Source organism: Lagenorhynchus albirostris, chromosome 4, assembly GCF_949774975.1.
Source record: "Lagenorhynchus albirostris chromosome 4, mLagAlb1.1, whole genome shotgun sequence".
Lineage (NCBI taxonomy): Eukaryota > Metazoa > Chordata > Mammalia > Artiodactyla > Delphinidae > Lagenorhynchus > Lagenorhynchus albirostris.
Window position 1 is genome coordinate 32566232 of NC_083098.1, and position 244654 is coordinate 32810885.

General features: G+C 40.4%; 1 protein-coding gene and 1 pseudogene across 2 annotated transcripts; one reads left to right on the top strand and one right to left on the bottom strand.

The window, feature by feature from the left end:
• Nucleotides 1-75925: 75925 nt before the first annotated feature.
• Nucleotides 75926-238613, top strand: MND1 (meiotic nuclear divisions 1). 2 transcript variants are annotated; one of them, XM_060147813.1, is made up of 15 exons: nucleotides 75926-76040; nucleotides 85139-85323; nucleotides 90032-90269; nucleotides 101856-102007; nucleotides 103403-103583; nucleotides 104379-105102; nucleotides 118169-118272; nucleotides 118515-118682; nucleotides 165211-165276; nucleotides 168618-168675; nucleotides 171917-172065; nucleotides 207432-207506; nucleotides 210634-210748; nucleotides 232460-232504; nucleotides 238375-238613. In XM_060147813.1, the coding sequence occupies exons 1-15, from the start codon at nucleotides 76038-76040 to the stop codon at nucleotides 238479-238481; spliced, it is 2370 nt and encodes a 789-aa protein (XP_060003796.1). In that variant the 5' UTR covers nucleotides 75926-76037; the 3' UTR covers nucleotides 238482-238613. The 2 variants fall into 2 exon arrangements, with proteins under 2 accessions (XP_060003796.1, XP_060003797.1); XM_060147814.1 differs by lacking the exons at nucleotides 75926-76040; nucleotides 85139-85323; nucleotides 90032-90269; ... (3 more) ...; nucleotides 118169-118272; nucleotides 118515-118682 and adding an exon at nucleotides 155112-155148.
• On the bottom strand, nucleotides 82402-82500 carry LOC132520170 (U6 spliceosomal RNA; annotated as a pseudogene).
• Nucleotides 238614-244654: the final 6041 nt, after the last annotated feature.

Here is a 244654-nt window from a genome sequence, read left to right on the forward strand (position 1 = left end):
TCACCCTGGATAGTCCTTTAGAGCCGTTGTCGCAGCCTGTGATCCATTATTGTCTGATTTCCCAGAGAGCATGTTCACTGCTGTATCTCCAACACCCAGCATAGGACCTGGAACACCATAAAGATTTGATGAATGAATGAATGAATGAATGAATGGGCATTTGGCCCCAAAGCCTGAGCCCACCACACGTTACTGCCTCAGATGCCACTTGCTCTGGGGCCTTTCCTGCCTGTGCTGGTGTACAGCCACCTCTGTCTCTGCAGATGCAGCCTTTGTGTCTGTGGCGTCCCTGGGAGACGATGCATGGGCTCCTTCTCACCCCTCAGACTCGTCTTTATGATTTCACAATTGCAGGGTTTCCCATTCCCATGATGAAGCCCTGTGGCCTCAGTGGGATGACGAATGTTCCTGCATTGTGTGAAGGAAAAGAAAAAGACATCTGCTAGGTAGCAGAGGGCTGTATTGAGAAGGTGACAAAGCTTGGAACAGGGATGGGGACCATGCCTCCAGCCGCAGCTCTGCACACAGGTGCTGAGAACCTGAGCTACACCCAAGGGGTAAGACAGGATGGTCCAGAGTGCTATAGGGGAAGGGAGAGGATGATGTGAGATCAGGGCCACATCAGTACATCCGAATCTGTAGGAAGCTCATCCAGGAGAGAGGATGTGGAATGCAGGGGCCTGGCCTGTGGGTGAGAAAGAGCCTGGGGTGCCCCATGAAGGAATAAGCAAGGTCAGAGATTCGCAATGAGAAAAACACCCAAGCAGAAGTTAGCAGCCCTTGCAGGTGTGGGTCAAACGATAAGGAGCTTTCAGAGCTGTGTTCTATATAATTCCAGCTCCACAACACAGGTCAGACTTACCTTGGGCAAGTTTCTTAACTGTTCTAAACTTCACATTCCTCATCTGTAAAGTGAGGATGACAATTGCCAACCTCATAGAGATTCAGTGGGAGCAGCAGGGTAAAGCATGTACACCCAATAGTGTAAAAGCCAGGCTGCATGGGGATGAGCTTCCAGAACGGACTGTGTGAACCAAGGGCCTTTTACCTTGGGCAGGGCATTTGCTTGGGCTGTCATAACAAAATACCACAGCCTGGGTTGCTTAAGCAACAGAAATTAATTTTCTCATACTTCTAGAAGCTAGACGTCTGAGATCAGGGTGCCAGCATGGCTGGGTTCTGGAGAGGGCTCTCTTTCTGGCTTGCAGATGGCCACCTGCTTGCTGTATGCTCACACGGCCTTTCCTCAGTGTGTGTACGTGGAGAGAGAGAGCAGAGCTTTTTGTTGTCTCTTCTTGTGAGAACACTAATCCTGTCAGATCAGGGCCCCACCCTTATGACCTCTTTTAACCTTAATTACTTCCTTGAGGGTCCATCTCTAAATACAGCCATATGGGGATTGGGGCTTCAACATATGAATTTGGGCAGGGGCACAAATATTCAGTCCATAAACGGGAGGATAAGGAGCAGCTTGAGGGACAGGAAGTCCTCTGGGCACTTTGAAGAGGGCCTGTTCTCCCCAGCTGTAGCCTGGGCGGGCTTTGGATCCCAGGTGCAAGGATGGATGGGTTCAGCATTGCTCTCCTGTGATTGGCCTCACAGTGATATTCCCGTGTGCATGGCAAGGATCGGCCCTCTGGAATTCAGGACGTTTCCATCAGTACTGCTGCTTTTTTCCTGTCCTCAGGAAGTGGCATGGGGTCTCTCAGATACTAGAACCCTCACCAGAAGTACAGGCCCACCCTTCACACCTGGCGACGCCACCCAGAGCACCCATGTGCCCCATCATCTTCTCTGTGGTGGGGATGCCATGCCTAGTTTGGGGAGTCAAATACAGTCCACTTTCAAATGCCACTTTCTAGGACAAATTCCCTAGCAGGGTGTCCTGATGTTCCCTCAGCAGCATTGTTCCATAATGATTCGTCCTTTTTTACACATACATTCTTCCCAAGTATTTATTGAATGAATGGGTGAATGGATGAATGAATGAATGAATGAGTCTCTTTCATTTTGACTGTAGTTTCCTGATAGCAGAGTTCTACAAAAGCTTTCTGGCTGAAAGAACACCTAATATGGTTAGTTCCTTAAGTGACAGACTCATCATACAGCTATTTACTTAGTATATACATTTGGAAATCTCAGGAATATTTTCATTTTTGCTGTGTTGGCCTTTTTACTTCAAGTGAGTTCCAGCCTCACTTACATAAAGTGAAAAAGAACGTCGATCTTCAAGACTTTACCTCCGTGTGCTCACAGCCTGTGCGTTCTCCGGATGACTCCGCGGGTCACAAGCCCAGACAGCGACTGCCCTTGAGTCAGTTTCCAAGGGACGTTCCTTTCACCTTTGCTCTGATGTTTCCACGTGCGATCTGAGCAGCTGTGCCTTTGTGTTTGAACAGAGCCTTCCTGAAGAGTTGGTTGGCCAGTGGCCTTGGTGGTGCTTCTACTTTGTCCCTAGCGCTGCAGGCAGGAGGGGCGGCCATGGGTTGAGTTACGCCAGTCAAGGAGGATACACCTCTACTCTCAGGAGCTCAGAAAGGAGTCGGGGAGGCTGTACACAGACAGGAAATCAAGTGAGGAGAACTGATTTCTGAGGATCTGTTAACCCAACTGGGGCTCATCTCTCACTGAGGCATTTGATGAGAAAGGTTGAGTTTGATTAGCAGCTGGTTAGGGGAAGGGAACTGAGGAAGAGGCGCTTGTGCAGACAACCTTGTTATTAAAACTGGGTATCCCTTAGCCCACCGTGGGAAGGGGTCCGAGGAAATTGCTAGACCAGTCGTTCTCAACCAGGGCTGATTCACCACTGCCCCACCCCGCCTGCACCCCTGCCACCGGACATTTGGCAATGTCTGGGGACATTTTGGGCTGTCACCACGGAGGAGGGAGAAGAGGTGCTCTGGCTTCTGGTGGGTAGAGGCCAGGGATGCTGCTAAACATCCTGCAGTGCACAGGACAGGCCCACAACACAGAATTCTTCAGCCCAGATAGCAAGAGGGCCGAGGCTGAGAGCCCCCGTGATAGGCTGGCGGAGAGGCTGGAGTCCGGTCAGAGTGGAGGGAACTGGGCCACTTCGCCTCCCTGGGTCACGGTCTCCTTATCTATGACGTAAAGGCCTCTTAGGTTACATTTGGCTCTAACATTCTGTGATGCAGTGAAGCTGACTCAACCTGGAGATTAAAGACGGGATGTGAATATCTTCAGAGTTTCATGCTTTTAAAGAAGCAGAAGAAATGTGGAGGGTTTTTAAGAGACTTACTAAGAAATAGTGCTTAAACGTCAGGCGGATCTTTAAAAATTTGAACCATTTCATCCTCATAAAATCTGTAAAAGGAACTGCAAGTGCCTCATTCTCATGCTTTGTCACTAAGGAAGGAATTCTTGTTGGGACTCAAGGGACAGCCTGGAACAGAATCTTCTAGAGTTACACAGAATCTAAGATGCTAGCCGGCTGCACCTGAGGGCAGCTTTTCAAGTATTGTCCCAGCTGCCAAGTCCCTGAAAGGGAGGCACAGCTCTCTCAAGCCTGGGCCTTTCTTCCCTGTGCTCTGAATGAATTAGGGCCGCTCCCTGTCTGCCACCCATCTCTCTTGTTATCAGAAGGAGCCTGCTCTTCTAGACCTTAAGAAACGACCAGAAGGGAAAGAATGAGAAAATAAGCTTTGCCTGAGTGGGGAAGCTGGTCTATGGAAAACACAAACTGTTGGAGCTGCCCCAATAGATTGATGATATTACACTTATTGGTACTTTCCAGAAAAAGAAATCAATTCTAATAAATTCCCTTGCCACAAAATAGTAAAGGCTGTTTTTGTACTGCAAAATTTTTTTTCCAGTATTAAAAATTCAAATCATACTTGTAAAACCCACTGTTTACAAAGAGAAAATTCTATATGATATAACTCTAATTAAGGATCTATTACCATATCACAAATATGATAAATTCGAATTTCAGAAAGTTTGAGCAATATTTTCATGGAAATATCAGAATTTATTTGTAGGTATTTACAGTCACCAATCATATATATGTAATTAGAATGTTAACACAGAATGCTTTCTGTATCGGTGAAATCAAAGGCTCCAAAAGTCAAGAAAAAGTTAGTAGATGCCGCCTACGCTCAGGAGCAAAAGCAAGATAAGTTCTCCGTGAAGGACTTACCAAGGCGGGGACCAGTACCTGTTCTGTGGCCCTGAGCCCATCACCCACTTTGAGGCTTTCTTTGGATCTTTGGAAAGGTTGTCACTGTGTGAGTTTCCCTGTCCCACCCCCGCCCGTGGCCGAGGGAGGGCGTGCTTCCTGCTTCCTGCTCACCTTAAACCACGTGACAACGTGACACCGGGAAATTCAAGAGGATTGTTCAGGGTTTGACACTCATCCCAAAGGCTGTAAGAGTGTAAGGACTAGTATGAGACAGAGGGAGAGGAAGAAGGTGACATTGAGAGTCACTGCTGCCCCCGAGTGGTAGGGACAAGTCCCCCTCTCCTGAGGGCCCAGTGGGAGCCACTTCAAGAGGCCCTTGCCCAAGAGGGCTGCGTGGAGGAATGCCTGGGCCTTGACAAAGGGAGAGTCTGTGTGAGGTCGACCCTGAATGATGAGGCACTGACCCTCAGTGGCAGCCACATCATGGGAATTCCGACTGGGGTTCACAACCCAGCAAGCTCCAAGGCCCCCAAAAGCCTTCCAGGAGACAAGTACCAGCTTCAGACATCTGCCAAGTCCCAAGGGCACCAGTGTCCTATTATATCTGTACCCAAAGACTGTGACCATCTTTCCCCAATTCTCCCTCCTTAGGGTAACTCTAGAAGGGCAGAAACCTCACAGCATTGGGAGAAGGAAGTAAAATCTAGCAGAAAGAAAAAAATCCAATTTTTCCTCAAATCTCCACTCGGGTTTCCAGGATGAAAGCATAAAGGAACCGGGGAAGGAGAAGCCCTAAATAAACCAAGGGGTCGAAGTTGTCATCGCTACACTGGAAGGGGTAAGATTCCCTTTGTTAAGAGGTCTAACTTACATACAATAAACTGCACCCATTTTGGGTGCACAGTTCAGTGAGTTTTGACAACTGTGTGTCAACTGAAAAAAAAAAAAAAGCACGACCTAAAAGCTGAGAATTATGTTTGATTTGGCGGACTAGCTGAGAACTTAAGCCTCAGAAACAGCCTCTCAGAGAGCTCTGAGGAACTGTTCCAAATAGATAAGGAGGATCCGGGATGTATAGGAGTTTTTGCAACAAAGTCCAGGCAGTCGGAACATCAAAAGATTACCGTTAATTAAAGAAAAAGAGACATCTCAAGTTAGTGCTTTTTTTTTTTTTTTTTTTTTGGCTCCGGACGCACAGGCCCAGCAGCCATGGCTCACGGGCCCAGCCGCTCTGCGGCATGTGGGATCTTCCCGGACCGGGGCACAAACCCACGTCCCCTGCATCGGCAGGCGGACTCTCAACCACTGCACCACCAGGGAAGCCCACTGCTTTTCTGTCTATGGGAAGATACAAGAGTCTGGGCTTAACTGAAGTCGTTCCTTTGATAGGTGCCTTAGCTCTCTATGGCCAGTATCATGTTTTTCTCCATCCTGAATCCCCTCAGCCTACAGTGGCTGATGGCTTGATGGCCACAGCATCCTTTGTTTACTAATATAGCCGGTGACGTTCTTTGTCCACCTGTCTATACCTGCATACCCACCACACTGTCAAGACACACAGTATTTCCACCATCCCCAAAAGTTCCCTGTGCCCCTTGACAGCCATTCCCTATCCTCCCCCAGCCCCAGCTAATGGCTGATCTTCTCCCTTCTGCCACTGCAAATTAATTTGCATTTTATAGAATTTCATACAGATGGAGTCATACCAGTATGTACTCTTTCTTGTCTGGCTTCATTCGCTCAGTGTAATATATTTGAGATTTACCCATGTCGTGTGTATCAGAGGTTTGTTCCTCTTTAGTGCTGAGTAGTGCTCTATTGAATGGATAGACCATAGTTTATTTTCCATTCACTTATGGATGGACATTTGGGTTTTTTCCAGATATGGGCTAATATTAATAAAACTATGAACATTCTTTACAAGTCTTCATTGTACATGATTTCATTTTTTCTGGGTAATTACCTAGGAGTGGAAATGGTTGGGTTGTTTGATAGATGTGTGTTTCCCTGTAGAATGAATTGTCAAAATGTTTTCCCTTACTGGTTGTTCCATTTTCTACTCCTCCAAACAACGTATGAGAATTCCAGTTGCTCCACATCTTTGACAACTTTTGGTCATGTCAGACTTTTTTTAAAAAATTATTTATTTATTTATTTTTGGCACATTGGGTCTTTGTTGCTGCATGTAGGCTTTCTTTAGTTGTGTCCAGCGGGGGCTATTCTTCGTTGCGGTGCATGGGCTTCTCATTGTGGTGGCTTCTCTTGCTGCAGAGCATGGGCTCTAGGCACGCGGGTTTCAGTAGTTGTGGCACGCAGGCTCAGTAGTTGTGGCTCACGGGCTCTAGAGTGCGGGCTCAGTAGTTGTGGCGCATGGGCTTAGTTATTCCATGGCATGTGGGATCTTCCCAGACCAGGGCTCTAACCCGTGTCCCCTGCATTGGCAGGTGGATTCTTAACCACCACACCACCAGGGAAGCCCAGACTTTTAAATTTTAGCTATTCTAGTGGTTTTGTAGTGCTATCTCATTGTAGTTTTAATTTTCATCTTCTGGATGACTAATGATGTTGAGCATCTTATTATGCGCTTATTGGCCATTCATAGACTTTCAGTTGTCAATGCCTGTTCAAATGTTTTGTCCTATTTTTTGTTATTTGTTTCCTTTTTTTTTTTAATCTTTTTTGGAGTATAATTGCTTTACAATGGTGTGTTAGTTTCCACTTTACAACAAAGTGAATCAGTTATACATATACATATGTTCCCATATCTCTTCCCTCTTGCATCTCCCTCCCTCCCACCCTCCCTATCCCACCCCTCTAGTTGGTCACAAAGCACCGAGCTGATCTCCCTGTGCTATGCGGCTGCTTCCCACCAGCTATCTATTCTATGTTTGGTAGTGTATATATGTCCATGCCACTCTCTCACTTTGTCACAGCTTACCCTTCCCCCTCCCCATATCCTCAAGTCCATTCTCTAGTAGGTCTCTGTCTTTATTCCCATCCTACCCCTAGGTTCTTCATGACATTTTTTTTTCTTAGATTCCATATATATGTGTTAGCATACGGTATTTGTCTTTCTCTTTCTGACTTACTTCACTCTGTATGACAGACTCTAGGTCCATCCACCTCACTACAAATAGCTCAATTTCATTTCTTTTTATGGCTGAGTAATATTCCATTGTATATATTTGCCACATCTTCTTTATCCATTCATCCGATGATGGACACTTAGGTTGCTTCCATCTCCTGGCTATTGTAAATAGAGCTTCAATGAACATTGTGGTACATGACTATTTTTGAATTATGGTTTTCTCAGGGTATATGCCCAGTAGTGGGATTGCTGGGTCATATGGTAGTTCTATTTGTAGCTTTTTAAGGAACCTCCATACTGTTCTCCATAATGGCTGTACCAATTCACATTCCCACCAGCAGTGCAAGGGTGTTCCCTTTTCTCCACACCCTCTCCAGCATTTATTGTTTCTAGATTTTTTGATGATGGCCATTCTGACCGGTGTGAGATGATATCTCATTGTAGTTTTGATTTGCATTTCTCTAATGATTAATGATGTTGAGCATTCTTTTCATGTGTTTGTTGGCAGTCTATATATCTTCTTTGGAGAAATGTCTATTTAGGTCTTCTGCCCATTTTTGGATTAGGTTGTTTGTTTTTTTGTGATTGAGCTGCATGAGTTATTTGTAAATTTTGGAGATTAATCCTTTGTCAGTTGCTTCATTTGCAAATATTTTCTCCCACTCTGAGGGCTTTCTCCCACTTTTGGTCTTGTTTATGGTTTCCTTTGCTGTGCAAAAGCTTTTAAGTTTCATTAGGTCCCATGTTATTTGTTTTCTGATTATTGGGTTGTATGAGTCTTCATGTGGTCTGGACACAAGTTCTTTGTCAGATATAGTTGCTAATATTTTCTTTCAGTCTGTGATTTGCCTTTTCATTTTCTTAATGGTATCTTTTGGAGACCAGATTTTTTTGTTGTTGTTGTTTTTTGGCCCTGCTGCGTGGCCTGTGGGATCTTAGTTCCCCAACCAGGGATTGCACCTGTACCACTACAATGAAAGCGCCTAGTCCTAACCACTGGGCCACCAGGGAATTCCCCAGGAGACCAGATGCTTTTTGGGGGGGTGGGGTACGCAGGCCTCTCACTGCTGTGGCCTCTCCCGTTGTGGAGCACAGGCCCCGGACACACAGGCTCGGCGGCCATGGCTCACGGGCCCAGTCGCTCCACAGCATGTGGGATCCTCCCAGACCAGGGCACGAACCCGCATCCCCTGCATCAGCAGGCGGACTCTCAACCACTGCGCCACCAGGGAAGCCCGAGACCAGATGTTTTTAAATTTTGATAAAGTTCTGTTTATCAAATTTTCCTTGTTGTTGTTTGTGCTTTTTGCTTTATAAGGCATTCGAATTACTGAAATGAGGTTTTCCTGGTATTGAAAGTGCTCAGCAGACCTTTACTTATTTATTTTTTATATTTGTATTTTAAATTTTTTGGTAAAATCCGTATCTATATATATTTTAAAGTTTCACGTATACAACATTACATTTCTAACAACACTTCATGAAATTGTGAGACTGAAGGAAAACATGCTTAGTGCTCTTAGGACTGTGTGCCACATGATAGGGTCTCTATAAATACAGACTCTTGTCAGAGTTTTAATTACCTGCATGTGACTGAAAAAGCTATCGGGGACCTGCCAGCAATTCCATCCTAAGGCCGAGAAAGACCAGCTCCCTTGGGGGCCACCTCTGTGTCATGGGCCATCCCAGAGAAGGAGAAATCACTATAATTTGGACAGCTACCATCAAGTGGATGTGTAGAACACAATAATGAGGGACATGGATACCTTTAAGCTTAAAAATGTTTAAATCAGAATGCATAGTTGTAATTGTACAACTGATTCAGTGTACCACAGGGTTCAGTGGAACTCAAGTAAGCTGTGCTTGGGGAAATGTACTCGGGCAGAATTCTAGGGAGATGTTAGCTAAGATACCTGTTTTTTGTAGGAATATATATATATTCCCCTTCTTTTCAATAACTTCGGAGACTGGGAGTGAAACAATTTGCAGTGTTTTTTGTTTGTTCATTTGTTTGTTTACAAATGTCCTTAAAGTCATCATGCTGCAAGTCAAGTCAGTTTTCTTCCAGTTTGTTCTCAGAGGAAATGGGTAAGAACACATAAGCATCTCTTCTTCATACTAAGTAATTGCATGCTCAGATCCTAAAATGTCCCTTCTGGATTTATTTTCCAATTCTTTTATTATGTTAGTTACTCTCTGCTACAAGCCCCTCAACTATCTCCGAAATCCCTGTTGGATGCTAAGCCCAGATTTAAGTGGTCAGTCATCTAGTGAAGCCCTGAGGATAATGGGGTCGTTCCTAGCGCCCACTGCTCCGAGCATCGTGGTGATTGTGTAACCACAGTGCCACGCGGCCAACTCATTTCATTTCTATTCCACCATAACCAGCACTGTATCCATATGCTAAAAAGCATTAAGGCTCTAAATTCACAATCAAAGTCTCAATCTCTAAACATTTTGGAGGAAAAAAAATGTCAAGATATTTTTAAAATTTAAATGTCAAGGTCTGCAAGTAAAACTCATGAACTTAATGAAAGTTCAACAAATTGTGCCCATCCACAGTCAGCCAATCCGCAATAGCCCCTGAACAAGTAGATGCCAGGGCCTCTGGGCCTCTGTACCTGTTATTTACACTGCCAAGGATGGTCTTTCCCCAGGCAGCCCCATGGCAGTCTCCCTGGGCCCATTCAGGTCTTCCCTCAGAGAGCATCTTCCCAGCAAGGCCTTTCCTGGTCATCCTCACCACAGCTCTCTCGTTCAGCCCAGCCCACTCCAACCCACCGTTGGAAATTCCCAGTCGTCCTTTTAGGCTATTTTACATTTCTTCACGGCATTTAACAGACATGGTCTATATTTTTAGTTGTCAATTCGTGTGTTGTCTGTCTCCCCTAGTAGAAAGTAATTTGTGTATGTTATGTTCACTGCTTTATTCCCCAGCTCTTAGAAGAGTTCCTGGCACAAAGAGCTCCTCAATAAATAACTTTTGGATGAATAAATCTATGAATGCAAGTAGAATTCTTTGTGATAAGAAAGGCATTTGAACATTTATTTTTATCTCTTTATTTTATGGAAAATGTATATAATGTTTACTACGTGCTAAACACTGTTCTAAATTATTCACAAATATATCTCATCTAATCCTCATGACAATCGTATGAAGTAGGACTATTACTGTCCCCAGTTTGTGGATGAGGAAACAGAGCCACCTGCAGCCTGTTCCAAAGTCTGTGCTCTCAAACACTACCATGCTGCCTCCCCTAATTAACTGAAATATATTTGGCAGAAACCCAAAACTGCACAGATTTGGGCTGGGGCCAACCATAGGATGCTTTCTGGGTAAGGTGATTGAGCACAGATGTTGGAGATGAGGCAGTGAATCACATCCAAGTGTAGAAGAGTTGAAGTTGGCAACTCGGAAGAGGCAAAAGAAATAAGGAGGCCTATGCAAGTGAGAGCAGGGGTGGGGGGACCCAGGTAGACATGGGGAGAGGAGTGGGCCTTGGGAGAGGCTGACAAGCAGCTAAATTAGGCTTCAGCGGCTGCCTTACTAGGACCCTACTCTCCAGCGTGGAATTCAGGAGCCAATGGCAATATTGGGCCAATGAAGGCCGGGGAAAGAAGTGTGGACATGGGCCTGAGCATGTGAGAATAATTTGGAGGTGAGGCAAGGAGAGAGAAGGAGGAAAGAAAGAGGAAAACCCAGATTCTGAGAAATTACCCTTCATGTCCTCTCATCTCTCCCCCTATCTTGGAATATCAAATTAATTCACTGATTAAAGCACTCCTTTAAGAAGTGAGAAGATAAACAAATTGTGCTATGTTCATATAGTAGAACAACATTCAGCAATGAAAAAGTATGAACTACTGATACACCCAAGAATCTGGATGAATCTCAAAAAAAGGTGGAATAAAAGAAGTTTCTGTGGTCCGCATGTTCATGTCCCCCGCAAATTCATATGTTGAAATCTTAATGCCCAATGTGATGATAGTATTAGGGGTTGAGGCCTTTGGGAGGTGATTAGGGCATGAGGGTGGAGCCCTCATGAGTGGGATTAGTGTTTGCATAAAAGAAGCCCCACAGACCTTCCGACTCCCTTCCACCACATAAGGATACAAACAGACATTTGCGTCCCGAAAGAGGGCCCTTACCATGCTGGCAGCCTGATCGTGGACTTCTAGCCTCCAGAACTGTGAGAAATAAATGTCTGTTGTTTACAAGCTAATCAGTCCGTGGTATTTTGTTCTAGCATCCTGAATGGACTATATTCTGTATGATTCCATTTTAAAATAAAATACTAGATAAACGGGCTTCCCTGGTGGCGCAGCGGTTGAGGGTCCGCCTGCCGATGCAGGGGACGCGGGTTTGTGCCCTGGTCCGGGAAGATCCCACATGCCGCGGAGCGACTGGGCCGTGAGCCATGGCCGCTGAGCCTGCGCGCCCGGAGCCTGTGCTCCGCAACGGGAGAGGCCACAACAGTGAGAGGCCCGCGTACCGCAAAAAAAAAAAAAAAAAAGCTAGATAAGCAAATTAATCGATGGTAGCAGAAAGCAGATCCATGGTTGCCTGGGGCTGGGGCTGGGGTACAGGAAGGGGCAGGAGAGAGGGATTATAAAGGGCTACAGGAAGCTTTGGGAGAGGATGGATATATTCCTGTCTTGATTGCTGTAATGATTTCGTAGGTGCACATTTATGTCAAAACTTATCAAAAATAGTCACAAAAAATTGGGGATGATCAGATCCATAAATCTGTTCTTTGGGGTTGTTCTCCCAAGGCTTTTAAGTTGAGAACTTTCACCTTTTCCTAAGATTTGATAAATAATTTCTTTTCTTCTTAGTTTTTTTTTTAAGTTGGGGATGAGGGGTGGTAGTAGAAACACCTTTGCTCAGCAGATTTTCCCTGTATAGGGTTAACTACACTTGCCCTTCTCTTCCTTTCTGATATGAGGAACCCTCCCTGGCCCTGGAGGTTTCTCAGGGTTCATAGTGGATTGAATTGTGACCCACAAAAGATATTCCACTTGGAACCTCAAAAGTGACATTATTTGGAATAAGGGTCTTTGTAGCTGTAATTAAGGTAAGGATCTCAAAATGAGATCACCCTGGATTAGGCCCCACCCTAAGTCCAATGACAGTGGTCTTAAAGCAACATCAAAGGAGAAGACACAGACACGCTGAGGGGAAGGCCATATGAAGACAGAGGCAGGGGCTTCCCTGGTGGTGCAGTGGTTGAGAGTCTGCCTGCCGATGCAGGGGACATGGGTTCGTGCCCCAGTCCGGGAGGATCCCACATGCCGCAGTGCGGCTGGGCCTGTGAGCCATGGCCGCTGAGCCTGCGTGTCCGGAGCCTGTTGCTTCACAAGGGGAGAGACCACAACAGTGAGAGGCCCGCGTACCGCAAAAAAAAAAAAAAAAAAAAAAAGACAGAGGCAGAGATTGGAGTGATGCAGCTGTAAGCCAAGAGCTGCTGGCACCCACCACAAGGTACAAGAGAGGCATGGAACAGAGTTTCACAAAAGCTCCAGAAGGAACCAACCCTGCCAACACCTTGATTTTGGACTTCTGGCCTCCAGAACTGTAAAACAATAAATTTTTGTTGTTTTACACTTACAGTAATATGTTACGGCAGCCTTAGCAAACTAATGCAGGGCCCCTAGGTATTTTTATTCCTTACTATCCTTAGCTGGTTATAACTCTATGTCTTCTTTCTTTTTTTTTTGGCTGGTGCCACGTGGCTTGTGGGACCTTAGTTCCCCAACCAGGGATTGAACCCGGGGCCATGGCATGGAGTCCTAACCACTGGCTCACCAGGGAACTCCCCTTATACCTTATTTCTGCTGTTTGTTTTTCCTTCTTGGAACTAGTCCTGTTAGAATTTTATTTTCTTGGTATTTGGCTACTTCTACCTAGATGGCTATTCATTAACTTCTCTAACCTTCAGTTTCCTTGTCTGTAAAATGAGTGTGAGTACCTGCTGCCTAGGGTTGGTTGGGAGGATTAAACGAGTTAATATATGTATATGCTCTTATAACAGCACCTGGCATATTACAGATGCTGTATACATATTTTTACCTCTATTCTTAAGTTCTGCTCCCACTTCTGAAGGGGTGGCTCAACTTGTAGCTTCCTAAAAATTGATGGTACCTTTTCTTCCATCATATGGGTAATTGGTGAAAACACTGCATTATTCTTGGAAGGACCTTTTCTTATGGGTCCTGGGCTGAATTCTGAACTAGGTTTTCAGCAAACCCCCTCATGATCTTTACAAACTAATTGAAAGCCTTTGTGGTGTCAAAGCTTGTCACCTTTAGCTCCATGGGCTGGGTGAGTAGATGGGCCCGAGATCATTGCTTGGTCCACCATATAAGTCAATTTACCTCTCTTTTCCATGACTACAGCCTAACTTTAAGCATTATTTTGCAAATGTGGGCCATTGCTCATTTAGGGACACAGCAAAAGACTATAGGAGGCTTGTAAAAATCCACCAGTGTGGTTGGAAAAATAAAAGTATGTTCATGTTGATGTGTGGTTAGCAGAGTCCTCTTCACGGCCCATCTTCATATGAACCTGACTTTAACCATTACCATTGCTGTCTTCCTCAGAGAAGTACAAAGATGTCAAATAGAATAATAATATTGGAACATCCACATAATTAGTTATAAATGCCTCATCTGCAAAGAACAAGTGAGTTTGAGGATGATGAAAATTTAGTGGAATGTGTTTAGAACTTTTCATCTCTTTAAGAGGTTGTGGGCAGACCAAGAATGAATGATTTTTATCCATAATTGACAATGCATTAAGGAGCAGCTAAGCAGAACAAAATCAAAAGCTTTGTCAAGTTAAGAAAATATTGTAACTCTCGTTCCTTCTATCTACAAAGTCCTTCAATGTCACTGATGGTTAAATTTCAGCTTCTCCTCTTTATTAAGCCATGTTGCCTATTGATCACTTATATTTCCCTAAAAAGAAAGTAAAGGATTTAGCCTTAGAAGTTTATAATTTCCAGAATCTTCTGAGAAGACTTAAGGCGTCTGACCATTCATCCATATTTTACCCAAAGGACCTCTATTTTGACTACTCAATTCCATTAACTGTATGCTCTGTTAACATGAGAATCTAGTATTATTTGTGCATCACTTTAAAAAATATATCAGTAGACCATTTAATAGTTTTCCTTCAGTATAGTGTGTTGTATGTTTGCAACTCAGGGGCTTGATAATAAGAGCACTGTGGGATGTTGAAGTAAGTCAGTTAATTGAGGCTTCAGCTCTTAGGAGGGTTGGGTGAATGGGTAATTGACGCTTCAGGTTGCCAAGAACTGGATGACTAAGAGGTAGCTGTTTCGGATCAAGGGTAAAATTTTAATTGGATGATGAGCGTTCTCAAAGGGGGTATAGCAATTTTCTGAATTGCATAATCTAATGGTTTGAAACTTAGAAAGTAATGATGTCACCTCCCCATCTTTTAAAAGAACATACATGTCCCTCTGTAATTATTTTTTGTGTATTATGTTTAATAACAGCAATAGGCCAATGTCAAAGGATACAGGGGTCAGGAAAGACCAGGCCGCAGGGGTGTGTGGGACAGCATGCTCAGAGACTTTCAGTCCTACGTGGTTGTGTTTTCTTGATTCACAAGTTATAATTTCTTTCTCACCTTTGATAGAGAGGGTGCAAGTGGGTCTCCTGGCACCCACTGCCCAACAGTATCTGATGCGTAACAGATGCTGGACAATACACAAATAATGAATGATTGAATAAAATAAATTTTCTTTAAAAAATTTTTCATACATATCGTTAATTAACTTAAATGTGAATGGATTAAATGCTCCAACCAACAGACACAGGCTTGCTGAATGGATACAAAAACAAGACCCATATATATGCTGTCTACAAGAGACCCACTTCAGACCTAGGTACACATACAGACTGAAAGTCAGAGGATGGAAAAAGATATTCCATGCAAATGGAAATCAAAAGAAAGCTGGAGTAGCAGTACTTATATCAGATAAAATAGACTTTAAAGTAAAGAATGTGGGGCTTCCCTGGTGGCGCAGTGGTTGAGAGTCCGCTTGCCGATGCAGGGGATGTGGGTTCGTGCCCCGGTCTGGGAGGATCCCACATGCCGCGGACCAGCTGGGCCCGCGAGCCATGGCTGCTGAGCCTGTGCGTCTGGAGCCTGTGCTCCGCAATGAGAGAGGGCACAGTGGTGAGAGGCCTGCGTATCGCAAAAAAAATAAATAAAAAAAAATTAAAGAATGTTACAAGCGACAAGGAAGGACACTACATAATGATGAAGGTATCAATCCAAGAAGAAGATATAACAATTATAAATATATATGCACCCAACATAGGAGTACCTCAATACATAAGGCAACTGCTAACAGCTATAAAAGAGGAAATGGACAGTAACACAATAATAGTGGGGGGCTTTAACACCTCACACCAATGGACAGATCATCCCAACAGAAAATTAATAAGGAAACACAAGCTTTAAATGACACAGTAGACCAGATAGATTTAATTGATATTTATAGGACATTCCATCCAAAAACAGCAGGTTACACTTTCTTCTCAAATGCACACAGAACATTCTCCAGGATAGATCACATCTTGGGTCACAAATCAAGCCTCAGTAAATTTAAGAAAATTGAAATCATATCAAGCATCTTTTCCAACCACAATGCTATGAGATTAGAAATGAATTACAGGGAAAAAAACGTAAAAAACACAAACACATGGAGGCTAAACAATGCATTACTGAATAACTAAGAGATCACTGAAGAAATCAAAAAATACCTAGAGACAAATGACAAGGAAAACACGACGATCCAAAACCTATAGAATGCAGCAAAAGCAGTTCTAAGAGGGAAGTTTACAGCAATACAAGCTTACCTCAGAAAACAAGAAAAAATCTCAAATAAACAGTGTAACCTTACACTTAAAGGAACTAGAGAAAGAAGAACAAACAAAACCCAAAGTTAGTAGAAGGAAAGAAATCATAAGGATTAGAGCAGAAATAAATGAAATAGAAACAAAGAAAACAATAGCAAAGATCAATAAAACTAAAAGCTGGTTTTTTGAGAAGATAAACAAAATTGATAAACTATTAGACAGACTCATCAAGAAAAAGAGGGAGAGGACTCAAATCAATAAAATTAGAAATGAAAAAGGAGAAGTTACAACAGACACCACAGAAATACAAAGCATCCTAAGAGACTACTACGAGCAACTCTATGCCAATAAAATGGACAACCTGGAAGAAATGGACGAATTCTTAGAAAGGTATAACCTTCCAAGACTGAACCAGGAAGAAACAGAAAATACAAACCCACCTATCACAAGTAATGAAATTGAAACTGTGATTAAAAATCTTCCAACAAAAAAAAGTCCAGGACCAGATGGCTCCACAAATGAATTCTATCAAATATTTAGAGAAGAGCTAACACCCATCCTTCTCAAATGCTTCCAAAAACATTGCAGAGGAAGGAACACTCCCAAACTCATTCTATGAGGCCACCATCACCCTGATATTGAAACCAGACAAAGCTACTATAAAAAAGAAAATTACAGACCAATATCACTGATGAATATAGATGCAAAAATCCCTGACAAAATACTAACAAACAGAATCCAACAACACATTAAAAGGATCATACACCATGATCAAGTGGGGTTTATCCCAGGGATGCAATGATTCTTCAATATACGCAAAGCAATCAATGTGATACACCATATTAACAGACTAAAGAATAAAAACCATATGATCACCTCAATAGATGCAGAAAAAGCTTTTGACAAAACTCAACACCCATTTATGATAAAAACTCTCCAGAAAGTGGGCATAGAGGGAACCTACCTCAACATAATAAAGGCCATATATGACAAACCCACAGCAAACATCATTCTCAATGGTGAAAAACTGAAAGCATTTCCACTAAGATCAGGAAGAAGACAAGGATGTCCACTCTCGCCACTATTATTCAACATAGTTTTGGAAGTCCTAGCCATGGCAAACAGAGAAGAAAAAGAAATAAAAGGAATACAAATTGGAAAAGAAGAAGTAAAACTGTCACTGTTTGCAGATGACATGATACTATACATAGAGAATCCTAAAGATGCCACCAGAAAACTACTAGAGTTAATCAATGAATCTGATAAAGTTGCAGGATACAAAATTAATGCACAGAAATCTCTTGCATTCCTATACACTAATGACTAAAAATCTGGAAAAAAATTTAAGGACACACTCCCATTTACCATTACAACAAAAAGAATAAAATACCTAGGAATAAACCTACCCATGGAGACAAAAGACCTATATGCAGAAAGCTATCAGACACTCATGAAAGAAATTAAAGCTGATACAAACAGATGGAGAGATATACCATGTTCTTGGATTGGAAAAATCAACATTGTGAAAATGACTATACTACCCAAAGCAATCTACAGATTCAATTCAATCCCTGTCAAATTACCAATGGCATTTTTTACAGAACTAGAACAAAAAAATCTTAAAATTTGTATGGAGACACAAAAGACCCTGAATAGTCAAAGCAGTCTTGAGGGAAAAAAAACAGAGCTGGAGGAATCAGACTCCCTGACTTCAGACTATATTACAAAGCTACAGTAATCAAGACAGTATGGTACTGGCACAAAAATAGAAATATAGATCAATGGAACAGGATAGGAAGCCCAGAGATAAACCCACACACCTATGGTCAACTAATCTATGACAAAGGAGGCAAGGATATACAATGGAGAAAAGGCAGCCCCTTCAATAAGTGGTGCTGGGAAAACTGGACAGCTACATGTAAAAGAATGAAATTAGAACACTCCCTAACACCATACACACAGCTAAACTCAAAATGGATTAGAGACCTAAATGTAAGACTGGACACTATAAAACTCTTAGAGGAAAACATAGGAAGAACACTCTTTGACAAAAATTATAGCAAGATCTTTTTTGATCAACCTCCTAGAGTAATGGAAATTTTAAAAATAAGCAAATGGGCCCTAATGAAACTTAAAAGCTTTTGCAAAGCAAAGGAAACTACAAATAAGACGAAAAGATAACCCTCAGAAAGGGAGAAAATATTTGCAAATGAATCAATGAACAAAGGATTAATCTCCAAAATATAGCTCATGCAGCTCAATATTAAAAAAACAAACAACCCAATAAAAAAAATTGGCAGAAGATCTAAATAGACATTTCAGCAAAGAAGACATACAGATGGCCAAGAAGCACATGAAAAGCTGCTCAACATCACTAATTATTTGAGAAATGCAAATCAAAACTACAATGAGGTATCACCTCATACCAGTTAGAATGGACATCATCAGAAAATCTACAAACAAACAATGCTGGAGAGGGTGTGGAGAAAATGGAACCCTCTTGCACTGTTGGTGGGAATGTAAATTGATACAGCCACTATGGAGAACAGTATGGAGGTTCCTTAAAAAACTAAAAATAGAATTACCATATGACCCAGCAATCCCACTACTGGGCATATACCCAGAGAAAACCATAATTCAAAAAGACACATGCACCCCAATGTTCACTGCAGCACCATTTACAATAGCCAGGACATGGAAGCAACCTAAATGCCCACTGACAGATGAATGGATAAAGAAGATGTGGTACATATATAATGGAATATTACTCAGCCATAAAAAGGAATAAAACTGGGTCATTTGTAGAGACGTGGATGGATCTAGAGACTGTCATACAGAGTGAAGTAGTCAGAGAAAAACAAGTATCGTATATTAACGCATTTATGCGTAACCTAGAAAAATGGTACAGGTGAACCAGTTTGCAGGGCAGAAATAGAGACACAGATGTAGAGAACAAACGTATGGACACCAAGGGGGCAAAGTGGCAAGAGTGGGTGGTGGTGTGATGAATTGGGAGATTGGGATTGACATATATACTCTAATATGTATAAAATGGATAACTAATAAGAACCTGCTGTAGAAAAAAGTAAATAAAATTCTAAAATTAAAAAAAAATTTTTTTCAGTATACTCGTGGGATGACCTTTCAAGGAAGGCTCCTGTTGAATCCAGAAGATAGTGAAGCTATAAAAAGTAAGATAAAACATAAAATTCACCATTTTAAAGTGAACAATTCGATGGCATATAGTATATTTGCAGTTATGCTACCACCACCTCTATCTAGTTCTAAAATAAACTCTGCATCCATTAAGCAGTTTCTCCCCCTTCCCTGCTCCCTCTAGTCCCTGGCAACCACCAATCTGTGTCTGTCCCTATGGACTTACCTGTTCTGGATATTTCACATAAATGGAATCGTACAATATGTGACCTTTTGTGTCTGGCTTCCTTCATTTACTATAATGTTTTTGAGGGTCATCCATATTGTAGTATATATCAGTACTTCATGCCTTTTTATGGTTGAACACTATTGCATTGTATGTATATACCACAATTTGTCCATTAATCTGTTGATGGGCCTTTAGAATATTTCTACCTTTTGGCTATCTGTGAATAATGCTGCTATGAACACGAATATACATGTAGTTGTTTGAGTACCTGTTTTCAGTTCTTTTGGCTATACACCCAGGAGTGGAATTGCTGGGTCACATGGTAGCTCTATGTTTGACTTTTTGAAGGAATGTTTTCCACGGTAGCTGTGCCATTTTACATTCCCACTAGCAATGTACTGTACAAAGATTCTGGTTTCTCCTTAGCCTCCTCAACACTTTTTTTTTTAATAGCCATCCTAATAGTTGTGAAGTGCTACTTCATTGTTTTGATTTGAATTTCCCTAATGACTAATGATGTTGAGCATCTTTTCATGTGCTTGTTGGCCATTTGTATATCATTTTTGGAGAAATTTCTCTACAAGAACTTTGCCCATTTTTAAATTGGGTTGTCTTTTTGTTGTTGAATTGTAAGTGTTCATTGTATATTCTGCATACTAGACCCATATGAGATATATGATTTGCACGTACTTCTCCTATTCTGTAGGTTGTCTTTTCACTTCCTTGACAATGGACTTTGATACACAAAAGCTTTTAATTTTGATGAAGTCCAATTTATCTGTTTTTTTCTTTTGTTCATGCTTTTGGTGTCCTGAAGCTTTTTTTTATGACAGAGACTTAATGCTTTAGAGGAAAACAAGACCTTTTCCAGAAGGTAACTTTTACTTTAAAATCCAGAGCCTTGCAAGTACAGATGTAACAGCTCCTTTGGAATCAATGGAAGAATAGAAGGGTCAGAGGCCACCTCAAGCACTGTTTAGAGAAGCTACTAGAGGAATCTCACTTCAATACAAATTAAACATCAGTGGCAGAATCATAAATATTTTAAAATTACCATAGATCAGAAAGGACAGTGTCTTTGAATTATTATTTTTAAAATCAAAGTCAGAAGGCTTGATACAAAATTTGTGGAAATGATTATACTGAGTTGGCCAAAACGTTCATTCAGGTTTTTCCATAACATCTTATGGAAAAACCAAAATGAACGTTTTGGCCAACCCAGTATTTCAACATTTTTCTGTTTCCATGCTAGTTAATTTTGATAGCTACTGTGCTTCCCTTTATAAATAAGGAGAGTATTCCAAATTGCAATGACTGTATTTTTCTCAAAGTTTGTTTGCCTATAATTTACCTGATACCACAAATCAGCCAAATGGATCTTAACTTTATTTTTACCTCAATGTATTATTTAGAAATATATACAGGGGAAAAAAAGCCACAGTTTATTTTCTGGTTCTTGTTTATTGTCATAGGGTATTGGAAGGTTAAGCTGATCTAGTAGCTTTACAAGCAGAATGTAGTTAAGCTCAGAAGAGAGAAAACAGCCACTGTATTTGCCTTCTCCCAAACTAACTTCTGTGTCGTGTGCGTAAGTATGATCAGATTAAGTGAGCATTTTTTTTTTTAATGTGAGGCATTTATATTTGGGGAATAAAATAAGCCCACTTCTCTGGGTTTTGAAGACAAATGTATCAAATGAAGCATTTTCTCTGTAGATGTAGTGAGTACGTCTCATCGGATATTATATTCAACAAAATAAGTGGGTCATGAAAGCATTGTCCTTGGGCTTTGTTCCTTTCCTTTGTTCTTTGATTGAAAAATTCCATTCTACCCAATGAATACTACATTTTTTATCCCCAGGAGACCAGAGATGGCTAGTGCAACACAAAAGTCTGTGAGTTCTAAAAATATATATTATTATGTGCGAGGCATACAAACTCCTCCTTGAAAATGCTCTGCGAGCGGTGATTAAACTTTTCAACTTGGACCCCTTTCATGCTGCTGGGCTGGGCCTTCCAGTGTTCGCTCTCTGTCTCCCCTTCTTCAAAATGAAACACAATATCTTAAGCTAACAGAACCCAAAGAGGCTGATCATTGGCTCCCATTGTCCCCTGAGGCTGCAGCCCCGCCCCCTTGGCTTGCGCTGACAAGCTGTTTATATTTTTGTAAGGGCCACCCTTTAACTGGGCAGCCTGATGACTATAATGGGCCCGATTGTCTGTGGGCTGCAGAGAGCTAAGTCCTCACATCTGAGGAGGCTGGGGCTCGTCTCTGCTGCACTGGAGTGGCTGATATGGGACACTGGTAAGGGCGCTTCTAAGTGTGTGGTGATGCTTTTTGTGGGCTGGCTGGTTGATCCTGAGCACTGTTTTGGAGAAACAAGTTGTGATTGAATTGCTAGCTTTTTCCTGGTTTTAATTTTCTGCCTGCTAAAGACGGAAGGAAGAGATTGGTTCTCTGAATTTGCAGGCGAAGCTCATAGGGATCCCTGTCAATGCTGACAAGAAAGGAGCAGGGAAGGAAAAAACTGGGGAGAGATGCAAGCAAGCGGGTTTGACACCAAAGCAACACGGAAGCGGCAAAGCGTAGGGCTACTTCGCTGATGCTGTGAGACTCAAAGCCTGTTTTATTTTCTAACTTAGCTGTTCACAGACGGGAGTTTAGCTTTGCCACTGTGGGGTTTCTGTAAGCCAGCTGTTAGCCCGTGTAACTCAGCTAACCCGCTTTGAAAGGGTCTAAGATCTGCTGGTGTTTTCAAAGGGCAAACCGTAGTAGTCTTGTTTGCCATAAATAGTTCTATTCAGAAATTTGGGAACGGTTTAGAGCTGCAGGCTGTAAAGTTTTATTGCCCCATAAAAGTGCTCAGAGGGTACTAAAGCCGGCTGCAGTGGGGCTCAGGAATGACGGAAAGCCCCCAGCGATTAGAGCATTTGTCCTTGACTAGCCAAGAGAGAAGCCCGTGGAGCCAGAGGACATCACGTGAGAGGTGGGGCTGAGCCCTGAAATGGGTTTCGCTAGCGCTCCTGGGGCTCTGTCTGGTTTGCGGCATGTCAGTGAGCGAGGGCAGAGGGCTGTTCATCGGTGCCTGATTTCATCACCCTGGATGCCCCCCGTGGCGGAGTAGACACCTCTCCTAGGGCAGAGGGCCACACGAGGCAAGGTGTGCTGTTGCTGGGCGGTCAGCAGGGGCGAGCGGATGGACCGTCATTTTCTTTCTTATTCTCTCTGCCCACCAGCTAGCTAGCTGTTTTAAGACCCACAGTGCGTCCTGCAATGGAGGCAACTCTTGTGCCAAACGCTTATCGAAGAGGTGCTAGGGGCTCCTCACATCCCAAGACCGGCAGGGTTAGGAACCAGGATGGCTTCACGTTCTTTCCTTTTCTGTCCTGCCGCCCTCTTCCTCGTCCTCCCTTCCTCGCTCAGACATTTACGAATCCCTAGTTACTATGTGCAAGTCCCTGGGGACATAGAGCTCAGAAGCATGGTGTCTGCCCTGGAAGAATTCACAGTCTGTTGGAGAACCACCAGGGCAGAGTTATGATAGAAATATGTACAAGGCACGGTGGGAGGGTGGGAGGGACCACCCTTAGCCAGATTGGGGATATCAGTGAGGGCTTTGTGGAGAAAGGGAGGATTCCAGAAGGGAGTCTTGAAGACGCAGGAGGAGTGGGTCAAATGGACATGGAGGGAAGGGTGACTAGTGCTAGAAGTCTCTGATGTGGTCGGTCAGTGGTGGGTCTTGTGAATATCTGTGTACCACGGCTGGAAACCACTGAGCCAAAGGGTCCAGAGGTAGGAGGCAGTATTCAGGGAACAACTAAACTGCTCGTTTAGTGTGGTTGAAACCTAGCATGTGAGTGAATGAGTGATCCTGGCTGAGATGAAACTGACAGAAAATGAAGCCAAAGAATATTGTTCCATAAAGATGAAGCAAAGTGGCAAGATCTTGACACCTGTTTTATCAGGGTAGTAGATATTTAGGGATCCGTCATCTACTTTTTGAAAAATATAAATTTATTTATCTTTGGCTGCGTTGGGTCTTTGTTGCTGTGTGCAGGCTTTCTCTAGTTACGGCGAGCGGGGACTACTCTTCGTTGCAGTGCACGGGCTTCTCATTGTGGTGGCTTCTATTGTTGCAGAGCACAGGCTCTAGGCGCGTGGGCTTCGGTAGTTGTGGCATGAGGGCTCCAGAGCACAGGCTCAGTAGTTGTGGTGCACAGGCTTAGTTGTTCCGCGGCATGTGGGATCTTCCGGGACCAGGGCTTGAACCCGTGTCCCCTGCATTGGCAGGCAGATTCTTAACCACTGCGCCACCAGGGAAGTCCTCCATTATCTACTTTTGTGTTTGTTTAAATTTTTCATAATAAATTTTGTAAAAAGTAGAAGGTACCAAGACCAGAACATAGCTCAAACAGAGCTGAATTTGAATCCCAGGTCTTCTGGTTTCTAGTGACTACTGGAGACCTTGTCAGGTTACTGAACCCCTCCAGTTCTCATTTTCCTCACCTGAAAATGGGAGTAATAATGTCCACCTCACTGGGCTGTTATGAGGATTGAGATGATAGAACATGCAGACATTCCTCCATAGTGTTTGGCATGGAATCATACCTTTTCCCTCTCAGATGAACCGTCTCATCCATTCTGATTAAGGTTTCCAGATGATGCTGTAGAGGGTTCCAAGCAGGGAACCTTGAAATGTTCTGTAAGCTACACAAGCAAGAACTGAGCTGGAAGCACATCTGGGGCTAGACAAGTGGCCTGAAAAACATTCACACCACAGACTGACATGTGTGAGTTTACAAAGGTTAGCCCTGCAGATGGCTAAGGGACAGAGAGCCCAGTGACCTTGGCTCTCCCAAGGCCTCCCCACCTAGAGCAATGGAACCCCAATTTGAGTTACATTTATAATCCCTTGCATTTCACGTATTCTCTACTTAAATTGTCAAGTGAGACACACTCACGCCACCACTCACATGCCATTAATGATAACTAATAAGCATGCAATTTGGTCATCCTGGGTGTTAAAAGGACCCATCAAGAAAGATGGAAAGCAGATCAGAACCATAGACAGGGATTTCATCCCCTGGGGAGCCCCTGGGAGCCATTTAGATAAGCATCATCTCACCTCAAGCCAAACCTGCTGGGAACAGGATCCCTTATCACACCGGCAGTCCTGTTCAGCCTTTCAAGGAGAGCATTTCCTGGTATGTAGGTCTTTAACTACCAGGTGTGTTTGCCCACTCTTGGCCCTTGCTTTCTAGTACCATACCTGATGAGTCAACACTGAGGGAACGGCACACTTCACGTTTTGCAACTGTTGTGCAAAATAGAACTTCAGTGAAATTCCTCAACCCGTTGACTGTACAGAAACTGCAAGGAGCCAAAGGGCCAACCTCTGACTTTACAAACACCAGATACGCTTCTTGACACCCATCTCTGGAACTAACTTGGCAAATGCTGTCCATCCTTAATGGTTGTGTAGGAGGGAGGTATTTAAGTCTATAGCATCCTCAAAGCCTCGGTACAGACCTAGTCAGGGCAGGCCGTGTCCAATGTGTGTTCTTCAGTGTGTTAGGGAGCTGAGCCTATCTTCACTGAGATCCCACCAGGGACCCTCCAAGGACAGAGTTCTCATTGGGTGCGTTTCCCCCCCCCCCCCGACTTCTCCCACTCTGCCCACAAGGGTAAAACAGAGTTCACGCTGAACTTTGAAGCTGTAACCTGGCCTCAGAACTATGTACCATAAAGAGCACTCACGTGTCTTCCAAAGTAGTTTCAAGTCCATATAGTTTCCTAGTTGCAACACTGGGTGATTTCACTTTAACCGCAGGAGCTCTAAGCAGAATCTTTCTGAGGAGCCTCTTTGTGCAAAAGCCCTGTGAAATCTGCGAGGCCAACTCCTTCCGCGGTCCTCAAGCGCTCCGCAGGCACCTGGACCATCCCTGCATTTCCAGGACTGCCCAGGAGAGCCGAGTCTCTTTGCTATGTCACTGACACACAGGTTCTTTCACTGGGAACAAAGCGACAAGAACCAGGACTCTTAGGATGCAGGATTCTTGTCCTGTGCTTCTCACTGGATGATTCTATTATCTTAAGAGCACTGTTAAGGAGAAAACAGCAGCCATCGTGGATTTCTCAGAAATGTGGCCCATTTCAGTATACCCTCAGGGAGGCTAGCTATTGTGTCTTCTGGATACTCTCTGTGATCCGGGCACACTGGGGGGGGGCAGCATAAATATTAATTAATGCCAGTCCATTAGGAAAAGAAAATGGAAAGACCCCTATAGCAGTGAACCTACAAGCCCCAGAGGCCTTGCTGGAACTGTGACAAGGAAAGGCAGTGACACAGCCTGAGAAAAGCAGCCTTCTTCCCACACTCAACTCAGGCACTGAAGCAGGGGTGGCATTGTCTGCGCTGTCGCTGGCGGGCGGGAGGGGTCCCTGGCAGCCGCCCAGCATCCCCCATCGCTGTCCGGTGTATTCAGGTAACGCGGGCCTCCTTGCCGACCGACTGGGGCTCCCCAGCTGCCTTCTGCACATAGACCTGGGGCAGGATCCTCGGGGGAGGGAAGCTGCTGCTAGGGAGGGGACCTGGGCTCAGGGCAGAATAGGGCCGGTGGAAGGAGGGCTTGGCGGCCGCTGATCCTTGCCCTTTCCGGGAATTGGAGTCACTGGGTCAGAGAAACGTCTCAATACCTTCCGGGTTTCCAAGGCTGGTTGGAAACCTGCTCCTTTAGGGTGGAAACCACGTCCTTGTATCCGCACCCTTATGAGGGTTTTAGGATCCGGGTGGGGAAGGGAGTCCCGTCAGAGCAGCTCCCAGTTCTTTCTGTGGATGCTGATACTGCAGATCTCCTCCCCCAAGTGGTTGTAAATCTCCCTTCTCCTCCATTTTTGTTCTTTAGTCTCTGAAAAGCCTGAGAAGGGGATGGGGGCGGCAGGCAGGGAGAAGAAAAGAGGCGGAGGGGGGCGGGGCTGAAAAGGAGGAAAAGCTTCCAGCTCCTTCCTCTCTCCAAGGCTTGTTTGTTACTGCGGTGGGTGTTTTTGTTTGGGGGCCTTTCGTTTTTCCTTTGAATCAAAGCAATCCGTTCTGATGCATCCCGTGGAACAACTCTTTCCAGCTCGTAGCCCCCAGGCCGAGGCTTGTGTCTCTAATTCCTTCTATTAACGCCAGAGGAACTTAGGTTTTGTTCTGATCTCCTCCAATTCCCAGGCACGTACTTTCCCAGCCCTGGACTGGGAAGCTTTGTGCGTGTGGTAGATCACAGAGCCATCAGGCTCCAGCACTTAAAATGGAGGGACTAACACTGATTGAGCACCAACTGTATGCCAGGGACTGTTCTAAGTGCTTTGTGTATATGAACCAGTTACCCCTCCAAGGTAGGTATTATCATTCTCTGTTTTCAGGTGAGGAAACCAAGCTTGGAGAGTTAAGAAAATTGTCCAAGGTTGCACAGCTGGTCAGGGGCAGGCTGGCATTCTGGCTCCGGAAGCTGCATTTTTAACCAATATGCGATACCCCCAGGGATGCGTTGTATTCTTTCGTATGTATACAGAAGAGTGTATGTATTCAGGCCCCTATTTCTGGTTATTTAACTTCGTTCAAAGTTTTTTCCTATTATTGATAATATAATGATGAATGTTTCTGTAATAATAGCTAATAATTCTTAACATTTATTGAACTGCTAACGGTGACAGGCACTGTTTCAAGTTCTTTATGCATCGTAACTATCTCAATCTTTGTGACTACTATTAGTACTGTTTAACCAATGAGAAAAATGAGGCCAGAGCAGTTGGTTAAATATTTTGTCCCAGGTTGCACAATTAGGAGGTGGCAGAGTTATCTCAAAGCTGTTGGTCTTATGATGCTGTCTAGACATAGGTCTGTGACCACACTTCTGATATTGCTTCAGGAAAGATTCTGAAGCTGGAATTACTAGGGCAGAAGATAGAAATATTTTTAAGGATCTGGATATATATCACAAAATTATTTTCCAGGAACACTGGATACTTATGCTAATTTGTATTCCCATGAGTGCTATGCAGTTGATTAAGGAATCTAAAGAGTTGGATGAGCCCCTGGGCGATGTGTCCATAAACCTTTTGGATACTGTCAGTTAATCCAGGCATTTACTATCATTAATGGTATTATTTTTATGAAAATAAAATATATGTCTGCCTCAAAACTACATTTCGATGGGAGCATCTGAGGTGCTGGTAATGTTCTATTTCTTGATCTGAATGGTGTTTACCCTGTTATCACAAGGATGAATTATCCTTGTGATAATTCATGAAGCTATTGCCTTAGAACTTATGCACTTTTCTGTTTGTAATTTATACTTAATAAAAGTTTATTTACATACTACTATGTGTAAAATAGGTAAACAACAAGGACCTATTGTGTAGCACAGGGAACTGTATTCAATCTCTTTTAATAACCTATAATGGAAGAGAATCTGAAAAAGAATATATATAACTCTATCACTTTGCTGTACACCTGAAACTAACACAACTTTGTAAATCAATTGTACTGCAATTCTAAAAATTTTTTAATTAAAATTTATTTAAAAAAAAACTATCAGGGACTTCCCTGGTGGTCCAGTGGTTAAGAATCTGCCTGCCAATGCAGGGAACACAGGTTTGATCCCTGGTCAGGGAACTAAGATCACACATGCCACGGAGCAACTAAGCCTGTGCACTACAACTACTGAGCCTGTGCTCTAGAGCCCGTGCACCACAACTAGAGAGAAGCCCAAGCACCGCAACGAAAGATTCTGCATGCCACAATTAAGACCCGTCGCAGCCAAATAAACACATTAAAAAAAAAAAACGTTAAATATAACCTTTTGGAAGTTAGGGATAGAATACATTGGAATCCATTGTAAAGAATAAGAAAATGACACAGTCATCACCATGTTTTCTCCACATGTTGGATAAAAGGAGATTTTACAAGAAACAGTTTCTTGATTCCTTTTTTTCTCGTCTCTAATACGAGAATTGAATAGACATTAAACCACAACATTCCTAAGAAATACAGTTCTAAAAAAGTCCTTTGCCTGTTTCTATTGTTTTTGTTTTGTCCAAGAAAGGTTTTTTCTTTGAAGCTTCAAAAGTATGACACAAATTTAAAATAGTCAGAGTTATGATGAATGAGTTTTTGGCAAGGACTTGAGAACAATGATTATGACCCCAGAGAGAGTTGTTCTCTTTCTGTCTTTGCTTTCTAATGTGTTCTTCCTTAATATTTGGTTTTGAGGTACTGGGTTCTGATATGGCCTGATGCCTCTATTCAGCAATGTCCCTAAAGGCTCAGGTACATCTTTCCATGGCTAATGGATCAGCCCAAGAAGATTAATATATGATCACTTCAAGAAAACATTATAAGAAAGTATGCTCTTACTCTAATGGAAGCCAGTTGCAATTTCCTTATCAATTTCCCAGTTGTTGTAAAATATTATTTTAGTGCTTATTTCCCTCTGCTGACTTTATATTCGATCTAAAATTAATTATTTAGCCCCATTCAATTTCTTAGTTCCTGGACTCCAGTTGTAATTTTTACCAGTTTTTATTCCTCTGCCACAGAGGACTGAAGTGGCTGCAGGATGAGGACCTTTCATGACAAGACAAAAGGAGCCATGTTTCCCAATTCTCCCTTTAGCTTCTACCCCCACCCCCTGCCAAAGTCTCAACGTGAGATTCTGTGAGTTCTTTTATTGAGTTATTAATATTCCTTTATTTAGACTGACTTTCTTCCATTTCTACCAAATATCTCACCACTGTGTTAGTCTGCTCAGGGTGACATCACAGAACACCGTAGGCTGGGTAGCTTAAACAACAGAAATATATTTTCTCACAGTTCTGGTGGCTGGAAGTTCAAGATCAAGGTGCCCACATGGGTGGGTTCTGATGCGAGCCCTCTTCCTGGTTAGCAGATAACAGCCTTCTCACTGTGTCCTCACATGGTCTTTTCGCTCTGCATGTGGAGAGAGAGAAATCTCTGGTGTCCCTTCCTCTTCTTATAAGGACACTAATCCTATTGGATTAGGGCCATACCTTATGACTTCATTTAACCTTAATTACTTCCCTAAAGGCCCTGTCTCCAAATATCCCTGAAATAAATGGGGGTAAGGGCTTCAACATATGAATTTGAGGGAGGGCACAACTCAGTCCATAACGTTACCAGAGTCACTACAATTAAAATTAAGCTTTGTTGGGACTTCCCTGGCAGTCCAGTGGTTAAGACTGCGCACTTCCAACACAGGGGGTGTGGGTTGGATCCCTGGTTGGGGAACTAAAACCCCATGTGCTGCGCAGCCTAAAAAGAAAAAGAAAAATTAAGCTTTGTTTTCCCTTTCAAAGTAGGTCTTTTTTTCCCCCTAGTGTTTCTGTTAAATGACATTGAATTTTTTAATATGTAAAACATTTTTGGATTTCTGCTAACTGTACTATGGGAATCCAGACATAAAGAAGACATAGACCCTACTCAAGTAGATGCCTCCAGGAGTTTATATAAAGTAATGAAGGAGATGATTGCATGCACAAAGAACCAGAATACCTAGAAGACTGGAGATTCTTTAAAAGACACCGTGCTATGCTATGGGATTCAGAGGAAAAGATTATCCTCCTCCAAGGGCCACCATTTGAGCATCATAATCAGGGACAGGCAGGCTGTGGACTGGGGAAGATATAGACGAGGCCACACCAGGCTCAGCAGGAGCAGGCACCAGGAAGCAGGAAAGTGCAGTGCAGTTGGAACTGAGGGAGTCAGGAAGGAGCACTGTGGAGGCTAATCTTAGGGCATAAGAGCAGGTTGGTCACGCTCTGAAATCAGCACTTAAAAAGAGTCACTGTGACTAAATGGCCCTTGACAATCTGGATATTTTGTCTCAGTAATTCTGATGCCATCAATTTTTTCTCCAGGGTTGCAACAGACCAGTTTCTTTGTGCACCAGATGAAGTATGTAGCTGGCTGTGCTGTGTGTGGGAGAGGGAAGGGGAGACAGAGGAAAATGAAGGAATGAGACTGTATCTTCAAAAAATAAGATCACACTTACCTGCCGTGGCAGGATGCTCACACAAAGAAAGCCATGAGAACACCAAGACTAGCTGAGAGAACAGCAGAGTCTTTCCAAGCTCCCCCCCACCAAAATATTTCACTTACAACACTTGATGTAAACATATGAACTGGCAACATGAAGAAAATATTCATGGAAGGGAGCATATTCAAAATGTTCCACATCACTAGTGATCAAATAAATACAAAATTTAAAAACAATGAGTTACTGTTTTCTCCTTATCAGATTAGCAAATATTTTAAAATGATACTGCTGGTGAGGGTGTGTGTCTCATGGCACACATTGCTAATGGGAATGTAAAGTGTTACAACCTTTCTAGAAAGTAATTGCGCAATGTTTTACTCTCTTGAGAGCCCCAGAAATATTAATACACCTTGATGGGATAATTCCACTTACAGGAATCTATGCTGAGAATACAGAGGTGTGGACAAAGGTGTGTGTTTAACAATTTCACTGAAGTTTAATTTATAATAATTGGAAATTTAGAAACAATCTAAATGTGAACTCTTGGAAAATTGGCTGCATAAATGATGTATTAATTAATGGAATATTCTTCAGCTGTTTAAAATTGTGTTTTCAAATAATTTTACTGATATAAATTTTCATATTATAAATATGTTTTAAAAAAGCATTTTCCAAAATTATGTATGTAATAAAAATATGCATGAGAAAAAATAGAGATAATAAATTGTAATGATATTTATTCATATTGCAAATATTTATTAAGCATATGTCTGGCAATGTATTCGTCTGTAGGTAGTGGGTCTATAGATGATCTATTTTATTCTTTATACTTTGCTGGGTTTTCCAAATTTTCTAGAGCATTTAATTGCTTTTTGTCCAAAATATGCATTTTAATAAAACTTTTCTTAATAAAACCTTTCTATCTTTTAGGGCCCAAGTCCACCCTTCCATAAAGTATTTCGTGGTTACACTAATAGGAAATAACCTCTAGCTTTTCTATGACTCTTTCATACTGATCTTAACATATATGGTCTTGAATTGGAGCTGCTGTATGTATAATGTTCATCCCAACTGGTTTGGGAACTACTGGAGAACAGGGATTATGATTTAGAGGTCCTGAGTATCTAAGCAAAAGCCTAGCTCTCCTTCCCCACCTTCCACAAAGCCTTTCCTTCTACTTGAAAAAGTGGGTGATTTTTTTCTTCCCTTGAATTCTCAAAACAGCTTTTATGCCTCTTTTATTGGAGGTCCATTCTGCTTTGGATGATAGTTAATTGTGCTTGTCTTGACCCCCTATTCGTCACCCAACTCCTGATTATAGGAAATGTATCTTGTTCCTCTCTGTGCCCAGAGCAGTGCCTTGTATAAGGTGTGTGCTTAATAGACAGTTGAACCTATAACTGAATGTGTATTGTGTTAGAGAGTGTTCTAATTTCATTCTTTTACATGTAGCTGTCCAGTTTTCCCAGCACCCACTTAATGAAGAGACTGTCTTTTCTCCATTGTATATTCTTGCCCTCTTTGTCATAGATTAATTGACCACAGGTGCGTGGATTTATTTCTGGGCTTTCTATCCTGCTCCATTGATCTATAAGTCTGTTTTTGTGTCAATACCATACTGTTTTGATTACTGTAGCTTTATATTATAGTCTGAAGTCAGGAAGACTTATTCCTCCAGCTCTGATTTTCTTTCGCAAGATTGCTTTGGCTGTTTGGGGTCTTTTGTGTCTCCATACAAATTTTGAAATTTTTTGTTTTAGTTCTGTGAAAAATGCTATTGGTAATTTGATAAGGATTGCATTGAATCTTTAGATTGTCTTGGGTAGTATAGTCATTTTGACAATATTGATTCTTCCAACCCAAGAACGTGATGTATCTTTCCATCTCTTTGTGTAACCTTCAGTTTCTTTCATCAACATCCTAAATGTTCAGAGTACAGATCTTTTGCCTCCTTAGGTAGGTTTATTCCTAGCTATTTTATTCTTTTTGATGTGATGGTAAATGGGATGGTTTCCTTAATTTCTCTTTCTGATCTTTCATTGTTGGTGTATAGAAATGCGACAGATTTCTGTGTATGGACCTATGACTGAATGAACATGGGCTCTTTCCAGCTATTTCCAACAGGTGCCCTGCAGTTAGCACCTGCTCAGAAGAGTTGCAGACTGCTGTACAGGCCCAGGACCAGAAGGTGAGATCAGAGATGGCTACAAAGACTAAGTAGCCCCAAAGCACTGAGCAGTGGTAGTCATGAAGCCCAACCCCCCAGAAGAATCTGCCAGGAAATAACTTCACCTTAGACCTGTAATGCCCTCAATACTACTCTTTAGCTCCTCTCTGGGTCCTGAGAACTTCATCTGTAAAGCTTTGCCTTCTTTCACCATTTCACAAACTCAGAGGTGAATTCCCCAAAGAATTCCACTCCTCCAGTCATAAATTGAACATCATAGATTTGCCCTGCTGCCCATTTCAGGCCCTAATTCCCCAAAGGTGGTCATTAAGAGAAAAGTTTAAAATCAAGGACTGCATAAATATAATTTTAGAATAAAAAAACATAAGGAAATAAGGCACAAGATTTGGTTCCATGGAACTTGCGTTTATTGTGCTCCAAATTTTTGCAGAGCCTTGTCCTGGGCACTGAAAATAATCCAAAGATTAAATAGAACATTGATCTCATTCATTAGATCCCGCATGAATATACGGCACTGTAACAGGAAAGGGGGGAGTGGAGGGGAGGGGTGGGGGGGGGTCACTGCACAGGGCTGCAGGGGTCTGCAGGGGTCTGGATAGAGGTGGAAAATAAATGGAAGAGCTGCTGGAAGTTATGCTCATAATTGTGGACATTGATACTTTGGGTCTGTGCCCAGGAAATGTAAGATGTGGGTGTAAAAGAGTTCTGAGCACAATTTTCAATGTTTGTATGGGGGCTGGGTCCCCCGACACCACCAAGCAATTCTCTGCAACACCAGCAGGGTGTCCTACAATTCAGCTCAATACTGACACTGCTACCTCGAGAGAGCATCAGACTCCACAGGTTAAAGGTTTGGTCGCACAAGACTACACCCCCACACACATTTCCCCCCCCCCTTCCACCCCCTTCTGAGGGGTGGAACCCCTCAGAACCACAAGTCCAGGTTGTCACCTATGCTTCTGATCCACCAGCTACAGACAAGAGGTTTCAACGACCCCCTCCTTGGGCTCGATTAATTGGCTAGAGCAGCAGCCCACAAAACTCAGAGAAACATTTTTCTTGCTCGATCACCAGTTTATTACGAAAGGCTATAACTCAGGAACAGACAGATGGAAGAGATGCACAGGGCAAGGTGTGGGGAAAGGGTGAGGAGTTTCTATGCTGTCTCCAGGCGCACCACTCTCCCCAGATCTCCATGTGTTCCCCAACCTGGCTCTCAGAACTGTGTCCTTCTGAGTTCTTATGGAGGCTTTATTACATAGGCACGACTGATTAAATCATTAGCCATTGGCGTTTGATTCAACCTCCAGTCCCTCCCCCTCCCCAGAGGTCAAGGTGTGGACTGAACATTCCAACCTTCAAATGACAATGTTGGTTCTCCTGGCAACCAGCCCCCATCCTTAGGTGTGGTCCAAAAGTCACCTCATTAACGTAAAAAAAGACATTCTTAAGGGTCTCATCACTTAGGAAATTCCAAGAATTTTAGGAGCTCTGTGCCAGAAATGGAACGAAGACCAAATATGTATTTATTATAAATCACAATATCATGGGGTGGGATTCAGATAGAATAGGAAAGGCTTTAGGAAAAAAAACAAAAAACAAAATTCTAAGGCAATATTGGATAGAATGTGTGATGTGAGACAGGTTGTTATAGAAAAAAAAAAAAAAGATAGAAAAAGATGGTATTGAACAGAATCCAGCGCATCTGTCAATGTTCTTAGCTACTGTCAACACTAGTTAGTTTGAGCATAAAAGGAAGTTGTTAAAGAATATTAAAACACCATCAAGAAAGTGAAAGAACAACTTACAGAATTTAAGAAAATATTCTCAAGTCATATTCCAATAAGGGACTTGTTTCCAGAATATAAAAATTAAAAAATAAATTTAAAAAGACAATTAAAGGGACTTCCCTGGTGGCGCAGTGGTTAAGAATCCGCCTGCCAATGCAGGGGACATGGGTTTGAGCCCTGGTCTGCGAAGATCCCACATGCCGCGGAGCAACTAAGCCCATGAGCCACAACTAGTGAGCCTGCACTCTAGAGCCCGCGTGCCACACTACCGAAGCCCGCACGCCTAGAGCCTGTGCTCTGCAACAAGAGAAGCCACCGCAATGTGAAGCCTGTGCACCGCAACAGAGAGTAGCCCCCCGCTCGCCGCAACTAGAGAAAGCCCGCGTGCAGCAATGAAGACCCCACGCAGCCAAAAATAAATAAATAAATAACAAGACAAAAATGGGCAAGGAGGGCTTCCCTGGTGGCGCAGTGGTTGAGAGTCCGCCTTCCGATGCAGGGGACACGGGTTCGTGCCCCGGTCTGGGAAGATCCCATATGTCGCGGAGCGGCTGGGCCCGTGAGCCATGGCCACTGAGCCTGCGCGTCCGGAGCCTGTGCTCCGCAACCGGAGAGGAGAGGCCACAACAGTGAGAGGCCCGCGTACCGCAAAAAAATGATGATTGCACAACAATGTGAATGAATGTACTTAATGTCACTGAACTGTACACTTCGAAATGGCTAAAGTAAATTTTATGTATTTTTAACCACAATTAAAACAATTTTTTTAATGGGTAAAGGATTTTAATAGACATTTTTTCAAAGAAGATACACAAATGGTCAAAAAGCACATGAAAAGATATTCAACATTATTAGCCTTTGGGAAATGCCAATAAAAACCACAATGAGATACCACTTTATACCCAGTGGGAAACTGGAACCCTAATATAATATTGCTAGTGGTAATGTAAAATGATGTAACTGCTTTGGAAAACAGTCTGGCAGTTCCTCACATTTTTAAACATAGAACTACCACATGACCCAGTAATTCTCCTCCTAGATATATACCCAAGAGAAATGAAAATATATTTCGGACAAAAGCTTGTACACAAATGTTCATAGCAGCATTATTCATACTAGCCAAAAGGTGAAAGCAATCCACTGATGAACGGGTAAACAAAAGGTAGTATATCCAGACAATGAAATACTATTTGGCAATACAAGGAATGCTGTACGGATATGTGCTACCACATGGATAAATCTTAAAAAAAATTTGCTCAGTGAAAGAAGCCAGACACAAAAGGCCACGTGGTGTATGATTCCATTTATATGAAATGTCCAGAATAGGCAAATTCACAGAGACACAAAGTAGATTAGTGGTTGCCAGGGGCTGGGAGGAGGGGGAAATGGGGAGTGAGCAGCTGGTGTGTGTGAAGTTTCTCTTCAGGGTGATGAGAATGTTCTGGAATTAGATAGTGGTGATGGTTGCACTACCTTGTGAACATACTAAAAGCCACTGGATTGTACACTTTGGTTTTTTTTGAAGATTTGTTTTATTGAAGTATGATTTATAATGGGTTAATTTCAGGTATACAACAAAGAGGTTCAGTTATACATATATAGATATCTTTTTTTTAAAGATTTGTTTGTCTTATAGGTTATTACAAGATACTGCGTATAGTTGCCTTTGCTATACAGTAGGTCCTTGTTGGTTATCTATTTTATATATATGGGTTGTCCACTTTAAATGGATGAATTTTATACTATGTGAATTATATCTCAATAAAAGCAGTTGTGGGCTTGGGGTTTTTTTTAAAAAGAATATTACATGACTCAGAGAATCTTCAAGAAATACAGAGACTTGCATTTCTTGAAGGCTTGGAGGCTACCCCACTGAGAACAATGCCTGAATGGTATCACAGGACGGTTCCAGGATGAGCCCCAGTACTGCTCCTCCAGGCACAGGCACCTAGGACCTTCGTCCCTGCTGCCTCTGGGCCTCCATCCCCTTCTACCAGACTCCATCACCTCACAGAAAGCAGCTTCCTTAGAGTCTGATTTCCCATATTGCTTTCCTCCAGACCGAAGCCTAGCATCTATCCTCCTGACTGCCAGAGCCTAGGCCGCAGTTTCGAGCCCTAACTGCAAAGGAGGCTGAGAAAGCAGGTTGGCTGTAGGAGACGAGTCAAACAAATGTCCACCCACCCCCTCCACTGCCCTAAGGGAGTTTGCTGGACAATGACTTTATTTTATTGTTTTATTTTAATGTTTATTTTTTTTGGCCATGCCGAGAGGCATGCAGGATCTTAGTTCCCGGACCAGGGATTGAACCCATGCCCCCTGCGTTGGAAGCACGGAGTCTTAACCACTGGACCGCCAGGGAAGTCCCTGGACAGCGATATTAAAGTCACAAAATATTGGAGCTAAACAAGCCCTTTGAAGTTCATGTGTTCTGACAGTTCTCCAATGACTACCACACTGCCAAAGGCAATGGCAATTTCTAGCGCTGTCTTGCCTGACTTTGTAAGCATCTGGCAATATTAATCATTCCTCTCTTAAACATTTCTCTTCACGGTTTGTAGGTCACCCCTCTTGTACCTTTCTAATCATTTTTCTCTCACTTTCCACCCAGAGCTGCTCTCTTTGTCCACTTAAAACTAGTGTTTCTCCACATCTCCAAACTCAATCCTGCTCTTTTTTTAGTCTTTATTGAATTTGTTACAATATTGCTTCTGTTTTATGTTTTGGTTTTTTGGCCAGGAGGCATGTGGGATCTTAGCTCCCCGATCAGGGATCAAACCTGCACCCCCTGCATCGGAAGGTGAAGTCTTTACCACTGGACCCCTGGGGAAGTCCCTTCAATCCTGCTGTGAATTCACAGTGTGAATGTTAGGGGTTAAATTGTGTCCCCCTAAAATCCATATGTTGAAATCCTAACAGCCAGTACCTCAGAATGTGACTTTATATGCAAATAGGGTAATTTCCAAACAGGAAATAGAGATAAGGGCAGATGTAATTAGTTAAAATGAGATCATACTGGAGTGGGGTGGCCTCTAATCCAGTTATCACTGGTGTTCTTAGAGAAAGGGGACATTTGGACCCAGACGCTCACACAGGGAGGAAGCCACGTGATTGAAGTACTGCTGCCACGAGCCAAGAAACTACTAGAAGCCAGGAGAGAGTCCTGGCACAGATCCTTCCCTGGCGCCCTCGGGGGAGCATGGCCCCATTGACACACTGATCTTGGATATCCAGCCTCTAGAACTGTGAGACAATAAATTTCTGTTGTTGGAGTCACCCAGTTTGTGGTACTTTGTTATGGCAGTCCTAGCAAGTGTGAATATCCTTTAGCCCCGTATTTATCTTCTTCTATTATAGGTGGGCAACTGCTTAATTTTTGTTTTTAGCCCATAACACCCCCAAATACCTTATAGATCCATGTGGCAGTGTTGTCTGCTAGGACATTTGCATTTGGATAGCCCACAGAAACTAGAAACTCTTAAACCACACTCGTCATTTCTCAGATGCCACTTGTTCCCCCTTTTTCATTTGTCTCTTACTGAATCTACCCCATTGCCCACTGTCAGAAACCTGAGTGACAGCCTACAACTCTGCTCCCCCCCTTGTGATGGGCCATCAAATACTAAAGGTTACACCTCTCACCCATCTCTGGAGTCTTTTCTGTCCACCCCAGACCCACCTCCACTCCCTTCCAGATGCCTTCCACAGCGATCTTTCTGAAACACAAATCTAATCAACTCACTTATCTGCTTTAAAATTCTTCAGAGGGGCCTTATAGCTTCCAAACAAAGGTCAAATCCTGGAGTTTAGCTGATAAGATCTTTATGGTCTGACTGCTTGCCACCCTGGGTAACCCCATCTCTCACCTTTGCACCTTTCGCCTGCTTTCTGCTGACATACAGACGTTCAGATCTCCTCCTACCTGTCTTCATTCTACCTGATGCCTGCTCAGTCTTCAAAACTCAAACGCAGCCTCTTCTGGGAAGCCTTCCTTGATTTCCAGCATGATTCAAAACCTGCTTCTGGGTGCCAGTAACCCTCTGAGCGTAGATTATTACAGCAATTTCACAATGCACTGCAATTGTTGGTTTCCACCCCCTTTCTCTCTCCCCGCCCCCCGCCCCGCTACTAGTAAGGCACTTGAGAGTAGAGACTTCAGGCTTTTTCCAACTTTCTTTTCACAGCCTAGTGCCTGGTACACGCAAATGTTTCCAGGCGGAAGGAAGGGGAGGGGAGAGAGGGGGGGAGACTCTACCCTAACCTGTTTTACGGTGTAAAATATAAGACCTTTGAGACGCAGTAATTTCTCCTCATTTTCGGTGACGATGGTGTCCTCGTTGACTCATTGTCAGAATTTACTGAAAGTAAACGCATAGATGTTTTTCCTCTCTCACTTTCAGGAGTTGTGATTGCTCTGAGTAATGAGCTATTCTGTCCTGGAGACTGGCCCTTTGCAGCCAGGGCAAACTGAAGTCATTCCCCCGAAGGCACAGACTTTGCACTGTGTTTACAGGGCTGGGGGGAGGACGCGTGTTCTGGAGTAGCTCTGAGAACCGCGCCCACCCTTCTGCCCGGGAACCGCGATTGGTCCTCCGCCGCGGCGGGCCGCGGGAGCCCGCAGTCAGCGCGCGCGAAAAGCAGTCAGGAACCGGGCGCCGCGTTGCGTGTGCTCTGCCTGCTGCGTGTGCGGAGATTAGCGGCCGCGCCGGGGGCCGGAAACGCGGCGGGCGCTGGGCAGTGCGTAATCCAGGATTTGCCGCGGTCGCGCGGTTGATGGAAAACAGATGTCTCAGCCCTGGGCCTGAGCACAGGATGGAAGTGACCGATCCGAGCGCCTCTTGGAAGGGAGGACACCGAGTTGAGGCTCTTCGGGATCCAGCCGGGAGGCGGCTCTCCCTCGGCTCGTGGGTTTTCGCGGCTTCAGCATAGAGCCCGAGAGCGCCGGGCGGTGCCGCGGCTTCACCCGCCGCGGGCAGTGCACGCCTCTTCTGTCGCCGAGCGGGTCGCCGTCGCTTAGTAAGTCGGTTGTTGCTGGGCCGCGGCCCGGGCTGTGCGTGCGCGGCTGCGCAGGTGGGCCCGACCCGGCCCCCTGGAGCCTCCCCTCTGGGCAAGGTTTGCGTGGACGGAGGTGTGCGGAGCCACCGGAGGCTCCGCTTCCGGGTCCTAGTCGGTGGGGCGGGGGTGTGCATGGGGTGGGGGGAGCCAGGGACCGGCCGCTAGCCGCGCGCCTGCCTCGCTCTCCTGGGGCGGGGACTCTCCGCCAGTCCCGAAAAGTGTGCGCCGAGCTTCGGAAGAAACGCTTTTCTCGTCATTTTGCAGCTGAGGGGAAAAGAAAAGAAAAGATATTCTTCAACCTTAAAGCAGTAGGTGTAATAATTGTTGAAAAGATGGGTTTCCTTCTCTCTGTCTCTTTACATTTCGGTCGTTTCTCTACAACCAACTACTGAAACCGATTTCCTTCCTAATCAGCCTCTACTCAGATCGCTGCCCAAGTTCTTAGAGGAGAGAGATGTTGATTTTTGAGGGTTTTCAGGGCTTTTTTGGTTTGATATATTATGAAAAGGCATGCCCCATGTTGAAAACTGCATGCTGCGTACAAATTAGGTAAGAGGCTGGGAGTGGAGAGGAACATTTGTCGCGTGAAGTGCCTGTCAGATCCCAAGCTTTCTATGAACTCTAAATTGGTTCCCACCTGTAATCTAACCCCACAGGCAACTGGGTCTTCACCCCTCCCCTCCCCTCAGAATTCAGGAACCTTAATTTATGAGCAGAGACAGCTTTAGATTCAACCGCTTTTGAAATGGTTGATTTTAAAGCACCTAGAGTTCCAGCCATCCAAAGAGTGGCTGAGCCCCTAGGATGATAGGGTATGCTCACCAATGCCTTTTTTCCCCGACGAGACAGTTTTTAGCCAATTTTCTTCTAAAAATGGAGAGTAACTTGTCCATCAGTCATTTTAGAATACAGTTATGGGCTTGTTGCGCGGTTCCTTGTATTTCCAAGTCCTTTACGGGGGGGGGGGTGGAGGGGGGTGGAAGAGGTAATGTGCTTGTTTCACTACCACCCTGCTCTCTTGACCTCCAGTCTCAGTTTGCCACGTGATTTCAACCCTGCAGACCTAGTACCTGCCTTTCGGTGGAAAGAAACAAAAGAGCAGGAATGACTCAGAATCCTTGGGTTACCACAAACTTAACCAAAGATGCAAGGAATTTGATTGAATTCTTTATTATGCACATTACTTTGTTCCTTCCTCTTCAAACCTAAGTATATCTAGCAATTAAGGATCAATTATAAAAAAACAAGCAAAAACTCTACCTCCCTCCACCCTTAGGATAAACACAGATTTGGTTGAGTCGGGCATGGCCACCAACACTAATGAAATGTCTTCATGGTGAGATAATTCATATTCTGGACTGGGTACAAGAGGATAGCACCAGATCACCCCCATATTTGCACATTCTTTTCCCTGGACCCTTCCTTTTTTTCCGTACCATTTTTTAAACTCTTATTTAGGTATATATCATGCCACTCTTTTGGATCATGGAATCTAGGATATAATTACCTTTTAGAGTCAACTTTGTTGAGATGACAGTGTCCCCTTATCAGTATTCTCAGAACATTTTTCCAAATCCTTCCTTTATTTCCCTGGAAAACTCTTTGTCTATTAAATCCTCCATTGGAAATTCCGTTGTTATCTTTCAAAAGCAAATATGGCACCTACATCTTGAATTCTTTTTCTTGCATCATCATTTTAATGTTGACTTGCATGGTTTCCTGATTGTCTGGTCAACTTACTTCTGCTTCATATGGAAACATAAATGGAAAGAACTTCGTGGGCTTCCCTGGTGCGCAGTGGTTAATAATCCGTCTGCAAGTGCAGGGGACACGGGTTCCAGCCCTGGGCTGGGAAGATCCCACATGCCATGGAGCAGCTAAGCCCATTCGCCACAACTACTGAGCCTGTGCTCTAGAGCCCGTTCGCCACAACTACTGAAGCCCACCTGCCTAGAGCCCATGCTCCGCAACAAGAGAAGCCACCACAATGAGAAGCCTGCGCACCGCAAAGAAGGGTAGCCCACACTCGCCGCAACTAGAGAAAGCCTGCGCGCAGCAACGAAGACACAGTGCGGCCAAAATAAATAAATAAATAAATTAAAAAAGGGAGGAAAAAAAAGAAAGAACTTCGCATATAAGACACTGAATATAAGTGGGTTAAGGAGTCTCCCTGAGAATTAAGAGCACACACTCTGGCCTTTTCTTTGGTCTGTCCTAGGGCTGAATTCTGCCACTGGAGTTTCTGTCCACTGCTTCCTCTAGAAAGAGGCTGGATATTTACCTTGGGGCTCGGACGGGATCTGTTTATTTGGCCTTTTCTGAGCAGCAGTAACTCACCACCTCTCCAGCTACTGCTTGGTGAGAATTTGGCCTGCTCAACAGAGATAACCCAATCTGGTAATACAGCAATGCTGCAAAAACCTTTCAAAGCGCCATACTGAAATTCTAAAATCTGGGAAGATAACATGTTCTTCTTCTCTCATTACTCCACTAAAAATGACACTGCTTGGTTTACACCAAAATCCATCTTGGATTATAAATTCGCAAGAGACAATCTTAGCTTGATTTATACAGGCTCTAAAGGTTTATGCTGGCAGGTGTTGGCAGTATGCTTCTGCTGCTAATGATGCAGATAGGAACGGTGACGGTTTTCCTTTGGGGTTTCATAAGAAAAATATAATACTTTCCCGAATATCTGTTTGAGTGGCTTCTCTGAGACTGTTATCTTACAAACCCTGAGTCAAGGCTGAGTCACTGGCATACTCCGTCTCCAGCATTATTTCTTATGCTCTTAGATATCAGACCTTAAGACTGACCTGCCAGTTGGCAGGTCTGAAAAAGTCACTGCAACTTATCTGAGAGTTTAGTTTATTTTCTCTGGAAGAGAATGGTAGGTCTTTGATATGGTTAGTATTTGTTCTTAGAAGAACTGGTAAATGCAACCTTTGAGATAAGTAGCTGGAGGGGAAATGAAGAGGAATAAACCTAGTGAGACTAAGCCAACTGTTTACCAGCCACTCAGCTTTTATGTATTTTTTAAGAGTTTAGTGGAGGGCTTCCCTGGTGGTGCAGTGGTTAAGAATTCACCTGCCAATGCAGGGAACATGGGTTCGAGCCCTGGTCTGGGAAGATCCCCTGTGTTGTGGAGCAACTAAGCCTGTGCGCCACAACTACTGAGCCTGAGCTCTAGAGCCCGAGAACCACAACTACTGAGCCCAGTGCTACAGCTACTGAAGCCTGCGTGCCTAGAGCCCATGCTCTGCAACAAGAGAGGCCACCGCAGTGAGAAACAGGCGCATCGCAACGAAGAGTAGCCCCTGCTCGCCACAACTAGAGAAAGCTTGCGCGCAGCAACAAAGACACGGTGTAGCCAAAAATAAATAAAAGAAATAATCTTACAGAAAAGAAAGAGTTTAGTGGAAATTCAACCTCAGAATTTGAGCTCTTGTTGGCAAATATTTTGCCTTAATGAATACTGATTCCTTCCTATGTAAAACTATTATTTTTGCATATCCTGCCTTTGAATCTCATCTTAATCCTTGAACAGAAATGTCCTCTCCCTAGAATTTACAATACCTTCTTCTTTTTCATAACATACTGGATGTCTAGATGAAATTTATTTAGGCAGAAGGGCTGGCCAGGAAGCTTAGGACGTGTCCTTGAGTCAGACAAAAACACCATATAGGTCAGCATCTTTATTAATTTATGACAATTTAGAAGGTCCCAAATAGAAGTTGTGAAACTGGTTCTCTTCCAACCCGACTGCAGTAAAATGAATCAACATGCAGACTTCTGGAACCAGAGCAGTTTGTACAAATATGCTGGAGGCAATTGGAGTTCTGGGAGTTGCTTAGCTTTCTAAATCACCGTCTCCTTATTAGAAATGTTTTTCAGGTTTCAGAATGTCTGCTGTTGGAGGGATGTCTTTTTTTTTTTTTTTTGCGGTACGTGGGCCTCTCACTGTTGTGGCCTCTCCTGCTGCGGAGCACAGGCTCCGGACGTGCTGGCTCAGCGGCCATGGCTCACCAGACCAGCCACTCCGCGGCACGTGGGATCTTCCTGGACCGGGACACGAACCCGTGTCCCCTGCATCAGCAGGCGGACTCTCAACCACTGTGCCACCAGGGAAGCCCGGAGGGATGTCTTTTTTAGTTTACATATAGTAATTGATTTAAACCAAAGTATGGAGAGAGGCATAAAGTCTGGCTGACCTGCTTCTTTCCTATTAGGATCAGAGCTAGCATTTTAGGACTCTCATCGCTGACCTTCAGGGATGCCGTTTGTGAGGACCAGGAAGCAAACAACATGGAAAGGTTCTCAGATTAAGACTCTTGAAAAGAGAGATCCGACTGAAGACCAAAAATGTGAAAGATTAGACCCAGTTTTGTTTTAGAGTGTTCTGTCCAATCAGGTAGAAGAAAGGAAAGCTGTGTTTCCAGCCCAGTCTGCCATCAAGACGATTTACTGAACAAATATTATGTTTCAAACCCCCTGCTTTATGATCTGAAAAGTACAATAGTGTAAAAGGCAGAGCATAAACCTTGAAGGGATTTTCAAGCCTTGGTGGTACCTTTAGACATTAGCGAGCATCTTTCTCCCACCTGTTCTCTGATTTCCTTACCTAGGAAACCAGGTCTAGGGCTGTGGTAGGAGCCCCCTCTGTAGTTCAGCTCAGATTCCTGAGGGAATCATGATGGCCCCTTGACCTGAGAGTTGATTCCTTTGGCAGCAGAAAGTGTGTTCTTGGCTCTTCACCACGACCCAGACAAAGTGACACTTTCTACCTATCCCGGAGACTCCTATTCGGTACAGGCTCTATTCCTAAAATATTCCTTCCCCAGCCACCAAGCAGTTCGACAGTGACCAGGCTAGCATCAAAATTACCCATAATGGGGGCATAGCTATCCTTGAGATTTGCCTTAATTAAGAGGACGAGATCAGGTCTCCTTAATCATGAAAATAACCTCTCAGATTAAACAAAGACAGAACTGTCTCTTTTGCTGAACACATGCAAGTTATTTAAATTAGTGTTGCACATTCGACAATGGTGTCAAAGCTATATTATAAAACCACCTAAAAGAATGAATTTTCTGGGCCTTTGCTTAGGGATAAAAAAGGCATTAGCCACATTGCAGGGGATTTGCATCTTGTTAGCTTGTCTGGATATCCTCACTATTGGACACAATGGGAGGGTGCACAGCTGTCTTTGTAGCTGGGCAGGCTGCCTTAGTTATAATTCTGCTGGGAATGAAGATAGTGAACTGGAGGCGCAGGATGGGGAAGAGAAAGGGCAGGAACTTGCAGGACTCAAAAGAAGGGAAGCTTGGGGTCGGTTCTGACCCCTCCCCTTTTTGTGTAGTTCAAGGTTAACAGCACGCTTTGCTTTAGTTTTAATATTTTTTTAATTGAAGTATAGTTGATTTACAATGTTGTGTTAATTTCTGTTGTATAGCAAAGTGATTCAGTTATACGTATATATATATACATTCTTTTTTTAATATTCTTTTCATTACGGTTTATCATAGGATATTGAATATAGTTTCCTGTGCTATACAGTACGACCTTGTTATTTATCCATTCTATATATAAAAGCTTATATCTGCTAACCTCACCCTCCCACTCCATCCCTCCTCCAACCCCCTCCCCTTTGGCAACTACCAGTCTGTTCTCTATGTCCAGATTCCGTTTCTGTTTCATAGATAGGTTCATTTGTGTCATATTTTAGATTCCACATGTAAGTAATATCATATGAAATTTGTCCTTCTGACTTACTTCACTTAGTATGGTAATCTCTAGTTGCATCTATGTTGCTGCACATGGCATTATTTCATTCTTTTTTATGGCTGTGCCGTATTCCATTGTATATATGTACCACATCTTCTTTATCCATTTATCTATTGATGGGCATTTAGGTTGTTTCCATGTCTTGGCTATTGTGAATAGTGCTGCCATGAACATGGGGGTGCTGCCATGAACATGGGGGTGCATGTATCTTTTTTAAAATAAATTTATTTTATTTTTGGCTGCATTGGGTCTTTGTTGCTGCACATGGGACTCCTCTAGTGTGACGAGCGGGGGCTACTCTTTCTTGCAGTGCACGGGCTTCTCGTTGCGGTCGCTTCTACTGTTGCAGAGCATGGGCTCTAGGTGCGTGGGCTTCAGTAGTTGTGGCACGTGGGCTTCAGTAGTTGTGGCACGTGGGCTTCAGTAGTTGTGGCACATGGGCTTAGTTGCTCCGCGGCATGTGGGATCTTCCCAGACCAGGGTTCGAACCCGTGTCCCCTGTATTGGCAGGTGGATTCTTAACCACTGTGCCACCAGGGAAGCCCTGCATGTATCTTTTTGAATTATAGTTTTGTCTGTATATATGCCCAGTAGTGGGATTGCTGGATCATATGGTAATTCTAGTTTTTGTTTTCTGAGGAACCGCCACGCTGTTTTCCATAGTGGCTGTACCAACTTACATTCCCACCAACAGTGTAGGAGGGTTCCTTTTCTCCACACCTTTTCCAGCATTTGTTATTTGTAGACTTTTTAAAATTTATTTTTTAATTAAAAAATATTTTTTGGCCATGCCACACGGCTTATGGGATCTTAGTTCCCTGACCAGGGATCAAACCTGGCCCCTCGACAGTGAAAGCGTGGTGTCTTAACCACTGGGCTGCCAGGGAATTCCCTGTAGACTTTTTAATGATGGCCATTCTGACCGGTGTGAGGTGGTACCTCATTGTAGTTTTGATTTGCATTTTTCTAATAATTAATAATGTTGAGCATCTTTTCACGTGGCACAGTTTGCTTTAGCGGCAGCGCAGGTGCACAGTCATCTCCTCGGTATTGGTGAGTGAATCATCTCCTTGCAGATTTGGGGCAGCTGGCTCTCCAGTATTGTTCAGCATATGTCCAGGGCTCCCTCTGCTTACCTCCTACATTGTTTTTTAATTTATTTTTTAAATTTTTATATTGGAGTATAGTTCATTTACAATATTTTGTCAGTTTCAGGTGTACAGCAAAGTGATTCAGTTATACATACATATATATATCCATTCTTTTTCAGATTATTTTCCCTTATAGGTTATTACAGAATACTGAGTAGAGTTCCCTGTGCTATATGGTAGGTCCTTGTTGTTTATCTATATAGTAGTATGTATATGTTAATCCCAAACTCCTAATTTATCCCTCCCCCCACTTTTTCCCTTTGGTAATCATAAGTTTGTTTTCTAAGTCTGTGAGTCTGTTTCTGCTTTGTAAATAAATTCATTTGTATCATTTTTTTTCAGATTCCACAAATAAGTGATATCATATGATACTTGTCTTTCTCTGTCTGACTTCACTTAGTATGATAATCTCTAGGTCCATCCATGTTGCTGCAAATGGCATTATTTCATTCTTTTTTATGGTTGAGTAATATTCCATTTTATATATGCACCACACCTTCTTTATCCATTCCTATGTCGATGGACATTTAGGTTGCTTCCATGTCTTGGCTATTGTGAATAGTGCTGAAATGAACATTGGGGTGCATGTATCTTTTCATGTTATAGTTTTATCTGGATATATGCCCAGGAGTGGGATTGCTGGATCATATGGTAGCTCTATCTTTAGTTTTTTAAGGAACCTCCCTACTATTCTCCATAGTAGTTGTACTAATTTACATTCCCACCAGCATTGTAGGAGGGTTCCCTTTTCTCCACACCCTCTCCAGCATTTATTGTTTGTAGACTTTTTTGATGACGGCCATTCTAACTGGTGTGAGGTGATACCTCATTGTAGTTTTGACTTGCATTTCACTAATAATTAGTGATGTTGAGCAGCTTTTCATGTGCCTCTCAGCCATCTGTACGTCTTCTTTGGAGAAATGTCTATTTGGATCTTCCTGCATTGGATTCTGCTTATGAAAGGCAAAATAATTGCCAGATTAGTCGAGGAAGGAGATTGTAAAAGTGAACCTCTTATGAAACATGAGCACGTATCCTGGATACCTTTCTTCTTTTAGTGTGACCAATCAGAAGTCACCCAAGGGAGGACGCTAGAAAGGTACTCGAAAGGGCTGAGTGTTTGCGTCTTGATGGCTGCAGACCAGAAATGGCAAAAATTAGGTGCCTTTCTCTTCTGAATCTTAGCCAATAATGAGGACACTAATCAGAGCCAAACTTAACAACTAGCTACAGAACCTGGTCTCCAGATACCTGGTGCCACGGAAAAGAAGTCTTGTTTTACAAAGCTATTTCCATTTTAGGGAAGCAACGCCCGTAAATCTGTTGTGCCACCTACTCTGCAACAAAAGAGCCTTAGATGACACATGCTCTCTTTTGCCCCAGGTCACCTGGAAGTCACACAGTCATGTTGTACAAGGAAGTAATGTGATGGGGTGCCATTTGCTTAGAGGAAGGATGAGCAGAGGCTAACTGGGGTCTTCGTGCTGTTTTTGTCTGCTTTCAGCCATCAAGTAGCAATTACCTTTTGACTGTCTTTCATCCCCTCCCTCCCCAAACGTCTCAATCCAGAAACCTGAAGTACAAAGTAATTGATGCCTGAAGGCTCAAAAACCCACTCGAAGCTGCAAGCCACCCATCAAAACAACATGGAAAGTTCTAGGAGCCTGAAATGGGAAGAAGCGGGAGTGTGAGGGGGTGTCTGTGCAAGCGTTCCTTTTCCCTGTGACATTTGTTCTAATGTCTCTGCTTCAGCTACAGACCCCACAGAAGAAGATATGTTTTATTCATTTTTAACACAATGTCATTAAAAGAAAAAAAAACGATAGGATCTGTCTGGGATTTCCTCTATAAGGCTTTTATTTGAGGAAATGCTTAAACAAAGCTTCTGAATTTTTAATAAGCATCTATCACAGATCAAATTCATACTACTTTCTAAAAAAGCCTTTACATGTCAAGAATAATTAAGAATTTGCTTTGAATAGTTAAAAGCAGTTTCTGTAATGGGAGGGGGCTAGATTTGTTGAGTTATAAAATTCTGAATTCCATCTGCATGGGAGCTGGTTTTCAATTTGTAATGCAGGGCAAGATATTCTTAGCATGTTCGGGGCTTATTCCACACAGGATGCTCCATGCTAGAACTAAATCTAAATAGAACTGAATAGATTTCTTTTCTTAGATATTTTTCCCAAACCATTTCCTCTTCATCAGGTCCCTTGGGTAAAGACATTCACCGAAGTGCTGCCAGGTCTCTCTACGAGTCCTTTAGTCTTCAGTCTGCATTATTCAACTGTTGAGCTAGAATCTGTCCATAGGTGGTCCGTGGGGACAGGAGGTCACCAGCAGACCAGAGGGAGGGAGTCAATCCCAGTGGAGACACTCAGACCTCCTGCTTGTCTCCTAGATGTTTCTTCCAGGACGTAGAGACCCAAGGCTCAGCTTTCTGAATTCTACACATAAAAACTGCTACAACACTTACATTCTTAACATGCAGGCTGTATTTGGCATCCACAACTTAAGACGGATCAGTTAATTCACTCAAAATCATTGGCCAGGCTTTAAAGTTTTTGGAACAAGTACCAAAGTGAAGTAAAAGAAAAAAAGTTAATTTAACCCCTTTAAAAAAAGCAACATTTAAATTGAGAAAAACAACAAGTCTAAATTCATATGGCTGGGGAAAGTTTGGTGGTTTGGGGATGTGAATACTTACCAAACACGTCAACTCCATATACCACTAAAGCTTGTCTTCTTTGGAAATTGGAGAGAGCTTGGCTCTTCTTTGATTCGATATGCTCATGGGATGAACCATATTGAGATTCTAAATTGACAGAGGTTGACTTGCTTTTTGTATTTCAGGCATATTTAGCAGTTCTTGTTTAGTTTTCAGTCATAAAACCAGTAGAATTAAATCACCAAATAAAACCAGAACAAAACATTAAACCTGTTGACTTCAGCATAATATATTACGTGCAGATTTATTGCACCAGAGCTGATGGTATCAGGGACTGTCAGTTATGTCTTCCGAGAGCCTGGGGTACTGCATGCCTTCAGGTAGATTGAGGTGACTGCACGCTATCTTTTATTTATGAAGATAACCCTGCCGGCCCACTGGATGTGCTTTGCGGTTTTCTCCATCCTTCTTCCCACTCTATTAGTCGTGAAATTTATTGGCCCAGGTGGCACGAATCTAGAAGAACCAGCTCACTTGACTCAAACCCATAATTTCTTCAGCAAGGCAGCTAACTAGGTCAGCTAGCTTGCCACTGAGGTGATAATAATGATTTAATCTCACATTTGAGCAAATCTTTACCTTTTAAAAATCACTTTCACATAAGTGGTTCCACTTATCTTTACAATGACTCTGAGAAGTAACATTTTAGAGGTGAGGAAAGTAAGGCTCCAGGAAGTCCAGTGACTTTTCCAGGAAAGGAAGAGTTAGGAATCACAGCTTGGATGTCCTTCTCGCTAACCCAAATGACGCTCAGTAATATTTGATCGGATGTTATGTGATAAAATAATACAAGGATTGTGGGAAGCTCTGGACGAAAGGATGTTTTACTGAGAAAACAAATTGGAAACCACTTTTCCAAAGGTGTTCGGAAAAGTGGTTTCCAATGGGGACTTAAAATTTAACTCAAGACCCGAGACTATTACACAAGAAACCATTAAGGAACTATGTGAACGAGACACGATCAGTTGTCAATTCATAGGATACAGACGATTAGTACATTGACAGTTCAGAGAAGGGAGAGAAAACAATAGTGACAGTGTAATGGAGGAAGAGGGACTGAAGTTTGAGCTTAAAGAATGTGCGAGGTTTAGATGGGAGAAAGAAGTGGGTAGGGTATAATAGGCTGTTGGGGACATCCCAAGTAAAGGGGGAGAGCCATTGCCAGATGTAGATCAGAGGGAGACACATCTGATTGGAGGAGGGACTGACCAGAAGGTCTAAGTAGGGAAGTCGTGGGAATTACGGTTGAATGGGGAAGATGGGACCAGATCAGAGATCTTTAGGGCCAAACGGAGAAACATGGACTGATGTTTTCGTCCGTAACATGTGTGGGCAGAGTTGGCTCCTTTTGAGGGCTGGGAGGAAGTTGTTCTATGCCTCTCTCCTAGCTTCCGGTGGCTTCAGGCATTCCTTGGCTTGTAGATGGTCTTTTCCCTGTTTCTTCATGTCGTCTTCCTTCTCTGTATCCAAATTTCCTTTTTTTTTTTATAAGGACACCAGTCATGTTGCATTAGGGTTCACCCTAATGACCTCATTTTCACTTGATCACCTCTGTGAAGACCTGTTTCTAACTAAGGTTTTTCTGAGGCACTGGGGAACTTCAACACATCTTTGTTTTTCCGGGGCGGGGCGGGGGGACATAATTCAGCCCATGACAGGAGCTTTTAAAGAGTCCTGAGCTGCAGAGTAAGAGGGGGAAAGGTTGTTTCAGTAAAGATAGACAAACAACAGAATACAGAGTACACTGGAGGGAAGGGAGGGAGCTGTAGGCTGGCAGCAGAGGATGGAGAAAAAAATAGGTGAAATCTACAGACATTTCAAAGGAGTGGTTGAAAAGATTTCAGGAGTAGAAATGATAATCAGTCTAGAACACGGCAGTTCACAAGAGCATTTCCGCTGTGCTACCTGCTTTGATCTCGATGACTGTGTCTGGAATCCCAGGGTTTCTGGCCTGGGAGAAAGACCAACGGTGAAGTCATCCACACCAGTGAGGGCAGCTGGCAAAGGCAGCTGCACGTGCTGAATTTGAGGCGGTGACAGAGTGGAGATGGCCACTGGGTCACTGGAAGCCCGAGCCAGCTGTCCTCTCTGTAGACATAGGTTTGGGAGTCAGAGGCACTCAAGCTGTCCTCTAATCCACAAGAGTGGGCGAGATCTCCGAGGGAGAGAATACAGAAGGGGAAGGCAGTGGGCTTGGAATTTTGGCAAATTCCCAGAGTCAGGATTGCTAGGATGTCAGAGCAGCAGCGTTTAAAGAGGTAGAGGAGGGATAGCAAAGTTCTGAATTAAAAGAGTTTCTAGTGGCAGTTTCAGGAGCTATAGAGGGTGGGAAGGGAATAGGAAGAGAACTGGGGGCGGAAGCAGTTGGGGTGGTGACCTGGGGGAAGACTTGGGTTTTAGCTCAAATGAAGACCACGGGTAGAGCAAGTGTGGGGAAAGGGAGGAAGGAAAAAAGAGGACGTAACCATAGGGTGGCAGGATTCAGGAAGGGGGGGGGTTATTCTGAAGTCATGTTTTCTTAAAGATACCGTTTACAAATCGTAAAATTCACCCTTTCTGGTGTTCAGTTCTCTTGAGTTTTGACCGTGCACACAGTCGTGTAACCACCACCACTACCAACATGGAGAGCAGTTGCAGCTCCCCCAACATTCCTACGTGCCGAGGGGCTTTTGGAGAGGAAACTAGCGTGTATTTGAAGTCAGAAGGGAGGGAAGTTATGTTATAGGAGAAGATGGTGGCGCTAAAGAGGAAGGAAAGGTTAACTGAGGGAGGCCACTCAGAACAGGTCAATTCTAGTGAAAAGGAACATCTCCCCTCTTCCTATGAGGCAGCAGGGAGAGTGCATACGTTCAGGGTCTATGATATATTTTGGCGGTGGATTCCTAAAGTCCTGCCAGCAGAATCATTTCCTGCTGAGCAAGATGTTGACTGCCATATTCCGTAACTTCCGCCTTGGAGGTATTGTTTCCTATTGCAGTTACTGTCTGCAGGAATTTGGTTTGCTTTGGGCTGTGAGCCCACATTCTGCTGCCACGGAAAACTGTAGCAATTTTAGAACTAACAACTTCAATATTCTCCAAAGTGCATCTGCATCTTTTCCTGAACCATACAGTGCAAACACTTGGCAGCAAAAAAGGCTTCCATCCCCATAAATGTGTGTGACAGGCAGTGAACAGCTCACTGCCGAAGGGCTAGCTTCCACAGACAGGTCCTCAGGGTGGAATTTGGCAAAAGAGATTCACTTCTCATCCTGTTATACTTTTGGCTTAAATCACCCTGCAGTGAAGTTCCCTCCTGTGGTCTATGATGTCGCTCACCTCTCTCCTCACCTTTGAGGTCCCACCACTGTCACCGAGTTCAGGCAAGGGAGGTAGGAGGAGTTGGACAGCCGTTCTCAAACTGTGGGTTCCACAAGCAGGTTGTGAATCAAGTTGTGGGTTGCCAGCAGCCTGTTTAAAAAATGGAATAGAATAGAAGGCAGCAGGGGGCTAAGTGTGGTCTCAGGCAACTTTCGATTCAGTGAAATACACATTTCTGGACTGGACGGCAATGTAAAACGTGTTTCTGTTGTGGATCACATTCACAAATGTGTGAGAAATTGAGGTGTGGTGTATGGGTCCTTTACTAATAGTGTGGCCCTTGGCAGGTCATTTAATGTCCTCGTGGCTTAGTTGGAGCCATAGTCTGTAAAATGGGGGTAATAACAATATCTATGTCATATGGTTGTTGAAAGGATTACAGAGAAAATACATGGAAAGCATTATGGACTGTACCTGGTTAATAGTCCATGCTTATTATGATGATTTCTTTTCCTGCCCAGATCAATAGCCCAAACCTGTTTCCTACCCAGACCTTTCTTCTGAGACTAGAACTGTGAACCCAACAGTCCAAACTTGAACTCAACTCATCAGCACCTTCTCTCTCCAATCCACCCCCTCCCACCGACCCATCCCCCCGCCCAAGCACACAGAGCCCTCTGCTATGGAGTCCACTTTTCTACGAGAGATGCCATCACTGCCCTCTCACTTAGGCTGTCTGAGCATCGTCTTACTAATTCTTCTAGGAAGAGAATTCCGAGCGTGGTCACCACCGAGACTCGCTGGATTAGTGAGATTCTGCCAGCAGTCTTTCCCCGCTCACCACACCTCGGCGCGCATGTGTCTGTCCCCTCCAGCCTTTCATGTAAGTCTTCGATGGCTCTCGCAGGTTCCAAGTTAAAGTTCACACCCTTCAGCCTACAAAGCGAGGTCCACCGTGGCCTGGCCTCTGACTGCCTCTGCACCCTCATCTCTCCCACCCAAGCCTTGTGCCTCCCTCTCTGATCATTCCAAACTGCTTGGTGGCCCACACATGCATGCCTTGAGGTTTCCTCTGCCTGGAATGCTTGCTCCATCTTTCTGTTGTATAGCTCTTACTTGTCTTTTCAGGGCTCAAGGTTGATTTTCAAGTGAGAAAGATTGAGGTTTGAATCGCCTGATCAATAGTTAATAGCTGTGTGATTCTTTTTTTTAAGTACTAAAAAGAATTTTTATTTTAGTCCTGGTTGCTTTATGGTTTTTTAAAAATTTCTATTTTATATTGGAGTATAATTGAGTTACAACGTTGTGTTAGTTTCAGGTGTACAGCAAAGTGATTCAGTTATACATACACATATATCTATCCCTTTTCAGATTCTTTTCCCATATAGGCCATTACAGAGTGTTGAGTAGAGTTCCCTGTGCTATACAGTAGGTCCTTGTTGATTATATGTTTTACATATAGTAGTGTGTATATGTTAATCCCAATAGCTGTGTGATTCTGAGAAGCAAATTTCTGAGGCCCTTGAAGTCAGTTTGTGCATCTGTAAAATGGGAATAGCAATGTCTGCCTCATAGAGTTGTGAGGATTAAATTAACAGTGTAAAGAATAGTGCCTGGCGCATAGTAAGTACTTAATGAATAAATGGCTGTGATTGTTAGTTTATTTAATATAATTATTTTTAATAAATAATAAAAGGTTCAGTTCACATCCTTCTGGACCAGAGCCTCTCGCAGACCGGAATGTGTCAGGTTGCCCAAGATCAGTGTTTTTGTACCAGCTGTCCCTTCTGACCAGTTACCCTTCCCACTCTTCTTCCCTTGACCAACCCCTACCTAACCCTTAAGATTCAACCCAAGGGTCACCTTCCAGGGCACCCTGTGCTCAGCTCCATCAGAGTTCTTGCCTCCTGAACTGTGATGCCTTTTTTCTCCCTGGATTCTAAGTCCTGAGGGCTCTGTGCCTTGTTCACCGCCGTATCCCAGTCTCCCTCAGTGCGTGCAGATGCCCGAAAATATATTACATGATCAATAAATGTATCCTCGATGAATGAATGGATGCATGAGCAAACTGCTGTAATTACTTCCTGACTGGTGTTCCTGCCTTCTCTCTTTCAGGAAATTCATTCTGTTAATTGCAACCAGATTAGTTCTCTTAGAGTTCTGTCATTCCCCTGTGCTTCTCACACTGCTCTGGTCACTGCACTCTGGCAGTTAACACTGGCAGTTAGGACTGCCCACAAGATGGCCTCTATTTAGTGTTCCAGACCTTTCTATTTTTCTCTACCTTAACCATGGAAAACCAGGCTGTTTTCCCTCCCTGTGGAGTGGGCCCCACTAACCCTGTGAAGCCCTCTTCAATGCTAGTATATGACAATTCCAGAACCTTTCTGATCCAGTTTTTAATGACCCAAAGTAACTTTCCTCCATCCCCCTCTGCACCCTCTGCAATCTGCTACGGTCTTCTGTCCTGGAGAAGATGGTCCTCTATCCAGCAACTTATTTACATATTTGGTTTTGAAGGAAAGTGTTTTGAATCCTAGAATTGTGTCTTAAACGTCTATGTGAACTTTCCAGCGTCTGGAACATCATGTTACTTGTCGTTTCTCATAAGTAAGGAAACGAACAGAACTGAAAGTCAACCAGATCTGGCTCTCCTTTCTGCTTGCTGCTTTAACTCTGGGGGGTTGGGGTAGGAGAGATTAGAGTTTAACCCTTCCTTGCCCTTTGATTCTTAAATATAATTCATTTAACTGTACATTGGCACCGTGTTATAACCACATTGTACCAGGTATCAGTAAGCATGTTTGAGGAATTAATGATTAATTAGTGGTTTGGTTTCTTTTAGAATTAATATACCTTCAAGTCCAGTGTTTATGGTTCTTAGTGACTTAGGAGTGTACATACGAATAAAACGAAGAGTCAAAGTATATGAAATGTGAAGATGTAAATACACATACACATTGGTGGGTGGTAGTTGTATATCTATATATATACGTATGTACTCTACATTATCAAGCAAAAAACTGGAGGATCAGGACAGTCTGTGAATGGGCTTACAAACATTGAAACCTAATTTTATTTCTTTTTTCAAAGACGAGAAGGTCCATTGGTAGTTTGTTCTCCAACTCCATCCCTCTGTGCTCTGCAGCTTCCCTGGTCGTGCGAAGTTTGAGGTATGTGATGGGCCATCTGCCGTGGTGGTGCGGGGGCCCATGGAATGACCTTCAGAGCTGGTCCTGGGTCCAGACAGTCTAAAGCTCAGTTTCTTTCCACATGAAACTGAACTTCCTTCCTCTAAGCAAAAGGGCCAGGCAGTTGGACCTTCTGACCTTTATTTGTGCTTCTGTCCCTCTTTCCATCTAACCCCTGAGTAACTGTGAGCCTTAAGGTGGTGGTGGCTGTCGGTTTTGTGTGTCTGAGTCCAAACAGTACTCAGGAACAAGTTGACAAACCAAATTAACACAACAGTTTTTAGGGAAAGTTTGCCAGTTCTCAGTTGTATATGTGTTTTGACGGCTCCTAACTTCCAAAATTATTAAGGCATGCTATGTGGCATAACACATTTCACAATTTACACCTAAGCAGATTTCCTGGAGGTAAAGATAATGAGTTCGCTGTTGTGAAATATCACATCTGCCCTTACTGACAGGAGAGACATGTGGAGTATATTGATGATAACCAAAACATGACTTCCGTGTGCTTTTGACGTTAGTCCTAGAAAACCACAAAATCAGAACAATAAAAGGTCATTTCTCTTGGCATCGGAACACCAGAAGTATCCAAACAGTGGCATTATTTTTAAAGAATTTTTTCATCCAGTTTTAAAAATCATGCCAGTGTGATCATTGAAGAACGTTTGCGCTGAGGAACAATGTGAGTGGGGATGCTGTGATCCACCAGCTTCAAAGGACTAGTGGGTGGTGTTGCAACAGCACAATCCACTGAATACAGGGTAAACTGGACCATGGTGGACCGCTCCACTAACATCAGGGTGTTCTTGCTGTCACTGCCAAGTTGGGTGGTTCTTGGTCATTTACATGTTTTGGTAGGTCCAGGCTATGCTCAATGTTAAATTTCAATCATTCATATAACACATGGTACTTGTTAAAGCACCATTTAAAAAATTTTATTGAAGTATAGTTGACTTACAATATTGTGTTAACTTCTGCTGTACAGCAAAGTGATTCAGTTATACATATGTATACATTCTTGTTCATATTCTTTTCTTTTATGATTTATCACAGGATATTCAATATAGTTAGCTCCCTGTGCTATATACTAGGACCTTGTCGTTTATCCATCCTGTATATAATAGTTTGTATCTGCTAATCCTGAATTCCCAATCCTTCCCTCTCCCACCCCACCCCTTCACAACCATAAGTCTGTTCTCTATATCTGTGAGTCTGTTTCTGTTTCATAGATATGCTATTTGTGTCGTATGTTAGATTTCACATATAAGTGATACCATATAGTATTTGTCTTTCTCTTTCTGGCATACTTTACTTGTATGATAATCTCTAGGTTCATCCATGTTGCTGCAGATGGCATTATTTCATTCTTTTTAATGGCTGAGTAATTTTCCATTATATATATATACCATATCTTCTTTATGTCAGTGGACATTTAGGTTGTTTCTGTGTCTTGGCTATTGTAAATAGTGCTGCAGTGAACATAGGGGTGCATGTATATTTTTGAATTATAGTTTTGTCTGGATACATGCCTAGGAGTGGGATTGTAAAGCCCCATTTTCAATCACTGCTCTTTTTTGTTTTTTTTTTTTTGCGGTACACGGGCCTCTCACCGCTGCGGCCTCTCCCGCCGTGGAGCACAGGCTCGGGACGCACAGGCCCAGCGGCCATGGCTCACGGGCCCAGCCGCTCCGTGGCATGTGGGATCCTGCCAGACCGGGGCACGAACCCGTGTCCCCTGCATCGGCAGGCGGACTCCCAACCACTGCGCCACCAGGGAAACCCCAATCACTGCTCTTTTAGAGTTAAGATAATTAAGCTCCAGAAATATTATTAATCCAAAGTAGATTAGGTAGGTCCCTAGACATTTTGAATAAATACTCTTCTCTTATTTCTAATAAGATGGTTCTTTGGTCTCCATTTTATTCAAACCAATGATTCCTATCTTACAAATTTGTCTTGAGAATAAAATGGGGTATTTAACATAGAACCTGGTACATAGTAGGTGCTAAATAAATGTGAGTTCCCTTGCCATTCACATACCATGAACCAAAATGTGTGTAAGGGAAAAGTAATATACATAGAATAAGTGAGTGTTATTTACTGAGCACTTACTTACATCTAGACCCTGCTATATCCAGGGATAAAAAGACAGGTGAGGGGGCTTCCTTGGTGGCGCAGTGGTTGAGAGTCCGCTTGCCGATGCAGGGGACGCGGGTTCGTGCCCCGGTCCCGGAAGATCCCACATGCCGCGGAGCGGCTGAGCCCGTGAGCCATGGCCGCTGAGCCTGCACGTCCAGAGCCTGTGCTCCACAACGGGAGAGGCCACAGCAGTGAGAGGCCTGCGTATCGCAAAAAAAAAAAAAAAAAAAAGAAGACAGGTAAGGCCCGGTGCGGAGCTTACTCTCTAGTAGGAGGGGCAGACATTTAAACCAATAATTGCTGCAGAGGGTGATAAGTACAGCAATAGTAGTACATACAAGGAGGGATGAATATCTTGCCTGAGTGAAAGGGCTATTGGGACAGTTTTCAGAATAGAGGTGACGTATCAATTGAATCTCTAGCAAGAGAAGAAAAGGATTGGATTCCAGGCAGAGGGAAAGCATGTGTAAAAGCACAAAGGTTTAAAAGACACAGGGAGAGGAATAACTCAGGACTCTCTGGAGGCCTAGAATGAGTGCAGTTAAAATCCTTCATAGAAGACTTGTTGGAGGGCAAGCCTGGAGCCAATAAGTGCAGCAATTCCAGCCCCAATTACGTGCATTGCAGCGGCTGGGCTTAAGTGTCCCACGGTTAGTCGTGGGATCTTAGTGTGTACAGTGACCTGGAGTGGTTTCAATGCTCTAGTCACCGCAGGGGGGACCAGGATATGAGGTCACAGAGGCCAAAGAGGTCCAGACCCTCTTGTACCAAAACCTAAAGGCTCCTGTAATGGACTGAATGTTTGATTGCCCCAAAGTTCAGATGTTGAAGCTGTGACCTTCCAATATGATGGTATTCATCTGTAGATGGGGCCTTTGGGAGGTAATTAGGGTAGATGAGGTCATGAAGGTGGGGTCCTCATAGTGAGATTAGTGCTCAATCTCCCAGTTACAAAATAGCAGTGGCTTTTATATATATATATATATTTATATTTATATTTATTTATTTATTTATTTTGGCTGCACCAGGTCTTAGTTGTGGGATCTTTTAGTTGTGGTGTGCAGACTCCTTACTTGCAGTATGCATGTGGGATCGAGTTCCCCGACCAGGGATCGAACCCAAGCCCCCTGCATTGGGAGTGTGGAGTCTTACCCAGTGGAGCACCAGGGAAGTCCCAGAAAGTAACTCTGGCTTTGATTGAATTGTTCTAGAGATTTTTATCGTATAGGCAGCTCTCTTTTTATTTTGCCTTTCTGTTTTCATATTCTCTTTCTAGTCCCTTCTGATCTAGAGACAAAGTTATCTCCTTACTTGTAATCGTCAAAGAATCACCATCATACTGCTTTGACTTCCCCTTCTGTGCAGAAGTGCTGCCTGGTAAAGCAGTAACATTGTTGAGTGAAAGTGGAGGGTTGGAAGGGATAAATGCATGTCAGGAATCAGTGGCCTTCTCCTGGTCCTCTCTCCTTTTCTCTTCTCTCCACTTTCCTCTTCAACAAATAGCATGACTGTTAATCAGGTAATATCTCCCTTGTTCATCTTTGGCTTAATCAGAAGCAGAATTTTAGAGAAACATAAAATGTCCGTGCATGAGAGCATCTGAACTTCCTGCAGTGACAGATAGGATCACTAAAAAAAGCTGAATATCACATCCATAATTCCTTATTTGAATTAAATATAAAAGATTATTACTGCCAAACTGTGCATAAGGATTGCGAAGCTATTTTTGGAAAGGTTTCCTTTTAATAAGATGGCAGATACTTAAGGCCAAGCAACAAAAATAAAGAGACACATCTTATTTGGTAGTGTTTTCTTTCCAATATGGTTTTAGGCTCCCTATTTGAAGGAAGACGTTTTACATTGTAGTTTGAGCTACTCTTTCAAAACGACGTATTTGCATAAGCAGTATTTTTCTCTTACTTAAAAAAGAATATCAAATAACTTTTAATGGGCTACCTTCACCCACTGTGAAAGGACTTAGTCTGGGAGTAAAAGGGATCCTTTTCTCTGTCGCTTCTAGGACTCTACGTATTGTGAGGGCTCACTAATTCAGAATACATGAAAAAGCAAGAGTGAGTTACAGAATGTTGAAAACCCTGTTTATTTTTCTGACTTCCAAGATTTACACTTACCCAGCACCCATGTAAGTGTGTTATAAAGCATACCTTTACCGGATGAAAACATTTTCAGTAAGTGGTACGAACACCTTTTCCTGGAATGTAACTCTTAAGCAGGTTACACTGCCCTGATCGTCTTGCTTACACCATTTTCCTAGCAGATCCCTTCTACAAATAAAGCTCAAAGTTATCTTTAGTGGAGGTTCAATCATAACAAGTATTTCTGGAGGTGTTTTACAGGAGAACCTGGCCAGTGAGACTGTGTTCTCCTAGGCGCACTGGTCCAGCCCGGGGAACATGCAGGCGGGCCGACTCTTGGTGGGTCTGCCTCGTGCGCTATTGGAAGCCACGTGCCAGGACTGCATGTGCACTTGTGGCATCCTTGGGGTAGGACCCTGTCCCCATGGGGTTTACAGGTTGGTGGGGAAGACAGCTCTAACCAAGCGTGCAAAAAGATATGTCATTACAAGCGGTCCCAATTGTCATACAGGATTCCAACAGGGTAAAGTGCTAAAGAACAAAGGGGCGGACGCCCACTTACAATGAGAGGGTCAGGGGAGACCTCAGGGAGGAGGCATCATTTGGGCAGAGAACCAGCCTTGCACCTGGGGTGGGGGGCTGGGAGCAGTGGGACAGTAGGCACAGAGAGTCATCCCTCATGAAGACACAGTCATTTTGCCACTAACGAGAGGCAGCCTCTTTCTCTGGACTTGAGATCTCAGTGGACTTGAAGTAATGGGTTGACTGGTCCTTTTGTTTTGTTTTGTTTTTTGGCTATACCATGCGGCTTGCAGAATCTTAGTTCCCTGACTGGGGATCGAACCTGGGCAGTGGAAGCACGGAGTCCTAATGACTGGATGGCCAGGGAATTCCCGGTTGACTGGTTCTTTTTTTTTTTTTTTTTTTTTTTGCGGGACGCGGGCCTCTCACTGTTGTGGCCTCTCCCGTTGCGGAGCACAGGCTCCGGACGCGCAGCCTCAGCGGCCATGGCTCACGGGCCCAGCCGCTCCGCGGCATGTGGGATCTTCCCGGACTGGGGCACGAACCCGTGTCCCCTGCATTGGCAGGCGGACGCTCAACCACTGTGCCACCAGGGAAGCCCTCGGTTGACTGGTTATTGAAAAGCCAGAAATAGTGGAGGGAAGAGCAGGAGCCTGAGGGCACAGGAAGGCTGGAGAAAGGTCCCAGGATGCTGCTAGGAGAGCCCTGACTGTTAGAATAAAAAGAAAAATAGAAATAAAACCTGTTTTTATCATGAATCAGCTTTATGGGCAAGTCTAAATTAAGACTGGGTTCTTGTATTTCCATTTCCGAGGACAAACAAACATGTGTTAATACCTTTTTAAAAATAGAATGGAAATTCTACTGGGGCCCATCAGGGAACAGAAAAGAGAAGGGCCAGAACACACTGGCCATCTGATGTCAACAGTGCGCTCACGCTCTTTTGAGTAAACCTGTGTGCCTTTATCACTTTACCCTACTCTCAAATTTGACTAGCTGAAAAGGCTTCATATGCAGTCTATACAACAGCTAATGATTTAACTTCCACTCTTCTGTGTTTGTTTTAGTGTCAGGTTTTTATTGTCAAGGTCATTCTGAAGATATGCAGCTTCTTAACTGTGCACAGTTGGTAAATATCCTCTATTACCTCTTGTATCTTTTCTTTTCTTTTTTTTCCTTTCTATTCCCAGGTGCCTGCCTTCTCTATGAATCCCGCTCTAACAGGATGTCATGGTTTATTTTTTCCCTGCCCTTTGCCCAGTGGATGGCCTGGCATTTTAACCTTTTAGTACTCTCATCCTTTGTGGCGGGTTCCTGTTTTTCTGCTATCTTGGGAATTCCTGCTGTTTGACTGCAAGGTTTGCATATTCATAAACTCTGAACCTTTAACTCTTCAAGCAGACCAGCTGTAGTATGAGAGCTGTTTGTTATTCCTCAATATAGTTTTCTGTTTTCACTTGACAAGACCTACACCTGTGTTTGTATTTTCAGTCGTTTCGGTTGGGGAACAGTCTCCAGAGAACTAATGCAATCATAATGAAACCCAGGCAGCCTGCAGAGACGGCTCCCCAGGTCTGCCTGTGCACAGAGGGCAGGGGCCAAACGGAGAGAGGAGTGCACTCAGGGTCAGGCTTTGCCACTAGCTAGTTGTACGGCATCAGGGGAGTTACGTCACCTCACCAGCCCTGTTTCACTGTCTATACACTGGTGATCTGGACTAGATATGGCCACAGAGGCCACAAGAGCTCCAGGTATTCTGAAGAGTTGCGTCAGGTCCAGCAAAGTGAGAGGCAGGCAAGTTGGCAGGGCCCCCAGGATCAGGACCAGGTCTTTAGAGAAAGTATTTTGTGTCTCTAAAACCATGGGACTGTATCATCTCTCTGTCCTTCCAACTTTAAATACTACTGAGTCTTTGAAAGGATGAGAGTCTTGTGCCTTCCTGCTTCCAGTCACCGGTGGAGAGGCTCTGCTGGGGCAAGATGGGATGTGGATCGGGATTCAGGCCAGGAGCTGGGGTGGTGAACTGGGCCCCCCGTGGGACTAGAAAGTGATGGAGTTTATGCCCTTGATCCATATGACAAGGTCTGAGACTGAAGATCCATAGGACAGAGCGGTGGCTTGTATCCCTTTAGAGAGTACCAGTGCCACGCCACGTGGTAGGGGAAAGACAAAAGAAAATGCCAGGTTCTTTGACCTCGGACTTGTGCTTCCGGATGGGCAGGGAGGGAGGATTGGGCGCTCCCTCCCTGCCAAGGTAAATCCTGGCCAAGGTTCCTTCCTAGATCCCAGCTCCTCACTTTTTCCTTTCCAAAGAAGCCTTGCTTTCTTTTCACATTAGGTAGCAGTTAAAACAGAGAGGCAGTTCAGCAGGGAGCCAGCAGGTTATTGATGACTTGAACTATATATACGTCCGTGACTGAGCTGTGCTTCTCCTGGGGAGAGTCCCCGCCAAGCTAGAGGACATTATTATGACGTCCGACCTTGAGGGCCACTCAACAGTTCAGTCAGGCAGGATTAGCAGGTTCTTCATCCAATAATGAGAGCAGGACATGGATAACACAGTTTTGTTTTGTTTAAATTTATTTTTTTATTGAAGTATAGTTGATTTACAATGTTGTGTTAGTTTCAGGTGTACAGCAAAGTGATTCAGTTATACATACATATCTATCTATTTCTTTTTCAGATTCTTTTCCCTCACAGGTTATTACAAAATATTGAGTATAGTTCCCTGTGCTATACAGTAGGTCCTTGTTGGTTCTATTTTATATATATAGTAGTGTGTATAGCTTTTAAAAGATGTACAAGAACAGATTTGTTTCTTGGAATGGCTTTATAAGAAAGTCTTTGCATTTCCTCTGCGTCAAGGGAAACAAGTTTAATTATTAATTGCAGTGTATCTAGATTATGGCCTTTTTATAGCATTAGAGAAAGAATGTCTGGCCTGAGAGGAATTTGATATGAACTAGAGAATGAAAACCTTCCTAGATTACAGTGGAAAGTAAAGCACAAAGTCCTATTTCCATCTGCAGATACTGAGGAAGTTTGGGAGGAGGCAAGGAGAGGCGGGAATTAGAAATTATGTGGCATTACTTGGGGTCCCTAACTGTTGTATAAACAATCATCTGCAATTTGATTTCCACGGGGGGTGGGACTTGGCCTCTTTTCTTGCAGGTGTCTCCTGCCCACCCTCATTTTCCCCAGCCTACTTCACTCGCCATGCATTCTGTTTTCTCTCACCCCCTATGTATAAAACTTAGGGGTGTTGTGACCCTCTGTGACGTTTTCTACAGCTGGGTGTCTCTGTATACAGCCCTGAGAAGTGAAGTACACACATTGCTAATTCTTGCACCTGTGGAAACAGCTTGCCTTTGTCTACAAAACACAGGGCGATCGTACATCTAAGGAACGGATTTTCTTTTCTGTTTCTTATCTTGGACACATGTAAATTGTAGGTATTGTTTTTCTTTTATGAGATTTTTGCCGTCCTTGGGTTGGTCTGGACACTTGTTAAAGGTCATCAGGCTTGAAGTAGACACTGAATTATGGTATTATGGACCCACCAACTGGATTTCCCTTTGAGGCAAAATCCATGAAAGGAAGTGTCAGCCCTTTCATGAGGCTTGATCAGGGGTAGGCAAACTATAGCCTGTGGACCAAATCCAGCCCACTGCCTGTTTTTGTACAGCCTGTGAATTAAGAATGGTTTTTACATTTTTAAGTGCGTGGGGAAAAAGTCAAAAGAAAAATAATTTTCTGTGCATGTGAAATTTATATAAAGTTTCACAATCACTCTTTATAAATGGACTTTTATTGGTGCACAGCTACACTCCTTAACATACTGTCTATGGCTGCTTTCACTGTATGACAATAGGGTTGAGTCGTTCTAACAGGTACTGTGTTAACAGGCCCACAAAGTCTAAAATGTTTACCGATAAAGCTTGCTGACCCCCAGGCTTGAGTAATTAAAACCACCACCATAGTTGATGTCTTTTGAGTCTTACTGTGTGCCAGGCACTGTGCTCAGTGTCTTTCAGGCATTAGCGTATTTTATCCTCATAATAACCCTTTTATTGCCATTTTACAGAGGAGGAAACAGAGGGTCAGAGAGGTTGTGTAATTTCCCCCAAATCACACTTCTGGTCAGCGTCAGGGCTGGGTTTGCATGCACATCTTTCTGATTCCAGAGTATGGAGTATCATCCACCAGAGAACGCCGTCCCAGTCAGCTGGAGCAACACCTGTGAGCATCCTCGCTGGGTCTGAGGTGGAGGCCACAGATAAAAATTGTTCGAGATCAAATTTATTTTTATTTTTATTCGTTTAATTTATGTTTGAGACTTTATATTTGTCTCTCATGAGAGTGCACAAGTCCCTTAAGGTTGGTGACTGAATGTGGACCTCCACGCAGTGCCCAGCACATAGTAGAGGGACATTAAAAGCTGGTTGAATGAAGGAAGTGGGTGGGGAGGAGGGAGAGGGCAGGAGAAGAGGGGAAGAAGAGTCACAGGAGGAGGAAAGACATTATCAAGGAAGAGTCAGGATGCCTCCGGCACTGGCCCTCAGGCCATGGATGGCTCCGCCTGGCACCAAGGTGGCTCACCCGGTACGGATCTCACAGGACGCCCTGGGCTGGGCAGGCCTGACGGGACTGGTGTGCACACCCCTTTGCTGCGGCCTAACTACTCCCATTCTCCTGCCCCGATCCCCTCGCCTCTAGTGGCACCGTGGCTTCCTGGCATCCAGCCCAGACACACTGCCAACCGCTGAGGGAGAGAAGAGAGCTGGGCCCGTCGGTATTTAGAGCAAGTCCATTCAGAGGAGGACATGAAAGCGAGGCCTCCCGTTCTTACATTTAGAGAGGATGACTTTCATCAAAGGGAAAAACTTTGGAAACGTGCCAAAAGGAATCCTCTCTCTTCTTATCTTTCCAAGAAGGCTGCTGACTCTTAAAGCAAGAAACTGGTTGATGAGGACTCATTTCCACTGGCTGCTGACCAGCAGAAGGTACCAGGGCTGTTTGTCACAAGAACGAGGGGCAAGGGAGCTGGAGCAGAGACCTCTTCCTTCCTGGGGCTGACCTGAGATTGGGAGTTAGTGTGAGAACTCACCCAGAGCAACAAAGTAGCGCCGCAGCCTCTTCCTCAACTGTGTCAAAGCCAGCTGGGAGACAGCAATGCTAAGTGGCCGAGGCCAAGGGAGGCCTGTCCTTCCCGGATGATAAAAGTAGATAGATACATTGTTTCTGATTTTGCATGATTCTGCCCACTCTCATTTCTTGATTTATTTTAGTTGCCATAAGAAAAGAATTTGATGGGGAGTAGTATATTATTAGTCCATTCATTCAAATAAATGTTTTTTGAATCCCTACACAAGCCAGCCTCTAGGAATACAAAAGGGGCTCATCAGTCATTCCTAAAGGAACTCAAATCTAATAGAGGTGATACTGCTAGTACCACTGCCCTACTAATACATGAACTGACTGCTGCGTGTCAGGCACTGGGGTAGGTTCTCTTCATAGACTAAACCATTTACTTCTCACAATAACCCAATGAACTAGGTTATTATCCCCATTATACGGAGGAGGAAATTGAGGCACAGAGAGGTTAAATTACTTGCTCAAAGTCATATTTGGCAGAGCCAGGACTCAAACCCACCCTGGCCCTAGGCCCATACTCTCCACCACTGCCCTGGTCATAGTTACCTGAGACTCGCTGTGCATTGAGCAAGGTGCTAAGACACTTACACGCTACACCATTTAATCATCACGACAGCCTTGTGAGGTGATAGTTCACAAATGAGCTTACAGAGGCAAGGAGCAGCCTGATCGCAGAGCCAATACAGATGTGTCTCCAGAGCCTGTGCCTTAATTACAGCTTCATGCTGACATTCGCAGCATGATTCTAATATAGGTGACCAGTGTGGCGTGTGCCGCATTCGCTGCTTAGGAAAATACTCTCTCCTGATTAAAGGTATGGGGGAGGCAGCCTCCTGCGGGTGATGCCAAGTTCCACCATCCTCAGATTATTCCCCCTGCCCAGGTGCCCAGCCTCCTCCGGTAGTACCACCCTTCGCGTTAGAGCACAGAGCTCTAGAAGCCCTCAGGAAACTCAGGCCTGTTAACGGGCGAAAGTCCCCCCTGACTGCGTGGCACCTTGGTCACGTTCGCTCAGATGCGGAACCCAGCCGGGAGAAAGGCAGGAGAGCCGCAGTCCTGGGGATGGCAAAGGGCCGCAGTTGGCGCAACCACATTTCGGGAGGGGGCGGGCCTGGGCGATCCCTGGAACTCTGTCGCCGCAGTAAAAGGCTGACTCCTCCCCCCACCCCCACCGGCGCTGCTGCCATCGCCACCACTTGAATCAGTTATTTTATAGAGTCGTCCTTTCTCCCGGTGAGAAATAAGGTTAGGAAAAGAAACCTCCGGGGGGGGGCGCGGAAGGAGATTTAAAATATAAGCTGAGGCGCGGACGCCTCTATGCAGAAGGCCTCTTGGGGAGGAGCCTGTTGCCATAGAAACCACCACGAGGTGGTGTGGGGACCGGTGAATGTTCTCCGGGCTCCGCCTGGCCTGGGAAGCCCGGGCTGTGGGAGACTGGCCCGTATCTGTGATTATTCCTTTAGAATAGAGTGCTAGAAGCGGAATTACTGGGTCAACAGACATGAACTTTTGTAAGGTTCTGTCTGAACTACATGTTGGTTAAAAAATAATCCCTTTTATGGGACAGAGAGGAAGGAACATGGGGAAGAGGAAGTCAGCGTCTAGTAAGGCATCATCAGCGGCGCACCCACATCAGCCACCCCCGGCTCCCGGCTCCAGGCGCCTGCGGGTCGGGGCTCTGCCGGCCCCGCCCAGCTCAGGTCTGGGCTCTGCCGGCCCCGCCCAGCTCAGGTCTGGGCTCTGCCGGCCCCGCCCAGCTCAGGTCTGGGCTCTGCCGGCCCCGCCCAGCTCAGGTCTGGGCTCGGCCTCTGCAGCCTTGGCAGGGCAGTCACCGAGGGAAATTTGCTACCTAGGATCCCTGACTCTAAATCTCAACCTGGTAGTCAGAGCCCCTTAAGTGATTAAACAAGGTAAACCGCTGAGGCAAGCAGGAACTTGGCACTGACTTGAATTTAATTGTCCAAATGAAAAGTGTAATCACGAAACTGATGAAGGGAAAAACAACGCTGGGTCCTGTTGTGCTCATCAGTGTGGGCATCGGTATAACTAGGGATCCAGAGTTAGGACTGGGAGGTTATCTTCCAGGAATACTCACGGCAGTCAGCTTAAAATTAGCCAGGGCAGGGCTTCCCTGGTGGTGCAGTGGTTGAGAGTCCGCCTGCCGATGCAGGGGACACGGGTTCGTGCCCCAGTCCGGGAAGATCCCACATGCCGCGGAGTGGCTGGGCCCGTGAGCCATGGCCGCTGAGGCTGCGCGTCCGGAGCCTGTGCTCCGCAGTGGGAGAGGCCACAACAGTGAGAGGCCCGCGTACCGCAAAAAAAAAAAAAAAAGCCAGGCCAAAAGAAGGCAAAACTAAAGAGCACTTAGTTTGCTTGCTTTTACTTGTTATTTTTGTCATAGTCAGACCAAGACAAAGAATAAGGGAGAGGAAGCATGCTGCTGGGGTGTCTGATGTATATCGAATGGTAGAGCCTTGTGTTTTGCTTGCGTCTTCTGTGCATAGGACATCTTGAAGCTGAGAAGGGGCTTCGGGGGGCTAATAAGAAGGAACTCGGACCAGGAGAGGCCAGCAGCACAGCTGTGGGTTCAAGCTGCCAATCAGACTCACAAGACACAAAGAGGCTTTAATTTAAGAATATGGTTAGTAAGCACTGGCAAAGGAGGCAAAGCAGGAGATACAGCACCTTCATCTCATCGGGAGGCCCAGAAGCTTCTTTGCCCCTCACCCACTTGGGGTATGTACCAGGGATGAGAGCCAAGGTGTGTAGCACTCACCTTTACACACACAAGTCATAGTCCCTTTATCCCACTAACCTTTTATGCCATCCTAGTTTTGCAGCCACCTCACAGCTCCACTAATGCACACCAGAAACAAGGCAGATGTAACATTCTCCATTTATCTCAACTCTATTTTTGAGAGAACAGTGCTGTGGGAAAGCCAGGTCATTTTCAGGTGGGCCTGTGTCAGCCCAGGCCTCATGTTAGCCTTTTACCCACAGTAGGCGTTATGGGTTGAATTACGTCCCTCAAAAAGATATGTTAAAGTCCCAAACCCCAGTACCTATGAATGTGACCTTTTTTGGAAATAGGGTCTTTGCAGATATAATCAAGAAGAGGTCGCACTCTATAAGGGTGGGCCGTAATCCAATTTGACAGGCGTCCTTATAAGAAGAAAAAACAGAGATACAGGGACGGGAGCTCCATGTGAAGACATAGATATGTACAGGGAGAAGATAGCCATGTAACAGCAAAAGTAGATTGGAGTGATGTGCCTGCAAGCCAAGGAGTGCCTGGGGCCATCAGATACTGAAAGAGACAGGAAGGATCCTCACCTAGAGTCTTTGGAGGGAACTTAACCCTGCTGATACCTTGATTTTTATACTTCTAGCCTCCAGAAGTGTGAGAAAATAAATTTCTGCTGTTATAAGTCATGCCAGTCTGTGGTATTTTGTTACAGCAGGCCTAAGAAACAAATACAGTAGGTAAAAATAGAAAATTCAGTTGCCCTAAATAAATGTTAAATCCCCTGTCTTCAGTAAATGACATTCTAGGTTTTTTTAAATAATACATAGCCATGATTGCCCAATCACAGATCCTGAGTTTTATGAGATCTTAGGGAAAAGGTGAGTTTCTTAAAGACTGGAGGTGGGCAAATATACTTTTTATTTACAAAGATCAAACCCACAAATTGTAAGCTAAGGAGCTCTATCAAGTGTAATTTTATAGGGGAGTGTTAATGGGATGGTTTACAAGCATGTAGAAAAGAAAGCATCCTATGTTCCATATGAACAAATTATACCAGACCAATTTGGAGTTCCTTTTTTTTAAAATTAATTAATTTATTTTTTATATTTACTTTTGGCTGTGTTGGGTCTTCGTTTCTGTGCGAGGGCTTTCTCCAGTTGCGGAGAGCGGGAGCCACTCTTCATCGCGGTGCGCGGGCCTCTCACTGTCGTGGTCTCTCCCGTTGCGAAGCGCAGGCTCCAGACACGCAGGCTCAGTAGTTGTGGCTCACGGGCCTAGTTGCTCCGCGGCATGTGGGATCCTCCCAGACCAGGGCTTGAACCTGTGTCCCCTGCATTGGCAGGCAGATTCTCAACCACTGCGCCACTAGGGAAGCCCCTAGGCATGAATTTTAATTATCTGTTCAATATGATTCAACATGACAAAAGTGCCAAGAAAGGTAAAATGAACTCAGAGGTCATAATAAAAGGATACGGCCTAGATCAAGGAAAATGATGGGTCTCCCTCTCTTCTGTGCTGGGCAGACCCTGCCTGGATTATGTCATCAGTATTAAGCAGCACCCCCTAGAAATGCACAGGCATCTGGAGGGGATGCTAAGATACTGGACAGGGAATCAGGGTGCTTGATCTGGGTCACCATTACTGCAAACACTCTGCCTGTCTGGGAAGGCCTGTCCTGACACCTGAGGCCCAGTCAACTTGCCTGTGGCTTGGACGCAGAAAACTCTGTCCCCAGGAGTGATTTTGAGAGGTTCTGCTCATGTCTTATTTATTTTTGTGTCATCGGTGCCTAGTATACCACCTGGTACATAATTATTTGTGAAATATATAACATTAAATGGTAATCCCCACCCCCTCCCCCAAATTGCATGGTAATCCCAAGACCAGTTCTCGTGTGAGTTCCTGGGCTGTAACTGGGTGAGCTGACTCTATTTCTATCCGCAGGATCCCTCTAGGTTAAGGCCAACTTGGACCATGTCTCTTCTTAAGGACATTTTTAAAGGGAAGATCCATTCTGCTTCATCACCATTATTTTCAAACAGTCCTGTTTGGTCTAGGACCTCCCCATGGCCACTAAAGAATGGCCCCTAACCCCCAATGTTGGGGGAGGGTCTCTGCAGCCTCTACCAATAGAGAAGAAGGAGCCTCTTGGGGTCCCAGCCAAACCACTCTCTCAAACTGGTTGCAAAGAGTCTGGACTGGCTGGAAGAGCCTGGTTCTGAGGGGTCCCACGTGGGGTGCTGACCTGTGAAATCCATCCTAACAATATCTCTTCTCCACTCACTCAAGCCTGAACTGAAGGCAGGAAATAAGTTTTCCTTACCATCTTCTTTCAGAAGACCATTTGGCAACAATTTTCATAAAAGCTTTTGCAAGCAAAGATTAAAAAAAAAAGAAAAAAACTAAATGATAATTGCATTGGGCAGACTTTATAGGCTCCTGATTTCAGGCTGCCTCCCCCTAGTTGACTGTATTTCTCTCTCACTGAAACACATCACCTCTCTAATCAGCTGGCTTTGTTCCACTGCGGAATTGCCTGATAACTGTCTCAGCTTTTGCCCATCCTTCAGGGGCATTGTGCACACTGAAAGCGGAACTATGCCAGTCACAAAGTCTGAACTCTAATTCACCTCTACTGCTTAATGGCTACTCCACTCTGGGCTGGTCCTGTAAACTTTCTGAACTTCAGTTTCCACTAAAACAATAATAAGTCTGCTCTTGTTACCAAGTCCAAGCTTGTTCTGCTGGCCGCATGACAGGCCAGTAAATAGAGACGAGTTGTTGAGGCAAGGAATAGTGACTTTGGAAAGACAGCAGACCAAGAAGATGGTGGACTAGTGTGCCAAAGAACCATCTTCCCCGAGTTAGAATTCAGTCTTCTTTTTTTTTTTTTTTATTTTTATTTATTTATTTATTTTTTTTTCAGTCTTCTTTTATACTAAAAGGGGACGGGGTGTGCTTGGTTGCAGCAAACCTCTTGATGCCAGAATCCTTTGTTCTTGCAGCTGTCCACGTAGATCCAGTCACCATGTTCCTATAAACCTCCAACAAGATATTATGCTCTGTTCTGCAACTTTTTGTCTCTATATGAAAAGTGTTATACCTTTAGAGGTCAGAGCCTTTAGAATACACTATCCGGCATACTTCAGGCTATAGGCAACATTCTTAACTTGTAGCAAAATCAATAGAATACAGAGGTTAAAGTAAAAGAAAAAAGAGCTAATGTGGAGTCAGATTTGTTCTTCCCTGTTACACTCGGTCTCTGCGTTTGCTTTGCTTTATATTATGAAGGTGCTTTCTAAATTCTAAACCAGCAATCAGATATGAAGATTTGCCTTTCCCTAATGGTCTCTGATCCAACTATTTTCTAATTCTGAGATGAGCGTTTACCTTTACATCATGTTATGTCACTCATCCATTTGTATCAATAGAAGGACGTCCATCATTCTGCATCTACTTATTGGGCACCTATTATGTGACAGGCACTGCATAGGGGCTGGGGAGTTAGAGGTAAAAGATGGAGCTGTCAGTAATTTTCAGCAAAGAATGCTATGGAGCACATGGGGTTGATACCCAGTCCAGACGGGGGTGGGAGGGTCTGGGATTGGAGGAGTCGCAGAGAATCCTCCCTAGAGTGCGGGTGTCTTTGCTGAGTTCTGGAGGATTTGAAGGAGGTAACTAGGTGAAGGAGTCAGGAGAGGACAAGCATTCCTCTCAGAACAAGTGGTGTGTGAACCTAGAGAATAGTGTTTCTCAAAGGGGGTGCTATCAGCAATTTGAGGGGACAAAGGTACTTGTATGAGACCCTCCCATGCATTGGAGGATGGCAGGCATCCCTGCCCTCAGGCATGATATCACAGTACCTCCCCACCCCCCCACCCCCAAACACACAATCAATATGACAGTCAAAAATGCTCCTTCCCATTTACAAATGCATACCTCACCACTCCATCAGGGAGACTGGTGCCCTTCCCTGGTTGAGAACCACTGCTAAAAAATGAACAGTGGCATGACTTAGGAACCAGAGGATGATTGGGGAAGAAAAAAATGAGGAAAGCAGAGGCCAGATCATAAGTGGCCTTATATGCCATCCTAAGGAGTTTACTTTCTAGGGGAAACGTCCTTGATTAGGGATAGATAGATGGTATATTAAAGGGCTTTGAATTGAACCTGGCACATAATACATGGTCAATAAATTTCAGAGCTCTATATCTCTCAGGATCCTGCCAAACCCACTTCAGTTAGCACCTGTCCTGTTCTTATGCACACGCAGTGTCTGTACACTTCCCGAGTGTACATCTCAGTCAAACTGGCTGATGACGGTTAGCTCTCTAATGTCCATTCAACTGAAGGGAAACCCTGGGGAGGGGCAAGATGGCTCCAAGAAGTCAGTAAGGTGTGTAGCAGACTCAATCCCAAGGGTCTTGGGCTCTTCTCTGCTCTTATGGCCTCACACTCTGGCTGCATAAGGTCCCAATACAAGCAGACTACAACTCAGGAAGCAACTGAGCCCTTCTATACCAACAGCCATGGCCATCAGTCAAGGCATCTACCACTCGCAGTTGCAATTGCCTGATTACTAATCCATCTCCCACACTATAGACTATGACCTTCCTGAGGGCTGAGAAACCAGTCTATTCTCTGTATCCTCAGTGCCTACTCAGTGCCTGGCACATGCTGGACGTTCAGTAAGTGTTCATTGGAATGAATGACTGAGAGTGTAAGTGAACCTTCTCTGACTACAAGCCCAGCAACAAGACCAAGGATTTCTCCCACTTCTCTACCATCTTGTGAGAACAGAGACTCAGTCCAGTTGTATGCCCCAGAGTTTGGGTTGAGTGGAAGAAGAGAAGAAGAGAGGTCAGGGGAGAGGAAGGTCACAGGGGAGGATCCACTTTTGAAGAATTTGGCTACTGGATTCATTGTGGTCAGTAAATTTCATCAGAAAACACACATGAGAAGAAGAGGGGACTCCTGTCTTGGCAAGTCAGGGACCATTGTGATGGCCTGTCTTAGGAAGAGGACATTGTAACGTGCAGTGGGGTTTGCCTGTCTGTAGTTTCCAAAGTTGGTTCTAATTAAATTGTGACTTTCTAGAACAGAACACATGTCCACACAAACACAATAGCAGCATTATTAATAATAGCCAAAAAGTGGAAACAACCCAAATGTCCATCAACTGACAGATGGATAAACAAAATGTGCTATATCTATACAATGGAATATTTCTCAATCAAATAAAGGAATGAAGAACTGACACATGCTACAATGTGGATGCACCTTGAAAATGTCACACTAAGTGGAATAGGCCAGATGCCTAGGACCACATATTCTATGATCCCATTCATGTTACAGGCCAGAATAGGGAAATCTATAGAGATAGATAGTGGTTGTTTAGGACTGTGGGGTATGGGAAGGTAGGGAGTGATAGCTAAAGGGTACAGCTTTTTTTTTTTTAATTGAAGTATAGTTGATTAACAATGTTGTGTTAGTTTCTGGTGTACAGCAAAGTGATTCAATTATATTCTTTTTCAGTTTTTTTCCATTGTATTTATTACAAGATAATGAATATAGTTCCTGTACTATACAGTAGGACCTTGTTGTTTACCTATTTTATATATGAAAGTTTGTATCTACTAATCTCAAACTCCTAATTTATCCCTCCCCCTGCCTTTTCCCTTTGATAACCATAAGTTTGTTTTCTATGTTTGTGAGTCTCTTTCTGTTTTGTAAATAAGTTCATTTGTATCATTTTTTTTAGATTCCACATATAAGTGGTATCATATGATATTTGTCTTTCTCACTTCACTTAATATGATAATCTCTAGGTCCATCCATGTTGCTGCAAATGGCATTATTTCATTCTTTTTTATGGCTGAGTAATATTCCATTATATATATATGTACCACATCTTCTTTATCCATTCCTCTGTCGATGGACATTTAGGTTGCTTCTATGTCTTGGCTATTGTGAATAGTGCTGAAATGAACATTGGGGTGCACGTATCTTTTCGAATTAGAGTTTTCTCCAGATATATGCTCAGGAGAGGGATTCCTGGATCATATGGTAGCTCTATTTTTAGTTTTTTAAGGAACCTCCATACTGTTCTCCATAGTGACTTACACCAATTTACATTCCCACCAGCAGTGTAGGAGGGTTCCTTTTTCTCTGCTCCGTCTCCAGCATTTATTATTTGTGACTTTTTAATGTTGGAAATTGTACACTTTAAGTGGATGAATTGTACAGCATGTGACTTATATTTAATAAAGCTGTTAAAAACAAAACAAACTTCTAACGCAGGGTGTTAACCTGAGCTTTTGAGAACTATGTACCACCCGGAATAGCATGCCAGAATTGGCACGTCTGCATTTTCCCGAGTTTGTGAAGTTGACTGAATTCTCTGTGACCCCCCTCCCCTCTGCAGAGCTGAGTGCCCCTTCACAGGGCTCACTGCAATGCCTGACTACATGGAAAGAATGTGATGAATATTAATGTCATCAAATATGCAAATTCGGTCTTAATTATTTAAAGAAAATGATTAGTGTCTACTTTTAAGCTAGTAACTAACCAAGGAATAGAATGCAATAGGTTTCCCTACCTCCATTGCTGTAGAAAAGGGAATGACTATGACTTCCATTCTGATATGTAAGATTTTTTAATTCTAAAGTTTTATTTGTAATATTCTTTCTGGTCAGTTTTATGTTATTCAAAACTTTTCAAAATCAGTTGAATGACCTTATAGGGGTTATGTCAATATGTCAAGTTTGACAAGGTTCTCAACCTTTAAACTGAAAACTTTTGCATCATCAGAAAAACAAAAGGTTCTGTTCACCCCTTGAATCAAGTAAATGTTGATTTATATGATTTTTCTGTAAATGACTAGAACCACAAAAAGCAGAGAAATGTCATTTGCATTATCTGACTTTGAGGAACTGTATTTTATAGACCCTTTTCTGGGTAAACATCAAGAGTAGTAGAGGCTTGTTGAACTGGGCTGTTTTGCATTTTTAAAATTTGCATTGGTGTTTCAAGCTACTTTAAAAGTCTAAGGAAATAGCTTTTTTTTTTCCTTACTAAAGAAAGTGAGTGTGTGCTCACACTCACCCAAAACACTCCTCTAAATTTGAAATTTTCGTACTGAGGTCCCGTGTGCCTAGTTTTCTTTCTGGGATCTGGGATCCCACTGCATCCCCTTTTGCTTACTTAACAGCACACCCTCTTTACGATTTGTAACCCAGCGCCTGTCCCGGCTGCGTGGCGCGGGAGATGCAGCCACATGCTGGTGATGGACCCCAGCGGCCCAGCACCAGAACGTGGAAACAGCTGACTGCTGACTCAGAGGGGAAAGCAAGCCACCCACGAATCTCATTGCAGCTAGCTGCTGCATCCCTATCCCATAATCCCTTGCTTGGTCTGCTGCAGTCTTTTCAACAGACGCTGAGTGAGAAAAAGATGTCCTGTAAGATAAAGATTGATTGGTTTGAATACCGAAAGGGGTCTCCTACTTGTTAATGACCCAGAAACATTCCTGCCGACTTTCCTGAGCCTCCTCTTATTTCCTCCATTTTTCTCTTCCTCTCCTCTGTTCATGAGCTGGCACATCACTCCATAGAGCAGAAGATATGCTGGGCTTCTGATGATGGCTGCACTGCATGGTAGGGAATTTTAACCAGTCTCTTTGCATGGTGTTTCCAAACTTGAGATGTTAGCAGAAATGTGCATTGATCTTGTGGATTGTCGCGGGCTGCAGCGCCAGGCCGGGGAGGATTGAATTCTTTGCCTCGTTAATTAGTCTGTCTGCAGAAATGGGTAGGTCCTAAATGTTCGGATTGCTTAGTCTTACGCCAGGTGAATAACTAATTTCTTCTGTTGTCTCCGTTCTGGCTCCCCGAGACCCCCACCCCTTCTCTCTCATGGTGATGCTGTATGCTCTGTAACTATAAGATAGAGGGAGACCCCCACTCTGCTTAAACAAAAGCATCAAATTAACAAGAATAGGGAGAAAGTCATGCAGGATTTTTCTTATCACTTTTCTAATGTGATCTGACTAGATCTTTATTTTTACTAGTCTTTATTTTAATGTGTATGTCGGCCTATTTTAAATATAAGATTTGTTTTCCCCGTGCATCTCTCTGCTGGGTACAAAGATGGGGATGAAGTGTTTAATTTGCAGGATTCCTTCCTTGGTACCCCAGGGTGGAGGAGGCTGTGATTCGACCCTTCCCCCACTGTGTCCTCTGTTAGAGAACCCTGGGGTTGAGTGCCACAGTTCCCAGTTACCATTGGAAACCCATTCATTCATAATGCATGCCTCGACCCTCTGAATCCTGAATGCCATTGATAATCAGAAAATATGCAGGAGATCATTTGGGGTCTTTTCTGACATTTTTTTCCCTGCCTTTGAAATAGGCTCAAATCTGGGTGGAGTTCAATGGTAGCATTACACAGAAGGGAGATAAAAAAGAAAAAAAAAAAACTTGGGTTGGACCTTAGGTTTGCTTCCTGAAACAGTGGGTCTCATTTTGTATCATCTTTGCAGAAACAATGATGCCCCACCCTGTCGTTATTCCTTATTTGGTGGGGGCGGGGGGCGGGATAGGAGAGCAAGTAGGAAGGCTATTTATTTTAAACTAAAAATTGAATGTTAATCCGTAGATTTCTGAACATCAAGGTAAAATGATATTTCTGCCTTAAACGATGGTTTCAGTGTCACAGCTTTAAGGAACAGATCTCAATTCAGAATGAGGCATTTTAAAAATTATTAGTTCGGTTCTTTGGCTTAGATCATTTTACAGTAGTTTTACTCCTCGTGAATAAATTGTTAGAGGTTTTTTGTTCTTGCTTTTATTTTAATTCGAATATGTAAGGAGAGCCATTTGTTTGCCCAGTTGCTTGAATTGATCTCTTAGGTATTAGGATTCACTCCTGCCTACTGTGAACCTATTTTCTGGTGTCTTTCAGTATTTTTGGGCAGATGCTTCAGCAGCATCTTTCCCAAGCCACTGTAGTGTTAAATAATGCACGCCCCACCCGAGCGAGCACACAATGAGAAGTTTCCTGTGTGCTGTGGTACAAGAAAGCAGCTTTCTGTTGCAGAGATGAGAACAGTGGCCTTTCCTAAACCTCTAAGTATTTCTTTCCAATTTTCTCCTAGAAAGACACAAGGGATTGGCGTCGGAAAGGTTAAAACACGGCTGAAGTAAAAATGTTCTCTGATAGAATGTGCTGTTTCAAGAAATAGGAATGTAGCGTATATATAACCCACACATTTTAAAAATGGAGAATAAAATCTATACATATTTTCACCATAGTTAATATTATAATCCTGAGATGATTTAATTGTTTTATTTATATGATAACGAAAGCTGAGTGGATTTTGTTGCTTGTGAAATGAAGTAAAAAATACTCATTCTTTGTCTTACTCAGAAATAAAAATGTCCTTCACTTGGATGCCATTAGACATTAATTTCTCCAAACTCATGACTTTCTTTTATCTATCCTTAAGTAGAAAAAAAATCCTAAATATGTGGCAATTTTAAAAAATTTAACCGAGCTTAATTTTTGACTCCCAGGTGCCTTTTTTCATTATCTCTCAGATAAAACTAAGATTTTAACCAAACATTTGTGTGTATTATTGATATGTATAGAAGAGAAGTACTTTCAAACTTTAAAAAAAACTGCTACCAAATTATTTACTGTCAGGTTTTTTCTTTTAAAAAAAGTGACTGAATTACTTCTAATTGTGGCAAAATTCTCATTTGCACACACCTGTAATTGCTTTTTTTTTAAAAAAATCTCTGATGCCATCTGTGCCCCTTCATTACTTATGTAAGAATTTTAGTGTAGATTTTATAGAATATGCTCTATAATGAGCTTGGCTCTTAGGGTTCTTTGAATATTATTATTATGCAGATTGTTTGAATTTAACTGATCAGGTTTTCTTCTAGAATTTGAAGATTTAGATTAGACCAAATACTGAAGAAAAAGAAGCCCAATATAATTATTCAAATAGCATCATTGGAGGAGCCATTCATTCCTGCCTTTTGCATGTTAGTCTGTCAACCTTTTCCTAATTTGCCCTCTTCTGCCTTCTTATTCTCAGTAGCTTCCATTCCTCTGTTAAGTGCTTTTTATTATTATTCTTGAAAACTTAATAGTTTAAGTAAACATTTATTTTAATAAACAACAGATTTAAATAATATGCTTCCATCCACCAGGGCAAAAAGAGGGGGTTGCTGTTTTTGTAGGACTGTGTCTTTTGAAGTTCTGATGTAGAACGCATTTCTCTTCCCCCTTCTTACTAACCTCACCCAACTCCCAGAGCTTAGGGCCCTGGCTGCCCTCTGCCTTTCCCAGAATATTCAGCCTCTTTGTGTAGTCCCCAAGGAAAGCAAGGGAAGAGACTTGGCAAGGTGATGAATGTGGGGAGAGGAGACCCCACTCACCCTGACTGCCCCAGGGCACTGTAAAATGAAGGTCAATTAGCCTGACCACTTAACACTTTATCACACAGGGCCAGCCTTCTGGAACTTAGAAAACCCAAAGTAGATCTTTCTTTTTTTTTTTATCTTTGGCTACGCTGGGTCTTCATCGCTGCTCGTGGCTTTCTCTAGTTGCAGAGAGCGGGGGCCACTCTTCGTTGTGGTGCGTGGGCTTCTCATTGTGGTGGCTTCTCTTGTTGTGCAGCACAGGCTCTAGGTGCACGGGCTTCAGTAGTTGTGGCACGTGGGCTCAGTAGTTGTGGCTCACGGGCTCTAGAGCGCAGGCTCAGTAGTTGTGGCTCACGGGCTTAGTTGCTCCGTGGCATGTGGGAATCTTCGCAGACCAGGGCTCGAACCCATGTCCCCTGCATTGGCAGGTGGATTCTTAACAACTGCCCCACCAGGAAAGTCCTGAAAACCCAAAGCAAATCTTAAGAACTGACTACAAAAGGTGAGGACTTTTATGAAGAAGGTAATTACAAACAGTTATCTCTACTAAGGAAAGAGGTAGGGGAAACAGGCATAAATATTATAAAGACAAGTTGGGGCATGGCTTAAAAATCAACTTCCATATGGTAAATCCCAGCAATCTAGGGAAGCTGTCATACATCTGACCCTGGAGAGAAGGAGAGCCCTTGGAGAGCTTGGGCACATCCTTCCCTGGAGACAGAAGTTAAAGTGGACGGCCTCCTCAGGTCCCCCTCTTCACCCCCCACACACTCACACACCTACTGTCAAGAAAGATATTGCATCTGGCTTTTCTAATTTACAAAATGGCCCATTTGGGATAGAGGCTTGACTTAACTGCAAATAGGTCACCCTGTTTTAATTTCACTGAAGATCGTCCTCTTTTCTTTCCTCTGGTTGAGTCCTCAGTAACGCTGCCGATCCCATTGAAGGTGAATAATAGTATGCTCATAAAGTTGAAAAATTCAAAATACTTTGTTTTTAAAATTGTGTTTTAATCTGTGCCTTGAGCTCTAGGTACCACCTGCTCTGGCAGGGAAAAGGTAGCATACTGGGAGTTATAGATAATCCTAGTGGTTGAAGGTCTACTTTCTATAAATGTAAAAGAAGATTTTTAACTTCTTGGGAAACTGATTTTAGCATGGCCGCACCACTGTCGTTGACCCAACCACAATAAAAAAGGTAAATATATTCATAAATAAATTCAGCTAAGTGGCAACAAAGAGAAGCCATAATCCAGGAATGCCATAAAATTAAACAATAGAAATGGAATCTAGTGCCTTTAAGATGATTTATAATCAAATATGCTCCTTCTTGCCCACAAATCACATGTTAAAATTTGATTTTCCTAAGGATTCTTGACCTGTTTCCCAAACATGTTTTCTAGCCCAGCCAGACAAGCTTTCACAAACTCCCTCTCCTTCTCCAGAAGATGCTTCAGTCTGTCTTTTCTCTTCCAACCTCTTTTCCTCCTCTTCCTCACTTTAGTGTCAGAAATAAAGGGTTTGGAAAGTTTTCTGATCTCAGTGGTGTAATTTGGAATGGGAAATACGGTTTCAACTTTGGAATGTGGACGCGGGCATTTTTCTGTCATTTCATCTCCTCCTATCAAATTCTTCTTTTCCATTTGGTTGTAATTTCCACCAAGTTGTAGATTTGAGAAAGCGAGCCGGGCAAAATACCAAGAGATGACGTGAGGAAAAAAAATGCTGGGACAGGGTTTTTCTATGCCCAAGGATTTTGTTTTGTGATGGTTGCATTGTTTTTACCCACACAAGCTGTGTTTAGTTGGCAAATCTCCACTAATAAAGAACTTATATGTCAACCTCCTTAGACTTTTTTATTTCCATGCATATGTGTCTTCAATAGTTCTCAATTTCTTTTCCTGCATTTGTGAGTGTGTTGAAATACGTCACTAAATATTTACCCTCTGGATCACGGATTATGTTGCTAAGCATTAGACTATCGCTTAGGGAGGCAGGTAATGTCTGACGTCAAGTGAAAATGTTCACATGAGATCAGCAAGTGCTGCTCTTTTCTGCTACTGGGACCGAGTCTGTTCCCATGTTATACCTCATTTGTTCAGTCCATTTGAAAAAAAAAATGTGTCTACTATGTACCAGGCATAGTTCTAGGTGCTGAGACTTCTGCAGAGCAATCAGATAAAAATCCCTGCCCTCATGAATTTTACATCCTGGTGGGCGGAGGGGAGACAATATGCAAAATAAATACGTTGCACACTGAATTGGAGAGAGACCAGTGCTATGGAGAGAAACAGAGCGGTGATGGGGGTGGTAGCAAGTGCTAGGAGATAGGGGCAAGTTTCAGTTAGAAACAGAATGGTCAGATGAGAATGGTCAGGTGATGTTAAGCAAAGAGCTGGAGAGGAGAGTGAACCCCTCTGTAAGCAGCATTGTTGGTTTTCCGCCGACAAGGAACCTCAGCTGGTCTCCCCACACAAGAGCTCTCATAGCTGGTTCATGTCAATATTACACTAATGTTGGCTATTTGTGTAGTTTTAAAATGGCTCTTCCTGCCTTCGCTTCTGTATCATTTCCTTTCTATTGGCCTTTTGTCAACGTGTCTGGTACTAGTTCCTGCATCCGAAAGCATTTTGGCTCCTTCAGAGACAAAGTCCGGCCAGGTGTGTTTTCATGTGTTTCTCTCTAGGAATTAGTTTTGCAGATCTCCAGAAGAGCAGTTCTATATTCTGATCTCTATCATCATACACTTATTTCTGCTGGTTATGTGAGTAAGAAGGATCTTTGACAGTTCAGAAACCAAGATGGGGAAAGGAGAACAGCCAAGAGTATAGATAAATATTTACAGCTTTTCTAATCAAAGGAGACCAGAAACTGTGGTGTGCCCAAACACTGTGATGAAAAGCTGTCGGATATTTCGTGTACATTCCTTGTGGCATATTCCGTTGGATAGAAGGCTTCCCACAGTGCTTCTGAGCATGCCCCGTGCCTCTATTTTCCCTTCAGGAGTAGTCAAATTCCTTTCTACTGTGGGTGTCCAGTTATATTCAGGGAACCATCCTTATCCTGGCAAAATCTTGGTTTGGGGCTCTTTGGGGGTTGGAAACCTTTTGTGTTGATTCTGGGAGTCCTGAAATCCAGATGTCTTCAACAGGTCACTTGTGAAAGGTTGTAATATTGTCATAATTTTAAATTACTGCTAATGAGTAAATTTAATTTACCATATAAATTAACAATACTAACAAAGACTTACTCTCACCCACTACAATAATTATCATGAAATTAGAGTGAAAATTAGAATGAAATGTCTTTTATTTCCACTTTGGAGAATAAAAATGTCAGCTCAGGAAATTTCATTTAGTCAACATATATCATTTGATTAAAACAAATGTTTTTTCCTTGCCAAAAATCCAAAATTCAAGGTTAAAAAAAAAAGTAAAATCCAATATGATGTTTTCTCCCTGCTTGTTTCAATACTCCACATGACTGATTATTTTGAAGGGTTAAAGGAACATTTTCAAAAGCTATTCAAAATAAAATTCTTTTTAACTGATTTTAACTGAAAAGTTTAATATGATTTTTTTTTTAAAAATATGGAACGCTTCACAAATTGATGTGTCATCCTTGCTCAGGGACCAAACCAATCCTCTGTATCGTTCCAGTATTAGTGCTGCTGAAGTGAGCACTTTACAATTTTTATGTCTCATACACACACACACACATACACACACACACGCACGCACGCGCCAGGAAAGTGTTAAACTTGCTTAAGATTAGGTAACATGAGCTTATCAGATAAGGCAGAAATCTTGAAATCCGAGCTTTCTGATTCACTGATTTTACTGGATGACCTTGGGCAAGTAATTTAAACCCTCAGCTTAGGTTTCCTTATCTTAAAGCCAGACAAATCCATTCCTTCCCTATGCTGATGTCTTAGGGATGCAGTTAAAGAAAAGCAGACAATGTGCCAACATTTTGAGCTCCTGAGAGAAGAGCTGCATTTAATCCAATCAGTGGGTATCATTCTCTACTCTCGTTCTTTAGGAAGACAGTCTATGAGAGTCAGCAGATAATGCTGGCTAATTAGGTATGTCACACCTACGCTGTTTAACTAATGCATGGAGTTCCGATTGAACGTGACACTCTTGTACAGCAGGTGCTTTTGCAAGCTTGATCTGTTTATTAATCGTGCTCTTTAGAGAACTTACCTAGAAGGCACAGAGTTGGAAAAAGGGATGTGTCATGTTTGTAACTATACTCCAATATGTGTAAATAGCAGAATTTTCTGGAGAAAAGTTGACATGCTTTTTTAGAAGTTGGTGATTTGGTGGGGGAGAAAGAAGACCATCATTTATATTTGGAAAAGAGTGTTTTCTTTAGAAAATGTGGAATTGTTGTTTCTGTAAACACAGGTCCCAGGCCAAGTTAAAATGTTATATGTAAACCAAGCTTCCATAGCACAGCTTTCTGAAAACCCAAGGTCAAGGATTGTGGTTGTTTAAGGGGTGAAAATGTCATGGGTTTTGCATTCTGGCAAACTTCCTAACTGAGCCTCGGTTTTAAAAAATCTATAGAATGGGAATAATACTACTTCCTGCCTAGGGTCATATTGAACCTTAACTACTGTTTTTTTGGAAAGAGCATTTCCATTGGGAATTAAGAGGCTGTGGACACCTTGCAAAATATTTAGAAAATTAGGTAGTGAGTTTTAGCTCAGCTTTGGTTCACCCCTTTGGGATACAAGCCAGAAATTCTTTAAGGTGATAAATGGAGCTATGTTTTATGTTGTAGTTTTTCCCTCCCTTATTCTTTCATAAGCCCTCTGCTTTCTCTGTTACCCTCTTCCAATTCTCATTTTCTGGCCTGACGTTTCACATTTTGAAACCTCCTCTGAATTAAGTCACTCACCAGGCCCTCAGACACCCACACGCAAATACCAACAGACATTTCTTAAAATAATAGAGACTACCTCTAGCTTTTGTCCCCATTCCATGGCAAACACATTTTAGTTCTGAAGAAAATACTCTGAACCCCATACAAAGTTGTTAATGAAAAATTCTAATTATTTCATTCCTGGATATTAACAGTATGTAGGGAAGGAAACACTTTTCTTCTATACACTTAAGTTCTGTAACTGAAGCCTGTGAATTAAACTGGCAAAAGACAGATATCAGGAGAAAAAGGTATACACATTTTATTGATATTTCATTTTTGCAAAATAAAATATATATTTTATTAAACTTCATTGATTTACTATTTTAAATTTTACATGCATAGGGACTTCACGGAAAAGAAGAGGCCATTAGACCCAAGACCACAGATTATGGAGAGTTGACTAGACAAAGGAAAAGGGAGTTTGGACTCCAAGGGGCAGTAAATTGTGGGAAGGGGACCAGGATATGTATGGTAGATAAGGGTGGTTTAGTAAGGTTTGTTATGCATACTCCTCTCTGGTGATTAAGAGTCTTCTTCTCTTCCTGGTATGGGAGAGTGGGGCACCTTTACAAATGGGAAATGTGTGTCCTGCTTTTAGGCAGATGGCAGAGGGAGAGGGCTCTTCCTCATCTGCTGCTTCTCAATCACCTTCAGCTCAAAATAATCCTTATATCAAAGTGGCTTATTTGGGAGTGGCATATTTTGACCCCCTTCAAGTATAATAGTTGGGAAAACACATTCTATCCTAGTAAGACTATTCTATTTAATATAGACTATAATAAGACTATATATATATATATATATATATATATATATATTCAGATACAGTCATGGCTGGAGGCATGAACAGGCAGGACTATGTAAGTATTTATCCCTTCAGCTGCCCCCACTTTGAAACCCAGCAAGCTACCTCTCCTTTGTTTCTTGCAGTAATTTAATTTTTAATACAATTTTTAAAGGTTACTTTCCATTTAGTTATTTCAAAATATTGGCTCTATTCCCCATGTTGTACAACACATCCTTGAGCCTGTCTCAACCCCGGTAGTTTGTACCTCTCACTCCCCCACCTCTATAGCCCTCCTGCCCCAACTGGTAACCACTAGTTTGTTCTCTATATCTGTGAGTCTCCCAGCAAGCTACCTCTCTGTACAACATACCTTCTAATTTGTTTTCTTTGCATGCTGAACCTGTGATTACTTTATTGATCTACAAATAGGCCCCTCACTGTACACCCTCTATAGTGATGAGGATTGGTTATAGCCATGTCAAGGTCACAACATGGAATTCTACCTGTATTCATAACACAATGCCTCTAGCGAATAAACCAATGATTGATTTGCATTTGCAGATTATTATATGTTTTTCCGTTTTGGTTTTTCTGTCTGACAGCGGCAGCGTGCAGGGTCAAAGACAGCCGGCCCCCCATGTCAGTGGTCTAGGATGGCAAGTGAAGCCACCAACATCCCAAGTCCTGTGGTGCGCCAGATTGACAAGCAGTTTCTGATTTGCAGTATATGCCTGGAAAGGTACAAGAATCCCAAGGTTCTCCCCTGTCTGCACACTTTCTGCGAGAGGTAAGCCTCCTCTGTGCTCAGAGAAGGGGGTTTCACAGACTGACCTCCTACAACCTGCCAAGGGGTTCTTTCCAGAATTCTACAGTTACCTATGGGAGACAATAAATCTTTTGTCCTTCTGATAGACATCTAGAAACGCAATCATGAGTTGCCAAGAATGTACTTTATTTCAAAGAACTATTATAAGCGGGAGAAAGCAATCCAATAGCTACTGATTTATTTCCACAGGAGATGGAACATTAAATATTTTAAGATTCAAAAAATTTTAAAATTTTCCCATTGTTCTTTGTGAAACAGTTTTTGCCAACCATAGATCCCTCATGGTGGATTTTTGGTGATGGCCAATTAAAAAGCTATCATTTTCAGGACTTTCCTGGCTGTCCATTGGTTAAGACTTGGTCTTCCAATGCAGGGGGTGCCGGTTCGATCCCTGGTTGGGGAGCTAAGATCCCACATGCCTTGTGGCCAAAAAACCAAACATAAAACAGAAGCAATATCGTAACAAATTCAATAAAGACTTTAAAAAATGGTCCACATCAAAAAAATCTTAAAAAAAAAACCCTATCATTTTCTCCCATATAACAAATCAGGTAAAATACCTACATATATGAGGGCTTAGTTGAAAAGAGGGGGCTTTCTTCCACAGGTATTTCAGAAGACACACACTAATGGCATATTTGAACATTATGATGTTTCGGATAAAGAAAAAAAACTATATACATTAAATGATTATAAATTACCTGAATATACAGTTTGCTACATATGAAAACACACTTCTTTTTTTTTGTAAACTAAAATTATTTTTATTATTATTTTTAAAAATTTATTTATTTTTGAAAACACTTCTTTTTAAAAAATTTCTTGAATAGTTTTTTACATTAATCAGTCTTCAAAACATATTTTTACCTTCTCGTTCAACTTACCCCATCAGCAATTAAGCATTAAAAAATGTTATTGGGGGCTTCCCTGGTGGCGCAGTGGTTGAGAGTCCGCCTTGCTGATGCAGGGGACACGGGTTCGTGCCCCGGTCCGGGACGATCCCACATGCCGCGGAGCGGCTGGGCCCGTGAGCCATGGCCTCTGAGCCTGCGCGTCCGGAGCCTGTGCTCTGCAACGGGAGAGGCCACAAGAGTGAGAGGCCCGCGTACTGCAAAAAAAAAAAAAAAAAAAAAAAAATGTTGTTGGTAATTAGTTTATCTGTGGTCTAATTTTAGTATTTCCCTAGTAAGTTTACATATTTTTCTTAAAGACAAATACATTAATTATGTTTTATAGCAGTTTATTAAGTACATTTTCATTTATTAATTAATACATAGTTAAAACTTTTTACCTCCTATCATAGAACAGGAAATTGGTATTTCCGATGACTTCAAATCAATGGTAATTATATTTACCATCCAGTTTAAGGTACATTTGTTATCTCATTGAACGTTCTTTGAGTTGATTTACCTTGGAAGGTCTCAACTGCAGCAGAATAACTACATCTTTGGTGGTGATGGTTGGATGGAGAAGGTGGATTTGTTACTGGTGGTTGTGGTGTTTTGTTTGTTTTCCTTTCTTTGTTTTGGGTTGTTGTGGGGTTGTGTGTGTGTGTGCGTGTGTGTACAGTTTTTTGTTTGTTTTAAGTGGTGGTATATAGGGCACTGATACTTTGTACTTTATTCATAATTTTATACCTTGGCTTAAGTACTTTAAAATTCATATTCCAAAATGGCGAAATGGAGAGCGATTTTTTTCCCCCTCACTCAATGGATGTAGCTAAAGCATGACCACCAGCTTTAACTGTCCATGGGTCCCTGGGCTCACGTGGTAAGGGCATTACTTGAGAGGAAGCAGTCGACATAGCTGGGCACTCTTTATACATGACGCTGAGAGCTAAGCTTGAGCTTAGCAGGGCGGCCCCATTCCCCAGTGTTCAGTGTCTCGTCAGGCTGTTTTTGGCTCCCGTTTCCTTGCTCTTGCAGGTGAGAAGCAGCCCTTCCGTGCTGCCTGGGGTTGGCCTCCTGCCCTCTCAATTAGGTCTAGCCCACGCCACTTCCACTCCCCATCCAGTAGCTACTGCTGGAGATTTTCCGGATCCCACCATGGCAAGTCCCTAGGGAATGCTATGTGTTGAAATTGTTTTAGCATCGTGCACATTGAACTGATTTCCTTTGGAAGGTGCTGGCAACTTTCCCTAAGATGGGAAAATTTGGTTTATGTGGAGACAAAACTTCACAGCTTGTCACGGAGAGAGACCCAGGACCCCTTACCTCCATCTCCTGCTGGGCACAAACACCGGCTGCTCAGTGGACAGCCGCTCTCTTACTCTCATTTGTTCTAAAATGCCATCAGTGGGGCTTGGAGGACACAGACACAGTCCCTGGCCTTATGAAGCTTCCAGCCAAGTGCAGGAGCCAGTTATTAAACACCTACTCACTCAGATTAATGAGATTAAACCAGTGACAAGGGCCATATACCAGAAGTACACAGGCAACCACGTAATAGGGGAATTTGCTCTAATTGGGGAAGGCTTCCCTGCAGAAGTGATGAATAGGCAGAAATCCCAAGGAGGAGGAAAAATTAATTTAGCAAAGGGGAGTGAGCAGAAGAAAAGAATTTTAGGTATGTGCAAAGGTGTAGAGTGAAAGGGAATATAACACTTTGGAAGAACTTAGATAGGCCCAAATGTGCAGCAGATGAGGGGAAAAGACAGAAAATAAATAGGTCCAGATCATATAGGTGGGTAATCCGTATTACCACACATGGATCCTTGTCTTCATTCTAAGAACAGTGGAAGCCATGGAAGGGTTTCATCTTAGATGTGAGGGGGAGGAGATTTAAGTGGTCGGCTTTGCATTTGGAAAAGGTCACTCTGGTTGCAGTATGGAGAAGGGTGAGGGGGCTACAAGGTGGATGGCATTATACCAGGGCCAGGGCGACTGCAGACATCTAAGCAAGGGTGTCTTCATACAGATGAAGAGACCTGGGGAGGCTGGAACCATACTGAGGAATTTCCAGGCTTTGGTGATGGGTTGCATGTGGACAGTGAAGACCAGTATGGGAATTACTGTTTTTAGAATGACTCATACTTCTGGTTTGCTTAGATGAAGGGATGGAGGTACAGTTCACTGATGGGTGGACACAGCGTGCGGGAATATCGTGGGTTTGGTTTTGAACATGTTGAGTTTTAGGACCTGTGAGACCTCTAAGAGGAGATGTCAAGAGAGCAGTTGGTGTACAGTTATGGGGCTCAGAGGAGGTATCCGTGGGAAGAAACATAAATATGAGAGTGTTATGCTTATCGTGCATTATAATACCCCAGGGAAAGAAGAGGGCTTACGATAAGCCTTGATTAACTCCAAACTATATTGACTCAGTAGAAAAGAGAGCAGGCAGAAGGAGAACGAGGTGAGTGTGGTATCGGAAACCAAGGAAAGATAAAGTTTCATAAAAAGGAGGGGTGGGGAGGCAGTGCTCAAGCTTGACGAATGACAGAATCAAAAAATGTGTATTAGATTTAGATGTTGCTAGTGAGTGACCTTAGCAAAAGCTGTTTCATCTCTGGTATTGATTCAGTGCGATCTACTGTGTGGCATAGGGAAGGTCATTTAACCTCCTTGATGTCAGTTTCCCCATCTGCAAAATAAGAGAAATGGGGCGAGATCAGAGGTTTTCAAATTCGTTGGAGAAACTGGGAAACGTTGTAGTGATGTCGAGCTTAGATTCTGGTGCCAAATTGCCTGCGTTTGAGCAACCACTCTGCCTCTGACGGCCTAAGTCCCTTGGGCAAGTAACTTACCCTCTCTCTGCCTGTCTTTCCTCATACATTTAAAAGTGATCACAGGATTACTGGAAGTAAAGTTGACCCCCGAACAACACAGGTTTGAACTGCATGGGTTTACTCATATGCGGATTCTTTTCAGTAGTCAGTACTACAGGATGACAAGATCTGCGGTTGGTTGAATCTGCAGGTGTAGAACCCCGGATGTGGAGGAACTGGGTAACTGGAGGGCTGGCTCTGAGTTATACGGGGATCTTCGGATTTTCCACTGCACCAAGGGTCGGCGCCCCTAACTCGCGCGTTGTGTAAGGGTCAACTGTATCAGCCATACATTTCGCTAATTAAATGAATTAAGTTGATGGCTCTTAAGGAGAGGCTCTTAAGAAGAGATGGTGTTGGTGGGACTCTGGGTGTCCCGTCCCTGTTTCAAACAAACATTTCCACTTCGATGTGTTTTTAACATCTGAAATCTGCTTATGGTTTTGTATGTAAAAAGAGTTTCAGCGCTAACAGAAAAATTGTGACATGTTTCTTCCAATTTGTGTAAAAGTCCACAAATTCGTGAACGCCATACTAGGTATCAGTGCTTCTCAATCTTAAATGTGAATACACATCGCCTGGGAATCTGATTCATCAGGCCTGGAGTGGGTCCTGCGAGTCTGCGTTTCTTCCAAGCTCCCCGTTGAGGCCAGTGATGCGCACCTGTGGACCACACTTTGCCTGTGTGGCAAAGCTCGAGGAAACAGTACCAAAGTCAATGAGATTATCTGATCAGTTGACTGGTGCAATGTGAGGTGACCTATTGACTTCAGAACTAATCTTTTCCTAGTGAAGGAGACCACAACGGAAGTTATGCAAAGTAGCCCTGTAGTCACCGAGACCCTGTCTGGTAGCCCCTGCAGGAGCCCCACTGTGCTGACCGCCCCGCTTCTGTTTCTGCGACAGGTGCCTGCAGAACTACATTCCCGCCCACAGTCTAACCCTCTCCTGCCCCGTGTGCCGCCAGACCTCCATCCTGCCCGAGAAGGGGGTGGCCGCGCTCCAGAACAACTTCTTCATCACAAACCTGATGGACGTGCTGCAGCGAACTCCAGGCAGCAATGCTGAGGAGTCCTCCATCCTGGAGACAGTCACCGCTGTGGCTGCGGGGAAGCCTCTCTCTTGCCCAAACCACGATGGGAATGTAAGTGAGCGGATGGCAGGCACTGCCTGGGCCGAGGGGCTGCTTGACTTGGGGAGGCTTTGGTCAATCAGAGGGTATATACACTGAAACAGAACTCCACCTGGAAAATGAGTGATTGAAAACACTTTTTACCTATCCTCAGACTATTTTGCCTGCTTCCTTTCTCTGACCCAATTTATTTAAATAATAAGATCAGTCTTCATTGTGCCGACTTAGCACAAATTGGTTTCCCCAGGAGAGCAAACCGACAACTGTTTGTAAGCTGGGCATACTTTGACCCACACACATCTGTGTAATAAATTATGGAGAAAGATTTAATAGTAGATAAGTTCTGCAAAGTGAGAATGATTATTAAAATGTTATTTACAGTGTTTTATTTTTCTTGTGAGGGAAATTTTCCTCATGCTCCATTAGACCCTATTCCTTAATCATAAATACTCTGAAGTTATGTGAATCCCTGATCAGAGATTATATAGCCTGTAGATCCCAAACATACTTCCTGCTGCCAGCAAACACAGTAACCATCATACACTCTGGAGGACCGGTGTGTACCATCAAACGATGGATTCATGGCAGCTGTGTAGCCTGAAGAGGCAGCATTGCATAGCAGCTCACTGCCAGCTTTGGAGTCAGACTGCCTGATTCAAATCCTGCTCCTCAAACTTGTTTCCTGTGTCAGCTTTGGGAAATGTACTCAATTCTCTGTCTCGCTTCCTCATCTGCAGAAAGAAAGTAATAACAGTCTCCCCTACAGGATTATTTGGAGAATTAAATATTTTAGTCATAGAAAGCATACTGTAAGCTCTCTATAAATATTAGCTATTAACATGATTTCTAATTAATGGCTTATTTCATTTTTTTCTTTATGTAGTGGCCACTTCAAAAGTGTTTGAAACTGCTATAATCAAACCACTGAAGTAACATGAGGTTCCTAGGGCAAAGCAATAATTATTAGCCGTAACTAATAACTGTTGGTCTACCTCTCATAGACCCACTGTGCTGCAGCCTCACTGGCCTCCTCGAACTTGCCAAGTGGTTTCCCACCTTGGGCCCTGGCTGCTGTCTGTTCCTCGTGCCTGGAACGCTCTTCGTTCCCTATTTATGTGGCCAGCTCATTCTCATCCTCCATGTCTCAGCTCAAATTTCTACACCAGGCAGTCCTCTCTAGCTCACTCTCTAGGGCAGAATGCCTCTGACACCCGGTTTCCCACCATCATACCATGTCTTCATTCCCTTCATGACATTTGCCGTGTTCTGCCTGCCTCCAGCTGTGTATCTGCTGGCTTTCCTTGTAGAAAGTGAGCTCCAAGAGGGAGGGACCATGTTCATCATTATACCCCTAGCACTCGGCACCACATCTTACACATGGAAGTGTACATACAAACAGAGACCAACCAAATGAGGAATAGCAAAGGCTATTTACTCAGCACTTGCTGTAACAAGGAGTCAGACCATCACTTGTGTTTTGTCAGAGACTCAAAGTCAGGCAGAGGAGCTGGGAAAGCTCTGTAGTGGAAAAAAGGGGAGGCTCCAGCTATGCCCTGATTGGGAGTGGTTGGCATGGGGAAGCTGGGGGCCAACTAATTAGAAGGGGGACTCCTACGTGACTGCTTAGGGGTGCAGATTTGGCTTTCTCCGGTTGGTCCTAAGTCGGAAGAGGGACAAAAATTATAGACGCTGTTAATTATCAAGTCCTAGCCATTTGGGGTCAATTGGTACAGAAGTTATTGTTTAGCTTTTTGGATTGTTAACAGAGATTGCAGCCTGACTTATAGCAGGCTGGCTTCCTGGTTTGTTTCATTGTGGATAAGGGGGTTGGTTTCTTGGGCAAGTTGTGGGTCAGAGTTTTATTTTTGTATGATCCGTGCGCATTTTTATATTCAGTCTCTCAGAAGTCAGTAGTACATATTTTTAAACAAATGGCCAGACACCATGCTAGGCTTCTCACACACCACTCTGTGTAAATTGGTACTGGTTACCTTCATTTTATAGATAAAGAAACTGAGACTTGAACAGTTTAAGTAACACAGCTAGTTGACACATCATGAAAGCTAGACCAGGAGGAAATAGCATCCTGAGCGTTTTGCTAGCCAAAACAAGAGAGACATCGTGGATTACATATCCTTAATTATTTAATCGAAAGCACACCAGGCTATTGATAACTGTAGATTTTCTGCACACTGTACTCCAAGGGAGAGTTACCATGTAAGTTTTGCAAAAGGAACTTTAAAGCGTGCCCTCTTATGACCGCTTCTCACACTGGCTCTTAGTGAATGCTAAGGCTGTCTCCCTCTGGGGCTCACATTCTAAATACTAGTCTGGGAAGGCATTTCCATCAGGTACCTGAGTCCCCTTCAAGAGTAGTCCAGGTAGGGCTCTCTGGACATCTGACTTGATAGGGGAGTAAAGTTTTAGAAACTTTAGGAGATCTACTATAGACACTGGTCCAAATTTGGGGTGTAAAGGACAATCGTGTGGAATGAGAAATAATGGCAACTGAAAAGATTACATCAGTAAGTAAAGGCAAGAGTGTCGTGGAATTCAGGAATGAGCTTGCAGCTCAGCACAGCTAGAGCATGGAGATGCCCCAGTGGTGATGGGAGCATAGGTGGGCTGGAGAATAAAGGATGAGTCTAGAAAGATAGAGGGGAGAAATTGTGACGAGCTAAGAATGTCATCGAGGAAAGGTTTGACCTAAATTCCATAAGCAGTGGAGGAGCATTAAAACCTTTTAAACAGGAGATGGGTATGTTAATGGCATTGTGGAGGAATAGCGTAGCAGAGACTGGAGGCTGCACCACCAATTGAGTTTAGTATTGAGTTGTCCAAATGCGAGATGATAAGGGGTAGAACAAGAAAAGCATCAATGGACTTGGAGAAGGAAGGATGAATTTCAGAGAAAGGAGTATTCTTTCACTTGAGAATCTGCCTCCCACTAATAAAAAGGCATATACTAAAATCTGTTCAACTAAGCTATTAAGATTGTGAGAATTTGAGCCATTCAAATTGATCATATAATAGGTAATTTTTAAAAAATCACTGTATTTTTCCATTGTGTAGACCAAGTTCCTGCACCACAATGCAATAAAATTACACTAGTAACATATGTTACAGAAGAAACCCCAAATCTTTTTTAAAAGTTTATAATTATTTAATCAAAGAAAAAATAGCAAAATTGGACTACTTACAAAATGTTGAAAGTGTAAGCTTTATCTATTAAATGTATAAGATAAAGTCATTATCTATACTCAGGAAATTTCATATGTTTAAGTATTTTATTTAAAAAGAGTTCATTTCGGGCTTCCCTGGTGGCGCAGTGGTTGAGAGTCCGCCTGCCGATGCAGGGGACACGGGTTCGTGCCCCGGTCCGGGAGGATCCCACATGCTGCGGAGCAGCTGTGCCCGTGAGCCATGGCTGCTGAGCCTGCGCGTCCGGAGCCTGTGCTCCGCAATGGGAGAGGCCACAACAGTGAGAGGCCCGCGTACCGCAAAAAAAAAAAATAATAAAAATAAAAAAAAAAAATAAAAAGAGTTCATTTCAAGAAGTTAGGAAAAGAACATTAAAATAAATATATGGCACACGAAAAAAAGAAAATAGTAAAGATAACCTTGGAGAGTTTGAAAATAATGAAACAATTGTGTTGATGAATAAATCCAAGAGCTGAATTTTTTTTAATTAATGAAATAATCTGACATCTGATAAAGCACCAAAGGGTAAACATAAATAAATCAAATTGGGACGAATAAAGAGATATCTGTATAGATAAAAAGAAGATTTTACAATTAGTAGATCAATTCTCTGTGCTAAAGGCTAATATAGTGAAAGTTCGAATGAAGTGGATGATTATCTAGGAAACTACAAATGATCAAGAAAACCCAAATAGACCTATAATCTTGAAGAAAACTGGTGAAAGTTCATTTAAAACTGAATGCCTTCAAACCTGTGTAAAACAGATATGATTCATAGTATTTATTCTGAATCATAAGAAAAGATAGGAAGCTACCAAATTCACCTATGATATACTCATTAACTCTGACACCAAAATCTAGTGAAGACAGAACAAGAAGAAAACTATGAATCATTCAGTTTATGAAAGTAGCTGTAAAATTCTTATTTAAAATACCTGAGCAGGGACTTCCTTGGTGGTCCAGTGGGTGGGACTTCGCTCTCCCAATGTAGGGGACCCGGGTTCGATCCCTGATCGGGAAACTAGATCCCCTGTGAATACCGAAACTAAGAGTCCGCATTCCGCAAAGATCCCGCGTGCTTCAAGGAAGACACGGCGCAGCCAAAATAAATAAATATTTTTTTAATAAATAAATAAATAAAATAAAATACCCCAGCAAAATTTTACCGTGTAAGAGCACTTACTTACTAAGAAAAATACTGGATATCACAAAAGAAAATGAGCCTAGAACTTGAAAAATTCACAGGAGATCTATAAACAGTTAATAATCATAGGAGAAAATAAATGTTAAGCTTCACAAAGGATTCCTAAAGATGTATTTCCTGAGAATGCCTGAGGAATAGAGACCCTTGGATGCCATAGGCTGCTAAGGAGAAACAGTCACAGAGATGCTAATTCCAGCAAAGGTAAAGAAGCCTTTAGGTTGACACGTTCCCTGTTTCTCTACCAAACATATCACATCAAATCACATTAAAAGTTAACTCTAAAGAATTGGATCCTCCTGGAGGTGAATGAAGCTATTTAAAGTGTGTTTTGAGCACTTTTTCTATGCTGGGTCATTATGAGTCTTTGGAATCATAAAACGTATAAACTAGCAAGAGGCCTTGGGAAATTTACTGCGTGTCTTGAATCATTCTATTGTTCCACCATAGATTGTAGGAGTTCTGCATATTCAAGGCAAATGCATGCAATATTACAGATAAATGGCTGCGGTTAATTGCCATGGGTAAATCTTTAAAAACAATTCAAATGATTCAATAAAATCGGGTAATTAACAATGAAGCAGGATGTTGCCCTCATAAACTGCCTGGTGCTGATTAGCACATGTGGATGAACGCCTGTCATTTACTTTAAGTGCTGTGACACTATCTGTCTTCTAATTAAACTGCCATGGATGCATTGTTCAAATACAAAGAAAAATGGGAATAATGGTTAGTGATTTAAGAGGTTCTTTGCACTTAAGCAGACATTTGAGCTCATGCCTCAAAGTCCCAGAACACAAATGATCCTTAAGCCCTGTTGTTGCTGGCTTAGGTGCCTTTCTAACAAGCATGTTAAGAGGTGCAAAGGAGAGATCCTCATTAAGAATGCCCTGCCACTAATCAGCCCCCACTTCCAGAATCCTGGCCAGGGGTGGGTGGGTGGTGGTGGTGGTGGCTGCAAGGCCCTGACCATCCTTTTCAGCACGTTATTATGCATATGGTCCTGCCATCTCCTCTTCTAATGAACACAAATGGTGACTACCTGTCAACAGCAACAAGCTCATCCTGGGCTCTGGCCCACCCACCCTTGGGAGCACCAGTGTCCTCTCACCCAAGATGGATGAGTTCAACTGAGTTGCTCACCTCCCACAATGAAGTCTCAGCTTGAGTCAAAGCTGTCAGAACCTGAGCACAAGCATTAGAGAATGACTAGTTGTAGACGCTTCAAAATGATTTCAGGGCCTTTACTTCCCAAGAAACATGCAAGATACAGAACCAGGGACAACTACCCAGGTCTGTTGCTATCTCTTCAAAGATGCAATCAGTTTCTTAAAATGGAGGTTAAAATCACTTAACGTAAAACTCAACATTTTAACCCCTTTAAAGTGTACAATTCAATGGCTTTTAGCATATTTAAAAGGTTGTCCAAACATCACCACTACCTAATTCCAGAAGTTTTTCATTATCCCCCAAAGAAACTCCATACCTGTTAAGCAGCCATTCCTCATCCCCTCCCCAACACCCCAACCCCTGGCACCCACCAGCCTGCTTTCTGTTTCTGAGGATTTGTCCATTGTGGACATTTGATATAAATGGAATTCTACAATATGTGGCCTTTTGAGTCTGGCTTCTATCACGTAGCATAATATTTTCAAGGTTCATCTATATTGCAGTGTATATCAGAACTTCATTCCTCTTGTATGGCTAAATATTATACCATAATTTGTTTATCCATTCATGAGTTGATGGATATTTGGGTTGTTTCCACTTTTGGGCTATTATAAATAATGCTGCTATGAACATTCATGTACAGTTTTTGTGTGGACATACGTTTTCAGTTCTCTTGGGTAGATACCTAGGAGAGTTGAATTGCTGGGTCATATGGTAATGTTTAACCTTTGAGGAACCGCCAACTGTTTTCATAGAATTACACCATTTTACATTCCCACCAGCAAAGTATGAGAGTTCTGATTTTTTCACATTCTCACCAACACTTGTTATCTGATTTTTTGAGTCTAGCCCTCCAAGCTGGTGTGAAGTGGTGTCTCACTGCGGTTTTGATTTGCATTTTCCTAGTGACTAATGATGTTATTTTCCTGTGAAAATTGGCCATTTGTTTACCCTTTTTGAAGAAATGTCTATTTAATTCCTTTGACAATTTTTGAATTGGGTTCTTGAGTTGCAGGGGTTTTTTGTATGTTCTGGATACTACATCGTTGTCGGAGATATAACTAGGAAATATTTTTCCCATTCTTTTTACTTTCCTGGTACTGCCCTTTGATAGACAAGTTTTTAATTTGATGAAGTCCAATTTATCTACTTTTTCTTTTTTTGCTTGTGTTTTTGGCATCATATCTAGGAATCTATTGCCAAGTCCAAGGTCATGAAAATTTAACCCTTTGTTTTTTTCTAGGATTTTTATAGTTTTAGCTCTTACATTTAGGTTGTTAATCTATTTTCAGTTAATTTTTGTATATGGAGTGAGGTAAGGTTTCAACTTCATTCTTTTTTTTTTTTTTTTTTTTTTTTTTTTTTTTTTTTTTTTTTTTACGGTGTGCGGGCCTCCCACTGTTGTGGCCTCTCCCGTTGCGGAGCACAGGCTCCAGATGCGCAGGCTCAGCGTCCATGGCGCATGGGCCAAGCCGCTCCGCGGCATGTGGGATCTTCCCGGACCGGGGCATGAACCCATGTCCCCTGCATCGGCAGGCGGACTCTCAACCACTGCGCCACCAGGGAAGCCCTCAACTTCATTCTTTTACACATAGATATCCAGTGGTCTTGACATCCCTTGTGGAAAAGACTCTTTTCCCCCATTGAGTGGTCCTGGCACACTTTTCAAGAATCAGTTGACCATAAATGTATGGTTTTATTTCTGGACTCTCAATTCTATTCTATTGATCTATATGCCTATGCTTATGCTGGTAACGCACAATTTTTATTACTCTAGCTTGGTAGTAAGTTTTGAAATAGGGAAGTGTGAGGCTTCCAATTTTGTTCTTCTTTTGAAAGTTGTTTTGGCTATTCAGGGTACCAGTGTAATTTTATATAAATTTTAGGAACAGCTTGTTCACTTCTGTGAAAAAAGAAGTTGGAGTTTTGATAGATATTTCATTGAATCTGTAGATCAATTTGGGAATATTGCCATCTTAACAATATTAAGTCTTCCAGTTCATGAGCATGGGATATCTTTCCACGTGTTTCCATTATTTAGGTATTCTTTAATTTCTTTCAACAATATTTTGTAGCTTTCAGTGTACGAGTCTTGTACCTTCTCTGTTAAATTTATTCTTTAAGTATTTTATATTCTTTTGGATGCTATTATAAATGGAATTTTCTTAATTTCATTTTTGGATTGTTCATTGCTAGTGTATAGAAATACAACTGATTTTTGTTTGTTGATATTGTATCCTAAAGCTTTGCTGAATTCATTTGTTAGTTCTGATAGTGTGTGTGTGTGCACATGCACATGTGTACATTCTTTGGGATTTTCCATATATAAGTCATCTCTGAATAGAGAAATTCTTACTTCTTCTTTTCCAGTTTGGATGCATTTTATTTTTCTTGCCTATATGCTCTGGCTAAAACTTCCAGAACATTGTTGAATAGAAGTGGCAAAAGTGGACATCCTTGTCATATTCCTGATCTTAGGAGGGAGTCACCATTAAATAAGCTGTGGGGTTTTTGCAGATGCCGTTTTTCAAGTTGAGGAATTTTCCTTCTACTTCTAATTTGATGTGTTTTTTGTTTTGTTTTTTATCATGAAAGGGTGTTGGGTATTGTCAAATCCTATTTCTGTATTTACTGATCTGATCATGTGGGATTCTTCCCCTTCATCTTATTAGCGTGGTGTATTACATATATTGATTATTGTATGTGGACTACCCTTGCATTCCTGGAATAAATCCCACGTGGTCATGGTGTTTAATCTTTTTAATATGCAGCTGGGTTCAGTTTACTAGTATTTTGTTAAGGATTTTTGCACCTATATTTATAGGGATTATTAGTCTTTAATTTTCTTTTCTTGTGTGATGTCTTTGACTTTGGTGTCAGTATATTACTGGCCTAATGAATTAGGAAATGTTCCCTTCTCTTCTAATTTTGAAGAGTTTGGGGATTGGTGTTAATTCTTCTTGAAATGTTTGGTAGAATTCACCAGTGAAGCCATCTTGCCCTGGACTTTTCTTTGTTGGAGGTATTTTGAATATTGATTGATCTCTTTACTTATTGTAGGTCTATTCATATGTTCTATTTCTTCTCTGAGTTAGTTTTGGTAGTTTGTGCGTTTCTAGGAATTTATCCATTTTATCTAGGTTATTTGATTTATTGACATACAACAGTGCATAGTATTCTGTTTGTCAATTTTGTTGATTCTTACAAAGAACCAACTTTTGGCTCATTGATTCTCTCTACTGTTTTTCTATTCTCCATTTTATTGATCTCCACACTAATCTTTATTTCCTTTCTTCCGCTTGCTTTGTGTTTAATTTGTTCCTCTTTTTCTACTTCTCTAAGGTGGAAGCCTAGGTTATTGATTTGAGATCTTCTTTTTAATGTAGACATTTACAGCTATAAATTTTGCTCTGAGCACTGTCATAAGTTTTGATATGTTGTGTTTCTATTCATCTCAAAATATTTTGGGGATTCCCTGGTGGCGCAGTGGTTGAGAGTCCGCCTGCCGATGCAGGGGACACGGGTTCATGCCCCGGTCCGGGAAGATCCCACATGCGGCAGAGCGGCTGGGCCCGTGAGCCATGGGCGCTGAGCCTGTGCGTCTGGAGCCTTGCATCCGGAGCCTGTGCTCCGCAGCGGGAGAGACCACAACAGTGAGAGGCCCACGTAACGCAAAAACAAAAAACAAAACAAAACATTTTGTACTTTCCTTTGTAATTTCTTCTTTGACTCATTATGTTTGTGTTATTTAATTTCCACATATTTGTTAATTTTCCAGATTTCCTTATGTTATTGATTTCTAATTTCATTCTACTGTAGCCAGAGAAGATACTTTATATGACTTCAGTCTTTTTAAATTTATTGAGACTTTTGTGACCTAATGTATGGTTTCTTCTGGAAGATGTTGCGTGTGTACTTGACAAAAATGTGTCTTCTGTTATTGAACAGAGTGTTCCACGTGTGTGTGTTAGGCCTGGTTGGTTTATAATGTTGTTCAAGTTCTCTATTTCTTTACTGATCTTCTGTCTAATCGTTATATCATTATTGAAAGTGGAATATTGAAATCTCCAACTATTATTATTGAACTCTCCATTTCTCCCTTCAATTCTGTCAGTTTTTGCTTCATATATAGTGGGACTCTGTTGTTGGTTGCATATGTATTAATAAATGATGGCTTTACCATTTTATTATTATATAATGTCCTTTTTTTAATTGAAGTATAGTTGATAATGTCCTTGTCTGTCTGTTATAACAACTTTTGTCTTAAAGTCTGTTTTGTCTAATATTAGAATAGCTACTCCAGCTCTCTTTTGGTTACTCTTTGCATGGAATATCTTTTTCCATCTTTTTACTTTCAACCTAATGTGAGTCTCTTATAAACAGCATAGAGTTCACACATTCAGCAATGTTATTATAGATGTACTATGTGCAGGGAATTATCTAGGCTCTGGGTGAGAGAGTTTCAGTGCTCAGTAACTTAAAATCTTATAAATATTTCATAAAAGGGGTATGAATAAAATTGCTTTAGTGGGTGCATTCACTTTATGAAAATCCATCAATCTGTGTTAGGATTTATGCCATTTTCTGTATGTGTGTTATACTTCAAGAAAAAGATTCCCCCCGCCCCAAGTGCTTTGGGAATTCAATATTGGAAGAAGTTATTTCCAGATGAGAGAATAAGGGGAATGCCTTCACAAGGAAACTAACCTTCAGGCTTTATGTTATATTGATACCGAGAGTTCACCACAGTCAGGGTAAGGTGGTTTTATTTTCAGGTAAGCAAATGATATCATCAGCGCCATCATCACTGCTACTACTTATTAAGAACTTACTACGTGCCAATGCCAGGCATCATCTGAGTTCTTTGTGCATATTAATCTACCAAATCCTCACAGCAGCCCTGTGAAGTAGATTAGTACGTTACATGACTGTCTCCATTTACCAAAGTGAAAATTGAGACACGGTGAGGTCACCTAAGTGGTGGAGCCAGGATGCAAACTGTTGCATCCAGCTCAACTCTTATCCAAAAAGTAGCCGTTCTCAAGGTGCAATCCAGGAACTCTCATGGGTCTCCAGAACCTTTCAGGGGACCCACAAGGTCAAAACTATATTTATGATAATACTAAAACATTATTTACCTTTTTTTTTTTTTTTTTTTGTGCGGGCCTCTTACTGTTGTGGCCTCTCCCGTTGTGGAGCACAGGCTCCAGACGCACAGGCTCTGGACGCACAGGCTCAGTGGCCATGGCTTATGGGCCCAGCCGCTCTGCGGCATGTGGGATCTTCCCGGACCGGGGCACGAACCCACGTCCCCTACATCGGCAGGCAGACTCTCAACGACTGTGCCACCAGGGAAGCCCTGTTTACCTTTTTTACTCTCAACCTCTCAAGAGTATTCAGTGGCATTTTCCAGAGACTCTACTATATGTGCTAGCAAAACAGATTGAATGCAGAAGCAGATATGAGAATCCAGCTGTCTTTTATGAAGCCAGACACTGAAGAGATTTACAAATATGAAAAGCAATGCCATTCTCCTCACAAAATTTTTGTTTTGCAAAATATACTTTTCATATATTATTAATGTTAACATTTATTTTTGCTTTTGATAAATTAATCAATATTTTGAATGTTTCTCAGTTTCCATTTTTAACCTAACAAATAGCTATAGATATAACTCACGTAAACACAAAGCATTTGGAATCCTCAATCATGTATAAAGAGTGGAAAGGGGTCCTGAGACCAAAAAGTTTGAGTACCAAAGCCCTATACTGTTCTGTCTTAGGGGAGTGGCCAAGAAAAGCTGGCTTTGTGGCCATAGCAACAGCTTTGGAGTCCGATCCACCTCTGTTCGAGACCTGGAACATAAACGTTTATCTTTCCTTTTCTCCTGTGAAACTGGATATAATACTGCCCACATCCTGGGGAGGCTGTGAGAATTAACTGAGAGAGTGCAGGTGAAGGCTTAGTGCGTGGTCAGCACTCAGTCACTGGCACCAAACCTGGAATTGCTCTTGTGTCACCCACAGGTGATGGACTTTTACTGCCAGTCCTGCGAGACTGCCATGTGTCGGGAGTGCACGGAGGGGGAGCATGCGGAACACCCCACAGTCCCCCTCAAGGACGTGGTGGAGCAGCACAAGGCCTCACTCCAGGTCCAGCTGGACGCTGTCAACAAAAGGTGTGCATACCTCTGCCTGGCTCCTGACGGTCCGCCTGTGGCCTCAGGGTCTCGTGTCCCAGTGGGATGGAAGATTCATGTCACCTAAATAAACTGTCCTTTGATCATGGGGCTGTAGTCATAAACTAGTGAGTGAGGAGGGCCATCCCCTGCCCCTTGGTAAAATTCCAACCCCCTTTTGTTATGAGTGGTGGTTTTCCTTTTAGTACCTTGGTATGATTAAATGAACAAAATATACTCGAGGAAAATACACTCTCAGGAGATCTCTGAAATTTGTGCCTGAAACCAGGCTGTCTGAAGAGCCTTTCTTAGCTACTGTTCTTGACACACTTAGAAGCCACTGTGCCGACTGTGACTGGCTCATCTCTATCTGAGCCCAGCAAAATGGTTCTGAGCAGCAAGTGCTCAATTTTCCTTCTCCTTCCCTGCTTCCAGGCTCTTTATTTGGCATGGAAATGAAGAAACAGAGTAGCTGTGTGGTGCATGAGAAGGACCAAAGAGAGGAAATAAACAGCAAAATGAAAATAAATATCTTTACCAAAAGTTGAAGTGAGAAAAGTGTGGCTATTCTATACTAATTAAAAGAACTTGGAAACTTGCAAGAAATTCCCAGGAAACTCTGAGTTTGGATAAGTTTTTCATGTGATTGGGTAAAAAGATACAGCTATATATTTAGACCAGTGGTCCTAAACCAAGGGCGATGATACCCCCCAAGGGACATTTGGCAATGCCTGGAGACAATCTGGTGTCACAGCTGTGTGGGGGGGAGGGGTAGAGGAAAGGATGCTGTTAAACATCCTACAATTCACAGGACAGCCGCCTGCAACAAAGAATTATCTGGCCCAAAATATCAATATGTCAAGTTAGAGAACGCCTGATTTATTTTTTCTTTTTCTTCTCATATTTTTATTGAAGTATAGTTAATTTACAATATTGTGTTAATTACTGCTGTACAGCGAAGTGATTCAGTTATACATATATATATATACATTCTTTTTTTAAAAATTCCTTTCCATTGTGGTTTATCACAGGATATTGAATATAGTTCTCTGTGCTCTACGGTAGGACCTTGTTGTTTATCCATTGTAGAGAACAGCTGATTTAGAGTGTGAGAAAAAGCCATGGGGTTCTGAGAGCTTCGAGGCTTTGTACCATCAATTTTTAAAATTAAATGATTGAGGTAGATTGAAATAGATGTGGACCCTCAAAATCTCTTCTCTCAAAGGCAGTAATTATGTCATGTCTTATTCACTCTGTTCTTCAGTTATTACTTTTTAAAGATGATGAAAGGCACAGATGTTTCTTGACAAAATATAGTGTTTGGATAGATTTTTTTTTTTTACTATTTCTCTGTGGATCTTATTATAATAACGACCTCTGATAACTGTCTTCCAGGCTCCCAGAAATAGATTCTGCTCTTCAGTTCATCTCAGAAATCATCCATCAGTTAACCGACCAAAAGGCCAGCATTGTGGATGACATCCATTCTACCTTTGATGAACTCCAGAAGACTTTAAATGTGCGCAAGAGCGTGCTGCTTATGGAGCTGGAAGTCAACTATGGTCTCAAACACAAAGTAAGACTCCACCCTTTCCTACAGACATCCTGTGAGAGGTGCACTATCCCTGGCGCTAGCTTACTGTGTTCTACCAGCGGTAAAGGGGACTCAAATGGGTTAAGTGTCACTGTTATTCAGTAAACAGTAGTTTTTATTTAGTGGCTTATCCAGCTATTTCTTCCTTCCTGTTTTCAGCAGAACTATGATTCTGTGGCCTTAAGTACCACTTGATAACTTGACACAAGGCAAAGTTGAATATAAAGTAATGCTTTCAGGATTTAGGGTTAAACTGGATTGTTTTCCTTCCTTAATTATAATGTCTAATCGTCTTTTAATTGCTCTCTCACCCACACCAACCTGTTAGTCAACTTCAGAGTGAACCCTTTCAGCCTTTGTTTAACTCTGCACATCCCATCACAAAACCAGGGATGAAAGCTTCCGATATTCAGGTGTGGAGTTTTCGTTTGTCTGGTTTCTGTTCCTTTAGGTGGTGACAGGGAAGCTTTGGACATTAGACAAAGATACTGAATAATGAATAAAATTTCAGATGTCAGGCGTAGCAATCTGGTTGCCAAGCTGTCGGTGACGTTTCTGCTTGCGCCTATCCAAGACACATGACCCCATAAATATGTGTGTGGGAGAGACAGGCGAGGAGGAAGGGAAAGCGAAGGGACTGGTAAGGCGATTTAGGATTCAGCGTGAGAACGAGGTTCCCTGGGTTAAACCGAACACCCCCTGCCGGGGGCCAAGAGCGCGGGCAGGTGCGGGCCCGGGGGCCCTGGGAAGAGCTCACCCGGCTTGGTTTCCCCGCAGGTCCTCCAGTCGCAGCTGGATACTCTGCTTGAGGGGCAGGAGAGTATCAAGAGCTGCAGCAGCTTCACGGCGCAGGCCCTCAACCATGGCACGGAGACGGAGGTGCTGCTTGTGAAGAAGCAGATGAGCGAGAAGCTGAACGAACTGGCGGACCAGGATTTTCCGCTGCACCCGCGAGAAAACGACCAGCTGGACTTCATCGTGGAGACCGAGGGGCTCAAGAAGTCCATCCACAACCTCGGGACGATTTTAACCACCAACGCCGTCGCCTCCGAGACGGTGGCCACGGGCGAGGGGCTGCGGCAGACCATTATCGGGCAGCCCATGTCCGTTACCATAACAACCAAGGACAAAGACGGCGAGCTGTGCAAAACGGGCAACGCCTACATCACGGCGGAGCTGAGCACGCCCGACGGCAGCGTGGCGGACGGGGAGATCCTGGACAACAAGAACGGCACGTACGAGTTCCTGTACACAGTACAGAAAGAGGGCGACTTCACTCTGTCCCTGCGGCTCTACGACCAGCACATCCGCGGCAGCCCGTTTAAGCTGAAGGTGATCCGGTCGGCGGACGTGTCCCCCACCACCGAGGGCGTGAAGAGGCGCGTAAAGTCCCCGGGGAGCGGCCATGTGAAGCAGAAGGCTGTGAAGAGACCCGCTAGCATGTACAGCACCGGGAAACGAAAAGAGAATCCCATCGAAGACGATCTGATCTTCCGCGTGGGTAAGGGGGAGACGGCGCTGCACCTGAATTCTGAGCTTTGCTTTGGTTAAGGGGTGACTGGGAAAGTGTTGCAAATTGCAGCTTTGCAGGTCACAACTAAGGCTGACGAGATACGCGTGTATTTTATTAGGTGAGCTCATGCAGTCTCCTTCTCCGGAGATTTTATGATTTATTTTCCCCTCCTCCTCCCTCATCCCTCCCTCTTTCCTTCTCCCTCCCCCCCCCACCCCCGCCTCTCTCCCGTTCTTCCCCCCTCTACCTCCTCCTCCTTAACACACAAGTGCTGCACATTCATTATGGAAAATTAGAAACTGAAAATAAGCAAAAAGAGAATTAGAAAAATCACAGCACTCATAATCTGGACTTTTTTTTTGGTAGCAGGTTTTATTTTTTTTACTTTTTATTTTATATTGGAGCATAGGTGATTAACAATGTTGTGTTTGTTTCAAGTGTACAGCAAAGTTATACATATACATGTATATATTGTTTTTCAATTTCTTTTCCCATTTAGGTTGTTACCTAATACTGAGTAGAGTTCCCTGTGCTATTTTAAATATAGCACTGTGTACATAATCTGGACATTTTAAAGGAACTGTTGGCAACCTTCCCCTCCGCCCCCCTGTGGGAATGTCTAGAGTACTCTTGCCTAACCCCAAGGCAGAGAGATACTTCTACCACATAAGTTCACGCATCTCTCTGGAATCTGCCAGCGTGGGCTATAACTGTGGGCAGAGGGTCTGATAACTTCCTGTCACTGCTTCCTCATTGTAAGGATGGGGGGTGAGGGACATGGTGCATTGCAAGTTGTCATGTCCAGTCGCCTGCCTGTAGCTGGAGAGCAGCCCCGAAGAGGAAGGGGTGGGTGGAAACCTGGAGAATGGAATGGGGTTGGGGTGGAACGGAAGCAAGAAGGTTTAGGATGAGCCACGAGATTTGGGGATGCAAATAGCCCTTCCCTTGTCAGATTTATTGCGTCAGATGTTTTGAAGCTGTTTATTTTCTCAATAGAAAGCAAACTAAACGTAAACAGCCAACAATTTGATAATTCTTTTTTAAAATTTATTTATTTTTTGGCTGTCCCACACGGCATGTGGGATCTTAGTTCCCTGATCAGGGATCGAACTCATGCCCCCTGCAGTGGAAGCATGGAGTTTTAACCACTGGACCGCCAGGGAGGTCCCCACAATTCGATCATTCTTAAGAAAAAAGTCTGCATGTTAGCTACCATATCCAAAAGTGGCTCCAGCCTGCTTCTCTTTCTGCTTCTTCAGTCCTACAATGCAGTATATCTAAAAGGAGGCTGTGAGGTATGTTCACTGACACATGTAGAAAAACAATTCTGTGGTTCAGAAAGATTGGGGAAAGCTTAGCTTAAGTGAAGGAATCAGATTTTTCTTTTTTTTTTTACTGTAGTACCTTTAGAATCTGTTGATGTGCACAGTTTTTTGTTTGTTTTTTTACTGCCACACTGGCAGTCTCAAAGGCAGTGGAGGGATAACAGGCAGCACTTCCAAACTTGTCTGACCATAGAATTTTTTCCATGGAACATCTTGGGAAAATAAGGCTCCTTGGAGCATTCTTGGGCAAAAGCTACTCCATTATTATTCATTTCTCTTTCTTATTTAGTATTCTATATTATTTATTATTCTTTAGGGTGAATCTTGGTAAAGACCATGATATGGTAAGGAAACTCTTCACTCAGGGCATGGAGGCCCTCGTGCATTCACTGCCTATTTACGCAGTGTGGGTACAGAAGCCATTGAGATACCTGCCAAAGCAGAGTGGGTGGGCCAGGACAGGCGCAGGATGGGAGCCTCCCAGGCCTGCCACTCCGGTTCTACCACTTATTTCAACCTTGGCCAGGTCTCTCAGTTTCCCTGGCCTTCAGTTTCCATGTCCATAAAAAGAAAAGATAAAAATATCAGCTTCTCAGGACTCAGTTCCAAGCTTCATGCCTGGCATGTAGGAGGAGCTAAATAAAGAGAATGATTGTTTTTGCACATGCTATTAAGGCTGTTAGGTGTTCCTTGCTGCCTTTTCTTCTAAAACAATTGACCTTGCTGCTCCCCACTGATCTGCATTAAGAACAAATTCTGTCTCACATTTAGAATGTCCGCTCCCCCAGCCAAGGGACCCCAGTCCACTTCCCAGGCAGTGTGCAGAGTGGAAAAAGGCCCAGATCTGGGTCTGATTCTGATTCTCCTTGCCGGCTGACAACTGGCTTGCCCCTTCTTAACCTGGTTTCTTCCTCTGTAAAATAAAGGGAATGAAATATTACCTAATTCTTAAGGTTGCTGGGGGGGTGAAATGAGAAGGAATTCTTATAATACGGCTGATACTTGCCTATGTACAGTAACTGCTCAGTTAATGGTGGCAATCATTTTACTATTGTTATAATTATCAATCATCACCCTTCCACCTGTGATTCTCACCTGAGAAAAGAGATATATCTCTTAGGGTGTTTTTCCCCCAACTATATTTATTCTGAATGCCCAGCTCCCACCCTACAGGGAAGGGGATACACTCTTCTCCCCTCCTACCCATTGAGAAATGCAGCCGTAGTGATTCACTGGCACTGGTGGGAAGGTGTTTAAATGTTGAAGCATTTGTAAAATGCTTAGAACAGTACCTGGCATACAGCACTAGGTCCAGGTTTATTAATGCTGGAGCTGCCATAACAAAATACCACAGACTGGCTGACTTAAACAACAGAAATTTATTTTCTCACAGTTCTGGAGGCTGGAAGTCCAAGCTCAAGGTGGCGGCAAGGTTGGTTTCTTGGGAGGCCTCTCTTGTTGGCTTGGAGATGGCCGCCTCCTGGCTGTTTTGTCCTCTCATGGTTGTCCCTCTGTGCACGCACACCCCTGGTGTTTCTTCCTCTTCTTAGAAAGACACCAGTCATATTGGGTTAGGACCTCACCCTAATGTCCTCATTTTAAGTTAATCACCTTTAAAGATCTTAACTCCAGGGCTTCCCTGGTGGCGCAGAGGTTGAGAGTCTGCCTGCTGATGCAGGGGACACGGGTTCGTGCCCCGGTCCGGGAAGATCCCACATGCCGTGGAGCGGCTAGGCCCGTGAGCCATGGCCGCTGAGCCCGCACGTCTGGAGCCTGTGCTCCGCAATGGGAGAGGCCACAATACTAATAGCATGGATTAGGAGAAGGAATTTAAACCAGATGTGAAGGACCAATACAACTTATCCAAGCTGAAATGGCATCCTGGGCAAGCTACCAGTGTGGAAGACAAAGGCAAGGGGAAGAGGAGTGAACGTGATTAATGTTTTAGGGGGGACACATCCATGAGAAGATGCAGGGGGAACAAAGGTCGGAGGGGTGGAAAGTGGCTGGGGCACTGGGGAGAGGAGCTGGACAGGTGAGTGTTGGAGTCCACAGCTCCTTGAACACCCTCTATGCTTTCACACCTGGGTACCTCCATCCATGAATTCTTTCCCCAATTTTATCCTTCCCTCAAGTCCCACCTTCTATTTTAGAATCCACTGTGGTGGATTATTATTTCTGCTGAGGTCTTATTTCCTGATGATATTACGCATTACTTGAGGTCAAAGATGACATCTTTAATCATTTATAATCCCCAACCCACAAGAGCACTTTGCCTAAGTACTTTGCCTTTTTGAATCGAATCAAGTCATGACTTACTGCATGATTTAACTTCCTGCTCACCACTGTCAGATTCCAGTTTTGAAGCCCAGGGACACACAGACCAGGCAACAAAGCACCAAGCTCAAGGGCAATCATCACATGTATTCCCATGCACAGGACTGTGCTAGGCAGTATTAGACTAACAGTACTGACCTTCTAAGAACCTGAACCTGTCTTTTCAAAATCTATACTGTTGGCTACATATGGGGAGAGTTTATATAAATAATTAGAAGAGTTCAACTTTCTTTTACAGTTATAGCTTTGTTTTAGGACTCTAAGCTTGTCTGTACTGTACAGTCAGGTTGTTAGGTGGTTGTTCCATGATACTGGAACATTCATGATTAGAACAGTTCCCCCTCTGCATGTATTGAAGTCAGAATTCAGTCAAATCCAGCTACACACATAAGCTGGCAACTGGGGTTCTGCTGTTCCCTCAACTGGTCCCACATACTGAGCTTCTTGAGGCCCTGATTTCATGTCGTAAGCTACATAGTTTTCATAAAACATGTATCAGGATTCATTTAACAACCTTAAATAACGTGTGTTAATTTTGTGTATTTGTGAAAGGGAACCATCACTTTCTGTGCGATATAAAGGATTTCCAGGGGTAATTTTGACTCACATTTTCACCTTCCTCCCTGATTATCCAGCCCTGTAGTTAGATGGGCCCCTGCTGTTTGAGCTCCTACTATGTGCCTCATACGTGGCTGGGTCCTGGTATAAAGGGAGGGGTGAGATTCTGACCCTGACCTAGAGGAGGCCATAGTCTGGAAGGAGACAGGCGTGTGACAAATGTGGTACCTTCAGTATGCGTACCTTCAGAGGCTGGGGTGGGGTGGGGGATGAGGCTGGCAAGCAGCAGGGAGTTAAGGAAGGATCTAGAGATGATATCTAAACCAAAGCTGGCCTTGAAAGAGAAAGAGTCTGTCAGATGAAAGGAGGAAAAGGGAGGTTTAGATGAAGGGAAAGAAGATGAGAAACTAAGTAGTTTCGAGGAACTGTAAATGATTCCATTACCTGGAGTGTTAAACGAAGTAAGATAGCAGAGAAGAGGTTCTGTTTCCTTGCAAAGGAGCTGAGACTTTGTTCTGTATACCTGTGTTTCCCATAAAGCACTTGAATTCCTTGGGGTGCTTGGTAAAAATGAGAATTCCTGAATTCCATACTGCATTTACAGAATCAGAATCTCTGGGAGAGGGACCAGGAATCAGCATTCTACCAGCTCCACGATGCTTCTGCACGCTGAGGTTTGAGAACCATGTGGGTGATGGGGAGGCACTGAACAGTGTAATGTAATGTAGTGACTTGCTGAGACACTGATTTTTAAAGAGGCTGGGGACATTATAGGGGATCTACTGACAGTGTGCCCCGGGAAGCAGGGAGCTGCTTCCTGTTGCAGTAGTCCATGTGAGCTGTTACAAGTGCCAGAAATAAGAGTGATGCGCTGGAGTAGAGAGGACGTGGCAGATTTATAACACGCTTAGGAGGGAGAGCGCAGGACTTGAGGACCAAATTGAACTTCCAGCTGTTTGACTTGAGTGACGTAGGGGCGTGAGGTAGAAGAGTGAATGGTTAAAGCTGTGGCCTCGGAGGCTACACAGCCTTGGGTTCCAGCCCCAGCACTGCCACTTTCCTACCCATGCAGTTGGGGAAGTTACTTCACCTCCAGTTGCCCCTCTCCAACCCTCCACCTCTGAACCCCAAGTCTGATCTCTTTCCTGAGTTTGGTTTTTTTAAGACTCCACATATAAGTGAGATCATACAGTATTTGTCATTTTCTGTCTGACTTATTTCACTTAGCATAATACATTCAAGGTCCACCCATGTTGTTGCAAACGGTAGGATTTTTCTCCCTGTTATGGTTGAATAATGTTCATACACGCGCACACACACACGGCCCACAACTTCTTTATGCATTCATCCATCGATGGACACTTAGGTTGCTTCCATGTCTTGGCTGTTGTAAATAGTGCTTCTGTGAACATGTGGGTGCATGTATCTTTTCGAGTTAGGGTTTTTGTTTCCTATGCAAAAATACCCAGAAGTGGAATAGCTGGATCATATGGTAGCTCTATTTTTAATTTTCAAAGGTCCTTTATACTGTTTTCCATAGCGGCTGTACCAATTTACCATCCCACCAACAGTGCACAAGGACCAACAGTCCACATCCATGCCAGCATTTTTTATCTCTTGTCTTTTTGTTGATGACCATTCTCACAGGCATGAGGTGGTATCTTGTTTTTTTAATTTGCATTTCCCTAATGACTAGTGATGTTGAGCATCTTTTCATGTGGCCTTTGGTGAATCTTCTTTGGAAAAATGTCTATTCTGGTCCTTTTCCCATTTTTTAATTGGGTTATTTAGTTTTCTGCTACTGAATTGTATGAGTTCTTTATGTATTTTAGATATTAACCCCTTATCAGATATATGGTGTGCAAATATTTTTGCCCATCCTGTAGGTTGTCTTTTCACATTATTTTTATAAATTTATTTTATTTTACTTTTGGCTGCATTGGGTCTTCGTTGCTGCGCGCGGGCTTTCTCTAGTTGCGGTAAGCTGGGACTACTCTTTGTTGCGGTGTGCAGGCTTCTCGTTGCGGTAGCTTCTCTTGTTTGGAGCACGGGATCTAGGCACATGGGCTTCAGTAGCTGTGGCTTGTGGGCTCTGGGGTGCGTGGGCTTCAGTGGTTGTGGCTCGTGGGCTGTAGTGCGCGGGCTCAGTAGTTGTGGTGCACGGGCTTAGTTGCTCCACGGCATGTGGGATCTTCCTGGACCAGGGATCGAACCCATGTCCCCTGCATTGCCAGGCGGATTCTTAACCACTGCGCCACCAGGGAAGTCCTTTTCACATTATCGATAGTTTCTTTTGCTCATTGACAGAAGTGTTTTAGTTTGGTATAGTTTCACTTGTTTATTTTTGCTTTCCTTGCTTGTGCTTTAGGTGTCATATCCAAAAAATCGTTACCAAAGCTTGAGTCAGGGAACTCTATTCCTGTTTTCTTCCAGGAAGAAATTAGACCTGGTTTCAGGTCTTATATTTAATCCATTTCAAGTTAATTTTTGTCAATAGTGTAAGACAGGGGTCCAGTTTCGTTCTTTTTTTTTTTTTTTGCAGTATGTGGGCCTCTCACTCTTGTGGCCTCTCCCATTGCGGAGCACAAGCTCCGGACGCACAAGCTCAGCGGCCATGGCTCACGGGCCTAGCTGCTCCGAGGCATGTGGGATCTTCCCGGACCGGGACACGAACCCATGTCCCCTGCATCGGCAGGTGGACTCTCAACCACTGTGCCACCAGGGAAGCCCCCAGTTTCGTTCTTTTATGTGAATATTCTATTATCCTAGCACGAAGTTTTTTCTCTCTTGAGTATTCTTGGCTCCCTTGTCAAAATATTAGTTGACTGTATATATTTGGGTAATTTTCTTGGCTCTTGATTCTGTTCCATGGGTCTGTTTGTTTTTATGCCAGTACCATACTGTTTTGATTACTATAGCCTTATATTATAGCTTGAAATCAGGGAGTGTGATGCCTCCCTGCTTTGTTCTTTCTCAGAATTTCTTTGGCTGTTCAGGGTCTTTTGTGGTTCCATATAAATTTTAGGAATGTTATTTCTACTTCTGTAAAGATTGCCATTGGAATCTTGATAGGAATTTCATTGAATCTATAGATGGCTTTTGGTAGTATTACCATTTTAACAATATTAATTCTTCCAGTCCATGAACACAGAATACCTTTCCACTTATTTGTGTCTTTTTCAGTTTCTTTCAATATCTTGTAGTTTTCAGAGTAGAGATCTTTCACAAACTCCTTGGTTAAATTTATTCTTAAGTATTTTATTGCTTTTGATGCTATTATCAGGGAGATCAACATCTTTGTTTCTTTTTCAGAAAATTCATTGTTAGTGTATAGAAACGCTACTGAACTTTGTATGTTAATTTTGTATCTGCATCTTTACTGAATTCGTTGAAATCAGCCGTGATGGTAGTATTTACACAATAGAATCGGACCAATGCTACAAATCAGAGCTCCTCCCCCAGCCCTACAGCCCCTGCCCCTCAAGAGCCAAATTACCAGGACAACATATAATCATCCTTAGCTTTGAAGGAATGGAGGCTCAGGAGAGCCCAGGAAGGAACCCAAGCCACCTGTAACTCTGATGCTCTGCCTTTTTAATTGCACGACGATTTCTCTTCATCTAAAATGTCCTTTAACTACTATGGTTTTCCAAAGTTAAGATATATGACATCTCCCACACCTGAAAACATAATGCATGCCCACTGTGAATCAGTTATTGTCTTACTCTAATATTGAATTGCAAAACAGTCCTGAAGGAGTGTAGGGAAGCGGCTTAGAGCATGTGTTGATTCCTTGAAACGCGGGGATTATTTTTCCCTGCACTGTCAGAGTTTGCTGACTAGAAGCCATGAGCTGGTTTTGTCAGCTACTAAAAAAATCATTGAACAACGGGGAAGCCTGAAGAGGTGGGAGGGAGTGAAAGAATTACAGATGAATTGTTTCAAATTATGCAATTCATCCACCATACCTTAATGAATCCTTGGGATGTGTTGAATGAACCGCTCATTTGTACTCTAGCTCAGTGTGCTCTCTTGTCATAGCAAATGGATGTGTAAAATCACTTAGCATGAGTTCAGAGGCTTTACAGGAAGGTGTGATATTCTACGCCCCTCTTCCCTGCCTCATCTCTGCAAACCATCATCTTCCCTGCCTAAAAGGAAGGGAGAGCATGCTAATTTGGCATCTGAGGTCATTATAGGAACCCTGTCGCCACCCCTTGAGAATCTCATCCTTGGAAACTCCTCTTGGATTTCAAATGTAAAATGATGCCACTGTTATGAGTGTCAGGCACTCCGCTGTGTTGTAGGATGCAACAGAGAACAGGACAGATGTTGCCTCGTCCCCCAGGGAGCTCATAGTTTAGTGAGGGAGACAGTGAACCAGTTAAAATGGAGTTTTCTGAAAGATTTAATGGAGAAAGCATGATCCATGTGAACCCAAAGGGTAATTATCCTCACCTCAGAAACCTGATATCCTAAGGTCCAATTAGAAGCAATGTGTGTATTTAAAAAATATATAAAGGGTCGGGAGAACCAGGTTTTATTCTTTGCTCTGTCTCTTCCCTACCTTTGTGATATGCCTAGCTTCAATTTCTCATCTATAAAATGGAATGATAATATTTATCCTGCTAACTCTTGGGATTGTTATAGGGAGTGCACAAGAGAATGTATATGAAAGTGCTATAAATATTACTGAACACTTCCTTTTCCCATGATGTAATGTGGGTTGTAATTTACTCAGTCATTAATAATTCATTTAGGGACCCATTCATTCAGCAAACATACGTTAACACGTACTTGGTTAAAGATCCCGTGTTAGACCCTATGTTTGGCTCAATTTCATCCTCTTGCATTATCCCATTCTAAGTATCTAGTTTCATTTAGCATTAATTTTCTTACTAAGTTGGAGTGGGGGTGAGAGGAAATTTACAGTTATTGATCCCCTATTTCAATCCAGGGACTTATTACCTTACCTCTGTCATCTTCCTGGAGGCAAGGGCAGGAGCACAGATAAGAAGCTGTTGGTTTGAAAATTCACTCTGTGCTTCATAGGCTAGTTTAAAATCTGGGAAGTCTGGGGAAAACAAGTGTAACTATCTTATGGAATTGTTGTCAAATTGTTTATAATTACTTTTAAAACTCACATTACTCATTTTACTAGCCAAAATCTAACCATCAAGTGAAATCTTTTACATCAGAGTAGACAGGAAAAGATTTTATAACTACTGTATATGTTTTATGTTACATTTATATTTGTTATGAAAGAACTAGTTTTCATTATTTAGAATACTTTGTGGAGGGTGGGGAAATTTTCTATAGACTAAATAGTATTTACTAAATATTTTGCAGAGGGATGCATGACCCCAAATTATTTCTAACTTCTGCAATTTCTGTTATTTTATTTTGGTCGCAAGACACTTTTATTTTGGTCCCAAGACACTTTACAAACACTTGGACTTCGGGCATTTCAGTGTAATGATACTATGCTGTAGTTCTGCATCATTACTCAACATTAAGATTTTTCTAGTTTAATTGCTAGTAAAAATAGTCAGCATTAATTGTCCCTCAAGAGTACGCTGGTGGATTTCCTTTAATCCTTAGGAGTAACACTATGTTCCTGCTGTACTTAAAAAAACGCAAATAGAGTTTTTTGTAAAAAAAAAGAAAAATGATGATCAATAGCTCTGACAGGACAAAAGATGCTCATAAGAATCAAGTGTTGTTACGAAAATGCCAACCCCAGCTATTTGGAAACCGAGCCCTGTGGCTAAAAGAGAAAGATTTTTTAAAACAAATATAAAATTTAAGTGGCAATGCCTGTTGCATCTAGCTCTTTCAAAAGTATGTAAGCAATCTGGGACTAACAGATGTGCCTCCAACCCTGTGATTTTTTATTTACATGTGGGGCAGCAGACTCAAGCTCTAGTTAACTTGCGACCGAGAATAACAGGGGGGCCAACGCATCAGCCTGGAGCTTGGAGTGTGGTCCTCTGCAATGTAGATGTGTTGCTCTCATGGCAGGTACTGAGCATCCTCACATTCATTTCAAACTGGGCAGAATCTTCCTTCTCCTTGGTCCAAATGGTACTGATAGAGTCCAACTAAATGTCTTCCCAAGTTTTAAAATTATACCCCCAAGTACAATTCTTTCCCATTTATACTGACACTCAAAAGTGTGTGTTTATTTCTGCAGAGAAAAAAAAAGTGCTAGTATTTTTTGCTCATATCTTTTCCTTCAGCATCACCTCTATTTTTTCCAAAGGACAATTAAATCTTTTTGGCTAAGGCACCCCTGAACTTCTACTAAAGCACGTGTCTCCATTTTTCCTTTCATTTCAAAACTCAACTGCTGCTGCCTGCAGAGCCTTCTCTGAATAGAATAGGCTTTGTCCTTAGCAGGATGGACCAAAGTTTAAACAGAAGAGGGCAGCAGGCAGGTTTAAGGACAGCAGACCAATGCTCATGTACTCTGTGCAGGTGCTTCTTACTCCCCTCCCCGTTTTCAGTATTTCTTTCCCCTGCCTGTATGTCCTCTGAGCCATGGGTGCACTTCCAATTTTACAAAAGCAGGATCTAGAACAGTCTGGGTTTTTCTTTACAGTCAATTCTTCTCCAGTCTTACTGGTAGGACTCTTTTTTATTATGTTTCTTTATTTGGTCCTCAGTTCTTCATCCCACTAATAATTTCCATGCTTCTATTTATCAACCTTTTTTTGTTTTGTTTTGGCTGCGTTGGGTCTTTGTTGCTGCGTGCAGGCTTTTTCCATTTGCGTCGAGCAGGGGCTGCTCTTCGTTGTGGTATGTGGGCTTCTCACTGTGGTGGCTTCTCTTGTTGCTGAGCACGGGCTCTAGGCACGCGGGCTTCAGTAGTTGTGGCTCACGTGCTCTAGAGCACAGGCTCAGCAGCTGTGACACACGGGCTTAGTTACTCCGCGACATGTGGGATCTTCCTGGACCAGGGCTCGAACCCATGTCCCCTGCATTGGCATGTGGATTCTTAACCACTGCACCACCAGGGAAGCCCTTTATCGTTTTTGATGAGTTAAGTTTTTATTCTTGAGAGACCCTGGCCTTGGCCCCCACTACCTTTTAAAAAGTATTTATAAACTGAGTATTTTAGAAGAATTGTTTCTTTTCCTGGTCCTTCGGTTTTGCTGTACCTGTTAACCAGGTGTTACTCAGACATCAGAAGGAATGACCAAAAGCTAATACAAAGTGGGCACATACCTCCTTCAGGGGCCAACCACCCCTTACCCTTCCACCCACCAACAGATGCCAACGCACCATTTTTAGAGTGTTAGCTGATCCCATGGACTTGAATGCTATAGGGATTCTGTGCAGATCAGGTACAAAGATCATCTCTGCTGAAACATCTGAAATAAAGTAGAATCGTTTGTCCTACAACCTAGAAGACATTCTTTTGAGGATCTGGATCTCAGAGTTTTGTTTCATGTTAGGAAGAGATAGAGAGGCGGTGAGTCATCTTGTTAGGGTCTAGGATCTCAATAAAGCAACTACCCTGTGGGTCTGGTGAGAACCAGGTGATAAGATGGTTCACCCAGCAGTTCTGTTGTTGATTTTGTTCTGAGTTTAATTATATCGCAGTTTTACTTCCTAAATGCAAAAACCAGTTTCCTAAGCAGGCTAAGCACGGGCTTGACATTGGCCATCGGCAGCATATCTTTTCTACTCTTTCCTGAGGCCCTGCATTGACGTCTAAAAACAAATATCAAGTTGCTATTTTGAATATGAATGAAATGATAAAACTGAGGCATAGCGCTCTCTCTCCAACTATGAAAATTTAAATCTCCTTCCTGATCATTTCTTTCCTTCTTTTTTTTTTTTTTTTTTTTGCGGTATGCGGGCCTCTCGCTGTTGTGGCCTCTCCCGTTGAGGAGCACAGGCTCTGGACGCGCAGGCTCAGCGGCCATGGCTCACGGGCCCAGCCGCTCTGCGGCATATGGGATCTTCCCGGATCGGGGCACGAACCCATGTCCCCTGCATCGGCAGGCGGACTCTCAACCACTGCGCCACCAGGGAAGCCCACTTCCTGGTCATTTCTGAGCAAAGTTCCTTCTGTTAATATTTGCATGGTCTTATTAAAATAAGTTATAAACACTTCATTTGAAACAAAAACAAACATCTGTTAACTGTAGTCACCTTAGCTTTATTTTTTCACCTGCTTCATCTCTTCCACAAGAAACTCTAGAAGGATGAGAGTATGACTTGGATTAATTAATTTTCTTTTGCCTTTCTTATTTATTTAATCTAGAAAACATGGTCAGGATATCTTTTACAGGAAAGATACACAACTTATGAGATACCGAGTCTTTGAAAATAAATCACTCCAGTGTATGAAAATCAGCCTGCTAGTTTTATAACATCTCTGACCTTACAGTTTTAGAAGTGCTGAAAGTCAAGTATCCAGGTGTCTAAGAGCTGCTGAGTGAGAGGGTGGGATTTTGGCAGAGCTCCCAAATAAGGCCCGCTCCTATAAAGTGTCCTTAATTGTAACATTAGTTTTTATAATTGTGTCTTTGTGAAATCTAAATATATTTTAATCATGTTAATATGCAGCTATAGTTTAATAAGAGAAGATTGGTATTTGCCCCTCGAAAGGTGATTTTGCAAAGACCTTACAGAATTGGTCTGGAAGAGAAGTTTAGTAGAATATGGATTAAGTCAGGGGAGGGGTTCCCCTTTTTTTTTAAGTGTAATTTAAAAAAACATTGCATTCTCAGGCTACCTATAGAAGACTGAATGTTCTCTTGCCGAAACTGAGAAATCTAACTCTCTATTGTTTAATTTTCTGTGCTGTTATCGTTTATTTTCAGGAACCAAAGGAAGAAATAAAGGGGAATTTACAAATCTTCAAGGGGTAGCAGCATCTACAAATGGGAAGATATTAATTGCAGACAGTAACAACCAGTGCGTGCAGGTATGGCCCCTAACTGTATACCTTTAACCACTTACACTGATAAATAGATAGACCCGCATAGTTTCCTACTTAAGACTTAAGATGCAAGGAAAGAAAGGGAAGCTTATGATGTATACATAAGCTGTTTTTCAAACAGAGTTTGCATGTTCTGACCTGTAGTACTTACGACAGATGTTCTTGCCTGTCTTTCCCACTCATTTCTATGCTAGTTCACATTCCAATGAATGTAATTTGTTTTCCAGATATTTTCCAATGATGGACAGTTCAAAAGTCGTTTTGGCATACGAGGACGCTCTCCCGGGCAGCTGCAGCGGCCCACAGGAGTAGCTGTGCATCCCAGTGGGGACATAATCATTGCAGATTATGATAATAAATGGGTTAGCATCTTCTCATCAGATGGGAAGTTTAAGGTAAGATTAACTACAACTGGCCAGTCGAGAGAAGGGACAGGAAATACAAGATGAAATTGTCTTTTTCTTTGGATCTAGATCCAATAAAATATTCAGTTTTTCATATGTAAAGACGTCTTGACTTCGTTACATCTAAGTTTAATGAAGTGAGAGTCACAATGACATTGTCATAAATCTACTCATGTATAACCTAAATGTGGCTTCATTTTATAAAGCAATTAGTTTGCTCAGTTGCTTTCTTTTATACATTTAAAAAAATATTCTTTTCCATTATAGTTTATCCCAGGGGATTAGATATAGTTCCTTGTGCTATACAGTAAGACCTTGTTGTTTATCCATTCTAAATGTAATTGTTTGCATCTGCTAACTCCAAACTCCCAGTACATCCCTCTCCCTCCCCTGCTCCTTCTTGGCAACCGGAAGTCTATTCTCTATGTCTGTGAGTCTGTTTCTGTTTCATAGATAGGTTCATTTGTGCCATATTTCAGATTCCATATATAAGTGGTATCATATGGTATTTGTCTTTCTCTTTCTGAATTACTTCACTTAGTATGATAATCTCTAGTTACATCCATGTTGCTGCAGATGGCATTATTTTGTTCTTTTTAATGGATGAGCAGTATTTTATTGTATACATGTACCACATCTTCTTTATCCATTCATCTGTCGATGGACATTTAGTTTGTTTCCATGTCTTGGCTATTGTGAGTAGTGCTGCTATGAACATAGGGGTGCATGTATCTTTTTGAATTATAGTTTTGTCCGGGTATATGCCCAGGAGTGGGATTGCAGGATCATATGGTAGTTCTATTTTTAGTTTTCTGAGGAACCTCCATACTGTTTTCCATAGTGGCTGCACCAATTTACATTCCCACCAACAGTGTAGGAGGGTTCCATTTTCTCCACACCCTCTCCAGCATTTGTTATTTGTAGACTTTTAAATGATGGCCATTCTGACCAGTGTGAGGTGGTACCTCATTGCAGTTTTGATTTGCATTTCTCTAATAATTAGTGATGTTGAGCATCTTTTCATGTGCCTACTGGCCATGTGTATGTCTTCTTTGGAGAAATGTCTATTAAGTTCTTCTGTGCATTTTTCAATTGGGTTGTTTGTTTTTTTGTTGTTGAGTTGTGTGAGTTGTTTGTATATTTTGGAGATTAAGCCCTTGTCAGTCACATCATTTGCAAATATTGATATTTTCTCCCATTCTGTAGGTTGTCTTTTTGGGGTTTTTTTTTTGTTTTGTTTTGTTTTGTTTTTGTTTTTATAGTTTCCTTTGCTCTGCAAACAGCTTCTAAGTTTGATTAGGTCCCATTTGTTTATTTCTGTTTTTATTTCTATTGCCTTGGGAGACTGACCTAAGAAAACATTGGTATAATTTATGTCAGAGAATGTTTTGCCTGTGCTCTCTTTATGGTGTCATGTCTTACATTTAAGTCTTTAAGCCATTTTGAGTTTATTTTTGTGTATGGTGTGAGGGTGTGTTCTAACTTCATTGACTTACATGTGACTGTCCAACTTTCCCAGCACCACTTGCTGAAGAGACTTTTTCCCATTTTATACTCTTCCCTCCTTTGTTGAAGATTAATTGACTGTAGGTGTATGGGTTTATTTCTGGGCTCTCTATTCTGTTCCATTGATCCATATGTCTGCTTTTGTACCAATACCACACTGTCTTGATTACTGTAGCTTTGTAGTATTGTCTGAAGTCTGGGAGAGTTATGCATCCTGCTTTGTTTTTTTCCTCAGGATTGCTTTGGCAATTCTGGGTCTTTTATGGTTCCATGTAAAGTTTTGGATTATTTGTTTTAGTTCTGTGGTAAATGTCATGGATAATGCTTTTTTTTTTTAATACTGTCAGGTTTACCTCAATTCAATGAAAAACAACAACCTTTAGAAAAGGTTATTAAGAGGCAATTTATATTTCCCAAATTAGCCTACAAGTTGTCATTTATGAAGTTCCTTCTACTTTCTCAGTTCCTATCTATCAGTACTTTCTGTGATAGATGATATGGGAGAAACAGAATTAATAAGACATGGTCCCTACCTTTTAAAAATGTAGAAGTCTTTTGAGGAAAAAAGACAAATACACAAGAGATAACAGAAAACAATTCATGTCAGCCTTTAAGCAATCATAAATTGTTTGGTACAATCTAGAACCATAGTGTTATAGTATATGATATAGGAATTGGAGGGAAAAGAAAACCGGGGCCAGCTTCATGGAGAAAATGTGAGTGAGCTACACTTGGAGGGATCCCATCATTTGATGCACTTGCTGTTACTCCCAGCATCATCCTCTGTTTCTTCATCCAGTCAGTCACTGAAGAGTAGAGAGCCCTTTGATGACAACAGAAATCTCTCTTCTAAGGTGTCATCAAAGAATATTGTCATCCAGCCCATTTTCTACATTTGTTCACAAGAAGATTATGAAACTTTTTCACAGGTGTTTTGAAGGCCGTGTTCACTATGCCTTCCACATTCCCCCGTCCAGGCTTCTCTTTCTGTTGACAACATGAGCTTTAAGTCAGATCAAACCACTGGAATCCCAGCTCTACGGTTTATTAACTGTTTGGCCTTTGGCAAATTATATGACTTCCTTGAGCCTCAATAGCCTCATATTTCAAATCTGGATTTAAAAAATCTGTCTTACAGGATTTGGGCAAGGGTAACATGAGATTTTATTTCTGGATTGTATATGTGCCTTGTATGAAATAGGCATCGAAGAAGAGTTCTTTTCCAGTGCCTCTAATGACCCTGCCCAAAACATGACGTCTGTTTGATCAGCTGTGATTTTGGCTTCATGACCTCATACCACCTCCTGGTGGTCACTCCTTCTTTGTCCAAACTTACAGAGATGACGCTCTTCATAATCGATTCTGGAATTCAGAAGATACACGAAGTTCACTCATTAGTCTCTTATTGGAGGAATTTATATTTTCCTTTTTAAAGTCATTGGATCACCACAGTCACCTCATCATTTTCATTAAAAGAAGTTACTTATGTAATTATTCACCCTCAAGTTGGAGCCTCTGTTTTGCATGGGGCAGCATGTTTTCAATCTAGGAGAATAAAAACTGTCATCTCTAATTCCACCGTATTGCACAAGAATCTTCAATTGTCATTGATTTGTTTTGTTCCACTAGAGATTTGATGACTCTGTATGATGGCCATATACACAGGAAGTTCTTTTGCCTTTCTGCATCTCTAACTTCCTCCCCTTCTTTTCTGTTTTCATAATTGTATTTGTGGTAAGACATACCCAAATATGACAGCTTTAACATCAATAGAATGAACACTGTTTAACGACCTCTTGAAAATACCCTTTTAGTTTGGAGACAACCCATTTGTTCTGGTTTCATATCTTAGCAAAACTATGACCTGTCTTTTCAAATTCAGACTAAATTTAACTAACTAAATTTAAACTAACACTAAAATAGTTATTGAAACAGTTTTATATCTACTTTATTGAAACACTTTATCTCTAATATATTAAATTGAAACAAAGGTTTTATATTTAAGAGAGAAGCGTTTCCTAAATTAAGTATTTTTCACTCAGTGATTCAGTGTTCTAAATGTAATAGCCTTTCTTCTTGGAAGAACTGGATTCTGATAGTTGGAATACTGTTGGTAACAATTGGAATAAACACGAAAGAACACTCATGCCCCCTAGAGGATTGGGGGAATGGATATGGTGTAGTTTCATCATATTCCCTTTTTTTAATAGATACTGATCAAAACCCAAAGGGTAAAAGGATAGCAAGTGAAAACACTTTTGTAGTTTAATGGGATTTCCTCCAAGTCTGATGGTCATGAGCATAAACAGAGAGAGACTTATTTTCTTCTTTGGTGGAATTCAGTAAAATTAAACAGGTGCTCAGAAAGACAAACTTTTAACACAAATGTGGATTCTCTATATTTATTCCTAGTAGTTCTAGGGATACAATTTCTTATCTCCTTTTCTTTCTTTTACTCACCAATTTCTTAGCCCTGATTTTCATTCCTCTCTGCCTCGAATTTTTTCCTTTCCATCTTCCCTCCATCTAGGAAACTTCTGTGACCCCAGAACAGATGCAGAGACCCCTGGCCACCACGTATTCTAAAATATCTCATCTCTTCCCTCTTCAATTTAAGGACCTATTTGTTGAGTTAAATACTTTCATTTAACTTTTCCAAAGCCAGGGTCTAACATATCCTTGCTTATTGTTCTGTTTAAGATGGTAGACACATTGTCAGGACACATTGTCTTATTTCACTTGGTAGAATCTAGTGCAGCTAAACGGAGAGTGATGAAAGGAAATGGAAGGAAAAGAGGTTTTGGTTCAACATTTAAGTTTTTTCTTTTAGAAGTGCACTAGTTCTCATTATATAATAGAATGGCACTGGTCCCTTATTTTCTGTTTTTATGCTACATAGTTATCATCCACTTGGTATTATATGACTGAGTCATTCTAAGTAACAAACACTGTTCATAATATTAGGTAGTGATAATATTCTTGTTAATACTCAAGAGTTTCCTCTCTTCCTTTTGATCTCTACTGACATATCTTCCATTCTGACATGAAAGAAAGTATATAATTTTTTTTTTGCAAGCTATTATGTTATAGTCTCTGATCTTTGGGCTAGATTGCAAAATCAGAATTAAATTAACCAACAGATTCCCTTGCAAGAATGCCAGTGTTTCCTTCCTAAGTAAATGTACCTCTTTATTCTAAAGAGATCAAATCTGAATCTCAGTCATTTATAAACTTACAAGATCCTACAAAGTCTGAACCTCCACTGTGGAAAGGTCCCCATCCCTCTCTCCATACTCTCTCTGCACGTATCTTCATGTGTTTGGGGGAAAGAAGATAATCCTGCGCGTCAAGTATAATGTCAGCTGGATAGGGTGGGAGAGAAGGAGATCGTGCTTGACAGTCTCCTTTATCCTTCAGAATCTGCACGACCCAGGAGGTAAATAACATAGCTGCCAGTTTATAGATGAGGAAACTGAGGTTCAAACTGGTGAAAGAAAGGATGAATTTTGCTTTGAAAGTTTGATTCTGGTCGACTGGACTAACTGTGGTGTCATAAAAATAATTAGGAAATCAGGAGGTGCTAGTTTGGGGTTTCTTTTTTATCTTTTTTTTGGTTTTTTGGTTTGTCATTGGTTGAGTTTGAGGTGATAACCTGTAAAATAGGCCATGACTAAAGATATGGATTTGAGAATCTTACACATGGAGGTGAAAGTTGATGCCATAGCATAAATGAGATTTTAGAAGTGTGTAGAGTTGTGCTGTCCAATATGGTAGCCACAGCCACATGTGGATACTGAGTTCTTGAAAGGGGGCTGGTCTGAATTGAGATGTGCCGTGAGTGTAAAATATACACTGGATTTCAAAGACTTAGTCCCCTAAAAAGAATGTAAAATAGTACATTAATAATTTTTATATTGACTACATATTGAAATGGTACCTTTTTGTTATATTGGGTTAAATAAATACATAACTAAAATGAATTTTCCCTGTTTCTTTTTCTGTTTTTTGATGTGGCTACTAGCAAACTTTAAGTTACATATGTAGCTTATATTACATTCCTATCAGACAGCATTAACAGAGAGAGGGAAAGTAAGGGGACTAAAACAGAACCTTTGAGAAGGTAATTTTTTTTAAGTTTAAATTTTTAAGTTAAAAAGTAACACATGCAAGTAGATTTTTCAAATAAGCCTACAGAGAAGTATAAAATAAGAGTTTTTCCTACCTTTACTAATATCACTTTGGAAGATGCAAACACTATTTGGTTTCTTACTTTCTCTTCCAGGAACATGTATGCATACAAACACATATTTAATACAGATGGGCTCAGACTACTCACTCTGTTCTGTACCTTGCTTTGTTCAGTAATATATCTGAAGGTCCTTCATAAGGACCTCCATAAAAGGACCTTCATAAAAAGGTCCTTCAAAAAAGAGGGTAGGCGCTGTGTCTAACTCATCTTTGTCTACCAGGTGCCATGTAGTGGGTGCTCTATCAGTGTTTGTAGAATTAGTGAACAAATGGGTGAATGAGTAAAGTACTACTTTATAAATACTCTAGAAGATGGAGGTAGAAAAGTAAAGGTATAAGACATGTATTTTGCAACAAACAGACATTTATATGCATACTATAGTCTATTCAGAAAAATGAGTAAGATTTTAAATGCATATTGTTTAATAGAAATCTAATGCTTTTTTGTCATTTTAAAATACTGTGAAAACTGGAACCAATCATCATTATTACCTGTAACAATGCTAGACTTTGGAAGTTAATATATTGAACAAATATTTGTTGAGTACCTGTTAGGCACCAAGAAGTGTGCTAGGCTCTGAGTACACAGTGCTGGATAAAACAGACATGATTCCCACCCATGTGGAACTTAATTGTAGTAAAGTTCAATGGCAGATGCCTCGGAATTTCGATATTAATTACGACATATAATAATGACAGTGACTGCTTCCCTTTAATGACTGCTTCCCTAACATGTGCTATGCTCTACACTAAACACTTTACCTACTTTATTTTACTTAATACATATTCCAGAAATATCAATGGAAGTGACTGATGTCATTTTTTGACGTTTTTAATATATAAGGAATCTGAATCTTAAGAAAATTAAATCCATTTGTGCTATATCAGGTGTGTCCGAAGCAAGTGACAGGTGTGGGACGGTCTTCCTACTCCTCACTTGGTGATCTCTTGCTATACCACACTACCTCTTTACAAGGGAACTGTGGCCCTAGTTAAGGAGATTCTAGAACAATTTTGGTAGTGCTTCCTTAAAAAAATGATTTCCTATAAATATCGGTAACAGATAATGGAGGTGACAAAGACAGTTTTCCAAGACAGACGCTCATTGTGGCCCTGTGCACCTCTGTTTGAACAGTCAAGTAAATGTTTGCTGACACCAGTGTCTGTCTTCATGTTCTGGAGTGCTTTCAACTTCATTTCTGCACTTGTTTCTAACAGGCAAAAATCGGATCAGGAAAGCTGATGGGGCCCAAAGGAGTTTCTGTGGACCGCAATGGGCACATCATCGTGGTGGATAACAAGGCGTGCTGCGTATTTATCTTCCAGCCAAACGGGAAAATAGTCACCAGGTTTGGTAGCCGAGGAAATGGGGACAGGCAGTTTGCAGGTACACTCGATGGTAATATGTAAACCCCCTTTTTTATGCCTCTTCTGCTCACATTTGCATGATGTTGGAGCATGCTGAAGACGCCTCCTCCCCAGTGTTTTTGCCGGCTTTGGGAAAGATACTGGGGATGGAATCTAAGCGGAAGCATGGTTAGATGCTGCTCAATGACTCCGCCCACAGTAAGTTCAACTGCAGCCCGTGTGTGGCTTTTATTGGTGGCAGTTTACAACTCAGAAGTCTAACCTTCGAATATTAACATTAAATAAAATATAAGCTTTAAGAAAATGTTTTTTAAATAAAAATGTTTGACGAACCATGGAGAACCTCCTGGTTCCACCTGGCTGTAGCTTTATTTAAAGAGCTTCTGAATGAGAATACTTTTCACCTGTCTAGGTGATTATACGAGAGCAGGAGTTGAGAATATTTGCTAAGCACAGGAAGGGCGGTCTCTTTTCCTTCTTTTTCTGTGTGCCACTTTGCAATCACTTCGTTTTTTACATCTGCAAGAAGAGGCTGAAAACAGTTGATTAATTTTCTTTTGGAAAGGATGCTTTTGGCAATTCGTGTTAATTTGCATAACCTTTCTTTATGCTTTGTCTCCAGTTCTGCCAGGTTCTGAATGTCACCCAAAATTACAAAGTGTGGGTTTCTGCTCTACTTGAAAAAAATGTTACATATTGGTGCTAAGAGTTACCACGTCTCTCCTCGGTGAGAGCTGAGGGTCCTATATGACTATCAGGGAAGCTGGCAGATGTGACTTTCAGATGGTGGTGCGGAGAATGATTCCTGATGCTTATTGCTCATTCCACTTCATGAGGGCTGCTGGAACTCTTAGCTTGATCTGGAAGAAGGCAGAGTAGACAGCCACAAGTGTAGAATGCTATCGAATTCATGTTATCTGGAGCCAGAGGTCAGGCTGAATGACCTTCAAGGACTGAGTTTACGATTCTTTGTTCTTTCTTAAATAACTAAGTTAATATATGAAGTTTCGTAACTACTGTGTTGTTGTAATCATTTTAGTTGTTATGGTCATCACATATTTTTTCCTATCTTTATTTCAGGTCCCCATTTCGCAGCTGTAAATAGCAATAATGAGATTATTGTTACAGATTTCCATAATCATTCTGTCAAGGTACCATAAACACATCGATTGTTGTTAACTTTTAACTGTTTTTATTGAGGACTCAGTCTGGGAGAAAACATAACACTCATATATACACACAGGACCTAGGGGAGGTAGCCGAAAAGAGAAGATTTTTGTTTCTCCTTAAAGATGCGGGTTTTAATTTGGACATACAGACTTTGGAGAGTCAGAAAAGTGAACAAAATATGGTGGCAATAAGTTTTTTAATTTGAAACTGGTGTAAATGGAGATAACTTGAAAATGAAATTCAAAAAAGCAGTTGCTTGGGGGCTTCCCTGGTGGCGCAGTGGTTGAGAGTTCGCCTGCCGATGCAGGGGACACGGGTTCATGCCCCGGTCCGGGAAGATCCCACATGCCGCGGAGCAGCTAGGCCTGTGAGCCATGGCTGCTGAGCTTGTGTGTCCGGAGCTTGTGCTCCGCAATGGGAGAGGCCACAACAGTGAGAGGCCCGCGTACCACAAAAAAAAAAAAAAAAAAAGCAATTGCTTGAACTTAGAGAGGCAGAACTTTCTGAAGCTTAACGTTTCATGGCTATTCAGTAAATTAAAATGGATCACTTTCTTCAATTTTCTGCATTATAAGACCTTTCAAACAAAATTAGATATCAGGACTCTGCTACAGCAACAGATTTGGGGAGGGAAATAGCCCTGGCATGCATTCATGTAGTGTATTTCATACATCTTAGAATCCTTTCACACACTTGGTGTTCCTGAGAAAACAACGCCCACCCCCCTCTCCCAAATAGTGTAGTACATCTTTCTTACTAGGTAGAGGAGAGAAGAGAGATTTGACCTTTATTATGAGCAAACCAGGAAATACTAAAGTGATTGAAAACCAATGTCTCGCTTACCGAAAAGAGAAAATGTTTAATGACATTCTAGACCAAGCTTCTCAAAGTGTGATGTGTGTTCCATTAAAGGGGAGGCCAGGTGGTCCTGGGCAGTGCACTGGCAGACATTTTTCTTTTAAGTGTTGTGTATATATTTTTAGAGTTACCTTCTGTTTACATCAAGTCATACTGGTTTGCACTTATAGAAGTGATATAAAGTTTTCCTTGTAAGGAAATTCATTTAAATTTTTTAAAGTGAGGCATTTCAAATGTGAGGGAGGATAAGAAAACAGCACAGGTGGTAGGCCAATGACTGAAGTTTGCACTTAGAGACAACCATTGAGCAACAAAACTTTAAAAACAATTTGCCATTGTTGACAGCTAGAATAGCTAGATGGGGTTAGGATTTTAACACCCTAAGGTACTCTCTCTTCACTGCTTCATTTCCCCATCTCTTCCTGGGAGAAGGTACTTTTAACCTGAGTAAATGGGAAGGCCTTGAGCTTTTGAGATGGGTGTCAAGTCCCTGTGCAAAGAGGAGAGCACAGTGGGCCATGGTGACGGGCAGGATGAGGGGAAATGGTGCCCGCTGCTGCTTACTTGTAAGGCTGCTTCCTGCCATGTAGTCTCTCCAGAGTTGCTACCATAGTGGTGGGGCTCCATTCTCATCTCCCCGCCTCTCTCAATGCCCAGCCTTGGTAAAAGGAAGAGGACAGTGGGAAAATCTTTGGAGGAGGAGAGAAACAGAGAGCAAAGAGGCAGCAGGGCCTGCGCTTGTGACGGTCCTCCCAGGGGGCTGTAACAGTCCTGTGTGATGAACATAACTATAGAAGGATAACTTGGCTATTATTACGCTTCCTGCCCTTCACTCTCTTTATAGAGGAATCCTTCATTTAACTGTAGCGCATTCAATGAGAAGAAAATGCATATAGATCTTAACAGTGTCAAAGGCCAGCAAAGCCTGGCATAGGTGCTGCCTACCCCCACCAGAAGACAGTGATGTTAATCAGGTTGCTCTTTTCTACTAAGCACACCTGTGGGCTCAGAGCCTTCCCCGTCCCAGTGCCCCAGGCAGCTCTCTGAACCACCTAGTGTTGGTATGTGGGAGGGCTCCTGTTTACCAGCCCTGACGGGTGCTGGAGGAGGAAATAAAACATGTGAGTGACCAGAATGCAAGGCAGGAGCAATGAATGACTTTTAAAAAATAGGTACATATAAAGTTCTGTAGGTATCCAGAAGAAAGTACATGTCCATTGCTAAGATCGTCAGGGAAGACTTCCAAGTGGAGGTGGTATTGAGGTGAGCAGAATTTTGAAATCAGAAAAGGATTATCGTCCAACTTATAAAAACTGGCTATAAAAATTTGTTATCAAAAAGCAAAGCTATAAAAAAGATTTCATCTCATACTTCTGCCTCTTAATATGTTTTCATCTGAATAATTTATAAATAATGGAATGACATTTTTAGATGGGAAAAATAGAAAATATGTGACATCATGATTAAGATTATGAAAACACTTCAAGTTTTCAGTACTGTAGAGGCAGTTTAGTTATTTAAACTCAATTTTCCTCTTATTTAGAGGGAAAAAAACCCAGTCATTTTGTTTTTTCTCTTCTCTTTGACAGTTGTTGCCATATAGCTCTTATGGACTAGTTGGGCTTTTGTTTCCTATATAACACAGGGCAGTTAACAAGATTTCTAGTATTCAAGTCACTTCTATGTTGGTAAATGTAAAAACCAGACCTATAGGTCAGGGCTAATGAGTGGGCTAGTTAGTTCTTCAGCTACCTTCACTTTATACCTTTTTCTCATTGCAAAACAGTTAAGACTAAATTTGGCTTTCTCCATTATTTCAAAATGGAGCAGAAGCACGTGAGCTGTTTGAATTATGCCAAGGAAAACATACTAACTCAGAAAGATAAACACAAACAAACAAAAAAATTATTTGTACAACTTCTTTTTTCATTTTTGTATCGGAGTACAGTTTGATTTACAACGTTGTGTTAGTTTTCAGGTATACAACAAACTGATTTTGTTATACATGTATGTATATATCTATATATCTATATCTATTCTTTCTCAGATTCTTTTCCCACGTAGGTTATTACAGAATATTGAGTAGAGTTCCCTGTGCTATTGAGTAGGTCCTTGCCGATTGTCTATTTTATTTATAATAGTGTGTATATATTAATTCCAAACTCCTAATTTATCCCTCCCCTGTACAACTTAATAAGGGAAAGATCAGAGAATAATCAGTCGTGTCCTCGCCAGCATACAAACACTCCTTTTGGTCTTTAAAAGTAGAATGTTTATGTGAAGGAGATAAAAAGAGTCAGGAAAGATTTTAAATGATATTTTAGGAAAAGCTGGTTCCTATCTCTGTCCTTTCCAAAGAACCAAAGAGGTAGCTTACTTACTTGGCACGTATGTAATTAATTCAGGAAGTGGTCATGACATTTTTTTACCTTAAAGAATGTTTAGGCTTTAGAGATGGAAATGTCTCACTTTCCCATCATAAGAAACTAAAAGAGGGACTTCCCTGGTGGTCCAGTGGTTAAGACTCCATGCTTCTGCTGCAGGGCATGTGGGTTCGATCCCCGGTCAGGGAACTAAGCTCCCGCGTGCTGTGTGGTGCGGCAGAAAAAAACCCAAAAACCAAAAACAAAAAGACAAAAAAAGAAACTAAAACAAATAGCATCATTTTAATCTTTTATAACCACAGAGATGGCAATAGGAGAATCTCTAAAAGGTCCTGAGATCATCTTCAGATTAGATCTGTGCTCAGACATAGAGACCTCTCTTAGGTCCATATTTTAGGAACCTTACCCTCATGGGTGCCTTGTATGTAACACTTTCTGATTTGCTAGTGAGTACTTCTACACGTGTTGCATGATAATGGAAGCTTAAAATAATTCCCGAAGACGTTTCAAAGTATCACCAGAATCATCAAGATAAAATCATGCTTACTATAGTGTTATCATTAAACACATATTAAAATTTTAATTCTCTCAAGATTAGTAATCTGAGTAATCTGCAGTTGATACATATACAGTAACACTCTATTAATAAGAATATTTAATTAAGCACAACAGCCCAGTGCTTGACCATATCAGATATTAGAGAATTTGAGAGTTCTTAAGAGTTCTGTTTAGCCTCGACTTCTGTCAGCCTCCCTCTCTCATGGGCTCTATTCATCAAAGCCTTAGGGTTGTGTAAACTCTCTATTCTAACTAAAATATATTCTGAGAAAATCTATTTTAAAAAGTCCTTTTCTTATTCCTCACCTGCTGCCATCACACACACATACACGCACACACGCACTCACTCATTCGATGAATTTTCCTTATTATAAATGCGTGGTCCAGCCTACCACCCTTTCTTGTTATGTTGACTTAGTAAAATGGTAGTAAATTCTGAGTATCTGGCTTAACAAAAAGCTCTTACTTTCTGATTCAGCTTTGAGTGATCATCCATCTTGTTAGAAATACAATGCCTGTTCTTGAAATTAGCTGTTTATTTAAATGCAGAAAGAATAATGTTGGAAATTACAGCTCTACTTACTCGTATTAGCTTATGTTTTTATATATTTTATAATTTATAACAAAAGTCTTTTCACATAGTAATATAACCAGATATAAGCTAGAAAAAGAAGTGGTTAACAAATGCTAAATCAGATTTAGACAGTAAATTGGGGAACCACAAGTGAATGGAAGTCTAGCTTATAGACTTCCCCCCTCTTTTTAAAGAATGTCTTAAATAACCTGCTCAGATATTTTTAAAAGCCATAATGTTTGCTTAACTATTTTAATTTAAAATAAAATAATCTTAAAATATTTCATACAGGTGTTTAATCAGGAAGGAGAATTCATGTTGAAGTTTGGCTCAAATGGAGAAGGAAATGGGCAGTTTAATGCTCCAACGGGTGTAGCAGTGGATTCAAATGGAAACATCATTGTAGCAGACTGGGGAAACAGCAGGATCCAGGTAGATTAAAATATGGATTTATTTGTTTAGAGTGATTGGTGTTTGTTGAAAGTGGAGAATCGTCTGTAACCCAGACTGGAATGTTTTCCATTTGTTCATTGATTAGGTAATTAGACTGTAAATAATCAAGCTAAAGAAGGTGGAGTAGAAAAAAGTCAACATATTACCAGAGTGAAACCCTCTAAATCAGGGATTCTTAGCGTGTATCCCACACACCCCAAAAGCATTTGTAGCTAGAATTTAAGAGATCCACTGAACAAAAATATTACATCATTATTTTGACTAACTTCTAACTGAAAATTATAATTTCCTTTAATTATGAATATAGGCAATAATCACAGTACTTATAGTGATACCTATAACTTTGTCACCAAGAGAAATTACAGAAATTTTCATATTACCATCGTAGACGTCTCGAATTATCATTTATACTGATCACTACTTAAAAATTACAGTCATCATTACACCTATCGTTGTTCCTTGTTATTTAATGTGTTAATTTAAAAAGCACCCATATTACTATATCACAGTTCTGTAGCACTTTGATGACTCTATTTTAATATAATTGTTTTCCTGTATAATCCCATGTATTTTGTCCTATGCACTTAAAAACATTATTTTGCTAAATAACCCATGAGTCAAAGAGGACGTCTCAAGGAAAATTTAAAAATATATTGGAGTGAATGAAAATGCAAATATTGCATATCAGAGTTTGTGGAATGCAGCTAAAACATTGCCGAGAGGGAATTCTTTTCCCCCAGCTCTATTGAGACGTAATTGACATAGAACACTGTATAAGTTTAAGGTATACAGCATGTTGATTTGATACACTTATATATTTCAAAATCACATCACATAATTGCCATTTCTTTTTTTGTGGTAAGAACACATGTACTCTCTTAGCAACTTTCCAGTACATAACACAGTATTATAACTATAATCAGCACCCTGTGCATTAGATGCCTGGGCCGTATTCATCTTCTAACTGGAAGTTTGTACACTTTGACCAATTTCTCCCCACTCCCTACCCTCTGGTAACCACCATTCTACCTGCAAGGGAAACTAATAACACTGAATACTTACATTATAAAAGAGAATATGTCTTTAATCAAGAACCCAATTTCCCACCTCAAGAAGCTAGGAGAAGGGGCTTCCCTGGTGGCGCAGTTGTTGAGAGTCCGCCTGCCGATGCAGGGGACACGGGTTCGTGCCCCGGTCCGGGAAGATCCCACATGCCGTGGAGCGGCTGGGCCCGTGAGCCATGGCCGCTGAGCCTGTGCGTCCAGAGCTTGTGCTCCACAACGTGAGAGGCCTGCATATCGCAAAAAAAAAAAAAAAAAGAAGCTAGGAGAAGAGCAAAAACTGAAAGCAAGCTGAAGGGAGGAAATAGTGAAGATAGTATCAGAAATCATTTACATTCAAGAGGAGATCAATGAAACAGTTATTCTTTGAAAAGATTAGTAAAGCTGACAAACCTCTAGCAAGACCGACAAAGAAAAAAAGACAGAAAATGCTAGTATCACTACAGACCCTGCAGACATCAAAAGAATAGTAAGGAATTCTGCGAACAACTCTACACGCATCAGTTTGACAACTTAGATGAAATGGACCGATTTCTCAAAAAGTACAAACACCTCAACTAACCCAATATAAAGTAAATAAATTGAATAGCTCTACAGCTATTAAGGAAATTTAGTTCATAATTTAAAAACTCCCCCAAATGAAATCTCCAGACTCAGAAAGTTTCACTGGAGAATTCTACCAAATATTTAAAGAAGAGTTAGCACCAGTTCAGTTTCTTCTAGAAAATAGAAGACAGGGGAACACTTTACAGTTCACTTTCCAACTCAGCTTCTGATACCATGATACCAAAATCAGACTAAGACAGTACAAAAAAGAAAAATACAGGCCATATTCCTCATGATTATAGATGAGGAATATTTTAATATTCCTTAAAATGTTAGGAAATAGAATTCAACAATATGTGAAAATCTTTCCACGGCCAAGTGGGTTTTTTTCCAAGAACGCAAGGCTGATTCAGTATTTAAAAATCAATGTAATAAAGGGAGAATTTTTAAAAAATCAATGTAATCCACCCCATTAAAAGGCCAAGGAATAAAAATAATATGATCATATCAATTCATGCAGAAAAAAGCATTTGGTAAGATTCAATACCTATTCATGATTTTTAAATCTCAGAAAACTAGGAATATACAGGAACTTTCTCAATTTGATAAAGAATGTCTGTGAAAACCTACTGCTAACACCATACTTAATGGTGAAAGAATGAAAACTTTTCCTCTAAGATCAGAAACAAGGCAAGGATGTTTGCTCTCACCATTCTTATTCAACATTAGTGCTGGAAGTTCTAACCAATACAATAAGGAAAGAAAGGGAAATAAGAAGATTACAAATTAGAAAGAAAGAAAGAAACTATCCCTATTTGGAGAGAACATGACTGTTTACATAAAAACATATCAAGGAATCTACAGAACAGTTCTTAGAACTAATAAGAGAGTTCAGCAAGGTCACAGGATACAAGATCAGCATATAAAACTCAATTGTATTTCTATATAGTAGCAACGAACACGTGGACACCAAAATTTTAAATACAATACCACTTAAAATTGCTGAAAAAATGGAAATATCTAGATATAATAACAAAGCATGTCTAGTATGTGTATCTGAAAGCTTACATGCTAGTGTAAAAAAGAAAAGAAGGTCTAAATAAGTGGAGAGACATACTGTATTCATGGATTGCAAGGCTCAAGAAAAAAGTCTGTTCTCCCCAAACTGACATACAGGTTTAACACAGAATCCCAGCAGGAATTCTTGTAGATATAGACAAGATTATCTTAAAATGTATGTGGAAAAGTAAAGGGACTAGAATAGCTAAAACAATTTTGAAAAAGAAGAGAGAGGAATCCCTCTACCTGAGTTCATGACTTGTTATATAGCTATTCTATAGCTGCAGTAATCAAGACTGTGTGGTATTAATGGAGGGATAGGCACATAGGTCAAGGGAACAGCATAGAGAATCCAGAAATAGACCCACACGTGTGCAGCCAACTGACTTTTTGACAAAGGTACAAAATTTTGCAATTTAATGGAGGAATGGTAACCTTTTCAACAAAAGGTGCTAGAACAATTAAGATCTCCATAAAGGAAAGAAAATGAACCCCATCTTATGTAAAAGTTAACTCAAAAAAGATTATAGATTTAAATGAAAAGTGTAAAACTATAAAACTTTTAGAAGGTTCTAAGAGAAAATCTTTGGGACATATGGCTTGCTAAAGAATTTTTAGACATGATACTGAGAGTATGATCCATAAAAAAACAAAGTCAATAAACTGGACTTTATCAAAATTAAAAACTTTTGTTCAGTGAAAGACTCTGTTAAGAGGACAAAAAGATAAGCAACAAACGGGGAGAAAATATTTATAAACCACACTATCTGACAGAGGACTTATGCCTGGAATATATAATGATTTTCAGAATTCGACATAAAAGAACCAAACAGTCCAATTAGAAAATGGGCAAAAGACATGAAGAGAAGTTTCACTGAAGAGGTTATAAACATGAAAAGACATTAGGGAAGTGCAAATTAAGACCATGATGAGATACTACTACACACTTATTAGAATAGCTAAAATTAAAAATACTGATGATACCAAATGCTGGTGAGCATGCAGAAAAATTAGATTTCTCATACATTGCTAGTGTGAATGTAAAATGACAGTCAGCCTTGAAAATAGTTTGGCAGGTTCTTAAAAAATTAAGTGTACACTTACCATACAACTCAATAATTGCACTCCTGGGTATTTATCCCAGAGAAATGAGAACTTAGGTCCGCAGAAAAACCTCTGCATTGTTGTTCATAGAAACTTTATTTGTTATAGCCAAAAACTGAAAATAACCAAGATGTCTTTCAGTAGGTTAATGGCCAAACAAACTGGTATATCCACACTGTGGAATAATACTCAGCAGTTAAAAGGAACAGAGTGATGACACCCTCAACAACTTAGATGCATGTCAAGGGCATCATGTTGAGTGAAAAAAAGCCACTTTCAAAAGATCACATGCTGTATGATTGCATTTAGGTAACATTCTCAAAATGACAGAATTATAGAGAAGGAAAACAGATAGTGGCTGGCAAGAGTTAGAGATGTTGGGAGAAGGGGAGTGGGTGTGACTATAAAGAGGCAGCATGAAGCAGATCTTCGTGATGATGGAATAGTTCTGCATGTTGGTTGCAGTGGCTACGTTAATCTATACTTGTGATAAAAGGTACAACTATACACACACATTCCAATGTCAGTTTGCTGGGTTTAATATTGTACTACAGGTATAGAAGATGTAACCATTGGGAGAAACTGGATGGAGAGTACGCAGAATCTCTCTGTACTATCTTTGCAACTTTCTTATGAATCTATAACTATTTCAAAATAAAAAGTGAACCAAAAAAAAGAGTAACAATAATTAATTCAAATATGTTTCCATGGTTTAGGAATAATGTATCTTGAATGGCATTTGGCATTTTGATTGGATATAAATAATAATAAAACTGGCTACATTCTGGAAAAAAAACTATTAAAACACTATTTTGAGATGGGCTCTATAGTCTTTGTCAAACTACCAGAGGGGACTGTGACACAAAATTTTGATTTTCCTCTAAATTAAGAGCAAAGCTTTTCAGTCCTCACTGAAGAAAGACTTTTCTTTTCTCCCATGTCTCTTGTGTAGTCACCTGCATGTATCTAAACATGCATTTACAGACAGGGCAATTCATCCTCACCTGTGTGGGTCTGTGCAGTGCACCTGAGACCACAGGGTGCTCTGGGTAAATCTAGGAGCATTCTGATGTTACTGTGAGGACAGCAGCTGAGCAGTTGAATCTGATATATGTATCCACTTCTCAGGAAAAGGGTTGAGACTTTAAATGTAACACTGTATGCTTTAATTTCTCTAGTATATTTATCTTGCTTAATTATCCCAGTGGACCTCTACATTTGGAAGAGGCGTCTGTATCTGATGGGAAGCCAGAAGCAGACAGGAAACGAAGTTCACGAAGCAGTTCTGTATAGGACCACAGATGCTAAGCTGTTTATATTGTGGCCCTCATCACACCTGCCTTTTGAAACACCCTACGGGCCAACCAGAATGGTTGAAAGAAACCAGCCTGGGCCTGGGAAGGAGGAGTGTTCCTCTTATTTCCTCATAGCAGAAGCTTACAGACCAAAAAAGACCACTTTCTATCTAAATGTACTTGTCGAACCATTGACTTCGTATAACTTACTCTTTTCTGAAAAGGAAAAAAGTAATTTCTGTTTTCTCGTTGCACATTGTGACTCAGGACATTCTTCTGTGGCCTAGTTGCTGATTTTTCTCTCTTATGATTGGGAATAAGCTTAGAGTGAGAAATAAGGATCTTTTATTTTTCAGGCAGCATCCAGGGCCATTCCCCTCACATGTGACCACTGTAAGAGTATAAGTGGGATCCTATGGCCTGTGGCACATTCCTTGTCAGTGACTGTGGGGCATAGAGAGTGAGGGGAGGGAGAGCAAGGTAAGTGGAGGGAGGGGTTTTCTGTGATAGTGACCTGAACAAACCTGGGGCGTTGCACACATGCTTCTATACTAAAAACATTAGCATTAAGGGTTTTCTAACCCCTATTTCATCGTATTACTGTAACTTTTCCTATTACACTCTGACTTTATATTTACAGGTTTTTGATGGAAGTGGATCGTTTTTGTCCTACATTAACACATCTGCTGACCCACTCTATGGCCCCCAAGGCCTGGCCCTAACTTCAGACGGCCACGTGGTGGTTGCAGACTCTGGAAACCACTGTTTCAAGGTGTATCGGTACTTGCAGTAACAGTGGGCAACTGGACAACCCCTTACAAAGATCTTACACATAAACTGGAATGGATTTCTCAACGCAGGACCAGATTATACTAGACTTTTCATGCTAGAAGGAATCATCGGTGAACTTTCCAAGGTTATTTCTGAATGTAACGATTTCCTTAAAAACTGCATATCTGATTTCCATAATCCACATTTAGGGTTGAAAAAAAATCTCTTCTACTGAATCTATAAAAACTGCAGAGTTTTACACCTGTGAACTATGGCTTATAGGACAGGGATTTATGTAGCTAAACTAATTTTGCAAATCAAATAAGCATTAAAAAGCAACTAGAATATGTAAAGGTATTTGTTAATCCTGTGAGTGGTAGCTTTTGCGCAGAGCTTCCAAAAACAAAACAAAAACGAAATCTGTTATAGTTATATACTTTATTTAACCTCGGTCACAAGACCCAGGGGATCTTCTAACCTCACTTTTACAGTAGGTATTACCCTTATGACATTTTTTTGGTTATTAGTAGCTACATATAAATTACTTCGGGAAAAATGGAAACTGTCTTGCAAAATCCTCCCAGCTGGGATTAGCGAGCGTCTTGAGTTTAGCACTTAAAAAAATCAATGCAAATTTCCCATCCTTTCTGAGTTAGAGCAAAGATCTTCTTCATGTGTTCTTTTTATCTCTCCTGCTCACCCTGTATCAAAAAACAAAGTTCATTTTCAGGGAATCCTGAAATTCCTAATACTTTGAAAAGCATATTACACCAGCCCCATTAACTCCAGATTAATGCACTGGAATGAAATCAAGAAAAAGTCAGTCACATTTTCTGTGCCACGTTCTCACATGTGTCTCTCCTTTTCCACTTCACGAATGCGAAAGCTTTACCTCCTGCAAAATGTCAGCACATGTAGTAGGACACCAGTATCCTAGGACAGAGAGCCATAAGCAGCCCTTTGGAGGACTGATGGTGTCAACCAAAGGCATGTGATTGATCAATGGTTTCCTTTTAGAAACAAGTGTTACCAAAGTTGTGTTATCTCAAAAGCATTACAGGTAAGGGCATGTTATGGTTATTTATCATTGTCTAATGACTAGTAGAGGCATTAAAGGACTATATATACATGATTAGGGTAGGGTAGAATGTATCATATATAGATATATATAGCTGAATCTTTGGTGTATTGAAATAAGCAGCACTCTGAAAGACAGAAGCATCTTCAGCACATTCCTTAACTGCACAGTTTAAAGCCGTCCTAGTAGAGCAAGCCCTAAAGCAGATGTAATTTTTGCCATTTTCCAGGAATGCTTGTATTGGCTGACTTTTAGTCAGAAAATGGCCTTCTGTGCTTTCAAAAACAAAACAAAAAACATGTCAAAAGAAAAAAAAGTTCAACTTGAGTTACATTTAACTTTAAGTATAAATGCATTTTGAAAAATGTTAAGAATAATTTAGTCAATCTAATACTGTAAAATAAGATGTGGTCTATTTCCACTGTTTAATTTTCTACTCAGTTCTACCAAACAGGATGTCATGTTTGGCATTTCCAGTAAGGACTTTGGGACCTTTTTCACTGAAAGCACCTTAGGACTGTACTATAAGAAAACATTTCCCACACGTATAACTATATGAATGTGATGTTTCTTGCTTATTAATTTATAATTCAGCCATTCTCTTATATAGGACTTTTTTAAATTTAGAAGGGAAATCTTCCAATTATCTATCAAATTTATTATGCCCAAATCAACCTCTGAAAAAAATTTTTTTCAGGAAGATTTACATTTAGGTTTAGTATTTTTTTAGTTAGGAAGAATTTTCAAAATATTTGAGACTGACCATGATAAAGTTAAATAAATCAATGACATTTTTAGAATGTTAAACTAAGACACTGTTTCCTAATGTCAGTGAAATAAGTCTTTGAATTTAAACATTCATATTTAATGAGTGCTTACTGGGTGCCAGAGGCTATTCTGGGCACTGGGGATAAAGTAATGGATAAAACAGACAAAAATCCCTGCCCCCTTGGAGCTTACACTCTAGTGAGGGAATTTCATTTTACCGTTTATTAACATTCTGCATAAAAGATAAGCTAGACCCTTGATAACTTCTGGAATGTTTAAAAGGAAACTTTTTAAATTGTTTAAATGAATTTCAGTTTCTTTTCACAAGTAAAAATGGCTTTCTATGCAGATTCTGTCATAGGCCATTGATCTTAAGACTAGTTTACTTAAAGAGGTTTTTTTGCACATTTAAATTATACTTGTGAATTTAGAAATTAACCAACCATCATACCATATGAGACTGGATATCTCGATAGTAGATTGAATACAAAGCTAATTTTTTTACATGTCAATATTGGAATGAAACTGGAATGAAAGAAGAGATACTTTGATTCAGACCTGTTCCACGGTCTGTTACTAAAACACATGCTATGGGCACTCCAGGAAACACTATATATCCCCAAAATATGTGTAATCATATATGTTAAAGTATAGATAACATTTCAAATTTGGATACATATGTGCATTTACTGTATTAGTAAGCATATTTTAGGGGGAAAAGTGCTGCTGATAAGATACGAATAGACAAGATTTAAATGAAACTTTGTCACATTCTTTGAAAAATGGTTTCTAGTAAACTGAGAAGGATAGTAAAATAAGTGACTTTTTTTCTGGGCTACCATTATTGTTTGATTTCTCTTTGTCAAGTGTACAGAACCTGTCATACATTCACGATAAGTAGCACTGAAAAATTACCCATTCAGATTTCCCCTGGGCACTTATGGCAAAATGTTGCCAGTTAGAATGTAAAGGTAGGTGACAATGCATTCCCTCCCCGCTTATAGATATTAGTAACTGTATCTCTGACACAGACCTCCCCTGCTGGACACAGGGAGGTGAGTGGAGAGTCGCTTCACCACCTAGAAACACATGAATAAAAAGCCTTTATGACTGTTAGCCATTTTTAACAAAATGGTTCTTAGTATCTTGATCAAACTTTAATCTCTAGTAACTGAAGTCCCCAAGTTTCCTTCTTTTAATTTACTCTTTGACTAGATTTGAAGCAAATAAATACTAAGAGATCCATGCAACTAGAACACACTTGATTCTACTACTAAATATACAAGGTATGTCCTAACAGAGTTAACTGGGAAAGCAGTACGCTAGCAAGTGTCTATGGATCCTTAACACTGAAGGGTTCACATAAATGCTTTGGTAATACCTATTGATTTAATTGGAGAAAATAGCAAATAAGCATCAGGTAATCTGCAGATTACTTCAGATGGGAAAAATCTTTATGTACATTTGGACTCTATCTTATCCTCCCTATTCACCAGCTTCTGAAAAAGGAAGAATATTTTTAGTATAATTTAAAAATAGACATTTCAAGGTAGGATAAAATTGAAGTTATTTGCTGCAAACATTGTCTAATTTTGCTTAAAATCAAAAGTCGTAATACTGTTGCATTCTGTAAATGTTGCAGGATTTTAAACTTTAAAATTATTTTAATATTTTTGATAACTAGGAATCTAGCATTGCCATAAAGGAAACGAAGTGCCCATCAAAAATTTGGTATAAATAAATAATTTTTTTTGTTTTAAATGACAGTAAGCCACAAATCATGATGTTAATCTTAAACTTTCTGAAGATGAATTGTGTGGCAGTGATTGTGTGGTCTGTTTGTGGAGAATGTATGAAAGCTATTAATATTCTAAAACATGAATAAATTGGCTATGTTGTTCCAGTGAATGTACAGCACTTCCAGTAACTTTTGAAAGCAACACAGCCTTAAACTCAATGTTTTTGCTTTATGACATGGGAATGTTCTGTCATGAACAGAGTGTATTCTTAGAATTCTTTATATTATTCTCAATTCTATAGCCTTTCAATCCTATGTATGAGTATGAGGGGCTTTCACTTGCTTTTTCTTTTTAAATTTTGTACATTCCACCTTTATAGGTCTGTTTCATATGTTTTGTGTATAGAACACTTAAGTCTTGCGCTCTCTGACATTGATACTGATATATTCTCATCATTTGTTCCTTTATGAATCAAAATGCTGACTGCCTATTTGAAGAAAAGAATGAATGCTGTGCATCAAAGTGTTTGTATGTTCATAGCTACCTATGTACCACAGTATTTTGGATGCTTTAGTCTACAATAAATCTTTAAATTAATTCTGTCTTGAAACATAGGAGAAACAAGATTCATGTGTATACCTTTACCATGCACAAAATCTCAAATCATCATAATAAAGTTTGTTTTCTCCATTTCCAGGGTGAATGTTTATTTATTTAAACATTTAAGCTATTTATTGTCCTCTTTCTTAGTGAAGGAATAAATGAAGGTATGTTCTAGAATATGTGGAAGATATCAATACCTCAACCAAACTGTTTATACTAGGGAGAAAAAGTTTAGTTAATGGGATTGTTCTCATAATTTCTCTTTCTGATAATTTGTTGTTGATATACAGAAATGCAACAGATTTCTATATATTAATTTTGTACCCTGCAAATTTACTGAATTAATTTATTCTAATATTAATTAGTTCTAATAGATTTTGGTGGCATCTTGAGGATTTTCTATGTATAGTATCATGTCATCTGCAAACAGTGACAGTTTTAATTACTTCTTTCCAATTTGGGTTCCTTTTATTCCTTTTTCTCCTCTGATTGCTGTGGCTAGGGCTTCCAATACTATGTTGAATAAAAGTGATCAGCCTGGGCATCCTTGTCTTATTCCTGATCTTAGAAGAAACGCTTTCAGCTTTTCATCTTGGAGTATGTTGAGTATACTGTTAGCTGTGGGCTTATTATATAGAGTCTTTAATATGTTGAGGTATATCCCCCTATACCCACTTTGTTGGGAGTTTTTATCATAAGTGGATGCTGAATTTTGTCATTGAAGCATCCTTGCATCCCTGGGATAAATCCCACTTGATCATGATATATGATCCCCTTAATGTACTGTTCAATTCAGTTTGAATTGAATATTTTGTTGAGGTTTTTTGCATCTATGTTCATCGGTGATATTGGCCTGTAATTTTCTTTTTTTGTGATACCTTTGTCTGCTTTTGGTATCAGGGTGCTGCTGGCCTTGTAAAATGAGTTCAGAAGTGTTCCTCCCTCTGCAATTTTTTGGAATAGTTTAAGAAGAATAGATGTTAACTCTTCTCTAAATGTCTGGTGGAAGTCTCCTGTGAAGCCATCTGGTCCTGGGCTTGTAATGCTATAAACTTCCCTCTTAGAACTGCTTTTGTTGCATCCCATAGATTTTGGATTGTTGTGTTTTCATTTTCATTTGTCTCTAGGTATTTTTAAATTTCTTCTTTGATTTCTTCAGTGATCCGTTGGTCATTTAGTAGCATATTTAGCCTCCACCTTTTGTGTTTTTGCAGTTTTTTTCTTGCAGTTTCTAGTCTCATAGCATTGTGGTCAGAAAAGATGCTTGATATGATATCAATGTTCTTCAATTTACAGAGGCTTGTTTTTTGGCCAGAATGTCATCAGTCCTGGAGAATATTCCATGTGTATTTGAAAAGGAGATGTATTCTGTTGCTTTTGGATGGAATGTTCTATGTTTATCTAGTAAGTCCATCTGGTCTAATGTGTTATTTAAGGCCAGTATTTCCTTATTTATTTTCTGTCTGGATGATCTGCCCATTGATGTAAGTGAGATATGAAAAGTCCCCTACTATTATTTACTGTCGGTTTCTCCCTAATGTCTGTATGCTTTATGTATTTAGGTGGTCCTATGTTGGGTGCATATATATTTACAATTGTTATATCTTCTTCTTGGATTGATCTTTTGATCATTATGCAATCCTTCTTTGTCTCTTGTAACAGTCTTTGTTTAAAAGTCTATTTTATCTGGTACTAGTAATGCAACTCTGGCTTGCTTTTGATCTACATTTGCATGGAATACCTTTTTCCTTGCCCTCACTTTCAATCTGTGTGTGTCTTTAGATCTGAAGTGAGTCTCTTGTGTGCAGCATATATACAGGTCTTGTTTTTGTATCCATTCAACCACTCTATATCTTTTTTTTTTAATTTATTTATTTTGGTTGCACCGGGTCTTAGTTGTGGCTCGCAGGCTCCTTAGTTGCGGCACACGTGCTCCTTAGTTGCGGCTCACGGGCTCCTTAGTTGTGGCATATGAACTCTTAGTTGCGGCACGAATGTGGGATCTAGTTCTCTGACCAGGGATTGAACCCGTGACCCCTGCATTGGAAGGCAGATTCTTAACCACTGTGCCACCAGGGAAGTCCCCACTCTATGTCTTTTGATTAGAGCATTTAGTCCATTTACACTTTAAGTAATTGTTGACATGTATGTAAATCCTTATTGCCATTTTGTTAATTGGTTTGGGGATGTTTTTGTAGTTCTTTTTTGTTCCTTTCTTCTTCTTTTGTTCTCTTCCCTTAAGATTTGATGACTATACTTAGAGTTTGGATTTCTTTCTCTTTTGTGTGTGTATGTATAATAGATTTTTGGTTTGTGGTTACCATGAGGTTTATATATAGCAATCTATAAATAGATAGATAGATGATTATTTTAAGTTGCTGCTCTCTTAATTTCAAACACATTTTAACAACTCTACGCTTTTACTCTCCTCCCCTCATGATTACTGTTTTTGACATCATATTTTACATCTGTTTGTTTCGTGTATCCCTTAACTGCGTAATTTGGATATAGATGATTTTACTGCTTTTGTCTTTTAACCCTGCCAGCTTTGTACATGGTTGATTTACTACCTTTACTGTATGTTTGTCTTTACCAATGAGCTTTTTCCTTTCATAATCGTCATATTTCTAGTTGTGGCCTTTTTTGCTTAGAGAAGTCTCTTTCACATTTCTTGTAAAGCTCGTTTGCTGGTGCTGAACTCTTTTAGCTTTTGCTTGTGGGTAAAACTTTTGATTTCTCCATCAAATCTGAATTGAGAGCCTTGGCAGTTACTCTTGGTAGTAGGTTTTTCCATTTCATCACTTTAAATATATTGTGCCGCTCCTGGCCTGCAGAGTTTCTGCTGAAAAGTCAGCTGATAGCCTTATGGGAGTTCCCTTGTGTGTAGCTTGTTGCTTTTCCCTTGTTGCTTTTAATATTCTCTCTTTATCTTTTCATTTTAATTACAAAGTGTCTTAGTGTGATCCTCTTTGGGACTTTCTGTGCTTCCTGGACTTGGATGTCTGTTTCTTGTCCCAAGTTAGGGCATTTTTCAGCTATTATGTCTTCAAATATGTTCTCTGCCCCTTCCTCTCTTCTTCTGGGACTCCTGTAATGTGAATGTTAGTACCTTGATGTTGTCCCAGAAGTCTCTTAAACTGTCCTCATTTCTTTCCATTCTTTTTTTCTATTCATCTTTATTGATATCCACTACTCTGTCTTCCATCTCACTGATCCATTCTTCTGTATCATTTGGTCTATTGTTAATTCCTTCTAATGCATTTTAAAATTTCAGTTATTGTATTCTTCATCTCTGTTTGGTTGTTCTGTATATTTTCTAACTCTTTGTTAAACACTTCTAACTTCTCATTCTGTGCATCCATTCTTCCCTCCAGTTCTTTGATCATTAGCTATCATTAGCTTGAACTCTTTCTAGGGGAGATTGCCTATTTCCAGGGTTTTATCTTGTTCCTTCATTTGGAACATGATCTTCTGTTGCCTCATTTTGCCTCACTTCCTTTTTTATTTCTATCTATCTGGTAGGTTGGTTATGTTTCCACACCTTGGAGAAGCGGCCTTTTCAAGAAGTCCTATGCATCCCAGCAGCGCACTCCCCTCTGGTCACCAGAGCTATAAGCTCTAGGGGTGCCCCCTACATGGGCTGCGTGGGTCCTTCTGTTGTGGTGGGCTGACTATTGTGGGTGGTCTGGTAGGTGTAGCTGGCCCTGGGTCAGTTGGTTGCCAGGCCCTGCCTTGTGTGGAGGCTGCCAGCCACTGGTTGATGGGGCTGGGTCATGAGGTGGCTGGCTTTGGAATCTTGGGGGGCCCTGGGGATAGCACTGGCTCACTGTTGGACAGAGTTGTGACCCAAGAGACTCTGGGGCTGGTGCCTGAGCACTGGTGGGTGAGCCAGGTCCTGGGGTCTGGCTGTAGGATCCAGGGGTCCTGGAGCTGGTGTTGGACCACTGGTGGGTGGGACCAGTTCTTGACACAACTGGCTGTGGGGTCTGGGGTATTCCAAAGCTTGTGTTGGCCTGCTGGTGGTCAGGGCTGGGTTCTGTCATGGCAGGCTGCGTGGCTGTAGTTGTCCTAGGGCTGGTGTCCCTCCTCTGGTGGGTGTTGCTGGTCTGAAGGCTAGAGGAGGCTTACTGGTGGGTGGACCCAGAGCCCAGCAGATTCTGAGGCTGGTGTCTGCCTACGGGTGGGCAGGCTTGGTCCTAGGGTTCTCTGGCTGCAGGGCCCTGGGGATCCCAGGTCTAATGCCTGTATACTGGTGTGTGGTGCTGGGTCCTGGGCCTTCTGGTGGGCAAGGCCATGGCCAGGAATGGCTCAGAGATTCTTTTTTTAAGATACTCAGTATTTACTACTGCCTTTGGGAAATACATTGACTTATTTTTTTTAATGTTATTTTATTTATTTATTTATTTATTTATTTATTTTTGGCTGTGTTGGGTCTTTGTTGCTGTGTGCTGGCTTTCTCTAGTTGCGCCTAGCGGGGGGCTACTCTTTCTTGTGGTGCACAGGCTTCTCATTGCGGTGGCTTCTCTTGTGGAGCATGGGCTCTAGGCATGCGGGCTTCAGTAGTTGTGGCACGTGGCTCAGTATTTGTGGCGCACGGGCTCTAGAGCGCAGGCTCAGTAGTTGTGGCACACGGGCTTAGTTGCTCCGTGGCATGTGGGATCTTCCTGGACCAGGGCTCGAACCCATGTCCCCTGTGTTGGCCGGTGGATTCTTAACCACTGTGCCACCAGGGAAGTCCCACTCAGGGATTCTTAAGATTGCCTATCTGCTGGTCTGTGGGGCTGTGTCCCTGCCAGTTAGTTGCTTGGCCTTTGTTGTCCCAGTACTGGTGCCTCCAAGCTGGTGGGTGGTGGCGGGGCTGGGTGGCTGGTGGCTGGTGGCGGGGCTGGGTGGCTGGTGGGTGATGGCGGGGCTGGGTGGCTGGTGGGTGGTGGCGGGGCTGGGTGTTGAGACTAATAAGCTAGAGGGAGGATTCCAAAATGGCACTTGCCAGCACCATTGTCTTTTTGGTAGAACAGTTTCCCCAAAATGGCTGACCCCAGTGTCTGTGTCTCCAGGCTGAGCTCCAGCTGCCTCCTGCCTCTCCAGGAGGCTCTCCAAGATCAGCAGGTGGATCTGACCCAGGCTCCTTTCAAATTACTGCTTCTTCCATGGGTCCTGGAGTGTGTGAGATTTTGTGTGCCCCCTTTGAGAGTGGAGTTTCTATTTCCCTCAGCCCTCTGGGTCCCTCAGAAGTAAAGCCTGCTGGCCTTCAAGACCAAATACTCTGGGGGGTTTTGCAGGACCTCTGGGCTGGTAAGCCCAACCTGGGGCTTGAACCTCTCACTCCTTTGGGAGAACCTCTGCAACTGTACCTATTCTCTCGTGTGTAGGTCACCCACCCAAGGGTAAGGGTCTTGACTGTATCGCAACTCTGGCCCTTCTACCTGTCTCACAGTTCGTTCTTTATATCTTTAGTTGTAGAAGAGCTTTTCTAGTAGGTTTCAGTCTTTTCATCGATAGTGATTACTACTTACAGAGTTATGATTTGGGTGTGCCCTTGAGAAGAGGTGAACTCAGGGTCTTTCTACTCCTCGTTGGGAACTCTCTCCCATCTGATGGTACCCCACAGGTCTTGAGGATAAGTAAGCTCTCAGTCTTGAGTGGTGTATGGACTTGATGATTATTTGTTTGTTTTCTTGTAAAGGACTCTTGTCCTCCTTAGTTGATTGTAAGCAAGTCATTGGCTTACACATAGGCATACAACATTTTTCCTGATGTATTTATAACACTTTTGGGTTTTTCATTAAGTCTGTGATCTATATTTTGTGTGATGAAATGAACACTAAAAGTTATCATAATTAGAATAGCCTTTGTTAAAAGTGGAGGGGCACTACAGAAATTTCTTTGTTTTGTTTTTTGGAGGATTAAAATTCTATAACAGATTGAAAGTCTGAAAGAGGTGAAAGTCTGGGAAGGAGAGTTGAAACAAAAATGAGAAAAAGACCAAACATGACACTGCTGACTAGTTAATGCGAACATTAGTATTATTGACACCTGATTCCATTCCTCACTTATTTTTTTCTTTTAACCAAGCAGGCACCATTGCCATCGTGGGCTCTTTGGAGGTTTTTAGAGTCAGATTGAGAGGGAGGCACTTGTGCCAGGTTATAGCATATCTCAGATTGCTTTTTAGGAGCTCGGTTCATGTAAAGCCGAAGGCACCCCTTTCCAGAGCAGACAAAGGGTTTAATTAAAGCTGCAGTTTGTTATTGCCTATGTTAAGAGGCAGGGAGGGCAGGTGACATTCTATCCTCAGCCCCACCTTGCTGCCTCTCTTTTTGCTGCCATAGTCTTTGAACAAATATCTGAGCACCTGTGGTATATACCAGGCTTTGGGCTATGTGTAAGGGCTGTTAGAACGAATAATAAAGCCTGTAACCTCTAAGAGCTTACAGTATGGTTGATGAACCGGACCAGGTGATTACACCATGAGCTGCTTTTATATACCTTCATTTGCAAATATTTACTGAATCTAGCATCCTGCTCTAGCTACTAGGGAATAGCAGTAAACACCCTCCTCCCCCCCCAAAAAAGTCCCTGTTCTCATGAAGCTTTATTCTAGTGGGATGAGACTTAAATGAATATATACAGGGCTGGCTACATAATTCGTGATAAAAAGAATGAAAAAGGCTTTTTCCTTCCTTCTGTGGTCTCTCTCTCAACGTGTGATGGTGTTTATTTGCTACTTAATGTCACAGTCCCTTGGGCATAGGGATGTTTGACCGGTGAGTGCAGACCCTCACATATACCTGAGGCCCCGCACCATGACTCAGACTTGCCCCATGCCTGTGCCCAGCCTCCCACCAGGAGTGGAGGGTGGAAAGGGTTGCTGAGTGGCACCAGGGATTCTGGCAGCTGTTAACTCACCCTGGGAGAAGGCAAAGAGGTGGTGTTAAGGGGGATCGCCAAGGCTTGCTAAAAGAGGGCAAGAGAGCATGAGTCGTCCAGGAAAGAACAAATAGTTCAATATCGCGAGGCCAGACGACACTCAAGAAGAAATGATGAGAGATGAGGCAGGGTTACACAGAAGAGTTATTACTGTGCCTGTTCTCAAGGAGTTTACATCCCAGATGGAAAGATTTAAAAAGCATCAGTACCTATAATACAGAGCAATTTAAGAGAAGAGCCATAGAAGAAGTGTCAATAAAGCATGATGGAAAATCCAAGTTATCACATAATTGATGGGGACAACCTGCTTTATGCGTATCGTCCCAGCATAATTGTAAAGAGCAGTCTTTCTTTCTTTCTCAGGAGCGTCCCAGTTTGGATGAGAAATTATATTCTCACGCTACACCGGTGTTTCTCAGCCTTTTTCCCCATTATCATCCCCCTAAGGAGCTTTTTTAGACATCTTTTCCCTAATCACCCCTTGCCCCTTGCCCCCAGCCCATGACACTTTAATGCCGGAGGTATACTTTATATCTGTTTATGTGCTACAGCCCTTTGGAGGCCCATAAACCATTGTACCACAAACCATCCAAGATTTTTTCATCCCCCAGGAACCAGTTTTGATATTACCCCCTTTGAGACTGATGCTCTGCACAATGACGTAGTAGTAGTGTCATTTCTAACTTAGGAGATGTGACTGAGAGGTCAATAATGTGTACTATTTCTTCCTTGAAATTTTCTCCTCTTGTTTTTTCATTCTCCTACTTTTTTCTACCCTGTAGACTTTTCTCTGTCTCTTTCAAATGATGTTACTTTCTTTTCCTACTTCCTTAATAAAGAAGGTTCTCCTATAGGTCCTGCTTTTCAGAATTTCAAGGAAGGGGCATGAGAAGATTGTCTTCAGTTTGGGGTGCATTCCTGAAAATTCATGGGAAACACAGGCCGTAGAACATGTCTCTTCTCCTTTCTGGTGGTCATTCTGAGTTTGATATTCCAAGACTGGGGTGCACACCAGAAATCTCAGAGAATGGTAAAATAGGCTCAGTGACATTTGGGATACAGTTGCAACCGCACTGACCAACCCTCTCTATGTGCGGTTAGTACTCATCATTCCCAAGAGAAGATCCAGTGGGGATCTTGTATCATTCCCAAGAGAAGATCCAGTGGGGATCTTGGTCAATGTATCACTGACCAGCGCCATTTTGGACACCTCAGGCAAGTGGCCTGCCTTATGTTCATCCTACACATGTAGCCTTTGGCTTGAGCACCTAGCCCTGGTCTAGACAGGCATGGCCCAGCTGGCAGAGAGTTCATTGGATGGATGTGGCAAGAACCACAGATCTAAGCAGAAAGAATTCTGGGGGTTTAGAAACTCAGAAAGCAGCCAAGGGCCTGGGAGGCACCTGGAGCTTCAGAACATCCTCTCCAGTGAAGTTCTGTCATCAGGTCTTGTCTCTCCTGTGTTCTCTCGAGATTTCCACAAACTTCCATTCTCTTGGGCAAAAAAAGATGGGTTTGTAAAGATGTCGAAATGCCCAAACAGAGAAGGGCACACATCTTTAGTGGCTTTTCCTCCCTCCTGTCTCATCCTTGTTGTTCCCTCACTCCCACATAAACTATAGGCACTCATCAGAGATATTGCAATAAAGTATGATATTGCAATAAAGTCACACGAATTTTTTGGTTTCCCAGTGCCTATAAAAGTTATGTTTACCCTATACTGTAGCCTATTAAGTGTACAATAGAATTATGTCTAAAAAATGTACATAATTTAAAAGTACTTTATTGCTAAAAAATGCTAACCGTCATCTGAGCCTTCAGCAAGTTGTAATCTTGTTGCAAGGCAGAGGGTCTTGCCTCCATGTTGGTGGCTGCTGACTGATCAGGGTGGTGGTCACTGAAGGCTGGGGCTGCTGTGGCCAGTTCTTAAAATAAGAGCGAAGTCCGCCGCATCGATTGACTCTTTCTTTCATGGACGATTTCTCTGCAGCATGTGGTGCTGTTTGATAGCATTTTACGCACATATAACTTCTTTCAAAATTGGAGTCAGTCCTCTCACACCCTGCTGCTGCTTTATCAACTGAGTTTATGTAATATTCCAAATCCTTTGTTGTCATTTGAACAGTCTTCACAGCGTCTTCACCAGGAGTAGACTCCATCTCAAGCAACCACTTTCTTTGCTCATCCATAAGAAGGAACTACTCATTTGTTCAAGTTTTATCATGAGATTGCAGCAATTTGGTCACATCTTCAGGTTCCACATCAAACTCTAGTTCTCTTGCTATTTCCACCACATCTGTAGTTACTTCCTCTGTTGAAGTCTTGAACCCCTCAAAGTCATACAAGAGAGTTGGAATCAACCTCTCTCAAACTCCTGTTAATGTTGATATTTTGACCTCTTCCCATAAACCACAAATGCTCTTAGTGGCATCTAGAATGGCAAATCCTTTCCAGAAGGTTTTCAATTGACTTTGCCCAGATACATCAGAGAAATCACTACCTATGGCAACTAGAGCCTTACAAAATACATTTCTTAATAAGACTTGAAAGTAGAAATTACTCCGTGATCCATGGGCTGCAGAATGGATGTTGTGTTAGCAGGCATAAAAACATTAATCTCATTTTACATCTCCATCAGAGTTCTTGGGTGACCAGGTGTATTATCAATGAGCAGTAATATCTTGAAAAGAATCTATTTTCTAGGCTTCCCTGGTGGCGCAGTGATTGAGAGTCCACCTGCCGATGCAGAGGACATGGGTTCATGCCCCGGTCCAGGAAGATCCCACATGCCACGGAGCGGCTGGGCCCGTGAGCCATGGCCGCTGAGCCTGTGCGTCTGGAGCCTGTGCTCCGCAGCGGGAGAGGCCACAGCAGTGAGAGGCCCGCGTACCACAAAAAAAAAAAAAAAAAAAAAGAATCTATTTTCTGAGCAGTAGGTCTCAACAGTGGCTTTAAAATATTCAGTAAACCATGTTGCAAACAGATGTGCTGTTATCCAGGCTTTGTTGTTCCGTTTATACAGCAGAGTCAGAGTAGATTGAGCATAATTTTAAAGGGCCCTAGGATTTTCAGAATGTTAAATGAGTGTTGGCTTCGACTTAAAGTCACCAGCTGCGTTAGCCCCAATAAGAGAGTCAGCCTGTCCTTTGAAGTTTTGAAGCCAGGCATTGACTTCTCCTCTCTAGCTATGAAAGTCCTAGATGGCATCTTCCAATAGAAGGCTGTTGTGTCTACATTAAATATCTATTTGTTTAGTGAAGCCACCTTCATTAATTATCTTAGCTAGATCTTGAGGATAACTTGCTGAAACTTCTACATCAGTACTTGCTGCTTCACCTTGCACTTTTATGGAGACAACTTCTTTCCTGAAACCTCATGAACCAACCTCTGCTGGCTTCAAACTTTTCTTCTGCAGCTTCCTCACCTCTCTCAGCCTTCACAGAATTGAAGAGAGTGAGGGCCTTCTCTGGATTAGGCTTTGGCTTCGGGGAATGTTATGGGTGCTTTGATCTTCTATCCAGACCACTCAGACTTCCTCCATATCAGCAATAAGGCTGTTTCGCTTTCTTATCATTCATGTGTTCACTGGAATAGCACTTTTAATGTCCTTCAAGAACTTTCCTTTGCATTTACAACTTGGCTGTTCAGTGAAAGAGCTTAGCTTTCACCCCGTCTCTGCTCTCGACATGCCTTCCTCACTAAGCTTAATCATTTCTAGCTTCTGATTTAAAGTGAGAGATGTGTGACTCTTCCTTTCACTTGAACACTTAGAAGCCATTGTAGGGTTATTAAGTGGCCTAGCTTCAACATTGTTTTGTCTGAGGGAATAGGGAGCCCCAAGGGGAGGTAGAGAGACAGGGAAATGGCCGGATGGTCGGTAGAGCAGTGAGAACACACACAACACGTATCAATTCACTTCTCTGTCTTACATGGGCATGGGTCATGGTGCCCCAAAACAATTGCAATAGTAACATCAAAGATTACTGATCACAGATCCCCATAACAGATATAATAATGATGAAAAAGTTTGAAATATTGTAAGAATTACCAGAATGTGACACAGAGACACAAAATGAGCAAATGCTGTTGGAAAAAGGGCACTGATTGACTTGCTCGACCCAAATCTTCAATTCGTACAAAATGCCATGGCTGCTAAGTGCAGTAAAGTCAAGCATGATAAAACGAAGTATGCCTGTACCAGCACATCTTTGCCTCAGGCTTTGTCATTCCGCGAACTCAAACTAAGGCAGAGGATACCGGGTTCCTGGGTTCCTGGTCTAGAAAGAAGGTAGTGGGTTACAGATGGGCATGTCCCTTTCGCCCTGCAGACTCCTTGGATATGGGGAGTGATGAGGCTGGAGTGGGGCCAACATAGCCCCAGAGCAAGGTCCAGGGCAAGGGCCAGTTGCCCAGATGGAAGGGCAGCACTGACTGGAATATAAACTGCTGACGGGTGTGGCCTGTCTGCTTCATCCTCACATATTCAGCCAACAGCAGATATTCAAATTTTTTAAAATGAAATTAATGTGTGCTTAAGGTTTTTGTAAAACATGAATTTGTTCAATAAACAAATGGCATTTAGGTACTATGACAAATGCTAAATTGTGGATTCATGATCCAAATGTATGATGCTACAAATATTTATTTGCTTTCATACTTAACTCATATACTACATCTGCCTGCCCCATAATATTGCAAAACTTGGAGCATCTCAAGACATCTGAATGGCATATCAGATAATTTCAGAATTCTATTGGTGAAAATAGTAAATGCGAAAGCACTACTTGATGCAAGTAAAGATTTTTCAAAGTAAAATATCCTTTGTTTTTTTCACCTGAAAACCATATCTAGATATCCCTAAGTAAATGACAAGATGGTATTCTTGAAAACCTGGTACATTTATTTAATACACATTTATTGAGTGTTTATCACGTGTCAGGCACTGTGCTAGGCCTTGGTGATACCAAATGGTTGGCTTAGTCTCTGCTACAGAAAGGAGTTTGATATTATAGGGAAGTTGTCCAAGTTAATAATTACAAAATGAATCTGGGATGCTGTGATAAAACTACAGAGACCCTTTTTTCTTGTCGAGGGTGGCATGAGGAAGCAGAGAGAAAAAGACTCCTGGAGGCTACCATGAGCTGTTGAAAGGATGGGTAAGAGTTACCCAGGTGAAGAAAAACTGTTCTTGACGAGCAGATGAGTATGGCAATCCGCGAGGAGATAAAGGCAAGGCTTCCCACAAATGCCACTTTTATGGTTTTTGACAACTTTACATAGCACCAGTAATAATATTTTTCTTAAATATCACTTTAATTTTTAAAAATTTTTTACTGACATACCTACTTCAGCTGTATCTTAAGCAATACATGAGAAATCTAGGGTATGGTGTGTTAATTATACATTTGCTAGTACTAATATTAAAACACTTACTAAATGGATACCCTTTTACTCTCTTAAAATCATCTCATCAATTGAATTGTATCAAACTGTAGGAAAAACAAAATGGAACTCTTGTTTAAATTAATATACCCTTACCCTGCAACAGGAGATAATTCGTTTTAGATGCCACTTTTCTTCCTAGTAGAATTACTATACTTTGAAATGGTTCAAAATAACGTACAATAACCTTCAAAGTAACGGAAAAGTCTGAGTTAATTTTCTGGCACCTTGAGGTAAAGGGACCCGAGCTTTTGATCTGAATCCCCATCGAGTAATGAGGCAGCATACTTTCGACCGTTTTGATATGAAATTCATTCTCTTGTATTAAGAAAACAAAACAAACAAAAAACCTAAAGCAAAGGCAGACATACAAAGGGATTTTTAAAAGCTAGAAAAGCAGTGGATATCGGTGGGATAGAAGATTAGGCGTAAAATTAGAAAAGGGAAGAAAGTCCGCCCCAGACCAGGCAAATCCGCATGGATGGAGGCAGCGTTTCCTTCTCCAGCAGCCAAACTGCCTCTGTTTTTTAAGGCAAACTTAGGCCGCATTTCCGCTGAGCGAAGAAAAAAGTCAAGGCGAGGGCTCGACTTTCTGAAAAAAAAAAAAAAAAAAGGAGTCACAGTCAGCACGCAGGACTGAAGAGGCGGAAGCAGCTGGGAGACCCTGCTCGCCAGCATCTTGAATCGACCAGGACGGACCGGCGGGCAACCAGGCCCCGCCCCCAGGGCAGGCCTCGCCCCACCCCGGCCGGCCGGCCGCTCCGCGGAGCCACCAGGGGTCGCTGCGCGCCGTCTGGGCGACAGCCGGTCTCTCTTCCCTACCTCCCCTTCGCTGCTCCGCCCCCGGGGCGGTGTCGGCGCCAAAATCAAACCCGCCTGGACCCGCCCCGCCTCTCGCCGCGCTCAGGCCCCGCCGCCGGAAGACGCGACGCCCGCGCAATGGTAAGAGCAAGGGGCGCGCTCCCCGGTCCCCTCCTCCACAGTGGCCCGGCTGCAGAGCCCCTCGGCTGCGTGCCACCCGGGCCCGGCGTTGGCCCCCGGGTGGGCTGCAGAGGCCGGCTCCCCCGCCAGGTCGACGCCCAGGCCGCCCGGCGCTTTTCGGCTCCCGCCGCCTGAGCCCCTAAGCTGAGGCGCCGCGCTGGGATCCCCGTCCTTGTGCCCCCCGGCTCCCTCCCGGCCAGGTCAAGTTAAATACGGGCGTTCGAGAACGTGCCCCGAGTGTCTCACGAATTCAGCAGTCTGTTAGCAAGGCCAGGAGTCACTTCAGAAGTAGTGCCCAGGCTCCCCGCTTCCGGCCACCAAGGCGCCGCCCCCGGTGGAGGACAGGGAACGGGTGTCGGCGGGCAGCGCCGGGGGGTTCCGGGGGCCCGAGGAGCTTGCTTGATCTTTGAAGATTGAGTGGTTTGGGGTGTTGTAGCATTTAGAGCACATTTCAGTATTGCTCACAATTTCCAAAGTGACCTGACAAATCTTCATTTTATGCCAGTTAGAGGATTTCTGTGAAAATGCGTTGGTTTTTACGAAGGGCAGGGCTGCCCTTTTGTGCTTTCGGAGTCGCTATATTAGGGAAGCACCATACCGACTTCGTCTTCCTTGCATTGCCTAATGGGTTAAGTCCTGGTTAGATTCCAAATCGTCTCTTTCTCTTTGTGAATTTAATGTCTTTCTGCTCATCAAATCATTTTCATAAACCTTCAGAGTTCCATCCCCCACCCCCTTCTGTTGGCAGAGAATCACCGTCTAATGAAGTGGATCTAAGATTTTAATATCTTAATTAAGTGGCCGTTATTTTGCCAAGCTGGTGGTGGACGGAGATATAGGTTGTACGATGTTTATCTGAAGATATTTGCCCAGATGTAATCAAATCTGATAACGGTTTCTTTGTGGTTAAACTAACAACCCAGCCACCTGGGCATAAAATGGTGTAGGAAGCCAAACAGGCCCACACTTAAATCTGGTACCAGTGTTCCGTGATACCATATTTCTCCTTTATAGAGTTACTGGCCTGATAGAACTGACTGCTGAGTACTATGCAGCCCATATGCATTAATTTTTTGGTTTTTGTCTTTTTACCTAATATCTTTCTACACCTACATCACCTTCTAATACTAAATAGTTTAATGTGCTATTAACTCTTTTCTGATGTTTACCTCTAGTAATGGAGAAACATGGAACAAGTTAGAATAAAACTTTTTGTAAGAGACATACTTCCTATTTTTCATGTATTGTTAAGAACTAAGTTTACTGTTATGTTGATCAAAGATAACTTTTGTTCTTTTCCTGATTGTGAATTAATAGCTGTTTGTTTCGATTTTGGTTGCGCTTGCTGGGTAAACAGTAGTTATAAGTCCAAGCATATTTTCGGAATTGGAGAAATGTGGTGTGGTCAGCCACTTCTGAGGGCAGCAAATACCATCTACTTTTAATTCTTCAAAATTGTATTAGTGGGCTTCCCTGGTGGCGCAGTGGTTGAGAGTCCGCCTGCCGATGCAGGGGACGCGGGTTCGTGCCCCGGTCTGGAAGGATCCCGCGTGCCGCGGAGCGGCTGGGCCCGTGAGCCGTGGCCACTGAGCCTGCGCGTCCGGAGCCTGTGCTCTGCAACGGGAGAGGCCACAGCGGTGAGAGGCCCGCGTACCGCAAAAAAAAAAAATAATAATAATTGTATTACTGATCAACAGGGCTAACTTTAGAAAATTTTTTTGTGGGAACTTATTTCCCCGACGAGGGATCGAACCCGTGCCCGCTGCAGTGGAAGCGCAGAGCCCTAACCACTGAACCACTTAGGATTTCTTTAACTCCTAGTTGGAGAAGTTTCTTTCATTGTCCTCAAGTCAAATTTTGAGCCCCCTTACTTACTAATTTGAGTGTATCTCTAACTTATACTACGAGGAGATTTTCTTTAATCCTAAGTTATACATGAGCCCTTGTTGATTTTTTGGAGAAATTTCTAAATATGAAGTAATATGGCATCCTTTTACATTACTTACTTGTAAAAGGCCATGATACTCTCCCACGGTGTTTAGTAATGAAAACTCTTTGTAGTGGTGAAGGAGACTGATGAATAAGTTAGCCTGAAATCAGTGTTAGCGGATGATACACCTCATCCATATTTCTTTTTTTTTAAAATATTTTTATTGGAGTATAATTGCTTTACAATGGTGTGTTAGTTTCTGCTTTATAACAAAGTGAATCAGTTATACATATACATATGTTCCCATATGTCTTCCCTCTTGCGTCTCCCTCCCTCCCACCCTCCCTATCCCACCCCTCCAGACAGTCACAAAGCACCAAACTGCTCTCCCTGTGCTATGCGGCTTCTTCCCACTAGCTATCTACCTTACGTTTGGTAGTGTATATATGTCCATGCCTTTCTCTCACTTTGTCACAGCTTACCCTTCCCCCTCCCCATATCCTCAAGTCCATTCTCTAGTAGGTCTGTGTCTTTATTCCTGTCTTACCCCTAGGTTCTTCATGACATTTTTTTTTCTTAGATTCCATATATATGTGTTAGCATACGGTATTTGTCTTTCTCTTTCTGACTTACTTCACTCTGGATGAGAGACTCTAGGTCTATCCACCTCATTACAAATAGCCCAGTTTCGTTTCTTTTTATGGCTGAGTAATATTCTATTGTATATATGTGCCACATCTTCTTTATCCATTCATCCGATGATGGATACTTAGGTTGTTTCCATCTCCGGGCTGCTGTAAATAGAGCTGCAATGAACATTTTAGTACATGACTCTTTTTGAATTATGGTTTTCTCAGGGTATGTGCCCAGTAGTGGGATTGCTGGGTCATATGGTAGTTTTACGTGTAGTTTTTTAAGGAACCTCCATACTGTTCTCCATAGCGGCTGTACCAATTCACATCCCAACCAGCAGTGCAAGAGTGTTCCCTTTTCTCCACACCTTCTCCAGCATTTATTGTTTCTAGATTTTTTGATGATGGCCATTCTGACCGGTGTGAGATGATATCTCATTGTAGTTTTGATTTGCATTTCTCTAATGATTAATGATGTTGAGCATTCTTTCATGTGTTTGTTGGCACTCTGTATATCCTCTTTGGAGAAATGTCTATTTAGGTCTTCTGCCCATTTTTGGATTGGGTTGTTCGTTTTTTTGTGATTTAGCTGCATGAGCTGCTTGTAAATTTTGGAGATTAATCCTTTGTCAGTTGCTTCATTTGCAAATATTTTCTCCCATTCTGAGGGTTGTCTTTTGTTCTTGTTTATGGTTTCCTTTGCTGTGCAAAAGCTTGGAAGTTTCCTTAGGTCCCATTTGTTTATTTTTGTTTTTATTTCCATTTCTCTAGGAGGTGGGTCAAAAAGGATCTTGCTGTGATTTATGTCATAGTGTTCTGCCTATGTTTTCCTCTAAGAGTTTGATAGTTTCTGGCCTTACATTTAGGTCTTTAATCCATTTTGAGCTTATTTTTGTGTATGGTGTTAGGGTGTGATCTAATCTCATACTTTTACATGTACCTGTCCAGTTTTCCCAGCACCACTTATTGAAGAGGCTGTCCTTTCTCCACTGTACATTCCTGCCTCCTTTATCAAAGATAAGGTGCCCATATGTGCGTGGGTTTATCTCTGGGCTTTCTATCCTGTTCCATTGACCTATCTTTCTGTTTTTGTGCCAGTACCATACTGTCTTGATTACTGCAGCTTTGTAGTATAGTCTGAAGTCAGGGAGCCTGATTCCTCCAGCTCCATTTTTCGTTCTCAAGATTGCTTTGGCTATTTGGGGTCTTTTGTGTTTCCATACAAATTGTGAAATTTTTTGTTCTAGTTCTGTGAAAAATGCCAGTGGTAGTTTGATAGGGATTGCATTGAATCTGTAGATTGCTTTGGGTAGTAGAATCATTTTCACAATGTTGATTCTTCCCATCCAAGAACATGGTATATCTCTCCATCTATTTGTATCATCTTTAATTTCTTTCATCAGTGTCTTATAATTTTCTGCATACAGGTCTTTTGTCTCCTTAGGTAGGTTTATTCCTAGACATTTTATTCTTTTTGTTGCAGTGGTAAATGGGAGTGTGTTCTTGATTTCACTTTCAGATTTTTCATCATTAGTGTATAGGAATGCCAGAGATTTCTGTGTATTAATTTTGTATCCTGCTACTTTAGCAAATTCATTGATTAGCTCTAGTAGTTCTCTGGTAGCATCTTTAGGATTCTCTATGTATAGTATCATGTTATCTGCAAACGGTGACAGCTTTACTTCTTCTTTTCCGATTTGGATTCCTTTTATTTCCTTTTCTTCTCTGATTGCTGTGGCTAAAACTTCCAAAACTATGTTGAATAAGAGTGGTGAGAGTGGGCAACCTTGTCTTGTTCCTGATCTTAGTGGAAATGCTTTCAGTTTTTCACCATTGAGGACGATGTTGGCTGTGGGTTTGTCATATATGGCCTTTATTATGTTGAGGAAAGTTCCCTCTATGCCTACTTTCTGGAGGGTTTTTATCATAAATGGGTGTTGAATTTTGTCGAAAGCTTTCTCTGCATCTATTGAGATGACCATATGGTTTTTCTCCTTCAACTTGTTAATATGGTATATCACATTGATTGATTTGTGTATATTGAAGAATTCTTGCATTCCTGGAATAAACCCCACTTGATCATGGTGTATGATCCTTTTAATGTGCTGTTGGATTCTGTTTGCTAGTATTTTGTTGAGGATTTTTGCATCTATATTCATCAGTGATGTTGGCCTGTAGTTTTCTTTCTTTGTGACATCCTTGTCTGGTTTTGGTATCAGGGTGATGGTGGCCTTGTAGAATGAGTTTGGGAGTGTTCCTCCTTCTGCTATATTCTGGAAGGGTTTGAGAAGGATAGGTGTTACCTCTTCTCTAAATGTTTGATAGAATTCGCCTGTGAAGCCATCTGGTCCTGGGCTTTTGTTTGTTGGAAGACTTTTATTCACAGTTTCAATTTCAGTGCTTGTGATTGGTCTGTTCATATTTTCTATTTCTTCCTGATTCCATCCATATTTCTTGAGTGACTTTAATAAGCTGTTGAGCTGAGTGATAAGAGCTTTCCTAAAACAGTGTGCCTTCAGGACATTAGTTTCTCCTCATTGCCTGCCTCTGTGTGGCAGATTCTTGCGGAGTCCAGGGTCTCTCAGGGAGCTGTTTATAATAACAAAATATTAGGAGCCTTTTCTAAAGCTTTGGCTCTATTTTCCACTGATGCAGCCACAGACTAAAGTCCTAAGGGGATTCTCACTGCCCCACAGTGCCCCTAACTTAGCCTTCAGATTCTGGGCTGAGAGAAACAGTGTTTTCAGTCCTGGGGCACAATTAAAGCACCTCAAGATTTTAAAAATATGAGGCCAGGGGCCCCATTTCAGAGATTCTGATTCATTTCTTATGGGATGTGCCTGGGCATCAGTAGTTTTAAAAGCTCCTGAGATGATTCTAATCTCGGTATATGGCAGTTTGAGACCAAGTGGACTAGAGAAATAGCTGAATGGGCCTTCTAACTGAGTGTGGATATCTTGCTTTATTCAGATACTGCAGAAGCCAGTGTGAAGGGAGGCTAATAACGTCATACTGAACTCTAGCTCCCTACCCTAGGTTTAGTGAACGTGTCTTCATAGTGTATGGTTTCATGGAACTGAGATTCCTTTGGTTTATCTCTCCAAGTAAGGCAATATCTGGTTATCACAGACTTCCTTATTATCAGTTCACCCTGAAATGTATCTATGGGAGTGCAGAGAGGTGGTGTGGGATTTGGGAGTCTGAATGGCCTCAAATCTTAGATACATGGTCCTGAACTTGAGGGCTGGTCTTTACAACTGCTCTTCTAACCTGGCACTAACCTCTGGGAAGGCAAAGGCAGTTCATGTTCTGAAGAACTCTTTTTGTTTTGTTTTGCTTTGTTTTATTGAATGAAAGAGTCTTTAAATTCTATAGTACTTTACAGTTTTCAAGTTTCACACATATGATTTCATATAATCCCATAATAACACTTTTCTCCCCCACCCCTATTTTGCCCCTCCCCCCATCCTTCTCCCCACTGGTAACCACTAGTGTGTTCTCTATATCTGTGAGTCTGCTCCTTCTTGTTTTATTACTAGTTTGTTGTATTTTTTAGATTCCACATATAAGTGATATCATACAGTGTTTGTCTTTCTCTGACTTATTTCACTTAGCCCTCCAAGTCCATCCATGCTGCCATTTTTTTATGACTGAGTCATAAAAATCCATTGTGTGTGTGTGTGTGTGTGTATGTACATATGTATATAAGTACGTATGTATATGTGTATTATACATATACCACATTTTCTTTATCCATTCATCTGTTGATGGACACTTAGGTTGCTACCATATCTTGGCAAATGTAAATAATGCTACTATGAACACTGGGGTGCATGTATCTTTTTGAATTAGTGTTTTTGTTTCTTTGGGATCTATACACAAAGGAGTGGAATTGCTGGGTTATATGGTGGTTCTATTTTTAGTTTTTTGAGAAAGCTCCACATTGTTTTCCACAGTGGCTGCACCAATTTACATTCCCACCAAAGTGTACGAGGGTTCCCTTTTCTCCACATTGTCACCAGTTTGTTATTTGTGGTCTTTTTGATGATGGCCATTCTGACAGGTGTGAAGTGATATCTCACTGTGGTTTTTTTGTTTGTTTGTTTCATTTTGTTTTGTTTGTTTTTGGGTTTTTTTTTTTTGTTTTTTGGCTGCGTTGGGTCTCTGTTGCTGCACGTGGGCTTTCTCTAGTTGCAGCAAGCGGGGGCTACTCTTCATTGCGGTGCGCGGGCTTCTCATTGTGGTGGCTTCTCTTGTTGCAGAGCACGGGCTCTAGGCGTGCGGGCTTCATTAGTTGTGGCTCGAGGGCTCAGTAGTTGTGGAGTGCGGGCTCAGTAGTTGTGGCGCACGGGCTTAGTTGCTCCGCAGCATGTGGGATCTTCCCGGACCAGGGCTTGAACCCGTGTCCCCTGCATTGGCAGGCGGATTCTTAACCACTGGGTCGCCAGAGAAGTCCTCATTGCGGTTTTGATTTGCATGGGAGGAAGGTGTTTTAGATAGAACAACATTTTTAAAAAGGCACAGAAATGGGAAAGAGCATGCTGCAAGTGGAGAATTACAAGTAGTTTTTGTATTACAGCTTAAATTGCCTAGTTCTTCATGTTGTTATGGTAAATTTGAGGTGGGGAGTGGTACCTGTGAGAGGTAGGTTGGGGTCAGGTGACAGAAGGCCTTGTATGTTATTCTAGGGTGATTGGATACTTCTGGATGGTTGAGAGCCACTGAAGAGTTTTAAGCAAGGGATAGGCATGGCAAAGGAGAGGTTTGCTTTTTGGCAGCGTGGAATGTGGCTGGAGGGTGGGACAAAGCATGGTTAGCGGACTGCAGGTATGTAGTAGGGAACAGATAATGAAGGCCTCTACTAAGGTAGAGGTAGTAGGGATGGAGCAGACAGGATCGATTTGAGAAACAGTTAAGCCCTGAAATTGGCAAAACTTGGTGATTGGTTGGATGTGGAGTAAGAGAGATGAAGGAACCTAGGGTGACTGCCAGGCCTCTGGCTCGGGTAACAAGGTGGAATCTAACTGAACTCAAGATCCAGAACAGCAGGTTTGGGGAGTAGATGTGGGAGAGGAGAGGTCAGTTTAGACCTCCTGAGTTTGACGTCTATTCAGCAGAAATGTAGGTACGTGAGATTGGAGCTCAGGCGCCCACTTAATCCAATGATGTAAAGATTTGAGTTCTCAGCATAGGTGTTTGTTAAAACCATGAAAGCAGGTGAGATCAAAGAACAGGTGTGAGGAGAGAGGGGATCAGTAGAGAAAGAACCCTGGGGAACTGCAGTATTTAAAATTGTGGACAGAGGGAAAAGAGAAAAAGATAAACTTTGAGGCTACTTATTTTACCTGTGCAACTCATCAAGGAACACTGGATGATTTGCTGTGAAAAGGGGTTAATGGGTTTCTAGACCATGTACTCTGGAATGCATTCAGAACAGCAATTCCAAATTCCTTTCCTTGTCTAGTGTAGGCTCTCGTTTCTGATGGAGTTTATGGTTGGATAGGTTTATTATTGTTGGTTTATTTATGTCTGCTTTTTATGTGGTATAAAGTATTTTAAAGTTCTTACTAAACAATTTATGTTCCTCTATAATCCCATGCAATTTTTAAGAAAGATGCAGATTACTTCAGAAGCATTAGTGTGGAATCCTCCATGAGAGTACCAGAGATTATGGTTCTCGTTCTCTTTTGTTATTTTCTGTGAATATTTGCATTGAGGAAATTTGGCGTTTTGAAAATTCAGACTTTAGCTTTAGGTATATACCCTATATAAAATATATGGTAAAATTTATTATTAAAATACATTTCAGTTACATCTTTTAAAAATATTTATTTATTTAATTTTATAGTTTATTTTCTTTATTTTTTTGGCTGCGTTGGGTCTTTTTTTTTTTTTTTTTTTTTTTTTGCGGTATGCGGGCCTCTCACTGTTGTGGCCTCTCCCGTTCCGGAGCACAGGCTCCGGACACGCAGGCCCAGCGGCCATGGCTCACGGGCCCAGCCGCTCCGCGGCACGTGGGATCCTCCCGGACCGGGGCACGAACCCGCGTCCCCCGCATCGGCAGGCGGACTCTCAACCACTGCGCCACCAGGGAAGCCCCTGCGTTGGGTCTTTGTTGTGGCACGCGAGATCTTTTTCATTGCGGTGCATGGGCTCTTCATTGTGGCCTGCAGGTTTTCTCTCTCTAGTTGTGGCACGCAGGCTCCAGAGCACGTGGGCTCTGTAGTTTGCGGCACACAGTCTCTCTCGTTGAGGCACGCGAGCTCAGTAGTTGTGGTGCATGGGCTTAGTTGCCCCGCGGCATGTGGGATCTTAGTTCCCTGACCAGGGATTGAACCTGCATCCCTGGCATTGGGAGGCAGATTCTTTACCACTGGACCACCGGGTAAGTCCCTCAGTTACATCTTAATTATCTTAATTTCAAGTTAGCTAAAGGGTAGTGACAGGATAATAATAACCTGAAGTAGACTTTCATTTTCTACTTGGACATGGTTTTCCTTCCTCCAGCCTTCCCTCCACAATGCCACCTAACTCTTATCTTGTCACTCCCTGCTTTAGAAATTGCTCAGTAGCTCCTCGTGGCCTGAAGTACAGTCTGCTCTCTTTGGCTGGATAGTCAGCCTTCCATAATCTGGCCCCAGACAACCTTTCTTGTCTCATCTGCCACTCCATCTACATACTCCACTTGTATAATAATCATCCCTGAGTGTTTGTCTTTCTGGAGCATACCATGTACTTCTGTAACACTGTGCCTGTGTGTGATCTGTCCAGGACACCCTTCTCACCATTTCTCAACTTGCCAAAATCTTGTTCATCTCTAGCCTTCCTAGCTAACCCTCCTCCCTTTCCAGGGTGGAATAAATTTATTCTTTCCTGGGTAGCAATTTGTACATGTACCTGTTCATTAACTATAAGTAGTTATGTCTATTTATTTTCCTTGAGAGATTAAGTCTTTTGAAGGTAAATACAGTGACTTATTGGATCATTTGATAAATATTGAGTTTCTACAAAATGCCAGGCACTGTCTCAGTCACAGTTATTATTATACTGGCAGCACCTACCACAAGGCTTGGCATAAAGTAGTAGAGTTGTTAAAATCCATCTTGAGGCCTCGTTCTGAGAGTTATTAAACCTCTTGGTCTCAGATGAGACCATAATAATAATAATAATAATAATAATAATTAATAATAATAAACATCTGATAAAAATATTATTTTATTTAATATTTAATATATTATATTATTAATTATTATTAATAATTATAATGTTCTGATTAATAATTTATTAATATCATTAATTAATATTATTAACATATATTATTATAATTATTATTATCTGATAAAAATATTATTATAAAATAATAATAAACATCTGATAATGTTTTGAACCAAGTTGTCTTAAAAAGCATTGTTTTGTGTTTTTTTTAATTGCACTGTTTACTTTTTAACTTTTGTGCTTTAGTCGAAGAAAAAAGGACTAAGTGCAGAGGAAAAGAGAGCCCGCATGATGGAAATATTTTTTGAGACGGTAAGTCATTTTCCTTAAGATTTTTAGTATTTTGTGTAATTTTCTCCTTAAGTTTATGTCATCCAGTGTTAACTGTATTTTTTTATTAGAAATCAATAGTGACCAATTTCCTAAAGAATGAATAAAATTCTACAAACACTTGTGGTTCTTGTGAGCTGTGGAGCATGAAAGAATCCTATCCCAGGGTTTGTAGACTCTCTTCTATCCAGACTGCCCTATACTCTGGCACCATAATTAACTTTCTGAAGCATATATTTGATTGTGTCCCCTTTTACCTGAAAATAATAATGATAATAGCTCACATCTACTGAGTGCTTCCTAGGCGCCATTCACTATTCTAAGCACTTGGTGTAGTTATCTGATCTTATCCTTTTTAACCCTCTGAGATCCTCATTCTACAGATCTGGACATCTGAGACACAGCCTAAGAAACCAGCCCTGGATCTCAAAACAAGAAGTGATAGTACTAGGATAAAAACCCAGGGGGGATCATCTGATTATAGCGATAGTGCTAAATACAGCCTCTTTACATTTATAAGCCTGCATATGGTATAACACACATGTGACGGTACATAGCCTCCTTAATTTATTCCAGTTATTCGTGCCTGCCACTAACAGGAAATACGTTTGAAGTTTCTGCTCCTAAGTGGCAGAACCAGGATTCAAACCCAGTCACGTGGCTCTAGAGCCTGTTTTCTGTACAATGGCTTTTCTTGCTTCCAGGTTAAAATCCAAACTTTTGACCTACAAAAATATTAACTTCTTACGTCTTACCTCTTGACAGAACCTTCAAAGTCTGGTTTGGCCCCAACCTACTGGCTATTTTCATTATTTACAAATATCAATATGAAGAAGGTGGGGAAAACGGCAAAATAGAATGTAAAATTAATAAGTAATGATAATACTTGACATTTTCATTTTGATAATGCAGATTCTCAGTGAAACAAGTGAAATATTGTGGGCACTTTTTTTTTTTAACTGTTTGCCCTTTAAGTGAAATCTTACTAGTCTTACTTACATACAATGACTTACTAAAAGTCATTGGCAATTCAGAACAGAGTATCATATTAATAATGATATGATTAGGACGATAAATTGATTACGTTTGTAGGTAAAGATTATGACTACTTATTCTGCTGAGTTGAAATATTTTTCCTATGGTCTTAGAGCAAGAAAAGTAGATTTAATTCCTAGCAGGCAGTGGAAAGCTAGAGAGAGTGGTGAGGGGAGTTAATTTGTTCTTCATGATATTGTTGGCTGTTTTTGATTAAAATTTTTTCAACACTGCTCTCAATGACATTAAGACACTAATGACTAAGGCACCATGACTATAATGAGTATTAGAGGTTAAAGAAGTTCAATAGTTAATGAGTTTTTAGGTAAAGATAGGAATTAATTGTATTAATTGATTGATTTCAGTTCATATATTCCTATACGTATCAATTCATATGAATACATACATAGATTTATTTGAAGTTACTAATTCTTTGCCTGTTACACTTAGGAAGAACATGGCCACAGTACAGCTCAAAGATAGTGAACTTGTATCTGAAGTCTGTATTACCTGATAGCTTTGTGACGTTAAGCAAGTTACTTGACCTAAGTCTCAGTTTCTTCATCTATTAAAAAGGCTAATAATAATTGTACCTAGTTCACAAAGTTGGTATGAGGATTGAATGAAATAATCTGTGTAAAACATTATAATGCTCAGGTCATAAGTGCTTAATTAAAAGTTATCTAACTTTATAACTGTGTGTCTTCCATGGTATCTTTACACATAGTTTTTTGTTTTTGAGAGCTGGAACCATTGTGTTCATCTCTCCTTTATTATCTCTGTTTAATGTAGGGGAGAACCAATATTTACTTGAGACCATTTTCTCTGTCCACTTAAATGACCACACTTTAGTTCTGAGGCTAGTTCTTTGCAAGCCCATTTATTTACATAGCAACCCCACTGGGGCAGCCAGTATGTCTGGGGCCTATCCTTGATAACCACATCTAGGCAGATGTCTCAATAAGTTCATGTTCTTTTTCCTAAGGTATTTGCAAATAGGTTTGATTAATTGGGTTTTTTTAAACGCATTAGAGGCCTGAAGTTAGTAATTTACTACATGTTCTCTGAGACCCTACAGAATTCTCTTTTAATAGTTTATTCCCAGATGTGCAAAAATTTATTTCACACTCTAGGACCAATGACTTAGTATTTTCCTTAATTTACTAAATCTTAAGTGTACTGAGATGAAGTTACTTTTCTCAACATTTCATTATTAAAGATGAAAGAATTTCACTGTGAATACCTATATGCCCAGCTTAGATTCTACCGTTAACATTTTATACTCTACTTGTTTTATCATATATATATATATATATTCATCTATCCATTCCTTTATCCATCTATCAGTTCATCTTTTTTGCAGGGGGTTGTATATCTGGGCTACCTGTCTTTTGTCTGGTATGTTTTGTGAATATTGTCTTCCAGTCAGTCTTTTCAGTTTCTTAACAGTGCACTTGGATGAGCAGAAGTTTTAAATTTTTATGATGTCTAATTTCCATCCTATAGAAGTTACCTTTTCAAGTTTATGTTGGAAGAAATAGATCCCAGATTTCCATAACACTAATCACAATAATTCTGTTCTAATTACTGAATACTTCAGTCTTTTCAAATATTTCACTTTTATTATCCAAGTTCTTTTTACCAGTTCAACCACAGCTCATTACAAGAAGAAAGGAGTATTCTGCATAGATTTTTTTCCAACCATAAGATTAAATATTCTCTGTGTATATCTTCCCATAATGTTTTGCTTTGCATGTGGTGGACATGCAGCATGTATGGGTGAATGATTGAAAGACAGCCATAAATTGTATGTTTTTCTTACTTAGGTGTGGCTCTTCCATGAAACCTTAAATGTAAATAAATCTTGACAGCTGTCTGTTTTGCTTTTAGTTAGAACTGCTAATCTGTGATGTATGGTATATGCTAAGCAAAGCACTATTTGTGTTTTCTTCAAATCAAAGTGTCAGAGAAGCTGATTATCTCATGTTAACAAATGATTCATCATAACTAGATTTTATACTTCATTGGGAAGATGTTTTTTGTATTCTGCCCTCCAGTTACTTTAAAGAATTGTATGTTCATGCAAAATCTGTCCATTTTAGGTTCTGTTGAAGGTATTGAACAAGATAATTACAGTTTCTTCTAGCTCTAAAATTCTCGATTCTATTGCACTGTTCACTTCCAGTCATAGTTTTTTAGTACAATATTTTATAAACATAATTATGGTAAATATAAATATATAGTAGAAAATAAATGCATGTTTTTCATCTTTCAACTCTTTTAAACAGAAAGATGTATTTCAATTAAAAGACATGGAGAAGATTGCTCCCAAAGAAAAAGGCATTAGTAAGTATCAAAAAATGTGCCAGAATGTTTTGCTAAATACCCATCATCTTTCCTGCAACAGTCTTTCACTTCATGGAAACATAAATTTCTAGAGATGAATAATGTCTACAAAAGTCCCAATGTAATGTTTCTGGGCCATGACCATGATTCTTGTGTTTGAAGTATCTGCTGTAGGGAAACTACAGTGGAATATGCATGCATGCCTGTGTGCGCACACACATACGTATACATACACACAATTATACACATTTATTTATTTATGGGTATAATTTACTTCAGAAGAAGTAAAAACTTCTTCATGTATGTTCTGGTATTTGTTAAATGTGATTTACATAGTGTATTAGTTTTCTACAGCTGCTGTAACAAATTACCATAAACTTAATTTCTACTTAACACAGTAGAAATTTATTTTCTCATAGTCTGGAGGCCAGAAGTCTAAAATCAAGGTGTTGGCAGGGTTGGTTCCTTCTGGAAGCTCTGAGGGAGAATCCATGTTATGCTTCTGTCCTAGCTTCTGGTGGCTGCCCACAGTGCTCGGTTTATAGACACATCATCCTAATCTCTGCCTCTGCCTTCACATGGCCTTCCCATTTTTTTTTTCTCCTCTTCGGTGTCTTATAAGGACACGTGTCATTGGATTTGGGACCCACCCTAAATCCAGGATGATTTTATCATGAGGTCCTTAATTACCTCTGTATAGAACCTTTTCCAAAATAAGATCACATTCACAGGTTCTGGAGGTTATCTTTTGAGGGGTCACTACATATGATATATATATTTTTAAACCTTACTTTCTGATTATATAAGCTATACGTGTTATTTTAACAGATTTGGAAATTATGAAGAATATAATAAAAATAAAGGTTGTTCATAATCCCTCTATTCTGAGATCACCACTGTTAACATTTTGGTGTATTTTGATATCTTATTCTTAGGTTCTGTTTATCTGTGTTTGTATGTATCTGTCCATTTCTCTGAGAGGGAACCATGCTGCATATACAGTTTTGTGTTCGTGTATTTTTCCATATACCATCATATCATCTACACTTTCCTATGTCATTTGCTTTAAAAAAAAATGATTTACAACATCTGCATCTCCTAATGTTTCATTCTGTGGCCACCCACCGTGCCATAATTTGCTTAGCCCATTAGCTATTGTTGACCATCTAGGTTGTTACCAAATTTTGCTGCTAAAATTAATGTGTAATTAACATGCCATCCATAAATTTTTTCTAAGACTTATTTTTTGAGTATTTTTAGGTTCACAGCAAAATTGAGAGGAAGGCACAGTATTTCTCCTATACTTCCTGCCGCCACACATGCATAACTTCCCCTATTATCAACATCATTTACCATCATACATTTGTTACAGTTGACAAACCTGCGTGGACACATCATAATCACACTAAGTCCATAATTTACATTAGTATTCACTCTTAGTGTTGTACATTCTATGGGTTTGGACAAAAATGTGTAATGACACGGATCCATCATTACGGTGTCATTATGGTATCATACACCATATTTTCACTGCCCCAAGAATCCTCTGCGCTTCTCCACCTATTCACCCCGTCCTGTCCCCCTGCTGTAAACTTTTTTCCAAATCTCATATTACTTCATTAAGAAATGTCCCCAGAAATTGAATAGAAAAAGAGACTTGTCTAGTTTTAGGCTTTTTATGTGTGTTCTCAAATCGCCTTCAGGAAAGGCTGTTATACCCAAATTCGTTTCTCAGAACTATTTTCATTTTTAGAATTCTTTGACATTTCATTTCAGTTGTACTTCTTTATACATGAGGTTGAATGTTTTGCATTTGGTGTAGACTTTATTATTTTATTTATTAAATCTTTAAATATTTAATAGATTTTATTAAATTGGGGGATCTGCTCTAGGGAAAATTAAAATGGACTTTAAAATATGGATAATTTCTTGGTATAGTTTTACTTGATAGAAAGTAAGAATGGTTTATAATTTCAGACGTTTGTGAAATATGACTTTGTATTTTTACATGCTGTTTTAAAAACTTTTTTCTGATTTTTAATCTTACACCTAATCATAACATCCAATATATTTATTTATTGTTTAATTTTATATAGTAGTTTTGTTTTAGTTTCCTTAGCAAGAAAGGTAATACATGTTCATTGTTTGAAAAAAATATGAAAAATAAGCAAGAGGAAGGAAATAAAAATTGCCTCTTAACCTTAATTCAAGATAACTACTGTCACATAAGTGCATACTGTCTTTTAACTTACTTTTCTATATAATACATTTTGGATGTATATATATCCAGGCCATTAAATATTTTATAATGTAAATTTAATGAATGCATTGTATAGCATTACAAAAAAAGTACTTTTGAGTCCCGTTATTGTACTGATTTCCAGGGTTTTGCTGTTGAAAACAGTGCTTTGACAAGCATCCTTATACATATCCATCATTATTTTCTTTAGCTGAATTTATAAAAGTGAAATTTCTGCATAAGAGATATGCATAAACCTAAGGTTTTAGGTACATATTGCCACATTTTTCCACCCATGTTGAGAGTACCCATTTCCCTGAATCCTTTATTACAATTTTTAGTGTTTTAAATTTGGTAGTCGAGAGATCGTATCTCATGCTTTATTTTGAATTTCTTCAATTATTAGTGGGTTTGAACATTTTTCTTGTTTATTGACGATATTATTACAAATATCGTACATTTTAAAAAATATTTATTTATTTTATTTATTTTTTTGGCTGTGTCGGGTCTTAGTTGCAGCATGTGGGCTCTTCGTTATGGTGCATGGGCTTCTCTCTAGTGTGGCGTGCAGGTTTTCTCTCTCTAGTTGTGGCGTGTGGGCTTCAGGGCGCATGGGCTCTAGTTTGTGGCACCCAGGCTCTCTAGTTGAGGCACGCGAACTCAGTAGTTGTGGCACGGGCTTAGTTGCCCCCGGCATGTGGGATCTTAGTTCCCCAACCAGGGATTGAACCTGTGTCCTCCCTGCATTGGAAGGCGGATTCTTTACCACTGGACCACCAGGGAAGTCCCTGACCATACATATTTTATAGATGCCCATTGATCTATTTTATTTTTCTGTTGGAGTATTTGTCTTCTTTTGTTATTATTTTTAAAAGCTCCTTATTTATTAACTTATTGACTCAATCTATAATATTTATTGCAAGTGTTTCCTCAGTTATTGACCTTTTAATTTGATTTATGATGTGTCTTAATATGAAGTCTTTAAAAAATTATCTCTCCTAGCTGCTATGTCAGTAAAAGAAGTCCTTCAAAGCTTGGTTGATGATGGTATGGTTGACTGTGAGAGAATTGGAACATCTAATTATTATTGGGCTTTTCCAAGTAAAGCTCTTCACGCCAGGAAACGTAAGCTGGAGGTTCTGGAATCTCAGGTACACCACCACAATTTTTTTTTTTAATATTTATTTATTTATTTGGCTGCGTCAGGTCTTAGTTGCAGCATGAGGAATCTTTAGTTACGGCATGTGGGATCTAGTTCCCTGACCAGGGATTGAACCCAGGCCCCCTGCATTGGGAGCGTGGAGTCTTAACCGCTGGACCACCAGGGAAGTCCCACCACCACCACAATTTAAAATAATAGATTTGCTTTGTAAGAAAGAAATTTGTTTTACTTAATCCTCTTTTCATTTAGTGGCTTCCGTTAAATTTTTAACATGCATTGTGGTACCATGACAATAACCCCATAAACAAGGTGGCTACTAAGTGACTAGCGGATAGGAATCACTGGACAAAGGGATGACTCACGTCCCATGTGGTATGAAGCAGGAAGGTGCAACGTTTCATCATGCTGCTCAGAATGGCATGCAATTTAAAACTTATGAATTGTTTATTTCTGGAATTTTCCATCTAATATTCTCAGACTGTGATTGACCACAGGTAACTGAAACCATGGAATATGAAACCACAGATATGAGGGGACTACTATATAGGCAAGGAATGAAACTTTAGGGAAAGGGGCTGTGGACTTGTTTTGGGGTGAAGGGAGAAAGAATCCCGATTTTTCTGGAAGATAACAAGAACAGGAAAAGTTAAACAACAATAGTAAAGTAAATTAATTTCTCTCTGTTTAGAGGTTATGTGAGATTGTGTTTCTTCACAGGAAAATCCTCCTGAAACACCACTTTTTAAAATGGTGCTCCTGGGTTTAAGAAGGTTCAACTTTATGGGGAGCCTTCTTTCAGTCAGTGTTCTTAATTACAAGCAACACAAACTAACTCTGGCTGACATTAGCAGAAAAGAAATTTATTGAAAGATATAAGATAGACTTCCAGAATCATGGGGAAGGGCGTACACACAGTTCTAAAAGTAGGCAGGAACTGAGGGAGGATACACAGCCAGACCACAGCCAGAACACACCATGAAGCCTTTCTGGTGAGGATACTGGTGCCTCAAACACTGCACCGAACTCTATTGACATTGCTGCCCTCATAAGATAACTCCACTGGCACTCCTGGCTGAAGAACCAGATGTTGCTGCCACCAAAATAAAACAAACAAACAAAGAACCACCAAGAAACTTCTGTACCAGCTCACAATTCTGGAGGTACATGACACTGGCCAAGCCTCGACCATGTGCCCACACTCTAGTTATCAGGGGAACTGGGGAAGTAAATAATTGGGGTGTCTAGTTTCTGTGGTGGGAGGTAGCTGCCTCCTTTTGGTGCCTGCAATTCGCCAAAGTAGGAAGGGGGTTTGGATCCTCCCATGATAGATACATACCCACAAAATAAATCAAGTGAAAAAGAACACAGGATTTGAAGTCAAAATAACAACAACAGATTTATTGGAACTTACTTTCCTCGGTGTGCCAGATACTGTTCTAGGCATTTGGAATCCATTAGCGAACAAAGAATGGAAGCAGGAAACAGGTAGTTAAGTTCTTGGAATCATCCAGCTATGAAGTAATGGTGGTTTGAACCAAGGCCATAGCAGCCCACCTACACCCCCTCAGCCCTAGGCAACCACTAATTTACTTTCTGTGTCTGTAGATTTCCTTGTTCTGGACATTTCATATGAATGGAATCACATAATATGTGTCTTTCTTGACTTGCTTCTTTCATTTAGCATAATGTTTTCATGGTTAATCCATGCTGTAATATGTATCCGTATTTCATTCCTTTTTACAGCCAAATAATATTCCATTGTTTGGATATACCACATTTTGTTTGTCTCCTCATCAGTTGATGGCCATTTATGTTATTTCCACCTTTTGACTGTTATGAATAATGCTGCTATAAAATTTCATGTACAAGTTTTTATGTGGACATATGTTTATATTTCTCTTGGGAATTTCTGGGTTATATGATAACATTATATTTCATTGATTGAAGAACTTCCAGACTGTTTTCTAAAGTAGCTGCACCATTTTGCATTCCCACCAGTAGTGTATGAGGCTTCCAGTTTCATCACATCCTCACCAAAACTTGTTGTTACCTGACTTTTTGATTCCAGCCATCCTAGTGGGTTTGAAGTGGTATCTCATTATGGTTATGACTTTCATTTCCCTTATGACTAATCATGAGCATCTTTTCATATGTTTACTGGCCATTTGTATATCTTCCTTAGAGAAATGCTCATTCAGATCCTTTGCCCATGTCTCATCTCTTAAACATGATGCTGCATTTTTAGAATTATTATTAGAGTATCGTTGATTTATAATGTTGTGTTAGTTTTAGGTGTACAGCAAAGTGAATCAGTTATATGTGTGTGTGTGTGTGTGTGTGTGTGTGTATTCTTTTTCAGATTCTTTTCCATTACAGTTTATTATAAGATATTGAATATAGTTCCCTGTGCTATACAGTAGGAGCTTGTTGCATATCTATGATGATGCATTTTGTTTCCTTGCTAGGAAACAACATGCATATTCATCACTCAGGATTTTTTTTTAAACTTAGTTATGCAATTAAAAACTTTATATAGGGGCTTCCCTGGTGGCGCAGTGGTTGAGAGTCCACCTGCCGATGCAGGGGACACGGGTTTGTGCCCCAGTCCGGGAAGATCCCACATGCCGCGGAGCAGTTAGGCCCATAAGCCATGGCCGCTGAGCCAGCACGTCCGGAGCCTGTGCTCCGCAACGAGAGAGGCCACGACGGTGAGAGGCCCACATAACGCAAAAAAAAAAAAAAAAAAAAAAAAAAACTTTATACAGGGTAATTTATTTTTAGACCTTGTTACATTTTCCTGTCTTCATGACTTTTTGTTCTTGCTTTTATCCCCCTTGAGACTTCCCTCGTCTTTCCTTTCTACCTAGCCAGTTCTAAACATCTCCCCTCAGAAACCTTCTCAAGCTCCCATAGCTTACTGTGTTCTTGCCCTTCTATAAACTCCTGCAATATTTTTGGTTTTACCATAAATAAAATGTATGACTTTAGCAAATACTGCTGGTTGCCTGTCTAATAAACATTGCCCCCTTCTTCATTACTAACAAAACATTTACTATGCTGAGGGAGCAGTGTGTCTTGCTAAAAAATGTTTATCTTCCCAGATTCCCTTGCATCTAAGAATGGCAGTGGGAAACACTTTTGATGAATGAGATGTAAGTGGAAGACTAGCTTGAGGTTTCTGAGAAAATGTTCACTTTCCTGATAAAGGCAAAACCCCTTCTTCTCATCTGTGATATGGACATGAGATCATATTGTGACCCTAAGGTAACAAGTGTTAGGATGAAGACATTCCCTAAGAATGGCCGGGCCTGGATTAGACGAGCTTGGGTCTCTGGTGGCATTTTGACACACTGCACTAGCCTTAGACTGCCTTACCTCTGGACTTCAAATTGCATAAGAAAATTAAGCCCCCATTTAATGTAGTTTTAGTCAAATACTCTCTTTGTATTCTAAAAGTATATATCCAAAATGGCTAAATTTGCTTTGAAGACTTTTTTTATATAAATGTGACTTAGATCTTGTATTAGTTATCTATTGCTGGAACAGAACTGCATACCCCAAAACTTCATGGCTTAAAGAAACAAACATTTGTATCTCACAGTTTCTGTGGATCAGGTTTAGTTAGGCTCAAAGTCTCACGTGAGGCTGTAGTTTAGTTAGGCTCAGAGTCTCACATGAGGCTGTAGTCAAACTGTTGGCCAGGGCTGCATTCTCATCAGAAGGCTCATCTCGGAGAAGGTTTACTTCTGAACTCAATCTTAATGGTTATTGAATTTAGTTCCCTACAGGCTATGGGGCTGAGGTCTTCAGTTCCTGGAAGGCCATTGGACTGATGGCCTTAATTCCTTGATAGCTTTTAGCCAGCTGCCTCTCTCGTTCCTTATATCATGGGCTTCTCCATAGGACAGCTCACAGTGTGGCAGCTGCCTTTCCTCAGAGGAAATGTGTGTGGAGAGTCCAAGGCAGAAGCCACAGGGGTTTTTGTATCTTAATCTTGGAAATGACATCCCATCACCTCTGCCTCATTCCATTCCCTAGCAACAAATCATTAAATTTCATATTCAAGGAAAGATTATACATGGGCATAAATACCAAGAGGCAAGGATCATTGGGACCATCTTAGAGGATACATATCACAGATTTTTCACTCTTTTTACTTCCCAAATGTATAAATCTTATCTTTTTTTTTATTTTTTTAAAAAAAGCTTTATTGAGGATTAATTGACATACCCAAGTTGCTCATATTTAAAGTTTATATACTGATAAGTTCTTTTTGTGTTTTTTTTGTGTTTTTTTGTGGTATATGGGCCTCTCACTGCTGTGGTCTCTCCTGTTGCGGAGCACAGGCTCCAGATGCGCAGGCTCAGCGGCCGTGGCTCATGGGCCCAGCCACTCCGCGGCATGTGGGATCTTCCCGGACTGGGGCACGAACCCATGTCCACTGCATTGACAGGCAGACTCTCAACCACTGCGCCATCAGGGAAGCCCTATACTGATAAGTTTTGACATATATATACATCCATGGAACCATCACCACCATCAAGATAAGGAGCATACACATCACCCCTAAAATTTTCTTCATTCCCCTTTTTAATCTTTGTCTCCTGCCCACCACCCTCCCCCACCCCCCAACACACACACACTGCTTCCCTTGCCCCCATCCCCAGGCAACCACTGATTTGCCTTCTGCCATTATACATTAGTTTATATTTCCTAGACTTTTATATTAAGGGAATCATGCATTATATACTCTATTTCCTGGCTTCTTATACTTAGCATAACTGAGATGTATCCATGTTGCTGTATATATTACTCATGCATTTTTATTGCTGAATGGTATTTCATTGTATAGATATACAACAGTTGTTTACCTGTTGATGGACATTTGGGGCTTTTGTTTGTTTCAGTTTGGAGTTATTATAAATAAAGCTTCTATGAATATTCATATATGTCTTTGTATGAACATATCTTTTAGTTTATATTGTGTAAATACCTAGGGACGGAATGGCTAGATCATATGGTAGTTGTATGTATAAATTTTTAAGAGATTGCCAAGACTGTTTTCCAAAGCGCCTGTGTTATTTTAGGTTCCTGCCAACAGTGTATGAGAGTTCTGATCTCTCCACATCCTCATTAATACTTGGTATGATACCCATTCTAATAAGTATGTAATGATATCTTGTGGTTTTAGTTTCCATTTCCCCGGTGACTAACAGTGTTGAGTATTTTGCATGTGTTTGTTTGTCATCCATATATCTTCATTGATGAAGTGTCTGTATACAGATCTTTTGCCTTTTTTAAAATCTATATGTTTGTTTTTATTATTAAGTTTAGATAGTTCTTTGCACATCCTGGGTACAGATCCTTTATCAGATAAATACATTCCAAATGTTTTCTTCCAGTCAGTGATTCGTTTTTTTTTTTATTAACTGTGTTTAGGAGAGTTGAAGTTTTAAATTTTTAGGGAAGTCCAGTTTATTAACTTGTTTCTTTATGGTTGGTGTTTCTGGTATTGTTTCTTACCTTCTTCCAGACAGTTTTTCATGCCTGAAACTAGCCATAACCGGTGCTGATTAAGCATTTCTTTTTTGACTTTGTAAACCAGAGATAATCTGGCCAAATGTACGCTTTTCATTTCTTCGCCTCTGGATTTAACATAATCTCTATTTAGCAAATGAAGGAGTTTGGCATAAAAAGTAAGCAAGAGATTCTTGCTAGTGTAGTGAATCTATTTTTAATAAGTGAACTTAATATCATTGTTTATTTATTCTGAATGAGGGATAAGATGTTCTAATTAGTTGCTGTCAATAAACTCCTTTCCCTACTGGTCTGAGAGTTGGCTTCCAGTGTGTTTGGTGACATACTTCTATCCTCGCAGCCCCATGTACAAGCTGGAGGTCAAAGGTTAATCTCACACACTTGCTCAGAAGTCACAGTTCAAGTCATAGGCAGTAGGTCCTATACCTTCTGTTCTCAGCACTGCAGAGTGAGATTTTGATATGTCATTCATAAAAGATTGATATCACTTGGTATTTGCTATAAATATTAAAACACACACACACAAAAAAAAAACCTCAGTACTGAGAAGCAAGATGAACTACAGTCCTGCAGCCTGTGGAACAAAAACCACATTTACAGAAAGATAGACAAGATGAAAAGGCAGAGGGCTATGTACCACATGAAGGAATGAGATAAAACCCCAGAAAAGCAACTAAATGAAGTGGAGATAGGCAACCTTCCAGAAAAAGAATTCAGAAAAATGATAGTGAAGATGATCCAGGACCTCGGAAAAAGAATGGAGGCAGAGATTGAGAAGATGCAAGAAATGTTTAACAAAGACCTAGAAGAATTAAAAAACAAACAGAGATGAACAATACAATAACTGAAATGAAAAGTACACTAGAAGGAATCAATAGCAGAATAACTGAGGCAGAAGAACGGATAAGTGACCTGGAAGACAGAATAATGGAAATCACTGCTGCGGAACAGAATTAAAAAAAAGAATGAAAGAAATGAAGACAGCCTAAGAGACCTCTGGGGCAACATTAAATGCAGCAACATTCGCATTATAGGGGTCCCAGAAGGAGAAGAGAGAGAGAAAGGACCCGAGAAAATCTTTGAAGAGATTATAGTCGAAAACTTCCTTAACATGGGAAAGGAAATAGCCACCCAAGTCCAGGAAGCGCAGAGAGTCCCATTCAGGGCACAGCCAAGGAGAAACACGCCGAGACACATAGTAATCAGACTGACAAAAACTAAAGACAAAATTTATTGAAAGCAACAAGGGAAAAGCGACAAATAGCATACAAGGGAACACCCACAAGGTTAACAGCTGATTTCTCAGCAGAAACTCTACACAAGCAAGAAGGGAGTGGCATGATATATTTAAAGTGATGAAAGGGGAGAACCTACAACCAAGATTACTCTACCCAGCAAGGATCTCATTCAGATTCAACAGAGAAATCAAAAGCTTTACAGAGAAGCAGAAGCTAAGAGAATTCAGCACCACTAAACCACCTCCACAACAAATGCTAAAGGAACTTCTCTAAGTGGGAAACACAAGAGAAGAAAAGGACCTACAAAAAAACCCCAAAACAATTAAGAAAATGGTCATAGGAACATGCATGTCGATAATTACCTTAAACATGAATGGATTAAATGCTCCAACCAAAAGACACAGGCTTGCTGAATGGATACAAAAACAAGACCCATATATATGCTGTCTACAAGAGACCCACTTCAGACCTAGGGACACATACAGACTGAAAATGAGGGGATGGAAAAAGATATTCCATGCAAATGGAAATCGAAAGAATGCTGGAGTAGCAATACTCATATCAGATAAAACAGACTTTAAAATAAACAGTGTTACAACAGACAAGGAAGGCCACTACATAATGATCAAGGGATCAATCCAAGAAGAAGATATAACAATTATAAATATATATGCCCCCAACATAGGAGCACCTCAATACATAAGGCAACTGCTAACAGCTATAAAAGAGGAAATCAACAGTAACACAATAATAGTGGGGGAATTTAACACCTCACTTACACCAATGGACAGATCATCCCGAAAGAAAATTAATAAGGAAACACAAGCTTTAAATGACACAGTAGACCAGATAGATTTAATTGATATTTATAGGACATTCTATCCAAAAACAGCAGATTACACTTTCTTCTCAAGTGCGCACAGAACATTCTCCAGGATCGATCACATCTTGGGTGACAAATCAAGCCTCAGTAAATTTAAGAAAATTGAATCATATCAAGCATGTTTTCTGACCACAACACTATGAGATTAGAAGTGAATTACAGGGAAAAAAACATGAAAAACACAAACACATGGAGGCTAAACAATATGTTACTAAATAACCAAGAGATCACTGAAGAAATCAAAAAGGAAATCAAAAATACCTAGAGAAAAATGGCAATGAAAACACAATGATCCAAAACCTATGGGATGTAGAAAAAGAGGGAAGTTTATAGCTATACAAGCCTACCTCAAGAAACAAGAAAAATCTCAAATAAACAATCTAACCTTACACCTAAAGGAACTAGACTAAGAAGAACAAACAAAACCCAAAGTTAGCAGAAGGAAAGAAATCATAAAGATCAGAGCAGAAATAAATGAAATAGAAACAAAGAAAACAGTAACAAAGATCAATAAAACTAAAAGCTGGTTCTTTGAGAAGATAAACAAAATTGATAAACCGTTAGCCAGACTCATCAAGAAAAAGAGGGAGAGGACTCAAATCAATAAAATTAGAAATGAAAAAGGAGAAGTTACAACAGACACCACAGAAATACAAAGCATCCTAAAAGACTACTACAGGCAACTCTATGCCAATAAAATGGACAACCTGGAAGAAATGGACAAATTCTTAGAAAGGTATAACCTTCCAAGAATGAACCAGGAAGAAATAGAAAATATGAACAGACCAAACACAAGTAATGAAATTGAAACTGTGATTAAAAATCTTCCAACAAAAAAAAGTCCAGGACCAGATGGCTCCACAAATGAATTCTATCAAATATTTAGAGAAGAGCTAACACCTATCTTTCTCAAACTCTTTGAAACAATTCAGAGGAAGGAACACTCCCAAACTCATTCTGAGGCCACCATCACCCTGAGACCAAAACCAGACAAAGCTACTACAAAAAAAGAAAATTACAGACCAATATCTCTGATGAATATAGATGCAAAAATCCTCAACAAAATACTATCAAACACAATCCAACAACACATTAAAAGGATCATATACCATGATAAAGTGAGATTTACCCCAGGGATGCAAGGATTCTTCAATATATGCAAATCAATCAATGTGATACACCATAATAGCAAATTGAAGAAAAAAAACCATATGATCATCTCAATAGATGCAGAAAAAGCTTTTGACAAAATTCAGCACCCATTTATGCTACAAATTCTCCAGAAAGTGGGACTAGGGGGAACGTACCTCAACATAGTAAAGGCCATATATGACACACCCACAGCAAACATCATTCTCAATGGTGAAAACCGAAAGCATTTCCTCTACGATCAGGAACAAGACAAGGATGTCCACTCTCACCACTCTTATTCAATGTAGTTTTGGAAGTCCTAGCCACAGAAATCAGAGAAGAAAAAGAAATAAAAGGAATACAAATTGGAAAAGAAGAAGTAAAACTTTCACTGTTTGCAGATGACATGGTACTATACATAGAGAATCCTAAAGATGCTACCAGAAAACTACTAGAGCTAATCAATGAATTTGGTAAAGTTGCAGGATACAAAATTAATGCACAGAAATCTCTGGCATTCCTATACACTGATGATGAAAAATCTGAAAGAGAAATTAAGGAAACACTCCCATATACCATTGCAACAGAAAGAATAAAATACCTAGGAATAAACCTACCCTAGGAGACAAAAGACCTGTATGCAGGAAACTATAAGACACTGATGAAAGAAATTAAAGATGATAGCAACAGATGGAGAGATATACCATGTTCTTGGATTGGAAGAATCAATATTGTGAAAATGAGTATACTACTCAAAGCAATCTACAGATTCAGTGCAATCCGTATCAAATTACCAATGGCATTTTTTACAGAACTAACACAAAAAAGCTTAAAATTTGTATGGAGGCACAAAAGACCCCGAATAGCCAAAGCAGTCTTGAGGGAAAAAAACAGATGGAGGAATCAGACTCCCTGACTTCAGACTATACTACAAACCTACAGTAATCAAGACAATATGGTCCTGGCACAAAAACAGGAACATAGATAAATGGAACAAGATAGGAAGTCCAGAGATAAACCCATGCACCTATGGTCAACTCATCTATGGCAAAGGAGGCAAGGATATACAATGGAGAAAAGACAGTCTCTTCAATAAGTGGTGCTGGGAAAACTGGACGGCTACATATAAAAGAATGAAATTAGAAGACTCCCTAACACTATACACAAAAATAAACTCAAAATGGATTCAAGACGTAAATGTAAGGCCGGACACTATAAAATTCTTAGAGGAGAACATAGGAAGGACACTCTTTGACATAAACCACAGCAAGATCTTTTTGATCCACTTCCTAGAGTAATGGAAATAAAAACAAAAACAAATGGGACCTAATGAAACTTCAAAGCTTTTGCACAGCAAAGGAAACCATAAACAAGACAAAAAGACAACCCTCAGAATGGGAGAAAATATTTGCAAATGAATCAACAGACAAAGGATTAATCTCCAAAATATATTAACAGCTCACGCAGCTCAATATTAAAAAAACAAACAACCCAATCCAAAAATGGGCAGAATACCTAAATGGACATTTCTCCAAAGAAGACATACAGGTGGCCAAGAAGCACATGAAAAGCTGCTCAACATCACTAATTATTAGAGAAATGCAAATCAAAACTACAATGAAAAAAAAAAAACTATAATGAGGTATCACCTCACACCAGTTTGAATGGGCATCATCAGAAAATCTGAAAACAACAAATGCTGGAGAGGGTGTGGAGGAAAGGGAACCCTCTTGCACTGTTGGTGGGAATGTAAATTGATACAGCCTCTGTGGAGAACAGTATGGAGGTTCCTTCACAAAGTAAAAATAGAATTACCATATGATCCAGCAATCCCACTACTGGGCATATACCCAGAGAAAACCATAATTCAAAAAGACACATGCACCCCAGCGTTCACTGCAGCCAGGTCATGGAAGCAACCTAAATGCCCATCGATAGATGAATGGATAAAGAAGTTGTGGTACATATATACAATGGAATATTACTCAGCCATAAAAAGTAACGAAATTTGGTCATTTGTTGAGATGTGGATGGATCTAGAGACTGTTATGCAGAGTGAAGTAAGTCAGAAAGAGAAAAGCAAATATCGTATATTAATGCATATATGTGGAACCTAGAAAAATGGTACAGATGAACCAGTTTGCAGGGCAGAAATTGAGACACAGATGTAGAGAAGAAATGTATGGACACCAAGGGGGGAGAGCGACAGGGGTGGTGGTGGTGGTGGTGTGCTGAATTGGGCGATTGGGATTGACATGTATACACTGATGTGTATAAAATGGATGACTAATAAGGACCTGCTGTATAAAAAATAAAATAAAATTCAAAAATTAAAAAAGAATCGCAGTACCATTTCACCAACCTAAACCTACTTTATTCTCTCACTGAAATTTAAGAGGGAATGTCAGTATCATACTATGCCCCTCAACCATGGCTTTGAAGGGCGCTCATCATTTTAGAGAAGCAATATGGCTTAATGGGAGGAGAAGTAGTTAGAAATCAAACATGGATTGAAATCACAGTTTCACTTTTTACTAGTTGTAAGTATCTTGGAAAAATTTCTTAAGCTCTTTGAAACCTTTAAAGTTTCCCAATTTGTAAAAAAATGTTTATATCTACTTCAAAGGGTTGAGTGGATTAAGTGGTGTATGTAAAGTGCCAGTGTACATAGGCACTCAGTTATGTAGTGGCTGGAGATTTGACTAGATTAGTACTCACCCAGGAGTATATACTGTAAGTTTATTTGTTCAGTTAGAACAAATATTTGAGGGCCCACTGTGTGCAAAACATTTTACCAGATACTGGAGGTAATTCGAAAAAGTAGAAATCAAGATCCATGCTTTGTTAAGAAAGAACCTGTAACCTGTGCTGAAGATAAGATATATACCCATGAAATAGTAAAATGAAAAGTGAAAAGTGTTATATGGCTGACTGCCTGAATGAGTGATAGAGATTAAAAATGCTGCAAGAGATGGTGGGATTTATATAAAGATAGAAGTCACTCAGTTAATTTTGAATTGAAGCAGATTCCAAATTCAAGTGCACTGAAAGATCAGTTTGTTCAACATATTGCCAAAGTAAAATGTTAACTTCTTTTGAGTTTCTTGTTAATTACTTCCAGATTAGAGAGAGGGAGATCTTAATTTTTTTTTTTTCCTATCGTTCTGTTCTGCTTTGCTTCTGCCAGTGATTCCAATTATGTACAGGAATGTACTTGTCTCTTGAGAATGGGCATTCTTGTAGCAAGTCTGAAAATTAAATCAAGAGACATTTTTTTTTCTCTCTTGCCTTTAGGTTGTATATGTTGATCATTATTAAAGACAGTCTAAAAATCCTCATGGTTATAATTTATGTTTCTCTTTAACATTTTCTAAGATAGCAAGTAAACCATCAACTGTGTGTGGATTGTATTAACTGCTTCTACAGATATTCACTGTGTGCCTCTGTACATGCTTGGTGCTAAGTTCTTTGAGCAATATAAAAATAACAGAATATGTGTTTCATGTTGAGATAATTTATACTTCACTTGGTAGGGCAAGATAAATACCTTACATAGTTAATTAACTTTTAATGAAAAGATGTTAATTAGCTTTTATGAAAAAAAAAGTCTATATAGTTAAGGGAAACTTCTTAGAAATGATTATTTTGAGCTGAAAGTTGCCTAGATTTAGATGGATGGAGGAGATTACTGAGGGGAACAGAGGGAGCCACTGATGCTGTTGTGGTAACGGTAGCCAGAATTTACTGAGCACTCAGCCAGGGACAGTTTTAAGAGTTTATCTTAGTCCATTCAGGCTGCTGTAACAAAATACCACAGATTTGGTAGCTTATAAACAACAGACATTTATTTCTCATGGTTCTGGAGGCTAGAAGTGAATGAGAATTAGAGGAAACAAAAGATGTGAAGTTAGTCTTGATAACAGTCCACTGATTCAGAGAGTTTCATCAGTGCTGCAGCAAGTCTTTGTAGCAGTTTTTAACGATTTTTTAAATTTAAAGGGTCAGAATTACAGAAATCATACCCTTTGTTTTCTTGCTCTGCTGAGATCTTCCTTAGTTCTTCACCAAGTTCTGGTTTGCAACCTATTTATTACTAGTGGAAGGTAGTAAAAAAACCTTTTTACCAGTTTTTCGAAATGAGTACAGATCTTCCTCCACTTACAGTGGGGTTACGTCCAGTAACCCCATGGGAAGTTGAAACTATGGCAAGTCAAAAATGCATTTAATACACCTAACCCACCGAACATCATAGCTTAGCCTAGCCTACCTTATAAGGGCTCAGAACACCTACATTAGCCTGCAGTTGGGCAAAATCATCTGACACAAAGCCTATTTTATAGTAAAGTGTTGAATATCTCATGTAATTTATGAATACTGAAAGTGAAAAGCAGAAGTGTTGTCTGGGTACAGAATGGTGGTAAGCATGTTGGTGGTTTACCCTGGTGATGGCATGGCTGCCTGGGAGCTGCTGGGAGCTGCTGCTCAGCATGCAGCATCACGGGGAGTATGTACTGCCTGTCACTAGCTGGGACAAGATCCAAATTCCAAATACAATTTCTACTGAATGTGGATCGCTTTTGCACCATCATGAAGTTGTAAAATTGTAAGTCAAATCATCACACGTTGGGAACCATCAGTATATGGAATTCTTTATTGGTAAAACTGAGTGGATAGAGAGTAAGTCCACTCTTGGGCTGTGTGGACAACTTGAAATGTTTTTGAATAAAAATAGACATTACCTCTATTGAAATTCATTCAATTCAGTAAATGTTTAGTGAATGCTTGCTATGGCAGGCATTGAGACTAATGAGAGGGATATAATGATAAATTAGGTAGTTCCTGTCCTCCAGGACTTCAGTCTAGTGAGGAGACACACATGTCAACAACTCTCTGCAGTATGGTGTGGTAATGTACAACATGGAAGAGGATGGCAGAGGGTGAAGGTTAGTTCTGCTGAGGAAAGGCTTTACAGTTAAGGAAGGAGACATTTAAGTTCATTCTGGAAAGATGTATGGGAGTCCATAAGGGAGTTGAGGGTGAAGGGCATTCTGAGTACAGAGACCTGTATGTTAAGGCAGTGTAGCACAGTGGTTTAAGAGAGTGGACTCTAGACCCAGACTCTCTAGATTCAAATCCAACTTCTTCCATTTACTAGAAACCTCTCGTGTCTCTGTTTTCTCGTCTATAAAGTGGTCGTAATATTTCCTACTTCACAGGGTAGTTGTGACAATTAAATGTGTTGTATATAACTGCCTACAACAATGACTAATCCGTAGTAAGTGCTTTAGCTTTTGTTATTATATGCCAAGACCAGATAGATGTGTATAGACTACATAATGTATGAGAGGATCTTGAGTTGTTTTGTACCGCTCAATTGTGCGTGAGGGATGAATGAGCCAAAGCTAAATTGGTAGGCAGATCCTGATAATGAAGGACTCTGTGTATCTAAGCTGAAGAATTTTGAGTAGGAAGTGAGACCGTCAGAACCTTATTTTAGAAAGATGCTTCCACTGGCAGTATGGAGGCCACATAAGGCGTGTGCACTGTGAAATTGCCCAGCTAGCCATTGTCCCAGGCCCACTTTGCTCCAGAAAACAGAGGCAAACATTGCACCTCCTGTGCCATGATGGTGTGGACAGTACCTGTGAGGCTGCTTCTTCCCAGGTTTCCAGACAGGAAGTGATAGGTTTTCTCTGTTCCTATGCCCTCCAGGTTTTCTAGTTGTACTCCTGTATCTGTATTTGTAGCTAATCTTACAATACCAGAGAGGGTAGATAAGGGCCCTTATCAGAAACCCTCAACAGGGTCTAATGTTCTTCCTTTCCTCTTAGACTCTCCTGCCTCTCCTGTCTTCAGTTTGTCATTTGAAGAGGACAGAACAGGACTGGTTCTGGCTGGTCTTATATTTTTCTGACTTAAACCTAGACTTTGACTTTCAAAACAACAATGAGAAAAAAATCTCATGGTTCCTCTTTGTGCTATCATTGAAGTTTGTTCATGCTCTGTTAGAGCATTTATCACGCTTGTCTTGTTTACACATCTCCCTCTTGTATTGAGTGTGAGTGACTCAAGCTAAAAGCCATATTCAACGTTCTGTCCCCAAAACCTAGTACTAAATTCTGGTGTAAAGTAGGCATTTAACCATGTAAACGAATGAATGAACACATCAGACAACTGACCAGCTTCTAAACCATGTTCTTGTTAGCCTGAAAGTTGTATGTTTGATCAAGAATGCTTTTGTCTAAAAATAATGGAATATCTGACTAACAGTGGCTTAAATAAATGGAAGTTTATTTTTCTCACATATAGTCTAGAGGTAGGTATCTGTTAATGTTGATCGGTGGCTTAGTGGTATGTCCGCATCTTTGTGGTCCTCTTGGCCTTTCCATCATGGTCATGAGATGGCTGCCACAGCTCCTCTTGCCATATCTGAGGGATAGTATGGAAGAGGGGAAAGGGAAGCTGCTGGAATGTCTGTCTCTCTTAGCAGGAAAACAAAAGCTTTCTCAGAGCTCTCCAACAGACTTTGGGTTACATCTATAGAGCGAAACAGTGTCACATCTCTCTATAGAGGAGACTAGGAGTGGAAGTGGGTAAAAGGGAGGAAGGAGGTTGGGGACGGCTTAGATGAGTCAGTCAACCAAAAGGGTTGGCTGCAGGCATAGTGTTATAAATAGGATGTTATTTTGTGAGAGTATAAATTCTGTAACTGCAGCACGATGGATCAGATAAAAGTGTTTAATGGTTATGTAGCCTATTCCCTGTGAATACAATGGGTTATACAGAAAATGCTCTGCTTTATCGTTGATTTTTTCCCGTTTGGTTGTAGGGGTGATGCAGGGCATCAACAAAATAATATTTGTGCTTTTATATGTTCTTGAAATAGGGAAATACTTGACCAATATCTTATTTGTTACATAGATAATCTCTTTTTTGCTATTTTTGCTGTACAAACATATTTTCATTGATACGTGTTCACATTTTGTCTGCTGAGATTTTTTAAATATCAGAGGCTCTTATTTATTTTAGAAATTTTAGTTTCTGCATTGAAAGGTTCTTCTTGATCAAAAATGCCATTTTATTCTAATCCCTTGTTTCAAAGTATTAGTATTAGGGGACTTCCTTGGCGGTCCAGGGGTTAAGACTGTGTGCTTCCAATGCAGGGGGCGCGGGTTTGATCCCTGGTCGAGGAACTAAGATCCCATATGCCGCACGGCACGGCCAAAAGCAAAACAAAACAAAGTATTAATATTAGCTAAGTATATGCTTTATAGCTCAAAATATAGTTTTTTTTTTCCTTGGAGATGCCTCCCTTGAAATTGTTCTGGACATTGTGTATTTGTATTTAGAAAGTTAACAAATTTAATGTATTAGTATGATGCCCAGAGGAACAGGATTCTCAGTGAAAAACATAGGCTTTGGTATCCAGATGACCTGGATTAAACCAGCAATATTGCCCTTTACTACCTGATCAAATTACCTAATCTCTCTGGATCTCAGTTCCTTAATCTGTAAAATGGCAATATCAAAACCTCCAATGAGGTAATTCATATACTGCATCCTCTACAGGCCTGGCTCTCTAAAGGCAGTCATTGGTAGCTATTATAACAGGTAAGTGACTCTTGACAGTGGAGAGTACACAGAGACTGTATGGCTTGTTGCATTTGTAGTTTGTTGCTCGTCATTGTTTTTATTTACATAAAGAAAGAAAAAAGAAAATGAAGAAGAATGTGACAATTTTTTGAAGTGACATTACTTGCTTCTTTAGTTAGGATTATCAGGTTATGTTCAGTTTATTAAAATAAACTGATTTGTTTTATAGAAGATAGTGCAACTTTCTCTCTCAAAAAAAGTTTTATATTTGCCTCTCCCATGTCAAAGCTCTGTATCCCTTTGTTAATGAGACAAGAATTCCATGGATTTCCTGTAGTAAGCCAGAGGCTCATCACCTAATGGCATAATCACATTATAAACTTCCATAATTATGCTTAACTAATGTTCCAAAATGGACTTTTCTTAGGAAATAAAACTGTGCGAAGTAATATACATCAAAATCAAGCCAGTTTTTCTCAGTGGAAGTTCTTTCTTTATTGTATTGGATATTGCCTCTTCAAATAATTTTCAATAAGGATTACAAGTCACCACTAGACATTTTAATGATTCCATTCTTGATTTATAATTTTTACTATCGCTTCCAGATAAGAAGGAACTTTTATTTTTGTAGCATTTGATATCACAAAGTTCACATATATATATAAACGGTAAACAGTTGGCAACTTTTCATTTCTCCTCTTAATAAGCTAAATTACAAAGCTACTTCCTATTTGTAGTTCTTAAGTAAAATTACCAGTTCTTTTTGGAGTTTTGATATTGCATTCTACTTGATGGAAAAGACTGAGAGCATCAGGTCTTAGCTTTTCAAACTTTCTCACATACAGACGTTCATTTATTTTTCTACTTCCCCTATCCCTACTTTCTTCACCAAGGCTACCTGTGCTCGATCACACCTATGGCAAGTCTATGTTTTCCATAGCTTCTTTCTTACCAGCTTTCTCTTCCTTTCCTGGATTTTTCCAGTATCTGAATTTGAAATATCCTCAGATACTCACAGTGCTGAGAAAGTATCACCACACCTTCTGGCAGACTCTCATTTTCTGTCTGTCACTGTGACTCATGTGTTTATTTATTGAGCAGACTCTGGGCCAGGCACTATTCAGGGTACTTGGGTCATGCCTCAGTGAGCAAAACAGACAAAGATCCCTACCTTTGTGGAGCTCACATTCTAGTGGAGGGAGACAGACATCAAACAATAAACATCACTAAGCAAACTATGTATTGTATGAAAAAGTGGTGGGTATGTGAAAAAAAAATTTTAAATAGTACTAGAGTTGGGGGGTGGGGTGCAGATTTAAAATAGAGTAGTCAGAGTAGACCTTGAGAAAGTGAGATTTGAAGGAGGAGAGGGAGTTAACCTGTGAATATATCTTGGGGAGAAACATCCAGAGAGAGACAATGTTTGGACAGAGAAAACAGCCAACACAAAGGCCTCAAGACACCAGCATACCCAGCAAGTTTAAGAAACGTCAAAGAGGCCAGTCTGGCTAGAATAAGTATAAGTGAAAGGGAGTAGTAGAACTCAGAGCATAGAGATAAAGTGGGAAGGTGGCCAGGCAATGTAAGGCCATCCATGCTATCACATAGTTTTATCCTGAGTAAAATGGGGAGCCATTCGGTCCTTCAGCAAGTTCTTGTGAAGTACAACCATCCTTCAGCATGTACTGTGGCACCATGCTAGGTGCTAGAAATAAAAAGATTAAGACATAGCCCTGTCCTCAGTGAATTCATACTTTAGTGCAAAGACTAGACCGAAAATATATTGAATTAATTAATTAACTCGTGTTTAGCAAAAGAGAAACGAGCAGGCACTATTATAGAATGGAGAAGAGGTAGCAAATTCTGTTTTGCTTTTGATGCCTGCTGCCTCAGTTTCGTCTCTGGAATTTCGCTGCTTTTAGTGCCAACACTTAATGCTCTCAGTGCCATTCTTCTGCCTTACTCTCTTCATAACCCCTTCCTTCTAACAGTTTTGATGAGGTTGACTGTCTCTTAGAGCTCTTTACTCTTGATAATTAATCTTTCTCTGACCATTCTGCTTTCGTTTACTACTGTTTTCTTCTCTCCACTTCATGTTCTTCAAGAATCATTCTAAAGGATGTTTTCTTCTCCATACTTACTCCCTCAGATCAGGGGTCCCCAACCCCCAGGCTACAGACCAGTACCAGTCCATGGCCTGTTAGGAACCAGGCAGCACAGCAGGAGGTGAGCAGCGGGCGAGCAAGCGATGCTTCATATGTATTCACAGCCGCTCCCCATTGCTCGCATTACCTCCTGAGCTCCACCTCCTGTCAGATCAGCAGTGGCATTAGATTCTCATAGGAACCTACTGTGAGCTGCGCATGTGAGGGATCTAGGTTGCATGCTCCTTATGAGAATCTAATGCTGGATGATCTGAGGTGGAGCTGAAGGGGTGATGGTATCGCTGGGGAGTGGCTGCAAATACAGATTATCATTAGCAGAGAGGTTTGACTGCACAGAGGCCATAATAAATCAGTTGCTTGCACACATATCAAAACCCTATCAGTGAGTGGCAAGTGAAAACAAGCTCAGGGATCCTACTGATTCTGCATTATGGTGAGTTGTATAATTATTTCATTATATATTACAATGTAATAATAATAGAAATAAAGTGCACAATAAATGTAATGTACTTGAATCATTCTGAAATGATACCACCTTCCCTTGGTCTGTGGAAAAATTGTCTTCCACAAAACTGGTCCCTGGTGCCAAAAAGGTTGGGGACCACTGATCTAGGCTATGTTTTAGATTCATGACTCTATTGCTTTATTCCCATTTTATTAAAAAAATTTTTTTTAATTTATTTATTGTTGTCTGCATTGGGTCTTCGTTGCTGTGCGTGGGCTTTCTCTAGTTGTGGTGAGGGGGGTCTACTCTTTGTTGCGGTGCGCAGGCTTCTCATTGCAGCAGCCTCCCCTGTTGCAGAGCATGGGCTATAGGCACACAGGCTTCAGTAGTTGTGGCACGTGAGCTCAGTAGTTGTGGCTCGCGGGCCCTAGAGCGCAGACTTAGTAGTGTGGCACACGGACCCAGTTGCTCCGCAGCATGTGGGATCCTCCTGCACCAGGGCTTGAACCCCTGTCCCCTGCATTGGCAGGCAGACTCTTAACCACTGCATGACCAGGGAAGTGCCCCATTTTATCTTAATTTTTATTGACTATATTCCCCATGCTGTACATTTCATCCCCATGACTCATTTATTTTGTAACTGGAAGTTTGTACCTCTTCATTTCCTTCACATATTTCACTCGTCCCTCACCCGCTCCCCTCTGGCAATCACCTGTTTCTTCTCTGTATCTATGACTCTTTTTCTGTTTTGTTATATGTGTTCATTTGTTTTGTTTTTTAGATTCCACATATAAGTGAAATTATATGGTATTTGCCTTTCTCTGACTTATTTCATTTAGTATACCATCTAGGTCCATCCATGTCATTGCAAATGGCAAGATTTCATTCTTTTTTGTGGGTGAGTAATATTCCTGTGTGTGTGTGTGTGTGTGTGTTTGTGTATCATTCATCTATCGGTGGTGGGCACTTAGGTTGTTTCGTATCTTGGCTATTGTGAATATTGCTGCAAAGAGCATAGGAATGCATATATCTTTTTGAATTAGTGATTTTGTTTTCTTTGGAAAAATACCCAGAAGCAGAATTGCTAGATCATATGGTAGTTCTAGTTTTAATTTTTTGAGGAACCTCCATACCCTTTTCCATAGTGGCTGCCCCAATTTACACTTCCACCAACAGTATACAAGGGTTCTCTTTTCTCTGCATCCTCACCAACACTTGTTATTTCTTGTCTTTTTGATGATAGCCATTCTGACAGGTCTGAGGTGATATCTCATTGCGGCTTTGATTTGCATTTTTCTAATGATTAGTGATATTGAACATCGTTTCATGTGTCTGTTGGCCATCTGTATATCTTCTTTGGAAAAAATATCTGTTCAGATCCTCTGCCCATTTTTTAATTGAGTTGTTTGTTTTTTGATGTTGGATTGTATGAATTCTTTGTATATTTTGGATAGTAACCCCTTATCAAATATATCATTTGTAAATATCTTGTCCCATTCAGTAGGTGGCCTTTTTGTTTTGTTGATGGTTTCCTTCACTGTGCAAAAGTTTTTTAGTTTGATGTAGTCCCGTATGTTTACTTTTGCTTTTGTTTCCCTTGCCTGAGGAGACATACCCAAAATAATATCTTGCTAAGATCCATGTCAAAGAGCATATTGCCTGTGTTTTCTTTTGATAGGTGTATGATATCAGGTCTTACATCTAAGTCTTTAGTCTATTTTGAGCTTATTTTTGTATATGGTGTGAGAAAGTTCTAGTTTGATTCTTGTACATGTGGCTGTCCAGTTTTCCCAACACCATTTATTGAAGAGTTGGCTTTTCTGCATTGTATATTCTTGCCTCCTTTGTTGTAGATTAATTGACCATAAGTGTGTGGATTCATTTCTGAGCTCTCTATTCTGTTCCATTGATCTATGTGTCTGTTTTTGTGCCAGTACCATACTGTTTTGATTACTGTAGCTTTGCAGTATAGTTTGAAATCAGGGCATATGATACCTCTAGCTTCGTTCTTCTTTCTTTCTTTTTTTTTTATTAATAAAATTATTTATTTATTTATATTTATTTTTGGCTGTGTTGGGTCGTCATTTCTGTGCAAGGGCTTTCTCCAGTTGCGGCGAGCGGGGGCCACTCTTCATCGCAGTGCATGGGCCTCTCACTGTCATGGCCTCTCCCGTTGTGGAGCACAGGCTCCAGACGTGCAGGCTCAGTAGTGTGGCTCACGGGCTTAGTTGCTCCGTGGCATGTGGAATCTTCCCAGACCAGGGCTTGAACCCGTGTCCCCTGCATTGGCAGGCAGATTCTTAACCACTGCGCCACCAGGGAAGCCCCGTTCTTCTTTCTTTAGATTGTTTTGGTTATTTGGGGTCTTCTGTATTTCCATACAAATTTTGGAATTATTTGTTCTAGTTTTGTGAAAATTGCCATTGGTATTTTGATAGTCATTGTTTTGAATCTGTAGAATGCCTTGGGTAGAATGGTGGTTTTAACATATTTTTCCAATCCATGAGCATGGTATATTTTGTCTTTAATTTCTTTTGTCAGTGTTTTATAGTTTTCCAAGTAAAGGTCTTTATCTCCTTAGTTAGATTTATTCCTAGATGTTTTACACTTTTTGATGCAACTGTAAATGGTAATGTTTTCTTAATTTCTCTTTCTGATAGTTCATTATTAGTGTATAGAAACACAACAGATACTTTGTATTAGTTTTGTAGCCTACAGCTTTACTGAATTATTTTATTAGTTCTAACAATTTTTTGGTGGAACGGAAGCTGTGAGAGTGAGCATTGTTGTCTTGTTCCTGATCTTGAAGGAAATGCTTTCAACTTATAACCATTGAGTATAATGTTGTCTGTAGGTTTGTCATATACGGCCTATATTATGTTGAAGTATGTTCCCACTATACCCACTTTGTTGAGAGGCTTTTTTATCATAAATGGATGTTGAGTTTCATCAAAAGCTTTTTGTTTTTGCATCTGTTTAGATGATCATATGATTTTTATTCAATTTGTTAATGTGGGGCTTCCCTGGTGGTGCAGTGGTTAAGAATCCAGCTGCCAGTGCAGGAGACATGGGTTCAAGCCCTGGTCTGGGAAGATCCCACATGCTGTGGAGCAACTAAGCCCGTGCGCCACAACTACTGAGCCTGCGCTCTGGAGCCCACATGCCACAACTACTGAAGCCCGCGTGCCATGACTACTGAAGTCCACGTGCCTAGAGACTGTGATCTGCAATAAGAGAAGCCACCGCAATGAGAAGCCCATGCACCGCAACAAAGAGTAGCCTCCGCTTGCTGCAACTAGAGAAAGCCCACACACGGCAATGAAGACCCAACGCAGCCAAAAATTAAAAAAATAAAATAAATTTTTAAAAAACTAAAATAAAAAATTTGTCAATGTGGTGTATCACATTGACTGATTTGTGGATATTGAGCCATCCTTGCATTCCTGGGATAACTCCCACTTGATCATGGTTTATGATCCTTTTAATGTGTTGTTGAATTCGTTTTGCTAATGTTTTGTTGAGGATTTTTGTGCCTATGTTCATCAATGATAGTGGCCTATAATTTTCTTTTTTTGTGGTGTCTTTGTCTGGTTTTGGTATCAGGGTGATGCTGGCTTCATAGAATGAGTTCAAAAGTGTTCCTTCCTCTTCAATTTTTTAGATTAATTTGAGAAGTATAGGCATTAATTCTTCTTTGTATGTTTGGTTGAATTCCCTAGTGAAGCTGTCTGGCCCTGGACTTTTGTTTGTTGGAAGCTTTTTTCTTTCTTTCTACTGATTTACTTTTAGTTCTGGTAATTGGTCTATTTATATTTTCTATTTCTTCCTGGTTCAGTCTTGGGAGATTGTGTGTTTCTAGGAATTTATCTATTTCTTCTCGGTTGTCCATTTTATTGGCATACAATTATTCATAGTAATCTCTTATGATCCTTTGTATTTCTGTGGTGTCTGTAACTTCCCCTTTTTCATTTCTGAATTTATTTGAATCCTCTCTCTGTTTCTCTTGATGAGTCTGGTTAAAGGTTTATCTGTTTTGTTTATCTTTTCAATGAACCAGCTCTTAGTTTTATTGATCTTTTCTATTTTGCTTAGTCTATGTTTTATTTCTGCTCACCATTGCATTTTAAGTTATTTTTTTCCCATTTTTTAAACTAGAGATACATATGACACCAATGAAAGCTTTTCAAAATTGATGTGAAATAACTAGTGCTAACATACTTAGTTGATATAAATCTAGGCTTTAAAATAATACTCCAGTCTCCCTAATTGAGTTTATTCTTTCCATTAGAGTCTCATTTTTGAAGAATTACCATTTAGAAGAATTTAAATCCTGAGATTTTAGCTAGCCTTTGTAGCCCCATCTTAAGTAAATACATGTTTTCTGTTAACATTTTTGAAATGGGGGGGGGAAAGCCCTCAAAGCCAGACAGCCACTCTTGACATACTAAGGACCCACAGACTGGACCATAGCCTTATATCCTCAGTTCCTTTCCCTAGCTCTGCACACTCTTCTGGGAGGTCTCATCTACTCCTATGGCTTCCATTGCCACCTGTATACTTCTGATTCCCTGGTTTTATCTCCTGCCTATACCTCTACACTGAACTCCACATCTGTGTATTCAGCTACTCACTACACATCCCTACTTGAATGGCTGGCAGGCAACTCACATTCAGTTTGTTCAAAACTCAGTTCTTTACCCAAACCTGCTCCTCTGTGTCTTATAGACTCTGAAACTACTATCCCCTTAGTCGCCCAAACCAGAAACCTGGTAGTTACCTTAGATTTTTTTTTCTCTCCCTTTTCTCCACACCCAGTGGGTTCCAAACTCTTCTGATTCAACATAGTTATATCTCTCAAATCTCTTCCTTCCTCTCCATCTTCACTGCTACTGTCTTGACTTAGACTCTCATTATCTCTGGCTCAGAATTTTGAATTAGTGTCTTTACTGAACTCCCTGTCTCCAGTCTTCACTTTCTTCCATCTGCTGTAGTAGTGTCTTTTAATGCCATTTGGATGGTTTCCTGTTCCTGAATAACAAGTCCAGATTCCTCAACCTGACTTTAAGGCTCTCTGTAATCTAGCTCCTGCCACTGGCCAGACTAATAACCTGCTGTTACCCTTCTACAACCCTACACACCAGTTTAACCAAATTGTTTACACTGTTTCATGAATGCTGTTCATTTTATTTCTTGTGTTTTCACATGCTGCACCTGGCTGGCTCTTTTTACTTGTCTACCTAACAAACTCCAACCTGTCCATTAACCAGAGATATTTAAGACCTACGTCAGAAATCTTTTCTTCTGGGAAGTTTTTATCCCCTCCTCAGCAAGTTCAGTACTACTTTGTGCTTTGTCTCTCTTACATATATTTCTTTTATAGGGTGAAGTCTTTATGTGCCGTATTACCACGGCAGACATTCAGAGAGCAGGGATATCTTAACCATGTTTTATCCCCAGCATGGAATGCAGTTACTGAGACACATAGAAACAAAATACGTGTTATTGAATGAATGAGTAAATCAATACAGCACTGCCTAGTCTCAGTCCTAGCTGTTGTATACTTGGTCTAGGAGCCTTCCCCCCGAACATATTGATATCAGAGGTCTGGACTGGCTTCTCTGATGGTTTTTGGCTTTCCCTTTTTGGATGCACGTAGCTACTACAGCAGCTATATCTTCCCATGATGGTGTCCAAAGCAGGAATAATGATGGGCTTTCTTCTTATACATCTCTCTCTTTCTATCCAGGAGGAAAATCCCAGAATGCCCCCTTTCCCTAATAGGCTTCCCTTTATTGTCTCATTGGCCAAGTCTGAGATACATGTTCATGCTGGAAGGGTTAGCCATTATAGTTTAACCTCTGGAACCTGTTAAATGGGAGGGGACCCTTTCTCTCTGAGCACACTGCCATCCCAATCTGAACAAAGTTGGAGTTCTGTTTACAAAGAACAAAAGGCTTTAGACATGCAACTAACAAGATCTGCAAAATTATATCTTTAAGCACTTAAAAGTCATGTCTTTTTTTTTTTTTTTTTTTTTTTTTGCGGTACGTGGGCCTCTCACTGTTGTGGCCTCTCCCATTGCGGAGCACAGGCTCCGGACATGCAGGCTCAGCGGCCATGGCTCACGGGCCCAGCTGCTCCGCGGCATGTGGGATCTTCCTGGACCTGGGTACGAACCCGTGTCCCCTGCATCGGAAGGCGGACTCTCAACCACCGCGCCAGCAGGGAAGCCCAAAAGTCATGTCTTTTAAATTGAATGTTTTTATTCTCTCCTCCGTCTCAGATAATCAAGAATTAAATATATTTGTTGAGGTTGAGTGACTCAAAAATTGTGGGTAGGTAGGGGAAGTATGTAGACAGGATTTTTATTAGTAAATAATTTTAAATAATAAAAATTATAATAGTTAATATTACAACTTGAAACTTGCAGGAATTTTTACCATAGAACTTAAGATTTCAGTGATCTATTTTTTATATTTGTTTGTTTTGCTTTTGTAGTAGGTAGCTTTGGGCTAGGCTTCTGAACCTTCCCCCAGTAATTATTCTCCTTTGTTGTTGGATTTACTTGCTGGATGAGTTTGAGAAGCCTGACTCCAGAGATACAGAATTCCCTATACCATACCCAAAACATTCTTCTGTGCTTCATGTGGATTACAGGTTTGTGACAGCTGTTCTCATTCATAACTATTTTCTCCCCAAATCAGCCACCTGGAAAAACTTATTTCACAAAAAGCTGGACCTACAATTTTGGTGTCGTGCCACCAGGTGGTGGCAGTGTCAAAGTCATATATATCCTTAGCTTCCTGGGATAGCCCTAATTTCATTTGTCTTGTTTTGCCCTCAAAAAGTATATCAGTATTTTGTACATTTTAATATTTCAGTGTTCATAATGTCTCTGGCTGTTTTATATATTTAGAAGTTTCACAAAAATAACCCTATTAGTTGGGTGCTTTTTTTGTTTAAAGTATGGTGCTTACTTGACCAAAGGGCATGGATCCGAACTTCCAGGCCTGCATTTCATCAGATTCAAATATAGGGCTTTGTTCAGGTTCCCTAGTATTTATATTTATTTATAACCATAAATTTCCTAGTCTATAACTTTTTTAAAAACTTCGACTGGATGCAAAGAAACCTCAATTTAAATTTTTTTAATTATTATAGTTTTTAAAGTTAAATTCATTTTTACCTTTTCAGTGATTTCTAACACTTAAACTTGCCACAAATCTTAGTTTGGTTGGCTGCTCTCAGCTCTTGAGTTAGTTTATACCATCCAAATGTGTTAGGTTGCTCTCTTCATTCTGCTAAAGCTGCTTAGGCTGTGGAAGAGAAGGCCTTTCTTAATCCTTTAAAATCCAAGTTTTCTTGAATCTTTTCACTATAAGAGGCAGAAATAGAAGAAAAAAAAAAGAGCATCATTCTCTTAAAAAGATAAAAGCCTTTATGGGCAGCTACTTTATTCAACCACTATTTCTCAGCACTGTTGTCTCTTTATGACTCTTTCTTTGGCTTTATAAATTTAAGGTGAAGTTTATTATAATGTATATTTGAGCTTAACTTAAGCTCTTTAACTGATGCTTCTTAGCAAGTAATTTGTTGTATTTTCAGTGAGTAGATTCTAATGAAACTAAATTACTTAAACTGAATAACTTATTAGATCAAAACATTTTAAGTAGTATTTAAGTTAACGTTTGTATTAGAAATTTCAATAGTGGACAGTGTTAATTCTCACAAGAAGTATTCATAAATGTTAGGAGTGAAATGTGAGCATATCATTTCCCAGTGCTCTTGAGAGACAATAGGAAAATAAGCAATGCCTTATGTAAAAGTAATTTGCTGATTTTAGCATCTATGTAGATCTATTGGTAGATTCTGTCAATTATTACAATACATAAAAGTAAGGAATGGGCCAGGAATCCTGGAGTTTTTTGCATACATGAATGCCCCTGTGGACCACATGTGAGCCAACACTCAAAAGTGAGAGAACAAGAGCCCATCTGGAGGCACGTTACATTCTGTTCCAGAGGGCATTGAAACCTAACACTCTGTGTGTGTGTGTGTGTGTGTGTGTGTGTGTGTGTGTGTAATGAATCTGAAAAAAACAGGCTGGAAGTGGGTAGGAGGCAAGCTAGGGAAGGGGGACGGTGAGCGGGAATGTTGTGGAGCCCCCAGAGCAATAAAATGTGTCTTCTGCATCATGGAGATTACAGATAGTGGAACCCTGGGTTCTTACTACAAAAAACCCAGGAGCGCAGCCATGCAAGAATTCAGCAAACATGTCAGGCCCCGAGAGCACTGAGACATCTTAACGGTAAGATATTTCAGGTCCCCTTTACTTGTTCTGTTCTCTCTCCCCTTCTCCAGGCTTGGTAGAGGTGGGGAACAGGCGGCAGAAACTTCAGTCAGTGGACTAAAGGGAGGACAGAAACTCTAGGCCAGGAAAGAGAAAAGGACAATGCACCCTTTCCAGCAAAACCCACTGGCAGCCAGCAGTTGCTGAAAAGGAGAGAAGTCTTACCTTTAAATCAAGATTTGAAGTGTTGATTATTATGTTAGACATTCTAATTTCTGAATTAAGGCTTTGTTTGGCAACTTAAAATAATTATAGATCTTGATTTAGAGTGATGAAAAACGTCATGGGACTCCCAACTCTTCGTTTTGTGGCAGAGGAAGTACTTCCCTCACTGAGCTGTTTCTAAAATGGCAGATGTGGGGGAGGAATTAAGTTGCTTCTATGGTTTTACCCTATGAGTACAATGCAAAATATGTATAGGTTATTTCTTAACACAAAGATATTAATAATACAGATCTGCTCATCTTTATAATTAATTTTAAATCTCCCCTTGATTTAAAAAAGTTTACTTGTTAAACAATTCTGTCATTCCAAATAATTTCAGCGTTGCCCTTCCACCAAGTGGATTTTGGGTTTTCTTGTCAGATGGATTTCTTAACAGACTCCCTATCTAGGACATATTCTTGCCCACAGCACTGAAAGATAATAATTCCTATTTATTTTCACTATTGTTTGAAGTCCTATTACTAAGAAAAAATGGAAGTTGGCAGACAATTCGTAGCCCCTACTACTTAGCCCTCATTTCTGAGTTTGTCATATTAGAACCCAGTTCTCAAGTCTGACGAATCTATGTTCCTCCGTAACTTTGTATCTGACTTCCCTCCCAGTATCATTTGGATTTTGCATGGCTTTGGCTTTCAAAATACCTGAATGACTTCTAACTGGATTCTGCATAAGGCTTTGACTATAGTCACAACTTCTAACTTCATTCTCACGATACCAGAAGGCTTCTGTTGGAGCTTCTTTTTATATCTTCTGTATCTCTTAACTACTTCTTAATATTTTTTTTTACTTAATTTTTTTTACTGCTTCCTAGAAATTAAAAATAGTTCATCTACAATAGTTCATTTTCAGATAGTTGATTTTCAAATCTTGCTTTTTTCTTCTTGTAATTTCTTTAGCTTTCTGTTTCTCCTTTTATCACTTTAACCTTATTGAACATATTCCTGATATTTCTAGTTGAAGGAATGCTAATCTCTTGTTTGTTGTGCACTGCTCTAACAGTTTGTTTCTTTACACTGTAATGTTTGATTACCATGATCTCATCTTCAGCAGTTATTATGTGTGGGTGTTTGAATTCTCCTCAAGTGTGTACTTACTGAGTGGCTTCACTTTCCCTTTATGTTGCTTTCCTGATGGGATTCCCATGTTTTTCCTGTGTCCATTATTTAGGATTCCTGATATACTTTTCTCAGGTTCTTTAGTGTGTTCCACAGGGCTGGATTGCTGGAAATTTGATCTGCTGGTTAAATGAAATATTAATATGCTGTATTTTTACTAGCTTCATGGAGTGTTATCTTTTAATGAGCATTGTCTTGTAGCATAAGGAAAATACTTCAAAAATACTCAACAGACATTCAGTGCTCATACATGCCTTGATTTATTTGTTACTATATTTATTTAGTGAAAAGGTTTGAGCCAATAGTATTGTAACTGTGTGTATAGTGAGCACTTCATAAATGTTCGTTGAATGAAGAGCCTTCCTGGTATATATTACTTTACTCATTCCTATTCTTGAAGACTTAGTTCTATAACCCAATATAGAGGAATAAGAATCTTTTAAATTTGATGTCTTCCAAAATATTTCACAGCTTTCATAGCTGGCCAGCACTGTATGAAATAGACTATTGTTAAAGCTTTATCCATTTTAACAGTTACAGTGTTTACTGTGGTAAAGGTAGAAAAACCGAGTTTACTTGGTATGAGTGATAAAGGTGAGATTGATTTAATGGCTCATTTAAATTAAAATATTTCAAAAGTAGAGCATGCTTCAGGCATAATTTAATCAAGATTCTGACTCTGTTTCTCTTGGTTTTGCCTTTTGTGTAATGCCTTTGTCCTCAAGTTGGCTTTCTTCATGGTTCTAAGATGGCTGCCAGCAGTAAGTTGGTTTGTTTGCTTCCCTGTAGCTATACAGTTTACAATCCAGAGGGCAGGAGAGAGTTGTTTCCCACAACCATTGAACAAAAGACTTTGATCTTATCCTGATTCAACACTTGAAATCAACCACTGTGAAGAAGAGCATTCATACAGTGACAGGCTTAGGCCTGGGGTCGTTGCCTATCCCTCAGCACCAAAACCAGTATTGGGCTTCCCTGGTGGCGCAGTGGTTGAGAGTCCGCCTGCCGATGCAGGGGACGCGGGTTCGTGCCCCGGTCTGGGAAGATCCCGCATGCCGCAGAGCGGCTGGGCCTGTGAGCCATGGCCTCTGAGCCTGCGCATCCGGAGCCTGTGGTCCGCAACGGGAGAGGCCACAACAGTAAGAGGCCCGCGTACCGCAAAAAAACAAACAAACAAACAAAACGGATTAAACCCTGACAAGAAATGGGCAAGGCAAACATGAAGAAAATTGCAAAACTCTATTGAAGGACATGAAAGAACTCTTAAGTAAATGGAGGAACATATTCATGAATAAGTAAACTCAACTATAAAAACATCAATTTATGTCATTTATATGTTATGGTAACCAAAATCCCACTAGATTTTTATGGATAATTCTCAAGTTCATGTAGTAGAGAAACTACAAGAAAGACCAAGGAAGTATTTAAAAAGGAAGAACAATGAGGTAGGATTTTCCCTATCAGATATCAAAATATAATGCTACAGTAATTAAAACTTGCTAGTTGTGTAAGAATAGACAGATAAGTGTAGCAGTACAGAGAAGCCAATTGCATTCCTCGAGATTTACTCAGATGGGTGGAAAACATATGAATACGAATGTTTATAACAGTTTTATTCATGATTGCCAAAAGTTGGAAGCAACCAAGATGTCCTTCAATAGGTAAATGCATAAAAAAACTGTGGTACATTCAGACAATGGAATATCATACAATGATTAAAAGAAATAAGCTATCAAGCCATGAAAAGACATGGAAGAACCTTAAATGCATATTACTAAATGAAAGAAGCCAATCTGAAAAGGTTACGTAATGTATGATTCCAACTACATGACATTCTAGAAAGGCAAAACTATATAGATAGTGGTTGCCAGAGGTTGGGGGGAGACAGGCGTGAATAGGCAGAGCACAGAAGATGTTTAGGGCAGTGAAAATATTCTATGATACCATAATGATGAATACATGTCATTATACATTTGTTACAACCCATTGAATGTACAACCCTGAGGGTGAACCCTAATGAGAACTATGGACTTTGGGTGATAGCAATGTATCAGTATAGGTTCATCAGTTGTAACAAATGTACCACTCTGGGGAATTATGCTTGGGGGAGCCTGTGTGTATGTGGAGGCAAGGGTTGTATGGGAGCTCTAACTTCCACTCAATTTTGTTGTGAACCTAAAACTGCTCTAAAAAATAAAATCTGTTTTTTAGAGAATGAAGAGACCTTAGAAAATATGTTGACATGAAACATAAAGGATAATTCCATGTGTGTTTTGACATGTTCTCCACATTGATCATATCAGTATATGAAGCAAAAGAACTGGGACAAGAAGGATGCCCCCTAGACTTTATAGGGGTCCCTCCTTAGGAGGGGGGTAGTGGTGATGGTGCAGAGGTGGAGAGCAAAGGGGAATTTGTTTAAATACTTCTGTATTGTTTGAGTCTTTTAAAAAAAAAAGTACTCATTTTAATCTCTTGAAAATATATTCATATATTGCTTATAATGGGAAAATAATTTTTTCTTCAAGTTTTATTGAGATATAATTGACATACAGCACTGTATAAATTTAAGGTGTACAGCATAATGATTTGATTTACATACGTCATGCTGTGATTACCACAGTAAGTTTAGGGAACATCCATCATCTCATATAGATAAAAAATTAAAGAAATAGAAAAAAATTTTTCTTTCTTGTCGTAACTAGGATTTACTCTCTTAACTTTCATATATAACATATAGCAGTGTTAATTATATTTATCATGTAGTACATTACATCCCTAGTACTTATTTATCTTATATCTGGAAGTTTGTACCTTGTTACTGCCCTCATCCAATCCCCTCAACCCCTGTCTCTGGTAACCACAAATTTGATCTCTTTTTCCGTAAGTTACTATACTTTGTTAGTTCCTATCACACAACATAGTGATTCTGTTTTTCTGTACATTTCAAACTGATCACCATGATAACTCTAGTTATGATACATCACCGTACAAAGATATTACATAATTATTGACTATATTCCCCATGCTGTACATTTCATACCCATGACTCATTTATTCTGCAGTTGGAAATTTTTAGCTCTTAATCTCCCTCACCTATTCCTTTCCTCCCCCTACCCCCTTTCCCAGGAAAAGGATTTTTTAAGTAGTAGTTATATGTGCTCATAATATAGAAAATTTATAAGTATGTTCCACAATACAGAGGTAACCATTTGTTAAGTTTTGTGCACTTTCTTTTAGTTTTGGGGGGGTTTTGAGTTTTTTTGGTGATAGATAGGCTCTCATGTATTGACACTTTTGTTTCCAGTTTTTTTAAAACTCTGTTCTGTATCTGTCATTAAAAGTTCTTTTAAAATGTTTCCTTTGGCTACATAATTGTGACACATCCATACTGTGAAATAATGATTTAACATTTCTCTATTGTTAAGACAATTATATAGCTCCCATCTTTATATAGAAATACATCTTTATAGTGTTCATTGTTTCCTTATGATTGATTCCTAAATGGAATATTGCCTTAAAAAATAAATTTTAAAATTGTAGAGACACTAATAAGAGTTTTTAAACATGAAATCTTAAATTATACTGCCTTGCTTTTTTTTTTTTTTAAGGAAAAACAAGACATAGAACCTTTTTTTTCCATAACATACCGTACATGAGTTTTGATAAAGCAGTAGACTGTTCTGGTTTCTCTTGCTATTACCTCTTTTCCCCATCCTCTGTTCCTTGACATTCTTTCCCACCTATGAAAACTCTATATTTTTTTCATAATGCTTTGAATTTTTTTTTATTTCTGAAAAGGAGCAAATCAGAATTCCAGTGCAGCCAGCTTGAATCAATCTTCCTGTTCCTCTTCTGAATAGGCAGTTCCTCCAGGCAGTGAATTAGCTCTTTAGAAAACATTGGCATTATGTTTCTGAATCCTGAGTATCTGTATAGGTGGTCTGGAATGCATTAAAGAGAAGCATTGTGTCAGATCCTTCCTCAAGTCTAAAGATGAAATCCTGTTCTTATTAATTACAAGACATTTTTGTTGTTGTTGCTGCTGCTGTTTTTTCTGAGTTACTTGGCTTTAAAAATTATTATTTGCTTTAGTGAAAGTTGGAAATGGATTTGTTACAGTGTTAATATATATAGTTGGTTCTTGTTTTATTTTATAGAAATGTGTCAAGAGTTTGCCCTTTAAAGGAATCCTGTGGTGAATACTTTTCTTAACTATAGAGTATCGCTTCTTTTTCTATTTTTGTAAATGTGGACTTTTGTATTTCTTTCAGTGACAGAAATATTGAGATATTTTGTTTCTAGTTCAGACTACAGTATTTAGCAATAATTCATTTTTTGCTGATGAACTAGGTAATATTCTCCCATATATTAATATCTTGTGTGTTTTAGTTGGGTTTGTTACTGCAAGAAAACAGGTTTATGTGTAATCCAGTAGTTCTCAAAAGTGTGGTGCCCCTAACCAGAAGCATGTTAGAAATGCAAATTATTAGGCTCTATCCCAGACCTCTACTGTTCAAAACCTGGGAGGTGGAGCCCAGCAACCTGTGTTTTAACAAGCCGTTCAGGTGATTCTGATGTGTGCTAAAGTTTAGAACTTGTGGTTTAGATAATACCTATAGAGTGGCTGAAAATCTCAGCTCTTAATCACTTGAGGCCTGGATTTGGTTTAATTCCAAGGTATGTGTTAGGAACTATAGCAGTATTCCTTCTAAGCGATATGTAGATGAAAAACTGGTAGCACGGGCTGCCTCACAAGAGTTGCTTTCATTGTTTCCAGTAGTTGAGATTTTAAGAACTAAACAGAGCCAAGAAGCCTTCCCTATTGAGTTGGCCAAATTGTTTCAGTACTTAGGATAATTAGCAGAAGCTTCTCATTTGATAACATCATTTAGATTGTGCCTCCCTCCATTACCAAGATACTTAAAATGACGAGTCATGAAATCACATTTAAAATACATAAGGTTATCTTCAGAGTTAAGGAATTCCTGAATTAGTTCTCTTCCAAATGTTTCTAAGTTGTAAATAATTACAAGCAGACGTACAATACCGGGGAGACACTTCATTAATAGAGTTAAGATATATGTCCATTAATTATTGGCTAAGTTTTACATAGTTCTTCACTTTTTGGGTAACATCTGCCTACTTGGTTATTTTTAAAACATTTGTAATGGAAAAGTGTTATGCTAATGTACGTGTGTATTTTTTCATTGGAAAATTCTCTACTCCTGAATTCAGATGTTACATGCATTTATTAATTATTTCAGGTGGGTCCTTCAGGGTAGAATATTAACCTTTTAAACAGAGTGTTATAAGTGAGAACCCTTGTTTTAAAGAACAAGGTCTCTTTGCTAAATTTAGGGCTTTAAAGTTTATTTTGGCTCTTACCTCTACAGCAGATTTTTGTTTTTTTAACTTAGGAAGATAATTACTCTCCAGAAGAGGTATAACTGGTTTGGTAGTGGTGTCTTCTTGGCATCACAGATGGATCTTGTTCATGCTATGGATTAGAATCAGGGACTAGAGAGCCATTAAAGGAAAACTGACAATATTCCCTTTGTGCATATTGAGAAGTGGAACATTTCCCAAAGTCAGGGTAAAGCTACAAACTTTTTGAAGATACTGTTTGTGATTTTTAAGAAAAAACGGGTATCTAAATATAATTCACCCTCTATAACAAGGTCATATGGTGAAAGGTCAGTTTCTTAGAATCAGCCAAAAGAAATTACTCATCCATTCGTTAATTATTTCCCAAATGTTCGTAACTCAAGAGTTAGTGAGGAGTGGAATATATTTTTAAAAAGCCCTTACCCAATCAAATGAGTCTAAAATTTCTAACTAGTTTATGTAGCAAAAAATGTGATGGAGAATTTAGTATTGAGAATTTCCTGTGATTATTTATTTAATCTTGGGCCCAGGTGAGATTAATAAAATTGAGATGGGGAGGCAATGTTCTGAAGTTAACCAGTCATTTTTGGTGTGGGCCCAGCCACATGCTAATGAATATTCTGTATCTAAGGTCTCTTTAGGCTGGTATTATTTAATCCTTTTACAATATAACTTACTACTTTCTAAGCTTCGTAAAATGCTTAAACTGCTCACTTTTAACGTATGTAAAACATGCCTAAATTTGGCAACAATCTAATAGATTTTTTCTTCTCTAAGAACTTAGTATACAGTGATGTGTTCAATTTTGACTCTACGTTAGTGAAGCAGGTCACAGTACTACCAGCCTATAAGAAACAGTATAGAGTGTTTCAAACAAGACTTTCGTCAGAAGTGAAATGAAATGTGAAGAGAGAATTTATATAAAACAGATTTTTTTTTAACTTTCAAGTTAAATTTTTAACTAAATAATATACCTCAAGTTATTTGTGATGGGGGCGGGGAACCTAATAAATCAAGACTGTAGAAAAGATTGGAAGCATATTGTATACTTTTTTGTATAGTATAAAAAGAAATATTTTAAACTTTTTTTTTTTCAGCCTGCCCTAATGATTCATGGTACTTGGTTTTCTTCAAGTTAGAGAAATTAGTTCCCAACGTAGTCTTTGACATTTTTGTTATACTGACTTGGGCTGAAGACAAATCTCATTTTGTCTTCTTGATTCATAAACTTTATGTTAAGCAAGTTTATCTTAGCAAACCATTTTATTTGTTTCAATTCTCTAGTTATCTGAGGTAAACCAAAAGCATGCAAACCTGCAGAAAAGCATCGAGAAAGCTAAAATTGGCCGACATGAAACGGTAAGTTTGTATCTGTAGATTCTTTAATAATGTCAATTCTAAATAGAAGAATAAAAGCATCGAGCTTCCTGTGAGGAGGATGCTGTTCCCACTAGAAAAGAAGTGAGTCACAGCAAAGGCTGTGAACATTTGACCTGGTAGGATTCCCTAATTGTGAATCTAGATTTATTATTATTGTATTATATTGTGTATAGCAGTGTAGCATAGAAGCATAAACCCTGGAGCCAGACTGCCTGGGTTTGAAAGTCTCCTAAACTCTTTCTTCTCGATTTTCTCAGTTGTAAAATGGGGAATAATAAAATCTATGTCACTGAGTTATTGTGTGATTAAACGAGCTAATATTTGCAAAGCACTTAGAAGAGAGCCTGGCACAAAGTAAGCCTTATATAAATGTTTATGTAAATTTTTAAGAGTCAGCTTTGTAAGAGTCTTGGCACTGAATAAATTGAAAACTATCGGACTTCCCTGGTGGTGCAGTGGTTAAGAATCCGCCTGCCAATGCAGGGGACATGGATTCAATCCTTGGCCCGGGAAGAGCCCCCATGCCACGAAGCAGCTAAGTCCATGCGCCACAACTACTGAGCCTGAGTTCTAGAGCCCCAGAGCCACAACTACTGAGCCTGCGCTCCACGACTACTGAAACCCACATGTCTAGAGCCCATGCTCTGCAACAAGAGAAGCCACTGCAATGAGCGCACCACAATGAAGGGCAGCCCCCGCTCGCGGCAACTAGAGGAAGTCCGGGCACAGCAACAAAGACCCAGTGCAGCCATAGATAGATAGGTAGATAGATAAATTTAAAAAAAGAAAGAAAACTATCAATACAGTGTTTTCATGGCCTTGTAATATTTCTAAATTATTTACATGAATTTTGACCTATTTTATTTTTAAAAGTGTTAGGGGTTTTTAAAAATTAACTTTACTTTTTAGTTTTATCATTATCTCAGGTATGGACTTATGACTTGAAAAAATGTTGAAGATCAACATGAACCTCTAAGCATTTCATCTCAACCTCTATTTGTACGACTTGTGAAAGAGACTCAAAAACTTGTCACATTGTATTGGGTTGGCCAAAAAGTTCGTTTGGGTTTTTCTGTAACATCTTACAGAAAAACCCAAACGAACTTTTTGGCCAACCCAATAGAAAAGAATACATCACAGGTTTACATGGCTTTATGCTTTTCAGAGTTATTTTACATACATTCTTTCATGTGAATAGTCAGGACAGTGACGGATAGGAATTGGAGAATGGTAATTGCTGAAGAATATTTAAGGGAAGGTAAGTTCTGGACATAACCTGAAACTGTTTTATTTCTTCTTCAGTTGACAGCAATTACCACTTCTTTATTTGATCCTGTTTTTTTCCTTTGATTTGGCAATAACTTGTAGAAGCACCTTCAACTAATGGTGACATGTTCATGCCACAAAGTAGTCAGCCAGTCTGCTGAAGGTTACCCAGTCCACTGTAACCACTGAAACTAGGAAAAAAACCTACTAGCAAGCCCAGTTGGTACCTACAGCTATCAGAAGATTATAGGAGTTCAGAAAGACTCCTGAGAAAGATGAACTCTCGTGTTCATCCTGTGTTCACTAGTCACGAGTTTTCAGAAATATCTGAAAGCTTTTTCTGTCTACTAGATATTATTCATGGTGATGATGATACTGCTGATGATGGTAATGAAGAAAAAGAAATAGCTAACATATATATTCTGCTTACTATGAGCCAGGCAGGTACTGTTCCAAACGCATTTTCTATATTGAATCCTGCCAACAGTCTAAGGAGGTAGCTACTATTACTATATTCATTTTTACATTTGAGGAACTGAAAGCACAAAAAGGTTAAGCAATTTGGCAAAGGTCTTGGTGCTAATAACCAGGCTCCCAACTCAGGGTATCTGGAGAACTGTCATTGCATCCACACAGATAGTCACCACCCTGCTTCTCCTGTCTTCATTAGCTTTTTCTCCTCTTGCTTTTCATTGTGGAGTATGTATAATTTGGGTGTTAATAGCAAATAATGATCATCTTATATTGCAGTTAATTTTCAATCTCTCCTACGCTATGCTAATGTGGTATACACTAATCATATGTAACAATTTACATTTGAATTAAAATTAAATACGATTAAATTCAGTTTCTCAGTAACAGTCACATTTCACGTACTCAGTATCCCTATGTAGTATCCCTATGTAGTTTCCTGCATTGGAGAAGACTAATCTAGAACATTTCTGTCATTGCACAGTTCTGTTGGACTCTGCTACTTCAGAGGTCTGTACATGCATTCTGTTATATAACTTCTAGCAAAAGTAGCTTTCTTCACTTGGAACCAAGAAGAATAGCTTAAGGCAAAAGTAGAAAAATACAAGTACAAAAATACAAGCTAGCAACCTTAAACAAGTCCCATCAGGCAGTTTGAACTCTTATTTGGTTTTGCCTCAGACTCTTCCTATAATTCTGTACCGTAACCTTTTCCAGTATTTGGTTTTTATTTGGACTTATTTTTCACACATATGAACTGAATACCGATAGCACTATTACTTCTGCCTGTTAGTGAAAACTATGGCTAGAAATTTCAAATGGTGTTTATTGGATCATTTTGTGTAAAAGCTTTATTCTGGTTTACCTTTAAAGGAAAGTGATAGGAGGTCACAAGCTACAGTTCTGTTATTAATGATATTTTTAAAGGTTAATCATCCTTGAAGTCTGGAAAGTTATCTAGAACACTTTCAAGGAAAATTTTATAATGATTGATGTTGCCATAAAATATTACTTACATATATATAGATACAATCTTGTGAAACTACCCAAGAAGTGGTATAATTTTTTTCCTAATGTGATAATAGTCCTCTTTTGAGTTCAGACATAGTTGGTAACCTCTCATCTGTTTATGAGCATTCCATTCTACATATTAATTTCCATTCAGTTAACATTTATATAAGATAATTGAGATTGCAGAGAAAAATGAGAATTGAGTTCGTTCTTATACTGTGAATATATATGTATATGTATATATAATATCGTCAAAACCTAATGCGTATCAGTTATGAGAAAATAAAATGTTTATAAAATGTATAAACTTATGGCATTTTGTTTGTCTTAATTGTACATAATGTTATTTTGAATACAGGAAGAGCGAACCTTGCTAGCAAAAGAGCTTTCTTCACTTCGAGACCAAAGGGAACAGCTAAAGGCTGAAGTAGAAAAATACAAAGAATGTGACCCGCAAGTTGTGGAAGAAATACGTAAGTTTGTATTACACCTTGAGGGTTTTTATCTTTGCTAACAAAGATACTTTATACTTCTGGTTGCCTGATAACCATTCTCCACGTATATGAGAAAATAAAGCCCTTAATAATATTAATATTGCATTAATATTTGCATTAAGGAGCCTTAATGTTAAAGCACTGAACAGTGACAACTTTGAAATTATGAGCATTTCAAGAATAAGGACGGTCGGTGGGGTAGAAGGATAAAGACATAAAATATAGGCTTAGGAAACTGAGAAGTCAGAGAAGGAGTTAAGTTGGCCTCAAGTACCTTGACTCCAGAAAGAAATCCACCATTATCTTCTAGGAAAAGTAATACCAAAAAATACGAGTTTACAAGTTGCAGAAAAGTAGTCTGTGTATTGACTTGCCTTTTAAATATTCCAATGATGTTTTTCCTTACTTTTAAAACAGAGTCCCCAAAGCTTCATTTTCAGTATATTTTTTATATTTATGTAAAGATAGAATTTTGAATATTTGAGGAAATGAAAGATACTGCATTTAATTGCTTAGAAAAGTATGCATAACTTTCCTCATTTTTCTGTTTTAGCCTGTCTTTTCATTTAGGAAACTTTATCAAGTGAAATATCTAGAAAAACTGATATTATAGTATGTGATTGAAGACTTTGAGAGAAATTGAAAATATTTGGTATTTTTAAATTAAGCTGAGAATAGTTTGGTTACAATTAAGTTTGATGGTATTCTTTACAATTAAAAAAAATTTAAGCAGTTCAATTAGTATAATCTAAAGTTAAACTTAATTTTAGAGACAGGTTCTGCTTTGCACAACTCCAGGAGATGCCATGCAAGTACATGTAGTCCATGCATGGCCTAGAAAATATGTAGTAGCCCTGGTTCAGCTGATTACCCAGGGTGATTTTCAAAGCAAAGTGGAGGCAGAAGAACCCTCTGAGCCAGTCATTTTCTGTGAATTAAGTACTTGGAGAGCTCTTTCGTGCTGCCCATGGATTCATTTCATTTATCATCTTCCTGCAGAAGAAAGTACTAACCGAATGTGCTACAAAATTAAGCACTTTAATCTGTTTTAAAGTTTTAACTAATATCAAGTGACCCTCAGTGAACACAAGCACATCAAAGCAGCAGGAGACAAGTTAGGAGTTCACTACTAGGAAGTGTGGGCTGCTCATGATTCACCTTTAAAAGGAGACACAGACTGCTTGTTAAAGAGGACATCAAATGGTGTGTATCCTATCTAGAGCATTTTCTTGTGAAAGAGCATTTTAAGAACAGTTTTCTTACCAGATTTTTAATACCTTCAGGTGGTTTATTTTCCGGATCAGCATAGCTATGCCCTCCAGCAGTTGATCATGGAAATTCTGTTTTCACAGTAACCAAATTTGATCTTTCATTTATCACTTTTACTTGGTTCTACCTTCCTTCCTGATTTTAGTTTTGTGTAGTTCTTGGACTTTTTTCTTGAAGTACCAACTCTTTGCTTACCCGCCTCATTCCCTTTTCTGTCTAGGGACCCATAGCTCTTAGCCATACCCAGTGAAGGCTTCTGCTTTTTCACTTTGTGGTCCCCATTGTATTGTCACAGCTCTTTCCCTGGGCAGATGACCCTGACTGATACCACCTCCACTTGTGACCTCTCATTTTTAGTCCTTTTCACAATTTGATATCTGTCCACACAGAAATGACTAAAAACTCTTATTTAGACTTAAAAACTATTCTGAAATATACTGATTGTGATCCTAAGCCAGTGGATCATCTTGAGGTACAGAAAATCACTAGGGGTAAAGAATTATGCCAGACTAATTAACGAAGTGGGAAAACTCATTTCAAGCATGTAACTTGAGATGTTGATATTCCTTGTACCTCTGAATCATGCAGCAATTTTGGCAAGTGCATCACCTCTTAGAAAGGTAATAAAACTTGAAGGAAGACTTTTCAAGTATGTTAAGGATGGTGTGTTTTCTGGAGAGTAGAATAGCATAGTTGAGATAGAAGTTGCAACTATAGTTTTATACTGCTTGCCTGAATTCTGCTCTCCATCTTTACCCTTAAATTTAACAGTTTGGTAATTTATTTCTCAACCCAAGGAAAACACACCAATGTGAATGAGTAATAATCAGGGTATGAGGTCTAAGTGAATGAGCAGAAAGTTTTCTGGTTTACAGTGAATTAAGAGACTTTATGTTTCTTCATCAACATCACATCTAGATTATCTTTTAATATTTATGCATCCACATAAGATGGATCTGTATTTGGGCCTTATAGAATTTATAATCATGAATCTATTACACATATGTGAATTTTTGAAATTTTCACATTGTACATTTTTTATCTTAATAGGGGAATGAGAGGATAAGAGTCCTTCCTTCCTGGCTTTGTGCTATTACTTTTTAATTCCATTAAAGAATCATCTATTTTTATAGAATACATAATTATAGAAAATTATAGCATATTTAATAGACAGTAGATATGTAGAATAATTACATTATTTTATAAATATATTTTAGATGTGACGGTAGGATTTCTTTTTCTATGGAAAGCTATGGAACTACAATCAGAAGAAAAAAAACCTGTCAGAGCCTGTATACCTATAGAAAGGATTTTTAGACTAACTTTAGTTCATACTTTTATACAGTGATGTCCTGTCCTCTGCTTTTAAAATTCAGAACAGCTAACAGAAGTTTATTCAAATGTGGCACTTTGACTTTCAGCCAAGATAGAGTAGTAATGTACTGAATTTATCCTCCCGCATAAGAACAAAAACAAACATAATATATGGAATAATGATTTTCAAGATACTTGACATCAAACAGCAAAGGGAAGCAATTCCTAGAAAAAGGAAACAAAGTAAGCCTTACAATTGTCCCAGCTTATTTTGTTGAGAGAGTTTCCTGGCTGCAACACAAGGAAGAAGAACCTAGGCAGAGACCTACAGACTCCCTGAGTCAAGGAGGTGGAACTGAGAATCAGGGAGACCAACGTGGATAGAGTTCACAGGATACCATACTAGAGAGGAGGGGGTAACACAGAAAGAGAACCTTGGGTATCTAGAGAGGGTTCCTCTCAAGTATTCTATGCACGCATATGAGGAAACTAACCAAAACTGGGGAAAGAACCATCTCAAAGGACTAGAAGAAACAGTGCCAGGCACTCACGCAGGACCAGGAATGTGTCTATTCTCACCAGCCAGATTAGAAAAATTTACAATTCACAAGGCATTGAGTAGAGTACTCAAGAAGGTCTTGCTTCAATAGAAGGTAGTAGCCCTAGACTGAGCTCTGCTGTCAACCTCCCTAACAAACCATAAGAGCAAGTCTTCAAGGCAACAAACTACTGTAAAATAACTTAAATGCATTCCAGAACAAAGCTCAATAATATTTATAGGAGTACAAAAATATCTAGCACCCAGCAAGGTAAAATTCATAATCTCTGGCATACAATGAAAGGTTACCAGGCATGCATAGAAGTAGGAAAAACATAATTGTTAGTGAGAGGAATAATCCTCCAATCAAAACTAACCCAGAATTGACACAGATAGTAGAATTAGAAGACCATAACAATAATTATTATAAATGTATTCTATATGTTCAAAAAGTTAAGTAGAAACATTGAAGATATAAAAAAGACCCAAGTCAAACTTTTGGAGATGAACAATACAGTGTCTGAAAAGAAAAATACACTGAATTGGATTAACAACAGATTAAACTTCCACAGAAGAAAAGATTAGTGTATTTAAAGACATGGCAACAGAAACTATCCAAAATGAAACTCAGGGAAAAAAATTTTTTTTTTAATGAAAAATAGCATCCATGAGATATAAGACAACTTCAGTGACCCCAATATATGTGTAATTAGAGTCCCAAAAGGAGTGTATGTTGGGGGTGGGGGCAGGGCAGGGGTGTTTCAGGCCAGAAAAATATCTGAAGAAATACGTATCAAAAGAAATAAGGCTAAACTTTTTTCAAATTTGATAAAAACTATAAACCCACAGATTCAAGAAATTTAGATATGTAAGTAGTAAATGGCAGTAATCTCCTTATCACTAAATCTAGAGAACGTTTTAGGTTTTAACTTGACTCACTCCAAATCCCCTTTCCCCAATGAGATTATTGTTTTTCTTTATTTATTTATTTTAATTTTTTAAATTGGGGTATAGATGTTTTACAGTGTTGATAGGTTCTACTGTACAGCGAAGTGGAGTTCCCTGTGCTATACAGCAGGTTCTCATTAGTTATCTGTTTTATACATATTACTGTATATATGTCAATCCCAATCTCCAAATTCATCCCGCCCACCCTTTCCCCACTTGCTGTCCATACGTTTCTTCTCTATGTCTGTATCTCTGTTTCTGTCTTGCAAACCAGTTCATTTTTCTAAATTCCACATATATGCATTAATATGCTGTATTTGTTTTTCTCTTTCTGACTTACTTCACTCTGTATGACAGTCTCTAGGTCTATCCACATTTCTACAAATCACCCAATTTCATTCCCTTTTATGGCTGAGTAATATTCCATTGCATATACGTACCATATCTTCTTTATCCACTCTTCTGTCAATGGGCATTTAGGTTGCTTCCGTAACCTGGCTATTGTAAATAGTGCTGCAGTGAACATTGGGGGGCATGTATCTTTTTGAATTATGGTTTTCTTTGGGTATATGCCCATAGTGGGATTGCTGGGTCATATGGTAATTCTATTTTTAGTTTTTTAAGGAACCTCCAAACTGTTCTTCATAGTGGCTGTATCAATTTACATTCCCACCAACAGTGCAAGAGGGTTCCCTTTTCTCCACACCCTCTCCAGCGTTTATTGTTTGTAGGTTTTTTGATGATGACCATTCTGACCATTCACCTCATTCTGAGGTGATACCTCATTGTAGTTTTTATTTGCATTTCTCTAATAATTAGTGATGTTGAGCATCTTTTCACGTGCCTCTTGGCCATCTGTATGTCTCCTTTGGAGAAATGTCTACTTAGCTCTTCCACCCATTTTTTATTGGGTTGTTTCTTTTTTTTTTTTTGATATTGAGCTGCATGAGCTATTTGTATATTTTGGAGATTAATCCTTTGTTGATTCGTTTGCAAATATTTTCTCCCATTCTGAGGGTTGTCTTCTCATCTTGTTTATGGTTTCCTTTTCTGTGCAAAAGCTTTTAAGTTTCATTAGGTCCCATTTGTTTATTTTTGTTCTTATTTCCATTACTCTAGGAGATGGATCAGAAAAGATCTTGCTATGATTTATGTCAAAGAGTGTTCTTCCTATGTTTTCCTCTGAGAGTTTTATAGTGTCCGGTCTTACATTTAGCTCTTTCATCCATTTTGAGTTTATTTTTGTGTATTATGTTAAGGAGTGTTCTAATTTCATTCTTTTACATGTAGCTGTCCAGTTTTCCCAGCACCACTTATTGAAGAGACTGTCTTTTCTCCATTGTATATCCTTGCCTGTTTTGTCATAGATTAGTTGACCATAGGTCAGTGGGTTTATCTCTGGGCTTTCTATACTGTTCCATTGATCTATATTTCTGTTTTTGTGCCAGTACCATACTGTCTTGATTACTGTAGCTTTGTAGTATAGTCTGAAGTCAGGGAGCCTGATTCCTCCAGCTCCATTTTTTTTTCCTCAAGGTTGCTTTGGCTATTCGGGGTCTTTTGTGTCTCCATACAAATTTTATGATTTTTTTGTTCTAGTTCTGTGAAAAATGCCATTGGTAATTTGATAGGGATTGCACTGAATCTGCAGATTGCTTTGGGTAGTATAGTCATTTTCACAATATTGATTCTTCCAATCCAAGAACATGGTATATCTCTCCATCTGTTTGTGTCATCTTTAATTTCTTTCATCAGTGTCTTATAGTTTTCTTATACAGGTCTTTTATACCTCTGTAGGTAGGTTTGTTCCTAGGTATTTTATTCTTTTTGTTACAATGGTGAATGGGATTGTTTCCTTAATTTCTCTTTCTGATCTTCTGTTGTTAGAGTATAAGAATGCAAGAGATTTCTGTGCATTAATTTTGTATCCTGCAACTTTACTAAATTCATTGATTACCCCTACTACTTTTCTAGTGGCATCTTTAGGTTTTTCAATGTATAGTATCATGTCATCTGCAAACGGTGACCATTCTACTTCTTTTCCAATTTGTATTCCTTTTATTTCTTTTTCTTCTCTGATTGCCATGGCTAAGACTTCCAAAACTATGTTGAATAATAGTGGTGAGAGTGGACATCCTTGTCTTGTTCCTGATCTTAGAGGAAGTGCTTTCAGTTTTTCATCATTGTGAATGATGTTTGCTGTGCGTTTGTTGTATATGGCCTTTATTATGTTGAGGTAGTTTCCCCCTATGCCCACTTTCTGGAGAGTTTTTATCATAAATGGGTGTTGAATTTTGTCAAAAGCTTTTTCTGCATCTATTGAGATGATCATATGGTTTTTATTCTTCAGCTTGTTAATATGTTGTATCCCATTGATTATTTGCGTATATCAAAGAATCCTTGCATCCCTGGGATAAATCCCACTTGATCATGGTGTATGATCCTTTTAATGTGTTGTTGGATTGTGTTTGCTAGTATTTTGATGATGATTTTTTCATCTATATTCATCAGTGATATTGGTCTGTAATTTTTTTTTTTTGTAGTAGCTTTGTCTGGTTTCGGTATCAGGGTGATGGTGGCCTCGTAGAATGAGTTTGGGTGTGTTCCTTCCTCTGCAATGTTTTTGGAAGCGTTTGAGAAGGATGGGTGTTAGCTCTTCTCTAAATGTTTGATAGAATTCACCTGTGAAGCCATCTGGTCCTTGACTTGTTTGTTGGAAGATTTTTAATCACAGTTTCAATTTCATTACTTGTGATTGGTCTGTTCATATTTTCTCTTTCATCCTGGTTCAGTCTTGGAAGATTATACCTTTCTGAGAATTTGTCCATTTCTTCCAGGTTGTCCATTTTGTTGGCATATAGTTGCTTGTAGTAATCTCTTATGATCCTTTGTATTTCTGCAGTGTCTGTTGTAACTTCTCCTTTCTCATTTCTAATTTTATTGATTTGAGTCTTCTCCCTTTTTTTCTTGATGAGTCTGGCTAAACGTTTATCGTTTATCTACTCAGAGAATCTGCTTTTAGTTTTATTGATCTTTACTGTTGTTTTCTTTTCTTCTATTTTGTTTATTTGAGATTTTTCTTGCTTTGTGAGGTAGGTTTGTATTGCTATAAACTTCCCTCTTAGAACTGCTTTTGCTGCATCCCATAGGTCTTAGGTCGTTGTGTTTCGTTGTCATTTGCTTCTAGGTATTTTTTGACTTCCTGTTTGATTTCTTCAGTGATTATTTAGTATTGGTTATTTAGTAGCATGTTGTGTAGCTCCCATGTGTTTGTGTTTTTTACAGTTTTCTGTTCTGTAATTGATTTTTTTTTTTTTTTTGGCTGCATTGGGTCTTTGTTGCTGCACATGGCCTTTCTCTAGCTGCAGCAAGCGGAGGCTACTCTTCATTGCAGCGTGCAGGCTTCTCATTGTGGTGGCTTCTCTTGTGGTGGAGCACAGGCTCTAGGCATGGGAACTTCAGTAGTTCTTGCACACGGTTCAGTAGTTGTGGCTCGCGAGCTCTAGAGCCCAGACTCAGTAGTTGTGGTGCACAGGCTTAGTTGCTCCGCGGCATGTGAGATCTTCCCAGACCAGGGCTCAAATCTGTGTCCCCTGCACTGGCAGGCAGATTCCTAACCACTGCGCTACCAGGGAAGTCCCTGTGATTGGTTTCTAATCTCATAACGCTGTGGTCGGAAAAGATGCTTCATACGATTTCAGTTTTCTTAAATTTACTGAGGCTTGATTTGTGACCCGAGATATGATCTATCCTGGCGAATGTTCCATGAGCACTTGAGAAGAAAGTGTATTCTGTTGTTTTTGGATGGAGTGTCCTATAAATATCAATTAAGTCCATCTTGTTTCATGTATCATTTAAAGCTGTGTTTCCTTATTTATTTTCATTTTGGATGATCTGTCCATTGGTGAACGTGGGGTGTTCAAGTTTCCTACTATGACTGTGTTACTGTCGATTTCCCCTTTTATGGCTGTTAATATTTGCCTTATGTATTGAGGTGCTCCTATGTTGGGTGCATAAATATTTACAATTGTTATATCTTCTTCTTGGATTGATCCCTTGATCATTATGTAGTGTCCTTCTTTGTCTCTTGTAATAGTCTTTTTTTAAAAGTCTATTTTATCTGATATGAGTATTGCTACTCCAGCTTTCTTTTTTTTTTTTTAAAGAAGATGTTGGGGGTAGGAGTTTATTAATTATTTATTTTTGCTGTGTTGGGTCTTTGTTTCTGTGCGAGGGCTTTCTCTAGTTGTGGCATGCGGGGGCCTCTCACCATTGCGGCCTCTCTTGTTGCGGAGCACAGGCTCCAGACGTGCAGGCTCAGTAGCTGTGGCTCACGGGCCCAGTTGCTCCGTGGCATGTGGGACCCTCCCAGACCTGGGCTCAAACCTGTGTTCCCTGCATTAGCAGGCAGAGTCTCAACCACTGCACCACCAGGGAAGCCCCCAGCTTTCTTTTGATTTCCATTTGCATAGGATATCTTTTTCTATCCCCTCAATTTAAGTCTGTATGTGTCCCTAGGTCTGAAGTAGGTCTCTTATAGACAGCATGTATATGGGTCTGGTTTTTGTATCCATTCAGCCAGTTTGTGTCTTTTGGTTGGAGCATTTAATCCATTCACATTTAAGGTAATTATTGATATGTATGTTCCTATTACCATTTTCTTAATTGTTTTGGATTTGTTTTTGTAGGTCTTTTTCTTCTCTTGTGTTTCCCGCTTAGAGAAATTCCTGTAGCATTTGTTGTACAGCTAGTTTGGCGGTGCTGAATTCTCTTAGCTTTTGCTTGTCTGTAAAGCTTTTGATTTCTCTGTTGAATCTGAGTGAGATCCTTGCTAGGTAGAGTAATCTTGGTTGTAGTTTTTTCCCTTTCATCACTTTAAATATATCCTGCAACTCCCTTCTGGCCTGCAGAGTTTCTGCTGAAAAATAGCTCATAACCTTATGGGGATTCCCTTGTATGTTATTTGTTGCTTTTCCCTTGCTGCTTTTAATGTTTTTTTCTTTGTATTTAATTTTTCTTTTTTTAAATTTTTGGGTCTTCATTACTGTGCGCAGGCTTTTCTCTAGTTATGGTGAGCAGGGCCTACTCTTTGTTGCGGTGCGAGGGCTTCTCATTGTGGTGGCTTCTCTTGTGGAGCACGGTCTCTAGGTGCATGGGCTTCAGTAGTTGTGGCTTGCGGGCTCTGGAGTGCAGGCTTAGTAGTTGTGGCACATGGGCTTAACTGCTCCGCGCCATGTGGGATCTTCCCCGACCAGGGCTCAATCCCGTGTCCCCTGCATTGGCAGGTGGATTCTTAACCACTGTGCCACCAGGGAAGTCGTGTATTTAACTTTTGATAGTTTGATTAATATGTGTCTCGGCGTGTTTCTCCTTGTGTTTATCCTGTGTGGGACGCTCTGCGCTTCCTGGACTTGATTGACTATTTCCTTTCCCATGTTAGGGAAGTGTTCAACTATAATCTCAACAAATATTTTCTCAGACCCTTTCTTTTTCTCTTCTTCATCTGGGACCCCTGTCATTCGAATCTTGGTGCCTTTAATGTTGTCCCAGAAGTCTCTGAGACTGTCCTCAATGCTTTTCATTGTTTTTTCTTTATTCTGCTACACGGCAGTTATTTCCACCATTCTATCTTCCAGCTCACTTATCCATTCTTCTGCCTCAGTTATTCTGCTATTGATTCCTTCTAGAGTATTTTTAATTTCTGTTACTGGGTTGTTCATCACTGTTTTTTTTGCTCTTTAGTTCTTCTAGGTCTTTGTTAAACGTTTCTTGTATTTTCTTCATTTTATTTCTGAGATTTTGGATCATCTTTACTATCATTACTCTGAATTCTTTTTCAGGTAGACTGCCTATTTCCTCTTCACTTGTTTGGTCTTTTGAGTTTTTACTTTGCTCCTTCATTTGCAGCATATTTCTCTGTCTTCTCATTTTGTTTAACATACTGTGTTTGGGTTCTCCCTTCTGCAGTCTGCAGTGTCATAGTTCCTCAGAACTTCTGGTGTCTGCCCACAGTGGGTGAGGTTGGTCCAGTGGCTTGTGTAGGCTTCCTAGTGCTGGAGACTGATGCCTGCGTTCTGATGGGTGGAGCTGGATTTTGTCCCTCTGATGGGCAGTGATGCATCTGGTTGTGTGTTTTGGTGTGTCTGTAAGCTTAGTATGACTTTAGGCAGCTTGTCTGCTAATCGGTGGGGTTGTGTTCCTGTCTTGCTAGTTTTTTGGCGTGAGGCGTCCAGCACTGGAGCTTGCTGGCTGTTGGGTGGAGCCAGATCTTAGTGTTGAGATGGAGACCCCTGGGAGAACTCTCACAGATTAATATTCCCAGGTGCCGGGAGTTCTCTGGTGGTCCAACATCCTAGACTCGGCTCTCCAACCTCTTAGGCTCAGGCCCAACCCCTGGCTGGAGTACCAAAACTCCGCAAGCCTCAAGGCACAGAGGAAAAGGAAAAAAAAGAAAATGAACAGAGAAATAAAACCCCAATACAAATGGTAAAAGAATAACCAAACAGACGAAAACACACAAAGAAACACACACACACACAAGAAAAGAGAGAAAACAAAAAATGAAAAGAACAAGCAAACAAATAAATGAACCCAAAAACAAACACTAAAACTAAACTAACAAAAACCAAAAACACATCAAAAGCAGAAGCAAGCTAAAAAAAGGCAAAGAAAGCATAAAACACACAAAACAAGAAAAAGATAAAAACGAAAGAAGAAAGCAAAAGGAAGAAACACAAAACAGCAAAATAGTAAAGTAAAAATAGAAAATATAGTTAAAAAGAAGAAAAATAAAGCAAAACAAGGGAAAAAAAACAAAGGCAAGGGAAAACACACTATAATGAGAAAGTAAAGTAGAAATAGAAAAAATGTTTAATATTAAAAATAAAAGGATAAAAAAGAAAGGAAAAAGTAAATAAAAGTAAAAATTAAAAGAACAATTAAAGAAGAACAACAGAAGAAAACGAAGAAAATAATAATAATAATAGTATTTTCCTGGACCTTCAGGTGTCGGTGTCCTGCCCCCACAGTGAGCCACAGCCAATCCCTGCCTGCCCAAGATGTCCCCAGTACTTCTAGGTCGGTCCCTGGACCTGCTGTGGGCACTGTGGGGCCAGTTCAGACTCTGATCTGGCCTGACTCCCGTGTGTACTTGTCCCCAAACTCCACAGTTACCCCCAGAGTCTGCAGCCTCAATTGTGGGAACACTCCTTGTCTATTCATATATTCCACAGATTCAGGGTTTACCAAGGCGACCGTGGGGATTTAATCTGCTGCTCCTCTGGCTGCAAGGGCATATTTCCCTCTCTCTTCTTTGGTCACACTGCCCCTGGAGTTCAGCTTTGGTTTTGGCCCCACATCTGTGTGTGGGCCACCTGCAGGCGTCTGTTCCCCACCCAGGCAAGAGGAAACAAAGCAGTGGCTGATTAGGGCTCACTCAGGCCTGGGGAAGGGAGGGATACAGCAGTCACCATTGGGATGTGCGGGAAGTGCCTGTGGCAGCAGAGGCCAGCAGGAAGTTTGCAACAGCCTGAGGCACACCATGCGCTCTCTTGGGGAGGCTGGCCTCAGATCACGGGATCCTCAGCAGTAGCGGGCTGCACAGGCTCCCAGGAGGGCGTGGGCAGTGACCTGCACTTGCTCACAGAACCCTTGGTGGCAGCAGCAGCAGTAGCCATTGTGCCTGCTTCTGGGGTCCGAAATAACAGCTACAGCTCACTCCCGCCCCTGGAGCTTGTGTAGGCAGTTTCCTGCCATCTGAGCACATGGAGCAAGAAGCTTCTATTTCCGGCCTGCCCCTCTCCTTGCGCACCCCACAACAATGGTCCCTTGCATCTCTGGCAGACCCAGGCTTCTTCCCAGACTCCCTCAGCTGTGGCACACTAGCCCCTTCGGGCTGTCTTCACACAGCCAATGCCAGTCCTCTCCCTGGGGTCTGACCTCTGAAGCCCAAGCCTCTGTGTCCAGCCCCTACACCACCCCAGTGGGCAGACAAGTGTTTCAGGCTGGGGAGTTCTGGTTGGCACTGATCCTCTGTGCGGGATTCTCCACTTTGCGCTCTGCACCCCTCCCTGTTGCTGTGCTCTCCTCTGTGGCTCCAAAGCTTCCCCCCCAGCCAGTCCCCGTCTCCGCCAGTGAAGGAGCTTCCTAGCATGTGGAAACTTTTCCTCCTTCACAGCTCCCTCCCAGAGGCGCAGGTCCCGTCCCTATTTTTTTGTCTCTGTTTTTTTTTCTTTTGCCCTACCCAGGTACGTGGGAAGTTTCTTGCCTTTTGGGAAGTCTGAGGTCTTCTGCCAGCATTCAGTAGGTGTTCTGTAGGAGTTGTTTCACGTGTAGATGTATTTTTGATGTATTTGTGGGGAGGAAGGTGATCTCTACGTCTTACTCATTGCCATCTTGAAGGTTCCCCCCAAGATTCTTGTTTTTAAAATGTGCTTTTTGATAATGATGGGCTTCATAGGATTTGGCCATGTGTTATTGCAGAACAGATTATACTAGATTAAAGGATTATGAGTTTCACAAATTTAATAGGATTGGGTTCTTAATAACATGGCTATAGTACCCAAATTATAATAATCAGGCTTATCTCTAAGTCCATCATTGCTTATTTTGAAACAAGTTTTCTGCTGATAATAGCTGTAACCCTTATGTTCATGTAGATAGAGCTATGTATTATCTCTTATTTCTCAATAATTCCTGCAGGAAATATTTATATTTCATCATGCCAATTGAATTATTGATATCACTAAACAACTATTAACAAGATTAGTTGCAAATATCCAAGAAATGAGAAGTAAAAGCAATAATAAATTTTTATTTTAGCTATTCTGAACATTATTTAAGTGAGAACAGATAAAATAAGTTGTAGTAAAAACTGAGTTCTCACAATAAAAGGTTTGGAAAGTAAATCTTAGGAGTACTTAAGAGATTTTCTTAGAAATAAATGCCCAGATGACAATGAAAATGGTGGAGTGAGGACCTTTGAAAATGTACACTTCCATTAAAGCTGGCAAATATTGTTACAACTTTTCCAGAATTTTAGAAACTAAATGAAGAATTGCCTGTTCAAGAAAAATGGTCTGATCTCTGCATGAAGGGCAAGCTTTGTGGTGTTTAACTTGCCCTATTCTCCTCTCCTACTCTCCAGCTCAACAATAATCTTGAAAAATAACGGCCCTGCTTTCTTGGTATCAAGGGAATAGAATGGACCTGGAGCTCTTTAAGACCCTCACTCCAAAGAATTTTCATTATTTGGCGTCTCTGGTGCTTCCCTAAAAGCCACCAATAGAAAGGATTGGTGTTTTTTTTGACATGACTGGAGTATGCCCATCACTAACAGCGTCTTCCTGGGGAGCATTTGTCTAAAACAATTAAAGGCAAGAGTTTTAACTTCATAGCTGTCTTGGGTGATGAGTAACAGTTAAGGAAAAGAGTAGACTAACCATAAAGTTTAAAAGGAGAGGCCAAAAGAGATGTTCATAGGTGCCTTGAAATCAGCATATTCCTGGAAATCTAGAATGCCACATGCACACCTTGGGCTGTGCACATTCTCAGAAAAGACCTGAGATGGTCCTAATCTCCCACTGCTAGCTGATCTTGACACTCTGTACAGAAGTGGAGGCTAAAGCAGAGTTGTAAATCGCCTGAGTATTGTTGAAACCTGCTCCAGCACACACACACAGACTGTCAGCAAAGACTTGAAGATTTAGTCCAGGTGTTTAAGGAAATCTCTGTTCAGTCATTGGCTGATCAGTAAGCAAACTGACTAGAGACTTCAGTAGCCACACATAACAAAGAATATAGACTTTACAGAATTAGTTCAGAGAAATCACTAAATTATCAATAACTACAGGTAGCAGCAACAGCAACCCTGGGAAGGTGGGAAGAATCTGATTTCCAGAGTTGCAACATTATATTAATTTAAATGTCCAGTTTTCAACAAAATGTTACAAGACATGAAAAGAAACAAGAAAATATGGCTCATGCATGATTTTGGACTTTAAATCAGCTATTTTAAATATGTTAAAAGAGCTAAAGAAAAATGTCTAAGGAACTAAAGGAAAGTCTGAGAATGATATCTCACCAAATACAATAAGTCCCCTACATATGAACAAGTTCTGTTCTGAGCGCATGTTCGTAAGTCCAGTTTGGTCTAAGTCCAACAAAGTTAGCCTAGGTACCCAACTAACACTATCCGCTATAAAGTACTGTACTGTAATAGGTTTATAATACTTTTCACACAAATAATACATAAAAAACAAACACAAAAAATAAAACATTTTTAATCTTACAGTACTTGAAAAATTCAGTAGTACAGTACAACAGCTGGCATACAGGGGCTGGCATCGAGTGAACAGGCAAGAAGAGTTACTGACTGGAGGAGGGAGAGGAGGTGGGAGTTGGTAGAGCTGAAGGATCATCAGCAATAGGAGACGGAGGCCAAGCTGCAATTTCACTCACGCCTGAAGTTGATGGCACAGTTTCTGGTTCCTTGCTGGATTCAATTCTGTCTACCCTTTTGAAAAAGCGATCCAGTGATGTCTGGGTCATAGCTCTTTTTTTCTCATCATAGGTGACACAGTAGCACTGGATTGGATTCTGAACGGCTGATTTAACATTCGGGTCCTGTGCCTCAAAAACTAACAGTGCCTCCTCAAATAAAGAAAATCCCCTTGCCATATCCTGCGTCATGAATCTCTACGGTTCTTCAGTTACTTCTTCTTCCTTTTGTCTCTCTTCATCCTTTCTCTGGGCTTCCAATTCCATCTTTTTGCCTCATTCCACTCTCTCAATTATTTTCACCATTGTTTCCATTGTTATCACTTGGCAGTTCTTAGCTGTACCAGCTACATCACCGCTGCTCTTACGCTTGCTTCTGGGCATCCTTTGCTTGAAATAAAGATACTGTACTATTTTACTCTATATAGTACTGTAAGTAAAGTACACAAAAGCACAACCACTTGTAGAGGATGCATGCACGTGACAGTGTACGCCAGATATGTGAACTAACTTACTTGATTGGACATGCAAACACATGTTTGCATCTTTGAAAGTTCACAACTTGAAATTTCATATGTAGGGAGTTTACTGTAGAGAATATCAATAAAGAGGTAGAAATTATTAAGAAAAAACCAAATAGAAATTCTGGAGCTGAAAACTATAGTAATTAAGTAAAACATTCACTGGAAGGATTAACAGCAGATTTGAGCAGGCAGAAGAAAGAATCAGTAACTTGAAGATAGTTCAATAGAGATAATCCAATCTGAGGAACAGAAATCAAAAAGAGTGAAGAAACTTTAACAGAGTCTCAGAGACCTGTGGTATGGCATCAGAAATGCCAACATACTCACAATGGTAGTCCCAGAAAGTGATGAGAGAGAAAGGGCCAAAAGAATAAGGCTGAAAATGTCCCAAATTTGATGAAAAACATTAACTTACACATCCAAAAAGCTTAATAAACTCCAATTAGGACAACGTCAAAGAGATCCACACATAGGCTTACCATAATCAAATTGTCAGAAGATAAACAGAAGCTTGAAAGCAATAAGAAAGAAGCAACTCATCATATATAAGGGATCTTCAGTCAGATTAACAGCTTTTTTCTTATTAGAAGCCATAGAAGCCAGAGACATTGAGATGACATATTCAAAGTGCTGCAAGAAAAAACTGTCAACCAAGAATTCTATATACAGAAGTATTTTCCTTCAAAAATGAAGGGCAAAGTAAGATAGTCTGAGGTGAATAAGTGAAAGTTTGTCATTAGCAGACCTGCCCTTAAAAAAAAAAAATGGAAGTCCTTCTCATTGGAGTGAAAGCACACTAGACAGTAACTTGATCAAGATGAAGTGATAAAATAGATTTACATAGGTAAATCTGAAGGACAGTATGTGTGTATTTTTGTTTGTATCTGTTATGTTCTATCTGATTTAAATTACAGCTGCATAAAGCAATACTGATAAACATGTTGTTGGGCACACAATGTATAAAATATATTTTGTGACAATAACAGCATAAAAGTGGGGAGGGGAATGGAGCTACATAGGAGCAAAACTTTTGTGTACTATTGGTCATTCTAATTAAGATGTTAATAGTAATCCCCAGGGCAGTCACTAAGAAAACATCCCCGAAATATTTGGTAAAAGAAATAAGGGAATTAAACTGATACACTAAAATATCTGTTTGACATAAAATGAAGCAACTGTGGAAGAATTGAGGAACAAAAATTCATATGACTTATAGAAAATAAATAGCAAATGGCAGATGTAAATCCTACTTTGTCAGTAATTGTATTAAATGTAAATGGATTAAACTCTCCAATTAGAAGGCAGGGATTGGCAGAATACTTTAAAAACACATAAACTATATATTATCTACAGAAGAGTCACATTTGACTCAAGGACACAAATATGGTAAAAGTAAAAGCTGGAAAAAGATATTCCATGAAAACAATAACCAAAAGCGAGCTAGAGTGGCTAAACTAATACCAGAGAAAATAGATTTTAAGACAAAAATTGTTACTAGAGACAAGTACAGTTTATAATTGTAATGATAAAAGGATCAACTCTTCAAGAAGATATGACAATTACAAACATATATACACTTAACAATAGAGAACCAAAATACATAAGCAAAAACCAAAAGAATTGAAGGGATAGACAATTCAACAATAATAGTTTAAAATTTAAATACTCCATTTTGAATAAAGAATGGAATAGCAAGATGGGACATAAGCAAGAAATTAGAAGACTTAATGCTACAAACCAACTAAATCTCTATAGAACATTCAACAACAGCAGGGGACACATTCTTCTCAAGTGCACATGAAATATTTTTCAAGGTAGACCACATATTAAGCTTAAGTCCCAATAAATTTAATTGGATTGATAATACAAAGTATGTTTTCTGATGAGAGTGGAATGTTATGAGATAAATTACAGAAGGGAATTTGGGAAATTCACAAATATGTTGAAATTAATCAACACACTCCCAAAAGGGATGGCTCAAACAAAATCACAAGGGAAGTTAGAATAAACTATGAGACAGTGAAAATGAAAACATACAAAAACTTATTGGGTGCAATGAAGGCATTGCTCAGTGGGAAATTTATTAATATTTTAATGCCTATGTTGAAAAATAGAGAAAACTTTCAAAACAAAAACCTAGACTTCTATCTTAAGAAACTAGAAAAAGAAGAGCAAACTAAACCCAAAGCAGATATAAGAAAGGAAATAAAATGACTAGAACAGAAATAAAAGAGCTAGAGAATCGAAAAACAAGAGAAAGTCAATAAAACCAAAAGTTGGTTCTTTAAGCAGATCAACAAAATTGGCAAACTTTGGCTAGACTGACCAGGAAAAAAGGAAGATTCAAATTACTAAAATCAGGAATGAATTAGAAGGATCATTGTTGACCTTACAGATAGAAAGAGGACTATAAAGGAGTACTATGAGCAGTGGTATGTCAATGAATTTGATAAGTTATATGAAGTGAACAAATTTCTAGAAGGATACAAGTTACCAAAACTATCTCAAGCAGAAATGAACGCTGTAAATAGATGTATAACATGTTAAGAGACTGAGTTAGAAATTAAAAACTTCTTACAATGAAAAGCCAAGTCTACACTGGTGAATTCTGTCAGTTTAAAGAAGTAACTTTTCAATTAAAAAAAAATTAGAAAAGAGAGAACACTTCCTAACTCATTCTTTGAAGTCAGTATTACCTTGATACCCAAACCAAAGACTTCGTAAGAAAAAAAACTATAGTTAAGTATTGCTTACAAATATAGATGTAAGTATTCTCAACAAAGTTCTAGCAAATCAAATCCAGCAGTATATAAAAAGGATTATACACCCTGATTAAGTGACATTCATCTCAGGGATGAAAGGTTGGTTCAACGTACAAAAAAAATCTAATGCAACCTATTTATAGAATAAACGTGGATGTAACCCCACATAATTGTCTCAATAAACAAAGTATTTGATAAAATCCAACACCCTTTCGTAATAAAAACACTCAACAAACTGAGAAAAGAAGTGAACTTCCTCAGTCTAATAAGAGTGTATCTGTGGGCTTCCCTGGTGGCGCAGTGGTTGAGAGTCCGCCTGCTGATGCAGGGGACATGGGTTCGTGCCCCGGTCCGGGAAGATCCCGCATGCCGCGGAGTGGCTGGGCCCGTGAGCCATGGCCGCTGAGCCTGCACGTCCGGAGCCTGTGCTCCGCAATGGGAGAGGCCACAACAGTGAGAGGCCTGCGTACCACAAAAACAAACAAACAAATAAAGTGTATCTGTAAAAAATGCACAGCTGGGACTTCCCTGGCGGCCCAGTGGTTAAGACTCTGCGCTTCCAATGCCGGGGACACAGGTTCCATCCCTGGTTGGGGAATTAAGAGCCCACGTGCCATGTGGTGCAGCCAAAAAAAAAATGCACATCTAACTTTTTTTTTAAACATCTTTATTGGGGTATAATTGCTTTACAATAGTGTGTTAGTTTCTGCTTTATAACAAAGTGAATCAGCTATACATATACATATATCCCCATATCTCCTCCTTCTTACATCTCCCTCCCACCCTCCCTATCCCACCCGTCTTGGTCAAAAAGTACAGAGCTGATCTCCCTGCGCTATGTGGCTGCTTCCCACTAGCTATCTATTTTACATTTGGTAGTGTATATAAGTCCATGCCACTCTCTCACTTCGTCCCAGCTTACCCTTCCCCCTCCTCGTGTCCCCAAATCCATGCTCTATGTCTGCGTCTTTATTCCTGTCCTGCCCCAAGGTTCTTCAGAACCTTCTTTTTTTAGATTCCATATATATGTGTTAGCATACAGTATTTATTTTTCTCTTTCTGACTTACTTCGCTCTGTATGACAATCTCTAGGTCCATCCATCTCACTGCAAATAACTCAATTTCGTTTCTTTTTATGGCTGAGTAATATTCCATTGTATATATGTGCCACATCTTCTTTAAACATTCATCTGTCAATAGCCACTTAGGTTGCTTCCATGTCCTGCCTACTGTAAATAGAACAGCTAACGCATTGAATGGTGAAATGCTGTATGCTTTCCCCAAGGATGTCCACTCTCACCTCTTCTGTTCAACACTGTACTGGAAATTCAAGCCAGGGCAGTTAGGTAAGAAAGAGAAATAAAAAGCATCCATATTGAAAAGAAAAAAAGAAAACTATCTCTATTTGCAGTTGACATGATCTTAGATAGATAGATACCCCTAAACAATCCACAAAACAACAACAGCAAAATACAGCTATTAGAGTTCACAAGTGAGGTCAGCTGATTGCAAGATAGAAAATCAATATATAAAAAACACTTGTATTTTATAAACTATCAATAAACAGCCTGAAAATGAAATTAAGAGAGAATTCCACTTACAGTAGCATCAAAATGAGTAAAATACTTAGGAGTAAAATTAATCAAAGAAGTGCAAGACTTGTACTGAAAAGTAAAAAACATTTAATGAAATTAAAGACCTGTATAAATAGAAAGACATCCCATGTTCATGAATTGAATGACCTAAATGTTGTCATGGTGGAAGTACCCCCCAACTGGTCTACAGATTAACTGTAAAACCTCCAAAATTCCAATTTCTTTTCTGCAGCAATTGATATTAGTCCTAAAATTCATATGAAAATGCAGGGGACCCAGAGCAGCCAAAAGAACCTTGGGGAAGAAAAAAGTTGGAAGACTCAAATTTCCCAATTTCAAAACTTACTACAAAACTTGAGTAATCAAGGCAATTTGGTACTGGTATAAGAATAGACATACAGGTTAATGAAATGGAATTGAGCGTCCAGAAGTAAACAAGGTTTTGAGCAAGGGTACCAAGACCATTCAATCAGAACAAAATAGTGTTTTCAACCAAGGACGCTGGGCACAACTGGTTATCCACATGCAAATGAATCAGCCCGGCCTCCCACCTCACACTGTATACAAAAATTAACTCAAGTAGAGCAGAGACCTAAACGTAAGAGCTAAACCTATAAAACTCTTAGAAAAAGAAACATAGATGTGTGTCTCTGTAGCCTAGTTTTCTTAGATATGACATCAAAAGCTCAAGCAACCAAAGAAAAAGTAGATAAATTTGACTTCATCAAAATTAACAACTTTTGTGTGTTGAAGTACATTGTCAAGAAAGTGGAAAGAAAACCCACAGAATGGGAGAAAATAGTTGCAAATCCTGTATCTGACAAGTGTCCAATATCAAAAATATACATTAAAAAAACTCTTATGACTCAACAATAAAAAGAATTTAAACACAGACAAAGGATTTGAATAGACATTTTTCCAAGGAAAATATACAAATGGCCAATGAGCATATGGGAAGATGCTCAACATCATTAGTCATTAGGGAAATGCAAATCACAACACAATGAGATATCCATTAGGATGGCTATAATAAAAAGAAGGCAAAATAATTATTGGTGGGAATGTGGAGAAGTTGGAACTCTTAGATTGCTGGGACTGTGAAAATGATGCAGCCACTTTTTTTTTGTTTGTTTTTGTTTTTATCTTTATTGGAGTATAATTGCTTTACAATGGTGTGTTGATGCAGCCACTTTGGAAAACAAGTTATCTGTTCCCCAAAATATTGTATGTATAGTTACCATTTGAGCTGGCAGTTCCACCCCTAGGTATGTACCCAAAAGAATTGAAAACATGTTCACACAAAAATTGTTAAATTATTCATATTAGTAATAACAGCCCAAATGTCCATCAACTGGTGAGTGACTAAGTGAAATGTGGTATATCCATACAATGGAATATTATTTGGCAGTAAAAAGGAATGAAGTATGTATACATGCTACAGTTGACAACCCTTGAAAACATTGTGCCAAGTGAAAGGAAGCCAGACATATATGATTTCATTTATATGAAATGTCCAGAATAGGCAAATCCATAGAGACAGAAAGTAGGTAAGTGGTCTCCAGGGGCTGGGGGTAAGGGGAAGTGGAGTGACTCCTAATGGCTATGGGATTTTCTTTTGGGTTATGAGAATGTTCTGGAATTAGGTAGTGGTGATGGTTGTACAGCCTTGTAAATATACTAAAAACCGCTGAATAATACACTTTAATATGGTGAATTCTTTGGTATATAACTTGTATTTCAATAAATAAATAAATGCTATCATTATGAATACTATTTATGCCCAGGTGATCATGGCATTGTTATGTGCTGTGCAGATTAAGTTGAACGACATCATATAGATACAGATAACATGTAATAGCAAGAAGTATAATTAAATATAAAGTAAATATTTCCTCCTTCAGGGCTACTGTATGGCCATTAAAATTATATTGTCAAGTTTATTGTTGTCTAATATGTATACACTAAAATGCTTATCATTAAACTTAAATTATTTTATCTTCTTCTGGTGTAAATTATTTGAGAAACATCTCGGTTAAACATGTTTTTAAAGAGGAAGTACCATAATAGTGGACATTTAGGAAAGGGAAATTGTTCACATTGACTTTCTATTCATGACTAAGATAACTGCAACTATCTAAAATTTCCTTGGGAAGTTGAGCAGGTTTGTGAGATACAGTGTCACTATTTGAGCTTTTTTTCCCGAAAAGGATGAATCTATATATATATGGTTGGGTTTTTTTCAGGTCAAGCAAATGAAGTGGCCAAAGAAGCTGCTAACAGATGGACTGGTATGTATTACAGTGGCACTGATAAAACTAGTCAAACTCTTGTACACTTACTATGATGTGAAATGCAGGAACTATTGTTCCTGGTTAAGTTCAAGAAAAGACATTTCTGAAAGTGTATGTATTAATCAAGTTTTTATATCTTAAATCATTTCATTTACTTGAGGAATTTTTAAAATCTTATTATGAGTCATTTTGTAAAGTGTAAGGCATTTTTGTAAAACCAATGATTACTTTAAGTTTTGTGTAACTTTTCCTAGATAAATCACTTGGGCTAATCACTTAACCTTCTTATATATTAATGCAAGATACAACTTTTAAGAGTTTCATGCAATCCTAAAGATTTGTCTTCTTGCTCATAATAATAATTGCAAACATTTGTCAAGGGCTGATTATGAGCCAGGCATTATAAAGCGTGTCTGTGCTGCATTCTCATTTTATCTCCACAACAATCTTATGAGGTAGATAGGATTATTATCCCTAATTTTAGAGATGAAACTGAGGCCACTAGGAACCCACAGTCACACAGGTGCTAGGCAGTGGAACAGGAATTAGATTTCAGAGTCCAAGCTCTCACCCACCACACGGGGTAGTCTTCTCTGTGTACCTGCTTTCATGTAAATGCCTCATTAATCCATTTGCCAATGGATACACCCTCTGGTCTATACCAGGTATATACTAAGAAATGGGAACTAATGAGGCATTATCTATGTGTCTTAAAATTTAGAAGAACATTAATAAATAATGATTGTTGTGAATTATATACAAGTATGATTATTATTGTTAAAACCTGTCTGGAAGTTACACTGATGTTTTTTCAGTATTTAATTATGAAATAATGGTAATTGAACCTTTCCATCCTGGTAAGAGTCTTTAATGCCTTTATATGTGTTACCCTTATTCTGTTTCCGTGGGACAGCATGGATAAGATTGCATTGACACAGAGATGCAGAAAGCTTGAAGTAGCTGCCTTAAGTCAAAGGTGATTAGTCACTGGATGAACAGGGATTAGAGCCAGATTTCCCTGATTCCATGTCCAGACCTCTGTATTTCACAGAAAACTTAAGAATCGTTTTTCCTTGTCTATTTTAGAATTAAGTACAGTGATAAAATCAATATAACTGGCCTTTGGTCCCTATAAAATTGCAGTCTTATTTATTACAAAGTTATTTCCTAGTGTAATGCTTTAGTGATAAGAACAAAGGAGGGTAAAAACAGCAAACTAACATTAAATAAAAGAGAATAATGAAATGTGTGTCCAATAAAGTATAAATAAATAATAAATACAGTGATATCATATAGGTTTGAGAAATATAAAATTTTGAGTAAGTAAAAAAGCAAGTGGATTTTTAGGTTAAAAATAAGACAAGAGTCACAAAATGATTTCCCCTAATTAACAAAGCAGCTCAGCAAACAGTAGGCACAGGCAGCCTGTGTATATAGTGGGAGGAACTTGACTTTCAAAGGAATCCAGGTTGTTCTCCTTATTTGCTATGTGATTTATTGAACCTCTCTGACCCTGCTTCTTCATCTGTTCAATGTGGATAATATCTACCTCACATTTTGGAAGGATTAAATAAAACAGTTTGTAAGCCGTTTAGCACACCATTAGACACATTGATAAACAAATACTCCCCTTTTCCCTGTCTCTTAAAAAAATCCTTTCATGTTTTCCAGTTGATCATAAACTTCAAAAATTATAATTAAAAAAATGTGAACAACTTTTTTTTCCCTTGTGTTATTAGCTGAGAAAGAACCTGAAACTTTTTAAATCATACAGGAAGGATAATATTTTCAGAACAGTAGAAACAGCTGTTAAGAACAATATTTCTGGGGGCTTCCCTGGTGGCGCAGTGGTTGAGAGTCCGCCTGCCAATGCAGGGCACACAGGTTCGTGCCCCGGTCCGGGGGGATCCCACATGCCGCGGAGCAGCTGGGCCCGTGAGCCATGGCTGCTGAGCCTGCGTGTCCGGAGCCTGTGCTCCGCAACGGGAGAGGCCTCAACAGTGAGAAGCCCACGTACCGCAAAAACAAACAAACAAAAAAACATATTTCCATTTGAGTTTACAACTTGCTCCTTCCAACATAAAAGTGTTATGAAAAAATCATGGAATTAAAACGAATTACACCTCAGAATACCTTCCTGTTTTCAAAACAAACAAAAAGAAAACATCAATAATACTTATAACTAAAGATCGTTATATAATTATTAGTTAAGATTTGGTTTCTTTATACTGAAAAGGTCCCTAAAATGTATTTTAAATTGAGCATACTTACTGTTCAGTAATTCAGTATTTCAATTTTATAGAATGAGAAGTCACCTTAGGGTATAAATATAACTAGAAATATAGCATCTAAATGTTTTGCGACATTAAGTAACTTTAAAAGTGACTTATCAAATTATATAAAATCTTGCCTAATAACTAAGATAGTGGAGTTTTTACGACTTTGTATGAGAGACATCTAAATGAGTGAGGGGGGAAAGATGTTGTGAGGTCCTAACATGCATGTGATATTGCCCATCCTATTCCTGTATATATCTTGGGTTTGCCACCATATAAATTAATATGAATTCTACCAGTCTTAAGGTTGTTTCTTTAAAAATAAAAGTATTTTTTTATCCATTCATAAACATTTCCACATAATAGAAAAATTAATTGACAGGGATGAACTATCAAAATTGCGGGTGACTTTGTCTTGAAGGCAGACATCGAGTGGCCCAAGGACATATTTAATCAGAGTCTTTTTGAATTGGTCCATTAAGCATTGTATACAGAGGCTTTTTATTTGTTTATTCTTTTGTTTGTTCTTAATCTTTGAAGGTTTATAATAAAATGGTTTCTTGCCCTCACATGAACCAGGAACTCCTTCCTGTAGAGGCTCTAGTCTTACTGTGGTGCCTCGTTTTCTTCTCTCCTGTTCCCGGGTTGAAATACATTCCTCCAAGGCTCCTACAGCGTTGCATCTGTCCTCTTGTTTTCTGGAAATCTTTCTGTATTCTTGGAGCCTATTGTACAAGCTCTACACATAACACTTGATCTTTTCTCTCTAACACACATATCACTTTGGAATTGTTTAGTGATAAATTGATTTTTCTCTCTCTACTCTTGTGTCAGTTTGAAGGCATAGGCTCTTTATGTTCTGGAATACCTGTAATACACTTAATAGCTGTCTTACGTAGCAATGGGCCCTCTATAAGTATTTGGTTGTGACTGTCAAGATTGCACAAGTTGTGCAGACACTAATCAAATTAAACAGATTATTCTAGAGTGCTATTAGTATTCTCTCTTAGGTTCTTATGAAAAGTAGAGATTTGGTTTAGATCATTACATAAAGATTTATTTTAATATCTGTTGATATCCTATAACTCTTTATTTAAAGAAATGAAGATATTTTGTTAACATTATTCTATTTGATATAGTAGTATTCACCTCAGCAGTGAACTTCGTTCCAAACATTTAGTTATCAATATTTGATACTTGGAATTAAACTTCCTAAAACAATATTTTTAAGAGTGATTGAACTTCATATATTAATTTCCTAATGGTACCATAACAATATACTTCAGACCAGGTGGCATAAATAAAGAAATTGATTTTCTCACAGTTCTGGAGGATGGAAGTCCAAACTCAAGGTGTAGGCAGGTTTGGTTTTTTCTGAGGCCTCTCTCTCCTTGGCTTCTTCTCCTTGTGTCCTGACAGAGTCTTTCCAATGCCTGGCCCTAGTGTCTCAGTGTATCCACGTTTCCTTTTCTTGTAAGGACACCAGTTAAATTGGATTAGGGTCCACCCCAGTGGGCTCATTTTAACTTAATCACCTCTTTAAAGACCCAATTTCCAAGTACAATCATATTCTGAGGTAGTGGGGTTTAGGACTACAACATATGAACTAGGGGGAGGTGATAATTCGGCCAATAACACTCCAAAAGAACCTACTTTAACCCTTCATTTCATTATCACAACTAACACAGTGCTTAATGTTTTATAGAGTACTCTGAACCAGAAAACTGTATACCATTACTTTTCTGTATTTATAATACATATTCATTTTAAAGATGGTATATATACATTAAAGAGAATGTGTAAAATTAAAAAAAGAAAACTCACCATCATTCCCATTCCCTCAGTGCAGCCATTGTGAGCACATTGGTACTGCCTTGCATCCTTCACTGCCTATGCATTGACACCCTTCTACTTGATTAGACATTTAGATTGGATTTTTTTTACATCTTTCTTGGAGTATAATTGCTTTACAATGGTGTGTTAGTTTCTGCTTTATAACAAAGTGAATCAGTTATACATATACATATGTTCCCATATCTCTTCCCTCTTGCGTCTCCCTCCACTGCACCCTCCCTATCCCACCCCTCTAGTTGGTCACAAAGCACCAAGCTGATCTCCCTGTGCTATGCGGCTGCTTCCCACTAGCTATCTGTTTTACATTTGGTAGTGTAAATATGTCCATGCCACTCTCTCACTTTGTCACAGCTTACCCTTACCCGTCCCCGTATCCTCAAGTCCATTCTCTAGTAGGTCTGTGTCTTTACTCCTGTCTTACCCTTAGGTTCTTCATGACATTTTTTTTTCTTAGATTCCATATATATGTGTTAGCATACGGTATTTGTCTTTCTCTTTCTGACTTACTTCACTCTGTGTGACAGACTCTAGGTCCGTCTACCTCACTACAAATAACTCAATTTCGTTTCTTTTTATGGCTGAGTAATATTCCGTTGTATATATGTGCCACATCTTTATCCATTCATCTGTTGATGGGCACTTAGGTTGCTTCCATGTCCTGGCTATTGTAAATAGAGCTGCAGTGAACATTTTGGTACATGACTCTTTTTTGAATTATGGTTTTCTCAGGGTATATGCCCAGTAGTGGGATTGCTGGGTCATATGGTCTTTCTATTTATAGTTTTTTAAGGAACCTCCATACTGTTCTCCATAGTGGCTGTACCAATTCACATTCCCACCAGCAGTGCAAGAGTGTTCCCTTTTCTCCACACCCTCTCCAGCATTTATAGTTTCTAGATTTTTTGATTGCTTTTATTTTTTTCTTTTGTTACACTGGGGTGAAGATTTGCTCATAAATCTTTGTACACAATTTATTTCCTTGGGATAAATCCCTTTATATAGATGTAACACTTTTTTCAGTGGTAAACTGCATTTAAATTCCCTAGAAGACATTCAGGATATATGTGTTCCTCTTTTAGTCTTAAGAGAATCCCTTCTCTCCTCCTCACCCCTTCTCCCTGGCCTGATTGTCTGGAAGCCATTCTCTCTGTGGGGGAGGGAAAGGGGTTCCATTTGGGAACAGGAGCAACTCTAATTCCTGAGGTAACAGAATCCTGCCTTTGCTGTGGAAATGTGGAAGAGGCACCATTAACCTCTCCCTGGCTTTGAATTATTCTAAAGGGTATTCTTTAGTGGCAACTAATTTACTGAATTTTTTTTTTTGCGGTACATGGGCCTCTCACTGCTGTGGCCTCTCCCGTTGCGGAGCACAGGCTCCGGATGCGCAGGCTCAGTGACCATGGCTCACGGGCCTAGCTGCTCTGCGGTGTGTGGGATCTTCCCGGACCGGGGCACGAACCCATGTCCCCTGCATCGGCAGGCAGACTCTCAACCACTGCGCCACCAGGGAAGCCCCCTACTGAATTTTTTAATATGAAATCTGTTTATTCAAAATAATCATTAAATCTTTTCTTTCTTCTGAAGTTAATTGCTGCTACTCTTGAAAATACAGAAAACTCATTATTTTGATACTTCTAAAAGTAATAGAAGTAAAAAAAAAGCTGAATGTAATTATATTTGAAATGTTTTGTGATTATGTTTTCAATTCTCAAAAATATTTCTCAATTTTCTTTATAGATAACATATTTGCAATAAAATCTTGGGCCAAAAGAAAATTTGGGCTCGAAGAAAATAAAATTGATAAAAATTTTGGAATTCCAGAAGACTTTGACTACCTAGATTAAAATGTTTGATGTCAGTGAAGGAGCTATGTGCTTGTGAATATGTAAATTTTTATATTATCCAGCTAAATGTACTGAATTTTCATTTACCTATAACTGTTTGTTTTATTAATTTTAAATAAAGTATAAAGTGTAGATGTTTTGCACTCTTTTTGATCAGTCAAAAGCAGAATAATAGCCATGTTCTCTCAGTGCTCATTAGAGTAGGAGAATGCAAGTAAAGTCATCCACCTGTTAGTTTTACCAATAATTTTTTATAGATTAAAGCCCATGACATAACATTTTTTAGTTTCTCTCAAATATTAAATATTAAAAACTAAGGGTAATTTTGAAGGCTGTATTATACCTATACGCCCATACATACATGCTTGGAAATAACCTTAAAAACTCTAATGGCTGCTTTACTATTTCTCAGTATTTAGTGGAAAAATGTGAGGGAGTGATTTTCAGTGTATAGCATCATATTTGCAAATTTCCCACAGGAAAAAATACAGAAAGTTGGTGTTCCTCAAACTTGGAGTTAGGTAGTAATTCCTCAGACATGAAAACTACTTTCTTTTGAATGTTTGATGCCTTTCTACTGTAAAGAACAAGCACGTGGCTCTTTGTCCTGATTTATGCACTTTCTATAAGATGATATAGTGGTGTTAGTATTGCACACATAACCAGCAAGAGTTCAGGGATTTTTTTTCAACTACCTAAAAAAGAGGAGGTTAAAAATAATGTATGCCCTGTGTATATATCTTTTTCCAGTTCAGCTTAGTCATTTAGTGTATTTGCAGGCACTCCAAGACAAACTTAAAAGAAAAATCAAAACTAATGTGTGGGGGCTTCCCTGGTGGCACAGTGGTTAAGCATCCGCCTGCCAATGCAGGGGACACGGGTTCAATCCCTGGTCTGGGAAGATCCCACATGCCACGGAGCAACTAAGGCCACGTGCCACAACTACTGAGCCTGCGAGCCACAACTACTGAGCCCGCGTGCTGCAACTACTAAAGCCTGCGTTCCTCGAGCCTGTGCTTCGCAACAAGAGAAGCCACCACAATGAGAAGCCTGTGCACCACAAGGAAGAGTAGCCCCTGCTCGCCACAACTAGAGAAAACCTGCGACAGCAACAAAGACCCAACACAGCCAAAACTAAATAAATAAAATTAATTTTTAAAAAAAGTGCCTTAAAAAAAAAACTAATGTGTGTAATGCCCGTTACACATATGCCTTAATTTTTTTTCACACTGTCCAGTTTTGATACTCTTTTGAGTGACTTGAATGAGGTACTCCGTATGTCTGAAATGACCCAGATGGTATTCATGCCGTTTGTTAGTGAATCTGGTCTTTGTATTGCATGGACTTGCCCTAGACCTACTTAATCACTTCCTGGATGTGGGCGGGAGCTTATCGGTCCAACTTTGTTCTCAAGGCCAGTCTGTGTTGCCTTCGGGCAATAGCTCTTCTCACAGGAGAAAGTATTTGAGGTGAGAGACAAAGGACAAAAAATAAAAATAACCCATCGTAAGCCTTTCCCTAATACACTAATGGGAATTCCACGATTTCTCAGACCCAGTTTGCTATTTATTAGAAAAGGTGCTTCTGGGAATTCCCTGGCAGTCCAGTGGTTAGGACTTCGCGCTCTCACTGCCAGGGGCCCAGGTTTGATCCCTAGTCGGGGAACTAGGATCCCACAAGCTAGGGCTTCCATGGTGACGCAGTGGTTAAGAATCCACCTGCCAATGCAGGGGACACGGGTTTGAGCCCTGGTCGGGGAAGATCCCACATGCCGCTGGGCAACTAAGCCTGGGTGCCACAACTGCTGAGCCTGTGCTCTAGAGCCCACAAGCCATAGCTATTGAGCCTGCATGCCAGAACTACTGAAGCCTGTGCGCCTAGAGCCTGTGCTCCACAACAAGAGAAGCCACCACAGTGAGAAGCCCACACACCGCAACAAAGAGTAGCCCCTGCTCGCCTCAACTAGAGAAAGCCCGCATGCAGCAACGAAAACCCAACACAGCCAAAAAAAAAATGAATAAATAAAATTAATTAATTAAAAAAAAAAGATCCCACAAGCTACTCAGTGTGGCCAAAAATAATTTTTTTATTTTAAAAATTAAAAGATGCTTCCTTGTTCAGAGAGAAGGTATGTATGTTCAAAAAGAAATCCATTTCTAATGATCCCTAAAAGATTCTATTTCATAAATATTTAGACAACTTCAAAAATTTTTTTTGAATATTTTATGGGTCTAGCACAAGAATGATTGAGATGGAGTCTGTTCATGAGCTATTTAGAGGTTGTGGTATCCTCCTAAGCCAGACATGTGCTGGTGGATGTTTAACTAAACTGACTCTTTGGAAAGTGGAGTGGGGCCTGGTTTATAGTATTTGTCTATAGTATTTGCCTGGTTTATAGTATTTGCCTATCTATTTGCCTTATAGTATTTGCCTATTTATAGTATTTGCCTATTTGCCTATAGTATTTGCCTATAAATACTCCCAGCATAGCCAATTTCAGATTACCAACATGATGACAGTGCAGGGCTGGGGAAAGATGCCCAGTAGCACACTGTTGTATAGTATTTCTACCATGCATATACAATAGATGTAAATCTCAAGAGCACAGATAATGGTAAAATGTAAAATAATTAGGGAGTGATGAGTTTTTAGTTTTAGTACCATTGTTTTTTTTTGTTGTTTTTTGTTTTTTGTTTTTGCAGTACGCGGGCCCCTCACCACTGCGGCCTCTCCCGTTGCGGAGCACAGGCTCCGGACGCTCAGTCTCAGCGGCCATGGCCCACGGGCCCAGCCGCTCCGCGGCACATGGGATCCTCCCGAACCGGGGCACGAACCTGCGCCCCCTGCATCGGCAGGCGGACTCCCAACCACCGCGCCACCAGGGAATCCCAGTACCATTGTTTGTCATGTAATATAGTTCATCATAGTTTATGTGATTTAATCTTAGTGATGTTGGCTGGCTCACTACTAAGTTGGCTTTTGCCTGTTCCAGCACATCAGCTCTTCTTCATCTTGAAGAGCTGCTTTTGAGCTTGCTCTGCCCTGTAATTAGAGATACTGATTAAGAAGCCCAGGGGCATTGGTCCAGCCAAACTCTAGGTAATCCTTAGTCCTGGGTTGGTTTTGTAATTGATCTGAAGACTGAGGGCAACTTAGGTAGACCTAGAGTCAAATGACTAGTGATCCAGGATCAAATTTGATTCAGTAAATGTTATAATTGATACTCCCAGTATCGTTTCAATGAACTGTGAAGTTTAAAAGGTATTTGAGAGCTGATTTCCATCTTATCAATCTTCTTCACATGTAGTTATTTTTAAAATCTCACTACCTGTCTTATTTTTAAAGGATTCTAGAAAAGATTTTACAGTTTCCTAGTAAGTTTCACAATGGTTCAGGGCCAGGTCAGATCACTGAAATGTCACTTCTGAGGTTGGGCCAGGACCAAAGCAATCCATAAAGATGAATTGGATATGACTTTTCCTCTGATGTTTGCCGCATCATTAGTCTAATAGGATTATAAAGTTCTTGGTCTGTCTCAGAAATAGGTGCTATTATCCTAAACTTTATCAAACATGATTCTAAGGGATTAGAAAAGGAAATGTGTACAGCTGACAGCCAAGAAGCAAGAACCACCCTAATAATTCCTGAGCAGAAAGATCTAAATTGTAAACCCAATAATACTGGGTTTTTTTTTTTTTTTTTTTTTTTGCGAACATGATTGGAGTAAAATAGAAAGCATTTTCCAGCTAATATGGCATCATTTGTAAGAGCAGTTACAATGTGACAGATGGGGGGAAGGTGTCTTAAAATTATACATAAACTCCCTTTCAGGATGTGCTTCCTGAATATCAGGAGGGAAATGTACTGCATTATGAGATGTCCACTGCAGTGAATTTATATTATGTTTATCCCAGCTTGACTTTTTAAAAATTATTTGTAAGAGAGTTCAGGTAATATGGCTATCTTTGAAAGTATTCATTGAATCTCAAGGCTAATGATTTCTATTAACCAAGAATGGCAAACTGCCACCCTGAGCGCCAACTCCAAGGCCTGTTTTTTTACAGCCTTTGAGCTAAGAATGCCTTTTATACACATTTTTAATGATGTAAAAATAGGAGTATGCAACAGAGGCTGTATGTAGCCTACAAAGCCTGAAATATTTACCATCTGACGCTTTACAGAAAAAGTTTGCCAACTTCCAACAGATCAAAAACTGACCACCTGTGGTCTAGATATGACCTGCGAGGTATATTTTATTTTGCCTAACCTGTATTTTATTTTTAATTTAAATTAGTTGTCAATATATTCACCTGTAAAAGGTCACATGCAAATTGAGATTTCCAGCTTCTTTTGGAAACTGGCTGATTTAGCAACCCACATGGCAGCAAATCTGCTAGAGGTGAATAGGACTGGCTCAGTGGTGGCGAGTTCATTTCTGAGAGGAATGCCAAATACAGCTTTCCTCCTTAAGTCACAGTTTTGCTCCAAGTTGACAACTGACTTGAGATCACACTTTAGTTTCAACTTTTCAAATTCCAGAAAAAAAATCCAGATGCTATTTTTTTATTGAGATTGTATTAAAATTTTAAATTAATATAGACCTGATATCTTGATGATGAAACATTCTATTCAAGAACAAGGGATGTCTTTCCATTTGCTCAAAGATACTCTTATGTTTTTCCAGCAAACTCTAAGTTTTCCGGAAAACTATAAAGTTTTCTTCATATAAAATTTTTGTATTTCTTAAGTGTTTCTTAAGTATTTTATCTTTTTTTGTTGCCATTTTAAATGGAGTTTTCTCTTCCATCTTATCTTCTAACTGGTCATTATTTATGTATCTGAAGGCCATTGGGTTTTGCATATTAACTTTATATCCTGCTATCTTGCTAAGTTCTTTTTTGTTTGAGTTTGTTTTATAATTAATTCTTTGAGGTTTTCCAAGATCATATCATCTTCAATAAACATAGTTTTTTTTTTAAACTTTGAAAATTAACACTTTATTTTCTATTCCAAAATAAAAATATCAATAAATATCAATCAATAAATAGCTGTAAATGTAACATAACTAAAAACTGAAGGGAAAATAAGGGGATTACTGAACTTCAGATCTTCTCTAACCAATAGATAATTCTTGAAAGAGACTTCTGAGAAAAGAAACAAAATTAAAGGGGGCTTCCCTGGTGGCGCAGTGATTGAGAGTCCGCCTGCTGATGCAGGGGACACAGGTTCGTGCCCCGGTCCGGGAAGATCCCACATGCTGCGGGGCGGCTGGGCCCGTGAGCCATGGCCGCTGAGCCTGCGTGTCCGGAGCCTGTGCTCCGCAGCGGGAGAGGCCACAACGGTGAGAGGCCCGCATACCGCAGGAAAAAAAAAAAAAGATTTGTAAAAATTACTGCCTTTTAGCTGAAATTTATTAATGACAAAGAAAATTTGTAATTAATGCTCAGGTGTCTTCAGGTTAGCTTTTAGAAGTGAAATCCCAAATGCTTTCTGAAAAACCTCTCTAAAATGTATCTTACCAGTTTGGAGACTGGATTTGATGCAGAAAGGGCAAATTATTTTGCAAGCCGGAACTTGGAAGGCATCATGTTTCTCATAACATTTTGAAAAGTAACTATGGGAAATTTTTACACATTTAAATTGAACAGATGTGTAATTTTTTTCTGTCCAGTTGTGGTTGTTACCATGTTTAAGTAAACGTACTTCTTGCTTACATGTTTTTCCTGTGTTATGTGAGCTCTAGGGACCCACACCTGACTGAGTCTAACTTGCTTATTAGCAAATTTCCATCCGAGCAGATTTGGTTTGATTCTGAGGTCAACTGGAACAAATATTTTGCCTTTAAGGACCCTAATAAAATCAGTTTGTATATACAGGGACTGAAATGGCCTGTTTGTTTGTTTTTAACAGAAATATACTTTCAATGACAACAATTTCCTTAATGCACTTAGAAAGATAACTTCTTTTTTAGCACGGTGTCAACATTTGACATAGCACAGCTTGAGGGATTAAAGTACCTGGATATGAAAATTATTTTGTATAACCATATCTGAAAGTTTCTAAGAGGTTGCTTAACTTTTCTCACATATAGACAATATTTAGAAGCAGTGACAGCCATATTATATGGCAATATTAACTATGTTATAATAAAACCATTTAAAGAGTAAGGTGGT

What these genes read in the sequence shown, in the direction of transcription:
- MND1 (XM_060147813.1), top strand. An exon ending in CTGGACGCTGTCAACAAAAG is followed by an intron (nt 102,008 to 103,402) that starts GTGTGCATACCT and finishes ACTGTCTTCCAG; the next exon opens with GCTCCCAGAAATAGATTCTG. An exon ending in TCCCAAAGAAAAAGGCATTA is followed by an intron (nt 168,676 to 171,916) that starts GTAAGTATCAAA and finishes TATCTCTCCTAG; the next exon opens with CTGCTATGTCAGTAAAAGAA.